The 285,067-nt window shown below is 48.4% G+C and overlaps 6 protein-coding genes, 1 long non-coding RNA gene and 3 other non-coding genes across 26 annotated transcripts in view; 4 read left to right on the top strand and 6 right to left on the bottom strand.

Annotated features, from left to right (window-relative positions):
- The window catches only part of LOC128329720 (alpha-2,8-sialyltransferase 8F-like), a 14,005-nt gene extending 811 nt beyond the window's left edge, over positions 1-13,194 (bottom strand). Inside the window, exons 1-5 of the mRNA XM_053261334.1 lie at positions 13,061-13,194; positions 8,983-9,114; positions 7,146-7,290; positions 5,080-5,192; positions 4,301-4,387 (exon numbers count right to left, since the gene is read on the bottom strand). Coding sequence (XP_053117309.1) covers positions 4,301-4,387; positions 5,080-5,192; positions 7,146-7,290; positions 8,983-9,114; positions 13,061-13,194 — 611 coding nt within the window. The remainder of the gene's footprint in view (positions 1-4,300; positions 4,388-5,079; positions 5,193-7,145; positions 7,291-8,982; positions 9,115-13,060) is intronic.
- Positions 13,195-21,235: 8,041 nt separating this feature from the next.
- Positions 21,236-35,288, bottom strand: LOC128331596 (alpha-2,8-sialyltransferase 8F-like). 6 transcript variants are annotated; one of them, XM_053265185.1, is made up of 8 exons: positions 35,198-35,288; positions 33,816-34,047; positions 32,189-32,266; positions 29,336-29,443; positions 27,758-27,902; positions 24,493-24,605; positions 23,208-23,294; positions 21,236-22,398 (listed from the first exon to the last, which is right to left on the bottom strand). In XM_053265185.1, exons 2-8 carry the CDS (start codon positions 33,914-33,916, stop codon positions 21,915-21,917), a joined length of 1,116 nt encoding a protein of 371 aa, XP_053121160.1. In that variant the 5' UTR covers positions 33,917-34,047; positions 35,198-35,288; the 3' UTR covers positions 21,236-21,914. The 6 variants fall into 6 exon arrangements, with proteins under 6 accessions (XP_053121160.1, XP_053121158.1, XP_053121159.1 ...); XM_053265183.1 differs by lacking the exon at positions 35,198-35,288 and adding an exon at positions 34,678-34,800; XM_053265184.1 differs by lacking the exon at positions 35,198-35,288 and adding an exon at positions 34,674-34,779.
- Positions 35,289-44,571: 9,283 nt separating this feature from the next.
- On the bottom strand, positions 44,572-57,521 carry ZNHIT1 (zinc finger HIT-type containing 1). The gene is made up of 5 exons (XM_053265187.1): positions 57,237-57,521; positions 53,723-53,893; positions 52,226-52,305; positions 50,139-50,308; positions 44,572-44,798 (listed from the first exon to the last, which is right to left on the bottom strand). The coding sequence occupies exons 1-5, from the start codon at positions 57,256-57,258 to the stop codon at positions 44,777-44,779; spliced, it is 465 nt and encodes a 154-aa protein (XP_053121162.1). The 5' UTR covers positions 57,259-57,521; the 3' UTR covers positions 44,572-44,776.
- Positions 57,522-58,581: 1,060 nt separating this feature from the next.
- Positions 58,582-100,890, top strand: PLOD3 (procollagen-lysine,2-oxoglutarate 5-dioxygenase 3). Its single transcript, XM_053265940.1, has 19 exons — positions 58,582-58,775; positions 73,940-74,031; positions 75,484-75,620; positions 77,687-77,850; positions 79,479-79,591; positions 81,186-81,249; positions 82,048-82,145; positions 83,317-83,418; positions 84,116-84,247; positions 86,721-86,842; positions 88,060-88,164; positions 88,297-88,422; positions 89,996-90,137; positions 91,229-91,342; positions 92,847-92,912; positions 93,170-93,274; positions 94,331-94,477; positions 96,913-97,038; positions 99,279-100,890. Exons 1-19 carry the CDS (start codon positions 58,667-58,669, stop codon positions 99,432-99,434), a joined length of 2,220 nt encoding a protein of 739 aa, XP_053121915.1. The 5' UTR covers positions 58,582-58,666; the 3' UTR covers positions 99,435-100,890.
- Positions 75,161-81,419, bottom strand: LOC128331911 (uncharacterized). The gene is made up of 3 exons (XR_008310466.1): positions 81,162-81,419; positions 75,461-75,648; positions 75,161-75,325 (listed from the first exon to the last, which is right to left on the bottom strand). It is a non-coding gene; the product is annotated as an uncharacterized LOC128331911 (long non-coding RNA).
- TRNAA-CGC (transfer RNA alanine (anticodon CGC)) lies at positions 89,322-89,399 on the bottom strand. The gene has a single exon. It is a non-coding gene; the product is annotated as a tRNA-Ala (tRNA).
- On the top strand, positions 97,210-97,289 carry TRNAL-AAG (transfer RNA leucine (anticodon AAG)). Its single transcript is given in 2 exon segments — positions 97,210-97,247; positions 97,255-97,289. It is a non-coding gene; the product is annotated as a tRNA-Leu (tRNA).
- A 2,000-nt stretch (positions 100,891-102,890) lies between the features above and the next one.
- On the bottom strand, positions 102,891-179,756 carry ARHGEF15 (Rho guanine nucleotide exchange factor 15). 12 transcript variants are annotated; one of them, XM_053265576.1, is made up of 19 exons: positions 179,435-179,756; positions 154,829-155,257; positions 141,507-141,836; positions 137,165-137,266; positions 129,940-130,402; positions 127,593-128,435; positions 126,679-126,739; positions 126,484-126,539; positions 123,783-124,015; positions 121,557-121,717; positions 120,033-120,185; positions 119,014-119,143; positions 117,223-117,297; positions 116,959-117,051; positions 112,896-113,050; positions 111,726-111,890; positions 110,216-110,301; positions 106,863-106,967; positions 102,891-105,379 (listed from the first exon to the last, which is right to left on the bottom strand). In XM_053265576.1, the coding sequence occupies exons 5-19, from the start codon at positions 130,355-130,357 to the stop codon at positions 105,192-105,194; spliced, it is 2,922 nt and encodes a 973-aa protein (XP_053121551.1). In that variant the 5' UTR covers positions 130,358-130,402; positions 137,165-137,266; positions 141,507-141,836; positions 154,829-155,257; positions 179,435-179,756; the 3' UTR covers positions 102,891-105,191. The 12 variants fall into 12 exon arrangements, with proteins under 12 accessions (XP_053121551.1, XP_053121555.1, XP_053121553.1 ...); XM_053265580.1 differs by having other exon boundaries at positions 141,644-141,836; XM_053265578.1 differs by lacking the exon at positions 137,165-137,266.
- A 25,148-nt stretch (positions 179,757-204,904) lies between these two features.
- Positions 204,905-204,978, top strand: TRNAN-GUU (transfer RNA asparagine (anticodon GUU)). The gene has a single exon. It is a non-coding gene; the product is annotated as a tRNA-Asn (tRNA).
- A 3,573-nt stretch (positions 204,979-208,551) lies between these two features.
- On the top strand, positions 208,552-284,517 carry LOC128330484 (vigilin-like). The gene is made up of 28 exons (XM_053263469.1): positions 208,552-208,840; positions 244,945-245,024; positions 247,104-247,215; positions 248,137-248,285; positions 250,208-250,423; positions 251,318-251,524; positions 254,294-254,509; positions 255,580-255,786; positions 256,919-257,026; positions 257,956-258,060; positions 258,887-258,965; positions 260,546-260,685; positions 262,402-262,506; positions 263,130-263,243; positions 264,807-264,893; positions 266,092-266,223; positions 266,383-266,601; positions 268,223-268,444; positions 269,317-269,535; positions 271,555-271,693; positions 271,837-271,964; positions 273,663-273,767; positions 275,694-275,828; positions 275,985-276,128; positions 280,343-280,522; positions 280,731-280,847; positions 281,935-282,066; positions 283,067-284,517. Exons 3-28 carry the CDS (start codon positions 247,140-247,142, stop codon positions 283,157-283,159), a joined length of 3,774 nt encoding a protein of 1,257 aa, XP_053119444.1. The 5' UTR covers positions 208,552-208,840; positions 244,945-245,024; positions 247,104-247,139; the 3' UTR covers positions 283,160-284,517.
- The last annotated feature ends 550 nt before the right edge of the window (positions 284,518-285,067 follow it).

Raw genomic sequence — 285,067 nt, 5'->3', positions numbered from 1 at the left:
TGTATATACTCCAGAAAGAGTATATAAGGACTTAGTTGGGTGCAGCCTGAGCTCCAATAGAGGAGAAGTGGCTAATGGTGCTCCTCCACTCTGTGGTTACACCCACTTGCTCTACCTACATTAAACACTTTTCTGCAAAGATAAAGGCTGAACCCACGGAGAGTTTCTTCACTTATTTTCTTGTTCCAGGCAGGGGCCCATGACTGAGCTGGGCTCTCTGCCAAAGCAGTGTTCCAGGAGCTACAGAGACCTCAGGCAATTCTCAGGGAAGCTGGCATTCAGGACCTTGGAGAGCAGACAAATAAAGAGCTAGGCACATCAAGGCAAGAGAGATGTTGCTCCAGCAGGTGCTTGGAGTGGACTGCCACTTTATATGGCTGCTACTCAAGCAGAGTAGATTAGCCTTGCTCCTTCCCTGGGGAAGGCTCTATTATTATTTTATTATTTTATTATTATTTTTTTATTCATTCATTCATTCATTCATTCAATTTTTATACTGCCCTTCTGAAATGGCTTAGGGTGGTTTACAATTAAAAATAAAAACATTAAAACCAATAACAGTTAAAACAGAAATATAAACAATATGAAACATCAATTAACAATCAAAACATCATAAAAAACAATTAAACAGTCAGAACAATTAAAAAAAAAACCCTGAAAAGCAGGTTATAGCAATAAAACAATTAAAACTAATTAAAAACCCTGGAAGGCCAGGCCATAGAGAAAGGGGCCTTTTCTTGTGTTGTACGCACTGGCTCCAACATCTCTACTTGGGCTAGCAGGTCCTCAAGGGACTCCTCCAAGTCCAAGGATGAAGTCAGACCTCCAAGTCAGACCCCTGGTTGTGGTGGAAGTGCTCGATCTGGGCCCCCCATTTCCCCTGGTGGGGGTGGGGAGGTCCTAGAGAATTGCACAGGACCTGAGTTGCAGGGTCTTGTCACACTATCTCATAAGCTAAGCTGTCTACCTCATCTCTCTTTGGTGGGGGAATCCACGTTGGGAGGCATGGCAGGAGAGCTGGTTTATGGGAGCAGAGATAGTCTTGTGGTTGCAAGCATAAATTGTCTCCTTTGCTAAGCAAGATCAATCCTGGTTTGCATTTGAATGGGAGACAACATGTGTGAGCACTGTAAGATATTCCCCTTAGGGGATGGTGCTGCTCTGTGAAGAGCACCCGTATGCTCACATGCAAAAGGTTCCAAGTTCCCTTCCTGGCATCTCCAAGATAGGACTGAGAGAGACTCCTGCCTGCAACCTTGGAGAACTCACTGCCAGTCTGTGTAGCCAATCCTGAGCTAAATGGACCAATGGGCTGATTCGATATAATGCAGCAATGTTGACACACATTTAGCACTTGCCTCTGAATGGAAGGCTGGCCACAAAGCATATCAGTGCAGTTGGGATGACTCTTCTGCCTCCCTACTGTTCTCCCTTTACCCAAGATTCTGGCTGAATGCATGAACAGGGCTATTGCTGAAAGCATATTGTCCGCTTGGAGCTATCCATGGTCCTGCAATGTCGACCCAACCTTACCAGCTGCTCTGATGGCAGACAGGCTCCAGCTAAGTGTCACTCCCCACAACTTTGGAACCTCCGCTTGTCCCAAGGATTTCCACTGGCAGTCAGGATAACACCCGTGACTTGATGCCATAATGCTTCTCCCCTGCCCACCTGCCCCACTGGACATCTTGTATTTCATGCCTACTAGCCAAAATTTCTGTTTCTGATAAGAACAGTGAAGAAACTAGCCTGGAAACTGGAGGGCCAAGCAATTACTCTCAAGGGAGGAAGGGATCCATTGCATGGTCTGACTGCCCCTATGAATTCTGGGTATTTTCTGTGAGCAGGTACCGTGGGGAGGGAAGGACAGCTATATGTGCCTGTTTTTCAGCGACAGGGTTGTCTGAAGGGGGGCTACAGGGACAGTGCCACCTGCTGTCTGCTCTGAGGACCTGTGTTGCTGCCCTCATTATATTGCAGCAGACCCCCTAGGCCACTGAAGCCATGGAGAAGCCCTGCCCAAAGGAATCATTCCTTGGCCTTTCCCTGCAGCAGGAAGCATAAGAAACATCCTGCCTGAGGTTTTCCTGATCTAATGCACTTGTTTCAGTAGCAATCCCGTGCGATTGATTTGACCCTTGGCTTGTTTTGGACTTCAGATGACCTGCCTGACCCTCTGGCCCCTGACTGCTCACCTGGCTTGACCCTCAGCTTGTTCCTGACTCCTGTCTGCTCCTCTGGCTACTGGTGACCACTTGGCTTTGACCCTCAGTGTGTTCCCAAACTCTGGCTCCTGATCATCTGCTCTGCTTGATCCTTTATGCATCTCTGGCTGTCCCAGTCCAGGCTTTTGGACTTGCACCCCCTAGGGACTGCTGTCCATGGCTTAGCTTTCTGACAGGCAGTCACTCAGAACCCTACACCTAGGGAGCTTCACACTGTAGCACAACAACTCTTCTACAGAGACTCTTCTAGTTCTGGCAGCACCCAGGTCTTCTTAAGGAGGGCAGGGTGGGAGGGGGGCAATTTCCCCAGGCCTCACACATGGAGAGCCCTGTCCAAGGCATGATTCCGTATTTGAAGTGATCTGATCGATCCTTTTCATTCAAAGCAAAACAAAAAATTAAATCGAATCGGGATCAAGAGTTATTTCAGAATCTAGGGTTATTACACTGACACAGGATGCAGTGGCTGACACTTGCGCAACACTGCGCATGCAGTGGCACATGAAGTTGGCGCAGTTGTGCAAGTGCAAAAAATGGTGCAAATGGAGTGGTGTGACAGGGCAGCATTAGGTCTAAGCCCCACTGCCGGCCAGCCCCAGCTGCACCATCGTTTTGCTACAGTGCAAATGTAATATTCCACCACGTGCGTAACATTGCACAGTATGTCAGCCAGACAGAATAAAGTGGGGAGGGGGCTGGGTCTCAAAGTAACATTCTGCCCCCGGGCCTCTCAAAATCTTTAAATGGGCCAGAACAATATCGGGCTGGTTCTCATAACCAACAGATCAGTAGGAGAAGCGTCCAGCCAGGCTCCAAGCCCTGTGCATGCTCCTGAGAAATGGAGGGATGGACCATTCCCAAGGAATGGTCACATGTCGGCAAAAATTGAGGTAGGAGGAAGGGGAAAGTGATCCTGGTCTAGCCATGATCTGGGTAGGGTACTGGTGGCCAACCCACATCGTGTTCCCAGTGCTGTATCGAGGATGGAGGGAAAGCTGGGGGAGAGCAACTGGCCGTATCCGTCCCCAGCACAGCAACCCTCTAGTGGCTGTTGCTGGCATCTATCTTATGTTAAAGATTGTGAGCCCTTTGGGGACAGGGAGCCTGCCTATCTATCTATCTATCTATGTAAATTGTTTGGGGGACTTTTGTTGAAATGTGGTATATAAATACCAGAAGCACACACAGGGCTTGGAGCCTGGCTGGCCAGCCCTCCCACCCAGCTGTCAGTCGTGAGAACAAACCCATTGATTCATCATGGGTGCCCCACAAGCTATTTTCACCACAGGCTCTGCAGATGCTAGAGACAGCCCTGTTCAGCTGCATGGAATTATTGATAAGTTGGTCCAGGTGCCTGCATTTCTCCATTTCTAAAGTAAGCAGAAGTCATGGTTATGAAACTGACCCAAACAAGCCCATCAGAAGGCACCCGACCAGCACTATTACTACTAATACTACCATTATTTTCTATACCACTTTCCAACAAAAATTCCAAAGTGGTTAACATAGAAAAATAAGGAACAAATAAATGAGACGGTTCCCTGTTCCAAAAGGGCTCACAATCTAAAAAAGAAATATAAGGCAAACACCAAGAACAGCCACTGGAGGGATGCTGTGCTGGGGTTGGAGAGGGCCAGTAGCTCTCACAGGAACATAGGAAGCTGCCATATACTGAGTCAGACCATTGGTCTATCTAGCTCAGTATTGTCTTCACAAACTGGCAGTGGCTTCTCCAAAGTTGCAGGCAGGAATCTCTCTCAGCCCTATCTTGGAGATGCTGCCAGGGAGGGAACTTGAAACTTTCTGCTCTTCCCAGAGCGGCTTCATACCCTGAGGGGAATCTCTTCCAGTGCTCACTCTTCTAGTCTCCCATTCATATGCAACCAGGGTGGACCCTGCTTAGCTAAGGGGACAAGTCATGCTTGCTACCACAAGACTAGCTCTCCCCTTGCTAAATATAAGAGAATTGCCACTTTGAAATGTGCCTCTTTGCTCAGTTAGCAGGGGTTTTACAACCCCCTTCTACTTAGAAGGGCAGGGCCAGCAGAAGCTACACGTTTTCCTTGTGCTCGTACCTTAAATCAAGGACACTGGGGTTTATGGTGACCAGGCTTGTCTTGGTTCCCACATCTTCAGAGAAGTTCATGGGAGGCATATTGAACCTGGATGGGGGGGAGGGACACAAACAGTCAGCATCAGTATCTGCTGTTATCTATATGTTCTTTTCCCACTGGGGGAGAACTAACCACAACAGATTGGATTGATCTGTGGTATGTGTCGCTCCTTCCTGCCGAGGTGACCCTTTCTTGAGGCAAGGTGAGGCAATCTCCTCAGGCGGCCAACTATTGGAGCGCAAGCAGGATGGCAAAACGCTGCCCATCACCAAGATCAGATCAGCTCTTCAGGATCAATCGGAGCCTTGTCAGCTTTGCAGGTTGCATCTCTCCTCACATCCCTTGCAAAGCTGGCAAGAAGCATGAGGAGAAGAGAGAAGGCTGCAAGAAACCTTCCTCCCCCCCCCCCCACCTCTGGCTCCATTGCCCTGTCCAAACGTGCAAGGGTCTATTTTGAAAGGGGGCGAGACCCGAGGGCTATGCACGGAACCATTCGACGCTCCATTCTAGGAGCGTCGAACCGGTTCTGTCCACCAGCATTCGAGCTAGTTCGGAGAGCAGGGGGTTTCTTTAAGGGGCAGGGGAGGTGCTGCCTACCTGCCAGCCCCCACCCGCCACTTCCCCCCCACTGCCGCCCTCGCAAAAAGCAGGTGTGTGAGGCTGCAGCATGCCTCCTTGCAGCCCCGGTCAGCTTCACCACACAAATGGTGAAGAGTTAAAAGAGTAACAAAAAGAGTTACCTCACGATTAGATCTGCTTGGTCGATCTCCCATCCGCAGCCACTGTTTCGTAGGATTCCACCGCTTCCCACCACTGCACAGCGACCATACCGAGTATCTGAAAAGGGTGATCTCTGAGAGAGAGAGAGAGAGAGAGAGAGAGCGAGAGAGAGAGAGAGAGCGCATAAACATAACACTAGAATATTGACATTTCATTTTTATTGTTACAAAAGAAATATTGACATTTCATTTTTATTGTTACAAAAGAAATATTGGCATTTCATTTTTATTGTTACAAAAGAAATATTGGCATTTCATTTTTATTGTTACAAAAGAAATATTGGCATTTCATTTTTATTGTTACATGCAAAAAAATATTATACATTAGGGCAGTTCACACAATCAGAACTTGGGTAGGAGAAGAGTCCGATCCAAGTTCAGGAGCTGTGCGAGCTTCCGTTTTCTGATAGTCTGTGAGTTAAAAACAAAATTGGAGGTGGGCAGCTTGATCTGAGTACAAGGGTTTTCCTTCCTACCTCCAGGGGCACACCTACTAGGTAATTTTGGTGCCCGGACTTGAAGGGTTTCAGAGCACCACCATCACTGTGAGTTAAAATTAAAAGTTTAAAAATTTAAAATAAGTTAACCTGGTTTTTTTAACCACATCACCTCCAAGGTCCGAGGGGGGCTCCAAAATCCCAGGGGGGCCTCCTCCCACACCACACCCCGACGCTACTCTGCAGTGCCAAACCACGGCACCGAAAACTCCAAGCATTCTAGCCGCACCATATGCGTGGCTGGGGTCTGGGGTGTGTGGGGGTGAGTTGAGCAGGCCTTCCCTATCTCCATGGTGGTGGCAGCTTTGGGGACAGGGATCCATTTCATTTATTTATTAGGTCTCTGTGTAAACCGCTTTGGGCACTTGTGTTAAAAGCAGTATATAAATATCTGTGGTGGTTGTCATTGTTATAATGTACCCCTGCAAACTTGGCAAAGAGGCACCTTTTAATGTGGCGATTCTCTTTATTGAGCAGGGGGGAGAGTAACTAGCCCTATCCACCCCCCAGCACAGGACCTCCAGTGGCTGTTGCTGGTGTCTATCTCATGTTTCTTTTTAGATTGAGAGCCCTTTGGGGACAGGGAGCCATCTTATATATTTATTATTTCTCTGAGTAACCCGCCCTGAGCCATTTTTACAAGGGCAGTATAGAAATCGAATAGATAGATAGATAGATAGATAGATAGATAGATAGATAGATAGATAGATAGATATAATCCCAGTGGTAATTGGCGCCCTGGGTGCAGTTCCAAAAGACCTTGAAGAGCACCTCAACACCATAGGGGCCACAGAAATCACCATCAGCCAGTTACAAAAGGCAACTTTACTGGGAACAGCCTATATTCTGCGACGATATCTATAACAACAGCAACAACATTGACAATAAAACTCAGCCATCCCAGGTCCTTGGGAAGAACTCAATGTCTGGATAAAACAAACCAGTCAATCACACCTGTCTGACACTGTAAATAAATAAATAAATAAATAAATAAATAAATAATATTGAATACATAGATAAACCTTCCTGCTAACAATGCAGACTCCATTTCAATTACTGTGCAGTTTAATCTATCTGTCTATACTCACCTTGTTCTCATGACTAGGAATAGGAGGAGGAGCCTCCTCCCCTAATTTGGGAGTTGTGCTTGCTCTGGATTGGCCGTTGTGAGAATTCTACAAGCAAGGTAGGAGGAGGTTGAGCAAGGTTGGAGGCTGTGCCTATGATTGCCTATGAGGCTGTGCCTATGATGGAGGGCTTTTCCTCATCCCTCTTTCAGCTGCTGGGTGCACACAACTCCCAAAACTGGGTAGCAGGCTTCTCCTCTCCAGTTACTGACCACGTGAACTGCCCTGTTGTCTAGGGATTGAATCCAAGACCTTCTGCATGCACAGCAGGTGTGCTACATACTGCGTCTTAGCTCTTACCCCACCTCTTGCTGCTTTGCTGTCTAGTTCCATCCCTCTCCAGCAAAAATAAGACTTGGCAAAGAATCAACAAGCAAAAACGGGGAGACACTTTCCCACCCACTTCTGGCAGGAGATCCACCAGCTCAGCTTTCACTGACTGTTTCCAGTTTTTGTTCACATTGGAGATGAGGTGCGATCCTACTGGGGTGTTTTCCTTGGTTACTAGTAGCCAGAAGGAAGCATTGCAGCATTGCTCCAGTTTTGTCCTGCAAAAGAAGAAGGGCTGGATTAAGGCACCTAGAGAAGGAGGAGCATTATTCAGCTTGTAAGCTAATGCAATGGAATAAAACCAAACCCAGGTACTGTGCTGACCTGGCTGGAGGAGTCTTTGAATGATGGAGTTTATGGACTTTGAGAAAGCTATGATATAAAGAACAAATGTAGTGGTTAGAGTTAGGGATGTGCAAAATGATTCGAGCTCGAAATGGGCCGATTTGACCTCGAAATGGGCCGTTTTGAGTGTTTAGAGCCTGAAATGAAATGCCCTTAAAATAAAGGGCCTGTTTCGAGCTTGAAACAAAACAACCCCATTTCGAACTTGAATCATTTCGAGTGTTTCAAGCACCATTTTTGAGGGCTGTTTTCCCCATGCTGATTGGTTTTCTGGCACTGGCTTCTGATAGGCTTGCCATCTCCTTGCTTCTTAGTTGGCTTGTTATGATTCAAACCAAGTGTTGACATGGGCAACTGTGCCCCCATTGGCTGAGGGAAGGTAGGGAGAGACAAAGGAGGGAGTTTCAAATGTATTGAATGGCCTGGGAGGCAGGGAGCCCTTACAGTGTGACAGCACCTCTTGAAAAGGAATGATACATCAGGAGAGGAAAGACAGAAACTGCAGCAGAGAGGAGAGGAGAATGGTGGTGTGGCCTCGGCCTGCTAGCCTAGTGGAGAGAGACAGAGGGCCAGTTAAGAGGGTATTTTTAAATGCATGTGCTTTTACATTGGTGGCAATTTTCCCTATAGGATCCTATGGTGGTTTGGGGAAAAGGTTAAAAAAATTGCCCACTTACCAATTTTTTTGTGGGTTGGGTAGTAGGTGGTACCCATCATGCCCTACCACCCAACCTGCTTTGGTGTCCCTAGGAGCTACCCATGGGGAACCCATGGGTGTTTCGATTTCTCCATTGTTCCCAATGGCTGAAACTCTCGAAACACACAAAATGGACTCAAAACATGTCAACTGTTTCAAGTGTTTGGATGAAACATTTTGAGCATTTTGCATTTCATTTTGAGCTCGAAACAAAATACAAAATCCATTCCGTGTGCTTCCCTAGTGAGTGTCTGATTTAGAGTGGGGAGACCCAGGTTCAAATCCCCATTCAGCCATGAAGTTCACTAAGCAATCTGGGGCTGTCACTATCTCTCAGCATAACCTGCCTCGCAGAGTTGTTGTGAGGATAAAAGGGGGAGGAGCGGATTTTGTACCCCTGAGATTCCTGAAGGAAGAGTGGGATAGCTAATGATGATGATGATGATGATGATGTGGACACACTCAGGGTGTCCAATGCCCCAGTAACTCCACGGAGGAGCTTTGTATCTCTTCCTCCCCACACACCATGGCCACTTCTGCAGGACTTTATAGCTACATCCTCCGAAAGCGTGTTTCAAATTCAAGTCTGATGACAGAGCGCTTAAGACCAACAGGATAGCCCTAGTCAGAAAATACCTTCTCAAGAACTCAGATACACTTCCTGGAATCTGTCACTGTTGGGGCAATATCAGCCACCTATAATTTGTGTTTATTATCATGAACTGCTTCAAAAACCACTATGGTTGAAGGCCATATATAAATATTGAGCAATATAATGTAAGTCAATGATTGATTGGTTTGATAAGTTCCCCGAGTCACAGCCCACTTTTGCAGATTTCACCCTGATAAGGGAGGTGAATAGCACTACCTGTAGTGTTCCACAGCTGTGGGATTAGGCTCCCAAGGGCATCCCTGCATAAGCTGCAGATGTTCCAAGATCCTCCTGTCTTCTGCCTGGAGAGTCTCCTTTCCCGACTTCTGGTTGTTTGCTGACTTGGGGCTGTTCAAAGCATGGAACATAAGAAGATAAGAACAGCCCAGCTGGATCAGGCTCAAGGAAGCCCATCTAGTCCAGCATCCTGTTTCACACAGTGGCCCACCAGATGCCTCTGAGAAGCCCGCAGGCAAAAGCTGAGGGCATGCCCTCTCTCTTGCTGTTGCTCCCCTGCAACTGGTATTGAGAGGGATCATGCCTCTGAGGTTGGAGGTGGCCCACAGCCACCAGACTAGTAGCCATTGATAGACCTGCCCTCCATGGATTTGTCTAAGCCCCTTTTAAAGCCATCCAAGCTAGTGGCCACACCATGGCAGAGAATTCCATAGATTAATTACGTGCTATTTGGAAAAATACTTCCTTTTGGGGATGTGCATTTCCAGGAGGTGGTGGGTGGTTGCTTTAAGGCACGGGGAAGGTGTCCTTACCTCCCCCGCTGTGTTTCCCCCACCAGCACTGCTGCCAAAACCACTGACGGGGGATGGCTGAGTACCTTCTTGATGGCCTGGTCAGCGTAATACCAAAAGTATTACACTGACCGGGCCAGCAAGGAGGTACTTCAGTGGTTTTGGCAGCAGCACTGGTGGGGGAAACACAGCGGGAGAGCTAAGGACACCCTCCCCACACCTTAAAGCAACCACCTCCACCCCCACCCCCACCTTCAAACTGGCTCGAATGCTGGCATTTTGAACCAGTTCAGCGCTCCAGAAAAGGAGCGCCGAACCGGTTCTGTGCACAGCCCTCATTCCTTTTGTCAGTCCTAAATTTCCTTGCCTTCAGTTTCATGGGATGACCCATGAAACATAACAGAAGGGTCCTCTTGTATTTATCCTGTGGGAGTGAACCTTCTTGCTATGATTGCATGGAATTTGTGAGAATTTGCTGCTGCATCCCACCAAGAACAGGTGGTGGTCCCTTTGAGGCAAGCCTGTTTTCACATGTAGCACAGCCCCAACAGACAGGCACTGCCCAGAAAGGCCGCGGTGGGTCAGTCCGTGTTGGGATGTTTCAATATACATTGTCTCAATTCTTTATATGGGACATGCTTGTCGATATTTAAATGTAGCTATGTATTGGCTTGGGAGTGGAGTCACACCTTGTTTGCTCCTCACTTGCTGCCTTGAATTCCAAGTGAGAGGTTCTCCCTTGCTCTGCATAAGAGACTGTTAGTTAGTGTCAGACTCCCAGGGGAGAAGGTGGGCTCCTGGCCCTTCTTGATCTCCAGAATGACTGGGTAGGCACATAAAAAAGGTCAGCCTCAGGGACAGCCAGGTGAGGAGGCTACTCTGTCGCCTGAGTGTTCCTCCTGGCTTGCTGCATTCAGCCAGTTCCCTCTCCTGGAGAACTCCCAGCTCCCATACTCACAAGCAGCTCCTCCTCATCAGCTGCCTTGTCTTTAAATACCCCAGTGCAGAGCTGAGAGGGCTTCAAGCCTACTTCCAGCCCCGCCCCCTTCCTGACCTTGCTCCCTGCCCCACCCAACCTACCTCTCTTCCTTGCCCTCTCAACCCCACCGTGATCCATCCAGCCTGGATTCTTTTCATCCCTGTTGCCCCCTGAAGGGAACGAAAGCCCCAAAGGAGGGATGCCACGCCCTTCTCCAGACTCCACAGGGCCAGCCAAGCAACCAGGTAACATGGCATCCCAACAGCTTATTGTTTTCTTAGCCTACATTTAAAGTTGCTTCCTGTACAATTACTTACAGAAGATAAATAGCGTGTCTTCAACACAGCGCAGGAGCGGGGCCATGAACGCAAGGCGAGGGAGAGCTACCTTCAACCTCACTAGGCTCTAGTTTAAAGGTATGGTTTTACACATTGGTAAGGAATTTCTGGGCCTTACTGCATGGGTTGGTTGCATTGTTATATGGACCGCATTCGCACGTAATGCAGAACTGCTGTTCCAATGGAGCTGTGGTTCCTCTCCTCCCTCCCTATGCTTCCCCATCTGAATTCTGATGTCATGAAGAAGCACCTTTTAACATGGTGATTCTCTTTATTTAGCAGGGGGAGAGTAACTGGCCCTATCCACCCCCAGCACAATACCTCCAGTGACTGTTGCTGGTGTCTATCTTATGTTTCTTTTAGATTGTGAGCCCTTTGGGGACAGGGAGCCATCTTATTTGTTTATTATTTCTCTGTGTAAACTGCCCTGAGGCATTTTTGGCAGGGTGGATTAGAAATTGAATGAATAATTAATAATAATAATAATAATAATAATAATAATAATAATAATAATGAACTCCCTCTCTGCAGTCAGCGAGACTGCAGAGAGGTGGGGGAACTAGCTGACTAGGCTTCCTTCTTGATTGAAGGACAGCCCTGTCAGCCAATAGCAGCTGGAGCAAGGGAGGAGCATCCTCCCTCAACTCCAGTTGCAGGACAACAAGACTGCAGTGCTGCGTTCAGACACACCGCGAAACTGGAGGTACAGGCAACGGAACTCACTACAAACTGAAGGTACAAATCAGAGTCTGGAGAGAGAAACCATGGGTTCATTTTCAGTTCAAACTGCAGTTGCCCGCATTCAGACATACAGAAATTGAAACCTGGGGCCCTGTCACCCCCAGTTTCATGCTAATGTGTGAATGCGGCCGTACATTGTTATGTACAGCCATGGCTAAATATGTCTGTGTACATCTATGTATGCATATTAAAGTAAAGTTGTGCCATCGAGTCGGTGTTGACTCCTGGTGACCACAGAGCCCTGTGGTTGTCTTTGGCAGAATACAGGAGTGGTTGACCATTGCTGCCTTCCGCGCAGTATGAGAGGATGTCTTCCAGCATCTTCCTATATCTCTGCTGCCCAATATGGGTGTTTCTCATAGTGTGAGAAACATACCAGTAGGGATTCAAACTGGCAATCTCTTGCTCCCTAGGCAAGTTACTTCCCTGCTGCTCCATTAGGGGGCTTATGTATGCATATTAGGTCCCCTTTTAAATGTTTATGTTTTATAGTTTATTTTCTTGCCTTTTCGTACTCTTATTGTGAGGATATGGAATGCTCACGAACATTCCAACTGCTCAGGAGAAAGGTACCATCCATATCATGCTCACATTACAGTGCAGCTTCTCTCTGTGTGTGCTGTGCCAAGAGCAAAAGGAAACTTTACTACAAGGCTTAGGAACAGGAAATGCTTTGTAAACAACAGGAAGCATAAGGAAGAAAGCTTTAGAGGCTGGGAGTGGTTGTGAGACAGGAAGCCATGATAGTAACTGCCAGGCTTGACTACTACAATGTGCTCTACATGGGGCTGCCTTTGTACGTAGTCTGGAAACTACAATTGGTACAGAATGAGGAAGCCAGATTGGTCTCTGGGACAACACGAAGGGACCATATAACACCAGTTTTGAAAGAACTGCACTGGTTGCTATTTAAGAGAGCGCCGCCTCTGTCATGCACCCACCCGCCTTTTGCGATCTTCTGGAGAGGTCTGGTTGCGGTTGCTACCAACTCATCTGGTGGCGACTCAGGACCGGGCTATCTCTGTGGCTGCCCCAGGGCTTTGGAATATGCTCCCTGCTGAAATTAGAGCATCTCCTTCTCGGTTTGTTTTCAGGAAGACCCTCAAGACTTCCCTGTTCTCACAAGCTTTTAATTAGAATTTTAAGAATTTTAAGAATTTGTTTTATATTGTTTTTATAGTGTGTTGTGTATTTTAACCTGTGCTTTTTATCTTGGGATTTGTACACTGCCTAGAGATTTACATATCAGGAGGTATAAAAATATGGTTGGTAGATAGATAGACAGACAGATAGACAGATAGACAGTAGCAAGTCCCCCCCTCTCTCTCTCTGATGTAACAGTTTCCTCCACTGAGCAGTGAGGTGGACTAGACGACCTCCAAGGTCCCACCATCCCTTCCAACTCTTAACAGTCCCCAATTCTGTAATTCTTGATATCTCCCAGTGCAGCTTCAGGAAATACAACTTTGCTAAGCAGTCATACTCACCCTTCCAGCGCATTCTTTGTTTGAAGGAATCGTTGCAGTTCTTGGCATTTTGCTAACGCTTGTAACGCAGCCTGGGCTCTGGGGGTGGAAATGTCACAGGAAGGAAAGGGGTTAATTCTAGAGCTCCCAGGCATTGGACCCTCCACTGAAAGCCCCACCACCCCCAGGCTTCTGTGTGCTTTTGTTTAAGTAGCAGAAAGAGCAGAAAGCACCATTTCAGAAAGAGGATTCTTGGGGCCATCTGTAGCCCACAGTTTCCCTCTGCGGGTAAAAAACAAAAATCTACCTGTTGCTGAATTGTGTTTTGTGAGGATCTCTGCAGTCTCCATCTTTGCTACCTGAATTGCCTGGCCAGGCATCTTGTTTACTGAGCTGCCGTCACCAGATTGGGTGTTGGGCACCTTTTGGAACATATGAAAACTTGTCCCAAGTCAGACCTTGGTCTGTCTAGCTTGGTATTGACTAATTTGACTGGCAATGGCGCTCTCTCTCAGGGGTTCTGTGCCAGAGCAAATGCTTTGCATGCAAAAGATCTTAAGCTCAGCCTCTCACACCTCTACTTCATGAATTGCTTGGAAATATTCTGCCTGAAACCCAGGGTTGTTGTTGCCAGTCATATTAAACTGGACTGGGCTTTAAAGGGTTGGATTTGGCATAGGGAAGCTTTACACAAACGTCACATCCAGTTTTTCCCTGATTGGCTAAGAACATGCGGCATCTGGCGGCTCCCTGATTGGTTAAGAACATGTGGCATCTGGCGGCTCCCTGATTGGCTGAGAACGTGGCATCTGGCGGCTCCCTGATTGGCTGAGAACATGCATCATCTGGCGGCTCCCTGATTGGTTAAGAACATGTGGCATCTGGCGGCTCCCTGGTTGGCTGAGAACATGTGGCATCTGGCGGCTCCCTAATTGGCTAAGAACATGTGGCATCTGGCGGCTCCCTGATTGGCTGAGAACATGTGGCATCTGGCGGCTCCCTGATTGGCTGAGAACATGCGTCATCTGGCAGCTCCCTGATTGGTTAAGAACATGTGGCATCTGGCGGCTCCCTGATTGGCTGAGAACATGCGTCATCTGGCAGCTCCCTAATTGGCTAAGAACATGTGGCATCTGGCAGCTCCCTGATTGGCTAAGAACATGTGGCATATGGAGGCAACAAACTCAGGCATTGTGAATATGGTACCACAAACATCAAAGGACGTTATGTTATTTTTCCTGTGGGACGGCAAGGTTTTGGAAGGACACCTCCTGAGCCTGTGGACTAACATCTAGCCAAAAAAAAAAAAAAATTAAGATCCTTATCTATGATGTCAATAAATAAATATCTGACAACCCCAATTTTTCCTCCGGAAAGGAGCTGCTGACTTGTGCTCCCCAAAAAGATCTCCTCTCCAGACAATTTCCACAACCAGACTTGCTTGGTTTCAGTTTCACAGCTCCATCAGCTTCCTTCCACAACATTCTCTAGGCCAGCTAACTGGCACCCTGCGTAAAAACTGAAAACTCCAATCCCTGCCCCCAGTGAGAAATAAAATATGTATTGGTGTCTCACCCCAAACAGCATGGGACCCTTTACAGGACCTCTCAAAATACTTTGCTGTGTCTGGTCACACCGATTGCAAACCCCTAAAGCTGTCCCTGCTTTAGATCACAGACCTTGTTGCTCAGGGAAATGACTGTAGTTAAATGGAGCCTCCATGTTCAGGGGCAGGATGCTACTGTATTCCAATATTGGTGGGGAGCAACAGCAGGAGAGGGCTGCTTCCCTCACACCTCACTTGCAGGTCTCTCAGAGGCATCCAGTTGACCAGGGTGGAATACAGGATCATGCTGGACCAGTTGAACTTCTGGTCTGAGCCAACAGGGCAATTATTATGGGGAAGCATTTGTTCTGTAGGGCAGCCATATATATGTCAGTCCCTGGCTTCTCCAGTTAAAGAATCACAGACAGCAAGGTTGGGGGAAAGCCTTGCTGAGAGGAGAGCAGAGCTGGTCTCGTGGTAGCAAGCATGACTTGTCCCCTTAGCTAAGCAGAGTCCACCCTGGTTGCATATGAAAGGGAGACTAGAAGTGGAAGCACTGAGAGATATTCCCCTCAGGGGATGGAGCCGCTCGGGGAAGAGCATCTAGGTTCCAAGTTCCCTCCCTGGCAGCATCTCCAAGAGAGGGCTGAGAGAGATTCCTGCCTGCAACCTTGGAGAAGCCGCTGCCAGTCTGTGTAGACTAGGGATTCTCAACGTTGGGTCCCCAGAGGTTATTGGACTTCAACTCCCATAATCCCCAGCCAAAGGCCATTGGGGCTGGGGATTATGGGAGTTGGTCCAATAACCTCTGGGGACCCAACATTGAGAATCCCTGGTGTAGACAATTCGGAGCTAGATGGACCAATGGTCTGACTCAGTCTATGGCAGCTTCCTATGTTCCTAAACCTCTGCTTTAGACCCAGGAGGGACAAAATGTTTGGCATGCAGAAGATCCCAACTCCACCTGTCAGCATTTCCAGTTAAAGGTCTGTTCTTGTAACAGCTTCTGATACAGCGTGCAACCTGTTTAGGTTCCTGTTCACACAGGGGGGCCCCATGGCCATGACACTCCGAAGACACTGACACAGATGCAGACACACACAAACCCTGGTGTTTGTGAGGCCACACGCACCAGGAGAGGCCCAAGGTACTGCAGCACCTGAGGCAAGGAAGGTCCCATGTCGTCTTGGCAAGCTTTGAAAGTGGCACAGAGGATAGGCAGGAGGGAAGGTTGCCAGCAACCTCCTCTTCTCTCCTGGTGCTTCTTGTGGGCTTTGCAAGGGGTGTGGGGAGAGGCACTCCTCCCCAGGCTTGCAAGGGCCAGATGGGTTCTGAAGAGCTGCTCGGAGGGCAGCAGTGAGGGGCATCTTGTTGCCTTCCCAGCCATCCCATCATCTGCTGCCTGAGGTGACTGCCTCACCTCGCCTCATGGAAGAGACGCCCAAACACGTCCCCCCGCCCAAGAGGTCCTTACCTGTTTGTCCGCTGCAGCAGTGAAAGTGTGAGGCTGACGAGGAAGCACACCATGACCCACAGCAGCAGGTGTGATTTCCTAAGCCGTATGTTGAAGAGCATAACTCAAACCCCAAGCGTCAAGCCCCGGCTAGCCGGTCTCCTGTACCTCCCAGGGCTCCTGGTTCCTTCAGGTGTGTCCTGTCTAGCTGCGGTATGGCCTGCCTTCACAACCAAGCATCATATTTTTGTTGGAACATTAAAGCTGCCCACAAGGGCAGCCACACCTCAGGCATCGTTACACCTTTCTGCCTGGCTGGTTTGCCTCGAGGGAATGCTGTTGACTTGAGTAATGCACAGCAGAGCACAATGGACCTCTTGAGCAATGTTGACCAAGGCTGTTGCTGGTATAATCACCCATTTAACTCGTAACCTAGAGGTTGTTCACACTACTGTGGGGTGGTGGTGGAAGGCTTGGGAGAGGAGAGCTGGTCTTGTGGTAGCAAGCGTGACTTGTCCCCTTAGCTAAGCAGGGTCTGCCCTGGTTGCATATGAATGGGAGACTAGAAGTGTGAGCACTGTAAGATATTCCCCTCAGGGGATGGAGCCACTCTGGGAAGAGCATCTAGGTTCCAAGTTCCCTCCCTGGCAGCATCTCCAAGATAGGGCTGAGAGAGATTCCTGCCTGCAACCCTGGAGAAGCTGCTGCCAGTCTGTGAAGACAATACTGAGCTAGATAGACCAATGGTCTGACTCCGTATATGGCAGCTTTCTATGTTCCTAATTTCCCTCTCTCCCAGACGACCAAGTGTTTCTGTTGGGAGCACGAAATGCATGCAGCGTGCTCCCAGACAAGCAACGCTGCGTGCCTGCATCACTGAGCTCTGGAGGCCGGGATGACATGTCCTGGCCCCCGGAGATCCTTCAATGCACCATGCAAGCGAGCAGTGCATTGTGGAGATCCCCCCCCCCCCCAGGAATGGGTGGGTGCTCGACAGTGCTTCAGCACCAGCGGAAAGCAGCAGGCGCTGACACACGGTCAGGTAAACGAGGTTAAGAGAGCAGACATTCCTGTGACCTCATTTATGAGGCGGGCTCCCTAGGCCAGTTTGCTGGTGAGAACCATGTACCTCCTGGAAGTTCTTATGGGCAGCCGAGTCCTTGTGGCCGAGTGGTTAAGGTGACAGACTAGAAATCCACTGGGGTCTCCCCATGCAAGTTCGAATCCTGCCGATTACGTAAAGTAACTTCTTTGAAGGGAGGGGAGCTGGTCTTGTGGTAGCAAGCATGAATTGTCACCTTTGCTAAGCAGGGTCCACCCTGGTTGCATCTGAATGGGAGACTACATGTGAGCACTGGATTCCCCTTAGGGCAGGGGTTCTCAACCTTGGGTCCCCAGATGTTGATGGACTTCAACTCCCATAATCCCCAGCCAAAGGCCATTGGGGCTGGGGATTATGGGAGTTGAAGTCCATCAACATCTGGGGACCCAAGGTTGAGAACCCCTGCCTTAGGGGATGGAGCCCCTCTGGGAAGAGCAGAAGGTTCCAAGTTCCCTCCCTGGCAGCATCTCCAAGATAGGGCTGAGAGAGATTCCTGCCTGCAACCTTGGAGATGCTGCTGCCAGCCTGTGTAGACAATACTGACCTAGATGGACCAATGGTCTGACTCAGTAAAAGGCCGCTGCCTATGTTCCTAAGTCCAGGTTTGGCTGCCTTAGCCCAGTCTTGGCTGCTCGTGTGAGCAGCCTCATAGAGTAGGGGGCGAGGGAGAGAATTTTGCTTCTACAACTCAACAACTGTAGGAGTCTGATGATCACACAACTGAATCATGCAAAACCAACTGCTGCTCTGCAACTTCTCTCCCTATTGGGAATGTTTTCCTAATGTCTGCCCCCAAATCTGCTACTTCTAATGGCACCACATTGGTTTTTTTCTCCTGCCCTCGGCAGCAGTGGGCAGAGATAATGCTCCTTCTTCGATGTTCACCGCCTCACGACCACCCTGCAGGATAGGTTAGGATGAGAGTGCATGACTGGTGCAATTCTCTAACCACTGCACCATGTTGAGCATGAGATCCTCTCACTCCTCCTGGGCCACAGCTCCCAGCTCAAGCTTGGGTCCCCAGAGGTTGCAGGACTACAGCTCCCATCATCCCCAGCTGCAGTGACCAAAGGCAATGCAGCACAATTTATTTTATTTATTTTTTATTTTTTACATTTTATATCCCGCTCCTCCTCCAAGGAGCCCAGAGCGGTGTGCTACATACTTAAGTTTCTCCTCACAACAACCTTGTGAGTAGGCAACAGTCAGGTATCATGGGAGTTGTAGTCCAGCATCTGCAGGAGGTCATTTCTTGCTCCTTCCTAGATTATGAGGAGTACCTATTTAAGCTCTCCGAGAGTGGGGAGTGGGAAGAATTCATGGTGGCTAACACCACAATTTAAGAAAACGAAACCCACAAATCACAACATACATTGTACCCGGTGTGGTTTGACTTGGTGGGATTCTTATTTCTTCTTTTTCTCCTACCACCAGCATTACGAAAACATCACCTTTGTTTTGCTAATGTGCACAATGTAGCCATCTTGAGAGCGAGATCAAGACAAGGTATACATACCAAAAGCTCTGTGTGTTTTTTTCTGGCCTACAATGCATCAGTTCTGTGACGGCTTCCTCACAAAAGACAAATTGTCATATCTCATTTAATACATTGCTTGAAAGCAATAGTTTTTTCTAATAGTAATTTTACCCTTCCTCAGGCATTTCAGACGGTAAGGTAAAGTGTGCCATCAAGTCGATTTTGACTCCTGGTGCCCACCGAGCCCTGTGATTTTTCTTTGGTAGAATACAGGAGGGGTTGACCATTGCCTCCTCCCACACAGTATGAGATGATGCCTTTCAGCATCTTCCTATATCGCTGCTGCCTGATATAGTAGCAGCGGGGATTTGAACCGGCAACCTTCTGCTTGTTAGCCAAGCCTTTCCCCGCTGCGCCACTTCAGATGGTACTCATCATAAAATAATAATTTCCGTTGCAACTTTTTCCAGCTCTCAGTTCTTCAGTTCCTTTCAGCCGATCTCTTATACGGGACATGTCTCCGTCTTCTCTCATCCGAACTGGCCACTCACTTCTCTCCCAGCCCAACCTCTCTCACAGGGTTATTGTGGAGGTAAACATACACCAGGCGCCCTGCTCTGGGCTCCTTGGAGGAGGAGCAGGATATCAATGTGAAAAACGAAAGAAACAATAAATAATAAAATAAGATAGCCTTTGCTCTGGTCTTCAACGGGCAGGTATTTTGACTGCCTAATTTCCATGGTTTGTGAAAAGGACATTTATTGTTACAGTGCTGGCAATGCAATATCCTCCCAACATCCTATTCAGTGTTGATTCTAATGAGCACTGTATAATGTAACTCAGTGAATTGCATTATCTATTATATATTATATATTTCTAAAACAATTGTAGGATGCTCTGCATTATATTGGTGTAGTAGAACCAGTATAGCAATAGCAATAGCACTTACATTTATATACCGCTCTATAGCTGGAAGCTCTCTAAGTGGTTTACAATGATTTAGCATATTGCCCCCCCCCCCCGACCTCGGAAGGATGGAAGGCTGAGTCAACCTTGAGCCCCTGGTCAGGATCGAACTTGTAACCTTCTGGTTACAGGGCAGCAGTTTTACCACTGCGCCACCAGGGGCTCTATAGTGTAGTACCACTGCGCCACCAGGGGCTCTACTATAGTGTAGTGGTTAGAGCAGGGGTGTCAAAATCAATTGGGTGGTGGGTCGAATTTGATTCCAATGCACCTCCAGAAGGCTACACACAGCCTCATGCACGCCTCACACCACTTTTTGTCTTCCTCATCCCCTTCCCCAATTGCTCTCAATCTCTTCCTTTCTTCCTCCCTGCCTTGCCCTGCCAATTAAATTAGCTGAATACACTGCTTATATACCAGTATAAAATTTACACCAGTAAAATTCAAATAGTTTTGTGGGGGGTGTTTTTAGTTGTTTTTTTAAAGAAATGTTGACTATCATACTTCCCATTGACTTACAGGTAGCAAATTTTGCATCCACACTCCTGCCAATGAAATTAGCTGAATGCACTACTTTCTACACCAGTAAAAGTATCCGGCCGCATAAAAAGTGAAGCCAGGCTGAGCTTAAGTCAAACCAAGCCCAGCCTGAAGAGCTGGCTCGTGGGCACGTAGATGGTGTCTGTGCACAGGCACAAGTCAAGAGGCACCTTTTAAAAGTGGTGATTGTCTTTACTGAGCAGGGGGAGAGCAACTGGCCCTATCCATCCCCAGCACAGCATCCCTCCAGCGGCAGTTGCTGGTGTCTATCTTACGTTTCTTTCTTAGATGGTGAGCCCTTTGGGGACAGGGAGCTATTTGATTTATGTATTTATATCTATGTAAACCGCTTTGGGAATTTTTGTTGAAAAGTGGTATGTAAATATTTGTCGTATTCATATTTGTCATATTCTAGTGGCCTCTGCTCATGCGCAGAGGCCCAAACTGAGCTTCAGCCTGCCTGGCCTGTCATTTGGGGGCTGGCGGGGGGTGGGATTAGAGGAACTCCCGCTGCCACCATCCCTGTCATGCTGTGGATGCCTTCACTGCCCACACCAGGAATTCTCAACGTTGGATCTCCGGATGTTATTGGACTTCAACTCCCATAATCCCCAACCAAAGGCCACTGAGGCTGGGGATTATGGGAGTTGAAGTCCAATAGCACCTGGGGACCCAACGTTGAGAATCCCTGGTCCACACCACCACTGCCTTTTCTCCCCTTGCCTGTCCCGCCACATTTACTTTAGGGAATTCCTTTTACTTGTAAAAGGGAATCCTCGCCGGGTTCCCCTTTACCTCTCCAGCAGGCTCACAAGCTGGCTCAGCCCCTCACAATGCTCAGATCCGTACCAGACCCATTGAGCCCGAGCCTGAACCCAGTCTGGATTGGAGCCAAACCCGGATAACCGGTTTTGTGCACTTCCCGACAATGAAGTTGGGCAAACAGCATAACAAGGGATTAAAGGCAGAAGGGAATGAAAAGTTATTGCTGAACCCCACCTAGCACAGCTACCCACATCAGTGATTTTTTTATTGTGATCTGCGGTGCTTATTTAATGATGTATTTTAAGATGCCCGAAAGACTAAGCAGGAAACAAATGTCTTCTGAGACCTTGCTTGCAACACTTTGTTTATTCTACAGGTGCTTTCATAATGCCTAAATGTGCATATCCATGTGGGGTTTCAAAGAAGAAATTAGCCAGATCTCATGCATGCAAGCCTGTATGTGTGTTTGTGCATGTGTATGTGTATGTGTATATATATATAGAGAGAGAGAGAGAGAGAGAGAGAGAGAGAGAGAGAGAGAGAGAGAGAGAGAGGGAGAGAGAGAGAGAGAGAGAGAGGATGCTTATGTTGCAAAGGGAGTTTCCATTGGCCGATTAGGCCCAGAGTCCAAAATTACCTATCTTGGAGTAGGGAGGGGGGGAAGACCTCTAGGTTCAGCCTCCAACGTTACTTGAGGTGCACCTTTCGAGGGAAAGGAGGAGTGGCAGAAACCCAACTGGTGCACCACCGGCAAAGTGGGAGGAGGTGGCATTTGGCACTCCGCCTCAGGTGCCAGGGAATCTAATACTGGCCCTGATAGTGTCTCTCCTTGGGAGGGCTTTCATTCTTCATCCTAGATTCCAGAAATTTAAGGTATCATTCTTCTAGAAGGGGATTGTTCTCACAAAGCAGTCCTTGAGGAAGGACCTCTTCAAAGCACTTGCCCATGCTGTCTCTGTGCTTCCACCTTCAGGCTCCGCTGGGCATTGCAACCTGAACCCATGGCTTGGCCTTCTTGGCCGTGGTTCAGGCAATGTCCCCCGCCTCTTGCTGACACTTGCCAAGCCGTAAATGTAGCGCACCCTGGGCGTACATAGCCAGGTAATGTGAGAACTCGCTCGGCATGGCATGGACACCAGGCTTGGGCAACATGTTGTCAAAGTAGTGGTGAAGGATGGGCTGGTTGTCCAAGCCATGCTGAAACGGCCAGAAGCCGTAGAGCGTGATGTGCTGGCAGAGCTCCAGAGCCACGTTGACAAACATGAACCCGGTCGAGAGCCGGTTGGGCTGCAAGTTCTGGCCCCTCCAGTAATTGCTCAGGGCCTCCAAGTAGTGTGGGTTGAGGAAGGTCACCTGCCCCGCGAGGCCAAAGTCCTGCGTGGCGTACAGAGCGCGGTAGGCCATGCTGGCATGGCCAGGAAAGGAGAAAGCCGGGATGATGAAGAAGGCACCTCGGTAGGCACTCACAGCATCTGCAAAAGGCTTCCGCCGGCCTGATAGTTTTGTGTATCTGCAGGAGGAGAGAAAGAAAAGGTCAAGCAGGCCACATTCAGAAGACAGCCCACTACAACTGGGAGCTGGGTAGCCTTAAAACAAGTGTATCCCTTCTGTTGCAAACCTTCAGATCATTGAGGTTGTGTGTGTGCACACACATGCTTTTGCCATCCAGCCCTCTTACAAGCCCACACTCTGCCCGGGTGCCCTTGTATTTACTATCGGACTCAGCACCCCATGCTGCCAAGGGGCACCCCAATGAGCTCGCTTTCTGCTTCAGCTCCCCAAAGAGAAGGATTTCCCCAGCTAGATCCAGGTAACTATTATTATTATTATTATTATTAATTCGATTTCTATACCGCCCTTCCAAAAATGGCTCAGGGCGGTTTACACAGAGAAATGATAAATAAATAAGATGGATCCCTGTCCCCAAAGGGCTCACAATCTATGACAAACACTTTTTCTCTTTCTCTTTGATTTCACCCTTAAGCCTCCATCCCCATTCCTAGTATAGCAACTTGGCAAGGTGCCTCACCAGCCACTTTTTCATTTCCTGTACCCCATTATCCCCGCATAAAACAACTCCTTGCTTTCAAAGTCAATTCTCTTTATTCTCCTTCCAGTATGCCACTGTTTTCCCACAGGACTGTGAGTACTTTCTTGCTGTTCACGGGTCTGCACCTATTTGACGCAAATCTCCCCCCACTTTAAGCAAAGCAAAGAAGCCGACCATGGCAATAAACATATGTCCAGCAGACCCTGGTAACACCTGCTACTTAGGAGGGCAAAGCCCGCAAAAGCTACATGGTTTCCTTGTTCTCTTACTTTTTCTCAAGGATAGTGGGGTTTATAGTGACCAGGCTTGTCTTGGTTCCCACATCTTCAGAGAAGTTCATGGGAGGCATGTTGAACCTGGATGAGGGGAAGAAACCCGTAAGGTCAGCAACAATATCCACTGTTATCTATATGTTCTTTCTCCATTTGGGGAGAACTAACCACAAAAGAATGGTGTGTGCCGCTCCTTCCTGCCAGGGGCGACCCTTTCACGAGGCAAGGTGAGGCAATCTCCTCGGGTGGCCATCTATTGGAGCACCAGCAGGATGGCAAGACGCTGCCCGCCACCAACATCGGATCAGCTCTTCAGGATCAATCCGAGCCTTGTCAGCTTTGTAAGTAGCATCTCTCCTCACATTCCTTACAAAGCTTGCAAGAAGCACAAGAAGAGAAGAGGCTACAAGAAACTTTCCCTCTGGCCCCATGCCACTGTCCAAACTTGCAAGAGTCCATTTTGAAAGGGGGCTAGACCCCACCAGGGGCATGGGGCAAGGGGCAGCATCTGGTGCCACCAGAATACCTTGGGCCACCCCTGCTTCCTGCCTCTTTATGTTCCTGGGGAAGATACAGTGCCTTCCAGGAGGCCATTCCAGCATTCACAAGCAAACAAGTATGATCGTGGTCACCATCATAAAAGTAACTTTGGGAAGAACGGTCCTGAAGAAACTGATAACTTTAATGAAACTCAGAGGAGCTGTACCTCTTACTGCAGGTAAGTCTGGTTTATGGCGCCGAAGGTTTCTGTCCCATCTGGCATTAAACTAGGTGCAGACCACCCCAAAGGGGATACACACATTGCGTCCCCATCCCACTCACTCCTGCCCTATTTTATTCTACATAGAAGAACTAACCCCAGATCCTGGAGACAGGGAACAGGGGCTAAAGGACATTTGTCACTTATGTATAATATATCAACATGTCTTAATGTTGCGTCTGGCTAGAAAGACAAATCAGGCAACCAGAACCAAAAGGAGTTTACACCGATGGAACGAAAGCAGGGTTTCTTAACCTTGGGCCCCCAGATGCTGTTGGACTACAACTCCCAGAATCCCCAGCCACAAAGGCCATGTCTGAGGATTCTGGGAGTTGTAGTCCAACAACATCTGGGGGCCCAAGGTTAAGAAACCCTGAACGAAAGGAAGCTAAAAGACACTTATCAATACAACAGAGAAAGGCTTTTCAGGGGTCGAAGGAGGTCCATGCTACAAGTTTGTATCGGGCATAGAGAGAGAGATGCTTGGGTTCTGGTCATCACTCCTCAAAAAGACAGTGTTACCTCACTATTAGATCTGCCTGGTCGATCTCCTGTCCACAGCCACTGTTTCGTAGGATTCCACCACTCCCCACCACTGCACAGCGACCATACTGAGTATCTGAAAAGGGTGATCTCTGAAAGAGAGAGAGAGAACACAAAATCAGAGTTAGACTATTAACACAATGTTTTTATTTGCAGCATAAATAGACAAAGAAATGATGCACATTATCTTTTAATATTGAGCTGATTGATAACCGAGTGTGTGGACATCTTCTGTAAGCTCCCATTAAAGGGGACATTGGACGGTGTTGTGAGGCACTACATGGCATGCCGAAAAAATGTTAGTTTTGGGAGGGAAGCCCAGACCTCCACACAGAACCAAAATCCACCCCTGAAGAAGCAAAGTCACAGAATGCTAAAACATATATTCCAAAAGGAGGCTCTCCCATTCCTGTCCATCAACAGGGCAGAGCCAATAACGTTGGAAATTTGGAGAGAGGAGGCAGAAGGAAAGAACTAGGAGAAGGGGGACAGGATGGGAGGGAACTAGGAAAACCATTGACAGTGGACAACAGTTGGTGTTAACAGTTACACAAAACACAGGCTATATCATTATTATTATTATTACATTTTAAATCCCACTCTTCCTCCAAGAAGCCCAGAGCAGTGTACTACATACTTAGGTTTCTCCTCACAACAACCCTGTGAAGTAGGTTAGGCTGAGAGAGAAGTGACTGGACCAGAGTTACCCAGCAAGTATCATGGCTGAATGGGGATTTGAACTCGGGTCTCCTGGGTCCTAGTCCAGCACTCTAACCACTACACCACAATTCTTTACATTCCTTACAAAGGAAAGGGGTGTGTGTGTGTGTGTGTGTGTTTTGTTGAAAAGCAAGATATAATTGGCTTAATAAACAATAATATAATCAAATGCCAAACACAAAAACAAACCTGAGAAAGAAAAGAGAAAACAAAACATTCTGAAAGCAACAAAATATACTCTACCAAAGAAGAAAACAAAGAAAAGTGTTCTAACAAGACCTTTCCCAACCCTACATTTCACCTTCCAGCTACCCATTAAAGCTCTCTTCTGTCCCTCCCTCACCAAAGTATAACCCATGATGAGCTTTCAGATCTGATGTGATATTTTTGTAGCAGTTTCCGCTTGTGTATAATATTAAAGGGTTATTCATGTGCTCTGTTCAGTTCAGCTTTATTTGCTTAGAACAGGTCATCACGAAACAAATCAAAAATGCTTACCCAACAGCCGTTCTTGTGTCAACAAATAGGTCTGTTTGGAAATTTACTGGCCTTTAAAGATTGGTCCAGTTCTTGTTTGAACGCTGGCTCTTTCTTCAATTTCCTCTCACTGGCTGATATCCAGACCAAGTTACTCAACAGTACTACTCAGGAGTAATTTAAGTCTCGCTGTCAGCCAGTGCTCTCAATTCTATGAAACTTATCTGACCCAGGCAGATGTCTTCCAATAAGAGACAAGAACCATGTGAGGAGCTATCAAGAAAGAAGTGCTTCATGACATTGAGCTGACATCAGTATACCATTCCCCCCCCCCCCCGCAAAAAAAATAAAACCATGATTGTAGGACTAAGGGCCTCTAAAGAAGGGAGGCCTGCTTCACGCAGGACTGCAAGAAGTATATGTAAGAATTTATTCTGAATGATAGCTAATTCGTCTCTGCTGGAGCTGCCATACTGTAGTACCACACAACAAAGGAGGTACAGTTTTTCATGTCAGAAACTGTTGATGTCAGTTCTAGCAGATAAAGCATAATAAAGTTGCTTTATAACCCCTACGGAGTGCACAGCCAAAGCTGTAATTGCCTCATATTGGGTGTGCCCTAAGACGCTTTCACAGAAATGTAGCCCTAAATGCTAAATGAATGGCATAGGTTCAATAATATTGGGGCTAGATTGTAATGAAGATAACTTAGGGCACACCCAATGTGAGACAGTTACAGGTTGGGCTATAATCTTTATACTTTACTGAAAACATTGCACCGTTTCCGTCTTCTTATAATGAATACATAGATAAACCTTCCTACTAGCAATGTGGACTCCATTTCAATACTGTGCAGTTCAATCTATCTGTCTATATTCACCTTGTTCTCACAACCAGGAGTAGGGGGGAGGAGCCTCCTACCCCAATTTGGGATCCATGTGTGCTCTGGATTGGCCATTGAGAGAATTCTACAAGCAAGGTGGGAGTGATGCATAGCAGTCAAAACTGGACTTCATATAGATGTTTTATGGTCTAACACTGTAAGGAAAGAGCAGAAGGGAATCCATCTTGACCCTCTACCGAACCCTGAGGAGCAAGATAAGGGCAAGTTCTTGGGAAGGGAAGTGTCAGCATGCCTGCAGACTCAAGGACAATGCTCTGACCGCAGAAGCTCAGAGTAACAATGAAGTACACACAGACTGAGTGTTCGGAATCCACCAATGAGTTTGTGAATGTATCCATGGTCTAAGTAAACATTCTGGCTAGATAAGGGGGAAAACCATCTTCTCTTCCATGGCCCGTGGAAGTCGGTATCAAGCAGTTTGGGGGATGGCCCAGCTAGAACAATGGAACTACTTGATTGGATTAAAGGGCGGTAGGGAAGTATGGCGAAACCTGTAACACTATACATGTCTGTATTCTACACGTGTTCAGGGTCTCTGGTTTTTACAGCCCGAGCTGTCCAGAGTCCTTGCTTAAATGGCAGTAAGCAATAAAAGCCTCAAATAACTTTCTTGCTGGTTCCATCTTCTTTGGCCCATTGCGGACCCAGAAAAGAACCGGATTTCAGGTTCACATCAGGAGGAGGAGGGGGAAATGCTAGACTGAGAGCTGGGTACAGACTGAGGCAGGAGGAATGCTTTCCCTCCATCCTCACTCTAGAGCTGGGTACTCGGCTGGTTTGCAGTCAATCCCTTTCCCCTCCTTCTCCTACCTTGCCAGTCGGGAGCTCCCAAATTAGGTCGGAGGCCTCTCCTACCCTAACAGTGGTCACGAGAACAGTCCTATTATATTGTATATAAGGGGCAGAGGATTTCACCAAGAGCAGTGCTGAGGTACTTCCTGTAATATATAAACTACCCAGAGGTGTCTATATTGGGCAGTATAAAATAAGATAGATAGAAAGACAGACAAACAGATAGTTCGGGTGAACCCAAGATCTTCTGCATGCTGTGCTACATATCAAGAATTAGCTCTTGCCTCATCTCTTGCTGCTTTGCTATTTACAACCAACAAGCAAAAGTGGGGGAGACACTTTCCCACCCACCTCTGGCAGGAGATCCACCAGCTCGGCTTTCACTGACTGCTTCCAGTTTTTGTTCACGTCAGAGATGAGGTGCGATCCTACTGGGGTGTTTTCCTTGGTTACTAGTAGCCAGAAGGAAGCGTTGCAGCATTGCCCCAGTTTTGTCCTGCAAAAGAAGAGGGGCTGGATTAGGGGCACCCGGAGAAGGAGGCAGGGGAGGAAGCTCAGTAAGGCGGGGGGGGCACTGTCCCCTCCCATTCCCTACTTTAGAGATTGGAGAAAACCATGGGCTAAGGATTGCCCAGAGAAGAGAAACTGCGGGGCGAGGGAAATGATGCAGCACCAAGAAGTCTAAAAAGTGCTGACTGCACCAATCCAAAGTTGATTCGATCTTGCCAAGTCTTTCTTTTAGGAGATTGCTTTTCGAGGATAGATGCAGCTATTCCTTCTGCTACAGGATATCTTTCCCAGAAAGGCATTCAAAATATACACTTGCCTCTAAAGAAGAGCATAGTGAGCAAAACACATCGGACCAGATTGAATAAACTGATGATCAGTTCAGCTGGCATCTTTGGGATTTCTTCTCCCACCCCACTTTTTCTTTTAATTAGTGATTGCCCCCCACTTTTTAAAAAAATTACCTCAGGGTTGGACCTGCCTACTGTTAGCTCCATATCCTATTAGCCCCAGCTACTGTTGTCCCTGTCTCTGCCTACCACGAGCTACCACGTGCTCTGCCCCACAAGCCCCAATGGGCACCAGTTTGTTACCACTGGAAGGAGCCTCATTCGGCCTGTAAACCAGGGCAATGAAGCTAAACCCAAGCCAGGTAGTGCAGGGGGACTTGCCACTGCCAATCCTGCCCGTCTTTGGATGACAGAGCATATAGACACCTTGGCCAAGAGCTGGGGAGGCCCATGCCCCAGGAACTTCATGGGCGGGTGGGGTGAGGGGTTGTATCTCTTCCTCCCTGCACGCCATGGCCACCTCTGCGGACGTTATAGCTACATCCTCCAAAAGCGTGTTTCAGATTCAAGGCCTAAAAGCAATGCAGATCTCTGGAGGCCAGGAAAAGGTATCCCAGCCTCTAGGAATCCCATAATGCACCACATGACAAGTGTGGTACATTGGCAGATTTCACTATGAGTCGGGCTATCTAGGCCTTGGGCTCTGTGTGCTCTCGAGCTGCATGCATACAGATGATCCTGAGCCTGGGGTTGAGGGAGCGCTCATGCCCTCTAGCTCCAGTTAAGGGCCAAGGTTTTAAATTGGGCTAGTGGGGGTGGAAGTGCCAGGATCAGGAGCAACCCCAGCTCTCCACACAAGCAGCCCAACCCAGGCTGGGCTGTCCTAGCCTGGATTTATGCTGCTTATATGAATAGCCTCAATATCTTCTTAAATGCCTGGATACACTTCATGTGGTCCATCACTCTAAGGGCAATATCAGCCACGTATACATTCGCATTTATGAATTACTTTGAAAACCACTGTGGTTGAAAAACCATATCACAGCACATGAAGTATTCTTGACTGGTTCGATGAATTCTCGGAGCTGCAGTCCACCTTTGCAGGGTTGAGAAAGTAGGTAAAGAGCACTACCTGTAGTGGGCCACTGCTGTGGGATTGGGCTTCCAAGGGCATCCCTGTATGAGCTGCAGATGTCCCAAGATCTTTGCAGACTGGATGCTCCCTAACTTGGGGCTGCTCCTAGCAAGGAAACATAACAGAAGGACTTCTTGCATTATTCCATGGGAGTGAACATTCTTGCTACGATTGCATGGAATTTGTGTTGGGGTTCCAGTGCAAGCAGCAATCCCAAACTTGGGGGATACATGGATGCAGACTGGGGTGAAGACAGAACAGATCACACAAGTCCACAAGTAGACACCTGTTCTTGTATGGAAATGGAGCCATAAATTGGATTAGCCGCAAGCAGTCACTCGTTGCGCAATCAGCCACAGAAGCAGAATACATCTCTGCACCTGAAGCATGCAAAGAAGTAGTATGGATACATCAACTACTATCGGACTTTGGGTTTGAGGAACCAAAGCCCACATTGACGTTTGAGGATTACCAAAGTTGTATCCAGATCTCCCTGATGGAGAATATGAAGTCTCGAACTAAGCACATTCCCATAAAGTATCACTACGTTCGAAACTTGCAAGGAAAAGGGATGGTCCAGTTGGAGTACTGCCCAACAGAAGAGATGCTGGCAGATGGATTAACCAAACCATTGCCCAGAGACAGATTCCAGATGCTTCGTGAGAAGATGGGAGTCGTGAGCTGGTGCGACAGGCAAGGCGAAGGGGTGTTGGGGTTCTAGTGCATCAACCTTTTGCACCAACTATCCTAATGACCACTAGGGGCATTGGAAGTAGAGATAGTGTGTCAAGGTCTCCCTGACTGTTCGACCTGTCTCTACTCTATGACCCCTGATATGACTCTTCAGGTATTTTCTGTGCTGAGTCAGAATCCCTTCCTTTCCTCTTAGAGAGCAGATGGAAACATCTCTCTCTCTCTCTCTCTCTCTCTCTCCCTCCCCCCCCGCTACCTATTCATTATGTAGTTCTTTAGATTAAGGGTTAGGTCTTTCCTATCCAAAGGTGTACTTCACCAATAAATCTACTTAGTATTATATTCTACAAGAATCTCCCTGTGTCTTCTCTAAATAGCTGCAACAACTAAACTCTGCATTCTCTGCTCTGTAACTGGGGTGGGTAACTTCTTTAGTGCTCTGCTGATTAACTGGGGGATAAAAATCACAATTCCCAACAAGGTGTACATGGAATCTTGTATCTCAGAAAGAACTTGGACTCCTGATGGCTTTTGCTTGCTTAAGGTAAACCTTCAGGACCTCTTCCATTTTCCACTTTTCACATTTTCAATCACACGCATACATTCCCCCCACCCGCCACACACACTCGCTCACATAAACCCAAAATCATGTCCACATGAAAAGTTTCTTTAGTAGTTTAACAGACCTTTAATATGGCTCAACATCGGAACATAGGAAGCTGCCTTATACTGAGTCAGACCATTAGTTCATCTAGCTCAAGATTATCTACCCAGACTGGCAGCAGCTTCTCCAAGGTTGTAGGCAGGACTCTCTCTCAGCCCTAACTTGGAGATGCCAGGGAAGGAACTTGGAATTTTCTTCATGCAAGCATGCAGATGCTCTTCCCAGAGCGGCCCCATCCCCTAAGGGGAATCGCTTACAGGGCTCATATATGGAGTCTCCCATTCAAATGCAAACCAGGGTAGACTCTGCTAAGCAAAGGGGACAATTCATGCTTGCTACTTCAAGACCAGCTTTCCTCCCTTACATTATTTTACAAGGCAAAGAAATAGAAGGGAAGAAGCAGGAGAAGAGAGGTATACTTTAAACACACACACACACACACACACACACACACCCCGAGGACTGCCATTTCCTTTGTTTTGTAGGACCCCTCCGCTTTTTAACAGCTGTGTGGCAGGCAGAAACTCAACAGGTGCAATTTTCTGCATCGAAGGCAGTGGTGTAGCCATCAAGGGACAAGGAGGGACAAAAGCCCAAGACCACAGGTCTTGGGGAAGCATCTCCCAGCCCTTCTCTTGCAGGGTATGCTTCCGGCTCCCCACTAGCCACTCACCTAGGCCCATCCCAGCAAGAACAGGTGGCCCATTTAAGGCAGGCCTGTTAATGCACATGGCACAGCCCCAACAGATACACACTGCCCAGGAAAGGCAATGGTGGATCCACACAAGCAGTGGCAGGAGCAGGGCCAGGAACGCAGGTGGCAGGATGGGCCGCCTTGAACCTCTCTACACCCCTGGTGAAAGTGTATGGTTTTATAGATCTGTAAGGGATTGCTGGGCCGATTGAGTTATTATATACCACCACGGTTCATTGTGCCTGTGTAGAACTATGCTGAAATATTAGGGCCCTTTTTAATGCTGATTTTTTTATATTTTATTTTCTTCCTTTCTCATACTCTTAACTATTGTGAGGACATGGAATACCCACAGACATTACAAGTGCTCAGGAGAAAAGCACCATCAATGACCAATGCAGCTGCTGTTTGTGCGTATTGGGCGAAGAGCAAAACAAAAACAAAAAACAACGGGGAGGGGGGGAATTACCACATGGTTTAGGAACAGGAAATGCTCTGTAAGCAACAGGAAGTGTAAGGAATGAAGCTTTAGAGGCTGGGAGTGGTTGTAAGACAGGAAGTCATGGTGTGTGTGTGTGTGTGCGCGCATGCGCGCACGCAGAAACACACACACACACACACACACACACAATACATACAGTATATACAGATGCTGTAACAGTTTTCCCCACTGAGCAGCAGGGTGGACTAGAAGACCCCTAAGACCCCTTCCAAATCTTAACAGTCTATGATCCTGTAATTCTTGATCTCTCCCAATGCAGCTTCAGGAGATACAACTTTGCTAAGCAGTCATACTCACCCTTCCAGCGCATTCTTTGTTTGAAGGAATCGTTGCAGTTCTTGGCATTTTGCTAACGCTTGTAACGCAGCCTGGGCTCTGGGGGTGGAAATGTCACAGGAAGGGAAGGTATTAATTCTAGAGCTCCCAGACACTGGACCCTCCACTGAAAGCCCCACCACCCTCAGGCTTCTGTGTCCTGGAGGCTTTACACACAGGGCTTTTACTTCAAATCTGCTCCGGGGTAGAGTGTGCCAGTCCACATATTAGCTGCATTTACCCCAAAGTAGCTGTGGGCTATCAGGGACCAGTACAGACAAGACTCTGTTTTCCCCTGTATTGAAACTATGCATTCTGGCTTAGCCTGAAGTATGTCTGGCTTTAAAAAATCCTCTCATTTCAGCAGCTTTTGGGGGGGGGGAACCCGAGGCTTCTATTATGCCCCACTGCTTCTCCCTTGATGTGTGAAGTGACCCTGCCAGTAGTTCAGAGTTTTTCAAAACTCAATGAAGAGGAGTTTACACAGGCTTTAGATATGCAGAATGGATGTAACCTGAGCCTTTTTGTCTGAGCTGATTCCATTAGCCTGCAATTTTCTTCATGATGGAGAGAAAGCACTGATTTTTGCTTCAAACTTCTCTGCCTCTTAAATCGTCCTGCGGGGGGGGGGGGCGGTGTGGCAGGGGGAACATGAGATGATGAAGGCAGTCACTCACAAAGGCAAGGCTTAAGCGTTCTGTTGTTTGATCCAGCTTTGGGCAACTTGTCATGCTGGTCTTCCGCTCCTCCATAGCTGTCAAACTAACCACAAAAAAGCTCTCTCGCCTCCTTCCCTCTGTAATGCGATTTGTGATTGGTTGGAAGAAAAACCCGGAACAAGCCGGTGGGAATGCACAGGAAAAAGATCTGCCAGGGATTGCGGAGAGGAATCTGAACTGTCCTATGTGAACTGTCCATTTAATCCCCCAAATTAAACATCTTGCGAATCTGCTGCGAAGCAGATTCGCTCTTCAGATATCTCGCAGCATAAAGGCATGTGTGAATAACAGAAAGAGCAGAAAGCACCACTTCAGAAAGAGGATTCTTGGGGCTGTCAGTAGCCCATGGTTTTCCTCTGTGGATAAAAAACAAAAATCTACCTGGTGCTGCATTGTATTTTGTGAGCGTCTCCATCTGCAGTCTCCGTCTTGGCTACCTGAATTGCCTGGCCAGGCATCTTGTTTACTGAGCTGCCGTCACCAGATTGGATGCTGGGCACTTTTGGGAACATATGACACTTGTCCCAAGGCTAGCTTGGTTGGGTCTCATTTGACTGGTTCTCTCTCAGGACCAAGAGTTCAGTGGTAGAGCAAATGCTTTGCATACAGAAGGTCCTAACTTCAGCCCTTTGCAGAGAATTTGCCTGAAACTCAGGCATGTCACAAGCAGGGCCTGGTGTGGTTGCCCTGCCCTAAGGATAGCCCTGACTTCCAAGGCTTGCAAGAGTCAGATGGGTCCAGAAGGGCTGCTCCAAGGGCAGCAATGAGGAGCATCTTGTTGCCTTCCTGGTAAGCCCATCATCTGCTATCTGAGGTGACTGCCTCACCTTGCCTCATGGAAGAGCCGCCCCAACACACACACCCCAAAAGGTCCAGCTGTTGGCCTGTACCTGTTTGTCCGCTGCAACAGCGAAAGCATGAGGCTGGCAAGGAAGCACACGGAGACCCAGAGCAGCAGGTGTGATTTCCTAAGCCGTATGTTGGAGACCATGACTCAAATCCCAGGAGTCAAGCCCCAGCCAGATGGTCTCGTTTCTCCCAGGATACCTTGTCAACTTGGAAAAGAACCTTCAGCAATTTGAATTTTTCTTTCAAATCTCCTTCAGGTACAGCAGGAGAGAACTGTGGTTAAGAGAATAAATTTGTCCTCAAGTAAGTAATCCTCACCCATCATGTTTCTGAAAGTCAGGATTTCTGAACGCCAAGAGCTTGAACATTTATTGTTTCTTAAACACTAGCTAACAAATTTAACAGTCTCTTATGTGAGTGAGAAAGAACCACTCTATTTAAATTCTGAACAAGTAAGAAGCCTAACTGAAACTTGGACTCTAGTCCCAAGCCTGAATATAGATATATACACATAGGCCAGTTTAGGATATAATGCGGAACCAGGATCCCATGGACCTGCAGTTCCGCACCCCTAATGCCTCCAATGCTCTCCCGTCCACATTTGGATGTACTAGAGTGTGTCCTCTATGTAGTCAGCAGACAGCCCGCATAGCCAATAGCAGCCAGAGTGAGGGAGGTGCTTCCTCCCTCAACTCTGGTTGTAGAAGGGGGGAAACAGCAGTGCCAGCATCCAGACATAAGAACATAAGAACAGGATCACGCAAATGGATCACGCAAATGGCCCATCTAGCCCAGTATCCTGCTTCACACAGTGGCCCGCCATTGTGCCCGACATAATGCTGGCACCACCAAACTGGAGCTACAAGCAGTGAAACATTCATCAAACCGGCCACGATTACCCACACCACAGTCACATCACAGCTGGAAGACTGCTATGCACTCTATGTAGGGCTGTCCTTGAAGAATATTCAGAAACGTCAGTTGGTGCCGTTGGTGCAGAATGCAACTGCCAAGGTTCTCTCTGGAACTGATCACTCGAAGCAGATCACACCTATGTCGAAAGAGCTGCACTGGCTGCCAATTTGTTTCCGAGTCCAATTCAAGGTGCTGTTTTTGACCTTTAAAGCCCTAAATGGTTTGGGCCCTGGATAGCTGAAGGACCACCTGCTCCCAAGGGCTTCTGCCCATTTGACAAGATCATCGGAGGGGCTCTGCTCCATGTACCGACAGTGAAAGAGGCTTGGCTGTCGAGCACGTGGGTCAGGGCCTTCTCAGTCATTGCCCTGGGCTTTGGAATGCTCTCCCAGCTGGCATCTGCTCCTCAGTTTTTAGAAAACAAGTAAAGACGCCCTTTGCCCAGGCTTTTAAATGAGATTAGTTTTTACTCCTTCTGCTCTGTGTTTTAGTAGTACTATGTACGTACCTGGGTGGAGCCTAAACCTTCTAACTAAGGGCAAGGTGAAGCCAGAGCCTAGGGCAGGTTGAAGCCATGCCCTTTGAAGGGCATGATGACATCACAGCTGGGAGGAGCCTAAACCTTCTAACTAAGGGCAAGGTGAAGCCATGCCCTTCAAAGGGCATGATGACATCACAGCAGGGAGCTGAGTTGAGTATTTTAGTTGAGCATTGTTCTAACAATGTTGTAAACCACTTTGAAATTTTAATGAAAAGCGGTATATAAATCGCACAAACAAACAAACAAACAAACAAACTGAGGGTAAAAATTGGAGGCTGGGGAGGGAAACTATGGGTGTGTGTGTGTATGTGTGTGTACGCGTACGCGCTAAACTCCAGTTGCCCGCATTCAGACGTACAGTTTCCGAAACTGGAGGTGAAGGGACTTCCGGTTTTGTGTTATGTACAAATGCAGCCATAGACAAGCATGTCTAGGACAAGAACTGAAACAATGCTACACTTTCTCTCCCCAACAACATTTTCAGAAATTGTTGACCTGTTCCCTCACTATTTGGAAGCAAGTCCTACTTAGTTCAATGGAGCTGACACCCATATAGAATTGCAGACTTGGTTATCAAAATGCTGCTTGAAAAGGCATGTGTAGTCCAGCCCATCATCCCTTTTCTCAAAGTGCTCAGCAAGATATTTCCAGCAAGCTCCAAAGAAGTGCAGCAAGGAAATGCCGGAAACAAGTCCCACTCAGTGCGAACAATCTCCTATTCAGATTGCCTTTGAACATGGAGGTTCTACATGACAGTCAAATTGTCTGTCAATGCAGAGCCTTTATTTCCTAAGTAAAGTCAAGTAAGTTTCCCTATTGACAGGCAGCTTGGTTCTGATGTAGAACCTCCATGCTCAAGAGCAGTCTGCTCTACAATGCTGGTTTCTTGGTCTTGGATGGGAATGGCTTTTAGGTTTCCTTGCTGCACTTCTTTGGAACTTTCTAGCAGGGGTCCTTGGTCCCAATCCTAGACATGCTGCTCAGAAGTAGGGTTGTGCGTTTTGTTTGTTTTTCTGTTTTGTTTTTGGCCCAAATCCAAAACACCTCCATTTTGTTCTTTGTTCGAAATGAGCCAATCCGAAACACCCCAATTTTGTACTTTGTTCGAAATTGCAAAATCCGAATCTGAAACATTATGGATTTTTAAAAATGGCCCCGGGGAAAAACTAGTGGGTGGTGGTAGTGCCCAATGGGTGGAAACTACCACCCAAATTTCAGAGGAATTGGGCAAAGGGCTGATTTTTGGTGAATTTTTGAAGTATAGGATTTTCCCCATAGGGAATAATGGAGGTTTAAGCAAAAGAATAGGTTCATGTTGGGGGGAAAGGGGTGGCCCAGAGCAGAGTAGGGTGGGTGTTAATGCCCAGTGGGGGCAAGGAAGCTGCCAGAATTATTTCAAAGGAATTTGGCAGAGGGCTGATTTTTAAAGATGCAATGGAGTTTGTGTGTCTGTAAAGTTCTTCCCCATAGGGAATGATGGACCTCCATAATTCAGATTCTCTGGTAGCATATGAGAGTGGATTCATGATTTGTTGTTGAAAATCTCATATGCTACCAGAGAATCTACACTCAGGACACCTCAGAAACAACAAAACCCAGCACCCCATGGGTTAGTAACCCATGGGGGTGGTTGGCACCCTATGTGCACTACACCACCACTTGCTCCCAGCCACCCCAGTGCCCCCCAGGTGGAGTTATTGGTCTGCGGAAACCTCCATTATTCCATAAGGGGGGGAACCTTAAAGAAGCGTAAACTTCAACAATTCCTAAGAAATCAGACCTTTGCCCCATTCCTTTGGAATCTGGGTTGTGGCAGGCACCCCTTAGGGCACTGCCACCCAACCCACTGTTTTGCCCCTCAGGCCCCCTTTCTGCCCCAAATCTGCCCCAAAGACATGTCAACTTCAGAAATTCTTTAAAAATCAGCCCTTTCCCAATTCCTTTGGAATCTGTGTGGCAGTAGGCATCCATTGGGGCACTACCACCTGAACCACTCTTCTGCCCCCAAAGCCCTCTTTCTGCCCCGAATCCACCCCAAATAGCATCAACATCACATATCAACAGAGCTTTGGAAAAAATCAGGCAGATTTCCAAAGGTCATGCACATCCACATCCCCCCCCCCCGCCCAAAATGCAATTGATCTACATACAACATTATGAAACAACAACAATGAAATGCACACTGCCCCACTAGCCAATGAGGGTAAAATTTACCCTTAAATTTGCTTAAAAGGAATAAGGAGGCAATTGCCAGCAAATCAGCCCATGCCTTCGCTGGCCAATCTGCGGGATGGAAGGGCTGGAAATTCAAACAGATGTCAAAACTCAAAATGGAGACTGAAGGAGAAAGACTTTTTGTGATTGCAAAATGGAGTTCCAAAACAGCCTAAACAACAAAATGTTTTGTATCCGAAACAGGGACATTTTGTTTTGGCTACAAAATTTTCTGTTTTGAGCATTGGGTGTTTTGTTTTGGCTACAAAACAGCCGAAATGGCCTGTTTTGTGCACAAAACATTTTGTATCCGAAACGAAACGCACATCCCTACTCAGAAGTAAACCCCAGAGAAATAAATGAGCCCCCACCCCGCCCAGTAAGTTCTTCTATGCTTTGCTGAGGGACTGGGAGGAAGGGAAGAGAGAGACCACATTCTTCCTTAGGATCTCTGCTGGTTCTGATTCCCGAGTGTTTACTCAAAAATAAGTGCCAGTGAAATCAATGGACAATTCGCAGTGATTTATTCCGAGCATTGGTGAGGGGCTTTGCTTTTCGCTTCTGGAGGAGATGAGATGAAAGAGAGAAAAAGGGGCCAAGGGAGAAAACAAAAGCCCATGAAAGGAAAGGAAAAGGAAGGGTGAGGGAACGGTTGTTTAACTATACAAGTGCCAGAGTACTCATAGACTTGCCTTATCAAACAGCTACATTCAGAAGGAAGAAGTCACTCTCCTTAGAATTTGATCAGACTTGCCCCTCTCAACTCTGGCTTCAGAACCCTCAGTGGGCAGAATCCCAAGCATCAAGTCCCAGCCAGACGGTCTCCTGTACCTTCCAGGGTTCCTCGTTCCTTCAGGTGTGTCCTGTCTAGCTGTCGGATGAGCTGGCACCACAGATGATCATCACGCATCCTTTAGCTACTGGAATCTGTCCACAAGGAAAGCCACACCTCAGACATCATTACTCCTTTCTGCATGGCTGGTTCTGTCCCCAGGCAATGCCATTTGCTTCAAAAATACACAGCAAGACACAATGGAGATCTTCAGCCATGTTGACCAAGGCTGTTGCTAGTTTCATCACCCAAGTATAAAATACATTTATACTTGTGTGATGATGCCTCCTCTCTCTCTTCCTTCAATATCCAGTGGTGAGGGGGCAATGGATCAAGGGCAGGTGGCAGTCCGTGGGCCTCCAAGGTCCGGGGGGCCGCCAAGGCAACCCTTCCCTCTGGGCACCCCCTTGTCCCTGCCTTGACACAGCCAGAGGAGGAAGTGGTCGCCCCACAGCAGTCTCCCCAGTCAGCGTTGAATAATAAATATTATAATAATATTAACAGAAAAGGAAAAAATAACAAAATACAAAGATCTACAAACTGAAATTGAAAGGCTGTGGCAGAAGAAGACCCAAATAATCCCAGTGGTCATTGGCGCCCTGGGTGCAGTTCCAAAAGACCTTGAAGAGCACCTCAACACCATAGGGGCCACAGAAATCACCATCAGCCAATTACAAATAGCAACTTTACTGGGAACAGCCTATATTCTGCGACGATATCTATAATAATAACAGCAGCGACACTGATAATAAAATTCAGCCATCCCAGGTCCTTGGGAAGGACTCGATGTCTGGATAAAACAAACCAGTCAATAACACCTGTCTGACTGTGTAAATAAATAGTAATAATAATAGTCTTTATTTGTTAGCCATCCCATAACAAATTTTTCTCTGGGCGACTCACAACAGAGGATTAAAACATACAATAAAAACAAACAACACATCAAATTACAACAGACAGAAAAGAAGAAAAGAAAATACAAAACCCAGTACAAAACAGCTTTAACGCTCATTTTACATTTATGCACACTTCTCCCATTTGATCGGCAATTTTGAATATGAACTATTGAATTTAATATGGAGAGTACCTCAATGACCATTTTGTATTAGTTTTATTGAGATTTATAGTTATATGTCTATTGCTCCAGTTCTATAACCTTTTGTATAGTCGGACAGTGTTTTTAAACCATATGGTTTTATCACAATTATATAAAATCATTATACTTAATTCTCTGAGGCAGCCGCCAGCCATGTGTAGGGATGTGACAAGGCTATGCGTGCCGGTGAGGGAGGCACCTGATTGGCTGGGCGCTGGTTGGCTGCTGTTGGCAGTGAGGAGAAGCGGGCGAGGCGGCGATGGGCCCGGCCATGTTGGAGAGGCAGCGGGACCGGCGGCGGGGGTGGGGAGATGGCGGCCACGGCGGGGAGATGGCGGCTGCGGCGGTGGGCCCGGCTGCAGCAGGGAAGCCAAGGCGGGCCCAGCCACAATGGGGAGGCAGCAGCAGCGAGGAGGCAGCAGTGGGGTGGCCACCAGGGTGAGGAGGCCACAGCAGAAGGGGAGGGGACGGGCCGGCTTGAAAGCTGGCCAGAAACGGGACGGGCGGGTGTCAAGGATGCCCAGGGGAAGAGGGCGCAGACGTTCTGCACCAGGTCTGCTACTATCAGGGGCGTATCTAGGGTGGGGCAGGCAGAGCACGTGCCCCGGGTGCCACTTGAAGGGGGCGCCATTTTTAAAAATTAAAAAAAAATTAAATGGCCACCACACATGCTCAAATGGCCTCTGTGAGGCCCTAGGCCATGCCAGGCCTCGCAGAGGCCATTTGAGCATGCACAGTGGCTATTTTGTTTTCAGTGGCCATTTTTAAAAAAAAAAACAGTTTTTTTTTAAAAATGGCCACCACACATGCTCAAATGGTCCCTGCGAGGCCCTAGAGGCCAGTGGGGGGACCTTTGAAGACCCCCCATGGCCTTTAGGAAGGCCCCCGAAGGGGCTACAGGTAAAAACATTTTTTTTAAATTTAATATAAGTCACTGTACACATATTCAGTTTGGCACCATGTACAGAGAATCAGGGCTTGTGAATACTGAGCTGAAGCTTATGAGCTAAGATTGTATTCATTTGCTCTTACTTTGCTTCTTGTGAGAAGTGAGTTAAATGTGATGTCTTAATAATATGACTATTAATGGTGAGTTTGTCTTTGAATCAGTGTGAAATCCTTAGTATTAAGGCCACTGGGAGTTTCTTGCTCTCTTTCTTTCATTTTAGCTGTCTTTCTGAAATACTAGAATATACAGTATTCCAAGCAGTGACACAGTTTACTCTGCATATCCTTTAATTATTTTCAGAGTATCTGGGAAAAGCCAAATTCTCCATTTGTTTTTAAAACTTATGTAATAGTGATGCTACAATGCATAGTAGAGAATTAGACAGGCACTTCTGTTTAGTTTTCCAAGTACACCTCCACATAGTATTTGGGTATTTCATGAGCCCCAGCATACTGAAATGTGTAGTTTTCCAGCATTTTTTTGGTCTGGCTATGTCCACTGCTAAATAGTTCTTGAAATATTAAAAGATTAACGAGCTTGACTTGCATTTTTCAGCTGATATTATGATAAAGTTATCTGAAAGATGGGTGTCAGATGTTTGGACAGGGGGCACAATTTCAGTGCTTGTCCTAGGCGCTATTTTCCCTAGATACGCCTCTGGCTAGTATTCATATATTATATTTGGATTCTTTTTTTGATGCTCTGCCATATGGGCATACCAGAAATATTTAACTTACTAAGCTGAATCTACATTCATGCATGGTTTGTACTTGTTTTAACAATAACTCAAACGCTTGAGTATCTCTGCCTCTTAAAAGAAGTGATCAAGATATAAAACCTTTTAACCACACCTGTGTATAATACTCCACCTATTGTATGTCTGAGCAAAAGCAGGTCAGCTTCTCATTTAGACCTGGGAATTCAGGGGAGGAAGAGCCTCTAAAGAAGCTCTAAAAGGCATATTGCTGCCTCAAAGCTCGTTCAATTATAGCCATGCTGTAGTTTGCTCTCAACAGTGAAAAACCTTGCCTTTTCAAAATGTAGGTGACCAACAAAATGAGCCATCTGGCCTTCTTTTCCTAATCTGCTTCTGAAATTCTAGGAACATAGGAATATAGGAAGCTGCCATATACTGAGTCAGATCCTTGATCCCTCTAGCTCAGAACAGTATTGTCTACACCAGGAATTCTCAACGTTGGGTCTCCAGATGTAATTGTACTTCAACTCCCATAATCCCCAACTGAAAGCCACTGGGGCTGGGGATTGTGGGAACTGAAGTCTAATAACATCTGGGGACCCAACGTTGAGAATCCCTGGTCTACACTGGCTGGCAGCTGCTCTCCAAGGTTTCAGACAGCATTCTCTACCTAGAGATGCTGCCAGGGATTGAACCTGGGACCTTCTGCATGCAAGCATTTGGATGCTCTTTCATTGAGCTATGGCCTCATCCCCTGAAGGGGAACATCTCACAGTGCTGACATGTAGTCTCCCATCCAAATTCAAACCAAGGTAGACCCTGCTTAGCAAAGGGCGCAATTCATGCCCACTGCTGCAAGACCCGCTCTACCCCTTTGATTCTGATTATTGATGAGGACAATACAATCTCGGCACACATAATAAGAAAGGGATCACTCCGAGAGCACACCAATTGTGATGTGAGTGGAGGGCGTCTTGACATGATTCCAGCATGTCATTGGGGGTGAGAAGTGGGGGCTGTTCACCTGAATTGCCCCCTACATGTTTAACTAGCTATCTGGAGTTTGTGTAGAAGGGTAATTCCAATAAATAACACAGACACACCCCACAATATAAAGAGATATGCTGGGATCACGTCAAGGCATTCTCCATTGAGTTCGCAACAGGTGTACTCTTGACACGGCTGCTTCCTTATTGCATCTGCTGGGACAGCATCATTCATACCAGCCCAATGGCCTCACCCATTTACCTGCATGGCCCATGCCATGCCTGATTATGTACACATTGAACAAAAGAGCAGTCCTTTTGGACCAGACCGTAGCTTTGACAAACCTGATCCAGAGGGCCTTCAACTAAATCCTGAAGGCAACTACAACGTAGTTGTACAGAAGACAGAAACTTGAATGCCACAGGAGAAACTGGCAAGTTGTGGGGTTAGTAACATACCTCATAATAAAACAGCAGATGGGTCATTTGAGCATACAGTAGCCATGGCTTGCAATGTCTATACATGAATCCACTAACTGCGGGAAGAAACCATGAGCTTGAAACCCCAGTAGAGAAAGATAAATACAACTTGACATATAGAACACATTTGGTGGGATGACTTTCCGGATTGGAATGTAACAAATGGAGGGTGTAACGTGTTAAAGGAAGAGGAAGTTAACTGTCAAAACATGTGCACACCTGCGCAGAAATCCAAGAGAGTGTTCATGGTAGCACAATGGAGAATGTCTGCATTTTAAAGAAGTTGTTCTAGTAAGAACTAATCAGCCTACTTGCCTTTCACAGTCTCTACATCTGGACTAAATTTGGTGCAAATCGAGGTCCACAAGTTAGATCTCTTGTGCCTCAAATGTTCATGTGTCCACCGTCTTGGATTGGGGTAGATGTCATCATTACAAACTGCACCATTGAGGTGTCCCTGTGTGTCACTCACTACAGCTGTTCCAAATTTGGTTCAAATCGGTTAGACAATCTTCAAGTTAGTGCACTTGTGCCTCAAAGGTTTATGCTTCCACCATCTTGGATCAGAGTGGGTGACATCATCACAAACTACACCATTGGGGCATCTCTATGTGTCCATTCAGCTGTAGCAAATTTGGTTCAAATCAGTTAGACTGTCCACAAGTTAGGGCACTTGCACCTCCAAAATCTGTGTCCACCATCTTGAATTGGGGTGGATAACATCATCACAATCTTCGCCATTGAGGTGTCCCTATGTGTCCCTACAGCTGCAGCAAATGTGCTTCAAATCAGTTAAGCAGTCCACAAGTTAGCCCCCTTGCTCCCCAAAAGTGTATGTGTCTGCCATCTTGAACTGGCATGGAAGGCATCATCACAAACTATGCCACTGAGGTGTCCCTATGTGTCCCTACAACTGTACCTGATTTGGTTCATATTGGTCCAGGCATTGCGAAGTTGATGGCAGCGGACGGACACACACAGACAGAATGATCTCATAAGCTTACTGGAAAGTAGGCTAAAAATAGAGAAGAAATTCACAATAACATTGTAGTTGGGGTCTTACAGATCACCATATTGAGGAGAGGCTGTAGATGATACTTTCCTGAAACAAATTACAGACGTTTGAAGGAAGCAAGAGTCAGTAGTAATGCAGGACAAAGTCCAGTATGCATGCAATCTCCCATGAACTCCTGACATGCCTTGCTGACAACTTCCTTTTTCAGAAGGTGGAGGAAGGAGCGAGGGGATTGGCTGTCCTTGACTTGGTCTAACCAATCTTCATCTGGCACTGAAGGCACCCAAGTTGGCACCAGGGTGCTTTCCAGACAGCAACTTAAAATTGCTTCGCTACATATAGGCTTGGTGTGTGTTGGTACGATCTGGGTTTTGATACTGTCTTGCATATGGGAACAGCAAGGTGCTGGTCAGACAGCCACAGCCTGTATTCGGATCTTATCTTGACATTTCAGGTTTAAAGCATTGCATGTGCGTGAGAAAACAGTAGCTGATTTTCTTAGTTTTGAGAATCATTTGCAGGCTTGCTCCGTTTTTCCCGAGGTCTCATGCGGAGGGGCTTATCAGTGGATACTTATTCATTTATTGTTCAATTTACATACCGTTTTTTATTAAAACCTTCCCAAAGCTTACAATATAGTTAAAAAATACACAATTAAAATACAGAAAGTACAGCTATAAATAGAAATGGAAAAATAATTTCTATTAAAAAATTTAAAAACATATATAAAACAATAATACACAAAACACAGGGCAGCAAGAGTAATTTCATTTAAAAGCCTGGGTGAAGAGCCGTGTCTTTACCAGCAAAGTGGTAAAGAAGAAAAGTTTTGAGAGATTTGGTCTTACTTTAATGAAAGCTTTGAAGAAATTATCTTTGGAAGAAAGGGTTTTTTTTTAAAAAAAACCAATATTCATATGTTGGTGTTTCAAATTTGCTTTTGTGATTTTGTTTATTTTTTTTATTATATGATGTTTTTTCAGCTGAAGTTTAATATAGGAGGAGGAATGCACACCACACCTGTTAACAAACGCACTCCAGGGGACTCAGAAAAGTGAGCCAAGCCACAAACTATAGAGAAAACAATTTTTATTGATCCAAACACTAGTGGCAGGTAGGTACAAGGTAAGTGACTGCTGCTCAGCTCAAAGAACCTGGTCCCAGCATTTAATCCTTGTAGGAAGCCAGCACATTCAAGGATGACAGACAGGTCTTGAATGAATTCCACATACAACTCACAGATCTTCAGGATAAACTGCAGATCTTCAGGGTTCATCTCAAACTGTCCACTTCAGACACCTGTGTGTGTGTGTATAACAAGACAGCAAGAATTTCAGAAGAAAGATCAAGCAACAAGCACAACCAAATGTTTCTATAGAACAATAAGTTAGTGGGAAGATCCTTAGAAACAGGACAGCTAAGTAGTCTCAGTTGCTGCATTCATTCACGTTGCAAACTCTCTGGAGATGTGGTTTCAAATCCCACCCGACAATTAATGCTTTTCCCACAGTGGAAAGGGAGCAGGGAAGGACAACCAAATATTAGCAGGGAAGCCCTTTATTTACAAGGAAATGCTAGAGAATTTAGACTCGGTCATTCTGAAAGAAAGACAATGAAGGGAGTAAAGTGGGTGTGATAGAGGTGAGTTGCAATAAAGAAATATGGCAGAGAGATTCAATCTCCCTCAAATTACACTGGTATAACCTTTGTGCCTCTGGGCGCTTTCTAGATTAGACTCTGCAATGGGCTCATGACGGATCTCAGAAGTGTGCTTCCACACTTCCTGGGTTGTGACACCGCAGTCCCTACGCTGACAGCAGGGTGCCGTTCACATTTCTGATGCCTTGTTTCAGATTTAATCGCTGCGATTTATTGATAGAACGTATGTCCTGCATTAAAAGGTTGCTGTTTTGGGGGGTTGTTAGTTTTCATGAGACTGCGCCCCCTGCTGGGAGCTTTGCTATTTATGTTTTGAAAGCAATTTGCCTGAACAGAAGCATTTTGCCACTGTTATGTGGCTATCTGGAAAGTGCCCTGGAGTACCTTAGAAGCCACCTTCCCAGAGCATAGAAGGCAAGGCATTAAAGCTAGCCAGAGAGAAAGCTCTTCTGTATTTGGGGAGAGATAAAAATATCAGACAGAACGCACCCAATCAATCAATTTTTATTTGATCTTAGAACAGCATAAGAGCAATAAAATACATAAGATACAAGCAGGGGGTAGGAGATATAAAATATAAAACTACTGTTATGAAACTATAGAAGTGTAGTGTAGTAATAAGATAGAATATAAGATTTAAAATAGCACTATGACTGTCTGCAAGAGAGAAGTCTGCATCCTAGTAAACAGGGCAAGACAGATGAGAAGAAGGTCTCCTGTCTGTTTGCTTCTAACATGGAGAGGATATCTGGTCTTGAGGTAGCAAGCATGACTTGTCCCCCTAGCTAAGGAGGGTCTGCCCTAGTTGCATTTGAATGGGAGACCTGATGTGTGAGCACTGGAAGAGATTCCCCTCAGGGGATGGAACCACTCTGGAAATAGCATCTAGGCTCCAAGTTCCCTCCCTGGCAGCATCTCCAAGATAGGGCTGAGAGAGATTCCTGCCTGCCACCTTGGAGAAGCCGCTGCCGGACTGTGAAGACAATACTGAGCTAGAAAGACCAATGATCTGACTCAGTATATGGCAGCTTCCTATGTAGGCCAGAATGGTACTTAAAAGTACTTTAAAATAATTAAGGACGTTTAACGTAACGTAGGAAAAATTAAACGTATGCACTTGGCAGAAACTGTTGTGGCCCTGCGGATTCTATGCGCTGCAGCACAGAACTTTGCAGTACTGTGTGTGATAGTGGGGTCCTCATCCGAGAGCAGCAGCAAGGTATAAAATTTACTTGAATGGCCAGGATACTTGAGGAGTACTGGCAAGATATGGTGGGCGTGACTATCTCTGTAAAAGGGGAAGAAGAGGAGAACATGGGCTGTGGTTTTGACCTGCCCTGTGTCCCAAGGACATAGTCTCCCCGCAGGAGGAATCTTCCTGAACCTGCCTTCTAGAACAGCTGACAGGAGGGTGTGGCAACCTGCCGAAGTGAAAGCCCTCTTGTGGGCTGGGATTTCCAGCAGTGACCGGTACGCAGCGGGAGAGCGAAGGGATCTCAGACTTTCCAATGTGGGCAAGTCCGGGGCCCTCCCTAGGTCTGTTTGGCGCTCGATGTCCATTATCCTTTGTTTGTTTATTTATTTATTATTTATTTATTTGTTCGATTTCTAGACCGCCCTTACAGAATAGCTCAGGGCGGTTCACAAATATCCTAAAACAGTTGAAGTCAATCAATAACTGGGAATAATAATTTTAAAATACAATCAAACAGCTAAAAGACAAAACAATTCAAAACCTCATAAAAACCCGATCCATCAAAAACCCTTTAAAACCACTGAAAAACCCTGGCTCATAGATCTGGCCTGGTTGTATCCCATAGGTAGTAAAAGGGGCAGGGAGAATCCCAAGCGCGACAGTGTGGTCTGGATAGAGCTTTCCCAAGCGGATAGGGAGGAGTCCTGTAGAGTCAGAGGGGGGCAGTTCATAAGGAAAGAGGGCTAGTTGAACCCCATAGATAAGGGTGGCCATCCATCCTCTAGCCTCCACCTTCATCATTCTGGACTCTAGTCGCAGAGTGGCATTTGAAACGCATCGTGGGATGTGGAGGGCAGCTCTTTAAAAGGTGGGTTCTACCAGTTCCAAGGGGCAAAGCTCTTAGGGGGACCCAACTGTGTGCCATAAGGAGTTGTGCCAGCGACTTGGCTTTGAATAATTTGAGCGCCACAGGGATGTAGGGGCCTCTTTGGGCCCGGAGAAATTTCAGGATGGCAGAGGGACTCCTTTGCACTGTGAGGGCAACATGTTCGCTGTGGGCCCTTCGGGAGCTGGAGGCGGGCAGAACCATATCCAAGCACCTAAAAGAGATGACCTGCTCAATCTTGTGGCCGTCTCTACTCCAGGGATGAGTCTTGGGTCTCTTAGTGCAGACCATGATTTTGGGTTGGACAGAACACACTCTCTTTCATACCTGGGAAGCCCACTGGCCAGAGGTGAACAGACCCACAGTGGCCAGTTACCTGACCCATGAGGCTGCCATGTGCCACACCTGCAGCTCGCATTCCAAACTACCAAGGTGTGGAACGGGTGGCATGGACTGCAGGGAACTTCTGTGAGATAGTGCAAAAACACAATCCCTGCAAAGCAATGCAGCAACAATCTTTTTGCACTCATGAAACATTGCTCATTGTGCAATGACCGCACTAGTCAGGATGTGAACTGGTCTGCCTATCAAGGTCTATAATCCTTTGTGTAATTCTAGCTTATGCAATATCAGACCTGAGAAGCACAGCTGGAGAAAACCCCAATGAATAGGTCTTCTGTAACGCTGCTTTCTTCCAGGAAGAAATGAATGATTCTGCTAATGCCAAAGAAACAAATGAGATGGCAGAAATGCTAGAACACCGCTGAAGCCAGTAGCTCTGATTTATAATCCTGTGTTTTTCCAACCCAGACTTCGAAGAAAGTTCAGACCAGAGTCCCAATTTAGAAGTATCCCAGCATCACACTGAGGTAAACGCAACATACTGTAGATCTCAGAAAGGAGGATTGTTCGCTCCCTAAGGATAGCTGAAAACCAGTCATCCATATTGGTACTCCAAAGAGCAGGGTTCTCAGACCTCGGTCCCCAAATGTTGGGAGTACAGCAAAATGGCCTTAGGCCACTTTGGCTGGGGATGATGGGAGATGTAGTCCAACAATATCTGAGGACCCACATTTGAGAACCCCTGGCATAAGACACACTGTATGGAGGGGAACAGAAAGTTTTTAATTGGAATCATTCAATGAAACTGAATGAAACTGATTGAATTCAGGAAACACCAAAGAATGCTTCTTCACACAAGGATTAATTAAGATATGGAAGCAGTGGTCCCTCTAATTTTCCCCATCTCTGTGCGGAATGAATTTTGTTCTGGGCGGCAGTATCAAGGCAGTGTGTGCACATGAGCATTCAGCGTGGGGCCTTCCTGATTTAACCTGAGCAGGATCTAAAATGAACTGAGCAGACATCAAAAAAACTTGTGAACGCGCACATGTGTGCATGTCTTAGAGGGAACAGTGTATGGAAGTGGCATGCACATGGTGTGATGATGGTCTCTCAGTGAGACGGTTTTAAAGCGGAATCAGACAGATTCATGAAGGAGGATGTGGCTATTAGTAATGATGGAAACTCTGTGGTCAGAGGCAGTATGGAACTGATCACCAAAGACGACGCTGGAACAATGCTGAGCGGATGACTGTCCTCAAACCCGACTTGTAGGATTCCCAGAGCCTGTGGTTGGGGTTAGCCACTGTGAGAAACTGGATGCTAAACTAGATAGACCTGGATTCAACAGAGGGGCTCTTTTTTGTGTGCTGACATAACTAGCCTTGTCATAACTAGGCAAGAGGAACTATCTGCCATTTTGTTGTCTGTGCTGGGCAGGATGTCATCCCTCAGGAATGTTGAAATAGAGGCTGTGCAGGGGACAGAGAAGCTGAGGAGGTCTCCTTGTCTTCTGTGGGTGTTCAGGACCAAGGGCACAATAAGCACTTCATCATGGCCCCAAGCGGAATAGTAAACAGGAGATGGAGTCTGCCAAACATAGCCTCTGGAATCAATGCTATATAGAAGAAGCAGACTCAAAAAATCCATAGGAACATAGGAAGCTGCCATATACTGAGTCAGACCATTGGTCCATCTAGCTCAGTATTGTCTTCACAGACCGGCAGCGGCTTCTCCAAGGTTGCAGGCAGGAATCACTCTCAGCCCTCTCTTGGAGATGTTGCCAAGGAGGGAACTTGGAACCTAGATGTCCTTCGCAGAGCGGCTCCATCCCCTGAGGGGAATATCTTGCAGTGCTCACACATCAAGTGAAGACAATACTAAGCTAGATAGACCAATGGTCTGACTCAGTCTATGGCAGCTTCCTATGTTCCCAGGCAGCATCAGTGACATGGCATCCGTGCATGTGTGAGCGCCATTTGCATGGTTAGCGAAACCATCTTGACCACACAAATGACACACGTGGACACCATGTGCATGCCGACGCTGCACGGGGCTTCTAGGGATGCCTGCTACTCCAGCCGGAAGCTGCAGGGGGCGGTGGAGAGCAGGTATGGACCAGCTCTCCGCTTTCTTAAAGCTCTCCGGCACCGCTCCTGAAATGTGCTCAAATCACGGTTTGTGCACATCCCTGGTCCGAGATTCACAAGCAACCGGTCCAGTCTTCAGTTTGTCTCCTGGTCTGAAATTCAGACCAGACTTCGTAAAAAGTTATTGCCAATCCCTGCCCATCCTCAGGATGATGCTCTTATGGCAGCCTTATAAAAATCTCACCAGCACAAACGCTATTACTAACCCGTTTGCCCCTGCACCCTCTCTGCCCATTAAAGAGACCAGCAATCCTCAAGCCACTCTAACAACTCTCCATCCGTTCGCCTGGAAGCAAGTCCTACTCACCAGAGGGATTAGATCAAACAGGGACTATAGAATAACAGGTTAGCAGAGAATAACAGATCCCAGGTCATACAGTGAAGGGCTGTTTCCAAGTCTGCCTCACCTAGTTTCCTGGTGTGTCCCCAAACACTTCACACAGCAGTAGCGGGCTCCACAGGATACACACGTGTAGTTGGACGGGAAGCCGCAGACGGTGCAGAAGTGGCGCTGGGGTAAGTTGGAAGGGGGCGCGCACGCTGTCAGGTAATTGGGGCCTTCACTCACGTTCAAGTTCTGCATGAGGAACAGACAGACGAATCTATGAAATCAAGGGCCCCGTTTCCATAGGGCGGGATTAGAAAGACACTGTCCAACATTGGGGAGGAGATCCGGTCTTGCGGTAGCAAGCATGTTGTCAAGCAGGGTTTGCTCTGGTTTGTATTTCGATGGGCAACTACGTGTGAGCACTGTCTGCTGGAAGAAGAGAGGAGGGCTGGTCTAGTGGCAGCAAGCATGACTTAGCTAAGCAAAGTCCACCCTGGTTGCATATGAAAGGGAGACTAGAAGTGGAAGCACTGAGAGATCTTCCCCTCAGGGGATGGAGCCGCTCGGGGAAGAGCATCTAGATTCCAAGTTCCCTCCCTGGCAGCATCTGCAAGAGAGGGCTGAGAGAGATTCCAGCCTGCAACCTTGGAGAGGCCGCTGCCAGTCTGTGAAGACAATACTGAGCCAGATAGACCAATGGTCTGACTCAGTATATGGCAGCTTCCTATGTTCCTAAGATATTCCCGGTAGGGAAGGCCATAGCTTGGTGGCAGAGCATCCACTTGCATTTGGAAGGTCCCCGGTTCCCTCCCTGGCAGCATCTTCAAGATAGGGCTGGGAGAGGCTCTTGCCCGAAACCTTGAAGAAGCCGCTGCCAGTCAGTGTAGACAATACTGAGCTAGACGGGCCAAGAATCTGACTCAGTAGGAGGCAGCTTCCTATGTGCCCATGATCCTGACCAACGCTGTGGTTGCACAACGAAGGAAGGTCACACTAGTGCACGAAGATCACGTCGCTGTGCTAAATCATAGGAGTTTTCAGAATTGCATTCTTGTGAAGGGTTCTCTGGGAGGAAAAACACACAAGGTGTGCCACAGATTGTACAACTGCTGCACAAGCACATGTGTGATAGTGCAACACTCGCCTGGAATGCAAGCACCAAACGTAGCACAACTAGCAGGCAGAACACAAGTGCATCGTCCTTGGGCAAGCACAGCTAATTCCGGCCCCTTTAAACAGTCTGGCCAGCTCTTCCCAATCCTCCCCAGGCCCTCTCTCTCTCCCTCCGCATCCCCTTCCCCCTCAGCACTATACACAAATAATCCTGAACCTAATCCTTCTGGCTTCCAAGGTGGTCTCTTCTCACAAGCCAAAGCAATGCCCCAAACACAGGAAGCTGCCTTCTGCCGAGTCAGACCTTGGGTCCATCTCGCGCAGTATGACAGACACTGACCGGCAGCATTTCTCCAGGGTTTCAAGCAAAGGTCTTTTCACGCCCTACCTGGGGATGCTGCCAGGGATTAGACCTGCGACCTACTGCATGAGAAGCAGATGTTCTCCCGCTGAGCTACAACCCCATCCCCAGCAGCAGTGACCCTTCAAGAGCCCTAGACTGCCAATGAAGGAGCCGCCACTTTCAGCCTCAGCTCTGTCATCCGGAGATAGTAATACTGTCCTACCTTACAGGCTTGTTGTAAGGAAGAGCTGCATTCTCAACTCTAGCACCAGCGAGCTGAAGAAATGGTTGTTGTAGGACAACCTCTAGGCCAGGGGTGTAGCAGAGCTTTCAGGGGCAAGATTTGAGGATCCCTCCCCCTACCTGCCACCTGCCTTCACAACCCCTCCACTGCCACCACTGCCTGCCTTCACTGTGGGGGTGCCAGAAGATGACTAGTAGAGCCAGCGGTAGATGGCGGTAGAGCCAGTGTGGTGTAGTGGTTAGAGTGCTGGACTAGGACCGGGGAGACCCGAGTTCAAATCCCCATTCAGCCATGAGACTTTCTGGGTGACTCTGGGCCAGTCACTTCTCTCTCAGCCTAACCTACTTCACAGGGTTGTTGTGAAAGAGAAACTTAAGTATGTAGTACACTGCTCTGGGCTCCTTGGAGGAAGAGCGGGATATAAATGTAATAGTAACAACAACAACAACAACAACAACAAGAAGACCTGTTCCTCCAACAGAGCTTGGAAGTTCTTCCGAAATCTCAGCTTGAAGTGGTCTCCACGGGTTTTCTTCTTCTTCTTCCCTGTAAAACCAGCAGCAAGAGTGTGCATTTATTGACTGAAAATATTTAGTAGTCTGCCTTTCAGAGCACAGCGGTTTATATCTCCATTTATAAAACATATATAAAACTTTGAAAAACAGAATCCATTACAGTTCATCCTAACATTAACAGGATTGTGGTGAGAGGTTTTCTGGGGATGCATTTGGCATCACTTGTGCTATTTCTTAGCGCCACCTGCTGGCTATTTGCTGACAACCTGTGGGAAATCCATTGACAACCCATCCTTTTAAGTACTACAGGTCTTCTGTGGAATGAATATATATATTTAAAGAGATTGCTTTCCCCATCCCCCATGCATATTTAGCAGTATCTGGCTTTCAGAACCTATCCTTCTCATTATGCTTGCTTTGATGAAAATGCATTGATTTTCCTCTTGCCCAGTGAAATGATAAAAATACACACTTTTTGTTCTATGTATGACGTTTTACTGTCCTCTATTGTTTTATGTATTGCAATTTATGTGGCCAACATGGAAATAAAAATGGAATGGACTGTACCTATCCTGACTCTTATTTGGTAGTTTATATTGATTCTGGATTTGTGTCATCTTTTATTAATGCATTTTTAGTGGTTTGATTTGTAAGTTGCCCTTGGGATCCTTAGGGTCCAAAAGACATAAACAGTGCAATCCTAGGCATATTTACTCAGAAGTAAACCTTGCCAAATTCATGTGGGGCTTGCTCCCAGGTAAAAGTGGGCATAGGATTAAAGCCTCAGTGTCTATACCTGTAAAATATACTGAACTCTCTTTATATATGATTACTGCAGCTAGAATTCTATGCTATATATTGGAAAGTTAATTTAATTCCATCACTAGAAGAGTGGCAACTTAAACTTTGGGAATATGCATCAATGGCTAAGATTACTTCATATATAAAGAACAAATCAGAGGATAATTTTTTTTCAACGTGGGAACCATTTATATATTATAATTTCAATTTTATATTAATGGTTTAACGCCACATCCAAGATTTTTATTTTTATTTTTTTTTTAAACTAGGCTATTAGTTTTTTATCTTTTGATGTTTGTATCAATGTGTAGATATGTTACTCAGCTGCCATTGGATTAGAACGAATTGTTAGGAGGAGATGAGATAGGGAACTGGAATCCAAGTTGATAGATTATTGTGAGATGTCATACGTATTTCTTCTTTTCTTTCTATGTTGGATGTTCTTTAATATTTCTTTAAATATATATTTTTAAAGCCTCAGTGTCTAATGTGGACTTACTTGCTCAGCATTTTCTCTTGATGCTTCCCCTCACCCATGCTGCCTCTTAAAGATCGACTTGTGGTCACAAGATCTTGTGATGTGCCAAGAGAAAGAAGGTGGCTGCAGTGGAGAGGTCCCGACACACACACACACACACACCACTCACCTGTTTCTGCATCGTCGTCAAACTGAGGCAGGCGCTTCACGAGCTGGGGCATATTGGCGTGAGGGTCATCCTGGAAGTTGTCATTCTCCAGCGCCTCCAACTGGCGGTTGAGGCGCCGCTGCCGCGTGGCTCGGTCTAAGATCCGCCGCTGGCTAGGGTCCTGGGACCGCGCTGAGCAGGAGAGAAGAAAGGAGAGATGCCAGCCAATCATGTGGCCATGGGAGATGTTGCTCAGGTCTTCCAGAGTAGCCAGAAGGTCGCCATACATACATCCAGCAGACATGGGAGGCAGGAGCCAGAGCACAGGGATTGACAAATCCCAGGCGCCAGGGTGCCCTGGCACCTAGAAATTTAACCATGGTGACTAGGAACATAGAAAGCTGCCATATGCCGAGTCAGACCATTGGTCTATCATGCTCAGTATTGTCTTCACAGACTGGCAGCAGCTTCTCCAGGGTTGCAGGCAAGAATCTCTCTTAGCCCTATCTTGGCGATGCCTGGGAGGGAATGTGAAATCTGCTCTTCCCAGAGCCGCTCCATCCATCTTACAGTGCTCACACTTCTAGTCTCCCATTCATATGCAACCAGGGCAGACCCTGCTTAGCTAAGGGGACAAGTCATGCTTGCTACCACAGGACCAGCTCACAAGGATACAGCCATCCCTCGCCAACTGCAAGGGTTCCGTTCCGTTCCGGGAAACCCCTGCACACAGCGCCACCTGCAGGTGGGTTCTCAGAATTTCCAGGCCATGTGCAACAACCGCATGTGACCACAGACTCCGACACCAAGCTAGGCAGCTGCTGCTACGGCCATTCCCTGCTCAAACTGGGTGGAGAAGAGGACGTGCATCCTAGCAGAGCAAGGAGCGGGGAAATGAGCAGCAGGCTCCTTGGGGGCAAGGAAAGGCAGTGGACAGCACCCACGATGGCAGAGGCCCAGTGCTTGCTGCTCCGTGCACCCTTTGCGGCGCCCAAGGAGACCACCACACCTGCCTCATGGAAGGGCCGCTTTGCATAGAGAGATCCAAATCACAAGATGAAAGCCTGTGAGAATCCAAAGCTGCCCTTAGCAGGCATTGTCCCCTTAGCTAAGCAGGGTATGCCCTGGTTTGCATTTGAATGGGAGACTACATATGAGCTCTGTAAGATATTCCAAATAGGGAATGGGGCCACTCTGGGAAGAGCAGAAGGTTCCAAGTTCCCTCCCTGGCAGCATCTCCAAGATAGGGCTGAGAGAGATTCCTGCCTGCAACCTTGGAGAAGCCGCTGCCAGTCTGTGTAGACACTACTGAGCTAGATAGACCAATGGTATGACTCAGTATATGGCAGCTTCCTATGTTCCTAAGGTCAAATGGGCCAGTGTCTGGGGGTACAGTCAGTGGATGGCTTACCACAAGGGTTGTGATTAGCTAGCATACTTCTATTTCCTCCCATTTGCTGAATGGATAGGGCTGAAGTCTCTGACTCTTTTTATTATTTTTATTTTATTTTATTTTTTACATTTTATATCCCGCTCTTCCTCCAAGGAGCCCAGAGTACTACATACTCAAGTTTCTCTTCCAAAGCCCTCTTCAAGTACAGATAGACAGATTACTCCTTTATTATTATTATTATTATTATTATTACATTTATATCCCGCTCTTCCTGCAAGGAGCCCGGAGCGGTGTACTACATACTTGAGTTTCTCTTTCACAACAACCCTGTGAAGTAGGTTAGGCTGAGAGAGAAGTGACTGGCCCAGAGTCACCCAGCAAGTCTCCTGGCCGAATGGGGATTTGAACTTGGGTCTCCCCGGTCCTAGTCCAGCACTCTAACCACTACACCAAAGTCTTCCAAAACCACAGGTCATCTTCTCTCCCCCCACCCTCGCTCAGGGCACCCTGGAAACCCAATAGACACATTCTGTTATGTTGACACAGTCATGTTGCCACAAGGACCTGGGCTCATACTCAACATCTGAAAGGGGCTACTCTGGGACAAAATTCCTACGCAAAGCTCAAACACGGACAAGAAGCAAAAACCACTGGTAGCCATGCTGTTCTGTTTGAAACAGATCTGAAAGTCTGTTTCAACAATGCAACAATAAATAAAGTCACAGTCTGGTAATGCCTGTACAAAGGAACACAGAAGTCTGATTCAGACATTATGCAGTACGAGTGTACAGGCGTCTGTACACTCGTACACAGGTTTATGTGAATGACTGTACCTCTGTTCATTTCAAAAGTGAACCTGGATACAAGCCCTTCAAATGCAGGGCAGATAGGAAGTATACTTCTGTACCTGCATTCAACCTAACACGTGAATGACTGTACTGTACCTGCATACAAAACTGTACCTGTGTACACTTTTTGTATGAGTGTTGAGCAGAACGTGTGAATGAACCTAGAAACCTCCTTCTACCGAATCAGCCCATTTGTGCTCCTAGCTCAGTATTGCTGAGGAACCAAGACTGGGAACTGCTGGTCTTAACCAACACACCTGCAAGGCTTTAAAGCAGGGATTCTCAACGTTGGGTCCCCAGATGTTATTGGACTTCAGCTCCCATAATCCCCAGCCCCAGTGGCCTTTGGTTGGGGATTATGGGAGTTGAAGTTCAATAACATCTGGGGACCCAACGTTGAGAATCTCTGCTTTAAATGTTCCACAAGATTCTCTGTAGCTTTTGTGGCAACAGGCTAACACAACTATCCTCTGGAATTTGACACTATTATTTTTCCCCTTTTGACCTCGCATACCCAGGTTCTTTAACACATTCACACTCCAGGTTAGTTTCTAAAGAGCAATGTACCCATTTCCCAGGAGGCATGAAACCCACATTCTCTGACTTGGAAACCTTGAGGTTTTCCACAATTGTGGAGAAAGGATGAAGTTGTTCAGTGGGAAGGGGGAGGCACTTTGCACATGCTCAGGGACACTCCGAGCGGCTAATGGGTAACACAGGTTTGCCAACACACCAGGATTGGCCTGGAACAGGGGTGCACAACTTTGGCCCACCAGCTGTTTTTGGACTACAGCTCCCACAACCCCCACTCACAGTGGCCAAGAGTCAGGGATGATGGGAGTTGTAGTCCAACATCTGCAGGAGGGTCAAAGTTGTGCAAAGTCCTGGCCTAGAGTCTCCAGGGATTTGCACCCACCAAAAGCAGTTAAAGGAAATTGTAATGACTTGATATATTAGAAGTTTTTAGTCCGAAGTAACTCAAAGGACAAGCCCACGCAGCCCATATTTGTACAGAAGCTCTAGAGCTGAAACCTGATAAGCCTGGCTTAACAATTGCAGCAACATGGACCAAGTGGGGACCTAAATCTGGGCTACGGAATTCGCTTGGGTTTCCCAGGATGCCTTAAAGGAGTTTTTTTGGTGTTTTTTTTTTTAAGAGGCTGTCCCTTTCTCCAGAATGCAAAGCAGTAAAAGCTAAATATTCACCAGTTGTCCCGCGAGTCTTTGCAACGAAAGCGATTTTCATACAATAAAGAACAACAATCACCCTTCACATATCCCACCCCCTCCGTACCTGACACCTTCTTTTCCACCATGCTGGCGCTGCTACCAAGCAAAAGGGTGCCGTTCTCATTGACACTTCCGGTACAAAAGCGAACTGCTTTCCCACTCTCTTTTCCAATGCAAAGCGTATAAGACTTGCATACAGATGTCTACAGATAGAGCGACGCGACTCTGCATCCACCCTAAAGAATCATGGTCAAATAGCCATTTTCAACCCAGTGCCGGAAGTTTATGCTGCGTGACACAAGTATCGTTTATCTCTAGGGAACGCCCCCTGCTTTCAGCCAGCCTCCGCCATATTACTAGGGGCAACCGCACTGCTGCCTCCGCTTGTAAGCCACGCCCCTTCAAACCTCATGCACGGACGCTGCCCCAGATCTACGAGTGTTTCACCAGCCAGTTATTTTAGCCTTCCCGGGTCCTAAATTCCGTCTTTTTAATACACTTCCCAACGGCTTTCTCTGCGTCAAGGGAGGGAGCTGGGGGCTGCGGAGCGGCGAGGATGGGCGGTGGGGGGGGTGATATTATTCTCAACTAGAGACCCAGCCGGCTGGGATTGGCTGAACTCACAAAAAACGCTCTTCTGAGCATGTGCAGAGAGACTGTCTCTAGCTACGGACCACAGCGAGCCACCAAGCACACTGATGGGATAGAGGCAGGACTCTCTTGGGACAATGATTCGCAGTCTGAACGTTGGAAATGGAAATAAATTGTGGCTGGGGGTGATGGGAGTTGTAGTCCAACAGCAGCTGGCTCCTGCTGTAATAGCTTGAGTGCATATTTACTCGGGAGTAAGCCCTGCTATCAGTAGGGCTTACTCCCAGGTAAGTGCACAGGGGCCTGTTGTAGGAGAAGATGCTCCCGATCTGTTAAAAGTTGAACACTCCGTTTTTCTTGGCAACGTGGCAGCCGAAGAAGCTCATCTTTCGTTTCTTCCGCCCCTTTAAACTTTCCCAACACTGATTCCATCACTTTCTTTCGGGATCCCGAACCTTCTAGACTCCCGATTGGCCCGCAGCGGGGGGAGCCCCCGCGTCCTGATTGGCCAGCCGCTGCCCCAGCTGCCTTCCGATTGGACGGCGGCCAATGCTACTTTCCCACGGGCTTCCATTGAAAAAAGAGAGACAGAAGTGGGTGCTCCACTTTACTGGGGTGCCTAGAACATTTTCCTTCTCTTCTGCTTTAGTGGAAAATGAAGGGGGTGTCTCGGGGGTTGGAGGACCCCCTGATAGGGGGGCAAAGAAATGAGCCCTCCAACTGCAGCAGAGAAAGAGGAGGAAGCTTGGAGAACTCTCTCTGCCCTCCTCTTTCCCAGCTGTAGGGCTCCGAGTCCTATAGGGCGGAGCTTGACTTCTCCCAACCCTGCCGATCGCGAGAGCTGAAAAACCCCGGGCGGGCCCCAAATTCCCTTGCTCAGCGCCTGCCTGCTTTGCCTGCACCATGGAGCGGCAGGGAAGCGTCTTCCCAGGCGCCGCGATCGCCGCGATCCTGTCAGTCCTGGTGATGGGCGCAGCTGCTACGAATGGGGAGCAAGAGACTGTGGACCCGGGTACGATCGCGCGCAGGGTCAGGATCGCGGGGTTGGGGGGGTGATTCTTCCAGGGGTGTAGGAGCAAGCGTTGGCGCGCGGGACGGGAGTGAGACGAGGGGGCGGCGTAGGGAGAAGAGAAGGGACCAGAAATGGGGAGGCCCGTCTCCCCCGGGGCGAGAAAAGGAGAGAATCCATCGAGGATCTTCTGTGGAGATCCTTCTGGAGATGTCGAGCCGAATAAACAGCACGTACAACGCCTAGCACAATCGCCGAGCCTAAAGACCCGCTTTGCGGGAGAGGAAAGGAAGCAGAGAACGGTTAGAGGCACTTGGAACTCAGGATCCCCTGTCCAGGGGTTCATGGGAGGAGGGGGAGGAAGAAGAAGAAGCGTCCAAACTGGGTTAGTCCTGGACAGTGTTCCCTGTAAGAGGGATTCTGCAGATGTTGTGGACTACAACTCCCATAATCCCCAGCCAAAGGCCATTGCAGCGGGGGGGTTCCGGGAGTTGTAGTCAACAACATCTGGGAATCCGTCTTACAGGGACCACTGGTCCTGGACAGTAGACGGTGCCACCAATTCCCTAAGGCGAGGGGTTGGCCGGCTTCGGTCTGCAGATGTTGTTGGACTACAGTTCCTATCACCCCCTGCCACTGTCCAAGAACATCTGCGGTTTGCCAACTGCTGCTAGAGGGAAACCCAGACAGAGCCTAAGATGTGCTTAATGCTGAAGGATCATCTGTAGAATCTCTTGCGTGCTGCTGTCCAGATGAATTGGACAGAACAGGGCTCTGTAGCACTGGAGTGTTGTCGACCAAATTGAGAGAGAGCGAGAGAGCCTAAAATATTGTAGGCCAGAAAAAAGAGGAAATCTGTGCCTTATGTACAACATCGGAGTGCGGATAAACGGATAAGTCCTTCACTTTGTGTGTGTGTGTGTGTGTGTGTGTGTGATGAGGACGAAGGGATGATTTAGTCTGTTTCTGTCTGGAATCCTGCACTGGTTGCAGGGACGGCTCTTTGATGAGACAGTGAAAGGACTGCCTCAGGTGGCAGAATATTGGGGCACCAAGAGGGTGGCAAGATTCCATTGGAGCAGCTCTTTGGGGCTGATCTGAGGAGCACCTCTCCTCACTCCTTGCAAATCTTGCCAGAACAATGAGGAGAGAAGAGGAGGCTGCTTCTTCCCTCCCTGTCTCACTTTCAAAGCTCACAAGGGTCATTTTTTAAAAGGGACTGCCCCCCAGCTGGAGCGTGAGACAAGGCACTCTCGCTTCAGGTGCCACAAGACCTTGGGCCGTCCCTGATGAATGAGTCCTTTGTGTCCACACCTAGTGCTTATTGTGTTTGTGTTTGTGGTTTTTGTTTTTTTTTCCTTTTTGCAAACTCATTCCACTTTCTTCTGTCCTCACTAGGGGATGGAACATTGTGGGTTGGTGGACTGAAGTCTCTCGATAGGAAAGTTTGGAGCCGGACTCATAGTGGGTAGGGTTGCACTGGAGACGTGGAGAAGTAAGGAGAGGATGCTGTGATGGGGCAGTGAATTGGAAGGAGATGAGACATGTGTCCAGATGTCGTAGACTACAACTCCCATCATCCCCAACCAGATGGGGATTATGGGAGTTGTAGTCAATAACATCTAGAAATGCCTGTTGTAGGGAACACTGGTTGAGACGTGTGTGTTCTCATGCTGCGGCATTCAGATAAATGTGTTGTGCAGGGAGGATGAAGAAGGGGAAGAGTGGAAACTCCGTGGCACCTGAAAGTGACATCATAAGAACATAGGAAGGCTGGATTGGAGCAAGGAACATCGCATCCAGGGTCCTGCTTCCCACAGTGAATATAGGAAGCTCCCGTCTACTGAGTCAGACCCTTGGTCCACCTAACTCAGTATTGTCTTCACTGACTGGCAGCAGCTCTCCAAGGTTTCAGGCAGGAGTCTTTCCCACCCCTGCCTGGAGCTGCTGCCAGAGACTGCACCTGGGAACTTCTGCATGCAAAGGTTTTTCTAGAGGCAAATGGATGCCTCTTTAAAAGCCACAAGTAGGGCATGAAGGGCAACCACCCTCTCCCACTGCTGCCCTCCATAATTGGTATTTAGTGGCATTTGAACCAAAGTTCCGCAGCATGGTCCACAACCACTGATAGATCTATCATCGTCCCTGAGTATGTCTGACAGACTTTAAATCCCCCGAACCCACAACTGTTTTGTGGCAATGAATCCTATCAATCAGGGCTTCCGAATCTTGGGTCCCCAGATGCTGTTGGACTACAACTCCCATAATCCCCTGCCATTGTGGCTGGGGATGGTGGGAGTTGTAGTCCAGCAACAGCTGGGGACCCAAGTTGGGAAACGGTGCAGTAATTCATTGTGTGTGAAGGGGGATGTTCTTTTATCCACCCTGGCCTGCTGCCTGCAAAGCAGTTACTGTGCAGAGGCTGGAAAGTCACGAAAAGAGGAAGGAATATATTGCTTACTACTTCAACAAATATTTATATACCACTTTTCACCAAAAGTTCTCAAATTAGTTTAGATAGATAGATAGATAGATACATACATACATAAGATGGTTTTCTGCTAACTAAGCAAAGAGGCACCTTTTTAAAAGTGGTGATTCCCTTTATTTAGCAGGGGGTGAGCGACTGGCCCTATCCATTCCCGGCACAGCATCCCTCCAGTGGCTGTTACTGGAGTCTATCTCACATTTCTTTTTTAGACTGTGAGCCCTTTCAGGTTTGTCTGTTTGTTTATATCTATGCAAACTGCTTTGGGAACTTTTGTTGAAAAGCAGTATATAAATATTCATCGTTTTCGTATAAGATGGTTCCCCGTCCCAAAAGGGCTCACAATCTACAATAGAATCAGGCGTTAAATTAAAAGCCAGCGTGGTGTAGTGGTTAGAGTGCTGGACTAGGACCGGGGAGACCCGAGTTCAAATCCCCATTCAGCCATGAGACTTGCTGGGTGACTCTGGGCCAGTCACTTCTCTCTCAGCCTAACCTACTTTACAGGGTGATTGTGAGGAGAAACTTGAGTACTGCTCTGGGCTCCTTGGAGGAAGAGCGGGATATAAAATGTATAACAATAATAATAATAATTATTATTATTATCATTAATAATAAATAATAAAGGAGTAATCTGTCTCTCTGTATGCATGACTTGAAGAGGGCTTTGGAAGAGTGCATTGGGCATACTGAGGTCGTCTCCTGCTTGTAGTTTGTGTGCCCTCTGAACCCCAAGTTCCAGATGTTAATAGATGCTGACGGTGGTTACTCAGGCGGGAAAAAGAAGGCACTCCTCCGGATCTCATTGCTCCCAGGACCAGCTGCTATTGCAAAAGGCAGGCCTGAAGGCTAAGCTGTGGTTGCCTTTGACGCAAATCCATTTGGAGTTTGGTGGGGAACATTCAGAGGCTAGGAGGAGAGAGAGAGAGAGAGAGAGAGAGAGATGTAGATGATCAGGAAGGGAAGACCAGCGTTTGGTCTTGTCTTGAAGGGTTGTACTAAATTGAATGGCACCATGGGAATGGGGATGAACTGGGAACGGGGCTGCCGTTCAAGGGTTGCAGCATCTGCTTTGCATGCGGAAAGTCCCCTCAGCATCTCCAGGTAGGGCCGGGAAGGACTCCTGCCTGAAATCTTGGAGGGCTGCTGCCAGTCAGTGCTGACAAGGCTGAACTAAATGGACCAAGAGTCTGACTCAGTATAAGGCGTCTTCCTATGTCCCTGTGAATGCTTTAGCACCATCTTTTCAAAGTACAGGTTGCAGTCCAGGGCTGGGATACTAGGCTCTAAGGCCCTTGCTAATTAATGTGTTTGTGACCTGGCCTTTCAGGTAAGTGAAATTCCGCCTGATCGACCCTTCTAGGAAAGGAGAGATTGTGCCATCGCGTCAGTGTCGATTCCTGGCGACCACAGAGCCATGTGGCTTTCTTGGCAGAATGCAGGAGGGGCTGACCATTGCTTCCTCCCGCTCAGTGTGAGATGATGCCTTTCAGCACCTTCCTATATTGCTGCTGCCCGATGTAGGAACATGGGAAGCTGCCATATACTGAGTCAGGCCGTTGGTCTATCTAGCTCAGTATTGTTTTCACAGACTGGCAGCGGCTTCTCCAAGATTTCAGGCAGGAATCTCTCTCAGCCCTGTCTTGGAGATGCTGCCAGGGAGGGAACTTGAAACCTAGATGCTGTTCCCAGAGTGGCCCCATCCCCTGAGGGGAATATCTTCTGGTCTCCCATTCATTTGCAACCAGGGCGGACCCTGCTTTGCTAAGGGGACAAGTCATGCTTGAGTTTCCTGTATTCTGGGAAACACACCAGTGGGGATTCGAACCAACAGCCTCTTGCTTTCTAGGCAGGTTGCTTCCCTGCTGCACCATTAGGTGGCCTGATAGGCCCTTATACAGTCTTTAAAACATTTGGTAAGTTTTTCTTTGTCATATTAAACGTTATGTTAAATTATTTAAATAGCATGCATTTCCCGACTGTGATTAAAAAAAAAAAAAACTCCTATGAGAATAAATGACTTTTTGGGGTCATGGGGAATAAGCAGTTTGCTTAAGTGGACCCAGAAGAGGAGAGAAATGTGAAAACTGCCTGCTTCCCCGGGTTTATTTTTCAAGGGTTTGGCAAGTTGTGAAGTGCACTGTGTTGCAGCCTTCCCAGAACTGCTTCTCAATGCAACGATGGTGTGCATCTGCTGTTTGTAGTTTCTCTTGGGGCACAAGCCGTTCCTCTGTTGCCACTTTGAGGAAGCGTCTTTTCCTGTCCTTGCTTGGATTTCTTTCTGTGAAAACTGCAGAGTTGACAGCATGCAGGGACAGGGGGCGGGGGGGGGGGGACCCATGATTTCATGTCTCCAACATGATGTCGTGGCTGGTTTTGTTGCTGTTGGGAAGGTAAGAGGAACTGCCTTGTATTGGATCACAGCCAGTTCCATCTTGGTATTGGGAACTTGGGACTTGCTGGCCCTGTTTGTCCCCTTGACAGCATTATTATTATTATTATTACATTTATATCCCGCTCTTCCTCCACGGAGCCCAGAGCGGTGTACTACATACTTGAGTTTCTCTTTCACAACAACCCTGTGAAGTAGGTTAGGCTGAGAGAGAAGTGACAGGCCCAGAGTCACCCAGCAAGTCTCATGGCTGGATGGGGATTTGAACTCGGGTCTCCCCGGTCCTAGTCCAGCACTCTAACCACAACACCACGCTGGCTCATCAATTCCCCTTAGGGGATGGGGCCGCTCTGGGAAGAGCATGTGCCTGCTTGCATGCAGAAGGCTCCAGGTTCCCTTCTTGGTATCACCAAGACAGGGCTAAGAGAGACTTCTGCCTGCAATCTTGGAATCCCCACAATGGCTGGGGATGATGGGAGTTGTAGTCTGTCCACATCCGGGGACCCAAGTTTGAGAGCCCTTGCTGTGTGGTGTAGCTGGAGATTAGGCTTGGGGACTGGGGATGTTTAATCTGGGAACTCTCCCTTTCATAGGAACGTAAGAAGCTGCCTTCTACTGAGTCAGGCCGTTGGTCCATCTAGCTCAGTATTGTCTGCACAGACTGGCAGTGGCTCCTCCAAGGTTACAGGCAGGAATCTCTCTCAGCCCTACCTTGGAGATGCTGCCAGGGAGGGAACTTGAAACCTTCTGTTCTTCCCAGAGCGGTTCCATCCCCTGAGGGGAAGATCTTCTAGTGCTCACACTTCTAGTCTCCCTTTCATATGCAACCAGGGTGGACCCTGCTTAGCTAAGGGGACAAGTCATGCTTGCTACCACCAGACCAGCTTAAAGAAGCGTCCTCCTCTACCCCAGAACAAGCTGTAGAAGTCTGTGCAGCCAGACTGGAGGTGCCGGGGAGGGAACCTTCTGATGCTTGGATGGCTTTAAAAGGGGCTTAGACAAAATCATGGAAGACAGGTCTATCAATGGCTACTAGTTTGGTGGCTCTGGGACATCTCCAGCCTCAGAGGCACGATGCCTCTCAATACCAGTTGCAGGGGAGCAACAGCAGGAGAGAGGGCATGCCCTCAGCTCTTGCCTGTGGGCTCCCCAGAGGCATCTGGTGGGCCACTGTGGGAAACAGGATGCGGGACTAGATGGGCCTGATCCAGTGGGGCTGTTCTTATGTTCTCTTCCCAGAGCAGCCCCATCTCCTAAGGGGAATATCTGACAGTGCTCGCACATGTAGTCTCCCATCCAAACGCAAACCAGGGAGGACCCTGCTTAGCATGCGTGCTACCACAGGACCAGCTCTCCTCATGGAGATGGTCTGCGCCTGTTTTGCACACGGATTGAGGCACAGCAGTCAGCCCCCTCGCCTCTGCCTGTAATTATTTTTACAGAAGCTGCCGGGTAGGATTTCAGGTGGCCCGACAGTTTCCGGCTTAGTGAAATGTTATCTACAGGAGGAAGTTCACTGACCGTGGAGTCGGCTAACAGGCAGTTCAGAAGCTGAGCTGGTATCTCTATGAATAGACCACTGGCAGACAGAAGTGCTGTTTCTGGGCTGGGAGACATCAGGCTGGCACTAGGCCAGCGGCCACTTTGGGATCTATGTGAACTGAGCTCACTTTAATCGGATATGTTTGAGTGGGGGGGAAGCCTGTTGCTAGTATCCGCCTTCTTCTGAACTTGCGATGAATGCCGAGGCAATTGCTGGAGGAGGACATGCTTTGCAGTGGTTTGCATACTACGTTCCTGGCTTGAGGCAAGTTTCAGTTCTGCAGTTGGAAGTTGAGAGAGGCAACTGGCCGCCTAAGCCCTCGATCTAGCCGGCGGGGTTTCTGTTTGGCCCTTAGTGTGTCCGGGACTCCCAGAAATCTCCCAAATGAGCTGCTTTCTCCTGTGTAAGTAATATGTGGGCACAGGGCTCTTACACTCCCTCCTGCCCACTGCGAACCTCACCTGCTTTACTTGTTAATGACCGGAGTGCTGATCTAACTTCATCTTCCTGCACTAGAGGTTCTTGCACGTAGGGAATATCTTCTAGAGCAGTGATCCTCAACGATGGGTCCCCAGATGTTATTGGACTTCAGCTCCCATAATCCCCAACCAAAGGCCACTGAGGCTGGGGATTATGGGAGTCGAAGTCCACTAACATCTGGGGACCCAATGTTGAGAATCCCTGTTCTAGAGTATCTTGGATGTTGACGTCCCTGCTGTACAGATTCCGGTCACTACCAAGTCGGAAGGCTACAGGAATTGATGGAATAGCTACAGAAATATGGCAGGCGACCGAAGAAGAATCAGTCAAGGCTCTAACCAAACTATGCCAGAACAGATCTGCTCCTAATCCAGGACTTTTCAAATCCCAGGCAGCTATGGTGCCTAGACTAGGCTATTCACAGGCAGAGGTATTTAATAAAATCTATATCTGTCCCAAGCAGCCCTATTCCTGTTCAAATACCTTACTTGTGAAAGGGCTCCGCTCCACAGCGTCCATCACTAAGTCTGGGAATGTTGTCAAGCATCCTTTGTCTGGCTCCTAGATCCAAAGAAAATTGGTCCAAGTCTGCCCTAAGCACTATATTTTAAGCCCTCTAATATAATACAACCACAGAACTGAGCCTATCTGATGGAAAAAATGGCAAGTTGCCTTGCACAATGTTCTGGTACTGTATGACTCAGTCACTCTCACCCCCAGGGATCCCCAGCTTTGGGTCTGCAGATGTTCTTGGACTACAGTTCCCATCAATCCCAGCCATAATGGTTTTCTGCCATTGTTGCTGGGGATGATGGGAGTTGTAGTCCGACAATATTTGGGGAGCACCAAGGGTGGGGAACCCTGCTGTGGAACTGCACCCTTTTTGTTTATGATCCCTGCTCCGGTGGAAGATTTGTTAGACTGCTGCTTAAAAAGCTCTCTTGCTGTTGTCCGGATCCTTCCCTTCTTCTGCTTCTCTCTCTCTCTCCCCATCCTGGGCTGATTGGCTGCATTTTCTTTTCCATGTCCATCTCCTGGTCTTCCCACTCGTTTGGGAAATGTTGCTGGCTGATTCTAGAACCTCAGGCGACTGGCTGGGAGGGATGTGGGGCAGACCTGAGCCAGACTTTCCTATGTTTGTGGAGTGAAAAATAGCCGCTGCAGAAGTTTGCCAGAAGGATTTTGTAACTGGCTGGCACGCAGCCCAAATGGTGACACTGGCAACCAGGAGAGGAAAGCCCTATTCAGGAGACGTTCCATCTGATGTGTTAAGGGTGGACTCCTTGCCTTTGCCTCGAAGGATTCCGATTTAGATCAGAGGCCGTTTGCTCTTCAGGAAAAGAGCATTTTTGTTTGCAAGGGCTAGAGTCGGAGTATGCATGGAGAAACAATGTGGTAGCAAATGTGGTAGCCAGCATGACTTGTCCCCTTAGCTAAGCAGGGTCTGCCCTGGTTGCATATGGATGGGAGACTTGATGTGTGAGTACTGTAAGAGATTCCCCTTAGGGGATGCAGCCGCTCTGGGAAGAGCAGAAGGCTTCAAGTTCCCTCCCTGGCTTCTCCAAGACAGGGCTGAGAGAGATTCCTGCCTGCAAACTTGGAGAAGCTGCTGCCAGTCTGTGTAGACAATACTGAGCGAGATAGACCAATGGTCTGACTCCGGATATGGCAGCTTCCTATGTTCCTGTTTTTGCCCATGCCATCTAACCCAGGGGTTCTCGGACATGGGTCTCCAGGTCTTGTTGCACCCCAACCATACTTGTTGGGGATCCCTCCAACTTGTTGGATCCCCATCATCCCCAGCCACAAATGACCTTTGGCCATTGTGACTGGGGATGATGGGAGTTGTAGTCCAACCCCTGGTGTAACCTGGAAGCGTCACATGTGAGGAACCTGGCTGTGATTATTCACTGGGGAGAGCATGGCACTCTGTGCACAAATTCAGAGACGTGCCTTTATTTTTCGACCAGGCCTGAGCCAAGCCCTGCTTCATTGAATTGAAGCAAAATTGATGAGCCAGCGTGGTGTAGTGGTTAGTGCTGGACTAGGACCGGGGAGACCCGAGTTCAAATCCCCATTCAGCCATGAGACTTGCTGGGTGACTCTGGGCCAGTCACTTCTCTCTCAGCCTAACCTACTTCACAGGGTGGTTGTGAGGAGAAACTTGAGTATGTAGTGCACCGCTCTGGGCTCCTTGGAGGAAGAGCGGGATATAAATGTTAAAAATAATAATTAAAAAATAATAATAAGACTTTTGCCTTCTTGCACCAGCCCCCAAGCAGCTGACAAATGAAACTCAAAGGCATTTGCAAGCTGCTTTAGAATGAAGTTGGGGCTGGACCTCAAGAGTACCTGCCTGTTGTCAGAGTTCAAAAATAATATTGTGGTGTTTGTTTTTTTTTAAAGAGAGAGAACAACCTGATCTTCAGCTCAGTGGGATCTGGCTAGCAGCCTTGCAGTTTGTGGCTCCGGTTAAGTTCATGACCCACTGTTTATTTTACATTTGTATGCTGCTCTTCTTCCAAGGAGCCCAAAGCGGTGTGATGTGGTGATGTCTATCCTCACAACAACCCTGTGCAGTAGGTTAGGCTGAGAGAGAAGTGGCTGGCCCAGAGTTGCCCAGTGAGGATCATGACTGGACGAGGATTTGAACCCGGGTCTCCTAAGTCCTAGTCCAGCACTCTAACCACTACACCACGCTGGCGCATCAATTTTGCTTCAGTTTTGAAGCAGGGCTTGAAACACACGAACCACTATACCACGCTGGCTGTCACCACCCCAGTCCAGTTCATGACCAACTCACTTTGGGACACTGCAGGTGTGGACACAACAGGGTATATTGGTTACCTGGGGGTCTTGGTGTACTTGTTTCGTTTTTAAAGCAAGCTTCTAGTCCTCATGGTTTTGAAGATGGAGAAGCGTAATAAGAGGTGTGGACTCAACAGGGTATATTAGCTACCTGGGAGTCTTGGTGTATTTGTTTTGCTTTTAAAGCAAGCTTCTAGTCCTCATGGATTTGAAGATGGAGAATCGTAGTCAGAGGAGGCCTTCAGTGGCCATGGGCTCCCTTGGGGCTTAAACATCCTTGCTTTTGTGCAAGTGGGCATCTTTGTTCGTGGTTTGCCGGGTTTCCAGGGCAGGGGAAAGGACGAGAAAGACTGGGAGAAGCAGGGCTCATCATGCTCTCTTCCAATCCTGAGCTTCCTGGAGCCTTCTTCTCCCCAAGGCTCCAGCCTCTCCACTTTTACTGTCGGCAAGAGGAGCCTTCCCGTGTGAGTTGCATCCCTCCGCCAGAGCGGCAGCCTTGGCCCTCCCCCAAGACCACATTCCTGACCAACTGAAAGGCCCATTGAGGGACCAGAGGCCCTGCCAGCCTGGCGCTGTCTGAGCCCATCGGAGCCAAAAGAGGATGAGCAAGCTTTTCGGCAGGGAGAAAAGAAGCAACTTTCGGCAAGAAGCAGCCCAGAACATGGTTGCTTTTTCCGCTGTGTGTGTGAGAGAGAGCGACTCCGCTCCGAGCTTCTTGGCTGTATAGCTGGGCTTCTCAAACTCGGCCATTCCACAGGTTGTCGGACTACGACTCCCATCACCCCCTGCCACAGTGACAGGGGGTGATGGGAGTTGTAGTCCAATGGCCTCTGGAGAGGCCTAGTTTGAGAGCCCCTGCTGTATAGGGGCTAGGGGGCACAGTTCTGATCTAAGGACAAGCAGCAATGAGGGACCAGGAGAAGCAGCATAGTAGGATGTCTCCCGTTGCTCTCCTCTTGGAGAACTGCAGGGCTCTAAGTGTGTCTGAGGGAGCCACCCTTAATTTGTTCTATGTTGTTGTAAACTGCCCGGAGTTGGGAGCTTGGGGCGGTCTACAAATTTGGGAAATAAATACATACAAACAAACGTATACGTATTTCATGTCGATTGATGATCTTTTACTTGATCATTTCTTTTTGAAGTGTAAGTTCTTTACTCTTATGCCGTTGGCAACTGAGCAAAAAGGCACCTTTCTAAAGTGGTGGGTCTCTTTATTGAGCAGGGGGAGAGCAACTGGCCCTATCCGGCCCCAGCACAACATCCCTCCAGTGGCTGTTGCTGGTGGTCTCTATCTTATGTATCTTTTTAGATGGTGAGGCCTTTGGGGACAGGGAGCCATCTTACTTATTTACTTAATTTATATATTATTATTTCTCTGTATAAACTGCGCTGGAAACTTTTGTTGAAAAGCAATGTATAAATATATGTAGTAGTAGTAGTGTCACCTTAAGTGGAACAGCGGGGAAATGCTTGACTAATGCTTGACTAACAAGCAGAAGGTTGCCAGTTTGAATCCCAGCTGGTACTAAATTGGGCGGCAGCGATATAGGAAGATGCTGAAAGGCATCATCTCACACTGCACAGGAGGAGGCAATGGTAAACCCCTCCTGGATTTGACCAACGACAACCACAGGGCACTGTGGTCACCAGGAATCGAAATCGACTTGACGGCACACTTTACATTTAGTAGTGGTAGTAGTACATGTTGTACTGTTGGTACACATCCTTGGTTGTTTGTATTGTCTGTTGTGTATCATATCTGGCGTTACATGACTTAAAGAGCACCTTTCTTATGAGGCAAACCTACAACGCCTGGGGCTATTTAGTTTAGAAAAAAGATGACTCCAGGGAGACATGATAGAGGTCTACAAAATCATGCATGGTGTGGAGAAAGTGGATAGAGAGAAATTCTTCTCCCTCTCACATCACACTAGAACCAACCAGGGGTCATCTCATGAAATTGATTGCCAGGAAATTTAGGACCTGCAAACGGAAGTATTTTTTTCACACAACGCATAATCCACTTGTGGAATTCTCTGCCACAAGATGTGGTGACAGCCAACAACCTGGATGGCTTTAAGAGAGGCTTGGATAACTTCACGGAGGAGAGGTCTATCAACGGCTACTAGTCGGAGGGCTATAGGCCACCTCCAGCCTCAAAGGCAGGATGCCTCTGAATACCAGTTGCAGGGGAGTAACAGCAGGAGAGAGGGCATGCCCGTAACTTCTGCCTGTGGCTTCCAGCGGCATCTGGTGGGCCACTGTGCGAAACAGGATGCTGGACTAGATGGGCTTCCTTGAGCCTGATCCAGCAGGGATGTTCTTATGTAAAGCTAAAGTTGTGCCCTTGGTTCGATTTCAACTCCTGGCTCCCACAGAGCCCTGTGGTTGTTTTTGGTAGAATACAGGAGGGGTTGACCATTGCCTCCTCCCGCACAGTGTGAGATGATGCCTTTCAGCACCTTCCTCCATCGCTGCTGCCCAGAATAGGTGATTACATGACTACTGTGTTGTTCTATGACATCTGGTCAAAGACCGTAATAGAGGGTTGACTTACTTTGCTGGGTGTGTTGTGACTCATAAGCTCCAGCAGGCCTCGAATCTGGATCTCGCCTTCTCACAGCCTGTTTGGACCGAGAACAGCATGGGAACGGGGAGGAGTCACGGTCCCAGCTGAATTACGGATGTTCCAGCCAGGATTGCAGCTGCATGGATTTCCTCCGTAGCTGCAGGAATGTGTGTGTCTGTTTGTGTGCACTTGTATGCAAGCATGTACCGAGAGAGGCTCCTATTCTGAAATGTGTTGTGCCACGTAATCTTGGCTTTGGATACCACCTTGACTTTCTCCTCCGCCTCTCACCTGTGGCAGCCCACTCCTCCTGTAAATCATGCTAGTTGATGAATGAGAGCGGATGAGGGGAGTTGTGATCTGGGTGTTGTTTTTGGACCTCTTAACGGGTACTCCGAAGACGTGCAGTCCGTGGCTCCGGTGCAACTCTGAACCCAGGCTGAAGTGTGCACAGAAACGTTGCTAACGGGGATCTGGCAATGTTTTCCTCCACGTTCCCCCTGATCCCCTGTAGGTCCCCTGCACCACCTCTCCTACAGCACCCATGCACACAATTAAGGCCCCTGCTTTTATGTTCCTGCAGCAGCTGCTTGCCCTGGGGATGGAGGAGTCTCTTTCAGCCACCTAAGCACCAGGAATGTGGGGGGGGGGGTTAGCAAGATGGGATGGAATTCTATTCAGGCGCTAAGGCAGAGGCAGGCAGAAGAACACAGATCAGGATCTACTGATTGATCTTGGGTGATCTGCAGTAGATCAGCAAGGGTCTCTGGTCCCCGTTTAACAATAGCCAGTGAAATAGCAAGTTTAAAAAAAAAGAATGCGATGGCAAGCTTTTTACCAATTACTTAGCTCACCTGTAGTTGTCCTCACCTGCAAAATAGAACTATTAACAGATAAAGGGAGTTCACCTGGTTATAATTTGGGTACATAGGCAGCAGTATTGCCTAGACCAGGCCTACTCAACTTTGCGCCCCCCCCAGGTGTTTTTGGACTACAACTCCCATAATCTCCAGCCACAGTGGCCCATAGCCAGAGATGATGGGAATTGTAGGCCAACATCTGCAGGAGGGCCAAAGCTGAGGAGCCCTGGTCTACACAGACTGGAAGCAGCTTCTCCAAGGTTGCAGGCAGGAGTCTCTCTCAGCCCTATCTTGGAGATGCCACCAAGGAGGGAACTCGGAACCTTCTGCATGCAGGTGATCTTTCCAGAGTGGCCTCATCCCCTAAGGGAAAACATCTTAGAGAGCTCAAACTTGTAGTCTTCCATTCAAATGCAAACCAGGGCATACCCTGCTTAGCAAAGGGGACAATTCATGCTTGTTGCCACAAGGCCAGTGTCTTACCCTATTTCAGGAGCTGTAATCCATTTTGTACCCCCATTTTGTAATCACATACGAGAGAAACAGCAAAGTCAGATGGTGGAAATGGGCATCTGGGAGAACGGAACTGGGTCCTTCCATAATTATAACTGTACGAACGAGCCTGCTCTCTTTGGCTAGGTCTTTGTGCAGCTCTGCTGCTCAGTTTTAGGCTTGGCTCCCACAGTTGTTTGCATCTAGGTTTAATGTGGGTTACTGACATTAGCATGATTGTGTGAACCTATGCCAAGGTAGTTTATGACGGGAGATGAATCTGAGATTCCCGCCTTGGCGTGGGTTCACACAATAATGCTAATGTCAGTAACCCATATTAAACCTAGATTCAAATGATTGTGTGAACCAGGCCTTAGGGTTTGCTGTTAGAATCTCTGCTCCATTGTAACTTAGACATAAAACTGTACATGAATATGCAAGTTGCTCCAGTTAATGGCTCATGGGGTGCTGTACTCCAAGTCACATTTTGCACTTGGCTTTAGCTGGGCCTCAGGGTTCTCATAAAAACCAAAGCAGATCTCACATGCCTGCAATCTGCCCTAGACTATATGGGGGAACAACAGGGAAAGGGTGGGGGACAACCCCCCCCATATTTTTCATGGGTTTGTTTGTTTTTTCCTTAAAAAAATCCTGGGCACTTGGTGTGGGGAGACAAGTGGGGGGGGGAACCCCAATTTCCTCCAGGTATTTCTGGTTCTTTCCCCAGGCCTTGACATCTTTATTTGAGTCACCATCTTCCCCCATGGAATGCAGTGAAAGCAGACTGTGGTTCTAGATGAGTAACACACTTGAAGATGAATAATAACTCTTTTTGTCGTATAAGATGCCTCCTGCTCAGTATAAAAGTCCAACTCCTGCACGGTGTTTGAATTATGGGAGAAATGGAATCAATAAGTCCCACCCACTGATTTCACTCCCTGCCCCCCACATGCCCCCCCATACCTTTCTCAAAGCAGTAGCTAGGAGGACCAGCCCAGAAGTGAGGGTGCTAAGCCCCCTCCTCCCTCCCTCGACTTAGAGCAAGGCCTTTTTGAAATTGACTGTGACTGTAGTTGAAATGCTTTAGCTCATTGCTGGACTACAACTCCCATCATCCCCAGCCATAGGGGCCAGTGTGGTTGGTGATGCTGGGAATTGCAGTCCAACAACATCTGGAGAACCAAGGTTGGGCATCTCGGCTTCCACTGAGACAGGATCCTAGGATTCAGTGAATCCGAGATATTAAAATGGAAAGGGTCGGGGAAAGATGTCCAGTGAGTTGGTGACATCCTCGCCACCGAAACTTGGCTTTCTGCAGGGCTGGGAGAAATGGCCGCAATGCTTCAGCAGCAGCAGCACTTGCAAAATTTTAGTAATTGGATGATCTGGAATGTGAGATTTTGCAGTCTTGCTTTCCTGATCCCAATGGGTGTGATCTGCCTCTTCCCATCTCTGCTTCCTGGCATGTTCTGATTTTCATTCATGACATATTCCACCCCCACCCACCCCATTTGATTTTGTTTTCCGCTCTTCAGGCAAACTGCTTGTACTGACAGCTGCCACAGAAGAGACAGAGGGCTACCAGCGCTTCCTCCGGACAGCCAAGTATTTCAACTACACTGTGAAGGTATATCAGCCTCTCCAATACACTCTTGCTCAAGAAGCTCAGAAACCATCACATACCTCATAGGAACATCGGAAGCTGCCATATACTGAGTCAGACCATTGGTACATCTAGCTCAGGATTGTCTTCACAGACTGGCAGCAGCTCCTCCAAGGTTGCAGGCAAGAGTCTCTCTCAGCCCTATTTTGAAGATGCCAGGACACTTGGAACCTTTTGCTCTTCCCAGAGTGGCTCCATCCCCTAAGGGGAATAACTTACAGTGCTCAGCTCACACATCAAGTCTCCCATTCATATGCAACCAGGGTGGACCCTGCTTAGCTAAGGGGACAAGGCATACTTGCTACCACAAGACCAGCTCTCCTCCTTTTTAATTACTTCTTTAAAAAGGAAAAACATCACCAAATTTCAACTCTAATTTGGTCTGTTCTCCCGATGAGATCTTTCAGTTGCAGGAGAGCAGTAGATCAAAGATTCCCAACTCTGGGTCCCCAGATGTTGTTGGACTACAACAGCCATCATTCACAGCCGCTGTGGCTGAAGGCAGAGGTTCCCAACTGGATCTCCAGATGTGGTTGGCCTACAGCCAACCTTCGTGTTGTCTCTGGGACAACATGAAGGGACTACATAACACCAGTTTTGAAAGAACTGCACCAGCTGCTGATATGTTTCTGGGTGGATGATTCTAAGTGCTGGCTCTTACCTATAAAGCCCTTAACGGCTTGGGTCCAGGCTATTTAAGAGAGCAGCTCCTTTGTCATAAACCCTGCTGCCTGTTACGATCTTCTGGAGAGGTCCGGTTACGGTTGCCACCAGCTCGTTTGGTGGAGACCCAGGACCGGGCTTTCTCTGTGGCTGCCCCAGGGTTTTGGAATAAGCTCCCGGCTGAAATAAGAGCATCTCCTTCTCTGTTTGTTTTCAGGAAGAACCTCAAGGCTCCTGTTTTTGCAGGCTTTGAATTATAATTAATTTTAATATCTATTTTATTCTATTTTTTATTGTCATGTATTTTAATTTGTAACTTGTAAATATTTTAAATGTTGTGCACTGCCTAGAGATGTACATATCACGCGGTATAGAAATATGATAAATAAATAATAAATAAATAAATAACCCCCTTCATTCCTACCACAATGGCCTTTGATAATTGTGGCTGAGGGTGATGGGATTATAGTCTACAACACCTGGTGTTCCACAGTTGGAAACCTCTGCCTTCAGCCACTGTGTGGATGATGGGTGTTATAGTCCAACAACATCCAAGGACCCAAGGTCAGGAACCCCTGCCGTAGATCATGCTTTCCTGCAAAAACAGATAGAGGGGTGGAGCAGTTGGTCATAAATCAATATGGGTGATGGATCTTTGCTTTCTCTAATAGAAGAGTGTCTGAATTTATTAGGAAGTTCTTCCTAGGCACAGACCCAGACAGTTTCTTACCTTGTTACCCTTCTGGTCCTCAGACTCTTGGTCTAGGTGAAGACTGGAAGGGCGGGGATGTGGCCCGGACCGTCGGTGGAGGACAGAAGGTCCGTTGGCTGAAGGCCGAAATGAAGAAATATGCAAATGACGAGGACTTGGTTGTCATGTTTGTGGACAGGTGAGATCCATACCTGCAAAACAGAAGGCTGGGAGATGGAAAGCGACATATCAAGAATTGCTTGTAGGGGGTACCCAACTGGCCCCAGATAAGCATGACTAGAGTTAATCCCTTGTAAGACTCCGATTCTCTTAGGCAAGTCTCTGTATGTCTGTCAGGAAGAGTTTGTGCTTTTCTCCCAAGCCCAGGGAAGATCAGGGACTCCGCGCTGACTTCAGAGACATTTTATGAAGCTGCCTTATCCTGAATCAGACCCTTTATGCTCAGTACTGTCCACAGTGACTAGCAGCTCTAGATTTTTCAAATGGGGTCTTTCTCAGCTCTCCTGGAGATGCTGCCAGGGAATGAACCTGAGGCCATCTGTCTGCAACGTGTGTGCTATACCACTGAACTATGGCTGTACCTCAAATATTTATTGCATTGATTTCATTTATATTTCACCTGATATGCATAGGATTCCCAGGAGGTCTCCCATCCACATATCCCTGCCACTCTTCCGCCCCCTTAAGGTGGACCCAGGCAGAGGGTGGAAGACAGAAGTGGCCCATCTTGCTCCCATCCGCAGGGGAGCAGATGAGGCAGCAGTGGCTTGAGATTTAAATTACTCCCAACATGTATCTCTTTATTTAATTCCTCTGAAATCCTCGGAATAGCTGAGTCCTTGAGGAAATTGTAGTCTTTTTCTGGGGCTGCTGTAGCCCCAGAAAAGACTACAATTCCCAGGAGCACTTGCACCATTCCCAGGACTCCTGAGGAATTAAAGGGGGAAACACCCTTCCAGAAGTTGTGTGAAATCTCAAGCCACCACCACAGCTGCTTCCGAGGGGGAACAGGCTGAAGCAAGCCTTCAGTGGCTGACCAGAATCGGGTCGATCCGTTCCAATTTGGCCTCAATTCGGGCCAAACCGGGTGGCGCTTCAGTTTGGCCTGAATCCAAATAGGCCTCGGAAGCTTCGTACAGCCCTATTTGGGTCCCACAACAAGTTCAGCTGCTCCAGCATTCTGCTTCCCACAATGGCTAACCGGATGCCTCTGGGAAGCCCTCCAGAAGGGCTTGGAGGAAACATTTCTCTATTGCTGTTGCTCCCCACCATCTGGTATCTAGTACCATCCTGCTTTGGAACATAAAACATAGGAGACTGCCTTCTGCTGAGTCAGACCATTTGTCCATCTAGCTCACTATTGTTTGCACAGACTGGCAGCGGCTTCTCCAAGGTTGCAGGCAGGAGTCTCTCTCAGCCCTATCTTGGAGATGCTGCCAGGGAGGGAACTTGGAACCTTCTGCATGCAAGCATGGAGATGCTCTTCCCAGAGTGGTTGCACAGAGTGGCCTACGGTTTTACTTTTACTGCAAGCCCATAGTACAAGGGCTTGTAGTTTGCAAGCCCGTTAATGTCTTATCTCTCTGACACTCTAGGCTTTTCCTAGCTCTATGATGTCTCACTCCCCATGCTTTCCAGTGGCAGAGTGTTGCTGCATTTTCTGGGACATTAATGAATTGCCAGGTGGAGAGAGAGAGAGAGATTATTTTTGATTGATTGATTGATTGATCTGGGAGTTTCATGTCAGTAAATCAGTGAGTGAGTGAAACCAAAGCAGCTTTATATTACAGATACAGCCAAGGGCTTGCAATTTGCAAGCCAGCCTCCAGGTGGCGACTGAGAATGCAGGCTTCATGCAGTTCAAAGAGGTCTAATTCACTGTGGTTTCCGATGGGAGAATTTGTCTGGTTTTTCTGGGAAAATAATGAATTTTTCCAGGGTTTGGGATTTTTTCGGTGATCTGGGCAAGGTCTGGAACCCGCCTGCAAAAATGGCATGTCTCTGCTGTGATTTGGTCTGGGAGTTTCATGTGAGTGAGGCCAAAAAAGCTGTATATTATTGGTAATGGGATCTCTGTGTATTATTGGTAAAGGGATCTACTAACTGGAGATATCCATGGGCTGACCCCCGGAGGACTCTATTCCACAGTAAAACATGAGCCCTGTTCACTAAGGCCCCACTCCAGTAAAAATGAAGGGTCATTCCAAGGGTTAACTCGGGATCTCAATCTTCCCGCTTTCCCAGCTATGATGTGATCCTGGCCGGGAACCCTATGGAGCTTCTGTGGAAGTTCCTGAGGTTCAAGAGCAAGCTGATCTTCTCAGCAGAGAGCTTCTGCTGGCCAGAATGGTCACTGGCTGAGAAGTACCCACCCGTGGCAGTGGGCAAGCGCTTCCTCAATTCCGGAGGTAAGAGGCCCACTGGGCTGGAAAATAGTACTGCAAATATAAGTAATACCAGTTCTGAGCTAGGAAGACGCAGATTCTGCAGTTGGAATATATTGTGTGAATTGGCACGTAGTGTCTTGCATATTTTATTTTTTTTGTTCTTCTTCTAAGTGACAGTTTTCCAGATGATTTAAGCAAAGCTAAGAGCAGCGGTCTGAAATTAGCCCTCCAGTCGTTGTTGTTGGACTACAGCTCCCATCATTCCTTGTCACAGTGGCTAGTAGTCAGGGATGATGGGAGTTGTAGGCCAACATCTGCAGGAGGACCAGAATTTGGGACTCTGGGGCAGGCGGTGTCTCAAAGGGGATGGATAGGGGGAGTGGCAGACCAGCTGGGACCAAGGGATTATGGTTATTAGTCAGGAGAAATAAAAAGCTATCTGGGAGCAGTAAAGACCCACTCCCTACTCTTAAGTTCTGCTGAGCTCTGTCCAAGCTGATATCGACCAGTCACTGCATACAAGTATACATCTGATCTGACACCATGTGGACTAGCAGCATGTCTGTTTTTAAAGAAGGAAAACTGAGCTTCTCCGAATGCCAAATCATCAGCCAGTTCACACAATCTTTAACAGGCATAGAACAAGCAGCCTACTCAGCTTTGGGTGTTGCATGCACTCCCGATTTTCAATCCTGCACTAGTGAAAACTTAGGTAGGAGGAGAGGGAAGTGATGGTCTGTGAGCCAGCAGCTGGTTGGGATGTAACTGTCCTACGCAGCACTTGCACCCAGCACTTTAATGAGGCAGGAGGAGAAACTGTCCTCCCCAGCTCCCATCTCACAGACCATCACTCTCCCTTCCTCCTTCCTAGGTATTTGCTAGCCCACAACTGGAAATCAGGAATGTCCAAAACTGGGGAGATGCTTGTTCTTCCCCATTAATGATTGCATGGACTGGCTTAGTGATATACTTGGTTTGGGTTCCCAACCTATGACATTCTAGATGTTGCTGGACTAGAACACCCATCACCCCTGGCCACATTAAATTGTAGCTGGGGGTGATGGGAATTGTAGTTCAGCAACATCTGGAGGACCACAGATGCAGAAGCCCTGTTCTAGCAAACCTGGAGAATACCCAAGCAGTATTCCCTCTAACAGGGATTCCCAGATGTTGTGGACTACAACTCCCAGAATCCACAAGCAAAGTCTGTTGCAGCTGGGGATACTGGGAGTTGTAGTCAACAGCATCTGGGAATCCCTGTTAGAGAGAACACTGTACTCAAGGCCCTTGTAATGGGTGCATAGGCAGACAATCTTTGGTGCTTCCTTTCTGAAGGATGCATAGGGTTTGTGGTTTTGGTGAGTGTTCAACATGCCACCTGAGTAATAATTTGGCGAGTCAACAGTGCAGGCATGTGCTTATCAGGCCATGTCCTAATCAGTGCCAAAATTATCCGTGTTCATCTGCAGGTCTGGGGTCCAAACACAGGACTGAATGTGTGGTGGAGAATTTGGCATGTTGAGCATTTTTGCTTTCTTTCTTTTTTTTTTTTAAAAAAAAGCTTCTAGTCCTTAAGACTGCAAGAGTAAATATGAAATACGTGTGCCCCCAAAGTGTACCAGGTAACAAACCACATCTCTGACTCCCAGGGTTCATTGGCTACGCCCCCACCATCCACCGCATCGTCCAGCTATGGAAGTACAAAGATGATGACGATGACCAGCTCTTCTATACGCGCATTTACTTGGATGCTGCCTTACGGGTGAGTGGGAGTAATGGAGGGATTCTCGGCTGCCTCTGCCTTGAGAGAAGTTCCTGCTACCAGTGTGAAGATTTGGGGGCCTCCTTGAGCGATCCGCTTGCTCAGTATTGTAGTGACACGGGGGTGACTCCTCCCACCGCTGCCACTAGGCTCCTCCCACTCCCCTCCCTCTGCCTGCCCACCTCTCTCCCCATCGCTGCCATTGGCAAAGAGCAAGCATGCTGACTCTTCGCTGACAGTGGCAACGGGAGAGAAGTAGGCATCTGGAAGAGAGGTAGGTGGGCAGTCGACGCATGCACGTCCCGTCCCCCCCAGCCCTGGCCCCATGGCGTGGCTTGTGTCCATTGCATACAGTCTCCCAATGGTAGATCCACCCATGCGTTTACTCATTCATAGATATGGCTATTGGAATCCTGAAACTGGCATGTGGTATTCAGATAGTCCAGGAAAACCTGGTTATTAGGACAGTCCGAAAACAGGACACTTTTCTCTCTTTTGCTCACAAAATTCAGGATAGAAAATCTGCTTTGTGGCAGCATTCCTAAACAAAGCAAACCAAGGTGCAGGGGGAAGGAGGATTGGGCTGTCAAAAGTATGTTCCCCCTCCTTAAGGAGCCTGCGTTTGGGGGAAAGGATTGGTTGTGGCAGCCAGGAATGTACCTAGGCTTGCCTAATGCAAGCTGCATCTAGTGATAGATGCAGAATATGGAATGTGTTTTCCCTGCTCATGGCGCTGCACGTGTGCTTTGTGACTGAAGCATCTGTTAATACAGGGCTGCTCAATTTCGGCCCTCCTGCAGATGTTGGCCTACAATTCCCATAATCCCAGGCTATTGGCCACTGTGGCTGGGGATTATGGGAGTTGTAGTTCAAAAACAGCTGGGGGGGCCTAAGTTGAGCAGGCCTGTGTTAATATAATGTGCACTGTTAACGAAGGGTGTGGATAGGCACAGAGCCTTCACAGGTTCCTGGTTTAAGTGAGGGACATTTGGGGGTGTTGGGGAGAGACCAGAAGGCATGCATTAAAAATGTTAGTTTTTATGCAGGGGAAGCTCAGACCTTCCCCCAGAACCAAAAACCACCCCCCAAAGAAGCATGGAGGACATTGGTTTCACAGCCATGGAATGCTCAAAGGTTTTGAAAGGAAATTCTCCTCCTCCTGTCAGTTAACATGGCACAGCCAATAACTTTGGAAGTAGGAGGGTGAGTACCCCAGCAAACTGGGCAAAGAGGCCCCCTTTTAATGTGGTGATTCTCTTTGTTTAGCAGGGGGAGAGTAACTGGCCCTATCCACCCCCAGCACAGGACTTCCAGTGACTGTTTCTGGTGTCTGTTTGTTTCTTTTTAGATTGTGAGCCCTTTGGGGACAGGGATCCATATTACTTTTATTTATTATTTCTCTATGTATACCGCTTTGGAAACTTTTGTTGAAAAGTGGTATATAAATATTTGTTGTTTTTCTTGAGTAAAATAATTGGGGAACGGGGGCAAGGACATTTCAAATCTGATGCAGCATTTCTGTCACGGATTCAACTTGTTATACTGCATCGTATATGGGAGAGTGTCTGACCTTAGCTCCTTACTGTCTGCATAGGAGAAACATGGGATCGCCCTGGATCACAAGTCCAGAATCTTCCAGAATCTAAATGGAGCCATTGGTGAGGACTGGTATTTTCTGTCATCCAAACAACTGTGAGTGAGGTGGGCGAGAGAGAAACGGCCTGGAAGCTGATAGGGACAGGATATCCCTCGACTGCTTTTAGGAGGATCCGTGAGCTTCCACCTGGACCACTGCCCCCCAAATGCAGTATTCTCCTTAGAAGCAAGGAAAAGGCTCTCGTAGTGCAGCGTTAGGGAGCACTGTGACATCGGCATCCAATAAGCCAATCCCGTCCTTTTGCTGTCTCCTTGTTTTACATGTTTGGAATGTTCAAACTCCGACTGGAAATCTGAGCCAACCTGTGAACTTCAAGTATTGCCACCATTTGGTGGGCATCTTATTATAGGAACATAGGAAGCTGCCATAGACTGAGTCAGACCATTGGTCTATCTAGCTCAGGATTGTCTACACAGACTGGCAGAGGCTTCTCCAAGGCTGCAGGCAGGAATCTCTCTCAGCCCTATCTTGGAGATGCTGCCAGGGAGGGAACTTGGAACCTTCTGCATGGAAGCATTCAGGCACTCTTCCCAGAGCAGCCCCATCCCCAAAGGGGAATATCTTCCAGTGCTCACATATAGTCTCCCATTCAAATGCAAACCAGGGCAGACCCTGCTTAGCAAAGGGGACAATTCATGCTTGCTAGCACAAGACCAGATATCTGAATCATTAAGTTGGAAGGGGCCCACAAAAGTGCTTTGGGAAGCAGAGTTTCAATGTTTCCTTCCTCCTCTGATGCAATGGATCCTGTTTTGTTCTTTTTTTAAAAAAATCATCCCAATTCCTCCTTGTTTAACAGACGAGGTCGTTCTGAAGTTTGAACAGACCCAAGTGCGTGCCCGGAACGTTGCTTACGACACCCTTCCTGTTGTGATCCATGGCAATGGCCCTACTAAGGTAAAACCTTCCTAAGAGAGAGAATATTCGTATTTAAATAATTCCCCTCCACCACTGTAAGAAGCATTTTAATTTGCTTGGCAAGTTAATACCCAAAAGCTACCCAGCCTGCCATATTTTCTTATTATCTGCAGAAGCAAATGAATTACAAGGAATTCAGAGTCGACGTATTACTTTTTTGTAAAGCTATGGCTGACATCCAGACCAAGGTTTCTTAACCTTGGGCCCCCAGGTGCTGTTGGACTACAACTCCCAGAATCCCCAGCCACAAAGGCCATGTCTAGAGATTCTGGGAGTTGTAGTCCAACAACATCTAGGGCCCCGAGGTTAAGAAACCCTGATCCAGACTTTTGTTTGTGCAAAAGTATTTGTGCACAAGGATGTTGTGCCAGGATGTGCTTGTGCAAAAGTGTTGCACAAGGGTGTTGTGCTAGCTTACGTTGCAAACTAGTATTGTGGTAAGGCAAGCATCCTTGTTCATGTGCACCTGTGAGGCGCCTCCAGCTAGGAAAGCTCTTTGTCTACCCATATATGCCGCAGGGAACATTTGCAGAAGAGTGCAACTGCGGAATTTTGCACAACTATGCAGTCATCTTCTTGCAGGTGTGCAACTTGGTTGCACAAGTGCAGCGTTAGTCTGGATGTCGAGCAAAGTATATAGTCCTCACGACAGGAAGGCTTTGGGAACGCGTAAGGGCCACAGACGAATCCAGCTTTGAGGTAGCTTGATGAGACAGCCCTTCTGGTGTTCTTAGGAATGTCGGAAGCCAAACCATCGGTCCATCCAACTCTCTACTGCCTACTCTCCAAGGTTTCAGGCAGGAGTCTCTCTCAGCCCTATCTAGAGATGTCAGGGAGGGAACTGTGAACCTAGATGCGCTTCCCAGCGCAGTCCCATCCCCTGCGGGGCATATCTTCCAGTGCTCATACATGTAGTCTCCCATTCAAATGCAAACCAGGGCAGACCCTGCTTAGCAAAGGGGACCATTCATGCGTACTACCCCAAGACCAGCTCTCCTCTACAGCAGGCAGTGCTCGCATGTCGTCACCCATCCAAATGTAAGCCAAGGCAAACTCTGCTTAGCAGAGGGGGGAATTTCATGCTCGCCACCACAAGACTGACTCTCCCTCTTAGTGACCTGCGTTCTACCCTCTCCTTCTCTCCCTACAGTTGCAACTGAACTACCTGGGGAATTATATCCCCAATGCCTGGACGTACGAGGGGGGCTGTGAGGTGTGTGATGAGGGACTCCTAGACCTCTCTGGCCTGGAGGTGAGTTGGTAGAAGGTGATGGAGCTCGGAAACATTATCTGAGTGGCAAGGCTGAATGTACAGGAGAGGAATATAGGAACATAGGAAGCTGCCATATACTGAGTCAGACCATAGGTCCATCTCGCTCAGTATGGTCTACACAGACTGGCAGTGGCTTCTCCAAGGTTGCAGGCAGGAATCTCTCTCAGCCCTATCTTGGAGATGCTGCCAGGGAGGGAACTTGGAACCTTCTGCTTTTCCCAGAGCGACTCCATCCCCTGGGGGGAAAATCTTCCAGTGCTCACACTTCTAGTCTCTCATTCATATGCAAGCAGGGCAGACCCTGCTTAGCTAAGGGGGCAAGTCATGCTTGCTACCACCAGACTAGCTCTCACAAGACCAGCATGCATATTATTATTATTATTTTATTATTATTTACATTTTAGATCCCGCTCTTCCTCCAAGGAGCCCAGAGCGGTGTACTACATACATAGGTTTCTCCTCACAACAACCCTGTGAAGTAGGCTAGGCTGAGAGAGAAGTGACTGGCCCAGAGTCACCCAGCAAGTCTCACGGCTGAATGGGGATTGGAACTCGGGTCTCCCCGGTCCTAGTCCAGCTCTCTAACTACTACACCACGCTGGCTCTCTATGCATGGTCCCTATGGATTTGTGCCGGGGCTACTTAACCTTCCTGTGGCCTCCTCTTTTTTTGACAGGACGAATCCTATCCCCGGGTGCTGCTCGGTGTCTTCATTGAACAGCCCACCCCTTTCCTGCCTCAGTTTCTGCACCGGCTCCTGAGCCTCGATTACCCTTACTCTCAGCTCCGCCTCTTCATCCACAACCGGGTGAGTGGTCCCCCTGCACCCCGGGAAGATGCCCCTGCTGTGTCCAAAAGGACAGTCAATCTTTTCCATGGGTCCCTAGCAGAGTTTGGGAATGCAAGATGTCCACCTGGGCCTCTGCCTACAGTCTGCCGAGGTGGTGGGCCGCAGATTTCTTTTCTTCCAGCGCGTCCGGGAAGGATGTGGCTGCCGAATCTCCTCCATAGCCCCAGTCCGGAGAGATTCTCGGGCAGCAATGAGGGATCGCACACCTCTGCTTCGAGAGGGGATCAGTGCTTTCTGCTGGGATTTGAAGTATGCTGCCCCGAAGTACATAGAATTGTAGGGATTTAGAGCTGGAAATGACCAACTCTGAAGGTCTTCAAGTGCAATCTCCTGCTCAGTGAATGGCAGGAAACTGCTAAAGAATCCCTGATGGATGTCGGTCCAGCCAGTGTCTGTCCAGGAAAAGAGAGCCCACCCCTGCATGAGGCAGAGCGTTCCACTGTCACGGAGCTCTTGCAGTTACCTAAGAGGCCTGCTAACTTGGCAAAGAGGCACCTTTTAACGTGGTTTCTCTTTATTTAGCAGGAGGAGAGTAACTGGCCCTCTCCACCCCCAGCACAGGACCTCCAGTAACTGTTGCTGGTGTCTATCTTGTGTTTCTTTTTAGATTGTGAGCCTTTTGGGGACAGGGATCCATCTTATTTATTTGTTATTTCTCTGTGTAAACCTCCCTGAGCCATTTTTGGAAGGGCGGTATAGAAATCGAATAAATAATAAATAATAAACAATAAACATAGGAAGCTGCCATATACTGAGTCATACCCTTGGTCTGGCTAGCTCAGTATTGTCTATACAGACTAGCAGTGGCTTCTCTGAAGTTACAGGCAGGAGTCTCTCTCAGCCCAATCTTGGAGATGCCAGGGAGGGAACTTGGAGCCTAGATGCTCTTCCCAGAGCGGCCCCATCCCCTGAGGGGAATATCTTCCAGTGCTCACACATGTCATCTCCCATTCAAATGTAAACCAGGGTGGATCCTGCTCAGCAAAGGGAACAATTCATACTTGCTACCGCAAGACCAGAAGCCACCTAATGGCGCAGTGGGGCTGTAACTCGCCTAGGGAGCAAGAGGTTGCTGGCTCGAATCCCCGCTGGTATGTTTCCCAGACTATGGGAAACACCTATATTGGGTAGCAGCAATATAGGAAGATGCTGAAAGGTATCATCTCATACTGTGTGGGAAATAGTAATGCTAAACCCCTCCTGTATTCTACCAAAAGAAAACCACGGGGCTCTGTGGGCACCAGGAGTAGACACCGACTCGTCAGCACAACTTTACCTTTTACCACAAGACCATTTCTCCTCCCTTCCTAACGGTTTGCCTAAATCTGTAAAAATATTTTATTTTTTCACATTTATCTCCCACTCTTCCTCCAATGAGCCCAGAGCAGTGTACTCCATACTTCAGTTTCTCCTCACAACAACCCAGTGAAGTAGGCTAGGCTGAGAGAGAAGTGACTGGCCCAGAGTCACCCAGCAAGTCTCATGGCTGAATGGGGATTGGAACTCGGGTCTCCCCGGCCCTAGTCCAGCACTCTAACCGCTACACCACGCTGGCTCAGCATTTGAATCCACTGATTCTAGTTGTGTCTTCAGGAGCAACAGAGAGCACATTCACTCCCTCTTCCATGCGGCAGCCCTTCAGATATTTGAAGACAGCTATCAGATCTCTTCTTCGGCTTTGCTTCTCCAGGCTAAAAGTTCCCAGTTCCTTCATCTGTTCCTCACAGGACTTTGAGTCTAGACCACGCACCATCTTGGCTGCCCTCCTCTGAATCTGCTCCAAATTGTCCATGGCCTTTTTAAAACACTGGGCCCAGGATTGGACCCAGTATTAAGAACCTCAGAACAGCCCAAGGCCCATCAAGTCCAGCACCTGGTTTCCAATAGTGGCCCACTAGATACCTCAGGCAAGAGGTGATGACATGCCCTCTCTCCTGCTGTTGCTCCCTGCACCTGGTATTGAGTGGCATCTTGCCTCTTGAGCCTGGAGGTAGCCGAAAGCCACCAGACTAGTAGCCGTTGGTAGACCTGACCTCCATGAATTTGTCTAAGCCCCTTTGAAAGGGCATCCAAGCTGGTAGCTGTCGCCACATCCCGTGGCAGAGATTCCAGGTGAGGTCTGACCAGTGCAGAATAGAGTGGAACGATTGCTTGCTGTAATCTGGATACGATGCCTCTGTTAATGCAGCCTGAGATCGCATTTGCTTTTTTAGCAGCCGCATTACGCTGCTGGCTCAGGTTCAACTCGCAGTCCCCTAAGACACCTAGGTCCCTTTCACAGGTACTGCTGCCAAGTCAGGTCTCCCGCATCTAATCCTTCTGTGCCTGTAATAACTGGCACTCCGATACCATTGTGTGTTAAAAGTACCGGAGCGACGTCCTGTCTTGAAGCCAGCAGTCCTGAGATTTAACGTATCTGACGTTTTGCCAGGAGGTGTATCACGAGCCACACATCCAGGCTGAGTGGGAGCACCTGCGAGGGAGCTTTGACAGGATCAAGCTCGTGGGGCCGGAAGAAGAGCTGAGTGAGGGCGAAGCAAGAGATATGGGCATGTAAGTAGGAGGGGAGAGGGGTGTACCAAAGGACATGGAAAAAGAAATGATGGATAATGGAGGACAGAGATCCGAAGGTTAATTAGCAGTGGTGTTGGAACAAGTGTGTGTGTGTGATTATTTTATCTTATTTTATTCTTTGCCAGTGGGTTTCTCGTTCCAGGGATGTGCAAAGTTTGGGGCCATTATATCCCCTGCTAACTTGGCAAAGAGGCACCTTTTAACATGGTGATTCTCTTTATTTAGCAGGGGGAGAGTAACTGGCCCTATCCACCCCCAGCGCAGTACCACCAGTGATTGTTGCTGGTGTCTGTCTTGGGTTTCTTTTTAGATTGTGAGCCCTTTGGGGACAGGGATCCATCTTATTTATTTGTTATTTCTCTGTGTAAACCGCCCTGAGCCATTTTTGGAAGGGAGGTATAGCAATCGACTAAATGAATAATAATAATAAATAATATTATTATTTAGAACCCAAATATGGCTGCTTCGGCCAGATCCCACCCAATTTGACCCCAGATCAAAATGCCAACCTATTTGGGCCAAGCTGGGGCGAATGGAGCCTACTTTCTTAACCGGTGCGGATCAATATTCACATATATTGCCTATTTGGAACTATTTGCACCAGTTGCTGGCTTGTTTCAGTTAGAAGTTCTTACCTTTCAAAGTCCTAAACATCTTGATTAGGAAGCTGCCTTCTACTGAGTCAGACCTTGGTCCATCTAGCTCAGTACTGCCTACACCGACTGGTTTCAGGGAGGCGTCTCTCCCAGCCTAACCTGGAGATGCTGCCAGGAATTGAACCTGATACCTTCTGCGTCAAAGCAGATGCTCTACCAATGAGCTACGGCCTGTCTCTGGGAATGTCGTCTCCTCTTTGAATCTGCTCTCCCACCCCCAGCATTTAAGCTCTTCAGATGTCACCCGGATTCCATCTTACGGGGAGGCTAAATTAGCCACTGCTAGGAGCGTGGCCTTCTCTGTGGTAGCCCCAATGTGACAGAACTCTAAAGGGAAGCTTGTGCTGCTTGCTGGCCTTCAGGAATTGACTGCTATGCTCTTTGCTTCATGTTTTGCTTGCTGCTTGGCTCTGCAGGATTTTGCTGATGGTCCTTTTAGTGTTGAAAACGGCTTGATGCACTTACAAAAAGCAGCATATAACGCTGGTTGTTAATCAGTAATTACAATGCCTGTTCTAACTATTCCTTCTTTTGGAACAGGGACCTCTGCAGACAGGACCCGACCTGTGACTATTACTTTAGCCTGGATGCTGATGTAGTTGTGATGAATGCGGAGATCTTGCAGATACTTATCCAGGAGAACAAGTGAGAAATGTGTCCCGTTCCCCACCCCGCCCCGTGTTTTCTCCCCAGAGTCTGCAAAACAGCTTGCAGCAAACCTTTCCCTTTTCAGTCTTCTAAGCGAGTTCTGTCTTGCTTCCCTCCCCACAAACTCAGGAAGGTGATTGCCCCCATGATGTCCCGGCATGGCAAGCTCTGGTCCAACTTTTGGGGGGCTCTGAGCCCCGATGAATACTACGCCCGCTCTGAGGACTACGTGGAGCTGGTGCAGGGCAAGAGAATGTGAGTTGCAGTGATGGGTGGGGTGGAGCGGGAGGAGATTTCTCCATAGCTATAAGCATCTGTAGTATAAAGCAGTTTGGGCCTCACTCCCTGACTGGCGTGACACTCCCAGGCCAAATCCCAAAACTACTACTACAAATATTTATATTCTGCTTTTCAACAAAAGTTCCCAAAGTGGTTTACATAGAGAAAGAACAAATAAATAAAGATGGCTCCCTGTCCCCAAAGGGCTCACAATCTAAATAAGAAACATTTATTCATTCATTCATTCATTTAGCTAGCACATTTTTGTGCCGCCCTACAGGCGGTTCACAACAAACATAAGATAGATACCAGCAAGAGTCACTGGAGGGATGCTGTGCTGGGGACGGATAGGGCCAGTTACTCTCCCCCTGCTAAATAAAAGAGAATTGCCACATTAAAAGGTGCCTCTTGGCCAAGTTAGCAGGGGTTAACTTGATAATAGATACTTGATAGATACATGCCATTTTTGCAAGTGGCTTCCAGACCTCACCTTGACTCCCAAAACAAATCCACAATCCCTGAAAAATTCATTACTCTCCCAAGAAATCCAGGAAAACTCTCACATTGAAAAAAAGTATCAGGAACGAGACCTCATAGAGCTAGAAAAAGCCTAGAGTCAAAGACAGATAAGCCATTCATGGGTTGCAAACTGCAAGTCCTTTTACTAGGTAGGGGTGTGTGTGTGTGTGTGTGTGTGTGTGTGTGTGTGTGTGTGTGTGTGTGTGTGTGTGTCAGCTTCCAACCCAGAGGAGGATAGGAACATAGGAAACTGCCTTTACCGAGTCAGAGCATTGGTCCATCTAGCTCAGGGTTGTCTACACTGACCTGGCAGTGAATCTCCAAGGATTCAGGGAAGAGGTTTTCTCAGCTCGACCTGGAAATGCCAGGGATTGAACCTGGGACCTTCCACATGCGAGGCAGACACTCTACCACTGAGCTATAGCCCCATCTCCTAAGGGGAATATCTTACAGCAGGCAGTGCTCCTATGTAGTCACTCATCCAAATGTAAACCAAGGCAAACCCTGCTTAGCAAAGGGGACAATTCAGGCTCACTACTGCAAGACCCAAAATAAGAATTCTGATGTGAACTTATCTCTTGAACTTATCTCTGCCATGGAGTTATTTTAATCCTTGGTCAAAATTGAGCTAGATCGTATCCCATTTGAGAAGGGAAAAGAATACTAAATCTTTGTGTTCAGTTTTCTGTAACTCCATGTTCCCAGGCAGGGTCAAACTTAATGAGATTAAGTGTCCTGTAGTATTTCATCCTCCAGCTCCTTGTGGTGGTGTTTAAAATCGCAGTTTTCACAAACACAGATATGGGGATATTGTCAAGCTATTGATATTGGGATATTTCATGCTATTGCATGGAAACAGAACACTGTGTACTGGATCAAATGGGCTTTCACTCTCAACTGTCGGGGTTCCCCTCCCAACATTTTGCCATTGGAGCAGGGGATGATGGGAGTTGTAGTCCAACAACAGCTGGGGAACTAAGGTTGAGAACCCCTGCCTGAAGATTTCCCTTTTCCCTTCCCTCTGGGGTAGCGGGGTGTGGAACGTCCCCTATATCTCCCAAGCCTACCTTCTACGTGGGGAGACCTTGCGCCGTCAGCTGCCCCAACGCTCCGTCTTCACTTTGGACGACACGGACCCAGATATGGCCTTTTGCAAGAGTGTGCGGGAGAAGGTGAGAAATCTGCCTCCATAGCAGGGCCTTTAGTCCAAGCTTCTGTTCTCTGTGCTCTGAGGTCAGAGGCTATTGTGGCAGGGGATGATGGGAGATGTAGTCCAGCAACATCTGGGGACCCAAGGTTAAGAAGTCTTGCTCTACAGCAGGGGTAGGCAATCTAAGCTCTCCAGCCGGCACAGAAAGTAGGGATGTGCAAACAGGTTCGACCCTGAACCTGTTCGAGGTCGAACAGGTTCGGTTCGACAGTTCGGAGTTGAACCGAACACACTCCCCCCAATTCATTCTGACCTCAGACCGAACTCCCCCGAGATATATATATATATATATATACACACACACACACACACACACACACACACACACACACACACATATATATATATATATATATATATATATATATATATATATATATATATAAAGTTTTTTAAAAATGTGAACCCCCACCCCCAAACCAAACCAGGGGGTGTTCGAGGGGGTGCCGGACCAAACTGGTCCGGTCCAGTTTGAGTCCAGTCCAGACTCAAACCAAACTGGGCCAGCTGGTTCCGTGCACGTCACTAACAGAAAGTTCTTAGCTCACAATAAGTTGTGGTTGGGTATGATGGGAGTTTTAGTTCAGCAACAGCTGGAGAACCTAGATGGCCGCTCCCTGCTCTGTGGACTGTGCCAGTTAAGCTCTGTTTGCTATGTTTGCCCAATTTATTCTACTTCTAGTAGTCAGAGGAGAGGATGAAGATCTCTGGGGGGCATTATACCCTGTCCCTGTGCTCAAGATTTCAACAGATATTTTCTTCATGCACTTCTTGAGCTTCCTTAAGGACTAGTAACTTGCTTTTAAAAAAATGAAAGTACAGCTTTTTTAGAGGTTCAAAATCTACTTCTAATAACAAAATTCTGTGCTCTTGAAGAATATACACAGCTATGCCTAAACCAGGGTGTGTATGTGTGTATGTGTGTGTGTTCATGTGCATGCGTACTCACACGCACACGTGCACACACATTGTATGAGGTGGAGCTTTGCATGGCAGTGCTAGGCATTCTTAACCCCTCTCCCTACCACATTTGGAATTCTTTTCCTTTTCCAGGGCATCTTTCTCCACATCAGCAACCGGGATGAGTTTGGCCGCCTCCTTTCCACGGCCAGGTTCAACATCTCCCGCCTCCATCCTGAGCTGTGGCAGATTTCCGAGAATCCCCTGGTAAGAAGCAACCTGGCTCTGTGCCCTTGTAGTTCCAAGGTGCACTGGGGTGTGATCATGCACACAGCCTCCTGCCTCTACCCACCCTCCAGCGCCACACATCTGATTTCCGTTGCTGCCGAATTCTGCTTTGTGCAGTGTGTGTTCAGAGTCTGTTGCTAGCCTTTTCTGATGAAAAGTTTCAAAGAGAAGCAAGGACTGAATATTATTCACCATTGTTGATGGCATTTTGGGGGGAGCAGTGTGCCTTGTAGAGAGGCATCCGGCAGAAATTCATCAGGGGCATCCAGCAAGTGAGTGGAGGAGGATCACCTGTTGATTTTCAGCCTGGATGCATCCCTTCCCCAGTCCAATGCTGAGCAGAAAGAAAGAGGAAAAGTCTGGGCACATGGAGCCTAATTTGTAAAGCCAGCATAGTAGGCAAGACCACACAAAGCTTTACAGCATACAGGGTGTGGAATATAGGAAGCTGCCATATACTGAGTCAGACCATTGGTCTATCTAGCTCAGTATTGTCTTCACAGACTGGCAGCGGCTTCCCCAAGGTTGCAGGCAGGAATCTCTCTCAGCCCTATCTTGAAGAAGCCAGAGAGGGAACTTGGAACCTTCTGCTCTTCCCAGAGCGGCTTCATCCCCTGAGGGGAATATCTTAACAGTGCTTATACTTCTAGTCTCCCATTCATAAGCAACCAGAGTGGACCCTGCTTAGCTAAGGGGACAAGTCATGCTTGCTACCACAAGACCAGCTCTTCTCTCACGGAAGTTAAGGTGATCACCTTAACTTGCAGTTTCTATGCATCTTAGAGCACGGGTGAACGCTAGTCTTAAATGGAAGGCTTTAAAGATATTTTAATATAGGCAAGAGCTGAGTGGGAAATACCACCTTTTCTAATTCCTGAGGCTTGAATGCACACCCTTCTCACATTCTTTAAGACAGTGTGGTGTAGTGGTTATAGTGGAGTGTCGTGATAAATAGGGAAACCTGGGTTCAGATCTGCTCTCATTCATGACATTCACTGGGCAATCTTGGGCCAGCCACTATTTCTTAGTCTACCCTACCTCTCGGGGTTGTTGTGAAGATAAAAGGGGAAAGAGAACCATGCATACTCCCCTGAGCTCCTTGGAGGAAGGGAAGGATAAAAAAGTATCTCTCTGCAGTCATGTGGTCTAGAAACTTGCTCCTTGTAGGATAGACACGAAGCTGCAGTCATTTGGTGCTCTTAAAAGTGTGCAGTCGAGTCAGTGTCGACTCCTGGTGCCGACAGAGCCCTGTGGGGTTTTTTTGGTAAAATACAGGAAGGGTTTACCATTGCCTCCTCCCATGCAGTATGAGATGATGCCTTTCCGCATTGATCCTATATCGCTGCTGCCCGATATAGCACCAGCGGGGATTCGAACCGGAAACCTTCTGCTTGTTAGACAAGCATTTCCCCGCTGTGCCACTTAACGGTGGTTTGGTGCTCTTGGTGACCCCTTAATATCTCTGCTTTTCTTCTCTGTTCAGGACTGGCAAGACAAATATATCCACGAAAATTACTCTCGGGTGCTGGAAGGAGAAAACTACGAACAGGTAACATCAGCTACCTTTTGAAATGCTGCACTGCATATGGCTCGGTCTCTGGTCTCTCTCTCGTCTCTGTCTCTCTCTGTCTGTCTCTGTCTCTGTCTGTCTCTGTCTCTCACTCTCTGTCTCTGTCTCTGTCTGACTCTGTCTCTCTCTCTCTGTCTCTGTCTCTCTGTGTCTGTCTCTGTCTCTGTCTGTCTCTCTCTGTGTCTCTCTCTCTGTCTCTTTCTGTCTCTCTCACTGTCCCTTCTCTCCTTCCACAGCCCTGCCCCGACGTTTACTGGTTCCCAGTGTTCACCGACCAGATGTGTGACGACCTAGTGGAAGAGGCAGAACACTTCGGCCAGTGGTCCGGAGGGAGGCATGAGGTGAGCGCAATGCTATAGCACGCCCCCGTCTTTTATACCGGCGTTTCTCAACTGGTGGGCTGGTGTGTGTCACACTGACTCACTCTCAGCCAGCTCCAAAAGCGGCAAGTTTAAACTCCCCCCTTCTGGAGCCGACTCAATTCGGAACTCGTTTATAACCCCCTGCTTGTTTTTTCCAGGATGCTCTGAATCATTTTATGCCACACATCTGTTGGGCAGGGCAGAATCCAGAAATTGCCTTAACGGCGGCTAAATTTTGTGCTGCAGCTTATAAGATTAGATGTACGATTTATTCATCCATGAGTGGTGAAACTGATCGTTACGAAGTGCTGGGCTATGAACAGTGGTTATTAAGTTATTGAGTTTTGGGTCACAGGGGTTAGTTTTATGTAGCTCATTATAGCTGGTTGAGTGACTTTGGGTATGATCAAGGGTGGAGCTCTAATAGAGCAGACGGCTTCGATGCCTGGCCTGGCTTTGTGCCTTCTCCTTCCATCAGCCAGGCTCCCAGTAGGGTTACCCAAACAGAACTAGAACTATTCTGAATTTAAGACGATCCCTGTAAAAAATACAGGTAAAGTACAGATGAAAATACAGGTGAAATACCCCACAACAAATGTTGAGACAACCATTCAGGATCACATCCTAGTAGGATTACATAATGGGTCTCCCAATGGGGACTGCCATGTTTGCAGGTGCCCAGTTCACTACAGTGAAGGTGTGGGGGTTAACACTCATTGTATCCACATAATCTCAAGCACAATCACTTGGAAACAAGTCCCACCAGTTTGGAAGGCCATTTATCTGTATTTATCGGAAAGGAAAAAGACCCCGAGTTTGACAGCCCCCCAATTTTTAACGTCAAAGAATTTGGAAAAACCTAGTCTTGGATTCAGGGAAACGTGGCATTAACTTCCCGAAAACATGGTAGAAGCCATTGATGGCTGGGAGCATCAGCCACACGCACACGCACACACACACACACACACACACACACACACCCCGCGAGTGGTGCCTTCCACCTCCCTGATTCTATAAAGTTCTCATCTCCTCTAGGATACCCGGCTGGCTGGCGGCTATGAGAATGTCCCAACTGTTGATATCCACATGAACCAAATTGGCTTCGAGAAGGAGTGGCTTCAGTTCCTGCAGGACTACATTGCACCCGTCACCGAGAAGCTCTATCCTGGCTACTACACCAAGGTACCCACTCCTCAGGTGTGGCAGCGGGGTGGAGGGAGCAGCCACCACTGGCTCAATGAAATGGCACAATTGGGGGATTAGAGGAGTTGGCCATAGAAAGAGCCCACAGGTCAGGAAAAAGCAGGATCAGAATTAAGAGCCTAGTACTTCTACCTAGAGGCAGAAGGTGATGAGGAATGCATTCCCCCATCCCAGCAAGTTTCTAGTTTTCTTGATCTAGTTTCCACTTACAAGTTTCTAGTTCTCTTGATCTAGTTTCCACCGAAGTTACTAGCCCACAAGAGGTGTACACTAACCTCCTTGCCCGCCCACATTTTAGTCGTTTATCTAACCCTACTTGGGAAGGAGAGCTGGTCTTGTGATAGCAAATGTGAATTGTTCCCTTTGCTAAGCAGGGTTCCTATTGGTTTGCATTTAGAGGGGCATCTACATGTGAGCACTGTCTGCTGTATAAGATATCCCCCCTAAGCCTTATGGGGTGGGAAGAGCTCAGTGGCAGAGCATCTGCTTGCATGCAGAAGACTCCAGGTTCAATCCCTAGCAACGGCATCTCCAGAAAAGGTTAGGAAGACGCCTGCCCGAAACCTTGAAGAGCCGCGGCCAGTCAGTGTAGACAATCCTGAGCTAGATGGATCAGTGGTCTGACTCATAAGGCAACTGATTTGCCAAGAAATTTAGGACTGGCAAAAGGAATTATTTATTTTCAGACAACATACTGTATAATAGGAACATAGGAATCTGCCATATACTGAGTCAGACCATTGGTCTATCTAGCGCAGTATTGTCTTCACAGACTGGCAGCAGCTTCTCCAAGGTTGCAGGCAGGAATCTCTCTCAGCCCTATCTTGGAGAAGCCAGAGAGGGAACTTGAAGCCTTCTGCTCTTCCCAGAGTGGCTCCATCCCCTGAGGGGAATATCTTTCAGTGCTCACACTTCTAATCTCCCATTCATATGCAACCAGGGCAGACCCTGCTTAGCTAAGGAGACAAGTCATGCTTGCTACCACAAGACCAGCTTTCCTCTATGTAATTCTCTGCCACAAGATGTGGTGACAGCCAACAGCCCGGGTGGCTTTAAGAGAGGTTTAGATAAATTCATGGAAGAGAAGTCTATCAATGGCAGCTAGGCTGAGGTCTATAGGCCACCTCCAGCCTCAAAAGCAAGATGCTTCTGAATTCCCGTTGCAGGGGAGTAGCAGTAGGAGAGAAGGCATGCCCTCAGCTCTTGCCTCTGGGCTCCCCAGAGGCATCTGGTGGGCCACTGTCTGAAGCAGGATGCTGGGGCCTGATCCAGCAGGGTTGTTCTTATGTAACTTCCTTGGCCCTATGTGGAATTCTCTCCCCAGGGTGCCTACACAATTGCCCTTCATATGAAAAAGATGTTTTGGCTTTCCCAGGCTTCTTAGCAACTATTGGCTGGCACACTGCAAGACGTTACATGCATGTTGCAATATAGAATTGGTGCATCTGCAAGTTTTTAGTATAGGGAGAAGAGTTGGTCTTGTGGTAGCAAGCATGACTTGTCCCCTTAGCTAAGCAGGGTCTGCCCTGGTTGCATATGAATGGGAGACTTGATGTGTGAGCACAGTAAGATATTCCCCTCAGGGGATGGAGCCGCTCTGGGAAGAGCAGAAGGTTCCAAGTTCCCTCCCTGGCAGCATCTCCAAGATAGGGCTGAGAGAGATTCCTGCCTGCAACCTTGGAGAAGCTGCTGCCAATCTGTGTAGACAATACTGAGCTAGATGGACCAATGGTCTGACTCGGTAGAAGGCAGCTTCCTGTGTTGTGCAAGAGCGCTCTGGCACCAGCACAAAAATTGTGCACAGTTGCGCAGTGGAATGACCATTGGAAATAACGTCCCGTAATATCAATTTGTGCCATTTTTGCACTTCCACAACTTCATGAACAATGCTAACAACGCCCATGTACAGATATGCAGCATGTCAGCCAATTGTTTTTTGTGTCATTTTTTTAAACTGCTTTGGCTAATTTGTTGCCTTTGTTATTTAAAATACTCTTTTTGTAGTTACGGGTCGCTTTGCCTGTTTGAAAACTGGGGGGGGAAAGCGACTTTATAATATCTTAAATAAATGCATGGGTAATCCAAAAGGCTACACTGCCCTGACACACCAATACGGCGTAGCGGATAGTGTCATGTGGGAATTGCGAAGGTCAAGATTCAAACACTTCCTCTGCCATGGAACGCCATTGGGAGACTTGGACACATACCCTACCACACAGTGTTGTTGTAAAGAGAAAATGAAAAGAGCCACGAAAAGAACAGAACTTGGGTCTTCACTCCCCATTAGTGGCTGTCAAGTTCTGGGGTCTGCCCAATTCTTACTGTGTGTGTGTGAGTGCCAGCGCATGGACAAGTTGATGTCAGTCCCCCCCTGGCCAATTACACGAGGCTGACTCTCTTCTCCACTTTCTCAGGCTCGAGCAATCATGAATTTCATGGTCCGGTACCGACCAGATGAGCAGCCGTCTCTGCGGCCCCATCACGATTCCTCCACGTTCACTATCAACGTCGCTCTTAACCATAAAGGGATTGACTATGAGGTGAGCACCCTGGGCGGGCAGGAGTGAGGCAGGTGCTGGGGAAAACTTTTGAGCTGAGGGTCCGAGCAGCAAATGAGACCTGAGGGAGGGGCATTAGGATCTGCCTTCCCAAACAGCAGTAGCTTTCTCTCCAATAGAAGCCCATTTCACGTTGATGTGCAATGTGATGGTGGTAGTGTGGCCGAGTGGTCTAAGGCGCTGGCTTAAGGCTTGTCTCTCCGGGGGCGTGGGTTCGAATCCCACCGCTGCCAAACCGTAGCATTTTGGAGAGGAGAGCTGGTCTGGCGGGAGCAAGCATGACTTGTCCCCTTAGCTAAGCAGGGTCCGCCCTGGTTGCATGTGAAAAGGAGACTTGATGTGTGAGCACCGGAAGATATCCCCCTTAGGGGCTGCTCTGGGAAGAGCAACTTGGTTCCGAGTTCCCTCCCTGGCAGCATCTCCAAGTTAGGGCTGAGAGAGACTCCTGCCTGCCACCTTGGAGAAGCCGCTGCCAGTCTGTGAAGACAATACTGAGCTAGATAGACCAAGGGTCTGACTCAGTATATGGCAGCTTCCTATGTTCCAATCTGTGTAGAGCAGAGGGATGTGCAGAACATTCTGCTTCAAACAGGCTTTTTGAGTCAGAATGGTCAACTGTTCCAAGTGCCACTTTGGAATCCAAAATGGCGCTCTTCTGGCCTCTGTGAAGAGCACCATTTTGGATTCCAAAGTGGCGCTTGGAATGTTCCAATGCGGAACACGGTCGTTGAGTTGGAACAAGTGGCTCAACCAATTGTCATGATGGATTTTGCATCCTGGTCTGAGCTCAGAACATTACACAAAATCTATTTCGTACACACTCCTAGTTGAGCAAGGCTTCTCAAACCAAAGGCCGTTATGGCTGGGGCTGATTGGAATTGCAGGCCAACAACATACGGGGACCCCAGGTGGAGATCCTGTACACAAGCAGAAGGTAGATCAAAAATGACAAGGAGCGGTCTGGATGATTCGTCACTCCCAATTGTTTGACAACAGCAACCGTAAAAAGGTGTCTCCTGCCGCCCCTTAAGTTAAGGTGCTGCTATGGAGGAAGTTTGTGGAGGAACCTAGAAATGGATTTCTGTGCAGGAGGACAGTGAGCTCAGTTCTGGTCCCGCAGCCAAATTCCTGGGTAGCGCATGTCCCCAGGGGCAACCTCGCCCTTAACTTTGTTTTGTGCTTTGCTCCAACTGATCCCCCAGAGATAGGTCTCTTATCTATTCATACTAAACGAATAAATGCCTGCAAGTCTGGAGTTGGCTCTGTCACCCCAAAAAAGCAACTGCTCTTTCTCCCTGCTTCCCCCCACCAGGCTTCTATGGTGCAAATCGTTGGTTTGTCACATCTGCATTTAGGGGCTGACATACCATGCAGTCCACCATCCATCGAAACAAGATGCCCCCCTCTGACAGCACCCAGCTCCAAGCATTCCCATTGCTGCAGCCACAATGCTCTGTGTGCTTGCAAGCAGGGGTGGGGTGGATTGAATCAACATTGCTGCACAGGGGGCAGCTTGCTTCGACGGACGGTGGACTGCGTGGTATGTCAGCCCCTAAATGCAGATGCGACAAACCAGAGATCTGGAAACCATGCGGGGAAAACCGGGAGAAAGCATGGTTGTTTTCTTGGGGTGAGGGGAAGAAAGATTGGTGGACTGCATGGAAGTTTGTTTCTGTATGTTTATGGACTGTGTGGTACATTGTGGACTGCATGTTATGTTCTTTGTGGCCAACAGATGGTGGACTGCATGGTATGTCAGCCTCTAAATGCAGATGTGACAAACCAGAGATCTGGAAACCATGCGGGGAAAACAGGGAGAAAGCATGGTTGTTTTCTTGGGGTGATGGGGAGAAAGACTGGTGGACTGTGTGGTATGTTTCTGTTTGTTTATGGAATGTGGGGTATGTTCTCTATGGCCAGCAAAGACGGTGGACTGCGTGGTAAGTCAGCCCCTAAATGCAGATGCAACAAACCAGAGATTTGGAAACCATGCAGGGAAAGCAGGGAAAAAGAGTGGTTGTTCTCTCAGGGTGAGGGGGGGAAAGACTCCAGATTTGCAGGCATTTATTGACAGTATCTCAGCCAATGTCTCCTTTCCATTCATGACCGCTCCCATTAAAAACAAACCATTTTGCTCACTTCCCGACCAGCGGGGATGCTTGTAAAACCAAGACTGAAAATCTCTCTTCCCCCCCCCACCCCACTGCTTTGTATCTCTGCAGGGGGGTGGCTGCCGCTTCATCCGCTACAACTGCAAAGTGGAATCTCCCCGCAAAGGCTGGACCCTGCTGCACCCCGGCCGCCTGACGCACTACCACGAAGGCCTCCCCACCACCAGCGGCACCCGCTACATCATGGTCTCCTTTGTGGACCCCTAACGCCAGCTTCACCCCCCTGGGCCCTGGGGCGCTGAGTGGGCCACAGCAGTCAACACACTGAAAGCTGGAGATTTGGGGGGGTATGCAGGGGGGTTTCCTCCTCCTTGGCCCGACTGCCCCTTTCCTTGGTGCCTTGAAAAAGGAGGAAGATGGACAGTACGCACCCAACACAGCCCTGCCTAGCACTGAAACTGGGTCACCACTAGTGCCAGGAGCCCGTCGCTGCTTCTGGCTGCGTTTCACAAAGCCCCAAGGCAGGAGAAAGACTACCAGTTGATGGAGCCTCTTACTTTTCTGGCAAAATGTCACTCGGGCTGGGTGTGCCCCCTTAATATGGCTCCTACTTGAGACAGCCTCGAGCCCGTTAGCATCTGATCGTGTTAACAGTAGCATCATGATTCTCACAACTTGACTCAATCAAGACAACACTGCATTTATCTACATATCCTGAAGATGGAGGAATCCTACTACTTGCCTTGCCTTTTGCTCCTCCAGTAATCCACTGTCTACTAAGGGACACCGTCTTGTCTAAGCCAGGCTGTACCCCATTTGGGGGTGGTACCTCATTTTTGTCATGCCTGGGCTTGATGAAGCAACAAGAGAACATCTGAGCAACTGCAGAGTAGCTTTTTTTTTTTTCCCCCTCCCATCACCACCACCACTCTAGGCCTGGCTGGAGATTTAGGAAGAAAGGATCTTAGGTGTGGGGCATAACATCCCCTTGAAAATGACACTTTTCTCTGTCTTCAGAAATTACATGCTAGAGCAGACTGGGAGAAGGAAGAAATCTCCCTTTCAGTCGACTGTGGGGAAGGGCGAGATCAGGAGTAGGTGAAAAAGAAATTAAGATTGCTGTGATTTGAAACAAACTCCCACTGTTATCTGCCAACCACGTACTGTCCATATATTTCATGTTGACCGGAGAGAGTTGTCGGAAAAGGAACAGGATTTGGGGGGGGGTCTGATCATAGCCCGGAAGGCCCTCCCCCCAAAACTTTCCTCTCCCTTAACAACTCTCCATGCCTTAAGAGTGAGGCTTGAGTCACTCGCATTCTTCAGAATCGTAAAACACTGTGATCAAGACAGCAGATGCTGCACACACCTGTCTGTCCTCGGGCCAGTCCAGTGGGGTAAAGGTGATCCCAAAGTGCTACTTTTGAAAGGTGTGAATGGCGTCCATGCAGCCGTTTGGGGCAGGGAGAATGCCTCTGTGAGCCTTTGGCGTCCGGGGGGTGTGCTTGACCCAAGAAACGTCCCTGGAGCAGCAGGATAGCTCTGGCCGGCGCCTGCTAGCCGGGGTCTTGCGCAACCTCCCATAACCCTGTGGGCTTCTGGCCCTTGGCCTGGGCTGGCTGGGTGGGGCTGGCCTGTGTCAGCTGCTTCCTGTCTAAAGTGCATTAAGTTATTGGCAACACGGCTGCACAGCACACCAAATAAATCTACATTTTATACTAGAGCCTTATTTCTTTTGTCAACAGTCTTCCGGAAAGGGGGAAAGGGAGCGCAGCCCACTTCATGGCCGAGCTCGGCCTAAAGACGGCTGGAGACTATTTTGCACTGCAGCCCTCTTCGCCTGAACTTGACACTGTACGGAGCTGTTTCCTACAGAGTCAGACCAGTGGCCCGTCAAGCTTAGCACGGTCGACTCTGACTGGCAGCAGCCTTCCAAGCCTTGAGAAAGTCTTTCCTAGCCCCGGATTGATATTAGAGGCACACTTTTTCACATCCAAAACAACTACCTTCTAAAGAGTGCGTATGAATTGCACACACTCAGGAGCTCCCCTGCCCTCCACTGAAGAAAGCTAACTCAGTGCCTCCTCCTACAGAGACACAGCACATCACTGCTGAAAGCCAGCAACAGAGGCCAGGAACTCCTGCAGAGACACACTGGGTAGCCCCTTCCATGGTGGAAGGTGGTGCTTGGGTTCCTGGGAGCCTTTCACTGGGTTCTTGGGCCAGACATAGGAAGCTGCCTTCTACCGAGTCAGACCCTTGCTCTAACTAGCTCAGTATTGTCTTCACAGACTGGCAGCGGCTTCTCCAAAGTTGCAGGCAGGAACCTCTCTCGGCCCTATCTTGGAGATGCTTCCAGGGAAGGAACTTGGAGCCTAGATGCTCTTCCCAGAGCAGCTCCATCCCATGAGGGGAATCTCTTCCAGTGCTCACACTTCTAGTCTCCCATTCATATGCAACCAGGGCAGACCCTGCTTAGCTAAGGGGACAGGTCATGCTTGCAACCTAGGAAGGAGAGCTGGTCTTGTGGTAGCAAGCATGACTTGTCCCCTTAGCTAAGCAGGGTCCGCCCTGGTTGCATATGAATGGGAGACTTGATGTGTGAGCACTGCAAGATATTCCCCTTGGGGGATGGAGCTGCTCTGGGAAGAGCATCTAGGCTCCAAGTTCCTTCCCTGGCATCTCCAAGATAGGGCTGAGAGAGATTCCTACCTGCAACCTTGGAGAAGCCGCTGCCAGTCTGTGTAGACAATCCTGAGCTAGTTAGAGCAAGGGTCTGACTCGGTAGAAGGCAGCTTCCTATGTTCTCCTCTCCTCTCCCACAATCCATGCTCCTCTAGCACGCCATAGTAGACCCTGTTCCACAGTTTAGAGAATTACTGATGGTTGATGGTTTGGGAGGACGACTGGGAACATAAACACAGCTGGGGAAAGAGAAAGAGCTCCCCCTTAGCCTAACCGTGGTGTCGCTTCAGGTCAAATTGCACGTGACAATCAACATGGCTTTGCTGCTTATTTTTAAATTGTAGCCACAAAGTGAGTGCTGGTTAACTCCCCCCCCCCCCATGTCACTGCCCGCCCCGCTCCAAGCTGCAACATGCCCTGGGATGAAAGCTATGATTGGCAACCATTGCTTTAGGATAATTTTTCAGGGGGTGGGGGGTGGTTAACCCAATTGGTGCCCCACAGGGCTACTGGCTGACATGATGCACAGCGGAGCTGCATCAACCACAGTTTCAGGCATCTAAAACAAGGCTGCTGCTGCTGTTGCACAAGAGCGCTCTTGTGCCAATAAGTAAAACTGTGCTTGTGTGACACTATGACCATTGGAAACAATGGTTGTAGCATCATGCAATTTTATGAACTGGAGCAAGAGTGATTTAGATGCTGAGCAGCAGCACAGAAACACTCGCAGTATACTGCACGTCATGTCAGCCACTATTCTTTCAAGGGGAGAGGGAGCAAATGTATGCTCAATATTGCATGTAGTTTGACCTTTAGTATAAGGGTTCCCAACTGTGGGTCCCCTAGCTGTTGGACTACAGCTCCCATCATCCCCAGCCACAATGGCAGGCCATTGTGGCTGGGGATGATGGGAGTTGTAGTCCAACATCTGGGGGACCCACTGTTGGGAACCTCTGCTACACAGCAGTAAATGCACATCCACAACCATCAGCAACCAAGGATGCCCTCTGGAGAAAGACGAGCAGCTCTACCACAAAGTATCCATCATCACGTTCGTTCTTATTAAAAAAAGAAAGAAAGAAATCAAAAATAGGTGTGGGGCACAAAAAGACAACAATGCAAGCCATCATAATACAGAATAAATTAGCGCATCTTTTCCTCCCCCGCCCCATCCCCCCGATGCTTCCAGAGCTTCTGAGGTGGTTATAGAGGTGGGTGCAGGATCTTCTCTTCCAAGATGAGAGTCGGCGGCCGTCGGAGGAATAAATACAAGCTGGTCCATGGCCACATTTCCGGAAGTGGGGTGAGGTGGACTCCCTGGTTGCAAAAACCGTGGGAAACCCAGGCAGGCTAGCACGAAGGGGCAATAGATGGGTGTGGGCGCAGCAGATCAGACGCCAGCACCAGAGGGGAAGAAGTTCACGATCCAGACCTAGGATCTTGTTAGAGCCAGTTGCCCCTGGCTCCCTGAAAGGCCAAAGTGGGGAGGGGTGCGAGTTGGGAAGGAGCGTTCCCACTGAGGTAGACGGGGCCCTGAGCAAACACTGGGCAGGATCGCGGGGAAGCCGCGACAAAGCACTTGCAAAGAGGGCACCAAGACAGGTCCCCAACTTTCTGCAGGTGGTGGTGGTGAAGTCGCAGTGCCGAAAGCACAGAGCTGGCAGCTTTTCTGCTGGGATTCCGGACAAGGTCTGGACGGAAAGTTTCCGGCCGAGCGACAAAGCGTCCACGCTCCAGCTGTGGCTGAACTCCAGCGACCATCGCCCCTGAATACTGACCACTGTGGCTGGGGATGATGGGAGTTGTAGTCCAAGAACAGCTGGAGGGCCGAAGTTGGGCAGCCCTGCTCTAGAGGCAGGGATGGGAAACGGGTAGTAGCTCAAGAAGAGGGATCTGGACCACCACATTATGTTGGCCAGAAAGTGAAACCCGTTACTGGCTCCCTACCAGGCGCTGGGGCGGTTCAGACACACGCTTAGTTCGGCTCAGAGCAGATGTGACTTGGTCTAGGATTAGGTTTTCTGGTTTTATTCCATAAATGGCAGCTGGATCAGGCCCCAAGAAGATCGGGACCACGTGGGGAGGGACCACGTGGGGGGACCACAGTGGGGAGGATTACTGAAACCTCTGCCATGGTCCCGATCCGGATCCGTTCTCTCCCCCCTGGCTATTTGCCTTAAAAATACAGCTCCAGCCTGGAACTGCGAGAGGGCCAAATGGTTAAATCCCACCCCCCATCCCATACACAGTCCCAATCCAAGGGAGGCCTGATCCAGCTGCTGCCTACTGAATAAAAAACAAGCACTATAGTCTAGATCAGAGATTCTCAACGTAGGGTCTCCAGCGGTTACTGGACTTCAACTCCCATAATCCCCAGCCCTAGTGGCCTTCACTTGGGGATTATGGGAGTTGAAGTCCAATAACAGCTGGGGACCCAACGCTGAGAATCCCTGGTCTAGATCACAAGCTAAAAGTTAAGATGGAGTTTAACCTTTCACCGGATGGCATTCCTCTTTGAGGAGAGAAGGAACCAGCCTACATGGCCTCCTTCCTTGCAATTCCAGCGTAAGGTGTAAAGCAGGTGCCAGACGCCCGGATCGGGCAGTCCTTCCTGCCCAGAAGAGAGGAAGGAGGAGCACGAAACATTCTCTTTGGTGCGTCAACCAAGGGAAGGCATGGTGCCTCCTCATGAGGAAGACCACCAGCTTGGCTACCATTTCAATAATCCCTCCGAATACAGGGAGGGGATGAGAAAGATCTCCCGCCCTACTGAAGCTGCTTGGATTAGGCACTCCCACCACTGAATTGTCTACCTCAGCATTCCTGCTTTGGCAATGGCACCCAAAGAGGAGAAATTCCTGCTTCCCCATGTAGTACGGCTAGAGCAGGTCAACCCCACTGATTCCCCACCCCACACCCCTGGCCTTGGAAACTGGTTGTCACTGCCCTTCGGTCCCAAGATCCTATCCAAGGGAGGCGATCTCTGAGGAGTCAGGACCAGTTCTTGGAAGTAACAGAACCATAACCAACAACACCTCTGTCCACAGTGCAATGGAGATGCTGACAGTCTACCGCCCCCTTGTGGCTCAAACGGGCAGCGAAGGCGTCTTTGGAAGTGTGCCTCTAGCACCTCCTGTGGCCTGGTTAGGGCATGACAGCTGTTCTCCTCTTCAGCCAGCAAGGCAACACTGCACCATCAACCTCCGGCGCCCCCCTGTGGCAAGGCTTCTCCTGCACCCAGCAGAGTGGAATCTGAACTTCGTTTCAGCCCAGCCCGGAGAGGCACATGCCTAGGCTGGCATCTCCGGTGTTCCCGCTGGTCACACGGTGCTGGCCATCTCAGGCCGAGCTGTACTTGTTCTTGAAGTGGCTGGTGCGCGTCAGCTGCAGCTGGCGGGCCGCCTGCAGGACGCGGTATCGCTCCCGGAGGTTGCGCCGACGCACGTGCTCGTTTGTGATCTCCTGGACGTAGCGCGAGGGGAACCAGCCCTTCTTGCCGTCAGCGAGGCGGACGCCCTCGTACCAGCCTGAAATGGGGGCGAAATGGGGATTAGCAACATCTCACTGGGCTTTTGTTTTCAGATCCAGCCTGGTTGGATCAGTTCACCTCTCACAAACAGAGCATGAAGTAATGGCCTCCCTTTTCTGCTCGTCTCTGGTACCTGGTCTTCAAAGGTACACTGCCTGTGAAGATGGAGGTTCCATTCTTGGCCCATTAATAGCTGCTGATAGCCCTGCCCACCATAACTTGATTTGACCATCTTTTCAAGTGCCTTGCTCCCCATGTCCCAACCCAAAACCTTAAGATCTTCTTCGGAGGCCCTCCTCCGGGTGCCGTTGCCAAATAAGATGAGGTGGGTGGCTACTAGGGAGAAGGCCTTTTCGGTGGTTGCACCCTGTTTATGGAATAACCTCCCCAGTGAAGTTCTCCTGGCTTCAGCACTTTGTTCTTTTAGACGTCAGGTAAAGACCTTTTAGTTCACTCAGGCCTTTTAACTTTCAAATTTTGATCATAACCGATTCTAAAAGAAATGACTTTTAAATTTTGTATTGTATTTTCAGTCAATCAATCTTTATTGGTACAGTCACAGACCAGAAAATATTTTGTATTTTCTTTTCCCTTTTTGGTTTGTTATGATTTAATGTGTTGTGTGTTTTTAATCGCATGTTTTAATGTTGTGTTGTAAGCCACCCAGAGAACAATTTGCTATGGGGAAGATAACAAAGTTTATTAATAATCATTGTCGTTGTTGTTGTGTTGAATCAGACCAAAAGGTCCACTGTGTCTCATGTTCTGCTTCCAAGAGCGCCCATTCCTACCAGTGTTCCCTCTAACAGGAATTCCCAGATGTTGTTGACTACAACTCCCAGAATCCCCAGCCAAAGTCCACTGCAGCTGGGGATGCTGGGAGCTGTAGTGAACAACATCTGGGAATCCCTGTTAGAGGGAACATTGATCCCAACACCTCAGGAGAGCCCACAAACAGGATACAAAGGCCACAGTCCCTTCCCACTATTTGCATTCCCCTTTGCGCTGGCACTCAGAGGTATACTGCTACTTAACATGGATGTTCTATATAGCTGTCAGGACTAATAACCTGTGATAGTCCTAACTCTCATGATTTGGGGCTGATATGTGGAATGAGGCAACCTGGGCAGCATTGCTCAAACTTGGGTGCCCAGAGGTTGTTTTGGACCACAACTCCCATCATTCTTCAGCCATTATGGCTAGAGATGATGGGAGTTGTAGTCTAGCAATTTCTGAGATCTCAGCAGTGGGTCCCCTGCCAGGGATGTGTCCCTGCAGCTGCTTGCCACACTGCACATCTCCTCCCCCCAAAACTGGCCCTGGGGTAAAGCTCTCAAGGACATGGGAACTAGAGGCCTCAGTTACTAAAAACACCACCTCCACATTAAGAAGACACATCCTTCGGGCCCCGGGTGACAGTTCTCCTGCAAATGTTTGGTAATGTACCCTCTTTGTCAAAAGAGAAAAACAGCCTCACTGACCTTCGTTGGTTTTGCGTAGCACGTTGACGATGTCCGTCGGCTCCAGGCTCAATTCGTCTGCCTGGACGGCCCCGTAGGTTTCAACACACTGCACCTGGGGGCAGTCTGTGGGGAGAGGGAGAGAAAGGCAGGCAGGCATCAGCATATGGAAGCATGTTTCTCTAGTAGAGGGGGTTCTCAAACAAGAGTTCCCAAATGTTGGACTACAACCCCCATCAATCTCTGCCACAACGGCAGGGGATAATAGGAGTTGTAGTCCAACACGAGTGTACAGAAACCGATGAGAGCTGGCTTCCCATCCTCTGCATGATGTATTCTCTCTCTCTGTGGAGAACGGAAGCCACATCCATGCGAGTCTGATGAATTTGTAAATGCTCAAGCCACTGGCACCAACTGGGCCTGCCTGCCTGCTTTTGTCGATTGCCATCTGGAGCCAGCGTGGTGTAGTGGTTAGAGTGCTGGACTAGGACCGGGGAGACCCGAGTTCAAATCCCCATTCAGCCAGGAGACTTGCTGGGTGACTCTGGGCCAGTCACTTCTCTCTCAGTCTAACCGACTTCACAGGGTTGTTGTGAAAGAGAAACTCAAGTATGTAGTACACCGCTCTGGGCTCCTTGGAGGAAGAGCGGGAGATAAAATGTTAAATAAATAAATAAATAAATAAATCTGATTGGCTGACAGCACTGTTCCCTCTAAGGCATGCGCACGTGCATGCGCTCACAGGTTTTCTGATGGCTCAGGTTGGCTCAGGTTGAATTAGAAAGGCCCCACTCTGAATGCATGTGCACACACAGTGCCTTGAGACTGCTGCCCAGAACAAAACTCATTCCGCACAGAGATGGGGAAAAAAAGAAAGAAAGAAAGAGGGACCACTAGCTGATGCTTCTGCAAATCCATTTCTTTGATGCCTTGGTCAGTTGAGCAGCACTAAGCACCCTGAGTATTTAAGATGCTCTTCCCCTTCCTGCATCCTTAAGTGCAAGGCCTCGACACCTCACACCAAAACAAGGGAGGCTGCAGCAGTTTCCCGCACCGAGGACACCATAACCCTCCCTCCTAATGCAGATTCTGAAGATCCTTCCCCCTTTTTCCAGGTAGCCTGTCTAGTTAAGAGCGGGGTGGAGTTTGCTCAGGTTCTTAGCACACTTTCTGGAGAGCAGTGAGCTCATGAAAAAGGAATCAGAGGACTTACAGGGAAAGAGCTCCATCTCCTTCGTCATCTTGTTGCCCTTGCCTGAAGGGCAACACAGGCCTGCAACCATGTTACCTGGAGAGATGGCTTGAACTCTCAAGATGTTTTCCTTGATAACCAAGATGCAAGGTCATCTGGCCTGGTTTACGTCATAGGAAGATGACTGCTGTGCTTTCCTTTTTAAAACTTTTGTTCCTTTCTTTCCTTCATCTGTATCATTAATTTGTATTTTCCTTTAATATGTAGGAATTTGCTTTTTTACTGCTTGGACATTGGTTTCACATGTTGTTCTACCCATCCTGCTGAGTTCATGATACTAAGATTTTGGGAGCCCTCATTCCCAGGAAGGTCAATTTTCCAAGAGTTTTGGGACCATTCAATAATATTGGGGTACAGCCTTCTGGTTTTTTGTATGAAGAGCAAGCATGGTATAGTGGTTAGAGTGCTGGACTAGGACCGGAGAGAGCCGAGTTCAAATCCCCATTCAGCCATGATACTAGCTGGGTGAATCTGGGCCAGTCACTTCTCTCTTAGCCTAACCTACTTCACAGGGTTGTTGTGAGGAGAAACTCGAGTATGTCGTACACCACTCTGGGCTCCTTGCAGGAAGAGCGGGATATAAATGTATTGTATGTATTGTATGTAAATAAATAAAAATAATTAAATAAGAGGCTTCATACCAAAAGTTAAGTCTTAAATTCGTAGGTGGAGGCAGCAGATGATGGGTGAAGGGGGGGCGTGCTCTTGAAACAGCAGTCATAAGATAAGGGGACAAGTTCATATGTGTGGATTGGTAACTGGTTGAAGGACAGGAAACAGAGCGTAGGTATAAATGGAGAGAAGATGTAGGGTCCCCCCGGGATCTGTACTGAGACTAGTGCTCTTTAACTTGTTCATAAATGATCTAGAAGTTGGGGTAAGCAGTAAAGTGGCCATATTTGCAGATGACAAACTATTTAGGGTTGTGAAAAAGGATCTCTCCAAACTGGGTGAGTGGAAGACAAAATGGCAAATGCAGTTCAGTGTAAGCAAGTGTAAAGCAATGCATATTGGGGCAAAAAAAACCCAACTTCATATATACACTGAGCTGTTAGTGACTGACCGCAAGAGAGATCTTGGGGTCATGGTGGACAGCTCATTGAAAGTATCAACTTTCAATGTGTGGTAGCTGTGAAAAGGGCTACTTCCATGCTAGGGATCATTAGGAAGGGGACTGAAAATAAAAATGCTAATATTATCAAGTCCTTATACAAATCTATGGTGTAGTCACATTTGGAGTACTGCGTACAGTTCTGGGCACCATATCTTAAGGACATTGTAGAAATGGAAGAGGGCAACCAAGATGATCAGGGGCCTGGAGCACTTTCCTTATGAAGCAAGGCTACCGCATCTGGGGCTTTTTATTTTGGAAAAGAGGTGACTATGGGGAGATCTGATAGAGGTGTATAAAATTAAACACGGGGTAGAGAGAGTGGACAGAGAGAAAACCTCCCCATCCCGCAACATTACAACCAAACCAGGGGTCATCCCATGAAACTGAAGGCCAGGAAATTTAGGACCGACAGAAAGAAGTACTTTTTCCACACAGTACATCATTCATCTATGAAGTTCTCTGCCAGAGGATGTGGTGATGGCCACTAAACTGGATGGCTATAGAAGGGCTTAGACAAATTCATGGACGGAAGGTCTATCAATGGCTACTAGTCTGAGGGCTATAGGCCAGCCTCAGAGGCAAGATGCCTCTAAATACCCATTGCAGGGGAGAAACAGCAAGAGAGAAGGAATGCTCTTGCCTGTGGGCTTCTCAGAGACATCTGGTGGGCCACTATGTGAAACAAGATGCTGGACTAGATGGGCCTTGGGCCTGTTTTTAGAGGGCTGTTCTTAGAGGGGTAAAATCTCTCTTGGGACCTGTGATTTCGACACTCTCCACTATCAGCTGACATGTTTGGGAATCCTGTCCTGGAATGTTTTTCAAGGCTTTTGCCAATGTGGCTGTGGATGATGGATGCTGTAGTACACAATAAGGCCTAAGCCTGCTTGAAAGCAACAGACAAGGAGGCAATATCCGGCTAGTTATAGTACAACTAGCAAGAAATGCATTTCAAACAGTAGTAAAAAGGGATGGAGGAGAGAGAGAGAGAAAAGCAATGGGTCTTACCCCAGTCCTCATATATGGTTTCCTGTTTGCTGTTGGGCTGGGATTCGTGGCGGGGAAAGGCACCCATCCAGCGGTGCATATCTGACCTGAAGCCAAGGACAAACCCATGTAAGACTGTGGGGTAGAGAAGAGTCTTTAGCCATGGTGGGCCTGCTTGGAGAAAAAGTAACTCAAAAGAAGGGCAGGCCTTGTAGCAAGGAATTCCGCAAGTTAATTCTGTGCAGTATGGAGAAGCTTTGGTTTCCCCTGAACCTATCGCCAGTCAGAACTTGGTGGCATGTTACACGCACTCCTCTGCCCTGAAACCGGAGGTTGCCCGCCCAATGTTGGAAGATCATCTACGGGATGATTCCCAGCTTCGGGATTTACCCTCGGGTGAAGGCGGCCTGTGTTGCAGTCCCTCCACCATTCCTATCCCCTATGTGTTGGTTGGAGGAGATTCTTCAGAATCCTCAACAGACAGAGATCTCAATTAGGAAAATAGACAGCTGCTTTTTTACTGAGTCAGACCATTGGTCTACCTAACTTAGTATTGTCTACCCAGACTGGCAGCGGCTTCTCAAAGGTTACAAGCAGGAATCCCTCACTCAGCCCTATCTTGGAGATGCTGCCAGGGAGGGAACTTGGAACCTAGATGCTCTTCCCAGAGCGGCTCCATCCCCTAAGTGGAATATCTAACAGTGCCCATACATGTAGTCTCCCATTCAAATGCAAACCAGGGCATGTCCTACTTAGCAAAGAGAACAATTCATGCTTGCGACCACAAGACCAGCTCTCCTTCCAGGACTGCTGGAAGAATTCTCTGTTTGCAAGTCAAATGACGACTCCATAGGAACTTAAGAACATGGGAAGCTGCCATATACCGAGTCGGACCATAGGTCCATCTAGCTCAGTACTGCCTTCACAGACTGGCAGCGGCTTCTCCAAGGTTGCAGGCAGGGATCTCTCTCAGCCCTATCTTGGAGATGCTGCCAGGAGGGAACATGAAACCTTCTGCTCCTCCCAGAGCGGCTTCATCCCCTGAGGGGAATCTCTTCCAGGGCTCACACTTCTAGTCTCCCATTCAAATGCAACCAGGGCAGACTCTGCTTAGCTAAGGAGACAAGTCATGCCTGCTACCACAAGACCAGCTCTCCTCCCTCCATTCATTCCTTCCATACAGGTTAGGAACATAGGAAGCTGCCATATCCTGAGTCAGACCCTTGGTCCATCTAGCTCAGTATTGTCTACACAGACTGGCAGTGGCTTCTTCAAGGTTGCCAGCAGGAATCTCTCTCAGCCCTATCTTGGAGATGCTGCCAGGGAAGGAACTTGGAGCCTAGATGCTCTTCTAAGAGCGGCTCCATCCCCTGAGGGGAATATCTTACAGTGCAAACACTTCTAGTCTCCCTTTCGTATGCAACCAGGGCGGATCCTGCTTAGCTTAAGGGGACAAGTCGTGCTTGCTACCACCAGACCAGCTCTCGCAGTCGTTTCCTTCTCTGCTCCCCCTCCCCATCCGGCCACTCACTGCGACGGAGCACGGCAGAGGCGGTCACTACTCCGGCCTTGGTGATTCTCCAGCAGCGTCAAGTAGAAGTTGTTCTCGGCATTCTGGCCCGCTGGGGCTTCCCCACAGCCCTGGGCCTGAACTAGTGAGCGGTGGGCGTAATCCAGCACTACGAAGCGTTCCGAGCTGCAGAAGAGGGGGTGAAAAATACAGACAAGACATAAAAAAAATAAGCTGCCAGTCCTCAGTGTGCATGTAAATACCATTCCCTTCTCGGTAGCTTAAAACAGGGATTCCCAACCAGGTGTGGCTGCACTACAACTCCCATCACCCACAGCCACAATAAACTGCCGCTAGGGGTGATGGGAGTTGTAGTTTTGCAAGGTCTGGAGTACTACCAGTTGGGAACCCCTGGCTTAAAACACTGGCTTCCGCTCTGTCTAACCAGCAGGGGTGGTCCTTTCACGCCTCAGGCGACGGGGGTGTCGAGATACCCCCTCTTGCTGCCATCAAGGTGGCTTGGGGGGCCTGACCCAACCCTTGCAAGGAGTGCCTCTCCGCACCCACCTTGCAAAGCGGCAGGAAGAGAGGAGGTGGCTGCTGGAAACCTCCCCCCTCCTCCGCACCCCACTTCCAAAGCTTGCAAGAGTCAGTATTGAAAGGGGGCTGGGCCCTTGTCCTGGGCCCTTGCCTGGTCCCAAGACAAGGCAACATTTGGCCTCTTATCTGCAGTGACATAGTACCTTGGGTCGCCCTGCCAAGCCGGGTGGTGTGTATTCCACAATCACACCATGGCAGGCCTCAGAAATAGGCACGGGCCGGGGGTGGGGGCGGAGAGCACAGCATTCCGGTGATCTCAGGTCTCTCTCTTTTTCAACCAAGTTTCTAGCCCTCAAGGCCAAGACAACAGGTTTGAAAACCTGTGGGCAGTAACTGATCCGCAGAAGTCTCAGAAATCCGCATAACAGGGACAGGTTGCCGACTTTCAGCTCCCCATCCTATTTTTCTGATCCATGATCCGCTCCGGGGGCCTCCACATCTCACTATCCTCGCTACTCCTCATTTTGAACCCTATATACAGCAGGCAGGCAGACACCGCCCCCCCACCACCACCTTTAACCTTTGACCCCCAAGGCCATGCCTGTCTGGTCACCACTCACCCATTTTTGGGCAGAAGGGATTCTGGCTCACCTCTTGCGCTGTGTGATGAGCAGCAGGTCGTTGAAGAGGAACAGGTAGATGGGCACCAATTTGGGCTTGGTGCCAAAGATGGTGCCCCGATGGACCACTTCCAGCAGCTCGCCCTGCTTCAGTAGCTGCCGGCTCTGGGAGATGATGGGCACTGCCTGAATCACAGGGGGGGGGGAATCAAAGAGGAGTTGGAAAGGGTCCCCCCAAAGGCCATCCAGTCCAGCCTGCTGCTGCAAGCAACAAAAGTCGGGCCTCCCCATCACTGGAGCAAATTCACCCTATAATATAGTGGGAAGAATGTGTCCCTCCCGGAGCATATGGGAGAAAGTTGGGTGCACAGGCAGGGCTGGCCTGCTACCTTCGCCACTGGGAGGGACATGTCCTTCCGGGTGCCTTATGGGATGAGTCTGCCCCAGAGTTTGAATTCCCTGCTTTTGGAGCTCATGCACCACGAGTCAGCATGGCACACTGTGTTGAAACTCTAAGCAGAACTTTGAATGACTGATACATGGCAGGAGCAGCAGACGAGAGAGGTGGTAGCCAGCATGACTTGTCCCCTTAGCTAAGCAGGGTCTGCACTGGTTGCAAATGAATGGGAGACTTGATGTGTGAGCACTGGAAGATCTTCCCCTCAGGGGATGGAGCCCCTCTGGGAAGAGCAGAAGGTTCCAAGCTCCATCCCTAGCAGCATCTCCAAGATAGGGCTGAGAGAGATCCCTGCCTACAACCTTGGAGAAGCCGCTGCCAGTCTGTGTAGACAATCCTCAGCTCGATGGACCTATGGTCTGACTCAGTGTATGGCAGCTGCCTATGTTCCTATGAGGCTGGGGGCAGTATTCCCTATAAGAGGGATACCTAGGTGTTGACTACAATTCCCATCATCCCTAGCTGCAAAGGCCTTTGTCTGGGAATGATGGGAGCTGTACTCAACCATATCTGGGAATCCCTTTTCTAGGGAATACTGGCCTGGGGTTAAGAATCTTCAGGTTTTAAGCAAGGTTTGTAATACAATGAGCTCTGTTTATTTATCTTTGGCAATAATAATTAAAAGGAGGATTACAATTATATCATTGAGTTCAGCGTAGTAGAATCTGTAACCTGCAAATAGTTTTCAAGCACACCGGTTGGGAAACGTAGATCTAATCAGTGTGGTCCACAAGACACCAGCCTATGCAAACCAATGTGCTTCTAACAAAACAGGTACGCCACGGAAATGTACATGCAGAGCAAACTGTTCCAGAGCACTCATGCAAACAGATGCACAGAATTCTGGTGACTTAAAAAGAGGCAGCCAATCCGGCCATAGAGGCAGACCATGCAACCTCCCAGGGCACCAAAATGCCAAGGCAACCCAAACCCAGTCATGTAGATAATGTCTTGGAGAGAGAAAGGAAGAGCAGAAGAGAGATCCACTGCATTTGGAATGGGTGTCTGACTGGTCAAAAAGATATGGTCAATGGAAGGATCACATAGTGGTGAAGTTTAAAGCATTCACATTATAACAACTATAAAGTACATGAATCATCAGCAGGTCTGATATGTGTGCTAACTGCAAGAACAAGTGTTATTGCGAAACAAAGAAATTATTTTTAGCCTACTTTCCAGTAGGTTTATGAGATCACCCGGCATTCCATGTGCGTGTCTGTGTGTGTGTGTGTATCCATCCCATCAGCTTCTCAATGCCTGGCCCAATATGAACCAGATCGAGTACAGTCATAGGGACACTTCAATGGCGTAGTTTGTGATGATGTCATCCACCCTGATTCAAGACAGCGGATGAATAAACATTTGAGGCACAAGTGGCCTAGCTTGAGGACCACCTAACCAATCTGGACCAAATTTGCTACAGATGTAGGGACACATAGGGACAGCTTGAACACAAAGTTTGTAATGTCATCATTCACCCTGATTCAAGATGGCGGACACATGAATGTTTGAGGTGCAGGTGGGAACTGATTTGGACCAAATTTGGTACAGTTGTAGGGACACCTCAAACGCGTAGTTTGTGATGATGTCATCCAACTCAATTGAAGATGGCGGATGCATTAACGTTTGAGGCACAAGTGGGCTAACTTGTGAACTGCCTAACTGATCTAGACCAAATTTAGTCCAGTTGTAGGGATAGTGAAAGGAAAGTAGGCAGATTAGTCCTTACTAGAACAGCTTGTTTAAAATACACAATGTGTTATTACAACTTTTAAAAACAACATTCAGTAAGGTTTCTGATAACCGAGTAAATAAGCACCTTTTAAGTGGTGATTCTCTTATATTTAACAGGGAGAAGGTAAATGGCCCTAACCAGCCCCAGCACAACAGCCCTCCAGTGGCTGTTGCTGGTGTCTACTTTATGTTTCATTTAGACTGTGAACCTTTGGCGGATAGGGAACTATCTGATTTATTTATTATGTATCTTTTAAAAATGTAAACCACTTCGAGAACTTCGGTTGAAAGGTGGTATAGTATATAATTATTTGTAGTAGTAGAAGAAGATGTGAATGATTTACTGAAGAGTGCTCTTGGGCTTTTGTCTTGAAACACTAGGGTCAGCCTACAGTTACAAAGTTTTAAGAAGTGAAACGTAAACAGAAATCAAGCAAAAGAACAGCAGCTATTTTTTAAAAGCCAGTGGCTGACAGTCAGTCTAAATTACTCCTGAGTGGTCCTATTGGAATGGAGTAGTCCTTGAGAGAGACTCCAGAAACTTGGTCTGGATGTCAGCCAGCATGCTTAAAAGCAGCTGGGCTAAGTAGGCGGATGGCCTCTAAGCATCATCCACACCATCACGGCTTAATGGAATAAGTGACAGATCAATGGGATGGTGTGCCAAACCTTTATTTTTCCATTTAATTTCTGGAGGGGGCATGCAAGGACAACCCCAGGGGACCCAACTTGGAGCCTTCCTGTTTCTGATGACTGCCTGTGGCACAACACAATGGTAAAGGTGTGGAAGGAAAGAAGGGGAAGACAGCTTTCATTTATTTTATTTATTTAACACATTTGTATACTGCGACAAAATGCCAGTCTCTGGGCGGTTTACAACACAACTATAAAAACAACAAATAAAAAAGGGTTAAAACATTACAACGATTTAAAATTTAGAACATTAAAACTACTCAAAAGACAATTAAAAGATTATCTAATTAAAAGCTTGGGTGAACAAATGCATCTTGACTGCCTTTTTAAAAGTTGTAAGTGGAGGAGAGCTGGTCTTGGGGTAGCAAGCATGACTTGTCCCCTTATAGCTAAGCAGGTTCTGCCTTGGTTGCATATGAATGGGAGACTTGATGTGTGAGCACTGGAAGAGATTCCCCTCAGGGGATGGAGCCGTTTGGGGAAGAGCAGAAGGTTCCAAGTTCCCTCCCTGGCAGCATCTCCAAGATAGGGCTGAGAGAGATTCCTGCCTGCCACCTTGGAGAAGCCGCTGCCAGTCTGTGAACACAATACTGAGCTAGATAGACCAATGGTCTGACTCAGTATATGGCAGCTTCCTATGATCCTATGGGGAGGCTCTTATTTCAGCAGGAAGTGTGTTCCAAAGCCTCGGGGCAGGAATGGAGAAGGCCCGTCCCTGAGATGCCACCAGACGAGCCGGTGGCAACTGCAGACGAACCTCTCCAGATGATCTCGATAGGCAATGTGATCTTATATTTTTAAATGAATATAAGAAATTCATCCTGGTCAACTCTGGATCATGAGGTTGCAATTGTGTGCACACTTACTAGGAAGGAAGCTCCATTAAACACAGTAGGATGTAAACATGCTTGAGAGTGGAATGCTAAATGTGCTGTCATTGTGCTGCTTTGCATGAGACAGGGGTTCTCAAAGTTGGGTCCCCAGAGGATGTTGGATTACAACTCCCATCATCCATTATGGCTTGGGATGGTGGGTGCTGTAGCCCAACAGCATCCAGGGACCCACCTTTGAGAGAACCCAGAAGGTAGGGAGGGGAATAGGAACTTTTTAGATTCACCCAGGGTAGCAAAATCCACGGGGCTGGCTGAGATCAAGGAAGACTGGGGCCCTAACAGGCCCAGAGAAAACGAAAAGCTGGACATATCCTGACCTTAAGCTTGTCAAACTCGATCTTGCTGGCGATGTGGATCAGCTCTTCCATGTGACGCATGCGCCCCACCTCAGAGTTGCATTCTTCTATTATCTTAGCCAGAGATTCAGAGAGTGGGGGAAGAAGAGAGAGTAGAGTCAGGTACTTCACGCCAGAGAGAACATTACTGCCCGACTGCAAAGGGCAACTAAGAAATATGCCTCGTATATTGGGGTGGGGGGTGGGGAGGGAAGCATCACCATCAGTATCAACCCTTCAGCTCACCTTGGACACCGAGCCCAATGCTTTCATGGCATTCTGCTCTCGCAAAGAGTTCTCTTCTGTCCGGCGTAGGATGTTCTAGGAGACATGAATAAAACTGGAATCGAGGGTGGCATTTCAGTGCAATCCCTCCCTCTTAGGCCAGGATTCCCAACCTTCAGGGTTCCGAAATGTTGTTGGACTACAACTCCCATCATCACAGCCACAATGGCCTTTGGCCCTTTGTGGCTGGAAATGGTGGGAGTTGTACTCCATCGAAGTTAGGAACTCCTGCTTTCATGCACCAGGTCTAGGGATGGCCACCATATCTTCCCAATGGAGATTTGGAAGAAGTGCATTAAAGGGCAACCAAACTGATCAGGGGCTTGCTGTACCTTCCCTAAGAGGAAAGGCTACAATGTCTGAAGCTTTTTTTAGTCTTTTCCTCCAAACAAACTGAAGACAGGATAGAGGTTTAAAAACATATTAATGAGGCAAAGAAAGAGCTTTGCTCACTCTCTCCTAATAGGGTAATCCAGTGAAACTGATTGGCAGTGGATCCAGGACAGACCGAAGGAAGGGCTTCAGCACACAATGTGTAATTAGATTTGTGGAACTCACTGCCACAAGTTCAGTCCCTGGCATCTCCAGTTAGGGCTGAGAGAGACTCCTGCATGTACGACCATGACTTGGTGTGTGGGAGCAGAGTTAAATCTTCAGCGCATTAATTACATTAAAATTAATTATGAAAAATATGAATGAAAGTGAGGGGGCAGAAGGTTGGAGCTAGTGGGGAAGGTGAGAGGAAAGAGGGATGGTGTCTGTGGGCTTTGGCCCAAAGGCAGGAGACATCTGGTCTCAAGTGGCCAGCTGCACTGAGCCACTGCTGTTCATCCGTGGGACAGGCCAAGAGATCTTCATGGCTCCTGCTGTTGCTGCAAGCTATTCCTACCTAAGGTCCAGAAAAAAAAAAAATGCCCGCAGACCAGATCTGGCCCCAGGCCTTATGTCGCACAAGTCTGACATAGACAATACTAAGCTGCTAACTGAGCACAGAGACACCTTTTAAAGTGGTGATTCTCTTATATTTAGTAGAAGGAGAACAACTCCCAGAACCCCATCCAGAACTGGCAGATCTAAACCATCTCTCGGGTCCCAACCCCCGACAGTCAGCACCTCCATCTTATTTGGATTCAACTTCAGTTTGTCATCCCTCATCCAGCCCATTACCGCCTCCAGGCAAACATTTAGGGAGGTTAGTTAACCCCTGCTGACTGAGCAAAGAGGCACCTTTTTAAAGTGGCGATTCTCTTTATCTAGCAGGGGGAGAGCAACTGTCCCTATCCATCCCCAGCACAGCATCCCTCCAGTGGCTATTGCTGGTGACAGTCTCATGTTTCTTTTGAGATTATGAGCCCTTTGGGGACAGGGATCCATCTTATTTATGTATTGTTTATTTTTCTGTGTAAACCACTTAGTGAACTTTGGTTGAAAAGCGGTATATAAATATTCCTAGTAGTAAGGAATTGATCCTAGATGGATCAATGGTCTGACTCGGTATAAGGTAACTTCCTACGTTGCAACCCCAATTAGCATCTGGATAACTGCAAGGGTTCCCAGAACAGAGTTTGAAAAATCGCTACATGAGGCTTTTTGGATCCAGACATTAAATGCAGGGAGTCTGGCTTGAAGCCGCTGATCTTCCTCCACCCCTAAGTCAGAGGGGCAAAGATCCCCACCACTCCCTTGGCTGAAACCTCACTCTCCACCCAGGTGGCACCTAGACTAGAACCCAGAGCCTTGCAGCTGCCTCACCTCTACCAGCATCTTGATGCGGGTGATCCTCTGGAAAGGAAGCAGCAAGAAGGACATGAAGGGAAGCCGCTGGCACTGGGGCAGCTCCTGGAGCCGGGTGACAACGATGGCAAACTGAGGGTTCTTCTCCCTGAGAAGAAGGACGGAAGTGGATCAGGTCACAAACACAGGAAGAGCGGGGGCGCGAGGGTGGGGGGCGTGGGGGGAGGGGAGGGGACACGGGGGAGGGGAGGGGACACGGGGGAGGGGCGGGATATGCGGGGGCGGGGCACACAGGGGCGGGGCAGGTCACGAGGGGAGGGGCGGGGGCGCGAGGGGGGAGGGTGCGAGGAGTGGAAACATTGTGAGCCAGTAACAGCATCTACTGCTGGGATCTGCTTCTGAGACTCCAAGAGGTCACTTGGTTGATCCAACAAAGCTTAGAGTGCACAGCCATGCCTGCATTCCAAGACTCTGAAGCGCTTGAGATGGCTTTTCTACAAGCAGAGGGAGGTGAGCTAGTCTTGCGGTAGCAAGTGCAAATTGTCCCCTTTGCTACGCAGAGTCTGCCCTGGTTTGCATTTGGATGGGAGACTTCATGTGAGAGCTACAGGATATTCCCCTTAGAGGATGGGGCCGTAGCTCAGTGGAAGAGCATCTGCATGCTTGCCTGCAGAAAATCCCAGGTTGACTCCCTGGCAGCCGCTCCAGGTAGGGCTGGGAAAGGCTCCTGCCTAAAACTTTGGACAGCTGCTGCCAGTCAGTGTAGATAAGACTGAGCTGGATGGATCAATGGTCTGACTCAGTAGAAGGCAGCTTCCTAGGCACAATGACGTGGAAACAGCAAAACCCTTGGGGATGCCAAATTCTGCTCTTCCACCACAGAGGATACACCCAGCCCAAAGAAATGGGGAGGCAGCTGGCAACAGGCCGTCTCCAGCTTGCTTGGTGAAAATCCAGAATTGCTGGACCAGCCATTCCTAGTCGCCCCGCCTTCAAGCCCTTGAGCTGCAACCCAGCCGGCTCCCTCTCCGACTCACATGAGGCTGCTGTAGGTCTTCTCCTGGTACAGCTGGTTGCGCACATAGTCAATGTAGACGGAGAAGCTCCGCTGGGCGTGCTCCTCCACAATGTCGCAGACATCCGAGATCTGCAGGCTCTCGGCCAGGCGCACCTCCAGGTCTTGCAGGAAGCTGAGGCAGAGCAAAGAGGATGACCACCTTGGGAACGACCACATGAGGGACGTCCACAGAAACATGGAGATGGCAAGGGAGATTTTTCCCAGATGGGCCTTTGAACACATGATCCTGCACCTGTGCTGCCACCTGCAAGTTGGGGTGTAACCCCAGGCCATTGTCTCAGAAGTCAAGTTTATTAAGGGCTGATCGACACCTGCAGAAGTACAATCTTGTGTGTGAATGTATGCAAATCTGAATATTTATTGGTTTATTTTAACACATTTTTATACCGCCCCATACCCAAGTCCCTGGGTGGTTCCCAATCTAAAACAACCACCACCATCAAAACATTAACACAATTAGAGTAGTTTAAAATACAGATGAAACTCAAACTTTAAAAACTTTAAAACTATGAACTAAAAGGCTGACTAAACAGGTATGTCCTTCAGGTCCTTCTTAAGAACATCCAGAGAAGGGGAGTTTCTAATTTTGCTCGAAAGTGCATTCCAAAGTTCTGGGGCAACTTTAGAAAAGGCCCGGTTTTCTAGCCGGTGGCAACTGCAACCGGACCTCCCCAGATGATCTTAATAGGCAGCTGGGCTCGTGAAGAAGGCGCTCTCTTAAATACCTTGGATCCAAGCCATTTAGTTTTTATAGGTAAATAACCAACACTTTGTATTTCACCCAGAAACGTGTTGGCAGCCAGTGTAGTTACTTTTAATGGATAATAATATGATCTCTTTGGGTAAACCTGGAAACAAACCTGGCTGCTGCATTTTGTACCAGCTGCAGTTTCTGGACTACGTACAAAGGCAGCCCAACGCAGAACACATTGCAGTAGTCAAGCCTGGCTATTACCAGCATATGCACCACTGTTTTAAGGCCAACCCTATGCAAAATGTTGGAAGATGGGCTAAAATCTCAGCCCACTAATGTTTATTAAGGGCTGGTCTCCCATACGTTCAGAAGGAGCATAAGGTACAGCCCTGCAGCTGCATTTCTGGGAGGGCTGTACCATGCAATTCTTTTGAACACATACATAAACTCTATGTAAATGTTGGAAGATTTGTTGGAAGACTAATATTTATTAAGGGCTAATCTCCCATATGTTGAGAAGAATCAGATCAGTCCTGCAGCTGCATTTCTAGGAGGGCTGTACCATGCAATTCTTGGAGGGTAGCCAATTCTTGGCTGTACCATGCAATTCTTCCAATTCTTGGCTGTACCATCCAATTCTGGATGTACCATCCAATACCTCTAGACACGTACAGCAGCCCTGAATGGCCACTAGCAGGCTGGAAATTCAAATCAGTCTTCTACTGACCTCCTTAATTCTTCAAGATGGACCCTAGAAGGCACAAGCAAAGGGGAAGAGGTGGGGCTGACCTTTCGCTGACCTCCTTGACCTTGCGGATGTTGGAGAAGAGGATGCGATGCTCTCGCAGAAGGATGGTGGCTGACAGATCCCGAGACTCCATGAAGTGCTCGATCAGCAGGGTCAGCGAGCGCAGGTACGAGGCCTCCGACGTTACCACCTCAAAAAGGCTCTGGATGTAGGGAAGGACCAGCACAGAAGAGGACATGAGACACAGGAGTGGGACGGAACCCAGGGTTGTAACAGAAGTCTGCTGAAGACTGCCCCTGTTAAGTGGCCAGAGAGACACCCTTCCAAAGTGGTGACTCCCTTACAGGTGAAACTCGGAAAATTAGAATATCGTACAAAAGTCCATTAATTTCAATAATGCAAATTAAAAGGTGAAACTGATATATGAGACAGACGCATTACATGCAAAGCGAGATAAGTCAAGCCTTAATTTGTTATAATTGTGATGATCATGGCGTACAGCTCATGAAAACCCCCAAATCCACAATCTCAGAAAATTAGAATATTACATGGAACCAAGAAGACAAGGATTGAAGAAAAGAACAATATCGGACCTCTGAAAAGTATACAGTATACTGTGCTTGATTGGCCAGCAAACTCACCTGACCTGACCCCATAGAGAATCTATGGGGCATTGCCAAGAGAAGGATGAGAGACATGAGACCAAACAATGCAGAATTGCTGAAGGCCGCTAATGAAGCATCCTGGTCTTCCATAATACCTCATCAGTGCCACAGGCTGATAGCATCCATGCCACGCCGCATTGAGGCAGTAATTGCTGCAAAAGGGGCTCAAACCAAGTACTGAATACATATGCATGCTTATACTTTTCAGAGGTCCGATATTGTTCTATTCTTCAATCCTTGTCTTCTTGGTTCCATGTAATATTCTAATTTTCTGAGATTGTGGATTTGGGGTTTTCATGAGCTGTACGCCATGATCATCACAATTATAACAAATTAAGGCTTGACTTATCTCGCTTTGCATGTAATGCGTCTGTCTCATATATCAGTTTCACCTTTTAATTTGCATTACTGAAATTAATGGACTTTTGCACGATATTCTAATTTCCCGAGTTTCACCTGTATAGTAATCAGGGGAAGAGCAACGGCCCCTATTCAGCCCAGCACAGTATCCCTTCCCGTTTCTCTTGCTGGTGTCTTTGGTGTTTCTTTTAAAATTTTACCCTTTAGGGGACAGGGAACCACCCTCTTTTGCCATGAAACTGCTTTGAGAACTGTGTTGTTGGAAAGGTATACAAATGGTAGCAAAACTATCAGTTCCACTTTCTTTGCATTAAGAACGTAATTCCACGCATGTTGGGAAAGGATCGCAAAATGCATCCGGGACACCTCCCCACAGGGTCGATTTAGACCCCAGCAGTGGGGTAGTGGTTAGAGTGTTGGACCAGGACCAGGGAGACCCGGATTCAAATCCCCAGTCAGCCACGAAACTCACTCTGAGCCAGTCACGTCTCTCTCAGCCTAACCTATCTCACAGGGTGGTTGTGAGGCTAAACACAACCTTGGAAGAAGAGCGAGAAAGAAATGTAGTAAAAATAGTTTGTGCCACATACAAGATGCATTGTGGGAGGATATCAGAGGTGAGGTGATGGGCGAGGTGGTGACAGAGAGAAGATCACTGGGGCACTAGCAAGGTGGTAAGATGTTCTCCTGCCTGCCCCACATATTAAAAAAGGGAAAGCAAGGTGGTAGTTATGGCCGAGTGGTTAACGCGATGGACTAGAAATCCACTGGGATCTCCCTGCGCAGGTTCGAATCCCGCCGACTACGTCAAAATAAATTTGGAGAGGAAAGCTAGTCTTGTGGTAGCAAGCATGACTTGTCCCCTTAGCTAAGCAGGGTCCACACTGGTTGCATTTCAAAGGGAGACTTGATGTGTGAGCACTGGAAGATATTCCCCTCAGGGGATGGAGCCGCTCTGGGAAGAGCATCGAGGTTCCAAGTTCCCTCCCTGGCAGCATCTCCAAGATAGGGCTGAGAGAGGTTCCTGCCTGCAACCTTGGAGAAGCCGCTGCCAGTCTGTGAAGGCAACACTGAGCTAGATAGACCAATGGTCTGACTCCGTATATGGCAGCTTCCTATGCTCCTATGAGAGTGAGCACAAAGCAGCAGCAACATCGGACATCCCGCCTCGGGTGCACAGAGACCTTCAGCCACCGCCAAAGGAGATGGCTCGCAGGAGATTTCACAGGAGATGCCACTCACCTCCTGCATCTTCCTCTCCTCGGGGCTCATGTTTCCCAGAAGGCCGCTCTCCCGCACGGCGGGCAGCTCCTGCCAAAGTGTGCTGTGCGGTATGGAGCCGCGAGACCCCGCGGGCCCTTCGCCAGGGGAAGGGGCCCCGTAGTCTGAGCTGCTGAAGCTGCTGTTGCGAGGCACCGTTTGCCGCTTGATCTCCTTGGAGATGACAGCCTGGCGATACGTTTGGTACAGCGGCTCTGCAGAAGGTGAAGAAAAAGAGACCAGGATGCAGGTCAAGTGACTTTAAAAAAAACACAACCACCACCAAGCCCTGTTTAAGACAAAAAAAAATACAGAGCCTAAATTAAGAGGAACAAAGCATAAGAGAAAAACTGCTCAGAGGTACTGTATTGACCCAAATCCAAGCGTAAGTTCTCTCCACGTTTTTTTGATATTAGAAATCAAGAGGTCGTCTTAAATCCAGAGTCTTGTTCCTTTTGAGTAAAGGCAGGTACAACCTGTATATAACCTCTACTTTTTAAGGGGGTCATCTTAAATTCAGAGTCATCTTCCATTCGGGTAAATACGGTATTTTATTTTGCTAGGTAATACTCCTATCAGTCTTTCTAACAATGGAGCATGGTCACCCGCGGGAGGGGCGATATTAAATGGATGTGGTTAATGGAGAAGGGTCACGAGAGAAAGTACCTGTAAGGAATTTGTTTTTTTCTGTTTACAGTCTTGTCCATACACATTACATTCAAAGCCAAGCAAACTGTGTCAAAAGTTGAAGTGTGGCCCAGGCAGCAGCAAAAGATACTGATGTGTGGTGCAGGGGTTAGAGTGTTGGAGACACCAGTTCAAATCCCCACTCAGCCATGAAACTCCCTGGGTGACTCTGGGCCAGTCACTTCTCTCTCAGCCTAACCTACCTCACAGGGTTGTTGTGAGGATGAACCTAACCACGTACACTGCTCTGGGCTCCTTGGAGGAAGAATGGGATATAAATGTAAAAGTAAATCTTTCTCAGCTGAACCTATCTCACAGGATTGTTGGGAGGATAAAATGTGGGAGAAAACCTTCTATAGGGCCCTGAGCTACTTAGAGGAAGAACAGGACAGAAATGTAAACAAGACATTCATAGAACTAAAAAATTAAGAGATGGAAGATCTGCTTGTGTTGACAAAAGTCATGGGATAAAGGGACAGGTTCATGGATGGACTGGTAACTGGTTGAAGGACAGGAAACAGAGGGTAGGAATAAATGGACAGTTTTCACAATGGAGGAATGCAAGAAGTGGGGTCTTCAAGGAGCTGTGCCGGGACCAGTGCTCTGTAACTTGTTCATAAATGATCTAGAAGTTGGGATAACCAGCGAAGTGGCCACATTTGCAGATGACACTAAGCTATTTAGGGTAATGAAATCCAAAAGAGATTGTGAGGAGCTCCAAAAGGATCTCTCCAAACTGGAGGATTGGGAGATAAAATGGCAAATGCAGTTCAATATAAGCAAATGTAAAGTGATGCATATTTGGGGGGGGGGGGGCTTTTAAAAACCCACCACCCCAACTTCACATATATACTGATGGGATATGAGCTGTCGGTGACTGATCTTGGGGTCATGGTGGACAGCTCGTTGAAAGTGTCGATTCAGTGTGTGACAGCTGTGAAAATGCCAAATTCCATGCTAGGGATCATTAGAAAAGGGACTGAAAACAAAAATGCTATTATCATCATGCCCTTATACAAATCTATGGTGCGGCCACATTTGGAGTACTGTGTGCAGTTCTGGTCACCGTATCTTAAGGAGGACATTGTAGGACTGAGAAAGGAGCAGAAGAGGGCAACCAAAATGATCAGGGGCCTGGAGCACCTTCCTTATGAGGCAAGGCTACAGCATCGGGGGCCTTTTGAGTTTGGAAAACAGACAACTATGGGGAGACATGATAGAGGTGTTTAAATTAAGCATGGAGTAGAGAGAGTGGACCAGTGTTCCCTTTAAGGCATGCGCATGATTGCATGCTCACATGTTTTTTGATATCCTCTCAGTTAATTTTAGACCCCGCTCAGGTTGAAATTGGAAGGCCCCACTCTGAATGCATGTGCACACACACTGCCTTGGTACTGCTGCCCAGGACAAAACTCATTCCGCACAGAGATGAAAAGAATTAGAGAGAACACTGGAGTGGCCAGAGAGACATTTCCCATCCTCTCTCACACAAGCCTAGAACCAGGGGTCATCCCATACAAATGAAGGCCAGGAAATTTAGGACAGACAAAAGGAAGTACTTTTTCACACAGCGCATAATTAATCTATGGAATTCTCTGCCACGGGATGTGGTGATGGCCACCAGCTTGGATGGCTTTAAAAGGGGCTTAGATGAATTCATGGAGGACAGGTGTATCAATGGCTATTAGTCTGGTGGCTATAGGCCACCTCCAGCCTCGGAGGCAAGAGGGGAGTTGCAGGGGAGTAACAGCAGGAGAGAAGGCATGCCCGCACATCTTGCCTGTGGGCTTCTCAGGGGCATCTGGTGGACCACTGTGTGAAACAGGATGCTGGACTAGATGGGCCTTGGGCCTTATCTGGCAGGGCTGTTATGTTTGAAAAGTTGCCTTAGAGGCCTGAAAGTGACTCATCTATAGGGCAAGGTGGACGTGGGCCAGTCACTGCTCCCTAGGGCATGTTCCGAGTTCCTCCTTAGGCTTCTTCATCTACCACTTACCATCCTGCAGGCAGAGCCCCCAGTCGGGACCCTTGGGGGACAGAGCAGAGCAGCTCCTGAAACCGAGGGAAAAGCAAGAGTAAGCAACTAGCAACCACAACAGGAGCCCTGCCGGGGCAGACCAAGGACCTGTTTGCCAACGAATGCAAACCCCACACTCAAGATTTGGTGGGAGTGGTGGGTAGGGAAGCACACCTGTCATTTGGAGTCCCGGAGTCAGATTCCTCTGGAGCCGAGCACTCAGTTTCGGAGCTACCTGGAGAGAGAACATCGCAGTTTGTGATGCTTGCTCAAGGTGTGCGGGGGGTGGGGGGGAGGAAAAGATTTAACCTAATCTTTAAGATGGAGATAGGCAACCTTGGCTCTCTAGCTATTGCTGCACTACAACTCCCATCATCCCCAGCCACAATGACTGGGGGTGATGGGAGTTGTAGTTCAGCAGCAGCTGCCCACCCCTGCCGGGATATAAGGAGGCAGGCACGTCTAGGGAAGACCAATGAATTGCTACACCACCATATACCAAAATGAGTCTCCGGGCCTGATAACACAAGTAACCAGATGACTCAAACAAGCTAGCCAAGCCACAAGCTTGGCAGAAAGAGGACCCTCCCCACCAAAAAGACCCTACACCAAAGCAAGGTCCCCTCCAGACTCCCCAAACTAGCTACGGCTTGCCTTTTCCGGCTCTCCACTTTTAGCCCCTGTCTACTAGAACTCACGGTGAACCAGAAGAGAGACTGTAGTAAGCCTCAGGAACATAGGAACACAGAAAGCTGCCATATACTGAGTGAGGCCATTGGTCTATCTAGCTCAGTATTGTCTACACAGACTGGCAGCGGCTTCTCCAAGGTTGCAGGCAGGAATCTCTCTCTTGGAGATGCTGCCAGGGAGGGCACTTGGAACCTTCTGCTCTTCCCAGAGCGGCTCCATCCCCTGAGGGGAAGATCTTCCAGTGCTCACACATCAAGTCTCCCTTTGAAATGCAACCAGGGTGGACCCTGCTTAGCGAAGGGGACAGGTCATGCTTGCTACCAGCAGACCAGCGCTCCTCTTCCTACCAAGCCTCCCTTCCCACAATATTTCTGGCCCTCCTGGACGGTGGTCGGTACCTGGACACGAGCCTTCACTCAGCGTGTTCTCCAAGGGAGGCGGCGGTTGAGTCGGTGGAGGCGGCAACCCCTGAGGCAGCGGCGGCGGCGGCTGGGACGGGGGAGGTGGAGTCGGCCCCGCAGGCAGCTGGCAGAAGGGATGCGGGTGAGGCGGCGGCTGGGAAAGGGGCAGGGCTGGCGGCGGCGTTCGGGAAGAAGGTGGGGAGGGCGGCGGTTGGGATGGCGGCGGCAAGAGGCCCTCTCCAAAGACAGGGGAGAGGTCCCCCGGAATGCGGTTTGCCTCCAGCGGGTACTGCAGGGAGCTCCTGCGAGAAAAAGCCAGGGGCCCCAAGGAGTAGCGAGGCGGTTTCGTCGGCGCCTTGGGTGGGATGGCCGGGGGCAGACCCTCGCCATCCAAAGAGGCCAGGGAGCCTCCCTTGCTGCGGCGGGGAGGCTTGGGCATCAAGGGGGGACAGCGCGGGGGGAGAGGCTCGGCGGTGGAGCGGTACCCCGTCAGCACCACGCCACCTTCCGTGTGTCCGTTGGCCGAGGGTGGCGGGCCGGGGGTCTTCTTGCTCCGGGGAGAACGGCGGGACTTGGGGGCCCGGCCCCCGGCAGCTGGAGGGTTGAGCACCAAGAGGTGTTGGAAGAGCGGCCCTCCCTCGTCAGCAGAGGATGAGAGATCCGAGGCCGGCCCATCCTCGCCGTCATCCCGTTGAGAATGTGCCGGAACCCACGCCAAGACCATCCCTGGACGCTGCTGGTGGCAAACGCAGGGACAGCCCGAGGGGCAGGAAGCTGGAGATTCGACCCCATTCTGCTCCACCACATGCGACCGAGACAGGTGGCCGTCCTCGCTAGGATCTGTGGAAGGAAAAGTGGCGGGGGCGAGGGAGACAGAGGAACGTTGAAGGCTGTGTATAAGATACAAGAAGCTGACATGCAAGGCAGAAGTTCTCAAACTTGGGTCCCCAGATGTTGTTGAACAAAGCCTTGCCATCGGCTGAGATTCGGTTGGCAGGGACAAGAGACGGGGCCCAGAATTCCCTGTTAACAGGGTTTTCCAGAGGTTGACTACAATTCCCATAATCCTCAGCCAGAGGCCATTAGAGCTGGGGATGCTGGGAGTTGTAGTGAACAACATCTGGGAATCCCTGTTACAGGGAACACCGATGGGGCCTTTTTGGTTGTGGCCCCTCGGCTCTGGATGCACTCCCAGAAGATCACCGGCATACTCCCTCCCTTGATTTGATTGATTAAGTGCTGTCAAGTCAGTGTCGACTCTTAGCAACCACATAGATAGATAGATTCTCTCCAGGATGATCTGTCTTCAACTTGGCCTTGAAGGTCTCTCAGTGGCGCATTCATTGCTGTTGTCATTGAGTCCATCCACCTTGCTGCTGGTCGTCCTCTTCTCTTTCCTTCCTCTTTCCCCAGCACTATGGACTTCTCAAGGGAGCTGGGTTTGCCTCCCTTCCCTCCCTTAGCGTTTTTATAAAAAAATCTTAAAACCTGATTGTTTAGAGAGGTTTTTTAATGTGTTTTACTAAAGACTGGTGGGTTTTTAATTTTAATTCGGTTTGTTTTCATTCTACACTGTGTTTTAGTGTGTTAAATTTTATACCCCTTTTTTCGTTTTACTGTTGTAAGCCATCCCGAGCAGTATTGCACTGAAGGGGCGGGACATAGATACTGCAAACAAATAAACAAACTACAACTCTCATCATCCCCTTTGGCTATTGTGGTTGGGAATGATGGGAGTTGGAGTCCAACAACCTCTGGGAGAACTGCCAGCGTAAGGGGATGACTGTTTCAGCTACTGCTGCTATCCTCACCAAATATTTAGAATAAAAGCAGAATTAAAAAATGAAACAGGAACCACCGGAGCCTCGATGCATGTTTCAGAATAACATTGCATAATTACATATTTTGGTACAGGGTGGAGGAGTCTTTCCAGCTCTCAGGATTGGCTGCAGTACTACACACACACACACACACACACACACACACTTGGGGAGTAAGTCTCACTGAACACAGTGGGATGCACTTCGGGAGAAACATGTGGGGGATTTTGCTATTGGAAGCACATAAGCCGCATCTAGTGGAATTTCAGAAGGTGGGAGTGGGTGGAACTGAAAGAGATCTTCAACGGCCAAGAGTGGAGCTCTGCAAGAGAGACACATATATGCAAACGGGCTTGATTTGCATAACATATACATAAAAAGTACAAACACACTAAGCTTTGCTGGGTGTAATTTTCTCCACTCCACACCAAGTAGGATCAGTTTAAGGCTGGAGGAGCCAGCAGTATCTTGCAGGAAGGGAATCAATGCTGAACAGTCATATCCTTGCAATCCAGTTCACTTACCCAACTGCTCCTGCGCTTCCTTCTCCTCCATTGTTTTTCCCTCCCCATTCTCTGTCACAGGGATGGATGCCTGGTTGCCGTTCAAAACCGGCCGTATCGGCTTGCCCGCCTCCTCCTTCTCCGGACCCGCGTGGTCGAAGCGCACCACGATCTTGCGAACGGCGCCAGAGTTCTGCAAGTCGTGAAGCTGCCGCTGGTTGCTGCAGGGGGGTTCGGTAATCTTACGGCACCCATCGCTCACCGCCTCCGAGGCGGAGTCCTCCAGGAGCAAAGGCGGCGTGGGGCCACGGCTCAGCCTGGCAGATTCCGGCCGGGGGGGCAGATAGGGTCGGGGTCTGGTGGGCGGGCGGGGTTTGATGATGCGCGTGGGTTTCTGGGCCGGAGGGGTGGCTGGAGGCAAAGGGTCCATGGAGGACATCGTGACGGGAGCGGGTCATTTGCGGCAGCTCACCGACTTCATTTCCTGTGGGAGGAGAGGTGGACACCGTTAGCAGAAGCCTCCACGTCCAGTGGAATCGGGGCACTGTCCTCTCGCTCCCACACTTTGCCCTGGTTTATCCATGCAGCGGCGGAACAAGGTGGTAGAATCCGGACATGACAAAGGTGACCGTACCATTTCAGGCTGCACCTGGGGAATGCCATTCCTTTAAGAAGATAAGAGCAACCTGGCATGATCATCTATCAGGCAAAAGGCCCGTTTCCCACAGCGGCCCACCAGATTCCTCCGGGAAGCACTCTCTCATGTCGTTGCATCCTGCCTCTGGGCCTGGCGGTAGCCTATAGCCATCAAGTCTAATGAATGTGTCTAACCCCCTTTTAAAACCAATCAAGCTGATGGTCATCACTTTTAATGCTCCCCTATGTGTGTGTGTTTTTAAAAAAAACTTCCTGCAAGCAGGGAAAACCCTTGCATCTTGGGGGAGCCCATTCTAGTCCATCTTAATCCCTCCTCTGCTAGGTTTCTACTTGCAGAGAAAGTTGACTTGTTTAACAGAGGGGAGCATTCAGAAATGAGGTCCGTTCCAACGGGCAGTTGGTTAGAGCATGGTGCTAGTGACACCAAGGTCATGGGTATGATCCCTGTATGGGCTATGGCGTTATTAGGGGATGGAAACCTAGCTCAGTAGTAGGGGCATCTGCACTGCATGCAGAATGTCCCGAGTTCAATCCCTGGCAGCAGCTACAGGGATTAAACTGGGAGAGATCCCTGCCTGAAACCTTGGAGAGCTGCTGCCAGTCAGTGTAGAAAATATTGAGCTAGGTGGACCAGAGGTCTGACTCGGCAGAAGGCAGCTTCCTGTGTTCCTATTAAATGTTTTTAAAAAGAAAAGAAAAAGTGGTACAGTCCACCCTACCATCTCAGGACTCTACCACTTTAGCCAGCATGTGTCAAGCTAAAGAGAAGGCAGTGGCCTGACTTGCGCCACTTGGAGCAAGATGGGGGTGGTGGTAAATGAGGCGTCCATTTACCACCCACCCTCAAAGCGTTCCACATCATAGGAACGACTTGCTGACAAGATCAGTAATCCAAAAATCTTCCGTTTAAAATGAGAGTTAAGCTGCTTTACATTTGCATTCAGGCCCTAAAAAGAATGGAAATTGCAAGTTAAGGTGCCCACCTTAACTTCTGCATCGTATAAGCTGTAAAGACTTTGTAGAGTCTGGTATACGATGATGGCTTTAGAAATGAACCTCCATGCACCCACACTTTGCCTTGATCAGAGATGCATCAGGCCGAAATTCATCAGGGGCATCTCTAGGAAGTGATTGGGGAAACGGCACCTGTTAAATGTCTGCCTGGGTGCATCCCTCCCCAGCTCAATGTCCAACTGAAAGACCAAGGCAAGGTATGGGTGCATGGAGCCTCATTTCTAAAGCTACCATCATATCCCAGACTGTACAAAGTCTTTACAGCTTATTTGGCATGGGAGTTAAGATGGGCACCTTAACTTGCAATTCCCATTCTTTTTAGAGCACAAATGAAAACGTAGAGTAGCTTAACTCTCATTTTAAACTGAAGGTTTTTCGATTACTGAATTTCCAAGCGTTTTAAAAAGGGAAGTCTGATTAGACACTATGGGGAAGAGCTTACCCAAACCACAAGGTAAAACTTCCTGATGTAGAACACCCAAAACTGTGTAAAACCTTCAGCTAAAATAAAGTCACACTCCCCCACTCCACCGCATGAAAAAACACAAGTAAATGAAATTAATGGATCCAGTAATATGACAGTGTGATCCCACCTCGTGATTATTCAGCAGTAACTGACACAAGAAGAAGCAGGTAATTTGTGTTCACTTTAAATCTGTACTTCATTTTCCCCCCTTTTTCTTAAAAGAAAACAAAACACACACAGAAACAACAGGTTGCTTACCTGTAACTTGGTTTCTTCTAGTGGTCACCTGTGCTCTTACACGAATGGGCGCAAAACCCATTTGTGTGAAGCACAGAGACCACATCGAAGAACAATAATTAAAAACAAATGCTTTAATGACCATGTCTAAAACTACAGATTATCTGCTCAGAAATTCCCCATAAACCTCACAGTTCTCCTGTTTGATTTAATTTCCTTTAGGATAGTGTCAGAAAAATAGTGCAAATATTGTACACAAGTGGTGTAGCCATTCACAGGCACACAGACAGTAACAGATCCATTTATTTATCTTATCAAATTTGTACACCGCCCCAAACTTTAGTCTCTGGGCGGTTAACAATAGCATAAAACCAGTTAAAAACATATACAAAAAACTTAAAAACAATTTAACAGTTTAAAAATAAACCACAGATTAAAACCCAAAAATATTAGGAAGCTGAGAAAGCTTGGGCGAAAAGATGGTTTTTCAGGTGTGTGTTTTTTAATTGCCAGAGATGGGGAGGATCTTATCTCAGCAGGGAGCGCATTCCACGATCTCGGGGCAGCGACTGAGAAGGCCCCGTCTCCGTGTAGCCACCAAACGCGTTGGCGGTAACTGGAGACGGACTTCCTCAGATGACCTCAATAGGCGATGGGGCTTGTAATGGAGAAGACACTCTCTTAGATACCCAGGGCCTAAGCCATTTAGGGCATTGTAAGTTATGACTAGCACTTTGTATTTTGTCCGGAAACCTACTGGCAGCCAGTGTAGCTCCATCAGTAAAGGAGTGACGTGGTCTCTCCGAGATGACCCAGAGACCAACCTGGCTGCCGCGTTCTGAACCAACTGAAGTTTCTGGACTACGTACAAAGGCAGCCCCACAGAGCGTGCATTACAAAAGTCAAGTCTGGAGGTTACCAACAGATGCACCACTGTTTTGAGGTTGTTGATCTCAGATGCACAGAGATGCACGCGTGCACCCCTCCCCCACTCCCCCACCCATTCTGGCACGCACCTCCTCGTCCCTGCCAGCGTTCCCTGCATGGCCTCTGTGCATGTGCAGAGTCCAAGCACGCACGGAGGCCATCTGAGCCCTGGGAGCAGAGGCTGGAGCAGCCGGCAGGAATCGCCAGCTTGCCAGGGCGAGGTATGCACCCGAACGAGTGAGGGGCGTGTGCCAGAGCAGTGGGCGAGAGCGTTCTGTGCCAGCTGCCCCGCCGCCAAGGCTCATGGGCGGACTCTGCAAATGCACAGAGGCCGCCTGAGCCCTGGGAACGGAATCAGGGGCAGCCAGTAGGGAATGCCAGTGGCAGGAGGGAGTAGTGGGCAGGAGCGGTGGCAGCAGGCAGCAGGGCTCGGGCCAGGGCAGGGCAGCGAGTCAGCTGCCATGTTTATTGTGGGCAGCGCTATGGGCACTGTAACTTCAAACTTGCTACTGCACAGACTCCGTAAGCACTAAAAATGCATTTGTCTTCCTCTTAAAACCCCAACTTTGAGGATCCATTCAAAAAACAACAATCAATTGGGTCCCAGGGAGATATACATAAGGCACTTTTCTGGCAGGCAGCCTAAAAAAAAAGGCTGAAACTATGCAAATAGGCTACAAAGTCATTTAAATAGCACTTAAATAGCAGTCCAAAAATATATGTCACCAACCCTATAAACCCCTGCTCAAAAGTGGGGGGGGAGACTTTTAAATTGCCCTATCTAAGCCATTTTCCAACAGATCCTCACCAGCTTTTCACAGGAGGTGTCTCCTGTCATCTAGTAGTGAATATGTGCTGATGGCCGGGCAGATCGGACAAATGGTTTTGATTTTAGAAGCAATAGATTGTTCAGTGCTTATAATGGTGGAACACTGAAAACACTCTCCAGCTTAACTATACGGGCATTATTGGGCCAGTATACTTCTCAGGACATGCCCAGACCGTTGGGGATTGAGGGCCACTTATCTCAGGCCTTGGCACATTTTCTTTGGGGTTAGGAGCCAGCCCAAAAACATAGGAGCCAAAAACATAGGAACACATAGAACAGGAAAAGGTGCAGAAGAGGGCAACCAAGATGATCAGGGGCTTGGCACACCTTTCTTTTGAGGCAAGGTTACAGCTTGTAAATGTGCTTCTTTTATCCCCTTTACAAGTAACACACCCGTAGACACCCAAATAGAAAAGGACTCTAAATTTACATCCCCTTAAAAAAAACAGAGCTTAAATATGATAAATATTTGTATTCACCCCAAAAGGAAGAGGACCAATACTTTTGAGAAAACCTAGTCTTGGATTCAAATAAATACAGCAGAACAGAAACAGGACTGCCTGGGATCAAGATTGTATTGAATAACTCTACCTCTGAATATCCTCATCAAGGCACCAGGGCTAGATTTCTAGGCACCGTGGCACCCTGGAGCCTGGAATTTGCCCCGCCCGCCCTTTTCTGGAGTCAAAGCAGCACTATCCAGAGGGGGCCATGCCTCCTCCTAAGGGAAGTGCTTTTGCTGGCTGGCTGAGTCGAGCTTCCGGAAGCATTCCAAAGGCACAGCGTCCACCCTGGCCCCGACATCATCCATCACCCCGGCCAGAGTTCCACAACCCTGCACGCAGCGAGTACATTCTGCCCTCCAGGGAGTTTGTGCATGCAGAAGCCCAGCTGGCTCTAACCACCACCACACACACACACCCCCGAGCTGCCTGCCAGAGCAGGCTGTCCAGCCTGACAGCATTCTCCGGGTGTGGTGTATGTTTCCAGCTGGGAAAGATACCACAACAGCGTGGCTCAGCCCAGTCAGGAGGAGCCTGGAAAGAACTTGGGGGCTCATTGTAGGAAGCAGACCTGGGGGAAGGGAATGACTCTGAACCCAAGCCAAGGAGCTGGTAATTCCACCCACTGTTCTTGTCACCCATTCTGCTTTGGATTAAAAAACCGGACCATGGATAGAGGAAAAAAGCGACATCTGCCATGCTACAGTTCTTAAGAGGAATTCTCATGCAGCAGACCTAGTTGTCCGAAATGCATTGCAACACTAATTGTAATTGTTCTAAAGCACTTCGCTACCAACTTCATTTTTAAAAGGAGGTTTTTTTCATTTTCTTCCTCCCTTTTTCTCACGTACACCCAGAGCCACAATCGGGACATTGACAATTGTGCACATACACTTTCATGGTTGCCCAAATATGGAGCAGAATCCATCGCATGAAGAATCCGATTAAAAATAAATAAATCCACAACTTTCTAGTCCTGGTGAAAAGGTTCAGAGCAGTCTCTGATGATTGCTCAGATGACGGAGTGGACGGTGAACAGGATCTGCAGCAGCCAGAGTGGAGGCCCAGGCTTCATTGCCTGACACAGCTCATCTCTCCTCCACGGTTTGGCGGCTATCTAATTAAACACCTTGGCCTTCAGCAAAAAGAATCTGATGTTCATTAGTGAAAGATTTGGCAAGAAATGCATATGTGCCTTTTACACAGCAACTTTTGGAAATGAAACGGGGGGGGGGGGAGAGGGGGGAGTTGCCAGCAGCCTCTTCTTCTCTCCTTGTGCTTCTCGCCAACTTTGCAAGGCATGCCAGGAGGGGTGCTCCTTGCCACGTTTGCAAGGATCCCGTCGCTCCCAAAAAGCTGGGACATCTTGCTGCCTGGCCGCCATCCCAACAACTTGCCTGCCTGAGGCGACTGCTTCACCTTGCCCCACGGAAGTGCCGCCCCTGCAGCTAAAGCCAAGTGCCCGTATCAACTGCAGAAAGTCTCTGGGCTCCGCAGCTGGGCAGGGCCGGAAAGAATGTTCCCTGGCTTCCCCCCACCGAGCAGATTAATTCCCAGGCTGACCATACTTTTTAAACATGGCCCAGATTTCAACTCCAGAGGCACGTTCCGAGCCCTGCCACAGACACACCCTGGCTCATCCACGCGCACGCACCCAAACACACAGCTCTCCCTCTGCAATGACACATCGATCTTCTGCCCTGTTAGCACGGCCTCACCTTACCTGTTCCTCCGCCGTCACCTGACTTCTCCCCAACCAATTCAGTTCCAAGCAAAAAGAGGAGTGTCACACATACATGAATGGAGGGGGGAATCGGCCAGGGGCACGCACGATGGAAATCAACTCATGACAGCTGCCTCAAAGGAGACAGTTGGAGGATGTCAGCTGCAGGATATTTTCGACCCATCGTGTGGGTGGAGAGTGTCGGGATTTATGCCGGGTGAGAGGGTCAGGAAATAAAACGAGGGAGGGGAGGAAAAAGCAAGGAGCAAACACAGAGCAAGGAAGCAGGGGGTATTGGTCAGCAACCGAAGCCTATCACCCACTCATGCCCTGCTAGCAACTAAAAAGGAGTCTTTTAGTCCAAGCCTGGGAGCTTTCTTTGAATCTAGAAGCCAGCTCAAAAATTCAGGAGCTAGACAGTGGACGCTTGATGGGATTACTGGACTTAGTGACAGATATTATGGAAGGGAGCGGGATAAATGGGCTTCTCTTTATTCCCTTATATAAAAGGCAGGACGTTGTCTTATACCGAGTCAGACCTTTGAGCCATCTCGCTCAGCGTGGTCTACAACACGGACTGGCAGCAGCGCTCCAAGATTCCAGGCAGGAGTCTCTCCCGGCCCTACCTGGAGATGCTGCCAGGGAGTGAAGCCGGGACCTTCTGCATGCAAGCATGCAGGTGTTCACCTACGGAGCTACAGCTCTTTATCTTACAGTGCTCGTGTGTACCCTCCCATCCAAATGCAAACCAAGGTGGACCTTGCATAGCCAAGGGGATAATTCATGCTTGCTACCATAAGCCCAGCTCTCCTCCTCCCCCTTACAATATACTTAGAACAGAAACAAGACTGCCTGGTACAAAGATGAAGATTTTTACGCAATAACCCTACTTCTGAATATCCTTGTCGAAGCGCCATGGTTAGATTTCTAGGTGCCATCTCTCCCTGGCACCTGGGATTTTGTCTAGTCCGGTTTTCATCTCAGAAGATTTCCTAATTCAGGGAGGCAAAGGAGATAGACAGATTTCACACACAGGCTGCCCAAAACCATTGCTGTTTCTCTCACAAGCCAGGCCAGGAACTCACCCATCCCCACACACACCCATCCCTAATTCTGTGTTTAATCATGCACATCCTCTTGACTATGGTACACAGGCATCAAGTCTGGACAGGAAGGGAGGGAGAAACCGCCTGGCCCCGAAGTCGGAGACTCATTATCTCTTCCCCGCACATGCCTTTTTTATTTTATTATTTATTTGCTTGCTTATTGGGACACTGTTTTAAATTTGGGTTGCATCCAGGTTGGAACTTGCATGGGCTTAAGGAGGGAAAGGTTATGTAGGCTTTTCTGTCCCAGCCAGAAGCTTTCTCTCTATCCTTAGCGACTCCAGAGAGCATTGTGGGGGGTGGGGGTGGAGCAGCCCCCCCCACCAGTTCTCCTCACAAATGGAGGGGAAAGCAGTTATTAATTATTTATTATTATCATCATCATCATCATCAACATTTTATATCCCGCTCTTCCTCCAAGGAGCCCAGAGCGGTGTACTACATACTTGAGTTTCTCTTTTCACAACAACCCTGCGAAGTAGGTTAGGCTGAGAGAGAAGTGACTGGCCCAGAGTCACCCAGCTAGTATCATGGCTGAAAGGGATTTGAACCCAGGTCTCCCCAGTCCTAGTCCAGCACTCTAACCACTACACCACGCTGGCTACAGTTGCCATGGTGACCCTTGGTGGTGGTCCTACCCTGAAATGGAGGCCTCAAGCCTTTAACAGCCTGAAACGTGAACAGAAACTCAACAGGTGGGGCATCGCGCTACATGCCGTCAAGGCACACGGACAAGGGTGAGGCCCACACCTGTTGGGTTTGGGCCTGTTATTTCACAGCTGTTGACAGAGTCCTGCCAGGGGAGATTTCATTTTATTTATTTATTTATGTTATTTTTACATTTCATATCCTGCTCTTCCTCCAAGGAGCCTAGAGCGGTGTACTACATACTTAAGTTACTCCTCACAACAACCCTGTGAAGTAGGTTAGGCTGAGAGAGAAGTGACTGGCCCAGAGTCACCCAGCAAGTCTCATGGCTGGATGCAGATTTGAACTCGGGTCTCCCCGGCCCTAGTCCAGCACTCTAGCCACGACACCACGCTGGCTCTTTTATTTATTTGATGTCTATACCGCCCTTCCAAAAATGGCTCAGGGCGGTTTACATGGCAGCTACTCCGTCACGCTTTCTTCCCAGCGGTGCTTCATCAAGCTCCTTCCTTCCTTCCTCCAGCTTCTCCCTCTTGACCAGAACATGTCCGAGTTCACTGCACGTTCCGGCCCAGGCCTTCCCTCGCTCTCGGCCCCTCAGCGTGCTGCCTACATGCTCATCATATCAATGGCAGGCAGAGCATGCAGAACCAACCGAGTAGCAGCAGGCAGCCGTGTAAAGCAGATACGCACCACTTCCCCCCCTATATCCCTAGGGGCTTGGCTGGTCACCTCCCAAATACACCGCCCTCCCTTCGACCGCTTGCAAGCTGCCTGCCCAGACGCTGAGGCTCAATATTCATGCCACAGGCCTCCGCCTCGTTCCCAGGAGAAAGACAGCTTGCAGAAGCGGGGGAAAAAGAAAAAGAAAAACCAGCTAAAAATCAGTTTTCTCTCCCAGGGATTCCCTGACTGGGAGAGAAACCAGTTCGGAGGTCTTTGTGCCTGGAAGCGGCTTTAACTTCTCTATGCCCAGCCCAAATTTCCTCAAAGGCCTTACTTCAGAACTTCGCTTGACCAGCATTGTTCAGCCAACAGAAGCTATTTCTAAAGAAAAAACTTGTCCTGGCACGTGTATAATAAGAAATAAGTGCACCTCTGTACATACACAGAGTGCCTCTCTTTCACGGTAGGACATAACCACTGTGGTGGTTCAGACCAAAGGTCTGTGCAGTCTATGACTTTGTTTCCCCCAGTGACCAACTGCACAACAAGGAAGATTATTATTATTATTATTACATTTATATCCCGCTCTTCCTCCAAGGAGCCCAGAGCGGTGTACTACATACTTAGGTTTCTCCTCACAACAACCCTGTGAAGTAGGTTAGGCTGAGAGAGAAGTGACTGGCCCAGAGTCACCCAGCAAGTCTCATGGCTGAATGGGGATTTGAACTCGGGTCTCCCCGGTCCTAGTCCAGCACTCTAACCATTACACCACGCTGGCTCTTATCTCATTTTATGAACCAAACACCAAAGAGTCCTGCTCCTTAATTTCACCTGCACAGGGCAGGTTGCAGTCATTCAACAGTTATTCCAAGGATGAAGTCTATACATGATCAGGAACACCCTGGTTAGAAAAGGGGAGAGGGGCTATAGCTCAGTAGTAGAGTCCTTGCTTTGTAAGCAGAAGGTCCCATGTTCAACCCCCGGCTGGATCTCCAGGGAGGGTAGAAAAAGACTCCCGCCTGAAGCCTTGGAGAGCTGCTGCCAGTCAGTGTAGAAAATACTGAGCTAGATGGACCAAGGGTCTGACTCATCAGAAAGCAGCATCCTGTTTTTAACTAAGGAGTCCTTTCTACAAATAGAATTCATAGGATCTGTTTTACGGTAGGCTAGCCTCCTCATTCGACAAGGACAGTTTCATCTAGACTCTTGTTTTGATGCAGACGGAAACAGAAACACTCCACCCTCCTGTAATCTGGGGCCTGGCCTAGAAGCCAGGAACGCAGCTCCGTTACAATCTCTACATAGGGAAAGTGCTGCCCTTGTTTGGATCACTACAGCTGTCCGCTTCACATCCCACTCTGGAAAGCAGCAACGCCTAAAATGTGCGGCTGCATATCAGAGAATCAGAACAAAGGGGCGCCCCAGTGCCCTGCTACAGAATTAATAGGCCTCTTTAATGCTTCACTGCAGGGGTTCTCCAACCTAGGCTCCACATATGTTGTTGGACTACAACTCCTATTATCTACACCTGCCTTTGCAGCAGTGGGTGATGGGAGCCGTAGTCCATTTGGGACCCTCCTCCTTTATGGAATATAATGTTCCTCCCTTAAAGGGGGACATGCCCTGAAATAAGGGCAGAGGGTCTAGGAGGTTCTGCATCATTGTATTAATTTCATTCATGCAATTCTGTTAGCGTATGTGTAAAAACAAGCCAGTGTGGTCGAGTCCCAAACTAGGAGTACATAGGAACATAGGAAGCTGCCGTATACTGAGTCATAGCATTGGTCCATCTCACTCAGTATTGTCTACACAGACTGGCAGCGGCTTCTCCAAGGTTGCGGGTAGGAAGCTCTCTCAGCCTTATCTTGGAGATGCTGCCAGGGAGGGAACTTGGAACCTTCTGCTCTTCCCAGAGCGGCTCCATCCCCTGAGGGGAATATCTTACAGTGCTCACACTTCTAGTCTCCCATTCACATGCAACCAGGGTGGATCCTGCTTAGCTTAAGGGGACAAGTCATGCTTGCTACCACAAGACCAGCTCTCTTCCCATGACCAGCTCTCTTCCCTAGGAAGCCCTGGACTCAAATCTCCACTAAGACATGAACTCGGGTGAGCCACTCTCTCTCGGCCTAACCCACCTCACAGGGTTGTTGTGTGGATAAAATCAGGGGAGAAGAACATTGCCCTGAGCTCCTTGGAAGAAAGGAACATTGGAAGCTGCTTTACACCGAGTCAGACCATTGATCCATCCTGCTCAGTATTGTCAACAGTGATCAGCACTGGCTCGCTAAGGTTTCAAGCCAGGAGTCTTTCCTAGTCCTACCTGGAGAGGCTGCAGGGATTGAATTTGGGACCTCATCTTTGCAGGCAGCAAGATGCAAATGACGTAAATGAATACATAAAAGAAACATACCCCTGCATCCCCTTCTGCTGGCACAGAGGACACGTAATACAACAACAACAACAATTGCAGGAGGCCTCAATCCCTAACCAACTTGACGTCCAGCTATAAGAACCCCAAAGAATGCATCCTGTTGCACTGTGAAAGGTTGGCAGATTTTGCAGAGCAGCCGAAAGCGATGGCATGGGTCTCAGGCAGAAATGCCCCAACCCCAGACTGCATTCCACAAAGAGCAAGCTTCTAGTTCTCATCGGTCCTGGCAATAAACTCACGGGTCTGTGGCACTGCCGTCGGCCGTACTCTAGCAAGCCGTGGACAACGAAGAGGTGAGAGAGGGAGGCATTAGGAATCGGAGAGGAACGGTGGAATCAGAGACATTATAGGGAGGAGAGCGGGGTGGGGCATCTGTACCTGGAGCTGGCCTCCCTCCTGCTCTGCTCTCAGCCAGGGACTCCGTGCAGAAGTCGGTCTCGCAGGCCGCAGGCCTCCTACGGAGCGGACTGGGACCTCTCAAGCCACAGTCCCAGAACCGATTCTCACTCTCTAACCTTTTTCCATGGAGAAGGGAAATGCGTCTTTCCGGAGGCAGGAAATGAGGAGGTTTAGTGGAGATTCTTCTCGCTATGAAGAGGAGGAAATGCTAGCAAAGTGCCAGGCAGAGGCTGTGGCAAGAACTGGTCACCCAAGATACGAATCTCTCCGCCACTCATCAGCGTTGGGTGGGTGGGGGTGGTTCACAGGCTGTAGGCAACAGAGAGAGAATATCTCATGATGTCCGTCTACAGGGACCCAAAGATTCCCGCAGTGCACTTGCTCCCATGCAGCGTGTTGGGAGAACCCAGAGCCAGCGTGGTGTTGTGGCTAGAGTGCTGGACTAGGGCCAGGGAGACCCGAGTTCAAATCCCCATTCAGCCATGAGACTTGCTGGGTGACTCTGGGCCAGTCACTTCTCTCTCAGCCTAGCCTACTTCGCAGGGTGGTTGTGAGGAGAAACCTAAGTATGTAGTACACCGCTCTGGGCTCCTTGGAGGAAGTGCGGGATATAAAATGTTAAATTTTTAAAAAGTGCCAGCCCAACACTGGTAATCTAAGATTTGGACCTCACTTCCTGATGCTGGCTTAATGTCAGGTTGGCCTGCTGCCAACTGGAGATCATTGACTTTTCCTGGGTTCTCACAACACGCTTTTGTGGGCGCACATGGCAATCTAGAGAGTCCCAGTAAACGCACATTGCTGCGATTGTGGGACCCAGCCAAGAGACTCCTACATGGCAGGAGGCTGTTTCTCAATTATTCAATTAAGACAATTACTACTACTGCATGTTAAATACCTTATTTATAAAAAGATATCTAGATGAGTTATAAACCAATTAAAACAGAACCAGCTAGAATACAGGAGGCTCTCATTATTCACAGTTTCAACAACTGCGGTTTCATATATCCGCAGATGGGGCTTAGAGCCCCAGTTTCTGCCTGAAAAACAGGTGGAATTTGCCTATTTGCAGATCCTGAGTGACCAGTAATGACACAGAAGTGACTTCTGGTGTCATTTCCAGCAACCATTTTACAGCATTTTTTAAAAAATGGTGAATATACACCCAAAATCTGGCCAATGTGGGGGTTGGCAGGGCACTGCAGGAAATCTGGAAACCAGGAGAGCAAGGTACTGAATTTTCCTCCTTTTATTTCTGCCCCCTCTCTTTTATGCCCCCCCCCTTTTTGATGCAAGGAATCAAACCCCTAGATCCCTATAGGGGTAAGATTTTGTTATTCATGGTTTCCGTATTTACGCCTATAGGCAACACTGAAATCCCTGCAAATCCTGCAGTTAAAATCACAATCAACATTAAAACATTACATGTTCTCTTAGACATTACATCAAAGAAAGGAGAATCAGATGCACAGGTGCTATTACAAATTTAAGATCACTTCTGGTCTGACCCCCTAGAAGCCAGGGGGACTTCAGGAAAATCTCACAACAATGTGCAAAGGATTAAGCCCCTTTGATCCTGAGTTAGTGCAATCCTGGTTTGGGATCAGCCAGCAAACCAGAATTCAAAAGCATGGTTTGAAGGGAGGGAGCACATGCAAAAGGCAAGCAAGCAGGTCCAAACCATGGTTTCATCCATTGCATATTTGGAACTGCAAGCCACCCTTTGGCAGAGTGTCTGAATTAAGCCAGCGTGTTCAAGGAAACGGCTTGAAACCAAACCCATTCCAAATCTGAGGGCTAGACCCTAACAGCAGGTCCGCCCTAACACCATGCACAGAAAAGCACAATTTTCTTTTTGCTTTGGATCTGGGCTCAACCATTCCCAGGTGCCAGCTCACCACGGCACTTGGAAATTTACGTTTGGCGCCTGAGCAAAACAATGGACAGATGCAACCGGGATGAGAAGTGAAAAAGCAACACACGGACTCTTCCTGGTCAGGCCGGTCCATTACTTGCCTGAGCCAGACAGATGTGGCTTGGAAGAGGGAGAAGCAACCTGTTCCCACTTAGCTTGCACACTTCTGCTGGAAGCCGCAACAGCCATTCACACTAAAACATGTACGTGTGTACAGACATTGGAACAGAGGTACGACGTAATGTCTGAATAAGACTAATATGCGCAGAAGTCCTGTGGGCATGCATGCCTTCTCTCCCACCCAGTGCTCCAAGATGCTGTCTCTTAATTGCATTGGGAGGGGGAGCAGTTTGCCAAAATGATGCACACCAGCATGCGGGGGGGGGGGGACACGTGCCTACGCTCCTCCCGCATGCACGGCATCGGCATCGTTCAAGCCAGTCTAATGCATTCATGCCTTCCAGTAATCATTCAGATGCTTTGAAATGATACATCAGCATGAAACCAATATGGAACTCTTGATTCTGGCCACTTCCCAAGGGCGGTCTACAGGAAAGTGCTTCACAACCCTTTTAAGCCCACACGTTCTATGTAAATGGATATCCTGGAGGACTAAGCCTTCCCAGCATGCCCTAAGGCCATTAAAGGGGGGGGGGACCTATCACGCTGGGTCTGAACAATGGCTTGTCCGAGCAGCATTCTGTCTTCCGACTGTGGGCAGCCAGATGTCAGAGGGAAGTTGAGAAGCAAGGCATGATGGGAATATCCATCTCCTGTGAGCATCCGCCAGGCGGGGATCAGGCTTCACTCAAACCCGGCCCCCTAAAACCATATTTTCAGAAGTGCCATTCAGCTGTTGAATTACTCAGTCAAAGCAATCAACAAAACCGCCCCGCTGGGAACTGACAGAGTGCATTTCTCTTTTCACTGAAAACCCAGGGCTAGCCCACATCTGTGGAAATATTTTCAGAGCAGAGCACAGGGCTGGCTCTGGATTTCAGGGGGCCTTAGGCAAGGTGGACTCTGATGGGTCCCCTTCTAGCCTTTCTTCATCTTAGGAACATAGGAAGCTGCCTTCTACCGAGTCAGACCCTTGGTCCATCCAGCTCAGTATTGTCTACCCTGACCAGCAGCGGCTTCTCCAAGGTGGCAGGCAGGAGTCTCTCCCAGCCCCGTCTGGAACCAGGCCGAGAACTTGGAACCATCTGCATGCAGGCGCTCTTCTACTAAGCCATGGCCCTATCCCCCGAGGGGAATATCTCACAGTGCTCACACAAGTAGGCTTCCGTTCAAATGCAAACCAGGGCAGACCCTGCTTAGCAAAGGAGACCACTCATACTTGCTACCACAAGACCAGCTCTCATCATGGGTGCAGGTGGGGGCTCCCCTCATCCTTGGGAAGCTGGGAGTGGCAACAAGTCATTTCAGCCAGGGGCCGCTGCCAGCCAAGCTCTCCCTGCCACAAGGCTCTGTGTAGTCTTGCAATGCTACACAGGGCACCGCAAGAGACAAACACTCACGGCGGACAGCAAGCCCCTGGCTAGATCACGGTTGCGGCTGCTGCTGGCCCACTGAAAAGGAAAGAAACCTGCCTCTACTGCCACAGCAAAGATAGAGGGGTCCACGCAACCAGTAGTCACCGGTTGCCGGCTGGGCCCAACCTTCCACAGGGGCCGGCGAAGGCATTAACAGCAGAGGCCTCCGTGGCTGCCCGATGGCGCTTAGTGCTAATGCTGGATGAGGCCACTGCTCAGTCTTGCGAGCATTTGCATTGTATGCAGAAGGACCCAGGTTCAAACTCTGCCAGCATCTCCAGGCAGGGAGGGAAAGATTCCAGTCAAACTCCGCACATCGCGGCCACTCCGTGCAGACAATACTTAGCTACATGGACCTGTTGGGTATAACTCTGTATACGGCAGCTTCCTATATATGCTGGGCCTGGGAGAATGAAAGGCATCCTGCCTGTCTGGAAGCCTAGCGGCCCTGTTTTGAGAAATTAAGCACTGTCAGAGGCAAAATGTATCTCAAAGCAGAGGTCAGCCTTCTGGCTATAAGGGGTCCTAGCCATCCCCAGGCTTGCCCTCCATGTATTTCTCTAACGTTTTTAAAAAATGCTACTTGAGCAGGTCATTATAAGAATATATTCTGTGGCTGAGCTGAACAGATAAATGACATATGGACTGATTATTAAAGCCTTTCCGTCTCCAAAAAGGGGTGTTCATCAGGGGTCAAGAAACATTGGCTCTGTTCACCAGCCAGACAAAATATTTTACTCGTCAGATGGTTCCTCAAGCTATATTGGTACATTACTCTTCAGGACTTTTTTTCACTCATCAGACATCATGTTTCACTCGTCACAGACCAGCAGATTTCTTGAGACTTGGCCTTCGTGACAGCTAACAACCATCACAATACCATAAGCAATAAAACAACAAAAGCCTGCCCCTACCCCCCCACCCCCTAAAAAGCAACAATAAAAAAGAAAAGACAAGTTCTCCAAAAATGTCCTATTGGACAGAACATCAGAGAAACAATGTTTTTAATGAACACCTAAAGGACCAAAGAGAGGGAGTCAGGTGGATCTCTTGTGGCAAGGAGTTCCACAGTCCAAGTGCAACTACCAAGAAGACATTATCCCACACACTCGCCAGCTGGATCTTGTAGGGTGGTGGAACATGGAGCAGGATCACAAGCAGGGTTGATGTTTGCAAAGGTTCTCCTTTAGATCAGAAGTTCCCAAACTTGGGTCTCCAGATGTTGTTGGACTGTATTTCCCATCATCCACAGCCACAATGCCATGTGGATTGCTCACCGATAGGAGTTGTAGTCCAACAACATGTGGAAATCTAAGGTTGGGAACCCCCCACTTTGGATGATATCCCAAACCATTTAGGTAGGGCTTTTTAAAAGGTCAAAAACAGCACTTCAGAAAAAACTCAGAAAGCAATGGAGGTGGCATAGTATCAAAGAACCAGGCTCCAGTGAGCAGCAACTGCTGTTTGCGCCACCTGAAGTTTCCAGGCACATTCCAAGGGCAGCCTCATTCCTGTGGGAACACAGGAAACTGCCTCCTACTGAGTCAGACCATTGGTCCATCTAGCTCAGTATTGTCTTCACAGACTGGCATCAGCTTCTCCAAGGTTGCAGGCAGGAGTCTCTCTCAATGCCATCTTGGAGATGCCAGGGAGGGAATTTGGGACTTCAGATGCTCTTCCCAGAGCAGCCCCATCCCCAAAGGGGAATATCTTACAGTGCTCACAAGTGTAGTCTACCATTCAAATGCAAACCAGGGCAGACCCTGCTTAGCAAAGCCAACCATTCATACTTGCTACCACAAGACCAGCTCTCCTCCCATAAAGAGGAGGTAGTTCAACCTGGAAGTAGCCACGGCGCACGTAACTGGGGCAAGATCTGGCTTCTCTACCCAAGGCTGCAGCTGTCATTTTTTTTTTATTTATGCATTTCTATCCCACTCTTCCTTCAAGGAGCCCAGAGCCGCGCACATGGTTATGTTTATCCTCACAACAACCCTGTGAGGTAGGTTAGGCTGAGAGAAAAGTGGCTGGCCCTGAGTCACCCAGTGAGTTTCATGACTGAATGGGGATTTGAACTCAGGTCTCTCTGGTCCTAGTCCAACACTCTAACCACTACACCACACTAGCCAAAACTGAGCAAAAGCACTCTGGGCCACAACCAGCACCTGGCCATCTAGCAGTAATGGTGGATCCAGGAATGTGCCCAAATTGACAGTTTGCAGCAGGAAGAGGAGGAATGCTATTCTATCCAGAACAGGCCGAGTACCTATTCCCAGGTATCCCGCTCATCCAACCAACAGAGCGCCGTCCTCGTCTGGATGCAGGCTCCATGCATTTGCCCGCATCCAGTCCCTCACTGGCCCCAGCTTCCGGACCTCTACATCCTCCCCGGAATCGGCTTCAAAGCAAGCCCTTGGGCTGGTTCTTGTGAACGTGTATATGGTGGAGGGGGTACAGTCTCCATCCTCTGCCACACACGTTTATAGGCCTGTCTGCAACATGCAAACCACTTAAGCACCTGTCCACATTATCAGGAAGCCTGCAGTGGCACCTCGCAAGGTTCCTGATCCTGCATAGGAATGTTGCAATTGGGGCAATAAATGCAAATTCCGCAGGGGGCGGGGCCTGCCACCGTGACACTGCCCCTGCCCCTGCCCCCCCACATGTTCACTGAATGTGTGTAGGATCAGCCTTCCGGAGAGGGTTATAGAGTGGGTATCATCAGCGTACTGGCCCCAGGGGTTCCGATTCTGAAACCTGGGTCCCCAGGTGTTGGGCTACAACTCCCATCAACCCCTGCCACAATGGCAGCCATTGTGGCAGGGGATGATGGGAGTCGCAGTCCAACATCTGGAACCTTGGTTTCAGAACCTTGTCTTATCTCAGAGCTCCAGATGACCTTCTCCCATATGCTGTGCAGAGATGTTTAGCAGTGTGCGGGACAAGACGGAACCCTACAGGACACAATGCTGCTTTGTGGGAAGTTAGCTTGGGAAGTCAACTCGGCTGCAGACTTTCTGCCTGCGACATGTGTCCCCTACATCATGGTTTTCACTGTGTGTGAACTGCCTTTAATTATTGTACCGGAAGCACTTCCCAGCCACCTCATGGCGCAGCAGGGAAATGACTTGCCTAGCAAGCCAGAGGTTGCCGGTTCAAATCCCCGCTGGTATGTTTCCCAGACTATGGGAAACGCCTATATCGGGCAGCAGCAATATAGGAAGATGCTGAAAGGCATCATCTCATAGTGCGCGGGAGGAAGCAATGGCAAACCCCTCCTGTATTCTATCAAAGACAACCACAGGGCTCTGTGGGCGCTAGGAGTCGACACTGACTCCAAGGAACACTTTACTTTAAGCACTTTCCACCCAGCAACCTCACCCCAAGAGCTGCAGGCTGAAGTTATTTACATTTCAAAAGCCAATATGAACCACTTCTGCATCAGGTGGGAATGCAAATACCTATTTCCCTCGCTTTGCTGACGCCGGCAGTAGGTTGCTGTTGCTAGTTCCCCTTTCAGTGTTTCAGCCACAACCTCTCCGTTTCCTCTTCCCTCTCCCCCCACCCCCGGCTTTTGCATATTTGGGGTACCAGCTCTCATCAAGCACAGGAGCCGAAGTTCCGTGGTGGGGCGCACAACATTTGCATCTCGACCACCCTAGTTTCAATCCGATTAAAAGATGCGATCTCTGCCCAAGTCCTCGGAGCGGCTACTGCACTGGGCCGGACGGACCCATGCCCTACACCCGGGCTGCAACTTCAGACCTCCAGCTGTTGCTGGACTACAGCTCCCATAATCCCTGACTACTGGTCACTGCAGCCGAGGATGATGGGAGCTGTAGTCCAACAGCTGGACGGCCGAAGAAGTGTAGGTCCATTCCACTAAACCCAGCATGAAGACTGACTTTAAAAGGGACTGAAAAAGTGTCCTTTTTGCATCAAGAAGAAACCGCAAAGGAGCCCAATCTGGTTTCCACCATGATACACAAAGAGAGGGGAGATTAACGTTTCCTTCCTGTGTGGTTTCCCTACCAAAAATTGCCTCTCTGAGGTGACCATTTGCCACAAACAGCAGCGCTGGCAGAAAACATGGAGGGCCGTGCAAAGCAGCCTTGCTTTAATACAGGAACCACTTCAGAGGAGTTCCCGATCTGATTTGGACCGGCTGGGGGAGTCCTGCTTCGGTTCAGGATGGACCCTCCAGCCCTCTGGTGGCTCCCGGCACCCCTAAAGCAGGGCTTGACAAATCCCAGGCGCCGTGGCAACACCGTGCCTAGACTAGGATATTCAGAGGGCGAGTTCCTGAGTAAAAAGCTTGACTGGTCCCAGGCAGCTCTCTTTCTCTTCTAAGGGTGTTACTTCTACAGGGGATTACAGGCCCATTTGTACATTATGTTCAGCACTCAGACAAGAAGAGTACAGTGAACACAGGTATTGGCTCAGTTTGTCAGACAAAGTATTTTACTCGTCAAGCTATGTTGGTAGATTGCTCATCAGGAATTTTTTTTTCCACTCGTCAGGCATCGTTTTTCACTCGTCACAGGCTAGTAGACTAGTGGATTTCTACAGCCTTGCCTATCCACACATGCATCTGAAAGGCCTGTATCCAGGTTAACTTTTTAAATGGACACAAGTACAGCCATTCTCACAAACACATCTACAAGTGTACTGACATCTGTACACTCGTACAGCATAATGCCTGAATCGGGCTCAAGAGAAGCCCAGCTACACAATCCCCTTCCACAGTGTCTGTCTGTCACCAAGTCCAGTAATCTTGACAAGTATCTGGCTCCTAAATCCAAATGAATTTTGTCAAGGCCTGCCCTAAAACTAGTTACCAAATTGGGCAGGAGAGGGGCCACATGGATGCATGCTCAGAAAAGACTACAGTTCCCAGAAACTTCTGTGCCATTCCCCGGACTCCAAGGCAAGTAAAAAGGCATAACCATGTTCAAGCTGCAGAAGACTCTGTCTGCTCGCTCGCCACCAGGAACAAAGATGCAGGAACGCAGCCTATCCCCTGGTCCCTTCCTGGTATTTTAAGTACCTTTAAGGAGAGGCCAAGTAAAAGCTTTCAGGGGCTGGACGAGGATTCAGTCTTGCTTGCTTCACTGGCCCCAACCAAAGCGTGCTTATAGAGCCTGATTCAGACATTATGCAGTACAAGTGTACAGACATCATTACACTCGTACATGTGTTTGTGTATATGGCTGTACCTGTGTTCATTTTAAGAGTGAACCTGGATACAGGCTCTTCTCATGAAGGGTACAGATAGGAACCCTACCTCTGTACCTGCGTTCAACATATTATGTAAATGACTGCACCTGGGTACAGTTCGGTACCTGTGCAGGGGCGTAACTATAATAGGGCAAGGGGAGACAGTTGTCTGGGGGCCCACTGCCTTGAGGGGGGCCCCTGGAGGCAAGTCACATGACTGACTCCCCCAGCCACGCACCCACCCAGGCTTCCTTCAGTTGTATTCATCCTCCGAAATTGGTGTGAGTGTTAAGACCTGGAGCTACCAGAACAGCATGTCTTTCTCTAGTACCATTAAAGGACTTGCATCATCCACAATTTACAAAACGTTTTAAAAAATAATTTAGGATTATGTTCTATTGTGGCACATAGGGGTGTGTGTGTGTGTGTATACACACACACTTATTTTACTATGCTTTTTGTTACCACTATTTAGCCTCTTTACTTCATGAGCTGAGCTTCGGGGGTGGGGGGGCATTTTAAAATCTTGTCTCTGGGCCCACTCCATCCTTGCTACGCCCCTGTACCTGTGTACACTGTACACTCATACGGGTGTTGAACATAACGTGTGAATGGGCCCAATACGGATCACAGAGGGCCACAGCAGAATCCTGAAAGCGTCGCATGGCCCTAGGAAATAGCTACTCCAAGAAGTTATTTTCAACAGAAAGATGGCACAAGGAAGTTATCCCCCTCTGCCATGTGCCACGGTGCCAAAGCCATATCAGACCACCGGACCGCTGCTTTTCACACAAGAGAAACACTTCTGGTCTTCTTGTTTTAAGCCCATCTCTTAATGACAGGTTGAACAGAGCATGTAACTTGGTCCTCAGAATACAGCAGCTCTTTATGAATTTTTGCTCTACAGGAAAAGATCCATAAGTGGGGGAAATTTGCTTAGAAGAATCACCCACAGAGAGGAGTTTTCGCTGGTTTCAGCAGTTCTCAGGTGGATACTTCCCGGGGGTGGAGGGGGAGGATACAAATCCACATGACAGGCCATTTCCATCCTCCTTTTCTCCATCTGTTCCACCACGTGAATCACTCCAAAAGCACTCCAATGGAAACAAATGTTAGGCTCAAAGGGACCCTGAAGGCACCTCAGACATTCAAGTGTACAAGCAGTAGAGCCGAAATTCATCGGGACAAAAGGAACACTCAAGCAGATTCTTCTACCTTGAAAAGGCTTGCAAAGAACAATTATTGGTGTATTTATTGTTTATTTATTGCCTTTCTATACTGCCTCATATAAAAATCTCTAGGTGGTGTACAGAACTAAGACATAAAACATAACATTTAAAATTCATAAAAAGATAAAAAATCATAAATAAAAATACATTAAATGCACATCAAAATTTAAAAATTGATTTTAAAAATCGATAAAATTTAAAAGTTATGCACAATGAACGGACTCCGGTTTGATTTTTTGGTATACATTTCTAATTCTGACAAGTCGATTGAGGGCAATGCTCATTTTGGTCCTAGCGGGGATGGAGTGAGAATGGAAGATAACTCCCCCCCCGGGGGTCTTCAGGCTTAAGGAGATCCCGGGTTCAGCTGCTCCCAAAGCTACTTTTCCCAACTGAACTCACAAGTTGCATCTGGACATCTTCCCCCACTCTGTCATGGCAGGGTGGCTGGAGAGGCAAACCTATCTAAGCCATGTGCAAAGTGCATTTCTCACCCTTCCAGCAGTACCAAATAACCACGGAAGATTAAGGGAAAATCAGGGGCAGCCCGGAATATTGTGGCATCTGAGGCAAGGCACCAGACGCTGCCTCACCCCACATGGCAGGTGGGGGCCAACCCCCTTTCAAAACAGACCCCTGCCAGCTTTTGAAAGTGGCGTGGGAGGTGGGAAGGTTGCCAGCAACCGCCTCTTCTCCCCGCACGCTTCTTGCGAACTGCACAGGAGGAGGAGCGCGCCTTGCAAAGCAACAACAACAAATATTTATATACCACTTTTCAACAAATGTTTCCAAAGCGTTTACACAGAGAAACAACAAACAAACAAAGATGGCTCCCTGTCCCCAAAGGGCTCATAATCTAAAAGGAAACCTAAGGCAGACACCAGCAACAGCCACTGGAGGGATGCTGTGCTGGGGATGGATAGGGCCAGTTGCTCTCCCCCTGCTCAATAAAGAGAATCACCACGTTAAAAAGGTGCCTCTTTGCCCAGTTAGCAGGGGTTTCAACACAGCTTGCAGGGATCAAATCAGTCCTGAAGAACTGGAGATTAGCTGATGCCCCAATAATCTAACGCCTGAAGCAACCGCTTCACCTGGCCTCATGAAAGGAATGCCCCTAGGGAACATCTGGGCCCCAGGAGCCTCCAGTTTGACAAATTAAGCACTGCGACTCCTACAGCGCTGCTGTCACTCAGCTAACCCGTCTGCTCAGCCTCTAGCATCACCACAGCAACAGCCATTTCTGGATACAACCATCTCCCCTCTGTCCTCTTCTCCTGAGGCTCCCTGTGGACAAGTTGCACATAATTCCCTTTGCACAGATGCTGCAGAAGCCACGTGGCGATCCTGCCCAGACCTTTCAAGCTGCACTCCCCAAAAAGCAGAGAGAGCAAGGATTCCTTCCCTTTTGTCTCCGGCAAGAGCAGTCAATTCACACCTACTAAAATCGAACAAGATCACACACACACACACACACACACACACACACACACACACACCCCTTTTACTGGAAAGGAAGAGAGAGTCAGGTACATGGATCTCCATGTAGTCAGCTGTGAAGCCAAGTAAAAGAAGACTTTGTTCGTAGACTACAAAAGGAGCTTTTTTTTTTTTTTTTACACCAAAGTAAAATGGAAGAGGAAGAAGCAAGACAGAACCTGTCTGGCATACTGCATATGAAGCTACTACTGGAACGAGCAACAGAGCTACAGAACCCCATGACTCCAAAGAAGATACTACCACTTACTTCAAGGTAGAAAGCAGAGAATTGCAGCCCAAAATCCAATCTGACCCTTGAGATGGATCATAAGCTCAAGTGGTTTCAGTTGAAGGAAAGGGGGTGAGAATCATCCTTCAGTTACTCTGGGCTTACACCAGGAAAAACACACCCTGAGAGTAATGACTGACCACAAAGATGTACTCATAATTTACTCCAGGGCAAAAGAGGTGGGAGAAACAAGACCTCAAGATCCCAACTGAAAGTAAAAAGGAGAAATTACCAAGCCAGCGGAAACGACATGTCTTACTCCTGGTGATAGAACAGTGAAAGGAAAGTTGAATTATTCCTGGTTTATTCCCACGTGATTAGGATAGGTACTGTTTCCACTGAGTTGACTCCAGCATAATTCATATCAGACTGTGGGGTGGGAAATGCTGGAGTGGACTTGTTCCTAGTTTACAACACTGTGGAAAAAAGCTAAAACTCGTTTACAACAGGAATTAATAAGGAAGGTCAGCAACATTACTGAAGTGGAGTGCTACTTGATTTACCCAGCCATTTAGCATTGGTGGAGTATCCCTCCTCCTACACTGGGCCAGATCCGAGTGTTAAATCAGATCTAAAGTTCCTCCTAAGAAGCACTCTGCACATGCTCAGAAGCACTCTTTATTACATCACATATCCCTGCCCTTAACCTCAGAGCTGCTCTCGTCCATCTCCACAGCTCAGAGGCTGCAACTGCAGTCTCCGCTCTCACTGAGTTCTTTGAATGGCTTCTTTAATTTGCAAATCAAATGGCTCGGATGAATCATACAAAAATTGGGACCACATGAAGCAGGCAAGTTTGGAAACCCACAGTAAGCACTGAAAACCAGAAAGAAAGAAAACAGCCAGCCTCCTTTTATCCTGGACATGCTTTGTTCCTCTGTGTTCGATGCCCATTTTTATGGCGGAGGGAGAGAGAAATCCTTTCAATGTGTCATCCTCTCTATACGTGGACACATTTTGGTCTCGGATCGTTTCTCCCAATCCGGAAGACGGTGGGGGTGTTCGCATTACTGTATACAGTCCCAATTCCAGATCTGAACGTTTGCCTCCCTTGAGTGAGTCTAAGAAAGACTATGCAACCCACCCACGGCCACCGTAAGACGGAACTGCAATTATTCCCACACACACACCCCGCCGCCCCTGCTTCAGGTTAGGGCTGCAACAAGAAAAGAAGACAAAGGACCCTAAGTGAGACCCTCTGAGATGTATTGCCATGAAAACATCACCCTCTTTTTAAATGCTCCAAGCCTGGAGAAGATCCTCAAGTCGAGATCCTCCCAGTCCTTCCTAGGTAGGTCCATTCCCCTGTGGGTGGCACAGGATCAACTCCACAACTGATCCCTGCAGAAATCCTAACCAGATCTCCTCCGGAGAAGATCCCAAAATCTCTTGGAAGAAGGAGAAACCCGGCTATATTTTCCCCACATCAGGGTGGGGACGGAAGATGCAGGAAATCTCGAACAGGATTGACCCTCTGCAAGGAACCATCAGTGAGCAATGCAACACCCACACCTTGGAGGAGACGCCAAATAGGCTGGGACGCTTCTTTCCCCATAAAGATTGCCTTTGTTGGACCCTATTTAAAAAACCCCTTTGTTACTCCCCCAACTCCTAAGGCAAGAGAGAAAAAAAATCCTTACCCCACGGTCCCAGATTGCCTTTGCGGCATTTCTTTGCAGGATGTGTCAACCTTCTGCAAAAACTGCTGCCAGCCTGGACTTCATCACATCCCAGTGTTTGGAGAGGAGCCGAAACCCAGAGGGCACACAGACAAAGCAAGACAGTTTCCCAGGAGGAAAACCTCACAGTTTTCCCCTCTCTCTTCTCCTGGATGGTTACGACAGACACATTCCACAAGCCCCTGCCGCACCAGGCGAGGGGGCCAGCTACGCCTGTGGTCCTCCGGGCGCGCAGAGGTGCCGGTAAAGAATCAAACCACCCCTTGTTTCCACAGGATGGAGAGTTGACTACAGGCAGAGTGGGGGAGATCTTCCTCTCCGTAGCCCCACTTCTTGGAAAGGGCAGGCAGATTGGCACACCAGCAGGAAAGGGCGGAGTGGCAGATTCCTCTGCAAACAAGAACCCAAGAGGGAGAAAGGGAAATGAGAGAGGATTCTCTCATTCATTCTGTGTTTAGGGAGTGGCACACAGAAAGGTGGGATGGGCAGACAAGCAGGCACACACACACACACACACAGAGCACTCATTCAGGGACCGGCTTACTGGAAGCGAGAAAGGCAAACTGGCAGCCTGGCAAACCAGCAAAAGATGCCCAGAACGATGAGAATGCTAATTTGGCAGGAGATTCAACAACTGTTGTGCAAACTCCCTCTAACATCCGCCAAAGCAGCAAAAGTTTATTTAAGAGAACGCCCCCACATATCAGGTTAAGACTTGCTCTGTCCCGAAGTCAAAATGTTGCATACTGAATACTGTCTGTTAAAACAAAAGCAAAACAAAAACGTAGTTGTCCCAATGGATGCCTGAGCAGAACAGAGAAAAAGAGATCTCCCCCAATAAACAGAAGTTCCTGGAACTGATTCCTGGCTACGACAGCATATTTAATACGTGAACAACCCACCCTTCCTCCAAAGAGCTCAGGGGAGTCTACAAGAGTTCCCCACACTGCATTCTATTCTCACAACCACCCTACAAGGTAGGTTAGGTTGACAGCAAGTGGCCTGGGGTCTCCCCTTGACTTTCATGACAGAGTGGGAATTCAGACTAAGGTCTTTTCACTCCTAGTCTAACCACTGTGCCGCGCTGCCCGCCATGAACAAAAGTGTGCCTTTCTTGGTTTAAATAAAATTAACACACTGAAGCACAACTCTAGACCTGTTGATCTGGTGGGCCACTGTGCAAAACAGGATGCTGGACTAGGTGGGCCTTGGGTCTGATCCAGCAGGGCTGTTCTTATGTTCTTATCTTATTTGAATGCATGTCTCTCTCTTTAAGGAAGGAACATCACATCCCACACATGAGGGGTGTTTATTACATTTATATCCCACCTTTTCTCCATGGAACTAAAAGGGGTGTACATGGCCCCTCCCCGCCCCATTTTATCCTCACAACCATCCTGTGAGGTAGGTTAGGCTGAGAAAAAGCCACTTTTAGCCAATCAGCTTCATAGCTGAGTGGAAAGACTTGAACCCAGGACTCGCTGCTTCTCATCCAGCACTTGAACCATCAACATACTGGTCTCATATCCTGGTTCGTCGCCTGCCTAGGAAGTAAATTCCCAAGAGTGGAATGCTCGAACAGAAAATTCAACAGATTTCCACCCTCCGTATAGCTTTCACTATGTGGTAAGGTAGACAGGAATCCTCACTACTTAAGTGGTTCTTACACCCCACCAAAAAAAACCCGAAGTTTTCATTATTGCTATGTTCCTCAATTGGCAGTGTGCCCGAGTTCCCTGCTGTTTTTGTTTGTCATTCTTAGAGTCATATTTTACACACACAAAAAGAAGAAGAGGATGTAGTGGGATTTTTGTTCTTTTTACAGACCTCTGTTTTGTAGCTGAGTATCCCCCTTGCCTTAACAAACAAGGCTCAGATTATTTGACCCATTTGTACACTGCTAAAGTGTATCTCTACAATCCCATAAAGCCAGAAGTCCACAAGCTTGTTGGATGCCCCAGATGTTTAACTACAAATCCCATCATTCCTAGTCACAAAGGCCATTCTGGCTGTAGATGATGGAAGTTGTAGTCCCACAACCACAAACCATACATAAGGATGCATTCTGGCTGAAGGTGGGAAATGCAAGTCCCTTTTCAGAGGGAAAATTCTCTCCTTTCAGAGCTAGAGTTAGATGTGGGCTTAAAATTGCTTAGAAGAACCTGAAAGGTGCTTAAACACGGCTGGAATCTCCAAGCACTGGCCAATTATTTGCACAACCTTTATCAAGATCAGTGTTACCTGTAAGAGAGATTCCTAGATGTTGTTGACTACAACTTCCAGAATCCCCAGCTGCAATGGCTTTTGCTTGAGGATTATGGGAGTTGTAGTCAACATCTGGGAGTCCTTGTTAGAGGGAACACTGATCAGGATACAAAGCTAATAAATAAATTTAATAAAATTAAAATTGATTGATTGGTTGATTGATTGATTGATTAAGCGACTGCACAACTCTTTACTTCTCATATCTTCAGAATGATCCTAGAGAAAGTGCTGTACAACTTTGGCCCACCAGCTGTTCCTGGACTACAGTTCCCACCATCCCCAGCCACAGTGGCCAACAGTCAGGGCTGATGGGAGTTATAGTCCAACGTCTGCAGGAGGGCCCAAGTTGTGCAGCCCTGCCCTAGAGAAATCATGACGTTTCCCAAGAGTTGCCCAGTGAGGGCCAAGCTACACAATATGCCTGCGTTCCATAATTGGAACTCCCAGTTTTTGCTTTCTTTCTTCGAAAACCACCTTTCCTCCCCTACTAAGGTAAATTGTGTTGTCAAGTCGATTTTGACTCCTGGCGCCCACAGAGCCCTGGGGTAGTCTTTGGTAGAATACAGGAGGGGTTTACCATGGCTTCCTCCCGCGCAGTATGAGAGGATGCCTTTCAGCATCTTCCTATATCGCTGCTGCCTGATAGAGGATTCGAACTGGCAACCTTCTACTCGTTAGTCAAGCATGTCCCTGCTGCACAACCTTACTACCACCCCAATTTGAATCTGGACTATGCTGTGGGTGAAAAGAAGTGTAATCTTTTTCCTGCTACAGCCCTGGTCCAAACCAAGGCCACGCATGGCTGCTTTTTACCCCACACACGGGAAATTCCATCAAAACATCTCCCACATATGGACTCCAAGCTTCACGGCTTAGCACAGCCTTACATCTAGCTCCCTCCTGTGCAAACCGAACATTGTCCTCATGGCACCAAACAAAAAGGGAGGGGTGGAACTTCAGATATGCTATCGGTGTATATTTTGCTAATGCTTTTCGTCGCTGAACAGAGTACAAGAGAGTTAAAGCTCCCCTGTCCAAACACAACCCTCTGCTCATCGCACTAGACTAGGGGTGTGCACGAATCGCGATTCGATGCGTGATTCGAAGCACATTCCCGGCACCTTTAAAACCCGAGGAGAGCAGGTCCATACCTGCTCTTCCCCCACTCACAACCAGATCCTGAATCGGCAACATGCGTGGAGGCTATGTGCGTGCCAGTGTCATGTGAGGGCAGCTGGGGGAGAGCATGGGCGCATGAGAATAGCTGGGAAGCGTGCCACCAATTCAGGAAGTAGCAGCGAGTGGCAGGGGAGCAGGTATGCACCTGCTATCCTCCATTATTTATTTATTGTTAAATTTATATACCGCCTTTCATTAAAAACAATCCCAAAGCGGTTTACAAAAGTTATAAAAAACATACAATAAAAATGAACAATTAAAAATATTAAGCTAAAAATATGAAACAAGTCTGATTTCAAATATATAAAATACAAACATAAAAAAACTACACACGGGTCAAAACACGCAGAAGCAGCAACAGAAACAATCATGTAAAGGCCTGGATAAAAAGCCAGGATTTAACAAGCTTTCTAAAAACTGTGATGGAGTCCAAGGAGCGAATGGCCACTGGGAGAGCATTCCAAAGTCTGGGGGCAGCATTTATTTATTTATTTATAAATAAACAAATGTATTTATTTATTTAAAATATTTCTATACCACCCAAAACTCTCTGGGTGGTTTACAATAAAAATAACTTAAAACATCAAATCAATTAACAATTAAAATCACTGAAAATATTTAAAACCCAATATTGAAAATATTAAAACTATAAATCTAATTAAAAGCATGGGTGAAGAAATGCGTCTTCAGTGCATTTTTAAAAGTGGCCAGAGATGGGGAGGCTCTTATTTCAACAGGGAGCGCATTCCAAAGTCCAGGGGCAGCAACCGAGAAGGCCCGTTCCTGAGTAGCCGCCAGACGAGCTGGCGGCAACCACAGACGAGCCTCTCCAGATGATCTTAACAAGCGGTGGGGCTCATGGCGGAGAAGACGTCCTCTTAAATACCCAGGGGATGTGCCAGGGATGCATTTCAAATCACGCACCAAATCGCAATTCATGCACACCCCTACACTAAAAACTAGCTCCCAACCCATTCAGACAAAATAACTCCTCCCACCCACCCCTAGAGGCAATACATACTGGCTGACATCCAGACTAAGCTACTCAATAGTACTACTCGGGAGTTACCCTAAGCAGGGATCCTCAACGTTGGGCCCCCAGATGTTCTTGGACTTCAACTCCCATAATCCCCAGCCAACGGCCACTGGGCCAGGGGATTATGGGAGTTGAAGTCCAAGAACATCTGGGGGCCCAACATTGAGGATCCCTGCCCAGGGGTGTAGCTATAATTGAGCAAAAAGGTTCAAAGAACATGGCCCCCCAGCTCCTGAGGGCCCTCCAGCTCCACCCTCCCTATTTTCTCCATTGTCTCCCTCAATCTGAGGGGCCGCCAGAGAAAGGGATGAACACGGGGCCCCTCTTCCCTAGCTACGCCCCTGTCCCTGCCCTAGAGCAGGGTTTCTCAACGTGTGAGTCCCCAGAGGTTGGTGGACTTCAACTCCCATAATCCCCAGCCCCAGCGGCCTTTGGTTGGGAATTATGGGAGTTGAAGTCCAATTACATCTGGAGATCCACACGTTGAGAATCCCTGCCCTAGAGGATGACTTGGTTTCAATAGGAGAAATTTCGTCTGGGTGTCAGCCACTGTTCTGAAATAGTAAGCCTCTTAAAAAGAACCACACTGCAAGTTGCGAAATGAACAGAGAACCAAGAACAATCTGAGGATTATTTGTTGCAAGGAATTCCACAAAACCAAGAGGAGCCTTAAAAAGGAGACGGGGAGAGTTTTCTGGTGGAGATCAGCGATCAGGCCAAGAGCCCGATCCTGGCGTGCAGCAAAATGAGGCAGAGCGAGCAGTACGTCGGTTGCAGTTCAGGGATGTTGTGGTTGGGTATCCAGTGTGATGTATGTTTTACTTTAAATGGAATTGTTGGGAGGTGTGCTCTTCTAGCACACCTGTAGATCATGAAAGATACTTAAGGAGCTTGCCTTTGGGGAGAGGCAGGCTTTAGCATCTCGGGAGGCCTTATGTGGCTGGCCTGCATTGTCTTCATCACCTCTCCTTCTTAGTAATGAAACTGTCTTCCACAAATACGGATTCTTGTGTGTTGGACTCTCTGCTACAACTTAGGGCACAGCACAACATTACATCCAGGGTCGCTCAAAGGCTAGTTAGGTAACAAATGGGTTCCCTGGAGAGAAAACACAAGCAACTGTGGTTTGTTCTTAGAGCAAAAATTTCACTCTCCTCCTCGTGAGCGCTGGGGAAAGTAGAAGGGAAAGAAAACATGCCACTGCTCCCCGAGTGATCTTCACTAGGCTTGCCCACATGACCATGAATCGGGTGGGACAAGCATCCTGCCCAGTTTCTGGAGCTGTGCACGCTCCCGATTTTCAGTCGTGTGCAAGTGAAAAACAAGGTAGGAGTCAGGGAGCATGGCTGTCTGCTAAACCCCAGCTGCATAGGAGGGTTTCTTCCTCCTGCCTCGTTCAGAAGCTGGGGACAGAATCTCAGTAGGGTTTGCTTGTCCTATCCAGCTGGGGCTTAGCAGGTTCTCTTAGCAGGAGAACTGGTCTTGTGGTAGCAAGCATGGCTTGTCCCCTTTGCTAAGCAGGGTCCACCCTGGTTGCATATGAATGGGAGGCTACAGAAGAACAGCCCTGCTTGGATCAGGCCCAAGGCCCATCTAGTCCAGCATCCTGTTTCACACAGTGGCCCACCAGATGCCTGAGAACTCTAAGATATTCCACGTAAGGGATGGAGCCATAGCTCAGTGGAAGAGCACCTGCACCTGCACACTTGCATGCAGAAGGCTCCAAGTTCCCTCCCTGGCAGCATCTCCAAGATAGGGCTGAGAGAGACTCCTGCCTGCAACCTTGGAGAAGCCGCTGCCAGTCCGTGTTGTCAATCCTGAGCTAGATGGACCAAGGGCCTGACTCAGTATGTGGCAGCTTCCTATGTTGCAGGCAATTCCACTCCCCACCTTCTACCTTGTTTTTCCACTCACACGCAACCGAAATTGGGGAGGGTGTACAGCTCCAGAAAGTGAGCAGAACCTCTTGTCCTACCCAGTTCACGGTTGTATGAACAACCCTTTTGTTTTGCAAGCAGAGCCCACTTTGGCCAACAAGGTTCAACGTGAGAGCCATTTCCCCCCCTTCACTGACCTCCACACGGCACTGAGTTTTTCCCAGTGCAAGGAGTGGGCTTTAAGAGAAACGGGGCTCTGGAGTTACAGCACCATCTCGGAAGAGATACCTGGGGCACTGGGAAGTGTAGTTCTTCCCAGCAGTTTCCCATTGGAGCTCTATGGGGAAAGCACTGGGAAGGACCACGTTTCCCAGAGTTCCATGAGTGCCTTCCAAGAGGTCACTGGGGCTCAACAGGGCTCAGTTTCCCTTAAAGGAGCCTCACCAGCACTGTGAATAGCCACCTCGGCATAGTGCCAGGAAGGGGACTATGCTGAGTGCACAGGCCCAATAAACAATGAGTCACAGAGCTGCACTTAAGGTTGATGGGGGCTGCCATTGGTTCCCAGACCTTGCAATGGAGAACACTGTCATCGCTCACTCACAATCATCTAAACCATGGTTTAAATCTGGGTGGCTCGTCAGCAACGGCTGGCCTACAACTCCCACCCTCTCCAGCCAAGATTTATTGCAACTGGAGATTATTTTATTTATTTTCACATTTATATCCTGCTCCTGTTCCATGAAGCTCAGAGTGGTGCACATGGTTTGTTGATCCTCACAACCACCCTGTGAGGCAGGTTAGGCTGAGAGAGAAGTGAAAGAAGAGGAGAGGAGAGCAGGTCTTGTAGGAGCAAGCATGACTTGTCCCCTTAGCTAAGCAGGATCTGCCCCGGTTGCATATGAAAGGGAGACTAGAAGTGTGAGCACTGTAAGAGATTCCCCTCAGGGGATGGAACTGCTCTGAGAAGAGCATCTAGGTTCCAAGTTCCCTGCCTGGCTTCTCCAAGAGAGGGCTGAGAGAGATTCCTGCCTGCAACCTTGGAGAAGCCGCTGCCAGTCTGTGAAGACAATACTGACCTAGATGGACCAATGGTCTGACTCAGTATATGGCAGCTCCCTATGTTCCTCCCTGTGTTCCTCCCTAGCTCCCTATGTTCCTCCCCAAGTGACCAGCTCAGACCCGCCCAGTGATTTTCATGACTGAGTGGGGATTTGAATTCTGGTCTCCCCAGATCCTCATCCAACCCTCTAAAAACAGGGGGAGAACCTCAGTTTGGTGGCCCCCAGTTGAAATGATAGTCTGAAACAGGCCACGGACTCCTTCCACAGTCAAGCTTCACTTTATACTAAGCCTTCTGTAATACACCACTTCTGCTTTCATTCTTTCATTCCAAAGTCCTACAACCGTCATTTTCAAGAAAAAAACCTGTTTGGTACACAGACAAGATCCTGCATGCAAAAAAAAAATCAAAAAAAAAATCTATTCTCCTCCACAAGCAGATTGTGCAAAAACTTTACATAAGAGGAGGGGCACCAGGAGCAGGGTGGCGTAAATGCACACATCCAGACAATCCGTTCAGAAGGTGCAAGCTATTTGCATACCTCGTTTCCTCTCTGTACAGATAAATAAGAATGCACCAAGAAAAGCAGTTTTCTGCTGTCTACATAAACTAGGCAATTCACCGGCATGATTTACCCTTATTGTGTCTAATTTATGCTGCTTTTTTTTTAATTGCACGCCTTGGTATGATTTGCTTGGGCGAGACCTGGGGAATGAGGAAGGAACGTTAAGGAGCACACACGAGCGCACAGACACCATCCTTCCATAGAGATAACTGACTAGTTTTTTTGCTATGCACATCCAGTTTCCTGGATCATGACCAAAGTTTTTTTTAATCCCTTATTTAGTCCTCATACAGGAGAGCAAAGGTTACTGCAGTTACAAAGGCTATACACCGAAGGTCCGGAGCACAGTAGCCTTGTTGAAGTTGAACACGTCTAGGCCCAGTCAGTGCCTAGACTGGAAACCTCCTGGGAGCCCCATGTCTTGTGGTAGCAAGCATGGCTTGTCCCCTTAACTAAGCAGGGCCTGCCCTGGTTGCATCTGAATGGGAGACTAGAAGTGTGAGCGCTGGAAGATATTCCCCTCAGGGGATGGAGCCCCTCTGGGAAGAGCAGAAGGTTCCAAGTTCCCTCCCTGGCAGCATCCCCAAGATGGGGCTGAGAGAGATTCCTGCCTGCAACCTTGGAGAAGCCGCTGCCAGTCTGTGAAGACAATACTGAGCTAGATAGACCAATGGTCTGACTCAGTATATGGCAGCTTCCTATGTTCCCATTGAGCTAACATATTTGAGCCACAGTCATAGTTCAGTGGTACAATGCCTGTTTTGCAAGCAGAACAGAAGACCCCAGGTTCAGGGCTAGGAAAGACACACACACACACACACCCCGAAACTTTAAGGGAGCCACTGCCAATCAGTGCAGACAATACTAAGCTAGGTGGACCAAGGGTCTGACTCAGCATTAGGCTGCCTCCAACGTTCAAAGCAAGTCGTTCATGCAAGTTTATAGCACAGAATTCTGGGGTCTTTTCAGACAGGGCTTGACAAACCTCAGGCGCCAGGGGACCATGGCGCCTAGAAATTTAGCCCTGGCATCTAGACTAGAATATTCAGAGGTAGACTTTTTTCATAGAAGATATTTATTTGTGCCAGGCAGCCCTGCTTCTGTTCCAAGCATATTACTTGTAAAGCATTTAGAGAAGCCCATTTACGCTCATCCTCCATAATGTCCATCACTAAGGCCAGTAATTTTGCCAGGTGTCCATCGTCTGACACCAAGCCTTTCAGGCGATTCCTAGATCCCAAGAAAATTTGTTTTTAAGATTGCCCTCCCACCCCAGCACACAAATAATGTCATTGTGAGTGGCCCTCCCAATCCTGGCAAACATCCCTTTCCTCATCTCAGACTCCACACGGCACGTCAGGGCGGGCAGAGCTTCCTAAAATCAACAGACAGACCGATAACAACTTGCTCGCTTCCCCGAGGCTGAAACTCAGGGAGAAGGCCGAATCTCGTCCCAGATTTTGCTCTGCACGTGGGAGCCATTCCGAGCAACTCCGAGGCGCAGAACAAAGTTGGAGACGAGGCTCCATATCACACCTTTTATGGTTCTCTTGAGGCCCAACTGGCTTTAATTTAGAAGCTGGCACCAAGATGTCCAGGGAAACAGGCTGATGAGTCACCCTCCAGGAAAGGGGAGAGGCCCATAAGCTGTCTCACACAACCAGTGTCCCTTACATCACAATGCACTTCCTTCCAAATGAATACTTGGGGCTCTGAAGGAACTTCTATGCACGAACAACTATTTAGACATCGCTTTTCAACCAAGGTTCCCAAAGCGGTTTACTTAAATATAAATAAATTAATAAAGTGGCTCCCTGTCCCCAAAGGGCTCACAAGCTAAAAAAAGAAACATAGGACAGACACCAGCAACAGCCACTGGAGGGATTTTATTTTAATTTTTTTTATTAACATATTTCTATACCACCCAAAACTTACATCTCTGGGTGGTTTACAATTTAAAAAAAAAAAAAAACAGAAAGTAAAACATTAGTTAAAACAAAAACGAAAAGTTTAACACATTACAACAATTTAAATTTTTTTAAAAGAATATTTTAAAACGGCATTAAAACCATTAAAATACTATTAATTAAAAGCCTGGGTGAACAGATTCATCTTTAAAGACATTTTAAAAGCTGTCAAGAGATGGGGAGGCTCTTATTTCACTAGGGAGCACATTCCAAAACCTTGGGGCTACAGCGGAGAAGGCCGCACAGAAGGATGCTGTGTTAGGGTTGGATAGGGTCAGTTGCTCTCCTCCTGCTAAACTGAGTCACCACTTTTAAAAAATGCCTCTTTGCTCAGTTAGCAGGGATTATATATATATAATCTCACACTGGCCCCCCAACACATGTCCTTTTTGTGTCTGTGTGTGGGGGCCATTTTTATTTATTTTCACTTGCTTCCTCTTCCAGCCCATTAATATTCATTGCTACAGGGCAGAAACAGCACAGCCACAGCCTCGCCCCACCAATTAGTGAGGTGCCAAGCTGACTTGCTCAGAGTCAGCTCCAAAAGTAGGGAGGTTAAACTTCCTGGGTTTTTTTTAGTGGACTTGCCCCATAATGCACTGGGAAGTGTGTGACCCTTGTGGTGCATTATGGGGCAAGTCGGCTCAAAAAGCAGGGTGGTTAAACTCCTTGCTTTTCGAGCTGACTCAGAGCAGCACACTGGTTGCGAAATGCTGCACCAGAGCAGGATTTGACAAATACTAGGCACCAGCCTCGAAATTTGACCGCGGCGCCTAGAGACAGAATTATTTAATAAAAATCTTTATTTGTCCCAGATAGCCCTGTTCCTGTTCCAAGTATCTTACTTGTAAAGGGGAACAAGAAAAGTCCATTTACTCTCCCTCTCCACGACGTCTGTCACTAAGTCCAGGAATTTTATCAAGTGTCCACTATCTAGCTCCTGGGCTGGCTCCTAGAGGCAAAGAAAATTTGTCACGGCGTGCCCTAGAGAACATTATTTAATAAAGCTAGTTCTTTATTCCTTGTCCCATTTGCTTAGCAGTGAACGCCCCATTGGGAACGTACAAACCTCAAAGCCACGGACCACTTTGGCCGGTCCCCTATTTTTTAAATTACTTTTACGCTTAAATCCCGCTTTCCCTCTGAGGAGCTCAGAGCGGTGTACATGGCTATTTTTATCTTCACAACAGCCCTGTGAGGTTGTTGTGAAGCTCAGCACCCCTTCCCCCAATCATTGGCCAAGAGCCCCAAAACACAGTTCCTCATCCAAAAGCTATCCTTTTGGGGAGGGGGAAACACTTCTCCCAAGAGGGACCCAGAAATCACCCGTCCAGGGAAAATGCTCCTTGTGATTCCCATTCAGATGCAGACTGGTTAGTGACTTTTAGCCTAGGAATCGAAGCCTAATTCTTACTGATCTGGTAAATCCGTGACCGGACTGTACCACTTCAGATCGCAAGTGGAAGTTCCGACGATTAAATATGCTTTCACAGAAAACAATTCCCCGCTAGGTATCCGGGCCACTTCTATGCCTCAATTCTCCTTACAGATCTCCATGAATTCTAAAGTAGTACAGGCCAGACACAGGCTTACCCTCTCCGTGTAAGCTAGGCTTAACTCTCAGCTCCGGAAATATCGATTGATGCCTAGCCACAAGTTAGAATAATATTCACTTTTTACAATTGTTTTCCAAGTTGTTTGCGGAAGCTTTCACTTTTCTGCATTTACACTTTAAAAAAAAAACAACACACACACACACACTTATTCTAGGCTTACACATGCTAAGCAAATGTAATTCTTTCTGTATGCTCCAGAAGAACACGACAAATATTTATTTTTCCCAGGTTCCCAAAGCGGTTTACATAGATATAAATAAATAAATAAAATGGCTCCCTGTCCCCAAAGGGCTCACAATCTTAAAAAGGAACATAAGAGAGACACCAGCAACAGCCACTGGAGGGATGCTGTGCTGGGGATGGATAGGGCCAGTTGCTCTCCCCCTGCTAAATAAAAAGAATCACCACTCTTTAAAAGGTGCCTCTTTGCTCAGTTACCATGACGCCATGTGAGGGCTGTTCTCACAACCCTCAACAAGAGTGGAGGAGTGCAAAGCCAGTGTAGGAGAGTCGTATGTGCACGCAAAGACCAAGGTAGAAAGAGGGGGAGTAATCATGTGAGAGCCAGGAGTTGAGTAGGACAGTCATGACCAACCTACATTGTGTCCCCAGCATTTTATCAAGGGGGGAGAGGAAAAGCTATCTGGCCCAGCTCCCACATGGCCACTCTCCCCTCCTGATACTGTGATCTTTGCAAACACACAACTGCCAGTAGGCTGCTCCTCTGACCCCGTTTAGGGCCGTTAGAAGAGCCCTACAGATTCCTATCTAGAAGCTTACATGACAACAGTGTCTGAATAGACTGGGAAGACCTGTGTCCTGTGAGAATCGAGGGTCACAGATCCAGTGTATGCCTCCATAAAGATTTGCTTTAAAGGCTCCTTACCTTAGAGTAGAAATCAGCCATAGGATTCTGGTGGCAATGAGGAAACTCCCAGGTAAATCCCTAGATTTTAGTCCGAACACACAAAACCTTGCATGAAGGAAGTAGTCACACCCCTGGGAGACAGGTTCACGACACCCTCATCCTTCTCCAGAGCCTAGAACTGACCAGTTGGAAGGGAGGCTCAACAGTGATCTCTCTAATTTTTTTTCATCTGTGTGCGGAATGAGTTTTGTTCTGGGCAGCAGTATCAAGGCACTGTGTGTGCACATGCATTCAGAATGGGGCCCTCCTGATTCAACCCGAGCGGGATCTAAAATGAACTGAGCAGATATCCAAAAACTTGTGAGCGTGTGCACACCTTAAGAGGGAACAGTGAGGCTCACACGACTGACTCACTGCTCCCCCCATCCAAATCAGCTCCCCACACAGAGAAAACTAGATGCCAGAGAGAATGGTAGCTGAGTCATATCCATGACACCCAGTTTTTTAGATGTGGGGATCCATTGTGTGTGGAAGGGTATATCTGATCCTGTGAGCCACCACTCCAGACCTGGTTTTCGCTGAGTAGTAAACCCATGCTAGGGCTGTACCACTTCAGAGACTGAAGTGTCAGTCTCTTCAAAGACTGAAGTGTCCCAGTATCAGCAACACCCAGAGGCGTAACTATAGGGGGGGCAGGGGGGGCACGTGCCCCGGGCACCATCTTTTCTGGTCACGTGGGGGGCGCCGCCATGACAAAAAATTTTTTTTTAATTTTTTTAAATTTTTTGTTAATACAAATGTTTCCTGCTCAGTGCAGCAGCGCTACAGTAGTCAAGGGAGCACGTTGGCGCCCCCTCCCCCACGAGCGGCCCCTTCCGCGCCGCCCGCGCCCCCCCCCCCCATTGCTTTGCTGGCGCCTGCCGGCCAGTCAGTGGCCTGGATTGGCGGCGGCGGTGGGCACTTGCGAGGAAAAACCTAAGTATAATGTAGTATGTTGGGGGGGGCGCGGGGGGGGGGCGCCATTTCAGTGCTTGCCCCGGGCACCGTTTTCCCTAGTTATGCCTCTGGCAACACCCACGACCCATGCAAAATGCTAGCATCACACAATAATCAAAATAAAGACTGCTCCAACTTTTGTGCTATCCGTCACCGGTACAGCGTTCAATATTTCAACACATCTCCCAGCCCACACCCTTATTTTTTACAGCGCTATTCCTGTTGGTTAAATGCTCTGCACAATACATACAATGCAGGAGCAATTATCTTTCAAGATTGTATTGGCACACCCTCTCCACATATCAAAAGGATTTTCTGTGTCAAGAGGATGTGCCGATACGATCTTGGAAAGTGGTATTTATCATGGTCAGAGAATGCAGCCTGCAAGAAGCAGGCACATGGAAGATCCATTTCACAGAAGATGATAACTGAGGTGCACAATGGATGCTGCTCTCCCTGCATTCAGTTACTGGAAAGATCTTTGGCCTCCAATATTACTACTATTGATATTATTATCAATCTTTTCTTTAGCACTTTTTAATTGTGAGAAGCACTTGACACTTCTCTCCTTTTACAGAGCCTCAGAGAGATCACCTATTGAGGTCAATTATGCCCAAGGTGGAATTTGAACCCAGCTCTCTCACACTCCAAGACGCTTCCCATCAGGTCATGCCAACCCTAACTTGGTCACTTCCTGAACTTCCAGGGCATCACAAGGAAGGAACGAATAAAATAATTACATATCAAAGCACCCACTCCTAGATAAGGCTGTTTGTCGCTTCTCTTCATGACTGATATATTGTACTGGCCTGGCTGTCTCTCAATCACCCTCTACAGAGACAGAGTTATCTTGCCAGTTCTGCACATCAGATGTGACTGGATCATTCCATCCCTTTCAAAGTAAAAACACAACAACAGTAGCCCACATTTATAGGGAGCTGATTGTTATCTCTCTACATGTCTGGAAGAGGCATGACTAGATCAGGGGATCCGGCAGAAACACAGCGGGTTGGACTGCCCAAAAGGACAGGAAGGCGGGATTCTTACTATCCATGAAACATAATAAAACTTAGGCTTTTGGAGCAGTGTTCCTTCTAAGGCATGCGCATATGCGCGCGCTCACAAGTTTTTGGATGTCCGCTCAGTTCATTTTAGATCCCGCTCAGGCTGAATCAGAAGGGCCCCATTCTGAACGCACGTGCACACATACTGTCTTGATACTGCTGCTCAAAACAAAATTCATTCCGCCCACAGATGGAAAAAAATTAGAAAGAACACGATTTTGGTGTGTAAAAGTGAAACATGCCCAGGATGGAGTCAAATGAACGTAGGAAGCTGCCATATACTGAGTCAGACCATTGGTCCATCTAGCTCAGTATTGTCTGCACAGACTGGCAGCAGATTGCCCAAGGTTACAGGCAGGAATCTCTCTCAGCCTATCTTAGAGATGCCAGGGAGGGAACGTGGAACCTTCAGATGCTCTTCCCAGCGTTGCCCCATCCCTTAAGGGGAATATCTTACAGTGCTCACATGTAGTCTCCCATGTAAGTGCAAACCAGGGCAGACCCTGCTTAACAAAGGGGACAATTCATGCCTGCTTCCACAAGGCCAGCTCTCCTCCCAGTCAATGACCTTTTAAAAATAAATTAAATTGGATTTTTAAAAAAATCAAATTATGGGGGTATTTTGTATAAATCTCAAAATGAAACCATGATCCTCTAGCACAGGAGTAAGCAATCTTTGGCACTCCAGCCGATGTGGAACTACAACTCCCATCCTCCCTAGCCATTGTGGATAGACAAGAGCTGGAGTGTCAAAGGCTGCCTACGCCTGCATAGCAAACACACTGCCCTACCTTCAGACAGTTCTCCAAATCAAGAACAACCTGTTGGCTGGCATGCACCCTCCTTTCATGGTACCCTCCAGTTTCCTCCATCACTTCCAGGTTGACACAAATCGTAAGAAAGCCTATTCACACATCACATTGTATACATGTACATAGAGTTGTCTGAATGACCGCACAGGTGCTCAACTGGGAGACTGGATCTCTCAAATGCCGGGTACAGATTACAGATGTACGTATACCTCACACTTTAAACATATCTGTACCGAAGCACAGATCAAAAGTCTGCATACACTGTACTCAGATTGTACAGCCATACAACATAACAGCCCTATAACGATATTACGTTGTATGAGTATCGATGTCTATACACTCATACATGTTTGTGGGCAAATGACTGTACCCAAGTACAGGCCCCTCAAATGCATGGTACAGGCAAGAAGTGGTAGAGAAGGAGGAAAATAGGGCTTGTGGTAGAAAGAAGGAATTGTCTCCTTTGCTAAGCAGGATCTGCCTTGGTATGCATTTGGATGGGAGACTACATGTGAACACTGTTGAGATATTCCCCTTAGGAGTCAGCAGAGGAGCATCTGTATGCTTGCATGCAAAAAGTCCTGGGTTCACTCCCTAGCATCTCCACATATGGCTGAGAAAGGCTTCTGCCTGAAACCTCAGACAGCTGCTGCCAGTCAGTGTAGACAATCCTGAGATAGATAGACCAAGGGTCTGACTCGGTAGGAGGCAGCTTCCTAAGCTCCTATGGAGTGTGCTGCTGTACCTGCATTCAACATAATACATAATGTCTGAACAGCCTGACAAGTCTGTCTGGTTTGGATGACACAACAAACTATGGCTTGATCAAACCAGGGAGAAAACAAGAGAAGAAAGGAGCACATTAATCTGTGGCATGTTCTCAAAAGTTTGGAGGATCCTCTGAACTACCTCACTGAGTTAAAGAATGAACCAAGGGCAAAAACACCTGACTTTTGAAGTCACATGTTATGGACACAACACAATAGGTAACATATTTATGACTGTATAAACTATAAATATTTAGACTGGGTTTCCAACCTGAGGCTCTCCTGTAGTTGCTGGACTACAACTCCCATCATCCAAAGCTGCAACATTGTGGCAGGGGGTGATGAGAGCTGTAGTCCAAAAGCAACAGCTGGGGAGCTTCAGATTGGAAACCCCTGATTTAAACTGATAATCATGAAAACAATCCAGTTTATTTGGGTACAGCAGCCCAACAATCACTGTATTTATCCTAAATAGAAGACTATCTGAATTTAAGACAATCCCCTTTTAAAATACAGGTTAAATACTGGCTATACCTGTATTTACAGCCACCTAATGGTGCAGCAGGGAAATGACTTGACTAGCAAGCCAGAGGTTGCCGGTTCGAATCCCTGCTGGTATGTTTCCCAGACTATGGGAAACACCTGTATCAGGCAGCAGCAATACAGGAAGATGCTGAAAGGCATCCTCTCATACTGCGTGGGAGGAGGCAATGGTCAACCCCTCCTGTATTCTACCAAAGACAACCACAGGGCTCTGTGGTCGCCAAGAGTCGACACAGACTCAATGACACACTTTACCTTTATACCTGTATTTATCAGCAAAAAGGAGATATCTCAAGATGCTATGGAATATGAAGTCCTTTAATTATTACCAACCCATGGTAATGGATGGAAGTCCACAAGCAGTAAACTTTCAACCGAGATCTCTTGGAAGGTTACAGTACAGAACTCACTGCCCTTGAAGAAAGCCTTGTGGCTGAAACAAGTGGGCATATAATATCTACTAATAATTAAAAGACTTCATATCCCATAGCAATTTGAGATGTGGTCTCCTTTTTGCCGATATTTTAGGGGATGCTTCCTGGTTTTCTATGGTTTCCAATACCCGTATTTACCCACAAAAAGATGACTCTGAATCCATGTTCCTGGTAATAGGGATTCCCAGATCTTGTCGACTACAACTCCCATAATCAACAGTTGCAATGGCCAAAGGGAGTTGTAGTCAACATCATCTTAACTGTCAGCTGTCTTGGGCCATTGCAGCTGGGGATTATGGGAGTTGTAGTCAACGACATCTGAGAATCCCTATTACAAGGAATACTGTTCTGAATTAAAGACCCACCCACCACCCATTTCTAACATCAAAGAATCAGCAGGGAGGAGGGAGGGGCTAGTTTTGGATTCAGGTAAACAGGGTACTAATTCTTGCTCCTGGAAAGTTAGGGATACCTGCAGTGCTCTCTCTAATTTTTTTCCATCTGTGTGCAGAATGAGTTTTGTTCTGGGCGGCAGTATCAAGGTAGTGTGTTCACACATTATTATTATTATTATTATTATTATTATTATTATTATTATTATTATTATTATTCAGTTTCTATACCACCCTTCCAAAAATGGCTCTGGGCAGTTCACACAGAAAAATAATAAATAAATAAGATAGGATGGCTCCCTGACCCCAAAGGGCTCACAATCTAAAAGAAATATAAGATAAGACACCAGCAACAGCCACTGGAGGTTGTGTGCTGGGGGTGGATAGGGCCAGTTACTCTCCCCCTGCGAAATAAAGAAAATCACCATGTTAAAAGGTGCCTCTTTGCCAAGTTAGCAGGGGGCCCATGCATTCAGAGTGGGGCCTTCCTGATTCAACCTGAGTGGGATCTAAGATTAACTGAGTGGACATTAAAAAAAAAATGTGTGAGCGCATGCGCGCGCACACACACGCCTTAGAGAGAACAGTGGGCACTTGGGACCTTGACGGATCTTATTCAGAGCGGCGGCACTGAGTTCAGTGGGGCTCACAACCAGATGAGTTTGCACAAAAATGCTGCCAGAGCCTTCAAGCGACTAATGTCCTTTCATACCTTTCCACACCCGCAGAGAAAGGCATCTTTATCTTATCTCTAAGCAGATATGATCCTGCAAGGCATGTGGGCTGCATGACCAAAGGTTTTCGGTTATGGTCCCAGGTTGCATAAAGCTGTAATTTAGTTGCAAACTAGTATGCCTGAACTGATATTACAACCCATTTGTATCGCATGCCTGTTCAGGAAATGGACAAATAAAAAAACACCTGGAAATTCAGTTCAAATTATTATGCAAGAGGAATCATACTGGATAAGCCAAAGGTCCATCAGGTCCAACATCCTACTTCCCACAGTCACCACACAGCTGCTTCCAAGAAGCCCCTATGCCCCGCTAGTGCTCTCTCACAACTGGTATTCAGAGGTATATTGCCCATGAATATTGAAATTCTATCCAGCTACCATGGCTAACAGCCTTAGGCAGACCAGGCTAACAGCCTTAGACCAGGCTAACAACCTTAGGCAGACCAGGCTAACAGCCTTAGGCAGACCAGGCTCTGCAAATGTATCTAATCCCTTAAGCCATCTCAGCAAGTGACAGTTGCCATATCTTGTGGTAGTGAGTTCCATAGGTTAATTATACAGTTAATTATACAAATTGCATTTTTCCTTGGCGATTTAAATCGATCTACCGAGGGGGCCTCCAATTTTAATTCAGGAAAAAAAAGAGTGTGTGCAGTCGTATTCACATGTTATAGTCAACGCTCATACAACAAGTGTACAATGTGCATTGGTTCAGATCTGTACGTGGTGCAATCGTTCACACATTACGTGGAATGCAGGCACAGCACTACACTTCTTACCTGGACCATGCATTTGAGGGGCCTGTTCCAAGGTTCACTTTTAAGACGAACAAAGGCCCAGTCATACACACACAAATGTGTACAAGCATATGGACATCTGTACACTTTTACAACATAATGAGGCCATTCACATAAGTGAACTCCAAATAGGACAAGCATCCTACCCAGTTTCAGGAGCTCTGCGCGTTCCCAATATTTGAGTGTGTGAGCAAATGACAACGTTGACTACTTATATACCGCTTTTTAACAAAAATCTGATAAGCAGTTTACATAGAAAAATGAATAACTGATCAGATAATAAATAAGATGATGATTCCCTGTCCGAAAAAGCTCACAGTCTAAAAAAAACTTAAGATAGACACCAGCAACAGCCACTGTAGGGATGCTGTGCTGGGGTTGGAGAAGGCCAGTTGCTCTCCCCCTGCTAAACATAATCACCACTTTGAAAAGGTTTCTCTTTGCTCCATTAGCAGGAGACCGGGGGTGGGGGGTGTTGATCTAGTGAAAGGAGATGTGCAGAACAGGGCCACCCTACCCAGCTCTCATACCAAGCATTTGACCAAGAGAGGAGGTAAAGCTGTCCTACCCAGCTCCTGCCTCCCACACAGAATCACTCCCTGCTCCTCCAACCCAGTTCTTTGCTCACTCACTATCACAGGAACATAGGAAGCTGCCATATACTGAGTCAGACCATTGGTCCTTCTAGCTCAATATTGTCTACACAGACTGGCAGCGGCTTCTCCAAGGTTGCAGGCAGGAATCTCTCCCAGCCCTATCTTGGAGATGCTGCCACGGAGGGAACTTGGAACCTAGATGCTCTTCCCAGAGTGGCTCCATCCCCTGAGGGGAATATCTTATAGTGCTCACACATAAAGTCTCCCATTCATTTGCAACCAGGGCGGACCCTGCTTAGCTAAGGGGACAAGTCATGCTTGCTACTACAAGGCCAGCTCTCCTCTCATAAAAATAAAAAATCAGGATGTAACAACAACGCCGCCCCCACACCCTCCAATAAGATTTAGGACTGACAAAAGGAAGCACTTTTTCACACCACATATCATCAACTTCTTGTTCCCACCATGCTGTTCAACATCCACATGAAACCGCTGGGAGAGGTCATTCAGGGACACTGACTGCACTGTCAGCAATATGCAGATGACACAGAGTTCTATCTCTCCTTATGCTCTGATCCTAGGGAGGCAGTGGATGATCTGAATTGGGGCTTGGAGGCTGTGATGGGCTGGATGTGGGCTAGTAAACTGAGATTGAATCCAGACAAGATGGAGGTGCTTTTGGAAGCTCAGGTGGTCGCAGTGGCACCAGCTTTTTGCACAGCTTCGGCTAGTGCGTTAGCTGCATCCCTTTCTCGAGAAAGAAGAACTGGCCACAGTTACCCACGTCCTAGTCACGTCGCAGCTAGATTACTGTAACGCACTCTACATGGGGCTGCCCTTGAAGAATATTCAGAAACTGCAGCTCATGCAAAACACAGCAGCTAGGATTGTATCCAGAGCTGCCCGTCGGGATCATATTACACCCACCCTGAAAGAGCTGCCTGGCTACCAATTTGTTTCCGGCTCCAATTCAAGGTGCTGGTTTTGACCTTTAAAGCCCTTAAGGGTTTGGGCCCTGGATATCTCAAGGATCACTTGCTCCCAAGGGTTTCTGCCCGCTTGACCCAATCATCAGAGGCAGCTCTGCTGTGCGTATCAACTGTGAAAGAGGCTCGGTTGTTGAGCACGCAGGACAGGGCCTTCTCAGTCACTGCCCCCAGGCTTTGGAATGCTCACTCAGCTGAAATCCACTCACCAGTCTCCATGAAAGTTTTTAGGAAAACAGTAAAAACTTGGCACTTCACCCAGGCTTTGGAATGAGAGTATTGTTGTTTTTACCGCTGGTGCTTTGTGTTATGTATCATTATTTTATGGGTTATTAAATTTATATTTACATGTATATATTATCTGCACTTTTGTATTCTGTATTTTAATTTTTGAGATCATCTGCACCTTTGTATTGTAATTATGCATTGCTTAAGTTATATTGTAAACCACTTTGAGATTATTTTAATGAAAAGCAATATCTAAATTGATCACTCAATCAATCATCAACCTATGGAATTCTCTGCCACAAGATGTGGTGACAGCCAACAGCCTGGGTGGCTTTAAGAGGGGTTTAGATAATTTCATAGAGGACAGATCTATCAATGGCTATTAATCTGAGGGTTAGAGGCCCCCTCCAGCCTCAGAGGCATGATACCTCCAAATATCAGTTGCAGGAGAGCAACAGCAGGAGAGAGGGCATGCCCATCTGATGGGCCTCTGTGTGAAACAGGATGCTGGACTAGAGAGGCCTTGGGCCTTCTTATGATGATCGTGTGAATTGCCTTAATGTCTGAACAGGGCTTGTGTGTTATGTGAAAGTGTGTGTGTGTGTGTGTGTGTAGCTAGCTGAAGTTCCCCCAATCCCTGCTCTAAGAGAGAGGACTCCCGGAGAAGGACATCCAATCCAGAAGTCTTCTTGGCAGCTGGCCGCCTCGTGGCATTCCTTTGAAGCGAGAAGTGGCAAGCTTTGTACCACTTGCCTGCAACGCGCGAGAACATTTGTGCCTGTGACTCCCCACACACAGACCAGCTGTCCCCCACACAAGACGGCTGACATTCTCAACTGCTGTCGGGAAACCAAGTGATGGGAGTGGTCCCACTTTTCGTTTCCTCCAAGACATGCCCTGGTTTTGTAGGCAAGGCCGACCTGCAGTTTGACCCAGGAACCCACACTGAGTCCACAGGCAGTACCAAGTGTCTTCCCGGCTTTCAGGCAAGTTGGGCTTCTTCCGCTCTCTCGTCTCTGACCTCAGATACTGACTCACTTCTGGCCCGAGGGTTTCCTCCATCCGTTCTCCAGACCCCAAACTCTCCCTTTGATTCCTCAAGAAGGAACCCTCCCAGCTGGCTTCTCGCCTCAGGCCCTAGAAGACCTCACCCTCTCCCCATCCCTCCCCAAGCCACAACCGGCCATTCGCTCTACAGTAACGTCACCATGGAAAATTGCAGAACGGCACACATATGTGCCCACAGGGGTTGCAAAATCCTGGACAGGGAGCCCAAAACCGGGTCATCTGGGTTTTGTCAGTTTCAGCTTCTGGCAGAAAGGAGAATGCAAGAGAAGAAGCACCCTGGAATTTGGCTGACAGGTTGCCCACACACAGTGTAGCATTCTCTGTGTGACGAGTGAAATCAGCAACGGTTACACAATGAGGCCCCCTTGATAGCTGCTCCCCAGTACTGAGCTGGGCAAGGGGATATTTGAATGGCAATTATTAAGAAGGAATTGCAACCAATTAAAGAACCTTAATTCAGAGATTCTCAAAGGTGGCTCCCCAGCTGTTGTAAGACAACAACTCCCATTTCCCCCTGTGATTTTCCCACTGCAGCAGGGGGTGATGGGAGTTGTAGTCCAATAACAGCTGGGGACCCAAGCCGGAGAACCTCTGAGTTAACTGGTGAATCGTAAGAGCTGTACAGCACATGTTCCCTCCCTGGCAGCATCTCCAAGATAGGGCTGAGAGAGATTCCTGCCTGCAGCCTTGGAGAAGCTGCTGCCAGTTTGTGTAGACAATCCTGAGCTTGATGGACCTATGGTCTGACTCAGTATATGGCAGCTTCCTATGTTCGTACTTGGAAAAATGTTCCATTTAATTCAAAACAATAGTGATGACAGAAAAAGCATATTTTTTCTTATTCGATTATAGCACACGCATATCACAACAAGCACTACTGTAGAAACATTCCCTGCCCTGCAAATAGGAGAATGCCTCTCTTAGGAATATACCTACTTCCAATGGTTTTTATAATTGCTGGTATTAAGTCTTTTTTAAAAGAAACAAAAACTGCCCGATTAATCAGGGCACTTTCATTTCAAACCTACAAAAAAGCTTCATATACATTAGCTCAATCACCTCTAAAATATCCCTGCAAGGTAGGCCAACATTCCCTACACTGCAGATGGGAGGGAGGAGTTGAGAGCACAGCAAATTTGTGAATAAGGCGCGCACAAAAGGGATAAGAAACCCATCAAGAAAAGCAAACATGACTTGCCCTGAGTCGACAGGAGAGGGCTGGATACCTGTTGCTGGATCATAATATGAACTGAAAATCATTTAAAAGTTAACCCCACCAAAATCAGTAGAAAATATGGCTAACATGGGAGCCTTCCAGTGAAAAATACCCTTATTTCAGAAAGCAAAAAGGAAAGATTTAGCTCCCTCCCTCCAAAAATTGCACTCTGCTTCTTCCATGCCCCTCACACACTTATTTTTCCCCCCTGATGCTATTGCTGGTAGAAAGAAGGGCAATGGCCCAAACTGTTAATAAGGCTGGGCAGCATGCTAAAGATACAAACCTGTGTTTGTTTATCCAAAGCGAGTGCCAGAACGTTCAGCAAGGCTTACTCCTAAGTGTTCACAGCTCAGCAGCAGAGCATACGATGGATAAACAGACATCCTAGATTCAGCCTCTGGCATCTCCAGATAAAACAAGGATTCTTAACCTCGGTCCCCCAGATGTTGTTGGACTACAACTCCCATCATCCACAGCCAGCAGTGGATAATGGGCATTGTAGTCCAACATCATCTTTTGGGGGGTGGGCAAGGTTAAGAACCCTGAAGTTAAAAGATCCCGGATAGCATGAGAAAGACTTTGGTTCAACCCTTCTCCATGTAGAGCTGCTGCCAATATAACTCAGTATAAGGCAACTTCCTAGTTTTTTTAAAATCCATCTCCTGAATGGAAGAGACCAGGAACCATCTCTTCTGGCCTGAAAGCCATCCCACGTTAAAACCCCGTGGGGCAGGGTGGAGAGAAGGTAACTCGGGGATCGACTAGTCGAGCTGACTGAAGGGGATTTGCAAGATCAGCAAGCATTTCCAACTTGCAATTGCCTGCCAACAGCAACAAAAAAGAAGACACCTCACCCACTCCTGAAATTAGGCGACTGAAACGAAGAAACCTTGGGAGAAAACCAGGAGTGGATTTGTGTGTGAAGGACTGGGGGCTCAGTTCCGGGTTGAAAACAACATCCAACTACTACTACACATATTTATATACCGCTCTTCAACCAAAGTTCCCAAAGCGGTTTACATAGAAAAATAAACCTGGTCCTGAGCGGAAAATGTCCAGAAGTCCTTAATTCGAAGCGTATCCTTGCACCGCGAGGCATTACTTCGCATCTGGCCCTAGAGAGTGAATTTTTGGGGGGGGGGGGGAAGCAGGGCTACAGAAGATCGCTTCTGTAACCCTGCAGTCTGCCCGTCAACTCTGCCATAGGAAGTAGAGGCGGGTCACCGGGATTCGGCGGGGAGGCAAAGGGCACTCTGCACATGGTCAACGGTACTCTTTCCAAAAAAAAAAAAAAGCAACTTCACGTGGTGTGGAGTCGAGCCTTGCCCACGGAGCAAGAGATTCGTGGGCCGCATGTAAGTTCTAGCTGGGGACACAGAGAGAGAGGAGAGAAAAAGATGCTTTTCCTCCCTCACCCACCACCGCCGAGGAAGGTTTTAGGGGGAAACACCCAGATTGTGTCAATCTTAATCCGTCGCCTCTTCGCAGCTCACCTTCCGACGCCGCCGCGATCCGCAGAGGAGCTCCCAGGGGCGGCGACTTAGAAAGGGGGAGCCCCGCCGCTCCAAGCGGGGGCCGCTGGGAAGAGCCCCTCCCCAGGGGCGGCGTGGTCTCCGTCTCCGGTCTCCGGCTGGAGCGGGCTGAGCCCTCCTTTGTGCCGCCCAGCACAGCGCACGCCGCCGCCCCGTGGCTGCCTGGCTGGGCTCTCGCCTTCTGCGGCTGCCGCGGCCGCCTCTCCCGGGCGCAGTCGGCTCAGGATCCGCCCCCACGCGCCCCCGCCCTAGTCTGGTCCGGGACCTGGAGGAGGAGGGAGGAGGAGCTGGCTGGCGAAGGCTAGCTAGGAAAAGCCCCCTGCCTCCAGCCTTACTAGTGGCGGGCGGCATCGCAGGGGGGAAACGGAGGAGGGTGGGGCGAGGCAGGGTTTACTCCGATGCAACGTGCGGGCAGGAGACACGGTTCGTGCAGTGGTGCTGTGGGAACTGGGTTTCTGCGCAGTTACATAGGAAGCTGCCATATATACCGAGTCAGACCATTGGTCTCTCTAGCTCAGTATTGCCTTCACAGACTGGCAGCGGCTTCTCCAAGGTTGCAGGCAGGAATCTCTCTCAGCCTTATCTTGGAGATGCTGCCCGGGAGGGAACTTGGAACCTTCTGCTAAGGAACAGAGTTGTAGAAATAGATGAGAGAGCCAGAGAGAGAGAAAACAGCCTGATTCAGACATATTTATTTATTTATTTATTTATTTTACACTTATATCCCGCTCTTCCTTTGAGGAGCTCAGAGCGGTGGTCCATGGTTATTTTTATGCTCACAACAACCCTGTGAGGTAGGCTAGGCTGAGAGATACATGGCTGGCCCAGAGTCACCCAGTGAGTTTCATGGTTGAGTGGGGATTTGAACTAGTCCTAGTCCAACCCTCTAACCACTACACATTATGCTGTATGAGTGTCCAACTGGTGCACGTGCTTGTGTGAGTGACAATACCTGTGTTCATTTTAGAAGTGAACCTGGATACAGGCCCTTCAAATGCAGGGTACAGAGAGGAAGTGTGCTTCTGTACCTGCCTTCAGCATATCTTCTGGGTGACTGTACCTGTGTACAGATCTGGACCTGTGTACACTGTACACTTGTATGGGTGTCCAGCATAATGTCTGAACTGGGCTCTTCCAGAAAGCAATTTAACATGGTTCGTTACCCTGGCGCAATGCCGTGGTGTTGTCAGGAGTAGTGAAAGAACCATTCAAGCAACCACCTTCCTAACTCCTAGGATGCTGCTAAGCGGGATAAGCAGTGGTGACTGTGGGCGGAAGGGGGATATTTACTCTGACTGTCTTAATCCAGAGTGAAAGGGTGTGAGTGATTGTGTGCACGCGTCACCCAGATGGGTAAAGAGCAGTAAAGGACCAGAAACAGTATTTCTCCACCCTTTCAGTGCCTGGAAATGTAAAAAATGGGGTTAGGATTTCAAATCCTCGCGTCTTTCCCCTTTTCAGTGCGGGTTTATGTGACAAAAAGCCTTGAGCAGCTGCTGTGTTTGTCAGTGTGATGTAGTGGTTAGTGTTGGGTTTGGACTAGAAACACGTGAGTTCGAGCCCCAGCTCAGTCGCTCGTGAAGCTCACTCGTTGGGTGGCCCCGGGCCAGTATCACTCCGTTTAACCTACCTCACAGGGTTGTTGTGAGAATAATGTGGAAGGTCTTGTGGTATCTTAAAGACTAACTCGATTTATGTTCTTAAGCAAAAGCTTCCATGGACTAGAGCCCCCCATGCATCCAGAGGCGTTCTTACCCCTGGACTTGGGGGCCAAAGTCCAGGGCCTCCACAGCCCCTGGGGGGCCCCAAATCCTCTTTCGTCTGTCCGGGGTGGTGTGGTCGCCCGGCAGAGCATGATGATGCTTAATTTGCAGCGGAGGGGGGCCCTCCAAAGGCCTTTAGGTGCAGGCTCCAAAATTACCTAGGTGCGCTTCTGCATGCATCTGATGAAGTGGATTCTCACCCATGAAGGTGCCATAATAAATGCAGTCTTTAAGGTGCCTCAGGACTCCTGTCTGTTAACTGAATGTGTAGCTACTGTCATTTTCCCCTTCCCCTAGGGTTGGCGTTCCCCAGCTTGGGTCCCCAGATTATGTTAGACTGCAACTACCATCATCCTAGTTATAGTCCAACAACTAGGAGATCTGGTCTGGTGGTAGCAAGCATGGCTTGTCCTCTTAGCTAAGCAGGGTCCACCCTGGTTGCATATGAATGGGAGACTTGATGTGTGAGCACTGGAAGATATTCCCCCTCAGGGGATGGAGCCGCACTAGAAAGAGCATCTAGGTTCCGAGTTCCCTCCCTGGCAGCATCTCCAAGAGAGGGCTGAGAGAGACTCCTGCCTGCCACCTTGGAGAAGCCGCTGCCAGTTTGTGAAGACAATACTGAGCTAGATGGATCAATGGTCTGACTCAGTCTATGGCAGCTTCCTATGTTCCTAGTATAAGGCAGCTTCATGTATTAGTATCTGAAATGGTATGGTTTTATGTGAAGAGCATTACAAACCCAGCTCACTCAGTCTGCTGCCTGGATTTCAGAGGAGAGCTCTGGGACCTCCTCCTCCTCCTCTTCCTCCTTCTCCTCCTCCTCCTCTTTCTCTTCCTCCTCCTCCTCCTCCTCCTCCTCCTCCTCCTCCCTCTCCTCCTCCTCCCAGGTTCCCACAGTTAAGAACAGAACAGAAGCCAGGAATTCTGACTCCTGGCCCTTTTTGCTTCTCCAGCCCCAAGGAATCCTGGCTCCCCAGTGTAAACCGTTTCCTTGTATCTCTGCCCATTCCACTCGATCTCCCTCTCCTCTCTGAGCTGGGGGCAGAACTCCAGAGCCATGGGTCTCTTTTCCACCGCTGGGGGGTAGAATCTGGAATCCCCCCCCCCCCCCGCCAATGTTTCCTGCTTCTCTGCCCCGACAATCCCTATCTCTTTTGCCTCTCCCTGCTCTTTTTCATCCAGATTGGCTAGGACCGCAGGGCACCGTTCCCAGTCTGGTGCTGGGTGCCAGCTCACATGGCAATGTCCCCAGCTTGGCACCTCTAGCTGGGAAGCCTCGCTGACGTTTGGCAGCCACCAGCTCCTCCGTGGCTGTCCCTTGGCTTCTCTCCCACCCTTCCTGGCATCATCCGGCACTCATCCCGGGGCACTCCAAAGTGCAGGCCCCGGCCCACAATACCTGCGGCACTTCTGGGCACACCTGCCCTGCCATGCACCCCGAGTTGTTCTGCTTCTCCTGTGTTGTGTTTGGGACAGGGATCCACAGACTCAGGCTTGACTCTTTAGGTCTTTTGTCATTTGCACTGGGCTATGGAGCTGGTCAGAAGCAGCAGGACAGAGGAGCCTGCTCTGACTGCTCAGAAAGGATCCCTGCTGTTCCTTACCTTCTCAGAAATGGCTGTGGGAATGAGACCTCTAGGGAGGAGAAGTGGGCGCTGCGGGCTATTCTGCTCACCAGAGGGCTGGGAGCATTTGCCACTGGCAAGTGGATCTATATAGGTGTCTGGCTGTGGGGTTCCAGCAGCAGCCTCTTGCTCCAATTGGAATCTCATGACCCAACCAGAAGCAATAATAGGAGAGGAGAGCTGGCCTGGTGGTAGCAAGCATGACTTGTCCCCTTAGCTAAGCAGGGTCCGCCCTGGTGGCATTTGAATGGGAGACTTGATGTGTGAGCACTGGAAGATATTCCCCTTGGGGGATGGGGCCACTCTGGGAAGAGCATCTGGGTTCCAAGTTCTCTCCCTGGCATCAGAGTGGCCCCATCTCCTGAGGGGAATCTCTTACAGTGCTCACACATCAAGCCTCCCATTCAAATGCAAACCAGGGCAGACCATGCTTAGCAAAGGGGACAAGTCATGCTTGCTGCCACAAGGCCAGCTCTTTCCCCTAGAATATTAGAGAGCTGCTGCCAGTCCGTGTGGACAATAGTGAGCTAGACTCAGTCTGAATTAGCTTCCTGTGTACCAATGAGCTATAGCGCCATCAATATCTGACAGCAGGCAGTAAGTATAATTACCCATCCAAATGCAAACCAAGGCAATGCCTGCTTAGCAAAAGAGACGATTCATGCTTACTACCACAAGACCGACTTTCCACCCCACAATAACTTAACACTTAACAAAACAAACCAACCAGTGCAAGAAAACAAAACAGCATGAGGAATACCAGCGTGGTGTAGTGGCTAGAGTGCTGGCCTAGGACCGGGGAGACCCAAGTTCAAATCCCCGCTCAGCCATGAGACTTGCTGGGTGACTCTGGGCCAGTCACGTCTCTCTCAGCCTAACCTACTTCACAGGGTTGTTGCGAAAGAGAAACTCAAGTATGTAGTACACCGCTCTGGGCTCCTTGGAGGAAGAGCGGGATATAAATGTTAATAATAATAATAATAATAATAATAATATAGCAGTCCTCATAAGCCAACAGAAACAAAAATGGATTTGCCTGTCTCTGGAAGGGAGAGAGTGATATAGTATGAGAGCTGCTGCAGAGAAGACCATGCTATTTGGTAGAAGCTAATCCATAGTTGGAACCAGGGCCGTGCCAGACTATTTTGTGCCCTAGGCAAACACATTGACACTCGACACTCTGCGCCCCTCTGAGGTCTGTGCCCTAGGTAGCTGCCTAGGTGAACTAATGGTGGCATCGGCCCTTGTTGGAACTCCCCACAAGATGGGATCTTCAGATTCCTTTTATGATTTAAGGTGTTCATTGTTGTTGTGTTTTAATTTGTAAACCACCCAGAGATTTTATATGGGGTGGTATTGACTCAATTGTCCATGGCAGTATATAAATGCAATAAATCAATCAATAAAATCTGGAGGAGGGCTTCATCAGAAGATCTTGTGTGCCAAATTAGAAAACCATCAGAAGAGAAACAAAAATAAATAAATAAATAAATAAATAATAAGAATAAGAATAAAATTCAGCCATCCCAGGTCCTTGGGAAGGACTCGATGTCTGGATAAAACAAACCAGTCAGTAACACCTGTCTGACTGTGTAACCAAGAGAGAGAAAAGAATCACAACATTTAACATGAGCGGTTGTTTACCAAACTGAGGGACCCAGCAGTAATCATTAAAATGTTTTATCCAGAGTGTGAAAAAGAGATGCAATCCATGTCACAGCAATGAAAGGTATAAGGACATAGCACACAAAGCAAAATATTTGAGTGCTTCTCCTGGTCAATCTCTTCTACCCGGGGTTTCCAACCTGTGGTTCCCCAGATGTTGCTGAACTACAACTCCCACCATCCCAAACTGGGGGTGATGGGAGTTATCGTCCCATCAGATGTTGTGGTCCAACATCTGGAGGAACACAGGTTGGGAACCCCTGTCTCACACACTGTGTGAATTTTTGTTTAGAGTTGCAACCTTCCTCTGGTCTCTCAGGCTGAGGGCTTCAGAGCATGAGCAGAGTGCCTACCACATTGGGAAGAAGCAGCTTTTCCCAAAGTTCCTTTCAACATGTTTAGGGTGCTCCTTTGCCCTTCTCGGTCCCTTAAACACACACACACACACACACACACACCCCTTATATACAAAGAGATGCAGACAATCACAGCTTTGTGTGTGTGCATATGGGGCATGTGTTTGCAAAGGCTCATTTGCCGAGTTCATAGTTTCCATTTTGAAGCAGGCACTCAAAACATCTAAGGGAAAAAAGAAGCCCTGTGTGAAACAAACAACGCCTGGGAGACCTGCAGCTTGTGTCCACTAGGGGTCAGAAGCACGCACGTGGTTGGCCGGCCAAGCTGCCAAAGCAGCCGCTGATTCTGGGCGATGATGCTAATGACCATCATTACTCCTCTTGCCTTAATTAAATTGGCTAGTGGCAGGAGGGGAAGGGATGCTCTGCAGAGCCGCCATCTGGAGGAGGGGTACGCCAGCTGGCCCCTTCCCCGCCTCAGATGCTAATTTGTCTGTCCTCTCTTGGCTGGACACCAAGACTGAGTTCCTGGAACAGCCTCAGCTGCAGTCAGAAGGCGACTCGGGCTGCATCCTTGCCTCTGGCGGCTCCTCCTGAAAGTCACCAGGCTGTGTAGATGCACCAGTAATTTCCCCAGAATTTAAAATTGAAGAGAGGTGTTTTAATTTCCAGGGGCCGCCAGGTGAGATTTATGGGGTAATGCACTCAAGGCACCATAATAAGAATGAAAAAATGTTTCATTACTCCTTAGGTTGACTTAATGTGCATACAAATTCAAATCTGGCCGGGGCAAAAACACTATATATGAAGGACTACATTTATTTTATTTTATTTTATTTTATTTTATTTTGAGAATGTCTACCCTGCTTTTTTGTCCACATGCAACCCCTCTAAGAGGTTTACAGCAACATACCAAAACAATAACGCATAACATACTCAAAAACAGCATGAGAATACAGTAGGCTATGTGGCATTACCCGGAGGTACACCTAGGTAACGTTGGAGCCTGGACCTAAAGGCCTTTGGAGCCCCCCCCCCAGCAAATTAATTAATTCAGCCCCAAAGTCCAGGGGTAAAAGCTCCTCTGGTATTACTAATACAACTGATTGTGCTGTTATACAACTACAAAAAGCTTTGGACTTATGTCTCTGGCGGCTGCACACCAGCATATACCCGTACAATGCTCTCTTCATATCTGGAAGTCTAGATGAAGATTTCTGCCTTTCCAGGACTGCTTCCCGTGTTGTGGTTGGGAATAGCATCCTGGCTTCTAGTTCCCCTAATCTTCCACTTCCTCCATCCTAACCCACTAGTGTTCTCTGCCTCCACTCTAGTTCCCAAAGAACTAGAAATAAATTCGCATGAGCGTTCAAGTGCTTTAAATAGAGATAAAGCCCTTCTAAAAGGCCGGTGCATGCAAGTTAATCAAACCCCTGCTCACTTGGCAAAGAGGCACCTTCTTTTAAAGTGGTGATTCTCTTTATTTAGCAGGAGAAGAGAAACTGGCCCTATCCACCCCCAGCATAATACCTCCAGTGAGTGTTGCTGGTGTCTATCTTGTGTTTCATTTTAGATTGTGAGCCCTTTGGGGACAGGGATCCATCTTATTTATTTATTATTTCTCTGTGTAGACCACCCTGAGCCATTTTTGGAAGGGTGGTATAGAAACTGAATAAATAATAATAACAACAACAAAACCAACAACAACATTGATAATAAAATTCAGCCATCCCAGGCCCTTGGGAAGGACTCAATGTCTGGATAAAACAAATCAGCCAATAACACCTGTCTGACTGTGTAAACAAGAAATATCATCATCAACAACAACAGACAAACATCTGCCACATAATACACCAGATATAACTGTAGTTGAGAAGAAAGAAAAACAAGTCAAACTAATCGACATAGCAATACCAGGTGATAGCAGAATAGAAGAAAAAGAAATAGAAAAAATAACAAAATACAAATATCTAAAAATTGAAATTGAAAGACTGTGGCAGAAGAAGACCAAAATAATCCCAGTGGTCATTGGCGCCCTGGGTGCAGTTCCAAAAGACCTTGAAGAGCACCTCAACACCATAGGGGCCACAGAAATCACCATCAGCCAATTACAAATAGCAACTTTACTGGGAACAGCCTATATTCTGCAACGATATCTATAATAACAACAGCAAGAATATTCATGATAAAATTCAGCCATCCCAGGTCCTTGGGAAGGACTTGATGTCTGGATAAAACAAACCGGTCAATAACACCTGTCTGACTGTGTAAACAAGAAAAAATAATAACTGCCATTTAAAGGTGCTTTAAATCTCTTCTATAAAGCTCAAAGAGCTACTTCCTGCTTTAATGTTTTAATGTCAAGCAGTTTACACATAATGTGCTTAGGCCAGGGAGGGTTGATTCGTAAACCAGAGAACCACATATCAACATCTTCCTGTGAGCTGCCTGACAGCATACTGGTGGTAAACACTACTATTCCCAGCTGACAAATCACAGCCCCACAAAATGTGCACTACCTCAGTAGCATTACAATATTGTAATATCTCCAGTGCTCAGCTCATAACAAGAGGTGTAACTCAAACTTCAAACCAGATGTGATGCCCTGAGGAGGAAAATGCATTCTGTGTATGCTCAGAAATGGTTTCAGACTGTATGGAGGCATGGGGGTTCAGTTTTAATGTGTGGACTGAATTTCCACCAGAATTCTTAATTTTAATTTTCTAATTCAATTTCCAGAACTCTGGAAGCAGGTTTTGGAATATGACATCAGAGAGCTCCAGTGGAAACATGCCAGATTTGCTGATTCTTTCATTACTTTAGCTGCCAAACAGACCGTGGTGGCAGGAATTTGGCAAGAAGAAAATAAACCATGTTGATTATTTATTTATTTATTTATTTATTTATTTTATTTGTTACATTTTTATACCGCCTTTCTGCCTTGACAAAGGCACCCAAAGCGATTAGAGACTAAGATAGGGGAAATTTGTCAATAATGCAAGTATGGTCACAGCTGTATATGCTCTGAACTTTTAAAAAAAGCTTTTGGGCAAAAAGCTGAATTAATAACTACATTTTTATGGACTTTGCCTAAAAAGGTAAAGTGTTCCATCAAGTCGATTTCACCTCCTGGAGCCGACAGAGCCCTGTGGTTTTCTTTGGTAGAACACAGGAGGGGTTTACCATTGCCTCCTCCCGCACAGTATGAGATGATGCCTTTCGGCATCTTCCTATATTGTTGCTGCCCAATACAGTACCAGCGGGGATTCAAACCGGCAACCTTCTGCATGTTAGTCAAACATTTCCCCACTGATCCATATATATGACTGTATAATAGTTTTGCGGAGATTTTTTGTAAAAGAGTTTTGATGTTTACTTTGTTTATATGTAAAATTTAGAATTCTACGTGTTCGTGTTACATTCCTGTATGCTTGCAGAAATTTAAGACAAAACAACACAACCATAACTCTGCCACAGGATGTGGTGATGGCCACCAGCTTGGAAGGCTTAACGGGCTTAGACAAATTCACGGAGGACAGCGCTATCAATGTGGCTACTAGTCTGGTGGCTACAGGTCACCTCCAGCCTCAGAAGAAAGATGCTTCTAAATCAGCAGCGTAGGGAGGTTGGCAAATGCACAGGTCCCAATGTCAGACACGGGGGCGTGGTCTCCCACCCAAATGAGGCCATACAGCCGTGGTCAGACAACAGGGAATCCCTGTTAGAGGGGAAACTGGTTGGGAACCAGTTTTAGAGAGCTGCATCCAGTCCATGCAGATGATACTGAGCTAGATGGTCCAATGGTCTGACTCGGTATACGGCAGCTTCCTATGTAGAGAGGGACATGCTGGCAATGATTTTTTTTTTTTTAAGGAGAATCACTGAATCTCCTCATTATTACCCATTGCAGAAAGCAATGTAGTAGTCATTTACTTTATTCTGTTTTTGTCACTGGGGGAATTCGTATTTTTAATTAAAATATATAATTATATAAGGTTGTTGTTTAATATGTGTATAATATAAGGTTGTTTGATTATTAGATTCTGTTCATAAGTTGTCTTGATTTCTTTTTTCTTCAATTATAAGGTGAGGTAGAGGTTTTTTAAAAATTAGTATGCATACACTGGGGATTAGAGGACATGGCTTCCCTAGTAACGCTAAAGCCCTGGTCTTTTTGATTACAGTGTAATCCTATATGTGTTTACTCACAACACATATAGTCAATCCCATTGTGTCCAGTGGGGCTTATGACTTAATAAGTGTGTTTAGGATCAAAGCCCTGAATGCAGAAATTAACCACTGCTTAAGAGGGTTGTGAACTGCAGCAGACACATGTTGGGTGACACACTTCCAAAATAGCCACCGCCAAGTGGTGTGATTCATTAGGGCAGCCCCCAAAGGGAGGGAGAAGCACGTGGCAGCCTTCAAAGTTGCTTCAAGGGAAGGTCATTTTTTGCAGCTGATGCTCAGGCGAGAATCCTAGCAATTCTGCAAGCTCACTCAGACATAACCAATGGGTCATGCATCATTTGCGAAGCTTGTTACTCTGGTGTTAGAGAAATTTGCAGTAGCCATTTTTAAAGTCAGCTACAAATGCATTTGTTTGTTTGTTTATACCGCCATTCATAAGACATCCCAAGGCAGTTTACAAAAATAAAACTCCATACAAGTAAAACTCCATAAAAATCACATTTTAAAAAAATCACAATCCATCACAGGAACTACAAACTGATGTAAATCTCACTTGTGAAAATGGCCTCTCAACTCGTCTACTGCTATCTTCTAGAAGTGCACCATCGCACATGGAGTGCACTAGCCTAACATATAAAATAGCAGAAGACTTACAGCCTGGTCCTATGTATGTATGTCATTTAGTTATACAATACCATCTCTGTGCATGGGACTTTCCAGGGCGGCTCTTCCATGAGGCGAGGTGAGGCAGTCACCTCAGGAAGCAGATTACTGGGGCTCCAGCGAGGCAGCAAGATGTTCTCCCACCTCTTCTCCTTCCTGCAAAGGGGAACGGGGCGGGGGGGGGGAGGGTGAGATGCCAGAGATCTTGAGATGCCATTAGCTTCCTAATTCTTGAGATGACATCTTGAGATGACATCAGCTTCCTAAATTTTTAGGTTTTAATTTCTGGTTTATTTTTAAATTGTTAAATTGTTTTTAGTTTTTGTATATGTTTTAAACTTGTTTTATGCTATTGTTAACCGCCCAGAGATGAAAGTTTGGGGCGGTGTACAATTAGATAGATAGATAGATAGATAGATAGATAGATAGATAGATAGATAGATAGATAGATAGAATTAGTTTTACACAGAGTGTAAAACAGAGGAACATGGAATAGGGAATTGGTGTTAGGTTTTGGTGTTTAGTTGGATTTACTCCCGGGGGGAAATGCTTGACTAACAAGCAGAAGGTTGCCGGTTTGAATCCCCACTCATACTATATCGGGCAGCAGCGATATAGGAAGGGCTGAAAGGCATCATCTCATACTGCGCAGGAGGAGGCAATGGTAAACCCCTCCTGTATTCTACCAAAGAAAACCACATGGCTCTGTTGGCGCCAGAAGTCGAAATTGACTTGATGGCACACGTTACCTTTCGTAAGTGTATAACTAAAGGTAGTAAGTTCATAAAACTGGGAAAAGTTGAAGGAAAGAGAAGAAGATGACCAGCAGCAAGGTGGATGGACTTGATTACAACAGCAATGAATGCACCACTGTGAGACCTGAAAGGTCAAGCTGAAGACAGACCATCCTGGAGAGAATCTATCTATGTGGTCGCTGAGAGTCGACACTAACTTGACGGCACTTAATCAATCAATCAGTAAGTGTGTAGAGCATTAGCTATAGAAAAATCAACCTAGCATTATGCTCTGTCTTAGACCTGGGCTGCACGTGCAGTAAAATGCAGCAAAGTGAGGTGGTCAGATTGTGAGGTGGTAGTATGGTGGGGAAGTCAATGTTTTTGTGTTCCCCATATTTCATGAAAGACACATACTCCTGTGCAAGAAGAAAGGAGGGGTTTAGCACTGCTCTCTTGCTGTGTTTTGCATGGAGAAGCACAAAAACAGGTGGCATCTCACCCACAATCTGATGTGCTACATTCTACTTCACCACCTCAGGCGGTGAAGGTATGTCCTTGTCCACTTCCACCTTCCTCGGAAGATATGTCAATCCAGCCTGACTTCATCCTGCTCTTGGAACCAAAAGGCAGAACCTGGAATGGCAGCTTCCAGTTCTCCTCTTTCCCACGGGAGCATCCCTCTTCCACCTCCCTGGAGCTAATTACCAGCCAGGCCTTGGATGACTAGGAATCTCCTAATGATATGTATGGCCTCCCACACGTCAGGACATCCTTGGTGCCAATCCAGCTCCCCGGGGCCAGAAGGCCATCTTGAAGGCATGTGCTTTAACATCCTGCCTACTCAACTTGCAATCACTTATCATGCTGCCTTTGTGACTCCAGGCACAATCTTTTCATGCCACTTGGATGGCCTAAGCAAGCCATCTCTTCCAGATTCCCAGCCATCAACGTTCTCAGGGCCGTGTTCCGTGAACATTTCAAGCACATGCTCAGCTCTATGCTCAGCCTCCCTTCTGCCCTCCTGATCCCAAACCAGATTTAACTGTGTCAGAGCTGAGCTTGTGGTAGTGAGCTGGAATAACATCTGGGGACCCAGTTCCAGTTCCACTTGTGGAACTCTCTGCCACAGGACATGGTGATAGCCAACAACCTTTAATAGGGGTTTGGATAACTTCATGGAGGAGAGGTCCACCAATGGCTACTAGTCGGAGGGCTGTGGGCCACCTCCAGTCTCAAAAGGCAGGATGGCTCTAAGAACCAGTTGCAGGGGAGTAATGGAAGGAGAGAGGGCACGCCCTCAACTCCTGCCTGTGGCTTCCAGCAGCATCTGGTGGGCCACTGTGAGAAACAGGATGCTGGACTAGATGGGCCTTGGGCCTGATCCAGCAGGGCTGTTCTTATGACCCAACGCTGAGAATCCCTGGTATAGACAGTACTGAGCTAGATGGACCAATGGTCCGAGTCAATACAAGGCAGCTTCCTGTGTTCCTTCCTATGTGTCCTATGGATAGCCGTGTAGAGATGCTTGAATGCAGATGTGTGTATGCAGTCTGCCTCTGTGTGTGAGCAAATGTGGATAGACAGAAGAAAGTGCTTCTTCACAAAGCATATAGTTAACATTTGGATTTCACAGCTGCATGATGTATGCCACTAGCATGGGCCAGATGATACATTATGTTAATACATTATGTGGCTGTGTGTGTGTGTGTGTGTGTGTGTGTGTGTGTGTGTGTGTGTGTGTGTGTGTGTGATGTGTGTCTTTCACCCTTCTAATTTTTTTTTTAAACTTAAATAACCACTGCAACAGGCAATCAGGATTGAGACTGTGGTGCATGGGTGTCATGATTCCAGCTCCCAGACCGCCACTTTTAAAAGGTGCCTCTTTGCTCAATTAGCAGGGGACAAACATCTGATTTATTTATTATTTATTTCTTTGATTTCTATACCGCCCTTCCAAAAGTGGCTCAGGGCGGTTAACACAGAGAAACAAAAAATAAATAAGATGGGTCCCTGTCCCCGAAGGGCTCACAATCTAAAAAGAAACATGAAATAGACACCAGCAAGAGTCACTGGAGGGATGCTGTGCTGGGGGTGGAGAGGGCCAGTTACTCTCCCCTTGCTAAATGAAGAGAATCACCACATTAAAAGGTGCCAAGTTGCCAAGTTAGCAGGGATTTGCCAAGTTAGCATTCTGTTAGACCTCTTATTCTTTCTTTTAAATCATACCAATTGTACAATTTGTTTTGATGTCATAGAATGAGGTGCCTACAGTAAATGCTTGTAGCAGCATAGATGCTTCAAGCAAAATATTGGAGACTTTTCTGACTTCCTCACTGAATGGTGAGAGGTGCGGGAAAATGTGGCACTTTGATCTTATAGTCAAACTAAGAAATTATGTCTGTGTGAAAGAGGGAGGGGGGAGGCAAAGATAGAATACATTTATTACAATTTGGCCACCATTTCTTAATTTTAACTACTTAACTTCTAAATGCACAAACTTGTTTTATAATCCTATTATTAGATTATGTTGTTGTTTTATATTGTTTCATTTACTGGATATTATTTTTATCTAGTTTGGTTTATTCCCTTCATTGTCAAGGCATTTTCTTTTTATGTATAATTTGTCATCATCTTCTTCTTCTTTTTCTTCATCATCAATATGAACAGCCAATTATAATATTGGGTAGACAAAACACAGATAAAATACAGGAGTAAACCATGATAGGAGAATATAGTAAATTTTATTATTTTTAATAAATAAATGGTCGGTTAGGACCAAAACCTCAGAATAATTTAGACAAATAAAATAAATAAAAATTAAAACATTTAACAATGGTACAAAAATAGAGATTCATCCTACACACACACACACACCATGAGTTAAACAGCAGGGTTAAACAGTCATCCATGAAATTGTCGTCTTCCATATGCACTGAGCAGAGTTGGGCGAATTTTGCGAGTTCAGTCTTTGGCAGTGGACATTTTCATTTCTTTCAGTTAGAAAATTCTAACTGAATATTCATTCTTGGCTGATGGAAATTTATCTAGAGCAAGGATTCTGAAAACTTGGGTACCCAGATGTTTGTCCGACTACAACTGCCACCATCCATCTGGGGACCCAACATTGGAAACTCCGGAACAAGTGCATTACATCTGCAAAAGTCTTTGTAATTTTAGATGTGCTGCTTAGCTCGCCCTCACAAAAAGCTCTTTGCGATATTTTCCAACTTTTATTCTTTTTTTAAACAGATGCACAGATGGAGAATGAAAGCTAAGAGTTCATGAACTTCCCAAGGCTGCACAATAAATCTATGGCATTAAAACCCAGTCCTCTATTAACTGAACCACAATTATGGTTTCCCTCAAGCTCTAAAAGATATGGCCATCTTCTTTTGGAGCTTCAAGAGCTTCTCTTGTCTATTCATTCATAATGACACATAGGTACCCAGAGATATCGACAGACAGGGAGGTTCCAATCATGGGCCCATTGGTCCGATTCAAGATGGCGGGAGCGGAAGTTGTCGAGTTGGAGGGGCCTTCTTCAGCATTCCATGCAGTCTCTAATTCCCACCTCTTCTAGTCCAGATCAGACATACGTTTGCAATGACTCCTTCCTATGGCAGTTGTCACTCTGTTGCTGCCAATATTCCACTGGGTTGCCCATATTCCGGACACGCTGCACCTTCCGTCGTGAGACCTGGCCCTTGCTCTCCTTGACGTTTCCAACCTGGAATTGTGTTTGCTTCTTGACGGCCGTCAGTTCCTGCGGCCTCCAGAGACCCTTGGCCTTCTGGGCCTTCTTCTTCTCTTTCGCCTCGTCCAGACGGCAGATCTGCAGAGCACCCTCCAGGCTCAGCCCGTCCTGCTGCAGCAGCTGCTGTCTGGTGTGGTCACTTCGGCACCCCAGCACAATCTGGTCCCTCACCAAGGACTCCCGCTGGGCTCCGAAGTTGCAGAAACGGCTCTTGCACTGCAGGTCGGCGGCGAAATCCTCAAGCGATTCGTGCAGCTCCTGAAGGCGCATCCGGAAGAGGAATCGTTCGTACGTTTCGTTCCGGCGGGGCATGCAGTGGCTTTCGAAGCGGGCCAGTACGGCCTCAAAGTCTTCTCCGTCCTCGGGGTCCATCTGGAAGGTGTTGTAGACGTGCAGGGCCTCCGACCCAGCGATGGTCAGGAACAGAGCCACCTTTTGCTCGCTTGGCCATTCGGCGGCGCCTGTCGCTTTCAAGTAGAGCAGGAACCGTTGCTTGAAAAGCGGCCATGCTTGTTCCAAGTCTCCATTCATCTGCAGATCTTCAGGGGGCACCAACAAAGCCATTCTTGATCTGGTGGGCAGGATCTATATCACAGCAATGTCCTCTGTAGGCTGGCTGTGTGTCCTGTCCCCGTGAGTTGGCGTGGATAGAGAGGCTGTGGATGCAATGCCTTCCACACTGGCATCAGGCTCCTATTTGTACCTCCCGTCAGGCAGGGAGCCATGAGTCACAGACAGCATGGGGCAGGCTTCCACTTGCTTCCAAGTTCTCCGCCCGGCTCTGTCACTCCAGGGCAGGAGGTGATGAGACGGAATGTGCCAGTCTGGGAAGAGGGACTCACCGACCAAGGCTGTGCTGGTTGTAGCTTCTCATTTGGGAGCTTTTACGTAAGCTGCCTTTAAAGTGCCATTACATGACAATTCACCACCAGCACCACCACAGCCTCCGGTTGTAGCCTGGGGCTACAGCAGGATTCCCAAGGGATCAGCAATGTCAACAGTCATGTCTGAGTGTGTTTTGCGTTGGCCAGATTGGAGGGGCGGGTGCAAGGCTGCAGGGCTTGTGCGAACCAGGGAGGGGGCCGCCTGCTCCCACCCGCCAGCATTCCCTCACAGAAGCATTGCCCAAGAAGATAAGAATAATAAGATTTCTGCGGGATCCGATCAAAAGGCTGCTTGAGCCCAGCATTCTGCTTCCAAGAATGACCAGTTAGATGCCCCTGGGCAGCCTACAGGCAGAACATGGCTTTCCCTTTTGGCTTCCTGCACCTGGTATTCAAAGGTATACTGCTTCTGAACATAGAGGCTCCATCTAGGGATGTGCACGAATGCCTCGGGCAGCCAGCAGTGGGGCAAGGAGTGGTTCCCTTAAAAAGGAGATAAACAGCTCCTTACCAGCTCGCCCGCTGATTTTCCGGCAGCAGCAGCCACTCTTCAAAAGATCACACTGTGGCGCTGTTCATGCAGCCATGTGCGTACCGACATGAGCATCCCTCTCTCCTGCTGCTGCTCCCCTGCAACTGATATCTCGAGGCATCTTGCCTCTGAGGCTGGAGGTGGAAATAATCACTACCAATAGAGCTGTCCGCTATGAATTTATTTAATAATCCTTATGTAAGTATGGATAAAAACTGACTCAAACGTTTTCAACAATGACCAGTAAAAAGTAGGACATGAAACTAACAGTGCCCCAGCCCTCCGTACTGTATGTTCCCAGCAACTTGCATACCTACGAGACATAGGACCATAGGAAGCTGCCATATACTGAGTCTGACCCTTGGTCCATCTAGCTCAGTATTGTCTACACAGACTGGCAGCAGCTCCTCCAAGGTAACAGGCAGGAGTCTCTCTCAGCACTATCTGGAGATGTCAGGGAGGGAACTTGGAGCCTTCTGCATGCAGGTGCTCTTCCCAGAGCAGCCCCATTCCTTACAGCACTCAGATGTAGTCTACCATTCAAATGCAAACCAGGGTGGACCCTGCTTAGCAAGAGGGGCAATTCATGCTTGCTACCACAAGACCAGCTCTCCTCCCAAACACTAGACCTTTCTAGTGCTCCCCCCCCCACTTCCTCCCCCATAGGGGTGTGTGTGTGTGTGTGTGTGTGTGTGTGTGTAGGTCTGGTCTTAGCATGGTCAGTCATTCCAGGCAGAAGAATCTAGGTCAGGACTCCACAAATCAAATGCCTTGGTGGGCCAAAACCAGCCACAACTTGGCAAGCAGAGGCCAAGCAGGGGCATGATGAGACCCCCAGCGGCCAGAGGACAAAATCTGGGTTGGGGGGGGCATTGTATGTGTGCAGTGCGCATGTGCCCCAGTGCCTTGGGGGTGCTGGGATGTCGCATGCCTGTGATGTCATATGGACATCACAATCCCGTGACATCATGGGAGTCGCATGCCGTGACATCACAGGCATGTGACATCCATAGGCGAACTGCGCACGTGCACAGTTCAGCCAGAAAGACCCGCCAGACAGAGTGCCTACCGCTCGGCTCACCCACCCACCAGAGGCCAAGATAAGAAGCCGCAGCAGCTGGGTAGGGGTGGCGGTGATGGTGGGGCAGGGCAGGGCAGGGCATTGTCAGGGCGGGTTGCTTGGGGGCCCTTGGGATGGGCCCTGACCCTCTGTGCCCAGGGACATTGTTTCTGCTTGTCCAATGGACACTACGCCCATGAGTCCAAGGTGAATTTTTAGCACATTATTGCATTAAAATGTAAAATATAAATGAAGGTCGTTATTATTTATTTATTTATTTATTTAACATATTTTTATACTGCCCACAACTTACGTCTCTGGGCGGTTTACAACAAGATAAAAACAAAAGGAAAACATTAGTTAAAAACAAAAACAAGAAATGTAAAACACAACAATTAAAATTTTTAAAAAACAATATTCTAAGAACGACATTAAAACAATCAAAACAATATCAGTTAGTTACTGTGGATCTATTCCCCGCCCCCCCCCCCAGGTCAAGGGACCCATAGTTTTAACCAAGGAGAGTGACCAGAAAATAAGTCCTGTCTCTGCTCAATCAGAGGGGGCTCTCCTCTCCCTAAATCACCATGGCTTTCAGGCTGCAATCCTAGGCATGTTTACGTGTGAGCGAGCTTCAGTGGGTACACCACGAAACATATCTCTGAGTAAACATGCACAGGATGGCACTATAAGGCAGTTCCCAGTACTTGTATTGCTGCTGGATACTCCTGCCAGGAGGAAAGTAAAAAAGTCCCTGAGGGCCAGATCCGGGCCGCGGGCCCTATGTTGTCCAGGCCTGATAGAGACAAAGCAGCCATTTCCTGCTCATAACTCCATCTCTATGTATGATTTTCAAAAGATCGTATCTCAGCAGCGGCAAACATAATGACTAATGATGTGCTTGCCCAACAACCAAGTTCCGCTCGTGCAGGAAGATCACATAAGTGTGCAGAGCCATGAGGACATCCGCAGTTGCACTGTTTCACTCTTGTGCTATTGTACAGAAATTCCCCTATAAAACACCTGAGGTTGCACACCTGTTGTCCAAGCACAAATATGCTCGTGGTAGCACAACAAAGGTTGAGGACGCAAGCTCAGATGTAGCTGTGAGGAACGCCCTGGTACAAGCACAATGTTGGTCAGGACCAGGGGTGTAGGGAGCTTGGCCGTGGCTGGAGATGGATGAAGTCCTCTGGCAGTTCCCCTGCCCCCTAAGCTTCAAGCTACCCGCCCCAAGCCAAGCCCCCTACGTCTCAATGCATGAGAATGGGGCCAGTGCTTCGGACAGGGCCCGTCAACCCCCAGCAGAGCTGGCGGGTGGGAGTGAGCTGAGCAGGCCTCTCCCACCCCCGTGGTGGCGGTGGTGGTGGCGGCGGGCAGAGCAGCAGTGGCCACTGGGCTTGACCGTTTTGCCCAGCCAGGGGCGGAGCAAGGTTGGAGTGGGCCCAGAAAGAAGATTTTAAAATGCCTCCCCCCGCCTCACAGAAGCTCAGCTCATGAAGCAAAGAAATCTTAAATGAGGAGAGGAGAGCTGGTCTTGTGGTAACAAGCATGACTTGTCCCCATAGCCAAGCAGGGTCTGCCCTGGTTGCATATGAATGGGAGACTTGATATGTGAGCACTGCAAGATATTCCCCCTCAGGGGATGGAGCCACTCTGGGAAGAGCATCTAGGTTCCAAGTTCCCTCCCTGGCAGCATCTCCAAGATAGGGCTGAGAGAGATTCCTGCCTGCAACCTTGGAGAAGCTGCTGCCAGTCTGTGAAGACAATACTGAGCTCGATGGACCAAGGGTCTGACTCAGTATATGGCAGCTTCCTATGTTCCTATTGTTCCTATGAGGCTGAATAGTGGTCACAAAAAGCAGAGTAACATTTATATATATATCCTATGTGCCACAATAGAACATCATCCTACATTATTTTTTAAAAGGTTTCATAAATTGTGGACGATGCAAGTCATTTAATGGTACGAGAGAAAGACGTACTGTTCTGGTAGCTCCAGGTCTTAACACTCCCATCAATTTCGGAGGATGAAGACAACTGAAGGAAGCCCGGGCGGGTGCGTGGCTGGGGGAGTCAGTCATGTGACTTACCTCTTGGGGGGCCCCCAAGGCAGTGGGCCCCCAGACAACTGTCTCCCCTCCCCCTATTATAGTTATGCCCCGTGCCCAGAAGCCCTTGAGAACTGTGAGGAAGCACTTGTGCAGTTAGCCGACACTCTGTTCTAATTGTGCAGGCACTCTGGGGCTTCCTTACCATTCCCAAGGGCCGCTGGGCTGAACAGACAAGCCCAGCGGCCACCCCTGCTCTGCCTGCTGATGCCACCACTGCCACCATGGGGTAGGTGGGGAAGGCCCACCCCCTCACACACACACCCCACACACGCACATGGCGCTACAGTTCGGCGCCACAACAGGGTGGATTGGCAGCGGGAGGCCCCCCTGGACATCTGAAGGCCCTCCTGGTCCTTTCGGCACCGCAGATCAAAAAATGCGGTTTCAAAAAATTAACTTTTAAGGTGGTGATTCTCTTTTATTGAGCAGGGGGAGAGTAACTGGCTCTATCCACCCCCAGCACAGGACCTCCAGTGACTGTTGCTGGGGTCTATCTCATGTTTCTTTTTAGATTGTGAGCCCTTTGGGGACAGGGAGCTATCTTATTTAGTTGTTATGTCTCTGTGTAAGCTGCCCTGAGCCATTTTTGGAAGGGCGGTATAGAAATCGAATAAACAAACAAACAAATTCGCTGGGGGGGGGCAGCTCTGAAGCCTTTCAGGTCCGGGCCCCAAAATTACCTAGGTGCACCCCTAGGTGCGGGAGCCAAGGGCAAATGGGTACCTTGATGGGGCCCCCAGACCCTGGCGGCTTGGATATGGTCATCCCCCCCCCCCCCGTTCCAAGGTCCCTATGCCCCTGGTCAGGATGTCAGACTGTAAGACAGTCCACACGGTTATGATTAGGGTGGGAGAAGCATCCCATCTTTGTTTGGGAGCTGGACGCACTGCTGTTTTGTGTCCGTGTGGAAGTGGAAAAACAAGGTCGGAAGGAGAGGAAGTGATTGCCTGAGAGAGAGGAGTCGGATCGTACCCAACTCTCATCCCCAGCACTTTACCAAGGAAGGAGGAATCACCATCAGCTCAGCTCCTTTCTCCCAGACGACCTTGCCATGATCACAGAACAGGAGTGCGCACAGCTCCCAAACTGGGGTAAGTCGCTTCTCCTACCCTAATAACAACAGTGTGTGTGCGTGCATGCATGCGTGTCTGTGTGTGTGTGTGTGTGTGTGTGTGTGTGTAGCACTTCTAAACTATATTGAGACTAGTAAACTGGTTTCCCGTCTAGATTCCCATTTCACCCTGTGAAAACCCATGGCCTCTGGAAGATCAGAAGAAACTCTGCCTCCTTTCACAGTAAAGAAAAGCTCAGTAGCAAGAACCTACTAGCCTTCCTCCCTCCCTCTTGAGAACCATGACAAAAGTATTTCACATATGTGCCAGAATCCCTTGATAGGGGTAATAAACCCCCTTCCTGGGACCATAAGTAACAACAGTTGGAATTCTAGCTGAAACGAAAAGTTAGACGGGTTACCTTGGGCCCTAACGAATGCCAAAAGGGTGCAGGTATAGAACACACAAACGCAATGTGCCAACATTTGGGAGCTGCGCCTCTGCCCCAGGCCTGATTGGAAGGTAGTCTGTGGTAGAGTTATCTCATTCTTGGCCGTGTTTCCCAGGCTGTTTGGGGTTATGTAATAGGGTTTCCCAGGCTGTTTGGGGTTATGTAATAGGACCGACTATCAGGCAACTCTTCCATCTCCCTTCAGGGCTGAAGTTTAATTACGGGCCCTGTTAGGTGACCAAGCCACACATGAGGCTGAGGAGAACCAAGCTGGATTCCATCTTGGGGCTGTCAAGACTTGGATCCAATTTTTCCGTGATGGGGAGCAGATGGGGCTGAGTCAAAGCCTTCACATGCTTAAGAGTAGCCCTAAAAATGAAGGAGCACAGACCAAAAAGCCACTAAGTAAGGGCTTAATTTCAGGAAATACCTTCCCCTCTACACACACACACACCACACGCACACCATGGATATTACATGGATGCCACAGTCTTCAAATCTGAATGCAACATGTCCGGATATTTGAATTACAAATTGCTGAGGACGGATCTCCAAATCTGAATCCCCAACTTTGGAATCCAATTTTCAGCAAGACATTAGAAATCTGGCAAGAAAATTTTAGGGCAGTGAATGGAGAAGTTCATATTTTGGCGACAAATGTCAGGCAGTGCTGGGAAAGACCTTGCTGCCTCATACTCCTACATACTTGATCTCGCCACTGCTCTCAACCAGCTGTTGAATTTCTGTATTTGCTGTATCGTGGTAGAACCTCTAGATGTCACTATTTCCCACAAACATTAAAACAAGAAACAATGTATGGAGTGCAGAAAGAAGAGGAAGAGGAAGAGGAAGAAGAAGAAGAAGAAGAAGAAGAAGAAGAAGAAGAAGAAGAAGAAGAAGAAGAAGAAGAAGAAAGTGCTTCTCAAAGTAGTTTGCATAAACAAATCTAAACAATCTAAAAAGAGACACAAAGGACGCACCAGCAAACAACCCCTGGAGAGATGCTGTTCTGGATGGAATAGGGACAGTTGCGCCATGCCAGCTAAATATAAGAGAACCACCACTTTTAAAGGCTCCTTTTTGCCTAGATAGTAGAGAGATGCTGCAAGACTGTACTAGGCATGTGGATTGTCTTCAGCCTGTGGAGTCACTCTGTCCTCTAGGCACTACTTTTTTCTGGATTGCTTCACATTTATTTTCAGGACTGAGCCCTGCTGTTCAGCATAGAGCCTGTGGAATTCATTGCCACATGATATTGTGCTGACGTCTACTGCCACAAGGGGCATTTTAAAATAATGAGCTATATATGTATAAAAGGCAGGTCTAGATATAGCCATTTGCTGGCATAACAGGGGAGGAGTCTGCGTGTTCAGAGGCAGCATATCTGATTACTGGGATGCTGGGAATGAACTCCTCTCACTGTTTTCTCCTGGCTTTAGAACATCTTTATGGCTGGCCAGCAGGAAATCCATGGCTTGAAACAGAATGGCCATTCTGCAATTAAAAATACAAGTTTGGATTTCCTGTTGGTTTTGTAAAGCCTCTGTACTATTCAATTTTAAAGAGCAAATACTAGTGCTATAACCTGATACACACAGATAAATTGGAGAAGAACTGCGGAATCAATTAGTTGGTTAACCAATTGAAAACCCTTTTCATCAACTACAAAGCCACTCCCAGTTAATCAGGCAGTACATTTTTTCATTATTAATTATTTTTAGGAACATAGGAAACTGCCAGATACTGAGTCAGGCCATTGGTCTATCTAGCTCAGTATTGTCTTCACAGACAGGCAGCGGCTTCTCCAAGGTTGCAGGCCGGAATCTCTCTCAGCCCTATCTCAGGGATGCTGCCAGGGAGGGAACTTGGAACCTTCTGCTCTTCCCAGAGCGGCTCCATCCCCTGAGGGGACTATCTTAGAGTGCCCACACTTCTAGTCTCCCTTTCATATGCAACCAGGGCAGACCCTGCTTAGCTAAGAGGACAAGTCATGCTTGCTACTACAAGACCAGCTCTCCTCTCCTCTCCCACAAGACCAGCTCTCCTAATATGAGTACCTTCCTTTGTGAAGGACTACTGGCTGGAGATGGACTGTGCATCATGAGGATGGGGGGAATGTGTTTGACAGAATCTGATCAAGAGGGCTTTGGAGGATGAAGACATGGGAACATAAGACGCTGCCATACTGAGTCAGACCACTGGTCCATCTATCTCAGTATTGTCTACACTGACTGGCAGCAGCTCTCCAAGATTTCAGACAGGAGTTGCCAGCCCTACCTGGAGATGCCAGGTGCCTTCTGCATGCAAAGCAGGTGATCTGCCACTGAGCTACGGCCCCCGCCCCCTAAGGTCTGCTATATGTGTCTCCCATCCAGGTACTGACCATACCAAGCCCTGCTTCGTTTCAGGAAGGTGGCTGTATCGTGTGCCCGGGCGTGTTGCTGCGTACTTAAAAGATCTTGGACCCAGGCCCACAGTCCCCCTTTTGATAATTAAACTCCATTATGTCCCTCCCCATGAATAATTACAAATGTTTTTTAAAAGTCTCTAGTATTATAATACAGCATGGGTGAAGGTGAGAGTAGCAGAGAGCTAAATGGGGCTAGGGGGTCTCCCCATGCTCTGTGCAGGTGCCTCCACTGCTGTACTTCTTTTCTGAAAGAGGACATGGAGGAGGGAAGTGGCTGATGAGATTTGGGGCTCTTAGAAATCCATTGGGGTCCTGTGCCCCATAGGCCACCGCCTAACAAAGCCCCTGAATGCACCCTTAGACCATGCTCTGGGATACAAAATTATTTCATATGAAGAGCAGTGGGATTTGAACCCACACCCCCAACGGGACTGGAGTGTTATCCCAGCGCCTTAAAGTGCTCAGCTACACTGCCACATTTAAAAGATGTACATATCAGGCGGTATAAAAATTAGATAGATAGGTAGGTAGGTAGGTAGGTAGGTAGGTAGGTAGGTAGGTAGAAGCCCCCAAATAAGTATAAAGGCTACAAAGTGTTTTTACAAAAATTTCAAGGTTTTAATTTGTGGATGATTATTACATTGTTAAATTGTTTTACGTTTTTGTATATATTTTAACTTGTTTTATGCTATTGTTAACCACCCAGAAATGGAAGTTTGGGGCGGTGTACAAATGTGATAGATAGATAGATAGATAGATAGATAGATAGATAGATAGATAGATAGATAGATAGACAGATAGATAGATAGATGTGAAATAAAATAAAATAAAATAAAATAAAATAAAATAAAAGTGATTACCCGATGTTGGGAACAAACAATAGAGGGCAGTTTTACATGATGGGTGGAAATTCCAGCTGGTGGGGATGTCTAGCTCCTGGCACAAGATGGCACTTCGACTTGGATCGTGTTGTCTGAGCCCATGCACGTCCAGTTTCCACGCTGCGCCTCCCACCCATTTGTGACCTACAAACTGTAATCTACAGATGGTAATCTACCAATGTGTATCCAGAGATACACACAGTAGGAGGTCTATGAATGTGATCAATAAAATAAATAAATAAAAACTGGGCGTCAGATGTCGGGTGGCGGAGGAAAGTGTAGTGCGTGAATCGGACACTGGCAAGTTTGTTCATTTATTTATTTAAAATATTTATACCCCACCCCTCCAGTGCTCGGGGTGGCTCCCAACAATAAGATAGACACGGATACAATAAAAGTACTAAAATTAATAATTCTTTTTTAAAACTCAGATTAAAAACCACAATTATTAAGTTCGAATTAAAACTGAAAATTATAAAAAGCTAAAGAATCTACCAGGTATAACAAAATAATAATGGAGCATTAAAAAGCCTCCTTTAAAAGGTGTGTTTTGAGATGTTTTTTAAAAACATGGAGGGAAGGAGCATGGCGAAACTCTTCAGGGAGGGCATTTACCGCTGCTAACTGAGCAAAGAGGCACCTTTTAATGTGGTGATTCCCTTTTATTTAGCAGGGGGAGAGTAACTGGCCTTCTCTACCCCCAGCACAGTACCTCCAGTGACTGTTGCTGGTGTCTATCTGATGTTTCTTTTTAGATTGTGAGCCCTTTCGGGACAGGGATCCATCTTATTTATTTATTATTTCTCTGTGTAAACCGCCCTGAGCCATTTTTGGAAGGGCGGTATCGAAATTGAATGAATGAATGAATTCCAAGCCGAGGGGCCACAACCAAGAAGGCCCTGTCTCGAGTCCCAGACAACACAAGACATCACAATTCAGGCGGAAGTACCGGTTCATGCCATGAGCCCCATGAGGTTCCCACCACCTGGACTTTCTGTGATCATCCATGGGTGCTATGGGTGTTGTGGGGGATGGCGGAGCTGTGAGGTTGCCTAGGAAACCCCACAATGAAACAGCAGTTGGGGCATTCAGTCGTCATATCAATGGCTTGCAATGTCTATACACTAAAACACCGAATGTGGGGAACAAACAAGAGCTTGAACTCCTAGTAGAGAAAAGTGAATATGACTTGATAGGTGTAACGGAGACTTGGTGGTGGGATGATGACCCCAAGGACTAGAATGCAGCAATGGAAGGATGCAACTTCTTATACAGATGCTTGGAGCAGGTGTCTCTGTGGCACAATCGGTTAGCACGTTTGGCTGTTAACTGAAAGGTTGGTGGTTCAAGCCCACCCAGGGACTCTCATTTTGGAGATGGTCCCACAGCTCAGTAGAATGGCACCCGCTTTGCCTACAGAAGGCCCAAGTCTCAATCCCTGGCAGCATCTCCAGGTAGGGCTGGAGGAGAATCTTGTCTGAAACCCTGGAGAGTCGCTGCCAGTCCGTGTAGACCAGGCCTGCACAACATAAGGCCCCTGAGATCCAGCCCACGTGGACTTTTTTGCTGGCCCAAAGTACTGCAGTGCCTGAGGTAGGGTGCAAAATGCTGCTTTGCCCCATGGACCTGGTGGGGATCAGTCCCTTTTCAAAATTGACTTTTGCAAGCATTTGAAAGTGCATGGGAGACAGGGAAGAGGAAAGGTTGCTAGGAGCCCCCTCCTCATGCTCTGGGTAACTAATAATTGCTTTCAATAATATTTTAAATAATTAATGTTAATGTAATCATTGATGTGCTGAAAATTTACCTCAACCCCTGCATACCAAGTCATGGTGAGTTCTGGCCCGCGCTGGGATATTTGACTTGTGCACCCCTGGTGTAGACAATAGTGAGCTAGATAAATGAACGGTCTGATTCAGCGTAAAGCAGCTTCCCATGTTCCAAGAACAAGGGGAGAGGAACATCATTCAATGCCCAGAATTGTACACCTGCACAGAAATCCAAGAAATGAACATGTGGTAGGAACATAGGAAGTTGTGTCAGACCATTGGTCCATCTAGCTCAGTATTAGCTACCCAGACTGGCAACGGCTTCTCTTCAAGGCTGCAGGCAGGAGTCTCTCTCAGCCCTATCTTGGAGATGCCAGAATGCCCAGCATCTGCCCAGTGAATAGCATCTGGGTAAGCAATGAATGGTGAAGGAAATGAAAACAACACTGAAGTTCGAGTCTATTACAGACCACCATACCAAGGAAGGATGTAAATAATGCTTTCCTGTGAAACAATTACAGATGCTTCGAAGAATCAAGAATTTATAACAGGGAACTTCAACTACTCTGAAATCTGTCGGGAAACAAACTCCACTAAACATGGAGTCTCTAAAGAATCCCCAACAAACCTTGCTAGCAACCTCGTCCCTTCAGAAGCTGGAGGAAGGAATGAGAAATTGACTACTATATTTACCCAAACAGAAGACGACTCTGGATGCAAACAATGCCTTAAAAGATACTACTACTAATAATAATATTATATACCGCTTTTCAACCAAAGTTCTCAAAGCGGTTTACATAAATATAAACAAATAAGAATGCACCCTATCCCCAAAGGGCTCACAATCTAAAAAGAAACATAAAGGTAGACACCAGCAACAGCCACTGGAGGGATGCTGTGCTGAGGTTGGAGAGGGCCAGTTACTCTCCCCCTGCTAAATAAAGAGAATCACCACTTTAAAAAAGGTGCCTCTTTGCTCAGTTAGCAGGGGTTAAAATCCAAGATGACCCCATCCCACCCCCCCAAATATTTAACAGGCAAGAACGAGGGGGGGAACTCATCAGATTTGGATAAATATGCTATCCCCTTGAATTGATCCTAACAAATGTAGTGGAAACTTTGGGGGGGACATGTAATGGTGGAATTCTTGATCTTACAGAAAGCTAAAAGTGAGTGTAGTTAAACATGTACCTTGGATTCCAGGAAAGCTGAAATCACCTATGGCTAGATAAATACATGAGAAAAGGATCCCAAGACGAATGGAAGTTCCTGGACAAGGACTTAAAAGCACAATCACAGAGTATTCCTATGGGGAAGAAAAATGGGAGAGGTCTAAAAAAGCCAATGTGGCTGTGCAGGAAGCTCTGTGATGAGTTGGAGATAACAATAAAGGGCATGTATAAGAAATGGAAAGGACAGGTCACCAAGGATGGATACAGACTTGTAAGGACAGCGTCAAAGCAGATGCTGAGAATGAGCCAAGGCTGGCGAGGGATTCTTTTTCAAGTGTGTGTTCAAAGTCAGAGGAAAGAGGAAACGGTGGGCTTGCAGCCCAGTATGATGGATGGAGAAACATTAATGAGAGACAAAAAGGAGGCAGAAGTTCAACTCCCTGTTTAGCCTCCGTCTTCTCCCAAAAGGAGAACGATTGCTGAACGGAATCCAGGAGATTGTAGTGGCTTAATATTGTGAAAAATACAGGGGAAATACGGGGGGGGGCACACTCCAGGAAATAGTTTTAGTCAGAATTGGCAAGCAATGTACAAGGACCCCTGCAACTCAAGGATTAAAAAAGAAAGACACTACCTCCCCACCCAGAAGATTGCACATAGGTGTAAAGGGTCGTGGGCTCAATGGAGCAATAATTTCTTTTCTTCTGAATCCCAGTGGAAGTTGTGGTGCTCCTAATGCAGAGGCATAGGACAGGGCACCCCAAACATTTAGAGCATCCAACAGGTGAAACAACTCCCTATTCATAGGCTTCAGGAAAGATTGTCAGAGGTTCTCGCTGTGGCCCTCAGAATCCATAAGGCTGCAGAATAGTTGAGAATACCCATTTTTCTCCTTCCCCTTGATTTTTTATAATCTTATGTGAGTTATGTGCTTTGATTTGTAGAACAAAAAAATAAAAAATTAAGCAGTCCACAGAGGCCCTAAGAAATTTTCAAGCGGCCTACACACACACACAAAGTTAAAGAGCCTCAGGTGTACATTAGTTATTCATTTGTACATGTATATCCCACTTTTTAATACATATATTTCCAGGGCAGCTTAGAACAATTGCAATAGGGTTATAAAACTAATATTAGGAACATAGGAAGCTTCCTTCTATGGAGTCATTGACCCATCTAGCTCAGTATTGTCTACGCAGACTGGCAGCAGCTTCGCCAAGGTTGCAGGCAGGAATCTCTCTCAGCTCTATCTTGGAGATGCTGCCAGGGAGGGAATTTGGAACCAGACGCTCTTCCCAGAGAGGCCCCACCCCATCCCCTAAGGGAATATCTAGCAGTGCTCCCGCATAAGTCTCCCATCCAAATGCACACCAGGGAGGAGCCTGCTTAGCAAAGGGGGCAATGCATGCTTGCTGCCACAAGAAGGCCAGCTCCCCTTACACCAGCTCCCTCCAACCTTCCTTCTCGGCAGCCCATGATGCGCACTTCACTCTCTTTATTATGCTTATACTATATGATCTTTATTCCTATTGGGGGCCACTGGTGCTGCTGCGGCCCGCTTCCCTCTGCTCCTCGCGCCTCCTCCCCCGCCCCCCTGCCCTGGCTCCAGCCTCCCGCTCCGCACATGGCGGCGCTCCGCAGCCAACCGGAAGTGACGGCGGCTGCGCGTGCACCCTTCCCCACTCTCGCCTCCTGGGGCGGGCGTCGGGGGCGGGGGGAGTCGGTCAAAGGGGGCGCGCGCGAGACAGACAAACAGACAGAGAGAGACGGAGAAGCAGCCGCCGCCGCCGCCGCCGCCGCCGGGCGAGCGCACGCCTCGCCGCCTGACTTCCCCAGCGGCAGCCGCCGCGAAGCGAGCAGGAGGCGCCTGCGCGCAAGCGCCGAGTCCCGGAGGGGCAGGAGGCGGGGCTTCCCGGCGGCGGGCGGCGATTGGCCGGGAGGGCGTCCTGGGCGGGAGGAGAGGAGGCGGTGTGGAGGGGAGGGGGCGTGGCTGAGTGGCGCCTTGTCAGTCGGGCCGCGGCAGGGGGCGGAGGCTGCGGCAAGAAGAGCAGCGGCGCCGGCGGTAGCAGCAGTAGCAGCAAGCAGCACAGTTGCAGCAGCGCCGGCGGTGGAGGAGCTGGAGCAGCCGCCGCCGCCGCTGCCTCCCGCTCCCTCCTCCTCCTCCTCCTTCCCCTCTCCTTCTCCCTCTCCTTTCCCCCGGCCCCAGCCCCAGCGGCGGTCGCCGCAGCCGCCACGCTGATCCCCCTCCGGCAGCAGCAGCAGCAGCAGGACCCGCCGCAGCGCAGGTGAGAAGCCGCCCCGGGGCTCTCGCTGGAGGGCGCCTGCAAGGGAGGCAGGATAGGAAGGAGGGCCGCAGCTCCAGCTCTAGCTCTAGCAGCGCCGCCGCCTTGCTCAGGGCCCGGCTGCAGGCAGGCGAGGGGGTGGGCTGCACAGCGCATGTTTGGTGCCTTAGTGCATCGGCATTGCAAGCTGGGGGGTGGGGGGGGAGCGCCCGCTTGCAGAGAGAAGGGGGAGCTGTAGGCAAGGGGTCTAAAGGCTTGAGGGCTGCGGGGAGGCAAGTAGGGGCTCTGGAGGGTGGAAGCAGGCGGCAGCCTGGCTGGGGGGTGGTGGTGGTGGTAGGGGGTGGATCCCCCGCATAGATAATGCTCTTGTGAGGGAGATATCTAGCACTGAGGGCTGAAGGGAGGGGACTAAGGCAAGCGGCGGGGGGCAAAGATGGGGGTGAATAGTGTGTGTGGGGGGGTCTCCAGCAGAGAGGGTGGAAAGAGGACTGGAGTGGCAGGCAATATAATGTGAGCAGGGGCTTGAGTACAGGGGTCTTCAGGTCGGCTTAAGGGGGCGCAGGGGTTTTGAGAGGGTTTGTAGGAAGCAGGGGCACTGGGGTGGGTTGTGGGACCAGAATCTCTCTCAGAGGTCTCACGTGAGGTTATGGGGTTGTAAGGTTTGGTGGGGTGTTGAAATGAAGGCCTTCCCCCATCTCTGCTGGAGTAGAAGTTGGGGGGGGAGGATGTAAGATGAGCACAGGTGGGAGAGATCTGGGAGGGGTCTTCACTAGAGAGAGTGATGTGTTGGGTGCATAGGTAGAGATGGCATCAGTAATGCAGGGTGTTGAGATGTCGGTGAAAAGATTGGAGGGTGTGGGCAGCAGGATGGATCTGGGAGGTGCAGAAACCGGGTTCCCTATATTCTCTATAACCAGCAAGCAGGTTAAAGGAAACTGGTTTTGGATACTGAGGGGCGTGTTGAGAGGGATAGCTCTGTGGGACATCTTGAGGTGGGATGAATTGAGGGGAGGATGAGGAATCCCTCAAAGGCTGCTGTTGTGGGAGTTTGTCTTCAAAAATAAAGTAGAATAAAACAGAATCGTGGTACTTGGGATGCTGACAGTGTAGCTGAGCTGTGAGACTCTGAGAATGAATAAGCTCTTTTGTGGCCTCCTTGCTTTTCCTTTAGCATCTTTTTTTTTTGCCATTGCATATACAGACTGGCATGCTTTCTCCATGAGGGCTAGAAATATGTGGAGTCGTGGTTAAGCAGAGGCAGCAAAAACACTCAAGTTTGCACCAAGAACCAATAAGCAGCATACCAGGATGGGAAGCGGAGGGATGGAGACAGTGCCCACCTCAACTTGGCTCTCTGGATGGTTGGGGTGGGAAGAGGTGCTCCTAAATTGGATGTATGAGACATGAACATGTCCTCTGTGTAGCAATTGCTTTGCAGTTTTGCAATCTTGTGAGGAAGACTGTGGCCACTCTGAGGATGGCTTTGGCCCACTTTTAGGCTACAGTAACACAACGTCCTGTTTTCGGGTCATGGTTGACATCTGTGGGAGCCACAAAGGTAACCTCAAAGTGCAACAACAAAACAGCCCTGAATGTGGGACAATTCCCTCTTTGCAGTTTTCCACTTATGAGATGAGTGTGTGCTTTTTATGTGGTGCCTTCCTCCTTCCTCCAGTATCTTAAAAACCTGGAGCTATGGGTTGCTGTCCAGGACAGAATCCTGTTCACACTGGCATAAAACCTTTCTGGAAACTAGAAATGTACCTGATCACTAAAGGATTGAAAAAAGTGGATGGAGGGTTGAAAAGGTTGAGCTGGTCTGAAACATGTGGCACTGGTTTAGTTCTCACACACATGGTACTAGCTGGCTTTGGACAGTGGGGGTTTCTCTGAGTGTGTTATGTCCCAGGACTTCTTGGGCAAGTTGTCCTAGTGCTTCCTCTGAGCCAAGAGTGGAGCAAATGAAGCTGCCTTCGACTGAGTCAGACCCTTGATCCATCTAGTTCAGTGTTGTCTTCTCTGACTGGCAGCAGCTCTTCAGCGTTTCAGACAGGACTTTTTCCTGGTCCGACCTGAAGATGTCAGGTCTGAACCTGGGACCTTGTGCTTGCAAAGCAGGTGCCGTGCCATTGAGCTAGCTTCATGACTGATTCTAGACTGTTCTAGGTAGATGGAAGCAATATTTCAGAATCTTACGTAGCAGTATATCATGTGTCTAGATTCCCCCCCCCCCTTAATGGAGTGTCTTAAATTGTCTAGTACTCTGGTCTGTCTTTGCATGTAGATTGGCTGGAGAAGAGATCTTCTGTGTTCAGAATGCCTGTCCTTCATTCTCCCTAGCATAACTTTTCCTGAATTCATCTTATTTGTAAACTCTCTATCTATTCAGTATTCAGCTCTCTCTGTTAAACAAGAATAGATGGTTGTAGAGCTGATTTTCCAATAGCAAGCATGAATTGTCCCCTTTGCTAAGCAGGATTCACCCTGGGTTGCATTTGGGTGACTACATGTGAACACTGTCTGCTGTAAGATATTCCTCTTGGGGGATGGGGCTGTAGCTCAGAGGCAGAGCCTCTTCCTTGCATGTAGAAGGTCCCAGGCCCATACTTTAGTATCTCCAGGTAGGACTGGCAAAGAGTCCTGCCTGAAACCTTGGAGAATCACTGCCAGTCTGTGTAGACGGTACTGAGCTGAGTAGATGTTTAAGGAACAATGGCTTTCATCCATGGAGAACAGGTCTATCAATGGCTGCTAGTCTGAGGGCTATAGGCCACCTCCAGCCTCGGAGGCAAGATGCCTCTAAATACCATTTGCAGGTGAGTAACTGTGGGATACAAGGCATGCATATACTTCTTGCCTATGGGCTCCCCAGAGGAGAGCTGGTCTTGTGGTAGCAAGCATGACCTGTCCCCTTAGCTAAGCTGCGTTTGCCCTGGTTGCATATGAAAAGGGAGACTAGAAATGTTTGCGCTGTAAGATACTACCCTTAGGGGATGGAGCCACTCTGGGAAGAACATCTAGGTTCCAACTTCCCTCCCTGGCAGCATCTCCAAGATAGGGCTGAGAGAGATTCCTGCCTGCAACCTTGAGGAAGCCACTGCCAGTCAGTAAAGACAGTACTGAGCTAGATAGGTCAATGGTCTGACTCAGTATAGGGCAGCTTCCTATGTTCCATCTGCTGGGCCACTGTGTGAAAGGGAATGCTGGAATAGATGGGCCTTGGGCCTGATCCAGCAGGGCTGTTCTTATGACCAATAGTCTGACTTGGTTTCTGACTTTGTAACAGCTTCCTATGTTACAGTGGGTGAACCAGAAGCTGAAGCTAGGGACTGAGACCCATTCAAGATCTGACTTTCAGATTGTAATCGCCTTGGGGCAGGGATATGCCCTATTTTTATTTTTATTTTTAAATCTGGCCTTGTTTGTTTCAGGATTGGAAACTTGTAAGTCAGTAGCAGGGTTGCTAGATCTGGTGTGCAGAGCTGGGTGAAACCTGCAGTTCCCTAAAGGTACTCAGTGACCTGACGACGATCCTGGATAGTCCACACCAGAGTGTTTGCTCTTGCAAGCTAAATCTTAAGGTGTTCAGTTGGTCTGCCGTTGTCTTCTCCTCTGCCTGCGTTTGCCTCTGGGACAAAGAAATGGCAGAGGTAGAAATGACTTGAGGGAGATACTCTAATCGGAGGAGAATTGTTTAATAGGGGGCTGAAGCAAGCAGAATTCTCCCCTGAGATGCGGTAGTGGAAAAACAAGCCAAGGAGAGATGGTTGCTCTGGAGAAGGAAGGCTGAATTCTCCCACTTCTCTTGAACTGCCAAAAGATACAGTGAATGGGTCCTCTTCCAAGCAGGGGAGTCCACAACATACACTTTGCAACCAAGTAAAGCTTCCTTAGTTTCTTCCCATGAAATCCACTGCAATGGCCAAACCTCAGAATCAAAAAGCAATGGAAACAATACAAATGACACACAGTCCCCCATGTTTTTGGGATCACCCAGACACATTTTACTTGACTTGAAATAAATCTTCCTGTGTTGTGTTGAAGAGGAAGAAATCACCTTCCCTAGCAGGGACCACACCCTCTCTGCCATCCCTTTGATGCACTGCAGGAATTGTGTCCATATTCTGGAGTGAAGCAGGGGAGGCTCTAAGAAGAAACCGGGTGCACTTTCCATTGCAGAATATACTGATGTACAACAGGATATGCCCTTTCTGTGTAGCTTGGGTGGTCCTCAAAGATCCAGCAGGAGCTTGCTTCTGCTTCCCTTCTTTGCAGTGTCTCTTATCTTAGTATAGTGTTCCCTTATCATGAAGCCACCTAATGGTGCAGCGGGGAAATGACTTGACTAGCAAGCCAGAGGTTGCCGGTTCGAATCACCGCTGGTATGTTTCCCAGACTATGGGAAAGGACTGTATCGGACAGCAGCGATATAGGAAGATGCTGAAAGGCTTCATCTCATACTCTGTGGGTAATGGCAATGGTCAACCCCTCCTGTATTCTACCAAAGACAACCGCAGGGCTTTGTGGTCGCCAGGCGTCGACATTGACTCGACGGCACACTTTACCTTTTACCCTGATCATGGAAGATGGGAATTGAGGTTTTGTTCCTTTTTTGGAGAGCCGGTAGAGCCCTGGTAGCATCCCTCTTCGTATAAAAGGTTACACCAGGGACTGAACTTGGACTGGGTCGGTAAATGAGCTGGGAAGATCTGTGACTGAGACCCCAGAGAGCTTCTCCCAGTCAGAGTAGACGGCACGGAGCTAACTGGACCAATGATCGTGTTGGGGCTTGACAATTCGCAGGTGCCAGCTCGCCATGGCACCTGGGCCAGGCGGTGGGCTGACGCAGCTAGGAGGCATGCGCGAGCAAGGCGAAGGTTGGCTGCTGGCTTTTTCTCCTCGTTGCACCTGTCCCATAATCTGTCTTGGCCAGACAGATCCACCCAGGAAGAGGAGGAAGCAACCCAGCCTGGCCTGGCCTGCTCCCTTCTCCTGGTCACGTCTGTCCATCACCTGTCTGAGCCAGATGGATGCAACCAGACGGAGAAGTAAGCAAGGTGGTGAGTCCACTCTCTGTGGAGCGGGGGAGATTTCTGGTGGCAAGTCCTCCCCTTGCCCACCTGCTGTGGAGCAGAGTGCAGTCTGGCTCCTAAACTTTTAGGTTGGCTCTTAGAGTCAAAGAGCCTGGAAGACAGGAAGTTGCCTTATTCTGAGGTTCCCTTTTGGGATAATCAGTGGCTCTGGTATGTAGGGTGTAGCACAGGCCTGCACAACATAAGGCCCGGGGGCCGGATTCGGCCCACAGAGACTATTTTACTGGCCCCCAGGTATCCTGAAGCAACACAGCAGCTGGAAACTGCTTTATAGCACCATCCTGTGCATGCGTTCTCAGAAATATGCTTCATGCTGCTCCCAGTGAGGCTTACTCCCATTTAAGCATACCTAGCATTGCAGCCCAAAAGCAACAATTTAGGGAGAGGAGAGGACTTGGCATTTGTATGGGGCAGGCCTGCACTCCAGGGTCCCACTGACTGAGCGGGGACAGGACCTATTCTCTGGCCACTATCCTTGGTTAAAACTATGGGTCCATTGACGGGGGAATAGAGCCACAAGCAACTAATAATATTTAATTTTAATGTAATAATATGCTAAACATTTGACCTCAGTCCCTGCATGCCAAGTTGTGGATAGTTCTGGCCCACCAGGGCATTTGAGTTGTGCAGCCCTGGTGTAGCATCTGTCACGATGTCTAAAAATAACTGATTAGAGGGCCCCTTGCTAAAGTTGCACCCTCCCATATTCAGAACTTTGTGTGTCTCCCATCCTGTATAAACTGGGCTGAATTGCATGGGCTTGCACAGGCCTGCTCAACTTTGGCCCCCCAGCTGTTTTTGGAATGCAGCTCCCATAATCCCTCCCAGCCACAGTGGCCAGTAGCCAGGGATTATGGGAGTTGTAGGCCAACATCTGCAGGAGGGCCGAAGTTGAGCAGTCCTGGTCTTGCAGAATGCTGATAGTCATGAGAAATCCTTCTAAGGCTATCATGTTAAAATGTACGATTTGCCCTTAAGCTTTGCAACCATGAGGACTATAAACTTAGTTTTTGTAATGTAATCTGGGATTCAGATTCCTTCAGTGGAGAAGCACATGGAAAATGGCTTTTCTTGACAGGCGGTCAAAAAGGAACAGCAGGACTTAATTTCTAGTGAAGCAGATGGTCCCAAAGAAGTATTTAACTGCTGAATTTGATGGGTTTGTGTGTGTAAACTGCCTCTCTTTGAGAAAGTTGGTGTGAAGGCAACACTACAGTATCTACAACTTTGGTTTGAGGCTCTAAATGGGGTGACTTTTATTGCAATCACTGCGTATTACAAATACTCACTCACAGTAAATGAAGCAATACTGAGATACATAGCTAAGGAGTTACAAAAATACAAGAACTACATCCAGAAAATAAATGCATCACCAATATCATACCCCATGAGGAACCTCCCCCTACTCACCCAACAAATTGCTTGAGCTGTTCTTGAACTACAACTCCCATAATTCCCAGCCACAGTGGCTGAAAAGTCAGGTGATATGCACCCCAGCTCCAAATAAATGGATGCCTTGGGCACATGAAATGCCCATGTGCCCTAAAAAATTTCCCAGAATCCTCTGCAGTGTGCAGGAGTTCTTCAGGTGCATTAACGTGGAAAGAGTAGACGGTATAGTGGCTAACCGACCGAGAAGCTGGTGAAAATGCTTCTGTGTGGCTTCTCGCTAAAGGTGTTCAGCTCAGCATCCACTGCAAACATGTGACTGCTAATGATCTGATGTGCACCGCGATGCCTGGCTCTGGCCGTCTTAGCCTCAAGGGTACTGAGCTCTGAGTAGGCAGCAGTGCGACCAAGGCAAGTAGATGACAGCATAGACTTGAATCTGTGCCACTGGTTCTGAAACATTATGACCTGAGGGAGCCCTCTCTTGGCATCTGGCAGAGGATTCTGGGAGTGTTCTAAGGTGCCTGCTTGGTTTCTGCATGCAGAGCAGCGATAGGTCTGTGGGCTCTTGCTGTGAGTGCTGCAAAGGCACCCCTAAAGCGCACTCACACGGGAAGCTGCCTTCTGCCGAGTCAGACTTTTGGTCCCTTTAGCTCATTATTGTCTGCACTGACCAGCAGTGGCTCTCCGAGGTTCCAGGCAGGAATCTCTCCCAGCCCTACCTGGAGATGCTGCCAGGGATGGAACCTGGGACCTTCTGCATGCAAGCAGCTTCTCTACCCCTGAGCTACAACCCTATTTCTTAAGGGGAATACCTTGCAGTGCTCACAGGTAGTCACCCATCCAAATGCAAACCAGGGCAGGCCTTGCTTAGCAAAGGGGGCAATCCCTGCCTGCCCCTGCAAGACCAGCTGCCCTCCTCGAATGCATGGTTGCACATTGGAGGGGAAGACCGGCCGTGGTGGGCAAGAGGCTTCTCTCGGGGCCGTCCGGCCATTATACCTTCTTGTGGAAGATCTCCAGTGTTTCCTGGAACAGGCTCCAGACAGCAGAACTACGTTGAAGCCAGGCCTACGGCCTTCCTGTTGCCAGCCCGGTGTGCTGCGATGATGCTTGTGCCGTCTGGCTGTGTAGTTGACCATCTGAAAGCTGCGTATGGAACCTTCAAGTAACTTACTGAGAACAGGAACAGGGCTGCCGGGAACAAGTAAAGACTGGGTGGAGAAAACTTACTCTGAATAGCCCAGTCCAGTTGCCACAGTTGAAATGCTGGGCACCCTTGCTCTGCACCTGGGGCCTGTCTAGCATAGGTCTAACGGTGGCTAGTTCTGCTCTCTGAACCTGTGCTAGCTGACTAGGAACAGGAGAATCTGCCTTTGACAGTATCGGTCCATCTCACCCGTCCGCCATTGGTCCATCTCGCCCAGTCCTGGAAGTGGCTTTCCAAGGTTTCAGGCAGGAGTCTTTCCCAGGCCCACCTGGAGATGTTGCCAGGGGCGGAGCCTGGGACCTTCAGCTTGCAAGCAAATGCTCTACCACTGAGCTGTGGCCCCCATCGCCTAAGGGAATGGGACAAAAGGAAGTGCTTTTTCACACAACATATAATGGATCTATGGATTCTCTGCCACAAGATATGGTGACAGCCCACAACCTGGGTGGCTTTAGAGGGGTTTAGATAAAGTCATGGAGGACAGGTCTGTCAGTGGCTTACTAGTCTTGAGGGCTACAGGGCATCTTCAGCCTTGGAGGCAAGATGTCTCTAAATACCTGTTACGGGGGAGCAACAGCAGGAGAGGGCCTGCCCTCAGCTCTTGCCTGTGGGCTTCCCAGCGGCACCTGGTGGGGCACTTTGTGCAACAGGACGCTGGACTAGATAGGCCTTGGGCCTGATCCAGTGGTCCCTCTAATTTTTCCCCCCATCTCTGTGGCATGAGTTTTGTTCTGGGTAGCAATATCAAGGCAGTGTGTGCGCACATACATTCAGAGTGGGGCCTTCCTGATTCAGCCTCAGTGGGATCTAAAACGAACGGTGCAGACATCCAAGAACTTGTGAGTGCACGCTTGAGAGGGAGCACTGCCCTGCTCCCGCAGGGCTGTTCTTGCATTCCTGTGTTCTTTTGGGAAATATCTTGCAGCAAACAGTGTTCGTAGGTGGTCACCCATCCAGATGCAAACCAATGCCCATCTTGCTTAGCAGAGGGAATACAGTTCATGCTTGGTACAACACAACCAGCTCTCCTCTGCTCTTTATTTTTGGCTCATCTAAAGATCTGGATCGAAGGTTTGAAGTCAATTTATCAACCATGGTTTGTTCTGACTGTAGTCAGATATGACCATCCGAACTTGTCGATAGCCAAAACACACAGTAACGGCTTTCACTTCAGCTGATTACTTTGGCACCCCAATGGCCTTTGCCTCACCAGCCCTCCTCCATTTCTTTGCGGTAGGGGTTTTGATTAGTGTGTGTCTGGCTGCCTCCTAACCACCTGTGTCTTTCTGTGAGTGGCCTTCACATGGTGCAGGTGTGAGGTACCCCTCGTGTGTGGAATGCAGGAACTTCTAGTGGCTTCTCTTTTGTGTATGGCTTTTTTGGCAACACACAGTGAAAATATTGGTTTAGCTTCAAACCCTCTTGCAGAAACACTCACCTGCTTTGGAATAGGGTGTGGGTGGTAGATGTGTCACCAAATTGCACTTGCGGAGGGGAGGAAATGTAAATTAACGACACCACCCTCTCAAAACTGCTATAAGGCAACTGAGGTGGTGTGTATTATGTGGTTTCTAAGCAGCTGGGGTCCCATTCCTATAGCACTAATGGCTAATATCCTCTGTCCCACATGGGTCAGTTCACATACTGTCAAGCTGTGGTTTGGCAATAGGGAGCAAGTTCTGTGCTTCTCTGGTCTCTCCCCGCCCCCCATTTCAGGTGCTGGATTTAACTAGTTTCTGGTGGGCAGCAAGGCAATAGTATATTATGTACTCAAACTGGCAAAACATAGTTCGCCATTGCCTTCCAAATCAGGATTGTATATCATGGCTTGGAATTGCTTTTGGAGGGCAGGCACATGTTATATTTGGTATGTGCAAGGGGAAGAGACAGCATAGGAAGCGGCCTCCTACTGAGTCAAGCTATTGATCCATCTAGCTCAGTATTGTCTACACAAACTGGCAGTGGTTTCTCCAAGGTTGCAGGCAGGAATCTCTCCCAGCCCTGTCTTGGAGATGCTGCCAGGGAGGGAACTTGGAACCTTACATGTGCAGATGCTCTTCCCAGAGAAGCCCCATCCCCTAAGGAGAATGTCTCACAGTGCTCAATCATGTAGTCTCCCATTTGAATGCAAACAGAAGCAAAGCAGAGGGGTCATACTTGCTACCACAAGACGAGCTCTCCTCCTTTTCCTGCATGTGAGTACAAAGTTCAGTCACTTAATACCAAACCATATTTAATATACAGGAGACTCTTGTTGGTGGTGGTTTCGTGGGTCATGGTTTCATGTATATGTGAATGGGTCTTAGACCCAGTTTCTTTATCCATGGCAGGAAATATAGGCAATTTTCACCTATCTGCAGTTCCTTAGTGGCCGGAAATGACTTCTGATATCACTTCCGAAGCACAGAACCACCTTGTGGCACCTTTTGGTTTTTAAAAAACACCAACCCAAAACCACCACAATTCTTAAACAAGAGGATTTGGGGGGCATCCCTGGAGAACAAGATACTTTGCTTTCCCACCTTTATTTCTGTTCCTTTCCTGGTTTTGGACACTTTTTTAGAGTAAGGAACCTAACCCCTAGATTTCCATGGGGTAAGGTTTGTTAATTTATGGTTTACATATTTGTGCTAATTGGTGGGAATGGAACCCCCGTGAATAAAGAGGGCCACCTTTATATGCACTTTGTTGTATGTTAGTCAAGCCAGTTGGTTTACCCAAATGTTTGCATTTTTACCTGCTTTCCACCCAAATGGGTCCACACAGCAACTTACATTCAAGAGCTCTGAAAAATGCAGGTGTTCCACAGGTGCAGTTCTGCTGTTATGACATTGCACTTTTGGGGAGGGGGGTGATCAAGAGGGGCACACTTAACTTGCCTTTTTCCAGAGCTCTTAACCAGTGAGGACTCCTGACCCATTTGGAACTGAGAACCTGTGTAGCTGCTATAGCTTTCCTTTCTGTTCCAACCAAGGAATGCTGGGAAGCAGAGTTCTAGATTGTCACTGAGGGCTTGGAATCTCACAACATCGCACCTTTGAAAAACTACAACTCCCAGGGTACCTTTGGAAAAACTACAACTCCTGGCACATCTTGATCAAAGTAATGACAATTAATCCGTAGCCTTGAAAGTCCGCCAAGTTCTGGAGACTTGGCAAGGCTGTGGATAAACTGTCATGTGCCCAGGACGACATCTTCCCTGTTGAGTGGCAGTACTTTCCACACCCCTGGCAAGTGAGTAGTTGCAACTCTGACTTAACAGAATACTAAAGAATTAATTGGTAGCACTGAGTTTGTATCTGCTAAGTGGGTCCTTAATCCACTCTTCCTTGATAGTGGCCTTGGAGATGGTTTGAAGCTTCAGAGTTATACCTACAAGAGTAGCCTGGCTCAGACATCATTGCCAAACCATGGCATGTCCATTGCAACCAGGGTTTGTGTGTCCAGCTCCTTCCTTCCTTCCCTCCCACACACAGTGTACCTGTGACTGCAGATTCTTAGTGCCATCAGTGTGCACAGTACTTTAGCCTCTGGGGGAAGGTCCCTGCCCTGAGGAACTTGCAAAGTAAAACTTAACATGGGGATATAAGAGGAAGGGAGGCAGGGTAAGGAACACAATTTGTTGCATGTACCTGTGCTTGACTGAGTACAGCAGTGTATCCTAGTCAGTGTGTTGTGGCTGGCTTGCTCTGAGTTTGCTCCAAAAGCAGAGAGAGTTTAAGCAGAAGCTGACTTAACCCATAATGCACCAGGAAGGATGTGTCATTTTTGGTTGTGGCCCCTTGGCTCTGGAATGCCCTCCCAGAAGAGCTTTGCCATTCTCCCTTAGGGTTTCTTAAAAAGACCTTAAAGCCTACTTTTTCAGAGAGGCTTTTTAGTGTGTTACGTGGTAGGTTTTTAATTTTCATCATTGTCTGTTTTAATTGTTCTACATCAGGTCTGTTCAACTTAGCCCCCCCCCCCCGTTGTTTTTTGGACTACAACTCCCATAATCCCCAGCCACAGTGGCCAATAGCCAGGGAGTTGTAGGCCAACGCTGTAAACCACCCAGAGACGCAAGTTTGGGTGGTATAGAAATTCTTTAAATAAATAAACATCTGCAGGAGGACCAAAGTTGAGCCGCCCTGTTGTACATTATGTCTTATTGGTTTTGTTGTTGTGAGCCACCCTGAGCAGTATTGTACTGGAGAGGCGAGATATAAACATCTAATTAATAAATGAAATTCAAGCTCTCCACTTCTGTAGCCGACGCGCTTCTCTATACAGCAGGAGTGATGTCTCCTTCCTGATGTATTATGGGGTGAACTAGCTCCAGGAGGGACACACAGGACAGCTATGAGTAAAAAAAAATATATTTTTTTTTTAAAGGAAAGAAATGAAAATAAGAACTATGCAACAGCCTTGCTGGTTGCAAAAGTGTGCATGTGTTGGGAGGGCAGTATGCCCTGTGTGGATGTAAGCAGGGCACAGGACATCCACTAGTCTATTAGTCCATGACGATGAGGCCTGGTGAGTGAAAGGAATTTATTTGTTGGTTTGTTTTTACATTTATATCCTGCTCTTCCTCCAAGGAGCCCAGAGCGGTGTACTACTTACTTGAGTTTCTCTTTCACAACAACCCTGCGAAGTAGGTTAGACTGAGAGAGAAGTGACTGGCCCAGAGTCACCCAGCTAGTATCATGGCTGAATGGGGATTTGAACTCGAGTCTCCCCAGTCCTAGTCCAGCACTCTAGCCACTACACCACGCTGGCTCCTGAAAATCCTGAAAAGTAATGGACCAACAAACTCAAGGAACTATCTGACAAATAAAATAGCTTGTCTGGCTGGTGAACTGAGCCAGCCAGCATTCCTTGATCGCTGCGTGTATCTATAGATATAGAAGGCTTAGGTCGTATGTGGCAAGCCCCGCCCTGCCGCAGCCACGACCAATGAAAATGCGGACCCGTGCGGGGAGGAGGAGGAGACCCAGATGGATAGCAGCCATGGCAGGCAGGATGGCAGCCAGTAGGGTGCGGTGCGGGCCGTGGAGAGAGACCAAGGTGGCGAATACTCCTTCCATGGGCCCTCCTGCCGTCCAAATGACAGGCCAGGTTTCTGGCTAGTGCAGAACCAGAAGGTGATGGCTGCTCTAGGCTAATTGATGCAGAGTACAAAGGGGTGATCTTGAGCAGGGATTCTCAGCGTTGGGTCCCTAGGTGTTTTTGGACTTCAGCTCCCCTAATCCCCAGCCCCAGTGGCCTTTGGTTGGGGATTATGCGAGTTGAAGTCCAAGAACATCTGGGGACCCGACGTTGGGAATTCCTGATCTTGAGCCTGCCGGCAACTACATAAGGCAAAATGAAGCTTTTAAAAAACTTTCCTCCGCTGCTTTTCCTGAAAACTTTCTCTGCCTCAACGCAAGTGGGGAAACAGCAACTCCCAGTGAATGTGAAAATAGGAGCTCAGCAGCTGCGCCTGCCAGGCCCTCTGAGACCCGGAGAGCCACAGTGGAGCCCAATTAAAACCACTGATGCTGCAAGGCTCTGGAGGAGTCTGGCTGACGGGTCGCAGGGGAGACACCCTGACAAACAATGCAAGAGTTTCACTCCTGTGCCTCTTAAACCTGGCTGTGGTTGCCAGGGTCTGAAGCAGGGGTAGGCAGCCTGAGGCCCTTGAGCCAGACCTGCCCCTTGGCTGGTGTGTGCAGGGCATGGGGCCGTAGCCGAGTGCTATAGAGCGGTGTTTCTCAACCTTTTTGGAGTCAAGGACCGCTACATTCTTCATGTGCAGTTTCCCAGACCAGCAGTTAGCAAAGGGGTTTCAAGTTTATCTATTAGTACTATACTACAGGTGTGCACAACTCAAATGACCTGGTGGGCCAAAAGTTAACTGACCGTGACTTGGCTTATGGGTTATTTTAATTATTTTAATTAAAATAAAATAAATTGAATTAAAAATTCTAATAAAATAAATACAGTACAATCTGTACATAATAATAAAATGCATTGTTCTTTCTTTCCCCTCTGCCAAATCATCACACGGAGCACTTCTAAGGAAAAAAATTAGAGAAGTTTTTTTCTTAATTTTTGATAAGAAGATTATACTTTGATCCTTCACCACACAGGCTTTTATAAGAAGGAAAGAGAGAAGTGAGATGGGGAAAGAAAGAGGGAAAGAATAGGGCAGGCTTGGCTTGAGGAAGAGAATGGGGCAGGCTTGGCTTGAGAGAGAGAGAGAGAGACAGAGGGATGGCAAAAGGAAAAGAGGATGGAGCAGGCTTGAAGGGGAGAGAGGGAGAGAAAGAGAAAAAGCTAAAAAAGAAAGAAATGGAAAGAGGATAGGTAGGTTTGGCTTGAGGGAGAGAGAGAAAGTCTCTATAAGCTGCTCAGATCTTGCAGAAGGAGCTAGGTAAAGAGGCATAGAAAAAGCGAAATTAGGCAGGAGCCTGGGTAGGCAACAAGGGAATTGACAGGCCTAGGAAAGGATGTTAAGCTGAGGGAGCAGTAGAAGAAGGGCGGGGGGCAGGGGGAGAAGGCCAGAGAGAAAATGGGTATATAAGTGAGATGCATGTGGCTGGGGACTGCAGAGGTGAGAGAGATTGGAGTTAACCCCTTCATTTGAAATAACAAATCTAATCTTAGGATGCAGACATCTACATTTTCTACAGACAATGCTAAAAAAATTGTTTAAAATATTTTTTTAAAATCCCAGTGCTGAGGGGATGGCTGGGGATGGCTGCTGGGTGGGGGGTGAGCCAGTAGTCCTTCCACCCCCCAGCCCCTGAAAACCTCCGTGTTGTTTTTTGGGCGGGCAGGCAAGCAAGCAGTTTTCCGCTTGCCTTCCCCTGCCGCGAAACCGTTTGGCCCGGCGCTGCTTCCCAACTGAGAGGCGCGTCTGCGCAGTAACTGCTGCAGTAACTGCGCAGGCGTGCCTCTCTCAGTTGGGAAGCGACGCCAGGCCAAACGGCAGGCCACGGCGTCGCTCTGCTTGCCATCCGCCGCCCGCCGCCGCCAGGGTGTGTGTGATAGGAAGGACTACCTCACACACCCCAATAGCTATCTCCTCAGCCGCGCGGCAGCTGGAATGTGAAGAATTTTGGTTACAACACGGAGGTTCGCAGGGAGGGAGGTGTTAACTCGCGAAGGCACGGACTGGCACTCAACCCTCCGCGGACCGGCACCGGGCCGCGGACCGGCGGTTGAGAAACTGCTATAGAGCATCTGCTTAGAATGCAGAGGGTCCCAGGTAGGGCTGGGGAAGCCTGCTGCCAGTCAGACTGTATGGAGCTAGATGGACCAATGGTCCGACTCCGGAGACAGCAGCTTTCTGCTGAGCCATTTTGGAAGGGCGGTATAAAAATCAAATAAATAAATAAATAAATAAATATTAAAACTTTTATACCACCCTTCCAAAAGGCTGAGGGCGGTTTACATTAAAACACCATTAAAATCAGTTAATAATTAAAACAAAAATTATAAAGCATAAAAACAATAATTAACCATTAAAAACCTCGTAAAGCAACAATTAAATAATCAGAAGAATTTAAAAACAAGTTTTAAAAAGCTGAGAGAGCCTGGTTGAAGAGATGTCTCTTTGGGGAGCTAAGAGAGCCGAATATCCAGATAAGCCAAATATCTCTTTGGGGAGCTAAAAGTACCCATCAGCCCCAGCCCCCTGAAGGGAAAACTTCCAGAGGCACACAGCTTGTGCCAAGCCACGTTCATGACCTCAGCAGTATTCTCGCTCATTTTTTTCCCCACTTGTGTGCGGAATGAGTTTTGTTCTGGGTGGCAGTATCAAGGCAGTGTGTGTGCACATGCGTTCAGTGGGGCCTTCCTGATTCAACCTGAGCGGGATCTAAAATTGACATAGTGGGCATCACAAAACTTGTGAGCGTGCGCACGCCTGAGAGGGAATGCAGGACCTCAGGCTAAAGGTAATGTGTGCCGTCGAGTCGGTGTTGACTCCTGGCGACCACAGAGCCCTGTGGTTGTCTTTGGTAGAATATAGGAGGGGTTGACCACTGCCGTCTCCCGCACGCCCCCGGCCTGGCCTGCCCTCCCAGAAAAGTCAGCAGGCTAGTCTAGCTCTTTCAGCCTTGGTGAGCTGAGTCTATCAGCAGGAGCAAGTGTCTCTCTGCACCCCCTGTCACTCCGTTCTCTCCCCTTGGTCAGCCTGTTGGCTATCTGGTTGCTAGGTTTGCCCCACTCCCTTGAGGCTGTGCCACAAAGGGTGGAGCCTGTTGGAGCAAAGGCGGAGCCTGGAGGTTTAGGAGCAGGGCCCTAGCTCACTGGTGGAGTACATGCTTTAGCTGCAGAAGATCCTTAATTCAATCCCCGGTGCCTCCAGCTAAGCTGGTGGTGAGAGAATCCTGAGCTTCTAGAGAGCTGTTGCCAGTCAGAGTAGGTAATGCTGTATTTATTTGTATTTATTTGTATTTATTTGTATTTATTTGTATTTATTTGTATTTATTTGTATTTATTTGTATTTATTAAACATATTTCTATACCACCCCAAACTTACATCTCTGGGCAGTTTACAGGAAAATAAAAACAGAAAGTAAAACATTACTTAAAACAAAAAGTTTAAAACATTACAACTTAAAATTTTTAAAAATATTTTAAAACAGCATTAAAACAATATTAATTAAAAGCCAATATTAATTAAAATTCCCCAGACCAAAGGTGTGACTTGGGTTATGTCAGCTAGATATGTTGATGTGCTCTGGGGTGGGACCTGTTGGAACAGGGGGAGGAGCCTGATGGCTAGTGGGTGGTGCTTGTTGGACCAGGGGGTGGAGCCTTTTTTAAAAAAAAGATCTCAATCCCTTTCTTACAGCTGACCCCACTCCAGTGCCATAGAACCGCCTTCTTTCCCCTGTGTGTTCCTAATAGATCTATTGTGCTTTTTTCTTGAGAATGTAGAAAGAAGGCTGGGATTGGGGCCCGGCAGAAAATAGCTTGCCCTGTGGCTGCTAACCCAGATATTTAATGTGTTCCCCCTACAGAAGGCTGAGAAGGAAGCTTAAAACCCTGAAACGTCGGGTCAGATCCTGTAACCGGATCACTGTAACAGTTGCCAAAGATGGCTCTGCAGCCAGTGGGCCATGCATGCACGGGTTAAACCCACAAGGAAGCCTCCTACCTGATGAGCTGCTGCCGGTCAGACTGTACAGAGCTAGATGGACCAATGGTCTGACTCGGTAGACAGCAGCTTTCTGGCCTCCTCTGTTTGCTGGCTAGTGAGAGCGGAAGAGATGTCAGTTGTGCTGTTGCTTAGCAACTGTCCTCCCACACTGCAAGTTTCCACCTCTGGTCAGTAGTCTCTCCTTCTTGGTTAAGGAGAGAAAGCCGCCTGTTGCTTTGTCCGGAGCATCTCGGTGGCCAGTGGGACCACGTCTATTTGCTGTTCGCATGTTGTGGGGTTGGCGGCCGCCGTGCGCGCAGCTGCCTCCTTTCCACTTGTCAAGTGGAGATGAACATTGGTCCGCGCTTAGATACATGGCAAGTGCTGACCAGAGAGACCCAGAATGGTGCATGGCTTCACTAGCTGCTCTGCGGGACCTGGATCTTGCTTGTGGCAACACAAAAGATCTAGGTTTTCGTCTGCACAGGCCCGTGTGCATGCAGGAAACCACATGGTAGAAGTGATGTTTCCCAGGTCTGCTTGCAGCAAAGGTGCCCACATGACGCTAACTGGGCTTTGTATCCTCCTCTGCCCTAGCTTGGTTTGCTTTGCTTTTCCTCATGGAGAACTAAACGCCTTTGAAATACTGATTGTTGCCAGAACAGACCCGGAGATACTTTGCAGAATGCCTCCTCCTGCAAGAAACTGGGAGAATAAATTGGGCCTTCGTAGCTTGCTATTTGGTAGGCCTGTTTGTAAAACCCGTGAGTTTATGCTGTCCTGCTGACCGAATTGCTGGACAAATCCTCCAGAGTGCCTTGCATTGTGAGACTTTGTTCCTGGGAACTGTTCTAGCAATCTGTGTTGCTGCTCTAGAAGGCTGAGTGCCCCATGTAGCTATTTTCAAACTGAGGTGACCAGTAAGTGGAAATAAAGGTGCACTGTACAGGGGTAAGAGATCTCTGATATTGAGGCTTTCCTGGACACACAAGCTTTTGTGGCTCAGTCACAAACTTGCAGGGCTTAGTATTCAAACAGAATGTGTTTTTCTGCCACAAAAGCTGAGTGTTGCAGTCTGTCTAAACTGGGATGAGCAGAAGATAGATGAGAGATCTACTGGGAGATCCCTGGGTGACTTGCATCAGATCCACAAGGCTTTCTGACTCTCATTTGTTTAGCAACAAGAGAAACTGCAAGATTTATTTATTTATTTTAAACCCTTCTGTGGGGGACTGTGTGCTAATTGCTTCTCTCCCTTGCTGTTCCTCACCTGAAAAATCAGTGTGTGAATTTGATGCTTTTAACCATGTCTTTGTGATGCTTTGTGGCCAGAATTAGTTTTTGCATTAGAATCCCTAATATGCAATAACTCGGGTATACTCAGGCACAGGTTACCTAGCATAGTTTTGTGTTTTTTTAAGTGTAAACGTAAAGTGTGCTGTTGAGTGGACCTAATGCTAACCTACCCTTTTTCCTTCCTAAGGCACATTTACCCAAAAATAAAAATAAAAAAATGGGGCCACACTGTCACCAACAGATTTTTGGCACTGTGCATCAGGAGGCTTGGGTCCTTCGCAGTGCATTATGGGACAAGCTACTCCAAAGCTGGGAAATTTAAACTCTTCGCTATGGGAAATGGCTCACTTCTCTCTTCTCATAATTTACTATGGCTGAAGATGTTGGGAGTTGGAGTTCAACAGCTGGAATTTCATCAGTTGCCTACCCCTGGGTTAAGGGGTGACCTGCCTGTGAATCCTCTCCTCCCAGTTACACAGCCAGGCCCTAGAATCCTCTGCAGAGCCCAGAATTCCATTGCTGATAAATCCACCCAGAAGTGCTGGTATTAACCCAGCCCCAGGCCACTAACCTTGAAAGCCCTTATCTTGAAGACGGTCTTAGCATCCACTTTGGATGCCCTGTCCTCTGACCCATCCTTACTGGATACTTGCTCAGTGAGTGCCAGGGACAGGGCCTACTTGGTGGTGGGGCCACAATTGTGGAATTCCCTCCCAGAGGCTGGGCAGACTTTTTCTTTGGGTGGACTTGGAGATGCTCTTATTTCAACAGGCTGTTGGATTATTTAGGCTCCCTTTTCACCACTTTATTGCCCTCTGCTGGTTTTAATAGTGCTGACTGCTTTTATTGTGGAATGATTTTATGGTGTTACTAAATGGATTTTAATTTGATGTTTCTTCAACAGTTTTAACATGGGATTTCACAGATGTGGGGTAGAAAATGATCCCATACTTTTTCTGTGGAAAACTTTCCATTTCTAAAATTTCTACTTGGCTACTTGAAAAGCTTTTTGAGATACATTGAGGAGAAATTAATATGTTGGAAGTGACTTCTTTGCTGTATAAATGGGTCAGATAGCATGCCATATTCGGTCACAATGTCTGTAGGGCACTTGTAAAATTTGTGTCTCTTTTAAAGGAAAAAAATAATTCAAATGTCGGCAAAATTGGTATCAGAAAATTTTCCAATTCAGAATTTTTTGGGGGAAAACCCACATTTCTCTGGGATTCAAATTGAATGAATAAATCAAGGTGGTGTTGCATGGCTGTGGACATCTTTTGAAAGCGATTGGGTTGAGAAATGGAAAGTCAAGCTCAACTTTGTTCAGGTCTGAAGCTGATAAGGAGGGCTTTGGCCTGTCCTCCAATCTAAGCTGCCTCACAGGGTGTTTATTAGCCTGAAAACCACAGAGTTCTTGGCAAAAGCCCAATGTACACATGTAATACATGTTGGGTTCTCTTGGTACAGAATTTTGGCTTACCTAAGCAAATAATGCTTAGCTCTTTTAATACTTGGTTTACACAGCTCTTACCAGTTGCTAACTGTCTCTTGCCTCAGAAAAGCAGTTGCAAGTGGTGATTAGCATCCATTGGACTACATTTGGCTCCTGTATTCAGAATTCTGATTGTCTTGAGAAAAGTCATTCTCCGAGGTGCTTCTGGTGCTAACTATAGTGTAAATGCCCTGGGATCTCATTACCTCCAACTGGAAGTTTGTGTGTGGCTTTTCCCTTGTGACGCACAGATGCATCCAGGAAAGCTCTTCGGTGATCAAGTATTGGCCGAAATTAATATAAGACGGCATGAGAATAGATTTTGCCCCTTTGCCAAACGCTGTGGTCAGTCGCTCCGCACCAACTGGGCAGGAATCCAGTTTCTTTCCCTGATTGTGTTCCCATTTGTAAGAACGCGAGTTCTGGAAGGATCTCCAGATGGGCAAATACTTAATAGAGTCTTTCCAGTCGTGCATCTTGATTCCCAACACCATGAGGCCCAGATGTATCACAGCTGTGCAGAAATGTGTGGCACTTACAGGCAGGTTTGAGCTGGGCCAGGGTTTTTTTTGCATTGGGCTGCTGTGTGGAACACATCCAGTGTGGTTTCTGGATGCAATGCCAGGCTTGGATCAGGGAGGCCTGGATGCAGGTCCCCTGCTTGGCCCTGAAATTCATTGAGTACCCTTGGGCCAGACATAGGCAGCTGTCTCAAATGGTCAAACGGTTGGTCCATCAGGCTCGGTATTGTCTGCACTGACAGCGTTTGTCAGGGTTTTGGAGAGGCAGGTATTCCCAGCCCTCCTGAAGATGCCAGAGACGGCTCTTGACACCTTCTGTATGCAGGTTATGTGATCTGCCACAGATGTATAGGCTAGGAGTTGGGAAAGGGCTATAACGCCGGATGGTGCCTTGGGATAAGGAAAAGATGTGTGCTATCCTGCAGTTCTTGGTGCAGTGGAGGGATAAATGGGACACACATTTAGGGCTACAGGCAACGGTTGAGAGTCAAGGAACAGTTTTTAGGCCAAAGATGCAGGCAGCACAAGTGCTTTCCCGTCACCTAGCTGCTAACAAAAAGGGCAACAGAAATCTCTCTTTCCTGATGGCTCCTTCAGATGCTCACAGGTGGGAGCCTGGAGAGGAGCATGCGGACATGGCGTGGAAAGACCAAGGAGTGGACACGAGGCCTGCTTGTAGGTCCTAGTGCAGGCCGGCCCTCCTGCAGATGTTGGCTTCAAACTCCCATAATTGCTGGCTGCTGGCCACTGTGGCTGGGGATTATGAGAGCTGTAGTTCAAAAACAGCTGGGGGGTGCAAAGTTGAGCAGGCGTGTCCTACTGGGAAGTGGCTGACGGGCTGCCTTCCCTGCCCCACCACTAAAGTAGCCCTCCAGCATGGGGGCTATGGCGCCTAAATTTTTGGAACCCTGACGAGCAACTAGGCTTTCTGGAACAAGGGTTCCCAGCCTTGATCAGAGTGATGATCATGGGTGATGGGATTTGTAGTCTGGCACCTGGCGGCTCAAGGCTGGGAAGCCCAGGAAACCTAGCTGCCCAACCCAGCTCCAAGAATGCAAGGGCCACGCTGGATTAGATCCAAAGGTCTGTTTCTGGCTAGTCTGCCAGTGCCAGCAGTTTCTGGAGTGTCCTCCAAGCAAAGCTTGTGTGCCATGAGAGTAACTAGAATTGCCTGGCAGTAGGGAGGACAGGACAGGACCAAGAAGCTTCCTCATCCAAACAAACCCATTGCCACTCTTCTCCATTCTCCAAGCATGCCCCTTGCCCCAGCTTGGATCTCTCCTTCTGTAGAAGCTGTGATGTTGCTGGACCTACAGCCAAGCTTCTCTCTCCAGACAAATCTGTGCTGTTAAGCTGCTGAAATGTGTGGACAGCTTCTTGGCTGGCCGTCTCGGCAGCCTCTCTGGTCCTTCTCCAGGGCACGTTGAAGCCTGCAGCCAGCGCCTCTCCTGAGTTGGGTTTGCAGACATCTCTTTTTGTGGTCCATCTGTTCCTGAGCACGCTCAGGGCCACTTGCTGGTGGCACACGTGTCAGTATGGCCCATTGGACCCAGCAGGACCATTCGTGGTGCTTCGGCTCAGTTGGCAACATCCTGTGTGCTTGCAGGGAGGTTACCAAGCAGAACATCAGCTCTGCGCCTTGCGGTTAACTCCGTGGTACGTGCGGCTAGTCAAGAGCGGTGTTGGCTGTACCAGGGATTCCCAGCTGCAGTGGCCTCTGGGGATGATGGGAAATGTAGTCAATGACATCTGGGAGTTCTTGTCTCTGAAAACTAAAAGTTGAAGATTCAACTGTCATAGTAAGCTGCTCTTGATAGGCCTGGCAAACAGTTTCCAGTTGTTAGCACCCACCACCAGACTTCAGGGCCGAGATGCCTGGGTCTCAGCCCTAAAAGTATTAAAACTATAAATCTAATTAAAAGCCTGGGTGAATAAATGTCTTCAGTGCCTTTTTAAAAAGTTGCCAGGGCTGGGGAGGCTCTTATTTCAACAAGAAGCGCATTCCAAAGCCCAGGGGCATCAACAGAGAAGGCCGATCCTCAAGTAGCCACCAGATGAACTGGTGGCAATGGCAGACAATCCTCTCCAGATCTTAATGGGTGATGGGGCTCACGGTGAAGATGTTCTCTTAAATACCCAGGGCCTAAGCTGTTTAGGGCTCTCTAGGTAACAACCAGCACCTTGTATTTTGCCTGGAAACTTAATCGGTAGCCAGTATAGATCTTTCAACACAGGAGTAATATGGTGTCTGCTAGATGACCTAGAGACCAACCTGTCCACCACATTTTGTACCAACTGTAGTTTCTGGACTAAGTACAATGGCAACCCCACACAGAGCGCATTGCAGTTGTCCAGCCTGGAGGTTACCAGCATATGTACCACTCTTCTGAGGTTGTTCATCTCAGACGCAGCTGGCGTATCAGCTGAAGCTGATAGAAAGCACCTCTGGCCACTGCCTCAACCTTGGACACCAGGGAGAGGTTCAGATCCAGAAGCACTGCATACCTGTTCCTTTTGGGGGAGCATGAGCTCATCTAGAATTGTCAGATCAAAATTGTCTCCTAAGTTCTGACCTCGCACAATAAGAACCTCCGTCTTACCTGGATTCAGTCTCAGTTTATCACTCATCCAGCCCATTACCACCTCCAGGCAGGCATTTAGGGAAGTTATGCCTTCTCCTGATAATGTTGACATTGAGAAATAGATTTGGGTGTCATCAGCATATTGATAACACCCTGCACTAAATCTCCTGATGATCTCTCCCAGAAATTAAACAATATCGGAGATAATATGGATCCCTGAGGGACACCATACAAAAGCTCAGATTTTGAAGAACAGTCTCCAAGGGACACCATCTGGAATCTGCCCATGAAGTAGGAGCGGAACCACTGCAAAACAGTGCCTTCTACCCCAAATCCCCTCAGACATTCCAGAAGGATACTATGGTCAATAGTATCAAAAGCTACTGAGAGATCCAAAAGTATCTACAGAGTCATACTCGCTCTGTCAATTCCCAACTGGAGATCATCCATCAGGCCAACCAAAGGCAGGTGGTAGGCCACACCATTCCAAGCAACTTGTCCACATCCTCAGGAGTCACGAACTGATCCAGGGTCATCACATAAGAGCTGCTGGACACCTCGGCATCAGACATTGTAACAATTGTGGAGTTTGAATCCAAGTCGGCCCAAATACAAGAGATTTTATCCACAAAAAACTCATTAACAACATCACACCAAGTAATTGTTGCTTCCAAGTACTGATTCAAGGGGGAAGGGGCACACACTAGCCTCTTCACAACCCTGAACAACTCCACGGGACGTGAACTTATATGCAATATGAGCGGAAAAGAATCACTGCTGCACGTATTGCCTGAGCATAGTTCTTCAAATGCGCGTTATGTAATAATCTGTCGGATTTTAGTAGAGTCTTTCTCCACATATGCTCTAGTCATCTACCTCACTGCTTCAGGCCCTGTAGTTCTTCTGTATACCAAGGGGCCAGTTTCGAAGCGGGTTGGAGAGGATGCTTAGGAGCGATAGTGTCCACTGCCCTGATGAGTTGGTTGTCCGAATTCTCCACCAGAGTGTCAACAGCGTCACCGGCAGAGCCAACACTAAAGCTCTCCAAGGCTTCTTGGAATCTTATTGGATCCAGTAAACTTCTCGGGTGGACCATCCTAATGGGCCCCTCGCACCTGCAGAGGTGGGACATGGTCATGAGTTCAACCTTAACCAGATGGTGGCCTGTCCATGACAATGGGGAAATCACAAGAGTGAATCGCCCATGGAAGACCACCCTGTTCAGAGTGAAAGAGCAAGTGTGTGACCCGCACTATGCGTCGGACCTGAGACCACTTGGGATAGGCCCATAGTTGTCATGGCTGCTATGAACTCCTGAGCCACCCCAGACAAATTGTTCCCAAGTGAACACTGAAGTCCCCCAGCACCACAAGCCTGGGAGACTCCAACACCAAGCTCAAGACCAAGTCCATCAGCTCAGTTAGGGACTCTGTTGGACAGTGGGGCGATCGGTACACCAACAGAAGTCCCAGTCTATCCCTGGTCCCCAAACTTTGGTACACACATTCAATATGGTCAGCCACTTTGACAGGGATCCTGGCAAGGGAGATCTTTTTCTTACAAACCACAGCCACTCCACTTCCCTGTGATGTCCCCTCACCTGCTCGTCAGCAGAGTACACTGGAGGGAGAAGCTGGAACTAGACTGGGCCACCAGCATCCCCCAACCAAGTCTCTGTGATATTCCCCTCAGGGGATGGGGCTGCTTTGGGAAGAGCAGAAGTTTCCAAGTTCCCTCCCTGGCAGCATCTCCAAGATGGGGCTGAGAGAGATTCCTGCCTGCAACCTTGGAGAAGCCGCTGCCAGTCTGTGAAGACAAGACTGAGCTAGATAGACCAATGTTCTGACTCAGTATATGGCAGTTTCCTATGTTTTCATCAAATCCTTGGTGAAGAGCTGTGTGTATGGTGCTGTCTGTTGCCACGGCATCCTGAAGCAGCAGGTCCTGGCAATGGATATGTTGGGGGTGATTGAATGGTCTGCTGTGCAAATATCTGATGCAGAATCTGATGTTTTACTTACAGAATTGTGTTGCTGGCCTCCATGGCCACAAGGAAAAAGCCTTTTTGTGGGGTGGGGCACAACAGAAACCAGAATGCGATCAAGACAGGCTTCTTGATGATCAGCGAGCATGGTTTCAGAATCTTATGCAGCTCTTCCATCTAGCACAAGGTTTCAGGTCCTACTAGCATCCCTAAGGGTTCTTGAAGAGCTTCTAGGCAGTACTTGGAGCCTTCCTGTCTCCCCACACTGCAAGCATGCTATTGGTTCCCTAGCTGAGGATGGCAGGTTTGAAGCTGATGCATCCTCAGTGGTGTGCCCACTGCAGAAGGGGAGGGAGGAGGGTGAAGACCCTTCTCTGCTCCTGATTGGCTGGCTGCATGCTGAAGCTCAGCATACCCCTCCCTTCAGCTTCACTGACAGGCTTCAGAAAATTAGCACTGAGTACTCCCATTGGAACTGAATACTTATTCAATTTATATACTGCTTTTCATTAAAATCTCTAAGTGGTTTACAATATAATTAAAGCAATGCATAATTAAAATACAAAGGTACTGACCTCAAAAATTAAAACACATAATTCAAAAGTACAGATAGTATAAATATAAAAATCTCTCTAAAACTTCAATAATCCATAAAATACAGAATACATAACACAAAGCAATAGCAGCTTTAAACCCCCCCCCCCACACACAATACACTCATTCAAAAGCCTGGGTGAAGAGCCACATCTTGACTGTTTTCCTAAAAACTGTAAAGGAGACTGAGGGCCTGATTTCAGCCGGGAGAGCGTTCCAAAGTCTGGTGGCAAAGACTGAGAAGGCCCTGTCCCGCGTGCTCAACAACCGAGCCTCTTTCACTGTCGATACCCACAGCAGAGCTCCCTCTGATCTAGTCAAGCAGGCAGAAACCCTTGGGAGCAGGCGGTCCTTGAGATATCCAGGGCCCAAACCCTTAAGCGCTTCAAAGGTCAAAACCGGCACCTTGAATTGGAGCCGGAAACAAATGGGTAGCCAGGCAGCTCTTTCAGAGTGGGTGTAATATGATCCCAATGGGCAGCTCCAGATACAATCAATTACAAGAATTTTCCAAATATTCTTCAAGGGCAGCCCCACATAGAGTGTGTTACGGTAATCCAGCCACAACGTGACTAGGGTGTGGGTAACTGTGGCCAGTTCTGACTTCTTGAGAAAGTGACTCATCTGATGCACTAGCCAGACTGGTAAACACATCCCATAATTCCAGTAAGACTGCTTATGGGTAAATTGGTATGGAAGTGAGCAAGAGAGTAGAGTAGCCTTTTCCTCTAACTGTAATACTTAAAATTGGTGTGTGTGTGTGCACACACACATGTACTCTTTTAAAAATCTCTATAAATTACCCAAGCTAGAGGTTTGTGACGGAAGTAGTACACTCATTTTTTTAAAGGTTGGGGGGCCTCCGTTCTAGAAACGGATTGTCTGTGCCAAGGGTTCTCAGTCCTGGGTTCTTGGACAGGGTTGGACTACAAGCCCCATCATCCCCAGCTGCAATGACCTTAGATGGGGATGATGGGAGTTGTAGTCCACCATCTGGGGACCCAGGATTGGGAACCCCAGTTCTGTCCTGGAATTTGTGATCCACCAAGCCAAAAGGGAGCCTTCAGCCTTGTTCCTGAGCATCCTTTTTTCTTGCGAATCTGAGAAGCCAGCAGTAAGGGGAAACTTACTGAGCCCCAGGTGGGCTGCATTCACTTCGGGAGGTCACACATACTGCTTTGCTCTGCTCCTCGCATTTATTACTGTCCATTTGTAAGATCTTAATTAGGATTAGGGAGCATCTGTCTGTCTTGGAGCTCCATAATTTAATCCATAACCGATCTCTGTTAATAGCTTCAGAAGCTGCAGTTGGATCTATAAAACAGCAGCAGGGGGCGGAGGGCTGGGCAGTCTGGAGATGCACTGCTGGATTAGATTGATTAAAAATCTCCTAATGAAGAAGGTGCCCTCAATTAAACAGGACTTTAAAAAAAGGTTAATTATGTTGAATACAAGAGTATGAAAACGATAGTTTGACTCCTACAAGAGACATTTGCTGCTTCTCACTGAAGAGTGCCTCTTCAAACCTGGTGCCTGTTCTACATTTGTGTGATTCAAGTGGAAAAGTTGCTCTTTCTTTGAGCGTGGTCTTCTACTTGCATGCAAATACATAGCTGTGTTGCCTCATATGGTACCATCAGTCATGGCAATCTGCACTGTAAGGATTCAGGTCCCTGCGCCATGGAGGTCAGTCGGCAGTTCAACAGAAGTGGAATAAAACTATATTAGAGGGGAGGATAGATAGGAGATGATGATGTAACTTGGGCCTGGGCGAGTTTTCTTTATCTAGGAGCCTGCCCAAATGTTTAGGAGCCAGGCAATGGACGCTTGACAAAATTACCAGACTTAGTGATGGACACTGTGGAGGAGAAGAGTGAATGGGCTTCTCCTTATCCTCTTCTGTAGAAACTTAGCATAGGTAAAGGACTGCCAGGGACAAAGATTTTATTAAAGAACTCTGCTACAACAACCACATAACACAGAATTGTGGATAACAAGGTATTAAGGCAATGGCAGGCAAGGTGGTGGTTGGGTTCCTGGAGGCTGGGGTAACTGGCAAAACCCAGCAGAAATGAAATCAAAATAAAACACCCTACCATGCCTCTTGGGTCTCTAGCTGCCCCTCCCAAGTCACCCACTTCCCCATGAAAAATCAAGGAAAAGCTTTTTATTGTTGTTAAAAGCCGCAAAATGGCTCCTTTTCCTCAAAATGGTGGCAGGAAATTGTCTCAAGTCATTTGGCCACCATGAAGCTGTGGGTACATGGGCTTTTAACCTTTTTATTTCAACAAATATTGAGGTTGAGTAGCAATTATGCAAGGATGGATACATGGAACTGTGAATAGCGATAACATAATTAATGAGGTGCACCTATATAGAGCTTTGAGATGCATCTCAGACTCCCCACTCTGCCCCCAGCCTCTGCTTCAAATTCCAAAGTTGTTGAAATATTGGATTTTGGAAGCAGAATGAGCATATGCATAAGAGCAAATTGGCTAAATTATGCAAAATAAACAAGCATCTCAATCTGATCCCAGAAGCTTGGTCTCCTTCGCCAACCGTGGTATTAATTGTAGGGAGTCTGGCCAGAAGGCAGATGTTATACCCAAGAAGGGTTTGTTGCCTGGCTACCCATCAGCATAAAACTGTATCTTGCCTTTCTGCCAAAAGTATGGTATTTAAGACAACTGGAAGATATTAATATTTGATTTTGCAACTTGATTAAATGGTAGGTAGAACAGGTTCAGTGAGCCACATATATAAATTAGCCAGATCATTTTTTTAAAAACCTACTCTAAAGGAGGAGTGGCCAACCTGAAGTCTCTCCAGTTGTTTAGACTACAACTCCCATCTTAGAGTTGGGGTTCCTCTTGGTTCTTCCACTGTGGGGTTCTCTTCTGGCAGCATCTCCAGGTGGGCCTGGGAGACACTCCTGCCTGTAACCCTGGAGAAGCCGCTGCCAGTCTGTGCAGACAATACTGAGCTAGGGGGACGAATGGGCTGAGTCTGGATAAGGCAGCTTCCTGTGTCGCTCAGTACTGGCCACAGTGGCTTGTCAAGGTTTCAGGCAGGCGTCTCTCCCAACCCTCCCTGGAGATGTTGCCAGGGATTGAACTTTGGGCCTTCTGCATGCAAAGCAGGCGCTATAGCCCCATCCCCAAAACTGGCCAGCAGACCCAAGCTGGCTGCTCCAGACACCGAAAGACCCGGGCTCTTCTCTACAAGAATTGCCTCGACACTTCTAGGTCCAGGCGGCAGGACTGTCCAAGCTTAGTTGCCGGAAATGAGAACTAGGTTTAGAAGCAGCCGAGCTTCCCAAGAACCCTCGTTGGCCTTCCAGAGGACACGCCCAGTGGAGGAGACGGGTCTCTGATGGAAGTGTTTATAGGAAGTTCTGCATTTTGAAATGGCAGAAGTTCACTTTATGGCCCACTTACTGGACAGCTGGAAATGGCCAGCGTCCCTAAACATTGGAAGGAACGACAGCAGCTTAACGGCTGGCTACAGAGGGCTGCAGCATCCACACAAATGATTTATTTGATGGGAGGCCCAAGAGCAAATGGCTCTAAAGAGAAAGTAATTGCATTGCCAGTCCTAGGGCAAAAGCTCATAATGGCTTTTCACTGGCATTAGTAAAGTGTGCCGTCCATTCCGTGTAGATTCCTGGTGACCTCAGAGCCCTGTGGTTTTTCTTTGGGAGAATACAGGAAGAGTTTCCCATTGCCTCCTCCCACGCAGTATGAAATGATGCCTTTCAGCATCTTCCTATATCGCTGCTGCCCAATATAGGGGTTTCCCATAGTCTGGGGAACATACTCATGGGGATTCATACTGGCAACCTCTGGCTTGCTAGTCAAGTCATTTCCCCGCTGCACCATTAGGTGGCATTAGCTGCAGCTAAAGGAAAATAACCCAAATCTAGAGAGTCTAGGAACTTAAGCTGCCTCCTGTCAAGCCAGACCATTGGTCCGTCTAGCTCAGTATTGCCTTCACAGACTGGCAGCGGCTTCTCCAAGGTTGCAGGCAGGAGTCTCTCTCAGCCCTATCTTGGCGATGCTGCCAGGGAGGGAACTTGGAACCTTTTGCTCTTCCCAGAGTGGCCTCATCCCTCAAAGGGAATATCTTACAGTGCTCATACATGCCTCCCATTCAAATGCAAATGAGGGCAGACCCTGCTTAGCAAAAGGTACGCTTCATGCTTGCTACCACAAGACCCTCTCTCCTTAGTGTGCCCGGTGGAAGGTCTACAGCAAGGACGTGGCGTCTGCCTCTGGCCGCTACTCCTTTGGGAGTAAAAAAAAAAGGAACTATTATCTGCTCTGCAGTCCTCTTTTCCACTCTGTGGCTGATAATGTCTGCTTTGGCCAGCTTCTTAATGCCTGCCTCCCCCGTGTTAATGCAGCTTTGCTTGTGGAGCCAGCCGTCTAAACGGTTGCTGGAGAGTGACTTGGATGAATAAAGTTGTGCCTCTTGGAAGCCAGCAAAACTCTGCCCTAGGAGCCAAATGATCTCCTCCTCAAATTGAAATGAGGGTGGGCCAGCTTCCTGGCCCAGTCCTCTGTGTGCCTTGCTTCTGCTCTGGCAAATAATCTCGGAACTGGTCCAGAAACGGCAGTCCTGGAAAAATGTTTGGTTTGGGTATGCTTGGCGGATTGCAGAAGGGTGGGCTTGGAGGACGATGCATGAGGAGGACAGGGACACAATTTCAGAGCAAGAACCCGGAGATTGGAAGGGGGAAAAACTTGGACCGGAGACAAGTAGTGGGTGGCTTAAGCCTGAGCACAGAGGTGTGAAATATATATTGACTGACTGTAAAACACAGGAGCATAACAAAAAAGAAAGTCGGTGGGGGAATCCAGCATGGGTTGGGACAAAAATATTATCCAAATGCCGCTGGAACACTGTCAGAATGGATAAATCCAACCGCCTATGGTGAGCTGCATAAACTGGGTGTCCCAGTAGAAGCTCTTCCCTCCTGCCACCAGGAGAGGCAGGGCTGGGGCCGGGGGGGCTAGCACCAGTCTGGATTGCACAACGGGTTGTGAACCCCCAGAAAGGGGGGGGCTGTGCCTTGGGCAGCACAGCAGTGGCCCCCACTTCAAAACTGGTGAAGATCACCAATATGCTCACTTCAGTTGGCTGCATAAATAGGCCTGGCCTACTGTGGGCTCTCTCAGTGGGGAAACCACTCTTCCCTTTCAGCTATATCCCTGTAGGCTGGAAGCATCCTATTTTTGAAAAAGCAATTGGTTTCCTGAGGATCTCTTCTGCCTTGGCAACCAGGCTTCTGCAAATTAAGGCTGTTTCCCTTTGCATGTAGAAAAATAATTCCTGCTTCTCCCTCGCTTTCTGGTTTTTGTGTCTTTTAGCTCTCTCCTACCTTTTATTTATTGATGACTAGTGGCCTCCTCCTGTGCTGCGATACTGTCGGATTACATCAAGGAGATGAGGTTGTGCTCCATCAGTGAGCAGCCAGAAAGGGGAAGCGCAAAGCAGGGAGACGGACTGGTTCTTGCCTTCTCCCATGTGGTAATAGCACTGAAGTAGGGAAGAGTGGCCCAGGCTGTCCATGGACAGCTGGTAGGAAGGGTGGCCGAAGGGAATGCTGCTGTGTCCCCCACCCATTGGGAAGTAGCCTGGGCTTTTTTGATTGGTGGCCCGATAGCAAGGCCAGCGGTGGGCTGGGGAGTGAGTAGGATACCCCTACTAACTGAGCATAGAGACACCTTTTAAAGTAGAGATTCTCTTACATTTAGTAGAGGGAGAGCAACTCCCAGAACAGGCAGATCTAAACCATTTCTTGGGTCCCGACTCCCTGTAGCCGGTACCTCCATCTCATTTGGATTCAACTTCAGTTTGTTATCCCTCATCCAACCCATTACCACCTCCAGGCAAGCATTTTGAGAGGTTAGCTAACACTGCTAACTGAGCAAAGAAGCAGCTTTTAAAAGTGGTTATTGTCTTTATTTAGCAGGGGGAGAGCAACTGGCCCTGTCCCACCCCAGCACAGCATCTCTCCAGTGGCTATTGCTGGTATCTGCCTTAAGTTTCTTTATAGATTGTGAGCCCACTGGAGACAGGGAGCCATCTTATTCATGTATTTTTCTATGTAAACCACTTTGAGAACTTGGGTTGAAGAGCGGTATATAAATATCTGGAGGAGGAAGGAAGACCAGAGGTAGGTGCTTGAAACCTGGTCTGATGGCTGACTGTAGGTAAATGCTGCTCCTGCTGACTGAACAAAGAGGCACCTTTTTTTAGAGTGGTGGTTCTCTTACTGTATACTTAGCAGGGTGAGAGCAACTGGCCCTATCCGACCAGCATCTCTCCCATGACTCTTTCTTTTAGGCTGTGAGCCTTTTGGGGACAGAGGACCATCTTAATTATTTCCTTCTTCCTACATAAACCGCTTTGTGAACTTGTGTTGAAAAGTGATATAGAAGCATTCATGGTAGCAAACCTACATTTTAAAAAAAGGCTACCGTAGCCTGTACAGAGACTAAAAACACAATGGTGTATACTTACACAAACCAATGGACTCCAGGTTAAATACACAGGAAATAAGTGCAGTCGCAGCTATTACTTCCAGATAACGTCGGAGTGGGGCGGCAGGGAGGTACGCTGCTGCCCTGAAGGGCTTTTTAGGGAGACGTGCACCGGTGGGGGAATCGTGGCGCGAGGGGGGTGGTAAGTGCATCCTCCCCCACCCTTAAAGCCACCGCCACCCTGCCTTCGAACTGGCCCCCACCGGTTCTGGGCACATCCCTAGTGTAGACCAGGCCTGCACAACATAAGGCCCGGGGACTGCATCTGGCCCTCAGGGACTGAAGTATTGTGGTGCCTGAGTTGAGGTGCAAAATAGGGATGTGCACGAACCGGTTCGACAGCGGCCGGGGCGGCAAGAGGGTACTCTGCCGCCCTGCGCCAGCGACTTTAAGCACAGCGAGGGGGTATCTTTAAGGGCCTTCCCTGCTCCTTAAAGATACCCTCCCACGCCGAACCGGTTCAGAAAAGGACCTCCGAACCAGTTCGTGGACATCCCTAGTGCAAAATGCCATCCTGCCCCCATAGTTCTAGTGGGTTCAGCCCCCTTTCAAAATTGACTTTGGGCTGAACCCACTAGGTTGCTAGGCGCCTCCTCCCCCATGCTGTGGGTAACTAATAATTGTTTGCATTAAGATTTGTAATACTTTCGATGTAATTACTAATGTGCTGAAAACTTACCTCTCCCCCTGCCTACCGAGTCATAGTTGGTTCTGGCCCAGCAGGGTATTTGAGTTGTGCATTCCTGGTGCAGACAGTAGTGAGCTAGATGGACCAAGGGTCTGACTGGGTTTAAGGCAGCTGCGTATGTTCCTCAAGCCAGAAGTGGCAGTCAACTTAAAATTAAGAGGCCTGGGGGAACGAGGTTTTCACCTGGCGTTACAAAGATCACAAGGTAAGCCCCAGGCAAGCCTTTCTAGGGACTGCAGAGGAAGAGGAGGAGAGGGCTCCAGGGGGCATAGAAGTCCAGCCACAGTTGCTGTGTGCCCCATTGCTCCTGTGCATGAGCTGCCCCCCCAGCCCCCCTTTCTTCCGAGGAACCCTGCCTGGCAGCAGAGGTCTTCCTGTGAACTGCCTCCCAGCCCCCACGAAGCAAGGGAGATGCTGCTAAGCTGCATAGAGCCAGCCTATGGGGAGGATTTGTGAAAGCAATCCTCTTAACGCAACCAGGGAGCACTTGTGCGCGCACTTGCCCCGGACTATCACCTTCACGTCAGAGCTGCATCTGATGGCAAAGGTTGCAAAAAGAGAGAGAAATCCCCTTCAGCTCATGCTGCCTGTGAACTCCTAATCTCGGGACGCGTAACGGAAGGAAGAGTCCTCTTGACGCTCATGACCCTGATGAGCCATTCAGCTGGGTTTCTCAGGGGCACTGAACACGATGTGCATATGTAGGGAACCACAAATTTAGGCTCGGCTCGGCTCACTCGCCAGCCCTCATTTTTGGTAGCCACCAATCCCCCCTCTTTCATCCGATCCTTTTCTGGCAGAGGGCTTAGGAGAGAAGCAGGTCTTCTGTCATATGCACTGGGATATGGAGATAAGAAGAAGCAGGAGCCCTCTCTTTCTGATCAGAAGGGATGGCTGCTGTTCCTTGCCTTTCCAAAAATGGCAGTGGAAATGAGATCTCTAGGGAGGGGAACGGTGTGCTGCTGGCTGTCCTTTTAGCCAGAGGGCTGGGAGCACCTGCCACTGGCAAGTTGATTTGTAGACACCGGTGCATATGCACACACAAGTACAGAGTTGAGGTGGCTTTGAAAGCAGAGCTACACACAGCTGTTTTCAAGGCAGGTGTTCATGCCAGGGCACCAAATAACAAATGGAATTCCCTGCCACAAAACACAGTGATGGCTTCACGCTAACAGGACTTCAAAAGGGGGACAAATTTATGGCAGGATGGGTCTGTCTAGGTCTATTAGGCAGGCAGGCCAAAAGGAATGCCTAGACTAGATCTACTGCTGGAAGGTAGTTGGAAGATGCTGTTATGCCCTTCTTGGAGGCTTGAGAACCAGTGTGGTGTAGTGGTTAGAGTGCTGGACTAGGACCGGGGAGACCTGAGTTCAAATCCCCATTCAGCCATGAAACTAGCTGGGTGACTCTGGGCCTGTCACTTCTCTCTCAGCCTAACCTACTTCACAAGGTGGTTGTGAGGAGAAACTCAAGTATGTAGTACGCCGCTCTGGGCTCCTTGGGGGAAGAGCGAGATATAAAATGTAATAAATAAATACATAAACTTGGAGTAGATCTCAGTGTTGCACAGAGGCACAGAACACTATCGGGGACAAGTAAGGAGGCAACGTCCTGGCAATCGCAGTTTTCCGTTGGGCTGTCAAAACTAGCTAAGCATTGTGGGGCCCTGCTGGTCCTAAACAGTCTCCAGTTAGCTTGGATGCTGCTTCATGTGGAGTCAGACTGTTGGCCTAATTAGCCCAGTTAGCCTTCTTAAAACTCCCAACTGGTGGCAGATTTCCAGGGTCTCTGAGAGAAGGGTCCTCTACAGCGCTACCATTTTGGGGAGGAAGCGTTCACACACCTGTTGGTCAGACTTGGATCCTGTGGGGCTAGGGTGGTAGGGCCAGGGTCCCCAGATGATGTTGGACTACAGCTCCCATCATCCCCAACCATAATGGGCCTGATCGCAGTTGCTTTACCTGCCAGACTTGTCGATCTATCTATATGGTTAATTGTAATGACACATCAGTTTTATTGTTGGGGACATAGGAAGCTGCCATATGGTTAATATGGCAGACCATAGGTCCATCTAGCTCAGTGTTGCCTTCACAGACTGGCAGCGGCTTCTCCAAGGTTGCAGGCAGGAATCTCTCTCAGCCCTATCTTGGAGATGCTGCCAGGGAGGGAACTTGGAGCCTAGATGCTCTTCCCAGAGCGGTTCCATCCCCTGAGGGGAATCTCTTCCAGTGCTCACACTTCTAGTCTCCCATTCATATGCAACCAGTGCAGACGCTGCTTAGCTAAGTGTTCCCTGTTACAGGGATTTCCAGAGGTTGTTGACTACAGCTCCCAGAATCCTCAGCCAAAGGCCATTGCAGCTGGGGATTCTAGGAGCTGTAGTCAACAACATCTGGAAATCTCTGTTACAGGGAACACTGGTTGTAAGCCACCCTGAGGTTGTTCTGCATGGAAGGCAGGAGAGGTACTTGATGAAATGGAAAGCAGAGGCGTTTCCTGGGATTTCGTTGTTGAATGTAGTTGCTGAAGAAATAGTGAACTGCTGCAGCCTTGCAGATAATAAATACATTAAGTACTAGCCTGCCTTCCTATCTATTGGTGGTAGTATATAATTATGTTGTTACTTCAACATTAAACGTTCCATAAAGCTTTCCTGTCTGATTGCTTGGATGAAATTTTTTGCCATGGGCTTCCAAGCAGTTTGGACGGATGCATGACATAAATAACCAAGAAAAATGTTCATTTAGGATGTAGATATTTGCTACTTGAAAAAAGGCATATTAACTAGTTGCTATAACCATAAAAACGTTGATTTAAAACTGAATAAAGCCTTTGGGAAACTTCAGAAGATACTTAGATTTTTGCTCTATTTAACAATGTGTGTTACTAGTTTTGAAAACGAGATGCAATAAGTTGTAGATTACAAAACAGCCTTACAGTATTACAGGCCTGAAGCCTTTACCAAAAAAAACCCCAGCTTCTCGTAAGAGGGTCATAAGTTGTGTGTTAAGATATTAAGCCATTAAAAGAGAAAAATAATACCTAAAATGCTTTTAAAAAGTTAAATATCAATCTAACGTTTATGTTCTGCAGCCAAGCAAGGGACCATTTACAAACCTGTGCCTAAAAGCAGTGCAGAAACGGCACAGCTAACACAAGAATTTTATTTATTTATTTATTGTTAGATTTCTATACCGCCTTTCACTAAAAACAACCCCAAGGCGGTTTACAAAAGTTAAAACACATAATAAAAATGAATTAAAAGTATTTAACCAAAAATATAAAAACAGTCCGCTATTAAAATATATAATATACAAAATACAAAAAAACTATACATGGATAAAAACACACAGAAGAATTGTGGGGGCTTACCTGAAGGCTTGGTTTTCTTCAACCACAAAGCTGCATTTCTGAGTGGCTCCCTATCAGGGTTGTCACAAAAATACCACGTTTCTGGGAATCTTCAGAGTTTGCGGGGCACAGAGCCAGACTTCAGATTAACTGTACTACCCTGGATTGTGTTAAGCGATTTCTCAAGTTCCTGGCTCCTAGGACCTGCCCGGCCCTGCTCGTAATGGGTCCTGACGGTTTGCGATCTCCCTTGCAGGACCCAAGCCGCCGTCACGCTGAAGCGCCACAGGTAGCCTCGTTCAGGACGGACCCTTCTGGCATCTGACCATTTTGCAGGTAAGCCCGCCTTTGCTTCTGCTGAAGGATGAGGTGGCGTAGGGATCTCTCTCTCTCTTTTTTTAATGGATCTCTGCCTATTTGGATCATGTTGCGCTTCTGATCACTATCTCACATGTCTTGGTTGCATCCAGTTCCATGACTCTGGCTTGGTGATCTTCACTGTTTTTCAAGTATGGGCCACTTTGGCCCAAAACAACAACCATCCTTTTAATGCAAGAGGTGGTTTCCCACTATGCTGACCACCTACCCAGCACTGCACTTTTCTCAGTGCTGGGAGGGCTGGGACGGAGCCCTCTCAAGAGGTCTAGGAGGAAAGCTCTGGGAAGGGCTACACTTCCCAGCACTCCGTGCATGCCTTCCAAGATGGCGCAGGGGCTCAAGAGGTCTCAGTTTCCCTTAAAGGAGACCTTGGGCACTGGGCAAAGCTCAGCACTGCAGGGTGGGAGTGGCCACCTCTACATGGTGCCAGGGGTGTTCAGCTTTGTGCAGAAATTCCCACAAGCCCAGCAAACAATTAGTCAGGGGTGGGGGGCATGCTTAAAGCTGATGGGAGTTGCTACTGGCCCTTGGGCCTTACAACGAAGAGCACTGCTCTAGCTGGTACAAAATGCTCCTGCCAGGCTGCTGACGGGAGCCTGTCCATACTACATGACTTTACTGCTGTTCAATCTATGGCAGCTTCTGGGCGTATCCTGGGCAGGCGACGTAGTGTAGCCTTGTTTCGTCTTGGACATACTCTGCTCGCTGTTGAATTGCTACAGGGCAGCTGTGGAGCAACCATCGCTCTAGTCCTCATGGGGAATTTCAGCTTCCCCCAAATAGCAACGATCACAGGTGGTATGGGACAAACCCTTGGACCAGTTGGCTTCAGTTCCCAACCAGTGATACTCCAGATGTTTTGTGTTTCATTCTTATTTTTTACATTTATATCCCGCTCTTCCTCCAAGGAGCCCAGAGCAGTGTACTACATACTTGAGTTTCTCCTCACAACAGCCCTGTGAAGTAGGTTAGGCTGAGAGAGAAGTGACTGGCCCAGAGTCACCCAGCAAGTCTCATGGCTGAATGGGGATTTGAACTTGGGTCTCCCCGGTTCTAGTCCAGGACTCTAACCACTGCACCACGCTGGCTCTCACTACCGCTGCCATCATCCCCAGCTACAATCTGTTGTGGCTACGGATAATGGGAGTTGTAGTTCAGCAACATCTGGAGGAGTACCACTGGTTGGGAACCCCTGGCCGAAGCTAACAGTTCTCTTAAGTGCTTTAATTCATGGGTCGCCAGCTGATGTCTGATTACAACTTCCATCATCCCCGGTCGCAATGATCTTTGGAGAAGCTCTTCAGAGTGTCAGGTGGAGGTTTACTCTAGCCTGGCTACTTGGAGGCTCTGGGGATTGAACCCAAGGCCTGTAGCCACCTCCCCAAATAACAGTCCTGTGCAGTGTTCCCTCTAACAGGGATTCCCAGATGTTTTTGGTTGTTTTATTATTTATTTGATTTCTGTATCGCCCTTCCAAAAATGGCTCAGGGCTGTTTACACAGAGAAATAATAAATAAATAAGATGGATCCCTGTCCCCAAAGGGCTCACAATCTAAAAAGAAACATAAGTTAGACACCAGCGGCAGTCACTGGAGGTTCTGTGCTGGGAGTGAATAAGGCCAGTTACTCTCCCCCTGCTAAATAAAGAGAATCACTACGTTAAAAGGTGCCAAGTTAGTTGTTGACTACAACTCCAGGATCCACAGCTGCCATGGCATTTGCTTGGGGATTATGGGAGTTGTAGTCCACAACATCTGGGAATCCTTGTTAGAGGGAACACTGGTCTGTCGTGTGTGAGAGTGAATGTGAATGTGAATGAATGAATAAATGGCATGGCATCCTACTGTGTATCCATATGAGAATACCTGTGGGAATAGTCTGGGGCAGGCAATCCTAGCTTCAGCCGTAAAGCTAATTAAATGGTGCAAGGTTACAGGATGTCCGTGCTTGGAGAACGCACACCTCTCTGAAGGAATAACCAAACAGAGCAGAAGTTGGCTAACTCGTCTCATCTCTTTCCTCCCCCGCCCCAAACAGTGGAATACCGGAAACACGCAAATCTGGGTTTGAACCATGAGCTCGGTAGCAGTGTTAACACCCGAGAGCTTTGCTGAGCACCGTAGCGGCCTGAGGGATGAAGAAACACGAGGTGAAACGGACGAAGACCACTTTGCTCCTGGTGGTCCTCTGACCGATGTGCATTTGACTTCTTGAGCACAGGATGTGTAAAACGCCTTCATATTGCGAGGTCTCTGGAGGGGAAGCCCCGAAACAAGAAACTGAATGTAGCAAAAGTAATTCTAATAGGAGGTGGAGAACAGGCTTTCAAAGTCTGAGGGCAGGGATTCCCAATCTTGAGTCTCCAGGTATTTGGACTACAGCTCCCAGCAATTTTGGCCACTGGGATTTGCCCAGTATCATCTGCAGAGCCAAGGTTGCGAGCTCCTCCTTCTCTGTGTACTAGCAACAACTTTCTAGGAACCTGGGTCAACTAGGCATGGTTCTGGGGTACTCCCCACACATACCATTCCTTCTCTTCCTCTAAGATCTTCAGGGTGGTATGCATAGTTATCCATAGGGCTTCGCACCACTTTTACCTGAGAGAGGGCCTGGCCCCATATGTCCCGATTCGGACCTTAAGATCTTGCCCCACCAAATGAGGTGAGGTGGGGGACTCCTAGGGAGAGGGCCTTTTCGCTGGTTGCACCCCGTTTGTGGAACAGCCTCCCCAGTGAGGTTCGCCTGGCTTCATCACTTTGTTCTTTTAGACACCAGGTCCTCTCTGTTCCCACAGGCCTCTTGAATTTTGATTTTAAAAACCTTTTTTAATTCTTCTGAATTGTATTTTGTGTTTGTGGTGGTTTTTGTGGTGTATTGTGAGCTGCCCTGATAACACTTTATCAGGTGGCTAACAAAGCTGTGTCGTATTACTTATCTATCTTGCCCCATCTTTTCTCCTCTCAAGAGCCCTGCGAGGTAGGTTAGGCTGGCCGAGAGAGTGGCATGTTCCGCTCTAGTGATCCTCTTCCCATCACCAGGAATTGTTCGTTCTTTTCTTGCTGCTTGGCAGGTGGTGTCCCAGAGGATGAGGCCTACATTCCCACTTACTTGGAAGCATTCCCACCGCTCCCGGAAAAAGGAGCCCCCGGGGAGAAGTCCAGTGAGCTTACAGGAGTATGGAACAAAATCCGGCCGATCAAATCCTCTGTCATCACCCAGGTGAGTGCGTGTGGGCAGGCGGGGCACAGAGGCTCTCTTCAGCGGCAGGCACCACTGCCCAGGACGCCTCCCAGTCGAAGAGGCTCCCCATGGGGTGTTAATTGCAAAACGCTGCCCTGCTGCTCTCTGTAGTCGAAACAAGCAGGAGGCCTGGGGCAATGGCTGTATAAATGGAGCTCAAACACTTGTGCGCCTAGCTCAAAACCGGTGCCTTGATTTGGACTCGGAAGATGGCAAGTGGCTGCAGAGGGTACTGGGGTGAGAGTCTCTTGATAAGAGTGGGGCTCCAGGAGAGCGTTGCTGGGACTTCTTCTCCGAAGGGCAGCCAGCAATGATCCAGTGGCTTGGTATGGCTCCGCCGAAGCCCTGGGATGCCTTGGTTTTGGGAGAAACATGAATAAGAGAGCTCGCTGTCAGCCTTTAAGAGAGCCCTAAAAACATACTTGTTTGGCCTGGCCTTCCAAGGCTTGTAAAGTGGTTTTGTTTTGTTTTTTAAAGTATTTTAATTGTTTTTTTTATTGTTTTTAGCACTGTGTCTTGAATTGTGTTTTTTAAATGTCTTTTAAAAAGTTGTACACCACCCAGAGCCTCTGGATGGGGCGGTTTATAAATGTAATAAATGCATAAAATGAATAAATAATAAATGAGAGAGGTTTTAAAAATTGTGCGTGGTGTGGAGAAATTGAGCAGGGAAATCTCCTTTTTAAAATACCGACCATTGAAACTGACTAGTAGTGGATTCTGGACAGACAAAAGCACTTTTTATGCAGCGGCACTCAAACGTGGCTGCCCAGATTGGGTTGGGCCATAGCTCTGTGTCTGTCGCACTGGTTGGCAGTCCGTTTCCGGGCCCACTTCAGGCTGTTGGTGCTGACCTTCAAAGCCCCAAGGAGGACTTGTGTCCCTGAAGGAGTGTCTTCTCCAATATGTCCCTGCCCATTCTAGATTATCCTCTTCAGAGGCTCTTTTCTGGGCGCCGCTGCCCACAATGGTGTGATGAGTGACTATTGGGAAGAGAGCCCTTTAAGGCAGCGGCCCCCTGCCTGTGTGATGCCCTTCCTAGGACCACCAGCTGGGTGACCCCTTGATACCGTATTTTACGGACTATAAGACGCACCTTAATTTTAATCCAGTTTTTCAGAGTTTTAACATATTAAACTGTTAAAACATATAAGACGCTCCTGAATTTTGGCGGATATTTTTCGAGGAAAAAAGTGAGTCTTATAGTCCATAAAATACGGTATACATTCAGGCATCAGGCCAAAGTCTCCTTGTTCTGTTGGGCATTTGGCCTGCAATTCTGTCTTTATTGTATTTGTTCGCTCTTCATTTGTTGGTCTTATGCGTTTTGATTTGTATTGTTTACTTGATCTTTATATTTGGTTTCTTCTTGATTGTCAATTGCTCCGAGGGCATTGGCAGTTGGGCGGTATACAAATTTCATAAACTCCCATCATTTCCAGACACCGTGGCTGAAAGTGGTGTTGGACTACAACTCCTGTCATCCTCCGCCACCGTGGCTGAGCATGATGGGAGTGGTTGGCCAGCTACATCTGGGGACCCAAGTCTTAAGAACCTTCTGTGGAACCTGCTGCTACGGAATGGGGGAATGTTTACTATCTTGGATGGCTTTACAGAGAGGCAAATTCATGGAGGAGGGGTCCATCAGTGTCTATTAATCCTGAAGGCTATATGGAGCCTCCATGTTCAAGAGCAGTATACCATTGAATACCAGTTGCTAGGCAGCAGGAGAGGGGACACTCCCTTCATACCCACATTGTTTGTTTCCTGGAGTCTTTTAGTTGGTCACTCGAGAAAACAGGATGCTGGGTTAGATCCCCGCTTCAGTCTGGCGCAGCAGTTGTCCAGCGTAGAACTCCGTGTGCAGTACCCAAGCGTGTCCCCTGGCTCCTCCTCGGCAGGTGTTTCACGTCCCCCTGGAAGAGCGACGCTACAAGGACAACAGTCAGTTCGGAGAAGGAGACGAGGCCAAGGTGTGTGTGGACATCATGCAGAAGACGGGGGCTCACATCGAGCTCTCCTTGGCCAAGGACCAGGGCCTGTCCATCATGGTGACTGGCAAGCTGGACTCCGTCATGAAGGCTCGGAAAGAAATAGTCGCTCGGCTTCAGACCCAGGTGCGCACTCGCCCTTCTGTCCCCCGGTGAAACCAGACGAGGGCTTCTGATGCGATCTTAATGGACAGGCAGTCTCAGTAGCCTTCCCTTCCCATCAGCACCGCCATAGTGCTGTCTTCCTTCCCTTACCTCGGAGTCTGCGCACACCTCCTATTGCCCTTCTCCTTGCCGGGGTTCAACTTCACAACAAGGGGAAGAGACGAAAGGAAAATGGGAGAGCCGGTCTTGTGGCAGTGAGCACGGATGATCCCCTTTGCTAAGCAGGGTTCAGTCTGGTTTGCATTTGGGTGGGTGACTAAAGATGAGCACTATAAGATATTCCCCCTTAGGGGATGGGGCTGCAGCCCAGTGGTAGAGCATCTGCTGGCATGCAGAGAGTCCCACGCTCACCCCCTTTGGCATCTCCATCCACGGCTGGGAAAGACGCCCGCCTGTAACCTTGGAGAGCGTCTACCAGTCAGCGTGGACCATGCTGAACCAGAAGACTAGTGGTCTGACTCAGTACAAGGCAGTTTCCTATGTCCCTAAAATGGGGCTGACAGCGGTTGGAATTGGGCTGGGTTTGGCCCTGTGGCTGCCACCAGTTGTTAATGCTTGATCTTCTTTTGCTTCCCAAGAGATTGGTCGGGGCTGTCTGTTGGGGGTGGGAGCGGGCAGGGACTAGGGGACCAGTTCTCCAGGGCCCCATGTCTACAGGGCACCCGACAGTATAGCAAGAGGTGGTTCTAGTTGTGGCAGGACCGGAACAATTTTGATTTACGGGGGTGGGACCTGCCAACTCTTTTCACCATGGGCCCCTGCAAAAGCTAGCCATGGCCCAAAGGTATGGTCTTCGGGGCCTTGTTATCTGCTGTCTAATTCAGCAGTGTTTCTCCCTCTCCCCTTCTCCCCCAGGCTTCAGCTACCGTCACTATCCCCAAGGAGCACCATCGCTTTGTGATCGGCAAGAACGGCGAGAAACTGCAGGAGCTCGAGCTGAAGACGGCCACCAAGATCAACATCCCGCGGCCCGAGGACCCCAGCAACCAGATCAAGATCACTGGCACCAAAGAGGGCATCGAGAAAGCGCGGCACGAGATCTTGCTCATCTCGGCCGAGCAGGTGAGTGGCCGAAGGGGAGGGGCGGAGGTGAGCCATTGCGCCACAAGGATCGCATCGCATTCCGCCGGCAGCTGGGCCGTTTGTCTCCCTTCTTGGAAACCGGAAGCAGGGTTTCCAGTGGGCTTCCATGCAACTCATAGCTCTCGGTTCCACCATGTGGCTAGCACAAGACAATGCCTAAGTTGGCATGTAGAACTCGACTCTTCTAGACACAGTACTTGGAGTTCTTTGCAAATTCTGCAGCGACAGGGTATAAATTATGGTAGACTTGTCTGTCTGGAAAGGAAGGGACATTGTGTGTTGCCCTTGTCTTTCTGAACACATTTGGCTGCCTTGTACGGAGCCAGACCACTGGTCCGTCTCTCTCCGTATAATCAATCAATCCTTTATTACTGTCAGAGACCAGCATAAAATTGATACAGGTTACAAATTGCATGTTATGTGATGGTATGATGGTACATAACTTGACAAATCTAAAATTAAGGATGATTGCAATTTAAAAGGCAAGTTAAAATACATATTAGTACATAACATTAAGAGGCTAAAACTAAGGATGATTGCAGAGTAAGAAGTAAAATAGATAGAATATATACTCGTTAAAACTAAATAAGCTAAAAACCTATAATTACTAAAGCTAAGAGATAAAATAATGATAATATGGTACTGTTTCTATTATAGAAATGCCCAGAAAAATAAAAAGGGGAGTGTAGAATTGTAAAAGTCTAGATTTAAAATTATAAAAAGCAATAAAAAGAGAAAAAGGAAAACAATGAAATGTAGCAATATAGCCCCCACGCCAGTGTTCGTTGTAAGGCCCATGAGCCAGTGACGGCTCCCATTAACCCGAAGCCTGGCCCCCTGACTGTATTAGGCCTATGTGCTGGATACTCCACACAGCCCTCCTCTGCAGCCCCTGGCACCATATAGTGGCCACCATTCCCACCATGCGGTGCTGTGCTTTGCCCATCACCAGTGGGGCATCTCGAAAAGAAACCGAGTCCTCTGGAGCAGTGTTTCCTCTAGCAGGGATTCCCAGATGTTGTGGACTACAACTCCCATAATCCCTAGCCAAAGGCCACTGCAGCTGGAGATGCTGGGAGTTGTAGTCAACAACATCTGGGGATCCCTGCGATAGGGAACAGGGGTCTGGAGCCATCTTGAAAGGCGTGCACGGAGTGCTGGGAAGAGGAGTCCTCAGCACCCTCCTCACCGAGGTCTACGCTGCTTAGTCTTTGTGTTGGCTTTCCAAGATGGTGCTGAGACTAGGCAGGGCTCCCTTTTTCCTTAAGGCTCTAAACACACACACACACACCCCGCCCCGCACCCATCCCCGGCACTGCTAAAAGGGCAACGCTTTTCATGGTGAGAAGTGGCTCTTGCAGCAAAGGTTTTTGTGTTTGCCAGTGTGGCCCCCGCTTGAACAATGGCAAAGACCCCTGGTCTGCACGGACTGGCATCTGCTCTCCCGAGTTTCAGACGGGGATCTTTCCCTGCCCTCGCTGGGCGTGCTACTAAGGATTGGGCCTCGTACCTCTGCAGGCAAGATCTGAGGGCAGTTCGCAGGGCCGTAACCTGGGAAGGAGACAAGTCCGGCCCCTGCTAACTGAGCGAAGAGGCCTCTCTTTAAAGTGGAGATTCTCTTTATTTAGCAGGGGGAGAGCACCTGGCCCTATCCAACCCCAGCACAGCGTCCCTCCAGTGGCTGTTGCTGGTGTCTGTCTTATGTTTCTTTTTAGGTTATGAGCCCTTTGGCTACAGGGGACCATCTTATTTATGTATTTTTCTGTGTAAACTGCTTTTGAGAACTTTGGTTGACGGGCAGTATATAAATATTAGTAGTAGTGGTAGTAGTAGTAGTACCCATTCCGGGAGCTAGATGCCCTCCCACTTTGGAATTGTGTGTGCAGTAAAAACGGGGTTGGAGCTTGATTGTGTATCAATCCCCAGCTGATACACAAGTGCACACTACCCAGATCCTGTCTCCAGCTTCTGAAGGAGGTAGGTGAGGAAATTGTCCCACCCAGCTGGGGTCTGACGAATAAGAAAGCTCCCCATCTCCTACCTTGTTTGCCATTGAACGTGTGATTGCAACACGGGAGCGTCCCCAGCTCCCAAAACTGGGTAGTACTAGTCTCCTGCCCAGTCCATGCTTGTGTGAACTGCCCCATGTTTTCTGCCACAGAGCTACAGCCCGATCCAAAGGCAAGGAACTACTATATCCTAATCCTCCCTCCCTCCCTCAAAAGGAAGCTAGCAACCAACCAGCATTTCCTGGGTCATCCTTCCCTTTGGAAGGGCAAGGAGGACTCTCAGCATTAGCCTCGCCTGGGTTTCCAGAGGGGATAAATCGGAACATAGGAAGCTGCCATATACTGAGCCAGACCATTGGTCAGTCTAGCTCAGTATTATCTTCACAGACTGGCAGCGGCTTCTCCAAGGTTGCCGGCAGGAATCTCTCTCAGCCCTGTCTTGGAGATGCTGCCAGGGAGGGAATTTGGAGCCTAGATGCTCTTCCCAGAGCGGCTCCATCCCCTAAGGGGAATATCTTGCAGTGCTCACACTTCTAGTCTCTCATTCATATGCAACCAGGGCAGACCCTGCTTAGCTAAGGGGACAAGTCATGCTTGTTGCCACAAGGCCAGCTCTCCACACGAGGAACTGACCCACTGGTGCTGGAGTTTGGGAGGAGAATGGGGGTTGGCTTCCTGGCACGGGGAGGCTGTTCCCGTCCTTGGTGAGCGGCCTGATGGCTTTCCGCTTGTCTTTCAGGATAAGCGGGCTGTGGAGCGCCTGAGCCTGGAGAAGGCCTTCCACCCCTTCATTGCCGGAGCCTTCAACAAAGTGGTCCAGGAGATCATGCAGGAAACGGGAGCCCGCATCAACATCCCGCCACCCAGCGTCAACAAGGATGAGATCATCATCACTGGCGAGAAGGAGCCCGTGGCCCAGGCCCTCCTGCGAATCCGCAAGATCTACGAGGATAAGGTCAGGGAGGGGCTGGGGCATCAGGATGTGGGGAGAGCCCCATGTAGCCTCCTGATGGTGAGACCCAGACTGGTGCCTCTTCTACACCATCCTTGATTACATTGTGGTCTAGTGGTTAGAGTGCTGGACTAGGACCGGGGAGACCCGAGTTCAAATCCCATTCAGCCATGAGACTTGCTGGGTGACTCTGGGCCAGTCACTTCTCTCTCAGCCTAGCCTACTTCACAGGGTTGTTGTTGTGAGGAGAAACTTAAGTATGTAGTACACCGCTCTGGCTCCTTGGAGGAAAAGCGGGTTAAAAAATAAATTTGTGTAAGTCTGCACTTGCGCATCTTGCATTTTTGCATCCGAATAAAACTCTTCTAGGCCATAAGCTCAAAAACATATGGGTCTGAGTTTTCTGAACCTATGGGGCTACCCTTGTACAGCACCTTGGAACCAGTGTCTACAATTATGGTGAACAAGCTGACAGTTGTGAAACTTGGCAGACCGGCTCTGAAGCTGACTGTGTTTGGATCTTGAGCACAAGTGCTCAAGTTGCAGAAAATGGTCCAAGTCATGCTAAAGTAGCTTTTCAGGGTGTCACCAATACAAACCTAGGAAGCTGCCATATACTGAGTCAGACCTTTGGTCCACCTAGCTCAGTATTGTCTGCATTGACTGGCAGTGGCTCTCCAAGGTTTCAGGCAGGAGTCTCTCCCAACCCTACCTGGAGATGCTGCCAGGGATGAACCTGGGACCTTCTGCATGCAAAGCAGATGTTTGGTCAGTCCCAGGTCCAATCCCTGGCCGCATTTCCAGGTAGGGCTGGGAGAGTCTCCTGCCTGAAATGTCAAAAGCTGCTTCTAGTCAGAGCTACAACCATCTTAAGCAGAAATTCTAGGCTAAAAATAAGAAGAGGTATCTCCTATGACTGGGGGGAAAGACGATGATGCATGTGTGTGCGAGGGGCTGTCAGGTACATGTGCGTGGGACACGGAATAATACTTGGCTAGCTTATAAGCCAAACCGATCTTTGAGTCACTCTCCTGCAGTAGTGCTATGTAGCCTCTTGCATGCCATTTCCTCAGAAGCGCAAGACCACCACCATCTCCGTGGAGGTGAAGAAGTCCCAGCACAAGTACATCATTGGCCCCAAAGGCAACACCCTACAGGAGATCCTGGACGCCACCGGAGTCTCGGTAGAAATGCCGCCCCTTGAGAGCAGCTCAGAAACGATCATTCTCCGTGGGGAGCCCGACAAGCTGGGCCCGGCTCTGACTCAGGTCTATGCCAAGGTAAGGGTTGCTGTTGCTGTGTCCAGAGGAGCTGTTGGTGTGGCCTTGGTGTGCATTTGGAGCTGGGCCTCTAGATTCTTAAAGAGTGAGACATCTGAAAATTACTTTCTAAATTTGAGGCCCCCTCTGAGCTTGAGGCCCAAGCCCTGCTGCCCCCTCCCCCTGCATTGACCCTAAGTCAATGCAGGACACTAGATATCATTGCTTGAAACAAACATCAAAGCAAACAGCACTACAGCGGCACCTGGAGGCAGAACGTTGCTATTACTACTATAGCTGCAGATATTTATATACAATGTTTCTATAAATGTCCTCAAAGCAGTTTACATAGATAAATAAATAAGATGGTTCCCTGCCTCAAAAGGACTCTCAGTCTAAAAAGAAACGTAAGGCAGACACCAGCCACAACCATGGGAAGGATGCTGTGATGGGGTTGGATAGGAACAACTGCTCTCCCCACTGCTCGATAGAAGAGAATTGCCACTTTTTAAAAGTGGCACTTCGCTCAGTTAATGGGTAACACAGAACTGAAACAATACAGGTCGGGTATCCCACCTGAAATCCAGAATGCTCAAATTTGGGCACCACACTATAACAACAACAACAAAAACGCCTCGGCTCGCTTAAAAAATTTAGTCAAGCCGCCTTCCTCAGGGCCGACCTGCTGCCACCTCCTTCAGGCCAGGCCAGGCTGTCCCACCAGTGCTTCCCGCCTCCTCCGCTCGCCTCTTCAGCTGTCCACCTCCTTGCTGCTGCCATTACTACTCGCCACTGGGACTCTCGCACGCTCTTGTGAGATTTCCCCCTGTATTCTAGACTCCAAAGTATTCTAGACTCCAAAGTATTCTAGACTCCAAAGTATTCTAGACTCCAAAGTATTCTAGACTCCAAAGTACTCTAGACTCCAAAGTACTCTAGACTCCAAAGTCCAAAATCTGGAAGACTGCTGGTCCCAAGCAGTCCGGTTAAGGAGTACTCGGCCTGTATTGAGTTTAGGGGAATGTTGGCATAGGAATTGGAGGGACGCACATTTAAGCAAGATGGGCAGCAATCCAAACTAGGTGACCAGCCACAGATCGGCAGCCATGTGTACTGACCTCCGTAAACGCATATTTTTTTTCTGCCCCGTCAGGCAAAGAGCGTGATGGTAGCTGAAGTAATGGCCCCAGCCTGGTTACATCGGTTTATAATCGGAAAGAAAGGACAGAACATTGGCAGGATCACCCAGCAACTTCCCAAGGTGAGTGTTCCCCACTGAACAGATCTAAAGCTGGAATAATGCGAGTGGAAATGGTCTTCATCTGTGAGCACTTCGTATTTAATGTGTGTGATATCATTTGTTGCTAGAAGGAAGGAAAGACATGGGTGCCTGTGGAATTTAAGTGGTTTAGATAGGACTTCTGGGAGGCTGGACTGGAGTGTACAATGCAGCTTCTTTCTCCCATCTGATAGAAGCCCCCTCTTGGTAAGACTTACTTGCTTTTTTAAAGTTACTAGTCCACAAGCTTTTATAAGACACACTTACCTCTGTCGCTCATTTGTGACACATTGAAGAATACAGGAGTACCTATGATCCACGGGGGTTCCATTCCTGCAAATTCCTTTGGTTAACAAAAGAGTGGATGAGGAGTAATTGAGTCTATGGGATCATGAGGGTTAGGTTCCCAGATCTAAAAAACTCCCCCCCAATTTCCCCAGTATGCTAAAATGGGCCAAATAAAATACCCTACTGTGCTCCGCGGGCCTTTAGGAATCCAAGGATGCCCCCTCCAAGTCAAAACTCCCCAAAATTCAGCGGAGAATCATTTTATTTCGTGTTTACAAATAAGCCATGAAATGGCTCCCACGCTCAAAATGGTGGCTGGAAATGACCTCTGTCACGGCCACTCCCCAATACGTGGAATTAACCCCTCTGGGGCTGGCTGTTTTCCATGTATACAGAGGCTGGGTGTGCCATTACCCAACCACAAATATGCGAAACAGCCAATGATGAGTCCACGGATAGTGAAGTAAGCCTGTAAAATAAACAACTGTTTGTGAAACTTACTTGCCTGTCAGGAGGCAACTCTTCCTTGATCCGGGCAAGTGACTCTTTCAGCTTTGCCTTCAGGAGTCCTCATTGCATTCCATGTATATTGCTTAGATTCTTACCACTTTCCTGTCTCTCAGGTTCACATCGAATTCACAGATGGGGACGAGAAGATCACGCTGGAGGGACCCACCGAGGAGGTGGAGCTGGCTCAAACGCAAATCCAGGAGATCATTCGGGATCTGGTGAGGATCTTCTTGATGCAAAAAACGGTGGCATCTCCTCCCTACAGACTTTACTTCTTGTTTACTCATCGGCCTGCTTAGGAGGGGATTGAAAACTTGCCTGCCTGGTTTAGAATAAACCAGTTTCCTGTTGCATCTGTGCGTGGGAAACTGTGGCCTATTCCACAGTTCACAAACGGGGATATGAAACCACAGTGGAGTGTTGCCTGCAGCTGATATGGGCGGGTGGGGCCAGAGCTCCGTGGCAGAGCATCTGCTTGGCATGCAGGAGGTGGTCCCAGATTCAATCCCTGGCAGCCTCTCCAGGTGGAACTGGGGAAGTCTCCAGCCCGAAGCCTTGGATAGCCACTGCCACTTTGTGTAGACCAGGGCTGCACAACTTGGTTTTGGACTAAAGGTATAGTGTGCCATTGAGTCGGTGTCGACTCCTGGCACTCACAGAGCCCTGTGGTTGTCTTTGGTAGAATACAGGAGGGGTTTACCATTGCCTCCTCCCACACAGTATGAGATGATGCCTTTCAGCATCTTCCTATATCGCTGCTGCCCAATAGAGGTGATTCCCATAGGCTGGGGAACATACCAGTGGGGATTCGAACCAGCAACCTCTGGCTTGCTAGTCAAGTCATTTTCGGACTACAGCTTGCATAATCCGCAGCCACTGGGCCCAATAGTCAAGGGTGACGATACTGAGCTTTACTGGCCCAATGGCCAGTATACACTCTCCGTGTGTATATGGCAGCTTCATATATTCAGTGGAGTCACGGAAAAGCAGTGGTTGGACTAATCGACTCTTCCCCTCCCCTCCACCCCACCTCCTCTTTGGCAGCTCAGTCGGATGGATTACACCGAAGTGCTCATTGACCAGCGTTTCCACCGTCACCTGATAGGGAAGAACGGAGCAAACAGTGAGTGTTGGGGGGCCACTTCTGGGCTTCCTTTCCTGCTCGGAGTAGTTGGGCTGGATGTCCCAAAGAGCTTTTAAAAGGTTGCATTGGGGAAACCTGGGTTATACAGACCGCGAAGGTCAGGGCTGCACAACTTGAGCCTTCCAGCTGGGTTTGGACCACAGCCCCCATCATCCCCAGCGGCAAATAGGAATGATGGGAGTTGTAGTCCTACATCTGTAAGAGGGCCAAAGTTGCACAACACTGGCATTGAGGATACAGGTGGGCATGACTGCGCGTGCGTGTGTGTGTGTGTGTGTGTGTGCGTGGTGTTGCTGCTTTTGTTCACAGCCACCACTTCAGAGACCTCTGTCGATGGTCAGGCTGGCCGGCAGCATGACGTTCAGTCGTCCAGTGCCCCTGTGAATAATGCGCTGTGATGTAGTGGTGTTCATAGAGGCATTCTGGACAGTGGGGATGGGACCACAGAAAGGCCCAGTGAAAAGGCTAAACTAGCTTTGCCTGCTGCCCCGCCATCACCCATTCGAGTCAGAACATTCTGTTCTCGGAGAACCCGTATTTTAGCCCTGTACATAAAGGACTGCAAAACTAGCAAATAGATTCAGTACAATACTATTTTTAGACTACTTTCCAGTAGTCTTATGAGATCACCTCTTTGTGTCTGTGTGTCCCTGTCAACTGTGTGTGTGTTTCCCTTTGCAACTTTGCAATAAACCAAATCAGGTACAGTTTGTACAATAGCGTAGTTTTATGATGTCATCCACACCAAGATGGTGGACGCGTCAACTTTTGAGGCAGAAGTGGGCTGGCTTGTGAACTGCCTAACCCGATTTGAACCAAATTTGCTACAGGTGTAGGGACACACACCTCAAACACATTGTTTGTGATGATGTCGCCCACTCCAGTTCAATGTGGCAGATGCATGAATGTTTGAGGTGCAAGTGGGCTAACTTGTGAACTGCCTAACTGATTGGGACCAAATTTTGTCCAGTTGTACAGATAGTGAAAGGAAAGTCAGCAGACTAGTTCTTATTAGCACAACTTGTTTAAAAAGGGTGAAACTTTTCTGGGTGGGTTGTACCAGGGAACCAGAATCAAGAGGACCCCACCACCTCAGAGGGGCCAGTTAAAGCAAGCTTCTCTCTTCTGCCTGCTCATAGTCCCTTCCAGGTGCTAATCCCTAATTTTAAAGGGGTTAATCATATCACTAAAAACATGCATCGACATGTATCTTGTCTACTCAGGGCAGCATTCGTGGTGGTTTGCTTAATCCTTGCTCACTCCAGGGCTTCTCGACCTTGGGTGCCCAAATGTTGCTGGACAAAAGCCATAGTGGCCTTGAGAAGCCCTGGAGTAGGGTGTGTGTGTGTGTGTGTGTGTGTGTGTGTGTGTGTGTGTGTGTGTGTGTGTGACACCAGTGTCATCCACTGAACTTCATGGCCAAGTGGGGATTTGAACTCTGGTCTCCCCACTCCTAGACACCCTCTAAACCATCACACCATGCTGACTGTCACTGTGTCAGTATCCACCACAAGGAGAGTGTATCTGTCTGACTCTTTCCCTCTGCTACGTGTTGGCAGTCAATCGCATCAAGGAACAGCACAAAGTCTCCGTCCGGATCCCGCCCGACAACGAGAAGAGCAACCTGATCCGGATTGAGGGTGACCCGCAGGGGGTCCAGCTGGCCCGCAAGGAGCTGCTGGAGATGGCTGCTCGCATGGTAAGGAGGCACCTCTGCTTCCTTCCCCAATCTAGCAGGTTTCCTTTGGGTTGGGAGGTGGAAGGAAATGTAGAAGCCATCCAGAGTGGAGACCAGAAGATCAGGGTGCATGACGCATCCACCTTGCTGAAGCTAAGCAGATCTTGGCAAAGTCAGTGCCTGGATGGGTGACCCAAGTATGCCACCTTTGGGGATGTGGCCATAGCTCAGTGGTAGAGCATCTGCTTTGCAGGAGGAAGATCCCAGGTTCAGACCCTGGCAACATCTCCAGATAGGGCTGGGAAAAGCTCCTGTCTGCAACCTTGTGTAGTGTAGAGCAGGGTTTCTCAACGTGTGGGTCCCCAGATGTTATTGGACTTCAACTCCCATAATCCCCAGCCACAGTGGCCTTTGGCTGGGAATTATGGGATTTGAAGTCCAATTACATCTGGGGACCCACACGTTGAGAAACCCTGGTGTAGAGGATACAGGAGAACCTTTGTAATTCATGGGGGTTCCGTTCTCCGCTACTACTTGCAGATATGGAAATGGCAAATTCGGAGGCAGTGGGATCGTGGGGGTTGGGTTCCCAGAGGTTGGGGAAATGCCTTTTTAAAAGGGAGAACTGACCCTAAAATTGCAGGGGCAGTGGCCTATCATGATCCACAGGTCCCCAGCAGCACAGCAATGCCCCCCAATAGCACAAAAATTGGCTGAAAATGGTGGGTTTTTGCATGGTTTTTTTCTTCAAAAGGAGCCATTTGGAGGCTCCTGATCACAAAATGGCAGCCAGAAATGACTTCCCAAGTCATTTCTGGCCTCCCCGGCCCCGGATACATGAAAATTAACCCCTTAGTTGCCTATCTTTTCTCATATACTGAGGACAAGTGCCAATTCCCCGACTGCGGATACATGAAACCGCTGATGTGGAGTCTGCAAGTACGGAGGTTCTCCTGTACTGAACCAGATGGCCAAAAGTTCTGACTTGGCATAAGGCAGCTTCCTCTCTTTCATTTCCCATTCCCTTCTCCAAGCACATCATGGAAGGAGGGAGAAAAGGCAGGGCCCTAGATGAATGGAAAAGCATACACTCTGCATGTGGAAGGAAGGAGATGCAGCTGATGCAACATGAAGCCCTCTCCCTGTGCTCCAGAACCTCTGTGGACGCATATTGAGAAGAACCTGTTGGGCTGAAACATGATGGGTGCTATGAGCATGTGCAGAGTATCCCCGTTCAATGAGGAACTATCTTGGCATGCCCTGTTGAGATGAGGGAATTGGCCTTCATGGTCAAAGTATCATTATTAGTTTAATGGTTAAAAGCAGGAGTCACGTGCTCTGTGGTTCCTCTGTCAGCTCAGACATGAATGTGCCAGGTGGCCTCAGACAAGATGGGGTCTCTTGGTCCATAATGGATACTAGTGTAGCATCATGGGTAAGACTGGGAAGTCCCTGGATGTGGTCATTGGCAAGATGCTAGTCCTCAGCCGTGTTCCCTCTAACGGATTTCCAGATTTTGTTGACTGCAACTCCCATCATCCCCAAGCAAAAGCCATTGCAGCTGGGGATTCTGGGAATCCCTGTTAGAGGGAACACTGGTCCTCAGTTCCATCTTCTTACAATATGGGTATAGTACTGGCTTCGCTTACAGGGTGCTGGATGCAAGATGTCTCATCTCTTCATGGCTTTGTGCATTCAAAAGTGTGATATAAATGCTGACTGTTGAGTCTCTCCTAGGAAAACGAACGCACAAAGGACCTGATTATTGAACAGCGCTTTCACCGAACTATTATTGGGCAGAAAGGCGAGAAAATCAAGGAGATTCGTGACAAGTTCCCAGAGGTAAGTGCAGAGAGTTGCATAGGAATGCCTGTTTCTGAGACTTCCAAGGGCTCACTCATGGTCCCTAGTAATTCTTTTGGCCCAGTAAAGGTTGAGTTGGTGGTTCCAGTAGCCTTGAACCCAACGTGGTCTTCATCTTTAATTTTTGTGCTGGAGAACCACTAATCTGGAAATAGGCTGTGCTGAAATGAATCCAGCTGGCTTTGTTGTCATTCTAGATTCTTAAGTATGCCTCTTTGGGCAGCATTGTGGGTTCCACAACATCTACCATGCAACTGCAGAAGTTGGTAGTGGAAGCAAAATTCACTGTCCTGAGAATCTTTGCTTGAATGATAAAAAGGTTTTTAGTCCTAAAGCATAATGAAGAGGGCTTTGAAAGCATCTGGGCAACGCTTGAGCCCAGAAGAAATAAGAGAAGCCAGAGTGTCGTGGTGGTGGTGGTGAAGAAGAATCTTGTCCTGTATGACTCATGGCCCCTTCCCAAGAGAGGAGGAAAAACTACTCAAAAGTCTATGCAAACTTGATTTTGTGTTGAATATTAACTTAGAAAGCTAAAACCTGAGTATAACTCTTCATTAGGGGAATGCTTGAATGGGACATGCTGCATTTTATCTTTTCTGTAGGTTATCATCAACTTCCCTGACCCCTCGCAGAAGAGTGACATTGTGCAGCTGCGTGGTCCGAAGAATGAGGTGGAGAAATGCGCCAAGTACCTCCAGAAGGTTATTGCAGAGCTGGTACGTTCACCTGGCTGAACATTCAGATGGGCACATCTTTCTCTATTCCCCCCGCCCTTCTTTTCCCGGTAGCCAAATGACATAGGGGTGGCAAGATGCCCTTAATTCCAACAGCTAGTCTGTAGAGGGCAGCATCTGGAAGGGAAGAAATGAAGCACACCTTGGCCTCCCACAAATACCTACTAAACTGCAGCTGCCACTTAAAGTAAAAGGTAAAGTTGTGCCGTCGAGTCAGAGTTGACTCCTGGCAACCACAGAGCCCTGTGTTCAGGGGTGTAAAGATTGGAGTGGGCCTGGAGACGAGATTTTAAAATGGGCTCCTCTCTGCTGATTAACAAAAGGAGACTTTCAACCATGCAATGCGATCCTATGTATGTCTTCTCATAAATCCTAACAAATTCAGTACAGTTTAATTCCAGGTAAGTGTGTAGAGAATTGCAGCCTCAGGCAGCAAATCTAACCACATTTAGCTGGAAGTGCATTTCACTGAAACCTAAAGGACTTTGTAAGTTTTTGCCACTTATAGGACTTTTTTGATGGTTTTTAAATTTTTTTTAAAACCAACCATTTGTCCAATCCACTTCAGTTTAAATATACATATTCCTCCCACATCTCTCTGCTCAAAACCAAAGCCCTATGCCCAATCATTCCAGGTGATCTAAAGACTGGGGCTGAAATGGGGTTGTTTTTTTAATGAAGGCAGAGGGCAGATTCTTCCATATCGGGGTGGAACAACTTTTTTAAAAATAGGGGTTTTTTTTAATTTTAAAAAAATATTTTAAACCAGCAAATTCCTCAATCTCTGAATAGGCCCTGTGGGCCTAGAGACATTTGTCTCCCCTTGCCCAATGAAACTTATGCCCCTGCCTGTGCTTGCCTTTGGCAGAATACAAGAGGGGTTGACCATTGCCTCCTCCCACGCAGTATGAGATGATGCCTTTCTGCATCTTCCTATATCACTGCTGTTTCCCGTAGTCTGGGAAACATACCAGTGGGGATTCAAACTGGCAGCCTCCTGCTCCCTAGGCAAGTTCCTCCTCCCCCCTCCATGCTGTGAGGTGGCTGCAGCTGCCACTTAGTGAGTGCTTTAAAAGCAAAAAAGGCTTCAGGGTGACATGGTGCAAGGTGCTGCAATGAAGGCTGGAGTTGGCCTGAGGATGAAAGATCCAGGGCTTGAGGGGTGACATGGAGAGGGGGTGGAGGCAGTTCAGCACTTCTCCCCTATTAGGCCTGAGCAATCTAGGAACACAGGCCGAACTGTAGTTTCAGGGGTTCCTAACCTGGAGTCCCCGGATGATGTGGAATTACAGCTTCGCATCATCCCCACTGTTGATGGAGATGATCAAATTTGTAGTCCCACATCATTTGGGGTTGGGAACCTTCACCTTCGTTATCCCTGCCCCTAGTTCGGTGAGAAGTGGGTCAGCTGCCGTATTCATGGTGTTGCTTATGTGGAGCAGAAGGTTCCATGGGTCGCCCGAGATTATTTGTGTGGACAGGAGGGGAGAGCAGCGAATGGGAATTCTCCCGTCTGAACTTGATGGTTCTTTCCCCTTGCAATAGATCGAAAACAGCTTCTCCATCCCAGTTCCCATTTTCAAGCAGTTCCACAAGAACATTATTGGGAAAGGAGGCGCCAACATCAAAAAGGTAGAGAGGAGTGAGTGTTCCCTTGTGCACCCCATTCCCTCCTTCCAAAACTCATAATACGCAGAACGAACACTTTAGTGGGTGGGTGCCGTTTCCTGGGGGAGGAAATGCTTTCTGAAGCGTCTAGGCCCAAGCCAATGAGGAGGAGTTCAGTCAAATCCTTGTAGCTCTGAAATAATCTGTGAAGCTTTGAGCTCAAGATGCCGGGCGTCTTTCTGTGAGCACTCCAGATTAGCCGAATGCCCCGCAGCAAGTAATATGTCCATATCACTGCTCGGCTTTCTGTAAGCAGTTCAGCCTTTCTCTAGCAAAACGCTTAGAACTTTGGCTCTCTGAACTTGCTCTCTTCCCACTGCTGCTTTGGCATGGTCTGTCTTAAATTCACATCACTTTGGAAAACCCTTGTGGTTTTTGTTAGTGGAGTGACACAGTGCTCTTCATTGTGCAGCCCTGGGGTCAGTGGTGGCCCCCAACAACCCTAAATATGGCTTATTGTGCCTGTGAGATGCTTTGGCCGAAGCTGGATACCCTTGCACTAGCCCCCTTGGCACCATGCGGAGGTGACTGTTGCCCCCCATGAAGTGCTGCAGGATCCTTTAAGGCAGGGGTCCCGAGATCTTGCTGGACTAAAATTCCCATCACCCCCACCACAATAAATTGTAGCTGGGGATGATGGGAATTGTAGTTCAGCAACATCTGGCATACCACAGGTTGGAAACCCCTTCACCATCTTGGGTGGCGTGCATGGAATGCTGGGAAATGTAGTCCTTCCCAGTGGCTTCCCCATAGAGCTCTTGGATGAGGGCTTTTTCCCTCTTAAAGGACCCTTCTCAGCACTGAGACAGACACAATACCATGTGGAGGTCAGCACAATGGGACATGGCTTTCATATTGAAGGTCTCCCCCCCCCCCCCCCGCCCCACACACACACATACAAGTGGTCCCTGTTTGGTAAAAACAGTGAAGATCAACTGGAGAAAGCCAGGATACAAATCTTGGAAAGTGTGTAAATGTTGCATGCTACCTAAGGTTTTCTAGGAAGCCGGTGCAGACTTGGAAGCTCCGGTCTAAAAGGGTCCCCAGTTGATGACACCCACCCCACCTCTTCCCACAGCCCCAAAGGGTTGCTCCTCTGTAGAGCTCATTGCAGTAGCCTAGCCTTGTGGGTCCAGGCTTGATACTGTCTCTTCACAAATAGATTCGGGAAGAAACCAATACCAAGATTGACCTCCCTACAGAAAACAGCAACTCGGAAGTGATCCTGATCACCGGGAAGAAGGCCAACTGTGAGGGAGCTCGGGAGCGCATCCTGGCCATCCAGAGGGAGCTGGTGGGTGTGTGAAGCAGTTTCCTCTCTGCTCTGCCCAGATCCCCTAAAGGAACCGTCTGGAGTGTGCTCCCAGACCTGCTCTGGGGAGCAGCCACCCTGCCGCTCTCGTTCTCTGAGCCTAGAGAGAAGACTGTGTAGCCGCTATTTGTCTCCCCCTAGGCAAATATCAAGGAAGTGGACGTGTCCATTCCGGCCAAGCTGCACAACTCGCTGATCGGGGCCAAGGGGCGGCTGGTGCGCTCCATCATGGAAGAGTGCGGCGGGGTGCACATCCACTTCCCTTCTGAGGGCTCGGGTAGCGACAAGGTCACCATCCGAGGGCCCAGCGAGGAGGTGGAGAAGGCGAAACGCCAGCTGCTGCAGCTCGCCGAAGAGAAGGTAGCTCCGATGGCAGATGTATACGAATAAGAATACGATATTTATTATATACCGCATTTCAACGAAAGAGGTGAAGATGGCTCCCTGCCCCCAAAGGGTTCACAACCAAAAAATGGAACATAAGACAGACACCAGCAACAGCCACTGGAGAGATGCTGTGCTGGGGATGGATAAGGCCAGTTGCTCTCCCTCCCCCTGCTCAGTAAAGAGAAACACCACTTTTAAAAGATGCCTCTTGGCCAAATTAGCCGATGTCCAGTTGTGTTCGTGTGTGCACCAGTTGTTTTGGCCTGTGTCCCAACTAGAGAATAAAATGGCAGCCGTGCAAACAGAATTGGGGCTGTAGACACAGCAGAATCTAAAATTCATTTAAAAGACCAGGGGGTGGAAAACTCTGCTTGGTGCCAGTTGGCTCTTGGGGTGGGCCCATAGCTCAGAGCTAGGACCATGGGCTTCGTGTGCAGAAGGTCCCTGGTTCCATCCCTGGCAGCTTTTCCAGGAAAGGCTGGGGAAGACTCCGGCCTAAAGCCTTGGAGACCCCTCTGCCCGTTGGTGCAGACCAAAACGGCCCAACTTTGGCCCTCCGGCTGCTGTTGGATTACAACTCCTCCCATCATCTCCAGTCACAGTAGCCAGGGATGATGGGAGTTGTAGTCCAGTATTTGCAGGAGGGCTGAAGTTGTACATTCCTGGCGTGGGCATTGCTGAGCTAGATGGACCAGTGGTCTGATGTTGGTACAAGGCCGCTTTCGGTGTAGTGTGGGGTTGGCGTTGTCTAAGGGCTCCTGATAGAGCCACCTTACGGAGGCGAAACAGGTCTCGGTGTGTTTGGTCCCTGATTGGAGATGCACATATGCCGCCCTCTGGGGATGTGGCCGTAGCTCATTGGGATAGCCCCTGTTCTGCACACCGAAGGTCCCAGGTTCCTTCCCTGGCAGCATCTCCAGGTTGGGCTGGGAGAGACTCCTGCCTGAAACCTTGGCCAGTCACAGCTAGTCGGTGGAGACAGTACCGAGCAAGAAGGGCCAATAGTCTGGCTTGTACCTAGAGATGCTGCCAGGGATTGAAGCTTCAGCGTGCAAAGCAGATGCTGCATCCCTATTCCCTGAGGAAGGCACCCCTTTTTCTAATTGTCTAGACCAGAGATTCTCAACGTTGGGTCTCCAGCTGTTATTGGACTTCAGCTCCCATAATCCCCAGCCCTAGTAGCCTTTAGTTGGGCATTATGTGAGTTGAAGTCCAATAGCATCTGGGGACCCAACGTTGAGAATCCCTGGTCTGGACCAAGGTTTCTTAACCTTGGGCCCCCAGATGTTGTTGGACTACAACTCCCAGAATCCCCAGACATGGCCTTTGTGGCTGGGGATTATGGGAGTTGTAGTCCAACAACATCTGGGGGCCCAAGGTTAAGAAACCCTGGTCTAGACCAATAAGATACTGTCCAAACCAGCCGACTCTCTCTGTAGCAGCTGGCTCCATCTGTTGAACTGCCCTGAGCATTGGGAACGGAGGGTCCCGTTTGTGCAATAGGACAAGATCCCCGGCCTGGGATAACTTAGTACAGCACCTTTCTGCTTGTCAGTGACCTTGACTTCCACCCTCTGCTCTATCTGTTCTCTAGCAAATCAACAACTACTCAGTGGAGCTGCACGCGAAGCCGGAGTATCACAAGTTCCTGATCGGGCGCGGCGGCGCCAACATCCGGAAAGTGAGGGACCGCACCGGCGCCCGCATCATCTTCCCCACCCCCGACGACAAAGACCAGGAGCTGATCACCATCGTGGGGAAGGAGGACGCGGTGCGGCAGGCCCAGCACGAGCTGGAGAGCCTCATCCGCAACCTGGTATGCCTGGCGCAACGCTGCAGGGCCGGTGCCCGGGATGGGTGTAGGATTGGATGGGTTGGAGCAAGGACAAATAGGAGCCCATACGAGGTAGTATTTAGAGTGGTGGTCCTAGGCCAGAGAGGCCCCAGTACAAATCCCTGGTTGCCCTGAGATTGATTGGGCTGACTTGATCCAATTGCTACTACAGGTTGAGTATCCCTTATCCAGACATCCGAAATCCAGAATGCTCCGAAATCCGGACACCACGCCGTAACAAACAAACAAACCCACCCACCCCGCCTCAGCTCACTTTAAAAATGCAGTCAAGCTGCCTTCCTCAGGAGCAGGGCTGTCCCCCCGCCCACCACCACCAGCGCCTCTCGCCTTCTCTGCTCCCTTCTTCCACCATCTATCTCCTCGCCGCTGCCATTATTTCTTGCTGCTGGAACTCACATAAGAGTTCTGCCTCTCATTCCAGACCCCCGTCTACCAGAATTATATGCCTGTATATAGAAGATTCCCAAATCTGGAAAAGTCCGAAATCCAGAACACTGCTGGTCCCAAGCAGTCCGGATAAGTGGTACTCAACCTGTATAAGTCTCCTCCTCCTTCCAGGCCCCACTAGCCTTCTCCCCAACCTTCAAAAGTCCTGAATCTTGGAAGAGCCCATTCAACAAGGAGTCCTCAAAAGTGGATCCCCAGAGATGGTTGGACTACAATTCCCATCATACCTTGCCATTACTGCTGGAGATGATGGGAGTTGTAGTCCAATATCGGGGAACCCAAGTTCAAAACTCCCCGCGTTCCACAAAGCCAAAACGTAGCACCTTCCTGCCTAATTCCAAGGAGCGGGATCCAGGCGTTGCCCATCTTCTTTCCGTCCTACCCAGGATAACGTCATCGAGGACTCAATGCTGGTAGATCCCAAGTACCACCGCCACTTTGTGGCGCGCCGGGGGCATGTGCTGCGAGAGATCGCAGAAGAGTATGGGGGAGTCACTGTGAGCTTTCCCCGTACCGGAGTCCAGAGTGACCGGGTGACGCTCAAGGGGGCCAAGGACTGTGTGGAGGCAGCAAAGAGGCGGATCCTGGAAATCATCGGCGACCTGGTAGGTAACGGTCTGCTGGCTGGGCAGGGGAGGGCTGTAGAGGTGCCTTCCCCTGCCCACCGGCACCAGCTTGTTTAATTGCCACCGTGGTGTGTAATTGGAGACTGTGCCATTTGCTTCTATACTGGCTTCTGGACCACTTGTAGGCACCATTCATGGTTACAAGAATGGACCTGTAGCACAGTATTGTAGTGCAGGGTTTCTTAACCTTGGGCCCCCAGATGTTGTTGGACTTCAACTCCCATCATCCCCAGCCACAAAGGCCATGTCTGGGGATGATGGGAGTTGTAGTCCAACATCATCTGGGGGCCCAAGGTTAAGAAACCCAGTTGTAGTGTATCCCTAGTGTGCAAGTGTTGCCTGTGCACAGTGAGAAAGCAAAAGTTGGCAACGCAGGCGTGTCGGCTCTAAATTGTGTCTTCCTTCACATGCAACATGTTTTAACTGTTAAATTCTTGGTTTGTTTTATGCTGTAAACCGCCTAGAGACTTTGGTAGTGGGCAGAATACAAATTTATTACATAAATACAATTGAAGGCTGAAAGGTGGGATATACATATTTGGTACCATACAGTTGGAAGGAGTCCTAACTATAGCAGAAGTAATTAATTGTGCAGCCCACTTTAACGTGCTCAGTTACAACCAACTTAAAAGAAAAGCACGCCTTAAGCAAGTGAACAACAAAAACTCAAGTTGTGTCCAGAGGAGAGGAGAGTGGGTCTTGTGGTAGCAAGCATGACTTGTCCCTTAGCTAAGCAGGGTCTGCCCTGCTTGCATATGAATGGGAGGCACTGCAAGATATTCCCCTCAGGGGATGGAGCCGCTCTGGGAAGAGCAGAAGGTTCCAACTTCTCTCCCTGGCAGCATCTCCAAGATAGGGCTGAGAGAGATTTCTGCCTGCAACCTTGGAGAAGCCACTTCCAGTCTGTGTAGACCAGGCCTGCTCAACTTTGGCCCTCCTGCAGATGTTGGCCTACAACTCCCATAATCCCTGGCTATTGGCCTCTGTGTCTGGGGATTATGGGAGTTGTAGTCCAAAAACAGCTGGGGGGCCTAAATTGAGCAGGTCTGGTGTAGACAATACTGAGCTAGATAGACCAATGGTCTCACTCGGTATATGGCAGCTTCTTTTGTTCCTAACAGGGATTCCCAGACGTTAACTACAACTCCCATAATCGCCAAGCAAAAGCCATTGCCGCTGGAGATGCTGGGGGCTGAAGCCAACACCTGGGAATCCTTGTTAGAGGGAACACTGGTTGTGTCACATTGTCATTCAGCAGAAATCTATTCTTGAGCTGTAGGGTTGACAAAAAAAATAAATCAGAAAATTGTCACTGACTAGCAGACTGTCTTTTTGTAGTTGGCAGGGTTTGGGGGAAACGATTGGTTGCTTTTGGGCAATATTGTGAAATGTCAATGCAGTCTTGGTGTAAATCAGCTCATGAGCTCTGAACTGGGTAAAGGTCCACCATTCAGCATGATCCTCCTGCTTCTGCCTCTGTCTGGCACATACACTCACTTGATACTCATAAGCTCTGGACATGACAATAGTGTGTTCTGTAAAGGAACCATTAAATTGTCTCCAGTCCTGTATAGATTTTGGAAGCGTCCATATTTTGCAATGGAACTGTGGGTGGGAGGGGAGATTTATGCAGCATGTCAATAATAGCCTTGGATAGTCCGAATTTTGCTTTGGGCCAGACCAGAAGGATGGGAAGATTTGTCTGAGAGAGGACAACTTGTTGACCATCCTTTCCTGGTCTCATCAGTGTCTGGAGCATAACAATCACCTAATACAGGAGTAGGCAACCTTAGCCTTTCGGGTGTTGGACTACAACTCCCATCACTCCCGGCCGCAAGTGTGGCTGGGGCGGTGATGGGAGTTGTAGTCCAACCGCCGCTAGAGAGCCAAGGTTTTCTACCCTGATTAGCACCCCTTGCCTTGCCAGGAGTTGTGTCCCGCCCCCAAACTCTGCCCCTCCCACCCGAATTGACGCTTTGGTCTCTCATCCCCTGCTAGGAGGCCCAGGTAGTGCTGGAGTGCATCATCCCACAGCGCTTCCACCGTGTGGTCATGGGAGCCAAAGGTTACAAGGTGCAGCAGATCACTCGGGACCACGATGTCCAGATCAAGTTCCCGGAGCGAGATGACAATCCAGGTAGAGGAGCAGTGGTCCAGGGGGGAGAGGGTGGCTTGCTACCCCAGTCTTGAGGAGATAGCTTGGTGTTTTCTCAGGGAGCCTGTGTTCCAGCATCTCTCCTTTCTGCTCCCTCCTCTCTCTCTCTCTCTCTCTCTCTCCAGGTTTGGAAGCACAGTCTCAGGAAAATGGTGACGTGAGCCCCGAGCTGGATTCCGTCCCCCGCAAATGTGACACCATCTTCATCTCGGGGCGGAAGGAGAAGTGTGAGGGGGCACGGGCAGCCCTGCTGGTATGGATCCGGTTTCTGTCTCGGTAGGGGTGGGGGAGGCGGCATGCTGCTGAGCTTGCCGGTTCCACTTGCCCAAGGTGGCCCAACCAGCCTTGTCCAGATAGATGTCTAGCCCCTGGGTGGGTGCTCGCATATTGGAGGAGAGGTCAAACGGTGGGGTCCGGGACTCGTCTTAGTCCTGTGCCCAGCTAATGCAGTCCAATCGATCAGAGTTTCTTAACCTTGGGCCTCCAGATGTTGTTGGACTACAGCTCCCATCATCCTCAGCCACAAAGGCCATGTCTGGGGGTGATGGGAGTTGTAGTCCAGCAACACCTGTGGGCCCAAGGTTCAGAAACCCTGCAATAGGTGATGTTTATGTCTGGACCTGGGTTCATTCCTTTGCACATCTGTATTTAGGAAGGCGCTGGTAATGGGTTCTCTCCAGCAGGGAGAAGATAGAGCAGTGTTGGGCAAACTGGGCCCTCCAACTGTTGTGGAACTACAATTCCCATCTTCCCCAGGGACTATTATTGTGGCAGCGGGGCTGTGTGTGATGGGAGTTGTAATTCCACAGCAGCTGGAGGGCCCAGTTTGCCCGCCACTGAGAGAGAGAGCCAGTCCCAAGGCGTGGGGTGTGTCAGTAAGAGCCAGGTGCGGAGTCATGGGCGCCCATCTGGCACAGTGCTGATTTGTTCAACTCCTCTCCATGTCCCATTTTGAGGCCTCTGTGGGTAGGAGGCATTAGGGATGGGAACCCAGATGCCCCTTCCGCCCTAAATCCTAGCAATCAAGATGGTGGTGATGGTACTCGGAATTTCAGTACAGCACATCTGTGTGTTCTGAGCCGATCTCCTGGATCAGGGATTCTCAACGTTGGCTCCCCAGATGTTATTGGACTTCATCTCCCATAATCGCCAACCAAAGACCACTGGGGCTGGGAATTAGGGGAGTTGAAGTCCACTAACATCTGGAGACCCAATGTTGAGAACCCCTGTCCTGGATTATCTTGTCATCTTGATGACAAAACTGAAGGGCGGGGGGTTCTCCAACTTGGGTCTCTAGGTGGTGTTGGACTACCGCTCCCATCATCCCCAGCCACATCAACAGTTGTGGCTGGGGGTGATGGGAATTATAATCAGACATCGCCTGGAACTCTAGCTTGAGAAACATTGCTGTAAAGTAAATCGCTTTTAACTGGGGGAAAGGAGGGCAAGAGGGGGAAATGACGAAGCACCAGAAAACCAAGGTAATGGGGTAGGGAGACTCGCAAAGATAACGAATATCAATCCGTTCTTTATTCAGCCATTACCTACAGATATTCCTGTTGATGTGGGATGCAGTCCCCAAAGAATGACTTTATAGTAGGCAACTGCCTCTGAGGAAGAAAACTCTTAAGCTCGAAACGTCTCGGGCAGATGACTGAATAAAGCACTGATGGTTCTTCGTTCAGCATCCTTGGGGTTTTTCCTCCCTCCTTCCAAGTCAGCCTTACTCCCACCTTGCCGATGGAGGTGCTGAGGCTTGGAGGGCGTGGCTTGCCTGAGACCGCCCAGTGGGTGGATTTCAGGGGAGGCTTGGACTAGACTAGCGGATCAGTCGCTCGGCCCTCGAACTGCTGTGGCCGCTCTTTGCCCTCCAAAACTTCTGCTGCAGTCATGAGGGATGAGGGTTACTCTGAACCTGCCCTCCTGAACCTCTCTCACTCCATCCTTCCAGGCTCTGGTTCCCGTCACCATCGATGTGGATGTCCCCTTCGACCTCCACCGCTACATCATTGGGCAGAAGGGAGCCGGCATCCGCAAGATGATGGAGGAATACGAGGTACTGGCGGGCGCCCCTTCTTGCGGTGAGGCGGGCAGCATGGACCCGCTTCCAGGTCTGCGTCTGACTTGATTGCCTTTCCCGTACCTTCAAAACGGTGCACAGGTTCTCTATGCAGCCCAGAGGTCGGCAGCGAGATTGATTCTGAACTGTGGCCAGTCTCTGCTCAGGCTGGCCCGAGTGGTTCTCCCACATTGGGGCAGAGAGCTGGTCTTGGGGCAGCAAGCATGAATTGCCCCTTGGCTAAGCAGGGTCTGCCCTGGTTTGCATTTGGATGGGTGACCCCGTGTGAGCGGTGTAAGATATATTCCCCTTCAGAAATGAGGCCATAACCTAGTGGAAGAGCATCAGCATGCTTGCACTCCCCTGGCAACATCTCCAGGTAGGGCTGCGAGAGACCCGTGCCTGAACCCTTGGAGAGCTGCTGCCAGTCAGAGTAGACGACACTGAGCTAAACAGACCAGTGGTCTGACTCTGAATAAGGCAGCTTCCTATGTGCCACGCTTCTCTCTCCCTGTGATCCCCTCCAAATACTACTAAGTGCTCTGCTCTGTTCTTGCCTCCCCCAACAGTTAGGAGGAGAAGCACTAGTTTAAAAGGCCAGAGTTCCCTGCTATGGGTTGGTGCAACGGGTCTCCCTCGCTTGAGGAGACGGCTCTGTCCACAAGGGGGCACTGCCAGCGAACATCACTCAGAATGCCAAGGAATATTGGCCTTGGTTAAAGCAGGTACCTTGTTCAGCGTTTCCTTGACAAGACTGCCAGCCAATTATAAGAAATTGCTGTTGATTGATCTGTGTTGAACTGGTTGACTAATCAGCAAAGTTAAATATTTAGCTCTCTAATCCTAGGTGTGTTGAGACTCAAGGAAGCACAAGAATTTAATGTCGAAACTGCCACCTGTTCATGTTTTGTGGTAGTTATGAATAGCTTTCTTATAAGCCAAGCAGATGAAGAATACAAACTATATCAATATTGTATGCAAATACTTTGACATTAATTAGTTTGAACAGATTCTGGGTTGGTGGTTCTTGCTTCCAGTGTGCTCACACCTTTATTTCTTTTTTTACCTTGTCGTTCCTCCAAGAATTTCAGTGGCATACAACCAGAACTGAATTTTTCAGTTTGCCTTACACCTGAACGAAATCCCTCAACACACAAAGTAGTAACCAGTTCAATATAAGCAGTTCAGTAATCAAACATTGGGCTTCAAATTGATTGATTTTCTTGATTTTACACGTGTGTGTGTGTATTTGCAAACGCTTTTTTCTAAAATTGGAAAACATTCTAATTTTTCTGTCTCATGGTAAATAGTTATGTATTACAGCATTGCTTTTTAAGCAGAAGAGTGCTTAATTCTTCATGAAATTATCTGAACCAGAGAGCTAAAAAAAAAATCCTCAACTAGAACCAGAACGGGACCTAAATTCTCAACTTTTCAGCTTCCTGGTTGTGACAACTAATCAAACAGATTGCAGCAGTAGAAAGTAGAGGCCAGCTGAAAACCATTAATTAGTTAAGATCCACAAAAAAGCCTGAAGCTAATAAGACTTGATCTGCTGTCAGTAAAGGTAGTCATGTTGATGCCAGTAAGCCTCCTTGGGGTCAACCATGGATTCCAAAGATGTGGTGGTGGTGGTGCAGAGAAGGCCCCATCACGATCAACTTCACCTCAAATGTAGGGACCTGCAGAAAGCCTTAAAGATCTCAAATACGTACACAGATTCCTGTAGCGGGGAGGTGGTCCTACTTGCATCTTTAGAGACAAAGACCATCCTCGCTGACTTTGCCCGGGGGTCCCCAGATGACTGCAACGCCGTCATCCATTCTGTCTGGGCGTGATGAGTTGTAGTCCAACATCACCCCAGGCTAAACCCATCTAAAGCATGAAGCAGTCTTTCACGCTCTGCTCCTCTGCCCCCACTAGGTGAATATCTCCGTGCCACAACCAGAGCAACAGTCGGACGTCATTAAGATCACAGGCCTGGTCCCCAACGTGGAGCGAGCCAAGGCAGGCCTCCTGCAGAGGGTGAAGGAGCTGCAAGCCGAGCAGGAAGACCGGGTACTGCCAGAGGGCCACGTGTTGAGCCCACCCTGCGTTTCCCCAGCTGGGCAGCTTCTGCCAGCAAAAGCGTGGCACAGAGTGCCAAGGTAAGAGCCCCCTCCCCCCGCCACCTTGGCCACCCAGTAACTGGCAATTTCCTCGCCCTTCTCCCAGGCCTTGCGAGGCTTCAAGCTGACGGTGAGTGTGGAGCCCAAGTACCACCCCAAGATCATTGGCAAGAAGGGGACGGTCATCTCCCAGATCCGTAAGGACCATGATGTCACCGTCCAGTTCCCAGACAAAGGAGATGAGAATCAGGTGGGTCTCTCCCTCGGCGTGTCGCTACTCTTGGAGGGGCTGTGGGGTGGTTTTGGCAAATCAAGTTGATGCTTCCACCATCTAGTTTGGAGTTTGAGCTTGAAGATACCCACTTCCTGCTGCAAAAACTAGGCTGTCTGGATATTGTGCACTGAGTCCTTAAAAAATAAAATAAAGTGTAACTGGTTTAAGCACTTAGGAACATAGGAAGCTGCCATATACTGAGTCAGACCATAGGTCCATCTAGCTCAGTCTTGTCTTCACAGACTGACAGCGGCTTTTCCAAGCTTGCAGGCAGGAATCTCTCTCAGCCCTATCTTGCAGATGCTGCCAGGGAGGGAATTTGGAGCCTAGATGCTCTTCCCAGAGCAGCTCCATCCCCTGCGGGGGAAATTATTATCTTACAGTGCCCACATTTCTAGTCTTCCTTTCATATGCAACCAGGGCAGACCCTGCTTAGCTAAGGGGACAAGTCATGCTTGCTACCACAAGACCAGCTCTCCTCTACTTAATAGTACATGTGCTTGGCTCTAGAGCAGGCCTGCACAACATAAGGCTCCTGGGCCAGATCTGGCCCGCAGAGACTTTTTTTGCTGGCTTGCAGGTAGGGATATCCTGTATACACAGCAGGAGTTGTGAAGAACTCCAGGACTGCAGACCAAAAGAGACGGCGATTTAGAGAGAGGACCTGGCATTTGTTTCGGGCTGATACGCATTCCAAGCGCCTGAGCAGGGCCAGGGCCTATTTTCCAGTCACCATCCTTGGTTAAAATTGTGGGTTCCTTGGCAGGGGGAATAGATCCACACATCACTAATAATAGTTTGCATTAATGATTTTAAATTTTAATGTTGTAATATGCTGGAAATTGACCTTGACCCCCGCACACCAAGTTGTGATTGGTTCCAGCCCACCAGGGCATTTGAGTTGCATGGGCACAACCGCCTTAATAGACGCTAAAAACTCTGGTGGCATCCAGACTAAATGACTCGTGAGTAATCCAGCTGCAGTTAATGGGACACATTAGTCATGATTTTCTAGCTTCAGTGGGATCACTCATGAGTCTTTTACTCTGGATGTCAGCCTCTAAACCTTCAGATCTCTCTTAACTTCAAATCTTGCACACGTCCTGTTTTCATTGGTCCATTGCATTGTAGGGTTGGCACCCAAATTGTCTACCAAGTTAGTTGACTGCCTCTTATTTGAAGGGTTAGGGTTGGGCCAAGAATGCAGGTGGCAGCTTTTTATCTTACTTTCCAGTAGGCTTATGAGATCACCCGTGTGTGTGTTTTTGTGTTTGTCTCACTGTCCCATCAACTTTGCGATGCCTGGACCAATATGAACCAAATTGGGTACAGTTGTAGGGATCCCTCAATAACATAGTTTGTGATGTCATCCAGCCCAATCCAAGATGGCGGATGCATAAACTTTTGAGGCACAAGTGGGCTAACTTGTGAACCGCTTGACTGATTTGAACCAAACCTGCTATGGCTGTAGGGGCACATAGGGATGCCCAAATGGCGTGGTGTGTGATGATGTCATCCACTCCAATTCAAGATGGCGGTCACGTGAACTTTTGAGGTCCTAATTTGGCTAATTTGTGGACTGCCTAACCTACTTGAATGAAATTGGGTACAGCTGCAGTGAGTGACACACACAGTCACCTCAGTGGCATAGCTTGTGGTGATGTCATCCATGCCGATCGGTGGATGCGTAAACATTTGAGGCACAAATGGGCTGACTTGTGAACCACTTAACCGATTTGAACCAAATCTGCTATAGCTATAGAGGGACACCATGGTGTAGATTGTGACAATTTCGTCCAACCCAATTCAAGATGGTGGATGTGTGAACTTTTCAGGTGTAAGCACACTAATTTGAGGACTCTCTGACTGATTTGAACCAGATTTACAGGGACACCTCAGTGGTGTAGTTTGTAATTATGCCATCCGTCCCGATCCAAGATGGCGGATGCATGAACATTTGAGGTGCCAGAGAGCTAACTTGTGGACCTCGATTTGAACCAAATTTAGTCCAGATGTAGAGACAGTAAAAGGAAAGTAGGCTGATTAATTCTTACTAGAACAACTTGTTTCATTATGGTGCCATCTGTTGGCCTGGACAGTTACTTGGCCTGACAGTTACTTCTCCCTTAGCTTCGTGGCCAAACCTAGCAACATAGCCAAGCACAGGGCCTGACAAAGCCAGGGTACTCAGAGGTGCAGTTACTTAATACCTTGATTAGCCCCAGGCAACCCTGTTTCTGCTCAAAAGATGTTACTTCTAAAGGGGACAGAGCAAAGCCTCTTTGACCCACCTCTTCCATGATGTCCATCACTACGTCCGGTAACTTGGTCATGTGTCCGTCTCCTAAATTTTTGGGCTGGATTCAAAGACAATTTCTCAAGTCCTGGCCATCATTTCACAAGCACCGCCTTCTGTCCACCTGCTAGACTTGAAAGTATTTCCAGACAGGAAACACAGCAATTGGTGACACCAATCTGCCCATGACTCCACAATTACTCTATTGGTTCACAAGTTAGTTATGCTTACTACAGAACTTTAACTTGGTGTCGAATCTCTTAAACTTGAAGCTGGTGCTTTAAAAACATTTGACCAAATCTTATTTGGTCGTACTACTTCCACTTTAGCGTTGACGTGATCTAAAATGGGATCAAGGCACGTGATAGTACTAGTACGACAAAGGATGTAGGCACGATAACGCCCAGGAAAGTTCCATCAGACTTTCCCTAGAAATGCAACATCTGCATTGGTATAGATGTCCGCAGCTGACCGTGGGTATCTGCAGGTTCCCCCTTCAGAGGTATATCGGACATGTGGAGGAGGAAGCAGAACTGCACCAACTCAAGCCACACTGCTGGGGGACCCCAATTGCATAGGATTTCCAGGGGCATGGAGAATCTTCAAAGCCTTGCGGGGCTTAGCGCCTGTTTACCTACAGAATTGCCTCCCATCCAGCCACATCCTGTCCTGTTAGATCATTTCAGATGATCCTTTTGTGCATCCCTGATTTTTGAGATGTTTGGAGTTCGGGGACCCGCGAAAGGGCTTTTTCGGTTGCTGCCCCACTTCTTTGAAATTCTCTTCCCCTTCAGATTTGTCTAGCCCCCTATTTATTTACTTATTTATTTATTTTACATATTTTTATACCGCCCAAAACTTACGTCTCTGGGCAGTTTACAAGAAGATAAAAACAATATGAAAACATTAGTTAAAAACAAAAACAAGAAATTTAAAACACAACAGTTTAAAAATTTTTAAAACAATATTCTAAAACAACATTAAAAACAATCAAAACAGTATCAGTTAAAAGCCTGGGTGAACAGAACTTTATCAGTCTTTAAATCCTTGCTGAAGACCTTTCTTCTCTGCCTGGCATTTGCCCTGCAGTTGACTTTCTTTCCTTTCCGTTATCTATTTTAGTTTGCAATTTTAATGTAATTTTTGATTGTAATTTTTGATGTTCCCTTATTTACTTGTCATTGTACACTGCCCAGAGTCAGTGGAGTGGGCGGTATATTAAATGCTTCTAATAAATAAGAATGAATAAATAGACCTGTGCAACGTGCAGGTCTTGGGTTCAAAGGTGCGAGTAGAAACCCAGTCCCACTTCCCCGCCATGTGTGGGGCAGTGGTAGCTGGTGTGGGTGCCACTGGCGGGGTGGGCCTGCAGGAACCCCCTTTAAGGGTCAACTAGTAGATGCTTACCTCCATACCGCTGCTCCTGAAAGTTCTTCCCAGCCGCAGCGCGGTGCTTAGCACCTCCTGCAGCAGAGGATCAGCTCGACGCATGCGCGGGGGCCAGTTGAGTGGTGGAGCATACCCACCACCACAGTGGGTGCTGGGTGGTGCACTGCTGCTGGGAAGAGCTTTCAGGTGCGGCAGTACAGGAGGTAAGCACCTACAAATTTAGCCTTAAAGGTGCCTCCCACAGCCCCCCACCCCAGCCGCTGGCGTAGGGCTATATGCATGGAGGGAGGAACCTGCGACTGCTCCTCTAGACCAGGGATTCTCAACATTGGGTCCACAGAGGTTATTGGACTTCAACTCCCCTAATCCCCAGCCCCAGTGGCCTTTGGTTGGGGATTATGGGAGTTGAAGTCCAATAACCTCTGGGGACCCAACGCTGAGAATCCCTGCTCTAGGACAGAGGTTTGAGGCACAGGGTGACGAATACTCGATTCTCCCTCCCCAGGACCTCATCACAATCACCGGGTACGAGAAGAACGCGGAGGGCGCCCGGGACGCCATTTTGAAAATCGTGGCCGACCTCGAGGAGATGGTCAGCGAAGACGTGCGGTTGGATCACCGGGTCCATGCGCGCATCATCGGTGGGAGGGGCAAGGCCATCCGCAAGCTCATGGAGGAGTTCCGGGTAAGGGGCGGGCTTCGCGGAGAGGGGTAGAGGGGCCCGAGGAACCGGCTCAGTCCCTCTGGAGCCGAGGGGATCCTGGGTGGTAAAGAAGCTTGTGGGGAAGCAGTCATGTACTGCCCCAGTCTGCCCTGCCCACCAGCTGCAGTGGGGATTGGCGGAGCGGGGCCATCACCCTAGTCTTGCTTGAAGGGCCTTCTCCCTCCAACAGGTGGACATCCGCTTCCCTCAGCCTGGCTCCAGCGACCCAGACAGAGTCACAGTGACGGGGCTGCCTGAAAATGTCGACGATGCTATAGACCATCTGCTCAACCTGGAAGAGGAATATGTGAGGCGGGGGTGTTGCCAGTGGTGGGAGGTGGCTGAAAGGAGGGTGAACCCCAGGGCTGGTGTCCCTGCTGGGTGTATCTACCGTAGGCTGTCGGGTTTCCATTGCTGCTCCTGGCAACATTAAGATGAATGATGCCGTTACAAGCTGATAAGCACTAGTTACTCTTCACTCTAATACAGGGTTTCTTAACCTTGGGCCCCCAGATGTTGTTGGACTACAACTCCCATCATCCTCAGCCACAAAGGCCATATCTGGGGATGATGGGAGTTGTAGTCCAACAACATCTAGGGGCCCAAGGTTCAGAAGCCCTGCTCTAATATATGAATATTTACATATCGCTTCCCAACGGAAGTTCCCAAAGTGGTTCAGATATAGACACACAAATAAAAATGGCTCCCTGTCCCCAGAGGGCTCACAATCTTAAAAAAAACAAAACAAAAGCCACCACCCAACAACCCATTACGTAAACACAGCCACTGGAGGGATGCTGTGCTTTCGACTCCTGGCGACCACAGAGCCCTGTGGTCGTCTTTGGTAAAATACAGGAGGGGTTTACCATTGCCGCCTCCTACGCAGTATGAGATGATGCCTTTCAGCATCTTCCTATATCGCTGTTGCCCCATATAAGTGTTTCCCATAGTCTGGGAAACATACCAGTGGGGATTCGAACTGGCAACTTTCTGCTTGTTAGTCAAGCATTTCCCCGCTGCACCACATAGGAAGCTGCCATATACTGAGTCAGACCATTGGTCTATCTAGCTCAGTATTGTCTACACAGACTGGCAGCGGCTTCTCCAAGGTTGCAGGCAGGAAGCTCTCTCAGCCTTATCTTGGAGATGCTGCCAGGGAGGGAACTTGGAACCTTCTGCTCTTCCCAGAGTGGCTCCATCCCCTGAGGAGAATATCTTACAGTGCTCACACTTCCAGCCTCCCTTTCATATGCAATCAGGGCAGAAGACTGTACTTAACTAAGGAGACAAGTCATGCTTGCTACCACCAGACTTAAGGTGGGCTAGGGCCTCCTAGGCTGCAACTAATCTCCCAACAGCTCCTTCCCACTCAACAGGCAGGCTTTTCATTGCAGATGATGGATGTGGTGGAGACGGAGACGATGGCTGCGTACATGAAGCCCCCCTCCCGCCTGGAAGAGGAGCCACGGGGCCCGGCCAAGGGCTTTGTGGTGCGCGACGCTCCCTGGAACGCCTCTGGGAACAAGGTCTGGCTTCAACCCTCCCCAGGCGGCCGCCCATCTCTGCCTGTTTCTCTCTCGCGCTCCCCCACCTCGCCAGAGACACTCTCTTGCCTGGACAGAGCCTGTTCCAGGACCTGCTTGGCTCAGTCGGTCACCAAAACGATGGGGAAGGGAGCAAGAGGACGCCTGGGCTCCTGCTTCTGAGACGTTTGGTCTGGGATGCCTGACTTGGCAAGCTCTCCTCCAGAATCTTGAGGCCTAGAGCTGCGCTGCTTTTAACATGGAACCTGCCTCTCAGACTCGGGTCTCCAGACGTTGTTGAGGAAAACGAAAGCCATTGTGGCTGGGGCTGATGGGAGTTGTAGTCCAGCCACATCTGGGGGGCCCCAAGTCTGAGAGGCCCTGGCTGCAAGGGTTGGTGGGACACATGCAGCCTCTTCAGCGCCAAGTTTAGTGCCACCCCTGCCCTTTCTTGGCTAGCCCCTTGGCTCTGTTGCTTGAGGGAACCTGCCAAAGAGGAGCCTGAGCCAGGTCTCCTCAGCTTGGCACCCCCACACACACCAGCTGTTTTTAGACTACAGCTCCCATAACCCCCCGCCACAGTGGCCAATAGCCAGGGATTATGGGAGTTGTAGGCCCGCATCTGCAGGAGGGCCCAGGTTGGAAGCCCGGAACATAGGAAGGTGCCATATACTGAGTCAGACAATTGCATCTCGCTCAGGATTGTCTTCACAGACTGGCAGCGGCTTCTCCAAGGTTTCAGGCGGGAATCTCTCTCAGCCCTATCTTGGAGATGCTGCCAGGGAGAAAACTTGGAACCTTCTGCTCTTCCCAGAGCAGCTCCATCCCCTGAGGGGAATATCTCACGGTGCTCACACATCAAGTCTCCCATTCAGATGCAACCAGGGCAGACCCTGCTTAGCTAAGGGGACAGGTCATGCTTGCTACCACAAGACCGGCTCCCCCACTGGCCTAAGCCCCATCTTCACTCTGGCTGACTCGCCTCCCCTCTTTCCGGTTTCAGGCTCCGGATGTCAGCAGCGCCGAAGAGTTCCCCGTCTTTGGCACCGGTGTGGTCCCCAAGCAGACGTCCGTCTGGGGCCCCAAGAAGTTCTGAGACTGGGGGCGCGGCACTACCAGCCAGGCTCGGCTCCTGCCTCCCTCAGCCGTTGCAGCGGCTCCCCGGCACCATTGGTTCGTTCTCGGGGTGCAGCGGACTCCTCCTCCTTCCTCTTCCTGCGCGTGCTCTCTCTCCCCCACCCACCCCACCCATGACTCTGTGCAATCCATTAACCGATCGAAAGCCATAGCCTCTCTCCGTCCTCCTCCCTGTCGAGCCAAAGCAGGCCAGGTTGTAAGCACACAAACACGAACGAGCTTCGTGCGTCTAGTCTCTCCCCACCTCTCCCTCTCTCTCATGCCAAATTCCAGGGCATTACTATCTCCCAGCCCCACTTGGCTGGAGCACACACACACCCCCTTAGTAGGAGGAATAAGCAAAGGCCCCTTCTCCCTCCTTCCTGGCGCCCGTGCTCCCGGAGCCTCTAGAGGAGCCGAGCATTTGGGGGCTCCCAAGGTGGCCGCCGCTTGAGGAGGGCAGGCGTCTTCGGCAGCCGTCCCCTGACCCTTCCTGGCTGCTTCCCTAAGCCAGAATCCTGACCTCCCGCCTTGGGTTGCTAGTCCAATGAGCTCAAACATCTCCCAGGCGATACCAGTGAACTTGAGGGATGTCCCACTGGCGACAGGATCTGGGTTGTGGGGAAGCACCACATGGATCCAGGGATGTATCGGAACGAGATTTCCGGCTTCCCGTGGCCAGAAGACAGAACCAGGTAGCACTTCGAAACTTTGGCAATTGGCAGGCCTGTCCGCGCTCTTCCTTCTCCTCGTCCATGGCACAGTGTAGATTCCGCAACGTTTCTCCTCCCACCTTCAATGACACTTCCTTTTTTACTTTCTTCCCTTCCTCGTGTCTTCCTCCAAGTTGCACTTGCTTTTGAAATGTTAAAAAATATGCAACATTGAACAAAGAGACGCTCTTTATTTTTATTTTATTTTTCTTCTGTTTCCAGTCCGCATCAGATTCCAGATTTGAAGGGAAAACTGTGAATTCTGGATTTGTGTGTGTGCGTGTGTGTGTGCGCGCGTGTGTTGGGGATGGAAGTGAGCTTAGTCGCTCCTCGAACTCTCCAACCTGACCCCCGCCCCACCCCACCCCTTTTGCCTCGTCGGTGGGACAAGGCAACAACCACAACAAGCTGTAATCAAGCAACTTAACCAAGTTTCTGAAAGCAGGGTTGCTGGTGCGAAATAAAGAATTTTCAACAACAGAAAGCAAACACTACTATTGGCCTTAAAGAAAAAAGGAGGGAGAGGAACACAAATTAAGTTGGACTAAGGAAATATGCAAACTCTGTAGGTCACGTGGTGACTGGACTTTTCTAATTCCAAATAAAATGGAGTGAAAAAACCAGAGCTGGATTTCTGTGTGAGAAAAGTGTGTCAAGGGCTTGGAGTGCCTGGGGATGCTCAGAGAAGAGGATGGAAGATACCAAGGTGGGCTTGGAGGATTCCGGGATCGGACAACCACAGCAAAGCTCCCGCTTGCTTTGGGGGCAAGGGAAAGAGAGACCAAGAGCTTCGGGTAAGAACGAATCTGCCTACTTTCCTTTCCCTATAACTTTAATTGAGAATTGCCATCTTCAAATTTTTGCACTTTTTGTTAAATCAAATGCCTTATGTAGGCTACAGGAAAACAATATTTGAGTAAGAACAGAATGCACTGCAGCACATAGTGGCAGATGGAAATGAGAAAATGAGTTATCTCATAATTGGGATGTCTTTAGGAGGCATTAAAAACTACTAAATTTGATCCAAACTGAGTGAGGCATTGCAGAGTTGTTTGGAGGGAACATGCACACAACTGCCACCTTGAAATTGTTTCTGGAATTCCTTTATGGAATATCGATGTCTTTATCATCTTAACTGGTATACCAAGTTTGGTGCAAATTTGGTTATAGGTGGT

This window comes from Hemicordylus capensis, chromosome 6 (genome assembly GCF_027244095.1).
Source record: "Hemicordylus capensis ecotype Gifberg chromosome 6, rHemCap1.1.pri, whole genome shotgun sequence".
Classification (NCBI taxonomy): domain Eukaryota; kingdom Metazoa; phylum Chordata; class Lepidosauria; order Squamata; family Cordylidae; genus Hemicordylus; species Hemicordylus capensis.
The sequence above is the reverse complement of the archived record's forward strand: the minus strand, read 5'-3'. Positions and strand labels throughout refer to the sequence as shown.

Bases quoted from the DNA above. Each gene is read 5' to 3' on its own strand.
- ZNHIT1 (XM_053265187.1), bottom strand. From the start codon at position 57,258: ATGGTGGAAAAGAAGGTGTCAG. The intron at 53,894-57,236 runs GTACGGAGGGGG...TCTCCTGCTCAG, and splicing joins GGTGGAAAAGAAGGTGTCAG to CGCGGTCCCAGGACCCTAGC. The intron at 50,309-52,225 runs GTCTTCTTGTTG...TTCCTCATGCAG, and splicing joins AAGCTCTGTTGGAGGAACAG to AACTTGAACGTGAGTGAAGG.
- LOC128331596 (XM_053265180.1), bottom strand. From the start codon at position 33,437: ATGTTCCCAAAAGTGCCCAGCATCCAATCTGGTGACGGCAGCTCAGTA. The intron at 29,444-32,188 runs GTGAGTATGACT...TTTCCTTGCTAG, and splicing joins ACAAAGAATGCGCTGGAAGG to GAGCAGCCCCAAGTTAGGGA. The intron at 27,903-29,335 runs GTAGTGCTCTTT...CTTCTTTTGCAG, and splicing joins ACAGCAGTGGCCCACTACAG to GACAAAACTGGGGCAATGCT.
- LOC128330484 (XM_053263469.1), top strand. From the start codon at position 247,140: ATGAGCTCGGTAGCAGTGTTAACACCCGAGAGCTTTGCTGAGCACCGT. The intron at 260,686-262,401 runs GTAAGGAGGCAC...AGTCTCTCCTAG, and splicing joins TGGAGATGGCTGCTCGCATG to GAAAACGAACGCACAAAGGA. The intron at 269,536-271,554 runs GTAGGTAACGGT...ATCCCCTGCTAG, and splicing joins TGGAAATCATCGGCGACCTG to GAGGCCCAGGTAGTGCTGGA.
- PLOD3 (XM_053265940.1), top strand. From the start codon at position 58,667: ATGGAGCGGCAGGGAAGCGTCTTCCCAGGCGCCGCGATCGCCGCGATC. The intron at 86,843-88,059 runs GTAAGTAGGAGG...CTTTTGGAACAG, and splicing joins GAAGCAAGAGATATGGGCAT to GGACCTCTGCAGACAGGACC. The intron at 90,138-91,228 runs GTGAGAAATCTG...TTCCTTTTCCAG, and splicing joins GCAAGAGTGTGCGGGAGAAG to GGCATCTTTCTCCACATCAG.
- ARHGEF15 (XM_053265576.1), bottom strand. From the start codon at position 130,357: ATGTCCTCCATGGACCCTTTGCCTCCAGCCACCCCTCCGGCCCAGAAA. The intron at 113,051-116,958 runs GTCAGGATATGT...CCTGTGATTCAG, and splicing joins TCGAGTTTGACAAGCTTAAG to GCAGTGCCCATCATCTCCCA. The intron at 106,968-110,215 runs GTAAGACCCATT...CTCTCCCCACAG, and splicing joins AACCATATATGAGGACTGGG to ACTGCCCCCAGGTGCAGTGT.